The sequence below is a fragment of the Polistes dominula genome, unplaced genomic scaffold (genome assembly GCF_049000335.1).
Source record: "Polistes dominula isolate Pdom_NZ unplaced genomic scaffold, Pdom_raw_medaka contig_77, whole genome shotgun sequence".
NCBI classification, from domain to species: domain Eukaryota; kingdom Metazoa; phylum Arthropoda; class Insecta; order Hymenoptera; family Vespidae; genus Polistes; species Polistes dominula.
The window spans coordinates 10174219-10460211 of record NW_028301152.1 but is presented as its reverse complement, the minus strand read 5'-3'; the positions used below and the strand labels follow the sequence as shown (position 1 = coordinate 10460211).

Sequence of the window (285993 nt, the reverse complement as noted above, 5' to 3'; positions counted from 1 at the left end):
AATCAATTTATTTAAATTTTGTTACTAAGTTCTCTCTCTCTTGTTTAATAGAACTTAGTCATTGACTTTGAACATTTTATTCTTAGTTATTATTGCTATTATAAATCTTGGCAAGCCTAAGTCCTTTATTTATTACCAAATTAATATTCCGTCAACATTGTTCATTAATAATTGTGTGTGTGTGCAACAAGGTGTTTATTGTGTAACAATTTAAATCTAAATTTAAATTTTAAAATATACTATATTGTTATTCTACATTGTGATTGTGATTTAACAACTGCACCCTTCCTTCAAACGCCAATTTCAGTCGGTATATTTGGATTGCATATCCCATTGGCCAGCACCGGAAACCAGGTAACAATTAAAGATTTGGTTAAAATCCAGGCTTGAGTTTTCTTTAGCTTATCCGCGAGTGTAGCCTATCCCGACTAAAGTACTGGATAAGAAGGCTGCCCCAAAAATAGGCATTTACTTTCTTTCTCTTATCCGAGTAAACGACTGCAAAGTCGTGACTGGTTGAGAAATCTCTAAATTCGTTCTTACTCTTCAAGTAAGAACTGGTGACAGCGGCCACTCGTGAAATCTCTTATCGAGACGTAACAAAATAAAAAAAATCGATAAGTCATATTATCCCACCGGAAACTTGTAATAAACGATAGAGGGGCATAAAATAAAAATTTTGAGCTTTAAGCCGTGACTTGTAAGCTGTCCAACTGTGTGCATGTGTGAACTAAAAGCACAAAATTACTGTGTACTTTTTATCAAGTAATTTTGTACGGCATCCTTACAAACCTATAGATCCATCCAAAATAATAAGAAAACACGTAGTGCCGTTACAAAAACATAAGCAACAAAGTCGAAAAAAAGTTTTGATTTGCTGACAAAACTGCAGGTCTATTACATCATTTAATTATTAACAGCGTTTGTTTCATACAATTTATATACCTATTCTAATTGATTATTCCGCTGAAAAAAAATCATGCAACAAGGTAGAAATATCCTCCTTTTTCCATTTGACAAGGGATGATGTAAAGCAACTTGAAATTAATTTACTTTGAAAGAATTGTAGGCATAGATAACATTTTTCGACATGCCGTAAATTTTTTTCGGTCCAAGTGTCTGTAGGCGGAAAAAAACATCGAAAAAATCTAAGTGAAAAAATGTAGTTTTGGGTGATATTTAGAACGACATTTTTTTGTACGGCATTTTAACAGTTTATTTTTATTTAGGGCAGTTGTCTACAAAAAATCAATGCCGTACAAATCGATTAGTTCATATTTATAGGAAACTAATAAAATATTAAAAATAAAAAAAATCGATAAGTCATATGATCCCACCGAAAACTTGCAATAGACGATAGAGGGGCATAAAATAATATTTTTTAGCTTTAAGCCGTGAATTGTAAGCTGGACACTTGTGTGCATGTGTGAATTAAAAGCACAAAATCACAGTGTGCTTTTTATCCAATAATTTTGTACGGCATTCTTACTAACTTATAGATCCATCCAAAATAATAAGAAAAACACGTAGTGCCGGTAAAAAATAGTAAGCAAAAAGGTCGGAAATAAGTTTTGTTTTTTTGACAAAACTCCCGGTCTATTACATCATTTGATTATTAACAGCGATTGTTTCATACAATTTTAATATCTATTCTAATTGATTATTCCGCAACGCTGAGAAAAAATCATGCAACAATGTAGAAATATCCTCCTTTTTTCCACTTAACTAGAGGATGATGTAAAATTACATAAAATTAATTTACTTTGAAAGTATTGTATGCATAGATAACATTTTTCGACATGCCGTAATTTTTTTTCTGTCCAAGGGTCTGTAGGAGGAAAAAAACATCAAAAAAATCTAAGTGAAGAAATGTAGTTTTGGGTGATATTTAGAAAGACATTTTTTTGTACGGCATTGGAACAGTTTATTTGTAATTAACGCAGTTGTCTACAAAAAATCAATGCCGTACAAATCGATTAGTTCATATTTATAGGAAACTAATAAAATATTAAAAATAAAAAAAATCGATAAGTCATATGATCCCACCGGAAACTTGTAATGGACGATAGAGGGGCATAAAATAATAATTTTGAGCTTTAAACCGTTACTTGTAAGCTGTCCAACTGTGTGCATGTGTGAATTAAAAGCACAAAATTACTGTGTGCTTTTTATCAAATAATTTTGTACGGCATTCTTACAAACCTATAGATCTATCCAAAATAATTGTCATTCAACTCGCGAACACACGATATTTAACAAACATAAGATTTAGATATACGCAGTAGTAGTTTATTATATATGGAGTTAGAGAACTTAGAAGAATTTTAGAGACGTACTCAATAATAATATAAGGTAAACTTTATAAGTACAGAAACGTTCTAACTTAATCGTATTTAAAAACACTAGACAAATTTAAGACACGTACTCGATAATCATATAAGATGGACTTTATAAGTACACTTGGAGTACCAGAAAAAAGTAGACAATTCGTAGACAAATTTTAGACACGTACTTAATAATCATATAAGGTGGACTGACTTCATGGATGAACGCAGCAATCAAAGAAGCGTCCGTTCCGGAAGAGTGGGAGTACCTCCCAATTACGCAAAAATGCTTCCCCGACTACTGACTTCCACACCGTGAGACCCAAGTCAAGAAGAAGAACTCGCTGACAAAAATAATAATTACTATCAAGCGCGAATTCTTCGAAGAGAAATAAGTATTACTTACATTGGAACTTTATCAAGCGCGAACTCTCCGAAGAAAGATAAGTGTCAGTTACATTGGAATGTTATCAAGCGCGAGCTCCTGGAACTGTGCCGTCAGCAAAAATGCACGTGCAGAGAGAATATGAGTAAGGCTTATAATAAAGTATAAATATTTTATGCACATTAAAATAATAATATAGAAACAATAATTCCACTGTCCCGTCGACCGATAAGTCAGTACTGGAAGAACGCAATGTCGGTATTACCGACATTTACTTATCGACTAAACTAGCTACCGACGGATACTGTTGGTAATGCAGATTCCTCTATGAACGGCAATAGATTCTCAAGGCTCTATTTCATCCATTCTACAAAATACAATTTATCGATAGTCGTTCATAGGAAATACATTATTATCTTTACAAAGGATAATAACAATAAGAAAAAGAAAAGTATAATTACCAAATATGTAAGTATATAGCGGGAAAACAAGATACAATATTAAAATACAATATCATTGTACAGAATCTTTTTTGTAGGAAATAAAATTTTCTAAAAGAGACAATATATGTAAATTCGCTCTATCTTGCTTTCTTTTTGAGATATTTAAAAAAATTTAAAAAAAGGTGGGAATTTGTTTTTTTTTTTTTTTAATATATCTCGAAAAGTAAGGGAGGTACAATATCTTTGTATAGAATTATTTTTGTAGGAAATAATATTGTCTACAAAAGGCAATATATGAATATTCGCTCTTTCTTGCTATCTTTTTGAGATATTTAATAAAATTTCAAAAAAAGTGGAAATTTTTTTTTTTTTTTAATATATCTCGAAAAGTAAGGAAGATACAATATTTTTGTATAGAATCTTTTTTGTAGTATAAAAAATTGTCAACAAAACATAATATTTTTTAAATCGCTCTATTATGCTTAGTTTTTAAGATATTTTTAAAAATGTAAAAAAAAGTGGAAATTGTTTTTTTATTCTTTTAATTATATCTCGAAAAGTAAGAGTGCTACAATATCTTTGTACAGAATCTCTTTAGTAGGAAATTAAATTGTCTACAAAAGACAACATATGTAAATTCGCTCTATCTCGCTTTCTTTTTGAGATATTTAAAAAATGTAAAAAATAGTAGGAATTTGTTTTTTATTTTTTTAATATATCTCGAAAAGTAAGGGAAATACAATATCTTTGTATGTAACCTTCTTTGTATGAAATAAAATTGTCTACAAAACATAATGTTTGTAAAATCACTCTATCTTGCTTAGTTTTTGAGATATTTTAAAAATGTTAAAAGGGGTATTATTTATTTTTTATTTTTTTATTATATCTCAAAAAGTAAGGGAAATTCAATATCTTTGTATAAAACCTTTTTTTTAGGAAATAAAATTATCTACAAAAGACAAAATATGTAAGTTCGCTCTGTCTTGCTTACTTTTTGAGATATTTTTAATAATGAAAAAAAGGTAGGAATTTGTTTTTTATTTTTTTAATATATCTCGAAAAGTAAGCGAGATACAATATTTATGTATAGAATCTTTTTTGTAGTATAAAAAATTGTCTACAAAACATAAAATTTTTTAAATCGCTCTATTATGCTTAGTTTTTAAGATATTGTAAAAAAAGTAAAAAAAAGTGGGAATTTGTATTTTTTTTTTTTAAATATCTCGAAAAGTAAAGGAGATAAAATATCTTTGTACACAATCTTTTTTGTAGGAAATAAAATTGTCTAGAAAACATAGTATTTGTAAAATCGCTCTATCATGCTTAGTTTTTGAGATATTTTAAAAAATGGAAAAAAAGAGGGAATTTGCTTTTCATTTTTTTAATATATCTCGAAAAGTAAGGGAGGTACAATATCTTTGTATAGAATTATTTTTGTAGGAAATAATATTGTCTACAAAAGGCAATATATGAATATTCGCTCTTTCTTGCTATCTTTTTGAGATATTTAATAAAATTTCAAAAATAGTGGAAATTTTTTTTTTTTTTAATATATCTCGAAAAGTAAGGAAGATACAATATTTTTGTATAGAATCTTTTTTGTAGTATAAAAAATTGTCAACAAAACATAATATTTTTTAAATCGCTCTATTATGCTTAGTTTTTAAGATATTTTTAAAAATGTAAAAAAAAGTGGAAATTTTTTTTTTATTCTTTTAATTATATCTCGAAAAGTAAAAGTGCTACAATATCTTTGTACAGAATCTCTTTAGTAGGAAATTAAATTGTCTACAAAAGACAACATATGTAAATTCGCTCTATCTCGCTTTCTTTTTGAGATATTTAAAAAATGTAAAAAATAGTAGGAATTTGTTTTTTATTTTTTTAATATATCTCAAAAAGTAAGGGAAATACAATATCTTTGTATAGAATTTTTTTGTAGTATAAAAAATTGTCAACAAAACATAATATTTTTTAAATCGCTCTATTATGTTTAGTTTTTAAGATATTTTAAAGAATGTAAAAAAAGGTAGGAACTTTTTTTTTATTTTTTAAAAATATCTCGAAAAGTAAGGGAGATACAATATCTTTGTATATAACCTTTTTTGTAGTAAATAAAATTGTCTACAAAACATAATATTTGTAAAATCGCTCTATATTGTTTAGTTTTTGAGATATTTTAAAGAATGTAAAAAAAGGTAGGAACTTTTTTTTTATTTTTTAAAAATATCTCGAAAAGTAAGGGAGATACAATATCTTTGTATATAACCTTTTTTGTAGTAAATAAAATTGTCTACAAAACATAATATTAGTAAAATCGCTCTACATTGTTTAGTTTTTGAGATATTTTAAAGAATGTAAAAAAAGGTAGGATTTTGTTTTATTTTTTTTTAAATATCTCGAAAAGTAAGCAAGATACAATATCTTTGTATAAAATCTTTTTTGTAGGAAATAAAATTGTCTAAAAAAAACAATATATGTAAATTCGCTCTATTTTGCTTTCCTTTTGAGATATTTAAAAAAATTTAAAAAAAGGTGGGAATTTGTTTTTTATTTTTTTTAATATATCTCGAAAAGTAAGGGAGGTACAATATCTTTGTATAGAATTTTTTTGTATTATAAAAAATTGTCAACAAAACATAGTATTTTTTAAATCGCTCTATTATGTTTAGTTTTTAAGATATTTTTAAAAATGAAAAAAAAAATGGTAATTTGTTTCTTATTTTTTAAAAAATATCTCAAAAAGTAATGGAGATACAATATCTTTGTAAAGAAACTTTTTTGTAGGAAATAAAATTGTCTACAAAACATAATATTTGTAAAATCGCTCTATATTGTTTAGTTTTTGAGATATTTTAAAGAATGTAAAAAAAGGTAGGAACTTTTTTTTTATTTTTTAAAAATATCTCGAAAAGTAAGGGAGATACAATATCTTTGTATACAATCTATTTTGTAGGAAATAAAATTGTCTACAAAAGACAATATATGTAAATTCGCTCTATCTTGCTTTCTTTTTGAGATATTTAAAAAAATGTATAAAATAGCTGGAATTTTTTTTTTATTTTTTTAATATATCTCGAAAAGTACGGAAATACAATATATTTGTATAAAATCTTTTTTGTAGAAAAAAATATATACAAAACATAATATTTGTAAAATCGTTCTATCTTGCTTAGTTTTTGAGATATTTTAAAGAATGTAAAAAAAGGTAGGAACTTGTTTTTTAATTTTTAAAAATATCTCGAAAAGTAAGGGAGATACAATATCTTTGTATACAATCTATTTTGTAGGAAATAAAATTGTCTACAAAAGACAATATATGTAAATTCGCTCTATCTTGCTTTCTTTTTGAGATATTTAAAAAAATGTAAAAAATAGTTAGAATTTTTTTTTATTTTTTTAATATATCTCGAAAAGTAATGGAGATACAATACCTTTGTATAAAAAACTTTTTTGTAGGAAATAAAATTGATTACAAAACATAATAATTGTAAAATCGCTCTGTATTGCTTAGTTTTCAGGATATTTGAATAAATGTAAAAAATGCTGGGAATTTGTTTTTTAATTTTTTTAAAATATCTCAAAAAGTAAAAAAGATACAATATCTTTGTAAAAAATCTTTTTTGTAGGAAATTAAATTGTCTACAAAAGACAGTATTTGTAAAATCGTTCTATTTTGCTTACTATTTGAGATATTTAAAAAAATGTAAAAAAGGTGAAAAAATGTTTTTGATTTTTTAAATATTTCTCGAAAAATAATGAAAATACAATATTTTTGTAAATAAACTATTTTTGGAAATAAAATTGTCTACAAAAAATAGTATCAGTAAAATCGCTCTATCTTCCAACTTTTTGAGATATTTTAGAAAATGTAAAAAAGGTGACAATTTGATTTTAATTTTTTAATATATCTCGAAAAGTAAGGGAAATACAATATCTTTGTATATAACTTTTTTTTGTTGGAAATAAAATTTTCTACAAAACATAGTATTTGTAAAATCACTCGATCTTTGTTTCTTTTTAAGATATTTAAAAAAATGTAAAAAAAGGTGGAAAGTTGTTTTTTTATTTTTTTAATATATCTCGAAAAGTAAGGGAAATACAATATCTTTTTAAATGCCCTTTTTTTAGGAAATAAAATTGTCTACAAAAGATAGTATTTAAAAAATTGCTCTATATTACTTACATTTTGAGATATTTTAAAAATTGTAGGAAATGTGAGAATATATTTTTTTCTTTTTTTATATATTTCGTAATGTAAGGGAAATATAATATCTTTGTAAATAAATTTTTTGGAGGAAATAAATTTGTCTACAAAACATAATATATGTAAAATCCCTTTACCCTTCTTACTTTTTGAGATATTTAAAAAAATGTAAAAAAAGGTGATAATTTGATTTTTACTTTTTTAATATATCTCGAAAAGTAAGGGAAATACAAAATCTTTGTAAACAATTTATTTGTACGAAATAAAAATGTCTACAAAACATTATATAAAAAAAAAAGCTCTATCTTCCTGACTTTTTGAGATATTTAGAAAAATGTAAAAAAAGGAGGGAATTTATGTGTAATTTCTTAAATATATCTCGAAAAATAAGGTTAATGCAATATTTTTGTATATAACCTTTTTTGTAGTAAATAAAATTTTCTACAAAAAATAATATTTGTAAAATCGCTTTATCATGCTTAGTTTTTGAGATATTTTAAAAATGTATAAAAAGGTGGGTATTTATATTTTATATTTTAAAAATATCTCGAAAAGTAAGGGAGATACAATATCTTTGTATAGTATCTTTTTTGTACGAAATAGAATCGTCTAAAAAATTATTATTCATAAAATCGCTCTATCTTGCTTAGTTTTTCAGATATTTTAAAAAATGGAAAAAAATGTGAGAATTTGTTTTTTATTTTTTTAATATATTTATCGAAAAAAAGGGAGATTCTATATCTTTGTATATAATCTTTTTTGTAGGAACTCATATTGTCTACAAAAGTCAATATATGTAAATACGTTCTATCTTGCTTACTTTTTGAGATATTTAAAAAAATGTAAAAAAAATAGGGAATTTATTTTAATTTTTTTAAAATATCTTGGAAAGTAATGAAAATTCAATATCATTATAAATAATCTTTTTTGTAGGAAATAAGATTGTCTACAAAAAATAATATAAAAAATTGCTCTGTGTATCTTCATTTTTGAGATATTTAAAAAAATGTAAAAATGAGAGAGATTGTTTATATTTTTTTAATATATCTCGAAAAGTAAGGGAAATACAATATCCTTGTATATAACTTTTTTTGTAGAAAAAAAATTGTCTACAAAACATAATATATAAAAAATTACTCTATCTATCTTCCTTTTTGAGATATTTTAAGAAATGTAAAAAAATGAGGGAATTTGATTTTTACTTTTTTAATATATCTCGAAAAGTAAGGGAAATACAATATCTTTGTATATAACCTTTTTTTTGGAAATAAAATTATCTACAAAACATAGTATCAGTAAAATCGCTCTATCTTGCCAACTTTTTGAGAAATTTTAGAACATGTAAAAAAAGGTGAGTATTTGATATAATTTTTTAATATATTTTGAAAAGTAAGGGAAATACAATATCTAAGTATATAACTTTTTTTGTTGGAAATAAAATTGTCTACAAAACATAGTATTTTTAAAAACGCTCAATCTTGCTTTCTTTTTGAGATATTTAAAAAAATGTAAAAAAAGGTGGGTATTTGATTTTAATTTTTTAATATATCTCAGAAAGTAAGGGTATTACAATATCTTTGTTTATAACTTTTTTTGTAGGAAATAAAGTTGTCTACAAAACATAATATTTGTAAAATCGCTCTATCTTGCTTAGTTTTTGAGATATTTTTAAAATTGTAAGAAAGGTGGGAATTTGTTTTTTTTTTTTTTTTTTAATATATCTCGAAAAGTAAGGGAAATACAATATCTTTGTGAATAACCTTTTTTGTAGCAAACAAAATTGTCTACAAAACATAATATAAAAAAATCGCTTTTAATCTTTTAGTGTATGAAAAGAAAATTATAAGAGTGAAACTGATCAAAGAGAAGAAAAGGAGAGTATTATGCAAAATAAGAAAAAGTTAGTAGATGAACTGTTATATATTGAGCATGACAGATCAAGGGAGGAGAGAATTGTTCAAAGAGATATAGTGAACCAGGCGAGGGAATTAAGATAGCAAGGAAGGAAGGTGATAATACGTTATAGAAAATTGGAAATAGACGGAGTGTTGTATAGATGGAGTGATAGAGAAAAGAAGCTAGTGAAGGAGAAACAGAGATTTTATATGACAGAGGAGAACAGGAACAAGGTGGAAGGGAGAGAAAAAAGAGAAACAAGAAGAGGCAAGAAGGAGGAGGGAAAAAACAGAAGGGAAAAAGTATAGAGACAAAGGAAGGGAGAAGGGTGAGAATAATGGCATGGAATGTAGCAGGGATAAGGAACAAGGAGAAGGACTTTTGGTAATATTTGGAGAAATTTGATATATTGGGACTGCAGGAGACGTGGTTAGACAAGAAGGGGTGGGAGAAGACGGAGGATTCATTTCCAAGGAATTACAGCTGTATAGTGCAAGAGGCGAGGAAGGATAAAATGAAGGGTAGATACAGGGGTAGAATGATTGCTGGAGTAAGAAAGGATTTAGAGATTGTGAAGGCAGAGGCAGGTAAGGAGGGAATGATACAGCTTGAGATAAGGATGGTGGAAGAAGAAATTTGGCACATAATAATTGTATACAACAGAGGGGGAGAGAGGGAAAAGCTGAGAGAAGTGGAGGAATGCATAGAAAGGAAGGAAGGAAAGAGGTTGCTAATAGTGGGTGATTTCAGCGCAAGGATTTCGGATAAAGGAGGAGCATGCTGGATGGGGGAAGAGGAGAAAACAAAATCAAAGGACTGGGTGATAAACGCACAGGGGTATGAATTGCTGAAGATGGTAGCGGAGAACAGTCTGGGGATACTGAACGGAAGTAAGAAAAATGATGAAAAGGGGGAATGGACTTTTGTAAGCAAAATAGGAAGCAGCGTTAAAGATTATGCGATAACGGATGAAGAAACATGGGATGAGATAGAAGAAATGCAAATAGGAGAGGGAACAGAATCGGATCACATGCCGATAGAAATAAGGATAAGGGAAAAAATAGCGGATAGTCTAGAGGAAGGGAAGAAAAAGGATAGGATCGAAATAGAAGACTGGTCAGAGGAGGGAATAAGGAAGTTTAGAGAAAAGCTAGAAGGTGTAAAGTTTGGTAAAGAAGGAGTGCAGGAAGAGTTAGTAGAATTGATAGAGAAAGTAAAGAGTGCAGTAACAAAAAAGAGAATAGAATCAGGTAGATGGGGAGAGGAAAGGAAAAAATGGTGGGATAGAGAATGTAGAGAAAGTAAAACGAGCCTGAATAGAAAACTGAGAGGATTTAAGGAGGGAAAAGCTGAAAGGATAGAATATGTTGAGGAAAGGAAAAGACACAAGAGAAAATGCAAAGAGAAGGAGGAGGCATATAGGCAAACAGAAATTAGGAAGGTTATGGAAATAAAGGATGAGAGGGAGATTTGGGGATACATCAGAAGGGAAAGAGGTAAAAGAAAAAGGATAGAAGAGAATATAACAATGGAGGAATGGAAACAACACTTTATGAAGCAATATGAGGGGGCGGGTGAGAGGAAACGACAGGAGAGAGGGATAGAGATAGAAGGAGAGGATACGAAGGAAATAGAGATAGGAGAAGGGGAACAAGAAATAAGGAAACTGAAGAAAAAGAAAAGTCCGGGTGTAGATGGGATAAGAAACGAGGTGTGGATATATGCGAGTAGGGAGGTTAGGGAGAAATTAAGAAAAATCATAAATGATATATGGAAAGGTAAAGGGTGGCCAGAAGAATGGAAAGAAGGAATAGTATGTCCAATTTTCAAGAAGGGAGATAGAAAAGAAGTAGGTAACTATAGAGGAGTGACATTGATGTGTACAGCATACAAGATATATGCAGCGATAGTGGAAAAGAGATTAAGGGAGGATGCAGAAGGGTTAAAATTAATTCCAGAAACACGATCAGGATTTAGAAAAGGTAGAGGGGGAATAGATAATATATATATTTTGAAGACGGCAGTAGAAAAGGCAATAAACAAAGAGAAAGGAAAGCTTTTCGTAATGTTTGTAGATTTGAAGGCAGCCTTTGACAGGGTAAATTGGGAGAAATTGATGGACTATTTGGAGAAAAAGATGGTGGGTAAAGATATAATTTACAACGTAGGGAAGATATATGAAGAAACGAAGAGCAGGGTAAGAGTAGGGAAGAAGATAACAGAGGAGTTTTGGACTGAGAAAGGTGTGAGGCAGGGGTGTCCCATGAGCCCACTCTTCTTTATTATATTTATTGCGGACATAGAGGAATATTTGCGGAGAAGACCGGAGGGAGGAATAACGATAGGAGGGAAGAGAATATCCACCTTGGCGTACGCAGATGATCTAGCGATAATAGCGGACACGGAGGGGGAACTAGAAAAAATGATGGAAAGCGTGGGGAGATATTGCAAGAGGAAGGATCTGGAAATAAATACGGAAAAAACGAAGGTGATGATGTTCAGTAAGGGAAGGAGCAGAAAGAAAAGAGAGTGGTTCTACAATGGGAAAGAGATAGAGGAGGTAAGGGAGTTCAAGTATCTAGGATACACGTTTAGGTACAATAACAAGGAAGAGTCGCATATTCAGGATGTAAGAAGGAGAGCAGCAGCAGCTATGGTACAAGTATGGAGCATTGGAGAGAGGAAATTTGGTGGAGACTTTAGGAGGAGAATGGTAATGTTCAATGCGATGGTAAAGAGTATATTCATGTATGCAGTGGAAATTTGGGGGTTAGAGGGGAGGAAGGAGTTGGAAAGAATACAGGAGAGGTACTTAGGTAATATACTAGGACTGGATTTAAGTGTACCGGGATATTTGATAAGGGAGGAAACGAAGGTGGAAAGAATAGCAGTGGAAGCAGGAGTAAGGGTGATTAAGTATGAAGAAAAGATTAAGAGGGCGGAAAATGAACTTCTGAGACATTGCAGGAGAGAGATGGATAGGGAGAAATGGGAGGAAACGAGAATGGGTAGATTGAGGAAAAAAATGTATGAAAGAGCAGGACTAAACAGATGGGAAGCAGAGGCAAGAGATAATAATGGACAGAATGTGGCAGAGATATGGAGAAATAAAGTGGTAGAAGAGGAAAGAAAGGAAAGGGATAAAAGGATAGAAGAATCAAAGTACAACAGAGAATATGGAAGATGAAGAACAGAAGGGATACCAAAATATCTGCAAGAAAAAAGTAAAGGGAAAAAATTGAAAATGATGGCAAGATTCAGATTAGGGAATGAATGGAGGGCAAGCAGATACTGGATAAAAGAGGATGAGAAGATTATATGCAGATTGTGTGGGATAGAGAAAGAGACAGGAATGCATGTGATGAGGGAAGGTAACTATTCGGAAACGGAAGAGAGGATAGAAGTGTTGATGGGAGAGGAGGGAAAGGGGATGGAATGGATGAAGGAATTATGTAGGAGGAGAAAACGGTGTTAAGAGGATGTGGTAGTAAGAAGAAGTTAATAAAGGTGTACTTGTGTATAGGTGTAAATGTAAAAATGTATATTTGTAAAGAGGTATTATATTAAAACGGGTCGACGCACCCCATGTATCCTGAAAGGGAATCATTATTTTAAATAAAATAAAATAAAAAAATCGCATTATCTTACTTACTTTTTGAGATATTTTAAAAAATGTAAAAAAGGTAGGAATTTGTTTTTTATTTTTTTAATATATCACGAAAACTAGATGAAATACAATATCTATTTACAAAGATACGAAATATTTTGAAGATTATTACATCGGATTTTTGTTAACTAAAAATTTTTCTATAATGCAGTAAATCTCCAAACATTTTTAGATTGCTAAATAATATACAATGTAATTCTCACATTTTCCTTGTAATTCAATCAATTTTAAATGGCAAATTTTATTTTCATTAAAGATATAAGAATTTTCTAATGTATTAGCATATCATTTTTGTAATCCTATAGTTTTTCTCTAATGCACTAAAGAAACATACAAACTATTACTATATGCGAAAATAACATTCATTTTTTAACATAAATACTCTAATATAATCGATTTTGTGTTATTGGAAATATATGTATATTTAAAAAACGAAATATTTCGAAGATTATTACATCGGATTTTTGTTAACTAAAAATTTTTCTATAATGCTGTAAATCTCCAAACATCTTTAGATTGCTAAATAATATACAATGTAATTCCCAAATTTTTCTTGTAATTCCATCGATTTTAAATGGCAAGTTTTCTTTTCATTAAAGATATAAGAATCTTCTAATGTATTAGCATATCATTTTTGTAATCCTGTAGTTTTTCTCTAAAGCAGTAAAGAAACATACAAACTTTTATTATATGCAAAAATTACATACATTTTGCAACATAATTACGGTAATATATTCGATTTTGTATCATAGGAAATATATGTATTTTTAAAAAAAACGAAATATTTTGAAGATTATTACATCGGATTTTTGTAGGCTAAAAAATTTTTCTATGATTCAGTAAAACTACAAACATCTTTAGATTGCTAAATAATATAAAATGTAATTCCCACAGTTTCCTTGTAATTCAATCGAGATTAAATGGCAAATTTTCTTTTCATTAAAGAAATAAAGAGTAGGATACATTTTTCAACATAAATACTCTAATATAATCGATTTTGTGTCATTGAATATATATGTATATTTAAAAAAACGAAATGTTTCTAACATTATTACATCGGATTTTTGTAAACTAAAAATTTTACTATAACACTGTAAATTTCCAATCATCTTTAAATTGCTAAAAAATGTACAATGTAATTCCAACATTTTTCTTGTAATTCAATTGATTTCAAACAGCAAAATTACTTTTCATTAAAGATATATGAATCTTCTAATGTATTAGCATATCATTTTTTTAATCCTATAGTTTTTCTCTAAGGCAGTAATCAAACATACAAACTTTTATTAGTTGTGAAAATTACATACATTTTGCAACATAAATACTCTAATATAATCGATTTTGTGCCATTGGAAATATATATATATACATATATATATATATTTAAAAAAACGAAATTTCTCGAAGATTATTAAATCTGATTTTTGTAGACTAAAAATTTTTTCAATTACGCAGTAAATCTACAAACATCTTTAGATTGCTAAAAAATATGCAATGTAATTCCAACATTTTCCTTGTAACTCAATCGATTTTAAATGGCAAATTTTCGTTTCATTAAAGATATAAGAATCTTCTTATGTATTAGCACATCATTTTTGTAATCTTATAGTTTTTCTCTAAAGCCTTAAAGAAACATACAAACTTTTATTATATGCGAAAATAACATACATTTTGCAACATAATGTCGGAGACCAACGGTGAACGCTGCTTTAGTTGCGGAGGGTTGAACCATCAGAGACGGAGTTGTCCACTTAAAGATAAAGGAACAAAGTGTTTTAAGTGCAACGATTTCGGCCATATTTCGATAGCTTGTCAGAAGAACGAGAAGCAACGGGACGCGTCGGAGAAAGTGTGTGGTGTGAGTGTGGAAACCAAAGGGAAGTGTGTAAAAGAGGTGCAAATGGGAAATAATATAATTACAGCGTTGATAGACACGGGTAGTGACATAAGCTTAATAACAACAGAACAATATTTTAAGGTAGGCACACCGGAATTAAGTAAAGAGATTTTGCGTTTTCAAGGTGTGGGCTCTGATCTAATTAAAACATATGGCGTGGTAGAAACGAGTATTATTATCGATAAGAAAATGTATCCGATCAAAGCTCACGTAGTTTCCGATGCTCTTTTAGATCATAGTTTACTAATAGGCAATGATTTTTTGCGGAAGATGAGTGTAACGATAGACGCCGGTAAAGTTTCCATTAGTGACGCGAACGAGGTTGCGAAGACAGACAACGAGGTACGACCGTAGCGAAATAGATCTGTCTCATATTGCAAGTGTGGAAAAAGCGAAACCGTTGGTAAAAAATCATAAACACGCGGAACAGAAAACACAATGTTCGGAAGAGAGTGTTGAAAGTGTATTACCTAGTGCTGAAGTTGAAAAGTGTAAAGGGTTCGGTAAAAAAGAAGAAATTGTGTCCCCAGTCAAGGATGAGATCATGGAACAGGTAGTCAAAGAGGGACCAAAAGAAGATGTACATGAAGGGATAGTGATTAGAGAAGGAATGATATCGGAACCTGTTAGAAAGATTCAAGAGAAAATGGAAATCAAACCAGAAACGGAAATTGTCGATTTGGTAAAGATAACAAGGGAAGAAATCAAGGAGGAGATGCCAATGATGGATGTAGGTGAAGGTAAACTTGAAGAACATGTAGTGATTGCAATAGTATTTCCAGATGAAGTCGAAAAAACAGTAAAGATTGAATCCACGAAAGAAGAACATGAAAGGTATTGGAGACGTACGAAAGAAGCTGTCCTAAAAGCGCAGATGGTAAATTATAGATTGATCAATAAAAAGAGAACTGCCGCTATGCGATATAAAGAAGGAGATCTGGTTGCGATACGACGAACGCAATTTGGACCGGGATTGAAATTACACCCAAAATATTTAGGACTATATGAGGTAATTACGGTGTTAAGGAGCGATCGCTATATGGTGCGGAAAGTGGGGGAACATGAAGGTCTATATATAGCATCGACTGTAGCCGATTCGATGAAACCATGGACTCAAGAGGCAGAAGAGATGTGTAAGGAAAACGGTTAAAGCTGATCGTATACAGCAATCCCATTCGTACGATAATTATCGTACGCGTACGATAATTTGAGGTCCTGTACCATCCATTTGGAATTTCGAAAACTTAATGACCTTTTTTCTTTTTTTTTTTTAGTCAACAAATTTTGGAAAGGTGCACCCCCACCCCAACCGACACTCCTACCACCACCCTTACCGCCACCCTTACCACCACCCATAATATCGGTGGTTAAGTGACGTGTTTCACGTTCCGGATCTTCGCACTAATCTATTATCGGTCGCAAAGATAACGGACAAAGGTTTTGAGATTAGGTTCGATAAAGATGTCGTTTCGGTAATCGACCGTGACGGTACTGTGAGGTTGCAGGTGAATCGAATCGGCGATTTATACTACGTACGCGAACAGGAACAGGCTGAATGCAACGAAATAGCAGAACGAAGCGACTGCACAGGACAAATAAACACACTGGAGACATAGCACCGCCGCTCAGGTCACCTCAACGTACAAGATCTTAAGAGGGCCGAAAGATACAAAGCGATACGGGGGTTGAATCTCGGGAATTGCAGGGATTCGTTGGATTGCGAGGTATGTATTCGAGGCAAAATGACTAGAACAGTCTTTTCAGCAAAACCGAAGGGTGATCGCGAGCTGTTGGAGGTTATTCACTCGGACATATGTGGACCAATGCAAGTGGAATCTAACAGTCGAGCCAGGTATTACATCACGTTCATCGACGAATATTCCAGGTGGTGCGAGGTACGTTTTCTGAAAAACAAAAGCGATGCCTTTGAAGCATTTAGGGAATATAAGGCCTCGGTGGAGAACATGATGGATAGAAAAATAAAGTTCCTGCAATCAGACAACGGGAGAGAATTCGTGAATTCAAAGTTCAATCAGTACTTGAAGAGGAATGGAATTCAGCGGCGTCTCTCCGTGGCGTACAACCCAGAGCAGAACGGTATCGCCGAACGGAAAAATAGGACTCATGTCGAGATGGCGAGGTGCCTCCTCATACAATCCGGACTGCCGGCGTCTTTTTGGGCCAAAGCGGTCTCGACCGCTAACTATATTCGAAGTAGGTGCCCGACAAAAAGTTTTGACGGTCGGACACCGCACGAGTTGTGGATTGGAACAACGCCTGACGTAAGTTATTTCCACGAATTCGGAGCTAACGTGCTTTATCTCGATAGATCGCCCGGAAAGGGGAAGCTGGAACCTCGAGCCAAAAAGGGAATTTTCCTGGGATACGCAGTAGATGCCAAAGGGTACAGAGTATAGCGTCCCGAAGAAAGAAGCGTCATAATAACAAGAGATATCGGGACTCAGGGTACTCGCGAGGCGACGTCAGAGTCCGCTAGCATGGATTTCGCCCCGGAAGAGGAATCGGACTTGCATCTGGAGCGTGCTGGAGTCCCGGATTCCAGCTAAATCGAAATCCAGCTGGGTCCTGCGTCGGTGGAGACCGAGGGGGGCGGCGTCGACGAGGAATGCGCGGTTGAGGACGACGTCGGTGAGGAAGGCGCAGTTGAGGACGATGCTGACGAGGACAGCGTGGTCGAGGTGGCGGCAACACCGAGACGAGATCCCAGAAGGCCGATCATATTAAGGACCGGCAGAAGGGGAAGACCTCGGAAAATGTTCCATGTGCGACCAGAGGAAGCCGTACAAAGCGGATGCTGAGCATGCATCGTTGGCCGAAGTACCCATGAGGGCGGCTATTTCAGGTCCAGATGCCGAGGAGTGGTTTCGCGCTATGGCGAGCGAGATCAGGTCTATTCTGAGAAATGACACATGGGAACTGGTTGAACGTCCTGCGGGTCGACAGGTCATCGGATCTCGCATGGTACTACGGAACAAGTACGATCCTGATGGTACGCTGATTAGGAGAAAAGCAAGGGTCGTGGCCAGAGAATTCGCTCAGAAGCCAGGCATTCATTTCAACCAGACTTTCGCACCAGTCGCACGTTTGAGCTCTATACGCTTGTTGGTGGCTCTGGCGGCGAACGAGGGGATGGAAATGCGGTCTGCGTACTTGAACGGGGCACTAGAAGAGGAAATCTACATGGAGGTGCCGAGTTCGTTGTCCAAGGCGCTCGAGCTAATCGGCGAAACAGAGACCGAGAGGAGCGACATTGGAATAAAGGCAAGAAGCATGCTGAAGCCTTTGCACACCGGGGACAAGGTTTGTAGATTGAAAAAGGCGTTATATGGATTACGCCAGGCCGGGAGAAGTTGGCATAAAAGACTGGATGACGTCCTGAGAAGATTTAGAGCGAGACCCACCGAGTCGGACTCGTGCATATACAGACTCGAGCAAGGGGAAGAGTCATTGTCAAAGATCTTGGGGAACCGGAGTACTGTTTGGGCATAGAGTTCTAGCAAACGGTCAGAGGAATAAGCATGCGTCAGGAGGGGTACGTGCTTGAGATCCTAGATCGTTTCGGAATGGGCGAGTCGAAGCCCGTTGGCACTCCACTGGACATAAACACCAAGTTTACGGAGCTTGAACGACCCCAGAACGGGGAGGAGAAGAGCCTCCCATATCGGGAGTTGATAGGGTCCCTGATGTATCTGGCTGTAGCAACAAGACCGGACATCGCACATGCTGTCAGCGTTTTGAGCCAGTTCAACGACAAGTTCGGACAACGCCACTGGGTGGCGGCAAAGCGCGTTCTTAGGTACGTGAAGGGAACGGCTGACTTGGGTCTACATTTCAGTCCATCGAGAAGGCCATTGACAGGTTACGTGGATGCAGATTGGGCTGGATGTACAATAGACCGGCGATCCTATACGGGACAAGCGTTCATCCTTAGCAGAGGGGCCATTACTTGGGACTCGAAGAAGCAGAGGACCGTTGCCTTATCATCAACTAAGGCTGAGTACGTGGGACTGGCCGAGGCTGTTAAGCAAGCATTGTATCTAAAGACGATACTGACCGAGCTTGGTTTCGCGACACTGGCCAGGGCTAGGATATTGAACGACAACATGGGCGCACTGAAGTTGGCGCAAAACCCGGTATTCCACTCTAGGACCAAACACATAGACGTCAGGCACCACTTCATACGAGAAGCGCTCGAAAACAAGCAGCTGGAGGCTGCATACGTTCCTACTGAAGACATGGTAGCGGACGTGCTTACGAAGGCATTGCCCGGTAACAAGTTCCGGCGATGCGCGGAGATGTTGGACGTTGGAAGTCATTCGTCGTAGTTTGCGGGGTGGACCCGCATCTCGAGGGGAAGTGTTGGTAATTGGTGTGCCGGTGCACACGGCGATATGTGGTCCATTTATAACTTTTCGAAAGGGTAATGATGTGTGCGCGCCCTTCTGGCTCGAATAGGCATTCTTTTGTATTAGGGCCTAGGTCCCTTTTGTCTTCCCTTCGTTCTTCTCTTTTCTCATCGGTACTTCGTTCGAGTAACACATAGAAGTGCGAACTCTCTCTCAACTATTGCGTTAACTTACTAACATTTATTGTGGGCTAAAATATAATTTTTGTTTTGAAATAAGTTTGTTCACTATGAAAAATTTTCGTATGATTTAAACTCGATAAATGTTAAGAATAGCGTATATAAGAGACGTTATGTCTTCTCACTCCGTCACCCCTACTCTTTACCCCTACTCCTCCTATGGGCCGCACAGTCCCTTAGTACAGGGTGCTGTTGCGTCCTGTCGGTATTCTGTATTCTGTATTCGGCCTAGCTCGAGGCTTATTCAACAGTTCTTCTTTTCACTGTTTTTATAATAAATCTTACTTTTAATATTAACTCTGCGTTGTCTTATTTATCAGCCATACCTTAACAGGGTATAAGCCCCAGACACGCTTACACTACGCAAGTGAACGAAAGTTAATTAGTTTATTAGTGAATTTTGAAAGACAGAAATCTAACCTAGTTATCGCCGGTTCGCACGTGTGTGTACTTGCACCAGTGTTCCATTGAGTAAGGAAAAGAAGTAAACACCTGCTAAAATCTCAGCTTCAACTACTTCAGAAGCAGCCAAAAAAAAGAGAAAATATACAGACAGAAATCCACGTATCGGTACAGCGTTGGCACGAGGAGATAAGAATACGCAAAGAACAATGGAAGGTGGCAAGAACAATGAAAACGCGAACATGGGTGAGACAAAAGAGCAGGGTAGTCAAGGGCTGCTAGCTAGTCTAGGTGAAAGTAAGTACATATTTGATAACTGTTTTCATCGAAAGTGTGTTTGAAGAAATATAATAGTAAAATATATATATTAAAAAAAATAAGTAAGTACATCTTCGATAACTGTTTCTTATCGAAAGTGTGCTTGGAAAATTAATAATAAAGTATATATAAAAGAAAAAAACGTAGAAAAGGTGTGCATGGCTCTGATCTCTTGTAAATCTTCATTCTTTCTTCTCTCTCTCAAAATCGTGTTACAATTTAAAACAATTTAAAAAAAAAAAAAAAAATACATAACAGGGTTTCCGTTCAAAAAGTTGAAATTAAAAAAAAGGGGAAGAAAAGGAAGGAAAAATATTGAAAGTTGCGTCACATAAAAATTTCTAGAACAATAGATACGAATGCTTAAACGTATTCGAACTAGAAGACGCTGTTTACCTACACACGAGGGAGAGGAAGAGAGGAAGAAAGAAAGGAAAGATAAAGGACAAAGTAGGGCACATATACGTTTGAAACACACATCAAAATTATATCACACGACACAAGAGAGAGAACATAGTGCGTTTATTTATTAATATAAAAAAAAAAAAAAGAAAAAAAATATATATATATATATATAAAAAAAAAATAAAAAAAATAATAATAATAATAATAAATAATAAAAATAAAATTAAAAAAAATTTTAAAAGAAAAAAAATTTTTAAATAAAACAAAAATCAAGGAAAAAACAACGCCCTTGCAACGCACTATGCAAGAAAGAAAAAGAGAAAGAGGGGGTGAAGCTGCCTCTCCTCTTCTTTCCGTCTTGGGTCGTGGTGGTGGAGGGAGAGAGACGCAAGTGTGCTTCTCTTCTCCGCTCTGAAGGTAGTATAGGATGTGTTGAAGAGCGAGAGAAAGGGAGAAAGATAGTCGCATAGCATGGTTGCGATGTTGCCACTTCCTCTCCGAGCAACACATGGTATATTCAGTTATACAGAGACTAGCATAGCATGGTTGCGCTGTTGCCACTTCCTCTCCGAGTAAAATATGGTATATTCAGTTATACAAAGACTAGCATAGCATCGTTGCGATGTTGCCGCTTCCTCTCCGAGCAACATATAGTATACTCAGGTATACAAAGCTAGCATAGCATCGATGCGATGTTGCCGCTTCTTCTCCGAGCAACATATGGTATACTCAGGTATACAAAGACTAGCAGAGCGGGAGAATTTGAAAAGGCCGCGCAAGGCTATTCCCATTTGCTCAACCATTAAAAAAAAAATAAAAAAAAAAAATAAATAAAAAAAAAATAAATAAAAAAAAAATAAAAAAAAAATAAAATAAAAAAAAAGGGAGAATAGTAAAAGCAGGCACATTTCAGAAGTGCAGCTAAATAGACACATAGTAGATGTGTGTCACTATAGTTGAAATAGAGGAAGCAGGCACATTTTAGATATGTAGCTAAATTGATGTATAGCTGTTTAAATACAGAAGAATGATAATAATAAAAGGTGGAATCGATTCATAAACATGCTTGAAACTTGGTTTGAACAAAACTAAAAGGTGCACCAAATTAATTGAATACGTATTTTTTAGCGAAATTGGAACAATTAGTTGATTTGTCAGGAGCCTTGCTCCAGAAAGTTGGTAGTCGAAGCCAAGTTGCACGGCTCACTGCAAAAAAACATGGGTTCTTGCTTGAAGATGATAGCGAAAACTGCTGGATAGTAGGTATGGACCAGATAAACATTGAGGATCAAAGTTTGATTCTGTCAGTACTATCAGACGCACAAGGTAATACGGTCAGAGTGGATGTTGGTCGAAACCAGCATGACTCAAGTAGATCGTTACAAAATGATTCGTCATTAGAGGTGTCTGACAAAGAATTAAGAGGCCCGCGAGCTACAAATGTAATAATGGAGGTCTCAAAGATAAATAGTCCAGTTGCATCAAGTAAGTCCTTAGTTTTAGATGTGTTGTACTAAAATTAAAATTAAAAAAAAAAATAAAAAAAAAACAAAAATAAAAAAAATAAAAAAAGAATATAAAAAAAAAATAAAAAAAAAAAGGAAAAAAAAAGGAAAAAAAGGAAAAAAAATTAAAAAAAAGGAAAAAAAGAAAAAATTAAATCTTGTCCTTTTGGAATGGGATTTTACTGATGGGTGAGAAAAGTAATTAGGTGTACCGCTTCCTCATGCGCCTTAAGGCATGATGTATACTTAGTCTCACGGGTCAGGTAAAATCGTTATTCGAAAGCCATGGTATAGTATAATAGAGTGTAAATCAAACAGAATGTTTGATTGAGATATCTAATTTTGAGCAATATTTAGTTTCTCAACAGAAGTACAGAGAAGATAGTACAACGAAGGCATTGGTAAACGCGGCTGCTCCTGCACAAAACCCCGAGAGTACCTCAGATGCGGTTGACAATATAGAGGTCAATGTTATGAGGAACCTAATTAATATCTAAAGGGAAACCATTGCAACTCTTCGAGAGAAAATTGAGAGGCAAGACAAGGTATTCAAAAGGCTTACTGACAAACACAAGCAAGAATACGATGCTCTCAATAGACAAGCTGAAGGCTTAAAAAACTCAGTGGCCGAAAGTCAGAAAAGAGCTGAAGAGTTTAAACAAAAGTATCAATGGTTACAGGAGCAAGTAGCTGAAATAAAGCAAACTCAAAACTAAACGCACTGTCGTTACAATTGAAGAGCCTGCTTCGGAGTTATACGAAGCAGTCTCGACAGCTCAACAGCTTTCTGTTGGAAGTAGCAGTACAGCTACTCGAGATAATGGTCGTGATAGGGTTTCTGGTGTTCCGGTGAGTGTTGTTCGTACTCAAGGAAAACCAGCAAAAATAAACGAAGTTAACCTTGGTACAGCGATTAGAAATGAGATTTTGAAAGTACTTAATAGTGAAGTAATAGATAGTTTAACTGTGCAAAGGTCCGGTCCGAACTCAGGTTCAGAATCGAGTAATTTTTTGAGTAATGAATCCCACTCTGGTGAAACAGTGAATTCTAGTAGTCAAAACACTGCTCAGACTGGATGTCATGACAATAATGGTCGGAATTCAGCCCCGGTGATTAGTTTTCAAATGTACAATCCTGATCATAATGTGTCCCATGCATACAAACTCTGCCAGAATACCAAATTTGATGACTTTCTTGATGATCTTAGATCGGAATTAAGAGCAAATGATACATTATACGTTATTGACAGCAGCATTAAGCCTGTCATGGATAAAAATGACAATGCTAGACAGTTAGACGTTTTTAGAGTAAAAGATATAATAAGAAACAGAGTCGATAAATTTTATTATAGTCAAGTGAGAAACATTGAAAGTCCGCAGGAGATCCTTGCTAAATTAAATAAATTAAAGGCACTTGAAAGCACCGTAACGACATGTTCTGTTCGCAAAAGGCTGTACACAATACAATATAATCCAAGCAAAGAAAGATTTAAAGATTTTTGTAATAGATTTGAAGAGATTATACGAACATGTGAAGACCTTCCTGGAGCTGAAAAAATATCAGAACTAGAGAAAAGAGATACATTTTACGAAGCGGTTTATAAGTCGGTACCAAGTGTGCAAGGTGTTGACTTCCTCAAAAAGAGCCAACAGGGAAGTGGTTTAACATATGCTCAATTGAAGGACTTTCTCACTAAAGAGGAGACAGAAAGGCTGTCATCCAAAGAACATTTAACAACCACTGCGTTGTGGACTGAGTCACGACAAAGGGAATTTATGAGCTACTGCAAAAACTGCAAAAGACCAGGACACTTGGCATCGAAATGTAGAGAAGTAAAGAGAACCAACTGCTTTGTATGTGATAAACCTGGTCACATAGCTAAACATTGTTCGTTAGCTAGATTACCAGCTCATCGACAGTAAGGTGGTTCGTCACCGAACCGTAAGGGCCGCGGATATACTAGCACCCACTACCGAGGCAGATCAGGCAGATTTAGAGATCAATTAAGTCAAAAGCGTGAACACGAGGGTAGGTCTAAACCCGAAGGTGAGCGCAAGCTTGATCTAGGTCGTCGTGGAGCAAAGAGAGGCAGGTTTAGTATTCGTGGTGGCCGAAGAAATGGCCAAGGAGGTAGTCAAGGTGCCAGCACCTCTTCAGGTGAGAGTATGGAGTGCGAGTCAAATGAAAAAGGTAATGTTCTATTTGTAGAAAAATGTCAGCAATATCCGGATAACTTCAATTTTAATTACAGAAATAATACACTAGAACGGTTTATCGCGGACTCGGGTGCTACAGAGCATCTGTCGAATTCCAAGTTGATTTTCAAAAATTTAAATGAATCGGACGTTAAATCGATTAAATGTGCTAATAGAAATCCTCAGGCGGACTTGCAAGCTAACGGTGTAGGTACAGTAAAATTGAACTTGCAGAATGGAGAGACGCGCGAATTGCACAATGTCATATATGCTAAAGATCTATCGGTAAATTTGCTCTCGTTAAGAAAACTAGTAGAAAAGGGTTTAGAAGTTTATTTAAATGATAAAATGATTGATATTTACGACCCAAAGACTTGTGAGTCGTTTATGACAGGGATATATAACAAACATTTCTGGGAAATTGAATTCAAGTCTGATAATCGTAGTAGTGACGGAATAGGCTATAATGAGAATAGATACTGTCAAAAGGTTTTTTTAAAAGATGGTGAAAATGGAAACTCTCATGAACATAAGTATTTTACGAGAAGTTCTACTCGACTTCAGAATGCTGAACAGATTGAAAAGGAATCAGAATTGAAAATGGAAATTGGAAAGGCGAACCCTCCTGAAACTAGTGAGGCTCCTTTAATTAATGATGAAAATACAGAAAAACGTTTAATCTCGGATGTTGCAAGCTCTTCTGTAGAAAAGGTACAGGAAAGCTCAGCAGCTGAAAATATAGCTGAGTTAAATAGACCAAACATCTTCAATTCAGTTAGGGATAGAATTATTCATAATATTGACGAGATTCCTGAAATAGAATTATCGCAAGATGAAATTATGTCCTTGGAAGATTCTAACGTAAAAATGAATAAAGCTTTGTTGTGGCATGTACGACTTGGACATCTGTCGAGTAACTATCTTAGAAATTTGCAGAAACAATATCCTCAATTGAAAGATATCAAATCTGCCGAATTTAACGAGATCGTGGATAATTGTGAAGTATGTAAAATAGCCAAAATTAAACGATTGCCATTTAAAACTGTTAGACAGAGAGCTTCCAGACTGTTGGAAACAATATATAGCGATATTATGGGACCGATAAGCCCAGCTTCTTATCCCAAAGGTTACAGATTTATAGTTGTAGTAATTGATGATTATTCTCGTTTAGCAATGTCTTATCCAATCAAAAATAAAAGTGAAGCGGGATCTTGCATTGAGTCTTTTGTAAAATCTGCCAGAAATATACTTGGTCGAGATGAAAAGGTCTGTCGTTTACGATGTGACCAGGGACTAGAATATATAGGAGGTTATACAAAAGAAGTTTTAGAAAAATTAGGAGCAGAACTCGAACCCGCTAGTCCTGACACGCCCGCACATAACGGAGTAGCAGAACGTTACAATCAAACCATAACAAATAAGATCAGATCGTACATGTATGACTCGAAATTACCGGAAAACATGTGGGATTTGGGAGTAAGCGCAGCAGCGTACGCGTATAATCGAACACCACATGCTAGCAATAATATGGAATCTCCGTTACATAAATTTGCACCTAATTATAGATATGATATCAATCAAATAAAACGGTTTGGATGTTTTGCCTATATTAAAGTCCAACGAAAAACGGGACCGAAGTTTAGGTACATTGGTAGAAGAGTAATTTTGATAGGTTATACTCGAACAAGTTATTTATTTATAAAGCCAGAAGATGGTAAATTTTATGAGAGTAGGGATGCTAGGTTTAATGAAAGAATTGTTTACGGCGATAGATATAATGTAAAAGGTATTAAAAATTGGCAGGATGAAAACGTTGGGATAAACAAAGAAACCTGGTTAATCGAATTTGATAAAGAAAACTTAGAAGGAAACACCGAGACCTTAGATTCGGAGGGAGCGCCCCCGCGGATTAAAAGAAAAAGAGGTCGCCCTAAAAAGCAAGCTGATAATGCGCCTGAACATGCTGAGACGACTGTTGGTCCTCTCCCCATGGATGACGTATCAGCGAATTTTGCTTATGCCTTTGATAATTCTTTAGAATATAAAGTAGATGAAAGAACAAGATTAAAAATTGATGAAAAATGTCACGCACTACTGGCTGAAATCAACAAAGATCCAAAGACCTATAAAGAGGCTGTTAATGGTCCAGAGAGAGAACACTGGATAAAAGCAGTTGCAGCTGAATTAAAGGCTATGGGTTTACGTAAAGTCTGGACAATAGTAGAGAGACCAGGATGTAGTAAGAATGGAACACCGCCTAATATTATAGATTCAAGGTGGGTATTCAAAACCAAGGTTGATGAAAAAGGTGAGAAGCTTTACAAGGCGAGACTCGTTATACGAGGTTTTAAAGATCGAAACGAGTACGATTTAAAAGAAACCTATGCACCTGTTTCTCGATTGTCACTGGTCAGAGCGTTATTTGCAATAGCAAATGCTTACGACCTTGATATGTGTCAATTGGACGTTAACACAGCCTTCTTGTACGGTGAGTTGGATCAATTAATTTATATGGAAATTCCGGAAGGACTTCTTCCTGAAGATCAAAGACCAAAGGATCAAGTTTGCAAGCTTGAAAGATCGTTGTATGGCTTGAAAGTAAGTCCGAAGAAATGGAATGAAAAATTCACTGAAGTTGCACTTAAAATAGGACTTGAGAAAAACTTAGTTGATCCATGCTTGTTCACCTGGAGAGAGGGTAGTGATTTTGTACATTTACTTGTTTACGTTGATGACATAATAGAGATAGGTAAGCATTCGGATAAAATGTTAGAAATTAAAAATAAGCTCAAAGCTGAATTTGAAATGAAAGACTTAGGTGAACCAAAAGAATACTTAGGAATTAGAATTAGAAGAGATAGGAGAAATAAAATTTTGAGACTAGATCAGGAAAAACTTATTGACAAAATGCTTGAAAAATTCTTAGAAGGAAATCCCTATCCTAAGAGAACACCTATGGTTTCGAATCAAGTCTGTAATCGAGAAAGAATAGATCGGGAAGAAACTATTGCTGTACCACTGACAAAAGATTTTCCTTACAGAGAGGTCGTGGGAAAATTGTTACACATAGTTAACGGTACAAGGCCTGACATGGCATACATTACTAATGTGTTGAGTAGGCATCAATTGAATCCAACTAAGAACGAATGGAATATGCTGCAGAGAGCACTGCGCTACTTGTTGGGTACGAAAGGTATGACTTTGACGTTTAGAGGCAAAACACAAGAGGCAGGCTTGTGCTGATGCAAGTTTCTCTGATTGCAAAGGCTCACTGACTACATGTGGGTATGTAATACAGCTGTTTGGTGATACTATTGCTTGGCGAACACATAAACAGCCAAGGGTTGCTCTCTCCACTTATCAGGCTGAATATGTCGCATTAAGTGAAACATGCCAAGCTTTGCTGTCAATCAGTCAGTCAATTGAATTGATAATAAAAGGAAAATGGTATCCAATAAATGTGTTCAGTGACAGTAAGTCAGCAATAGCGTGTGCGAAATCTGATGGCAATAATAAATTAAGGCGCATGATCGAAAGGAAAGAACACTACGTTAGGGAATGGGTTAATTTAAATCTGGTTAAGCTAAACTGGGTTCTTCCGAATAAACAGATTGCTGACATTTTCACAAAGACATTAACCTTTGAAATACATAAATATCTTACAGATTTGATTATGAATAATTAAATTGTTATCTTCTTCCCATCCAGGGAATAAATCTTCTTCTTCGCAGGGCCAAGCTGTCTAACTGAGAGTTAACTGACATTCCGTGCCAAAGATTTGTCAAGTTAGATTAATTTTATTTTGAATAAGTTCAGTATAAATAAGTATGAAAAGTTATTCGTTCATAGATTTTGTTTAATCTATTTACGATTTTAATCACTTAAAGATGTTGTTGAATATATTGTATGGTTTAAACCATTTAAAGAGTTTATTAACAAAAGTTTGTGGAGTATCGAGACATACCGGGAGGGAGTGTTAAGAATAGCGTATATAAGAGACGTTATGTCTTCTCACTCCGTCACCCCTACTCTTTACCCCTACTCCTCCTATGGGCCGCACAGTCCCTTAGTACAGGGTGCTGTTGCGTCCTGTCGGTATTCTGTATTCTGTATTCGGCCTAGCTCGAGGCTTATTCAACAGTTCTTTCTTTTCACTGTTTTTATAATAAATCTTACTTTTAATATTAACTCTGCGTTGTCTTATTTATCAGCCATACCCTAACAATAAACTTATACGTTAAATTTTAGAGGAAGTGTGTACTTTTTAAAGAAGTAAAATTTCGGTCGTTGCTTTACTGAATCATAAAAAAATTTTTAGGTCTACCAAAATTTTATGTTAAAATCTTAAAAAAGTATAGTTTTTTTACTGAAAAAAATCCCATAATTCAAAATGGATGAACTTATACTTAAAATATTAAAATAGTGCGTTCTTTTGGAAAAATCGATATTTTGTAGCTTGACCGTGTCAGATAAAATTTTTGACGGTTATAAAAATTTTATGCTAAACTCTTAGAAAAATTTTGATGTTTTACTATAATAAAATATAATAAGATTGAAAATCGCTTACTAAACTACAGGCCCAAATTAAAAAAACGATGGGTGATTTGATCCCCCAGGAAACTTATATGAGACGATATAGGGGCATAAAATAATAATTTTTAGCACTATATTATTGGACGTATATAAACGTTCTATATTATTGCTGGTAAAGAAAAGCTGTTCTAAAAAAAAATATAGAGAAAACAAAAAATAAAATTTTTTCTGTTTTTGCAAAAGTTTAATTTGTCGTACATTAATAACATAAAGCAATTTTTTAAATGTTTTGTTTTAAATAGTATAAGTGTCAATGAATTAAGAAAAAATCGTGTTGTACATATTAATGCAGACCATATTTTTTAGCAGATAAAAATAACACTACTGTTTTAAAAGGGTACTTTATGGTCATCTAATACTGTACGGCATTAACATATTTTTGAAGAAAACAGTTGATAATATGTAAAAATCATTTTGCTGTCTATTTAAGGGTTCATTCTGGTTTATCATTTTGGGAAAATTAATTTATTTTTTTTGCATTTTTCCAAAGTTCGAAACACGAGTGTCCGAACACATGGACACGAGTCGCTTTCATAGTGTGCCACTCCGGCGTGCCCGCCAACTTCGGTTACACTCGACTTCTTTCGACATCCCAAACACACGGACATGGATAACTTTCATTGTGTGCAATCCCAGTGGCACAGGGAGAGGGTAAGATTTACCCACGATCTGGCAGCACAGGCACAGCCTGCTGGGCCAGTACAAAGGGACCAGCGATCCCATTCGTACGATAATCATTGTACGCGTACGATAATTTGAGGTCCCACGATCCAAAATTCGTGGTGTACGATCCATTTGGAATTTCGAAAACTTGATGACCTTTTTTTTTTTTTTAGTCAACAAATTTTGATGACTATGAAATGACTAAAAAAAAAAGGTCATCAACTTTGAAAAAGTTGGAACTTGGACACTTTTTCCACATTTTGAAAATTTTGTCCGAGAAATTGTTGGATTTTTCTCGGATTTCAAATTTTCCCGGGGCGTACGATAATTTTCTGCCGAGTACGATAATTTTACGCCCCTGTGTCGATCAGACGAACTAAAGTCTCTGGGATCACTGTCCATGAAGTTAGTCTACCATATATTGTCATTAAGTACGCGTTTAAAACAGTCTACCATATATTATCATTAAGTACGCGTTTAAAACAGTCTACCATATATTGTCATTAAGTACGCGTTTAAAAACAGTCTACCATATGTGAGCATTGAGTACGTGTCAGAACTTGTATAAGTTCCTCTGAAATAGTCTACCTTATAAGTCCACATTGTATATTCGTCTAAAATTGTTCTAAGTTCTCTAAGTTTATTTATAATAGTCTACTTAACGTGGATATCTAAATCTTGTGTTTGTTAAATATCGTGTGTTCATTTGTTCGAATGGCATTTGCCCAGCCTGATCTAATTCAATTATAAACGGTTTATAAATATTAACTTGGTATTTTGACTTAGGCTGATTTACAATCAGATTATTCGAATTTTGCTACTAAGTTCTTTTTCTTGTTTAATAAAGCTTAGTCATTGACTTTGAAACATTTTATTTTAGTGATCATTGTCATCCGGAATCTTTACAAGTTTAAGTCCATTATCTATTACCAAATTAATATTTCGTTAACATTTGTAATAATTATGTGTTTGTGAAACAAAGTGTTTATTGTGTAACCTTTTGAATCTAAATTTAATTTTAAAATATACTTTATTGTTACTCTACTTTGTGATTGAGATTTAACAACCGTTCCCTTCCTTCCAACGCCAACTCCAGTCGATATATTTGGATTACATCTTTCGTTGGCCAGCTCCGGAAACCAGGTAAGGATTTTTAAGATTTGGTTAACATCTAGGGTTGAGTTTTCCTTTAGTATATTGACGTCCGACGCCCCGGTATCTGCTATTTAAAAGCCTATCCCGGTTAAAGTACTGGATAAGCAGGCTGACCCAAAAACAGGCAATTACTTTCTTTTCTCTTTCCCGAGTAAACGACTGTAAGGTCGTGACCGGTCGACAATTTCTAAATTTGTTCTTACTCTTCAAGTAAGGACTGGTGACAGCGGCCTCCTATGAAATCTCTTAGCGAGATGTAACACACAAGGGAAATTGCGTTTTCGAACCCCGTAGAAGTTCGCAATTTCTTATATATCTATGCATTACGCTCATTTTCTCTGTAAAATTCACATCTCAATATCGAAAAGACTTATAGAACTTAATTTCTAAATTTGAATGGATACATTATATATAATCGAACGTTATTCTCTATCTCGGAAAACGCTTTATTCTCGTACAAAGAACGATAACATTTTCGGCGGCTTCACCGCCACGCCACCTTCCTTTAGTTGAACGTTCGACTAGACGAAGACTCCGTGACGTCATCGCCGGACATCCCATCTATCGACATATAGCTAGCGACAATCGTATACCCCCTCCATCAGCCTCTTATACTATATATACGTATACCTCCTCCATCGGCCTCTTATACTATACATACGTATACCCCCTCCAACTATCTGATCTAGCCTCAGGGCCGTACCACATGATCGAGAACCCAACGTGCGGTCATTCATTCATATAAAGGGAATTTTTATATATTACCATAAATTAATTTGAGTGGATTTCGAAGAGTAGAATAAATAATAACGGTCCGTAATGGCATTGCAAAAACAGCTGGAACAGCTCGAACAAAAACGGCTAGTTTTAGAATCGGGTTTAACAAACGTCGAAAATCTAATCCAAGAAGGAAATCTAAGTAAACAGGAAATAAGAAAGCGTTACGAACGACTTACTCAGCTAGTAGAGAAATAGGAAACATTGTATGAAAAATGCGCCACTGCTATCAGCGAAGTAGGAGGAGTCGATAGTTTGAATCCAATCATAGAGAGATATTTCGCGATCGGAGACAAATTTTATTCGGGCGATACGGCCGCGGTTAGTAATACGAATGGTTCTCATGGAGACGACGGTACTACAAATACCCGCGATCAGCAAATACGATTACGCCGAATCGAGATCCCGAAATTCGACGGAGACATCGGAAAGTGGATCCAATTCAAGGGGAGTTTCATGACGCTGGTGGACGCGCGCACCGACATGTCGGATTTAGAAAAACATATATACTTCCGCGAAGCTCTTACCGGTAGAGCGCTTCAGACGATCGCGACATATGCACCGACCGGGCAGAATTATAAGAACGCGTGGGAAATTTTATTGAAAACCTTCGACCGGCAACGCATGCTCTTGGCACGGGCCATTGACGCCTTCATAGACACTCTACGGCCGAAAAACATGTCAATAGAAGAGATGACACGGCTTGCGGGTGACTTGCGGGCCAATGCAGATACTATCACTTCTTTCAATATACCACACGCACTGATGGTTCGCCTCGGCGAACGCATTCTACCCCGCGACCTTCGACAAGAATGGGACAAACAGTTAGATGCGGATAATTATCCGACTATGAATCAGCTTTGCGACTTTGTAAACGAGTACACACTCCGTAGCGTCGCGTCGTCGAATATTCCATCGACATCGGGAAACGAGCCTCACGCAAAACGTAGACATACTGATACGATGACTTTACGGCCAACAAAGCGACAGGAGACACATATAACGCGTACATTTCTTACTCGGACCTTAACTAATTGCCTTCTTTGCAAACGAGATAAACATCTTTTTACCAATGCCCCCGGTACCATGACCTGACGAAACGAGACAGACTGGCGATGGTCGAACGTTACGGATTATGTAAAAATTGCTTACGGAAGCATCGAGACCCATGTAAGAGTTCACATTGTCAAATCTGCAGCCGATCCCATCATACGTCGATACATATAGACAATGACGAGCATGAGATCACGAAACAGGAGAGCTACACCCCCGCGAGAACGGAGACCGCGTCGACATCTCAAACGAACTCATTACTACGCGACTAACACCGATCCTTCATGTCAATTCGCACGGTGTACCGAATTAATTCCTTATGAGCGCTAAGTACCGTGTTAGAAAAGGCGAAACGGGACCTGTAAACAATTTCGGGCATTCTGAGATACGTGCGTCACGATAGAGTTACGCTAACAGATTATACCATATTAGGTTTCCACTCACGCTATCAACGATACCAGAACTTAATCGATGATCGTCATCGAGTTAATCATTTAATCGCTAAACAATAAATATAGGCAGAACCTTTCGCTACTCATCCTCCCCAAGATAACGCGATCGAAGGCAGTAAACAAATAAAAGGCGAAATTCATTACGTCTAAAATGCGAGACGATACGAATCAGGAAAATACATGGTGCGTATATCCTTTTGCGAGGAAGGACATGATCACAGTCACCTACGTAGTATAGCCTCACGCCGATTCCACAATCTCTCGAAGAAGTTACACGCGAATACCGAACTCCGGAAGGAATATGAACGGATCATACGGGAATATATCGATTTAAGACATATGTCGAATGATAAAGACGAACTTACGGGAGGCTGTTATCTTCCCCATCACGCGGTCATTAAATCAGCCAGAATGACAACAAAGATATGGGTCGTATTCGACACTTCCGCGAAAAAAAAATGATCAGATGTATTTCTCGACAACATGTTGTTAGTAAAACCTACAATTCGAGATACTGTAGTAAAACTCTTGTTACAATTCCGAACGTATCAGAACGTACTGAACGCGGATATCGAGAAAATTTATCGACATACATGAATTCATCCAGACGATCGCCAATATCAACAGAGATTTAGTGACATAACGAACGGATTCGCGAGTTCGAACTTAACACGGTGACACTCGGAATAACCTCAGCACCTTTTCTTGCCATACGAACCATAAAACTACTCGCGAAAGATGAAAGCGCGAATAATCCGCTCGGAGCCGAAATACTAAACCGTGATCTATACGTTGATGACCCAATCGACGGGCAATTACACGGTTTCTGCGACGAGAGTCAATATGGTTACGGAGGCTGCTTATATGTAAGATCGCGAGATAAATTCGGTAACACACGCGTACGTCTACTTTGCGCTAAAAGTCGCGTGGCTCCTCTTAAGGACACCACCATACCACGTTTAGAATTATGCAGAGCATTGACACTCGCGCGATTATACAGAGAAGTCTGGACCGCCGACGGATTGAAACCCGACAAGATAACTTTCTGGTCCGATTCGATGATTGTACTAGGTTAGCTGAAAAGAGACTCCGGTACGTTAAAAATATACACGGCAAATCGCGTGCGCGAAACACAAGAAATCTGTGAAGGTATCACATGGCGACATGTGCGATCCGAAGACAACCCAGCGGACGCTTTATCTAGGGGACAACTTCCGCACGATTTCCTAAAGAACGATGCATGGTTCCACGGACCGCTCTGGCTCGAGCGACCGGAGGCCGAGTGGCTCATCCCGACCGAAAAGGAATTTCTCTAATTGCCGGACGTAAAGAGATCATCGGTATTAACGACACGAATTGAATCAGTAGGCATATTTCAGCTATTCTCTAGTTACACGCAATTATTAAAAATTGTAGCTCGATGCCGACGATGGCTTAAAACTAACTCATATAAGGAAGAATTGTCTACCGCAGAAATAATAGAAACGGAACGACGCGTTTTAAAAATCGTGCAAGACGAACAATTTCACGCCGAAAGAGAAAGGCTGAAGACAGCGGGTGGAGTCAAGAGCACAAGGCTCGCCGCGTTAAATCCGATCCTTGACGAAGAAGGTTTAATTCGAGTGAGGGGTCGATTTCGAAACGCAAATTTAAGTTTCCACGAGAAATGTCCGATATTATTGCCCTCACACCACCACGTCACCGATCTCATTATCCGAAAACTTCACGAACAAAACTTTCACGCCGTTATACAGACTACCCTCTATGCCCTTCGACAACGTTTTTGGCTCCTCGACGGCAAGAATCAGGTGCGAAAATCGTACGTCATTGCGTACGTTGCATCCGATTCCGTGCATCCGGCATCCAGTATAAAATGGGGAATTCACCAAGCTCGCGAGTGCAGGAAGCCACTGCATTCTCCCACGTCGGAGTAGATTTCTTCAGTCCAATCTACGCGAAAAAAAAGAAGTACCGTAATAAAAGTCGCGTTGAAATATACGGGTGCATCTTCCTCTGCATGACTATCAAGGCTGTACACATCGAATTAGTCAGCGATCTAACTACAGATGCCTTTTTGGCCGCTTTCCGGCGGTTTGTAAGTCGAAAAACTATTCCAACTCACGTTTATTCTGATAATGGAACCAACTTCGTCGGGGCTAATAACCAGTTAAAAAAACTGTATGCCTTGCTCGAGTCGGACAAGTATAAGGCGAAGATCCATGATTTCGCTGTAGATTGTAAAATCTCATGACATTTCAATCATCCCCTGTTCCCTTATTTCAGAAGTTTGTGGGAAACTGCAGTCAAATCTTTTAAACATCATTTTAGGCGAAACGTGGGCGAACTGCTTTTCGCATACAAAGAAGTAGACCACATTCGCTATCGAAATCGAAGCTATTTTAAATTTACGCCCGTTAAGCCTTATCTCGTCAGATTTAAATGACGCAACCATACTAACGCCTGCACATTTCTTTTAGATTAAAGGAACGTTTACGACATTGTCGAAGGAAAATTATATTAAGACTCCAGCTAATCGATTGTCTTCATGGAAACACATTACAAAAAAACGCTAGAAATGGACCCAACCTTAGCATAAAATCAAAGGAACACCACCGTCATTCTCATTGACGAATCAACTATACATGAGATAGCCGTGAAAACTGTTCACGGAGTCGTCAAGAAAAGTGTGACAACTATTTGTCCACTATCAATACGAATATTCACCGTGAAGACGGTTCACGGAGTTGTCAAGCGAAATGCGATAACTATTTGTCCATTGTTAAACCACCATTAACTTTCTTGCGTTGTATCTTTTATAATTAATTTTCTTGTACGTACAAAACAGATAGATCGCCTGGCCAGCGATTCACTGAATAAAGTAAGCAGCTCGTGCTGTGAGCGATATATCGAAAAGGTTAAGCAGCTCGTGCTGCGAAGGATATATCGAAAAGGTTAAACAGCTCGTGCTGCAAGCGATATATAAATTGTGACTCGTGTCACAAATATTATAAAACTGATTGTAATAAGCGCACAACACAAAACATGTATTATGAATGTCATTGATCGTTACACTCTCAACGGGGGAGTATGTACGATCCAAAAGGATCATACGGTAATTAGCGGTATTCGAAACTCGCGCGCGTCCGCTTCCATCGATTAGGATTCTAGATCGATACTTATTGTGAGTATCGATCAACCACCAGTAACTATCGAAGCGCTTCTCTAGCTACCCCCACCTCTCGCATTCCCACTTCTCAATCCCCTAGTACATACGCCCTGCTGGGCCAGTACAAAAGGACATTCATCCTATTTCTTCACCGGACGCCTACGACTACACATCTTGAAGGATTATAGAGGCTTTAAGAATTCACAAAAGACAACGAAGAGAATATCCTAATCTTCAAGACTCGTGAAAGTGAGCTCATTCAACATCACAACCCTTAAGGTTGTGATCGCTATACTTGAGAAGTGCGGGAGGTGAGATCTTTCCAATATATATATATATATATTTCACATCGACGGTATTTTCCCACGTGGTGCACTCTTATTGTATAATCAAATATCATCCAGGGTTTTTATGCCGCAAGGCTTTTCCCTGACGAGCCAATAAAAAAAGGCATTGTTTCTTTGATTGGCTCAATCACGTGTTTTATTTTACACCTTAACCTAACCCTTTATTCTCCACTTCATAGCATATACAAATTGCCAGAGGACTCTTAGTTGAAGAATTTCGGCCATAACACATAGAGATATTACAGATAGAGGAGACAAACCATCTGCGGTTGTGTAAGTGGAAATGTCTCTGCATGAATATAGCAGCAAAAAACAAAAGGTTGATGTTGACCTGACAAAAACAGAATTAATTGAAAGGTGTTTAGGTGGCCACACTCAAAATAATAATGAGTGCTTCTACAAATGCGTTTGGGCTATAGTGCCTAAACACCTATTTAATGGTAAAAAAAATTGTTGAAATAGCTTGTAAATTGGCAGCTTGTATATTCAACGAAAGTTTTGATCCAATACTGAAAATAATGCACGTTTTGGGGATAAAACTTGGCCCTATCGCAGTCAATTACGCTAGTAACCGCGGCAACACGCGCGTGCGCTCAGCCAATCGTTTGAGCGGAAAGCTTTGATAGAGGCTAGGACACAACGAAAAAAGGCTAGAGTGAAAGATAATGAGTATTTTGAAGAAGCAGAAGGCATACTATATGGGGCAGGCATCGCAGAATAAGGTAAAGTCAGACTTTTTTTTCTCGAAACAACGTTTTTTCAGCTAGCGGGCATGATATCTCCGAAACTACTTAACCGATCTACTGAAATTGTAACCACATACTCTAAACATGAATGGCTATCTCGCATGCTATAACCAAGTCAAAATTTTAATTTTTACTATTTTTTTTTACAAAAAAGTGCGAAAAAAATAAACGTTTTTTTTTTTTTTGAAAAATAGCTGTCATTTTGTTTTGTTTTCATAAAAATTAATAGTTTTAGCATACCCGATAGCCATTGTCATACTGAATTTAAAACCGTTTAATTTTTTTGTTTTAGATCACCCGTTCTCAAATTTCGATGCCCGCCAACAGCATACTTACTTTTGAAGGGTTCACGTTTTTCAACTATTTTGAATGTCAAAAAATGTTAAAAACAGTAAAAAAAATTATTTTCTTCTACTTCTAGAGTGTATTTATCATACCCTACAACTTTCATATGTATATGTATCCAACAAAGCCTAAAAAAAAATCGTGAAAATAGCCTTTTTTTTGGCGTATAAACCAGAATGAACCCTTAAAGTGAAACAGTGTGAATATTAAATCCATAAATTAAAAACTATTGAACTCAGCATTAACATTTTTCTATAATTTTTGATGAAATATACTTCAAACATTGTTATTATTTGTTTATATAGGAAATAATCATAAGAAATAAAAAGTACTACAATTTTATTGAATAATTTCACATATGTTTTATGAGTAAACAATAAAATAGCTAAGAGCTGATTTAAACTACACAATATTTAGGTGGAAATATTTATATTTTTAATTTTAAGACCTGCTTATTTATTATTGAAAGTAAAATTGTAAATAACTAGTATTGTTATACTAAAAAGTTGTTATAAAGAATATTTTTCTTGTTACGTAATTCCCAGCAAAAGTCCCCATACAAAGATCCGAACTGGAGAGTATTTTACACTATTTATTAATATATATATTATTATTATTTCTTAGTAGACCAACATTGGATAACTATCTTTTTTCTATATTTTTTAATGTTTTCAAAACCATATTTTTTATGACGAAATTAATATTTAATGTAAATATTGTACATATGTACATAAAATGTACAGTAAGGGTTTGGAAAAAAATAATGTATTATTCAGACTATGTTTAATTATTTAAAAATTACAAATAGGCAACTTTTATTCATAAACGCAATTTTTTGAAGATTTTGTTTTCTAATTTTATCAAAGCTCAAAATTTTTATATGATGTTGTCAAGTTACGAGGGCGGATTGATATTGAAGCTACCTAAGTAGGAAAAAAACATTTTTTTTTTCAAAAACCATTTATTTCTTAACATAGTCTCCTTTTAGCTCAATACATTTAGTAAGACGATATTCCAACTTTTTTATACCATCTGAATAATACGATTTTGGGAACCCTTCAAAATACGCGTTAGTTTCGGTAATCACTTCTTGGTTTGAGATGAATCTTTTTCCTGCGACCCATTTTTTCAAGTTTGGAAACAGGAAAAAGTCACTAGGAGCTAAATCTGGACTATAAGGTGGATGATCAACCAATTTGAAGTGTATTTCACGTAATTTTAGCATCGTATCTAATGCTGTGTGAACCGGTGCGTTGTCTTGAAGAAAGAGCACTTTTTTCTTCTTTAAATGTGATCGTTTTTTCTTGATTGCATCAATCAATTGATCCAATAATGCACGATAATGCTTTCCTGTGATTGTGGATCCTTTTTCAAGATAATCGATGAGCAATATTCCGTGTGCATCCCAAAATACAGTGGCCATAACCTTGCCAGCTGATTTCACTGTCTTCGCCTTCTTCGGAGCACTTCCACCAGGTTCCACCCATTGTTTCGATTTATTTTTGGTTTCAGGTGTGTAGTGGTGGACCCACGTTTCATCAACAGTTATTAATCGACGCCAAAAATTAACAGGATTACGCTTTATCATGTCCAAACACCGCTGTGAAGTGGTCTGTCGAACTCGTTTTTGTTCGACACTGAGCAAACGCGGCACCCATCTTGCCGATAGCTTTTTCATATGCAAATGTTCATGCAAAATGTTGAACACACGTTCATATGATATGTTTACCATTTCAACTATCTCACGTAACTTGACTCGGCGATTATTCATAACGATATCGAGGATTTTCTTGATATTTTCTTCAGTAACCACCACTTTTGGCCTTCCTGTTGATGGTATTGTTGCAGTGCTTGTTCGGCCGCGTTTAAATTCGGCAATCCAATATTTTACCATGTAATCTGACGGAGCAGACTCACCGTAATGTTTATTGAGCTTTTCTTTTGTCTCTTTCGCTGTTTTCCCTTTCAAATAATAGTGTTTAATCACTGCACGAAATTCACTTTTTTCCATTTTTCAAGAAACACAAAAGTTGCTTACTTCAAACGACTACAACAAATAAACTAATCGATGAATTTGGATGAAATTTTAACAGCTGACGTTTAACAGATCGCAATTTCTAAATAAATAAAAGTTTTTGTATTTGTGCTGCTATCTAGCGCTAGGTAGCTTCAATATCAATCCGCCCTCGTACCAAAAACATTTATTGTTTCTGAAAAATACACAACTTTTTGAAGATATGAGTGTAAGTTAGTCGATTTTAAATATTTAATATTTTTTCTTAATGTCTGAAAACCAAATTTTTCTACGCGTTTATTGACAAATTTTGTTAGCACTAGATTGCCTAAGCGAGTCAATTCAACTGCTTTTCATTTTTACCCAGAAAAAACTATGTATGTGTGACGAATGCCTCCATGCTAAACTTGTTAAGCATTCGTGGAAGAGAACTGGTCGGTGAGCCCTGGATAGCTCAATTGGTTAAAGAGAAGTCGCCTAGAAAGCGAAAGATCCGTGGTTCGAATCCCGGTCCCGTCAGTCCAGCGGTCCAGTTTTTGAAGTTAAAACTTCTTTAGAATAGAAGTGATCTGAAAAGTAAATAAACGGTAACGCAGCTATGTAACGAAGCTATAAAACGGCTGCTATACTAAATAATGAGAGAAAAAAAGACAAACATATAGGATTTAACATGCGAGAGAATGAGACGGAATGTAGCTATACAGTTTTTCCTATTCTCGGTCTCCTCTTTATGCTATGCTTCGTAGTTATCGCTCCTGGTTGTATATGTGTGTGTTTGTGTGCGACTGCATACTAAAAGGCGTGGACACGTATTCTTTCGATACTCGAAATGTTTGTAGGTAGGAGCGACAGAAGGGTACAAGTATAAACAGAGATAAGCACGTAGGTATGCAACAGAAGTATAAGGTCCAAACCAACCGACGGCCGAAATAAAGAATGACGGTGCGTTGTCTCTTTTTATTTTACCAAATGTGGTATTTCTTTTCTATTTAAAAAGGTTTCAATTTTATTAAAAATTTATTATTAAATTATTTATTTCGCAAATATTGTAATTAACGATTACGAAATTTATAGAATATAATAATTTTATTGTCTGCAATATTTTACAAAAAAATGAAATGATTATCAGATACATTAGAAAAAAAAAATTAAACAACATTGTAGAATATTTTTCTTATAAATATCCAAAGACATGTTTTTTAATTTTAATGTTTACGTATTTAGGAAATTTATACTAATTTTTCAATAAAATAAAAAAGTGTTTAAATAGAAGTAACTAGACACGTTACAAATACAAATAAACCTTATTTACTTTATATTTCTAATAAGAATAAATTAATAATACTTATTTTACAAATATAGAAAAAAATCATGTGTGCAGATCACACGTGTTAGAAGTGAAACCTTCAAAAAACTATGTTTCGAGAGAATGAGACGTATCAGAGTATCAGGTGTTGAATAATTGTAGAATTTATTTGTTATAAAAATTATTATTATAATATTATTATTATAATATTGTTACTACATTCAAAAATTATTTTACGTTTTATTGACATATAATACATAACATATTACACAGTAAGCAAGTTTTCAATTTGAAGAAATGAGACGAGTTAGTTGTGGTAACTAAAATATGAAATAAATAGTTTGGTTTGGATGTGATCAATATATATTTGATGTATCGATGTATACAGCATCAAATAGTGTTTGTACTGCACAGTCAGCATAGAGGCGACATACATTGCCATGACCTCCTCCACACCACACATTGACCTGGTATTCACCCGGAGTTTAAGTTCATTCCGCCTGAAGGGAAAACCATGGCGTAAAAACCTCCAGGAGGTCGTCAGAACCAGAAATTAAGATGCTTTTTCTTTTAACTTTCTCCACCTGAAAGGAGAGCTCCTAGAATATTACGAATTTTAATGATGAACTCGATTTAGATACTCAGCTCCTTTACCGTATTTTTCTTCTTTGTATCCGTGTAAATGCCCTTCTCAGAGATGACTTAGATTTCAATTCTTCATGCTCAGCCTATCAACTTAATACTTTTTATAAGGTAAAAGACATAAAATAGAAAGTTAACCTAATTTAACTTATCTTCTTCAAAATAATTACGATAATCTTACTATTGTTCTGTTACGAAAAAGCTGCTACTTTTTGACCTTCCAAATCTTCTTTGTATCCGCGTAAATGTCCTTCTCAAGGATAACCTTGATTTACAATCTCCCTGCCTATCATGTTAACCTTATACTTTTCATAAACTAAAAGGTGTAAAAACAAAAGTTAAACTGCTTTACCATTTCATCTTTAAAAATAATGACGAAAATCTTACTTTTATTTTGTTACGGGATATCTGCTACTTCTTGATTGTCCATATCTTCTTCGTATTCACGTAAATGTCCTTAAAGATAACCTAGATTTTCAATCTCCCTGCCAATCATTTGAACCTTATACTTTTCATAAATTAAAAGGTTTTTTTTCTTCTTCTTTCTTCCTAATAGGCACAATGCCTGTTGTTCATCGCAACTCGCCAGGCGAGTCATCAGGTCTGTGAGCCTATTATAAGTTTTAACGTCGGGTTGCGTCTTAAGTTAGCAGTTAGCTAACTTAACCTTTTAACCCTTATCCTTTATCCGGGCTTGGGACCGGCGACATAACCACTGAGCTACTCGATCCACCCAATAATCATAAAGGCGGATTAAAGAAACTAAAAGGTGTAAAAACAAAAATTAAACCGCTTTACCTTCTCACCTTTCAAAATAATTACAAAATCTTACTTTTGTTTTGTTACGGGATAGCTGCTACTTATTGACCGTCCATATCTTCTTTGTGTCCGTAAAAAGGAAATTTATTCTTTGAAGGCAACCCAGGCCATGACATAAAAATACATTACATTATATTCTATCCAGACTACAAGTTCTCAGTTTCAAGAAATGACACGAGTGGCTTATGGTAACTAAAGTATGAAACAAATGTTTTTGTTTCCATTGTATCAATATATCTTTGAAATACAGCGTCAATGACTGTTTTTGATCTTGTTGTAGATTCAGTGCGACTGCTGCACATTTTTAAATATAATTTTGTGTTCAAGAATTCAACTAAAGGGAGAGCCATATCTAATGAAAAATTAACATTAAATTCCCCACTTAAAATCATTTGCAATTTTATTATAATCTTTTTGAGTGTACTTTATTAAATTCCCGTGGATGAATTCAATAATTGTATTTATTGATTGATTAGGAGAAATGTAAATTGCCACAATTATAACAGAAGTACCATGGTCCAAATTGGTAAGGCAAGCACATAGATTTCCTACTTTAGAAAACTGACCAGACAGTAATAGCAGTTGTTGTTCATTGATATCTACATGTGGAGTAACAACACAGGCTTCGTCATTTATATTATGATAGATTTCAACTCCGCCTGATCTCATATGTGGTCTCTTATATTGAACAACAATTTTAAAATTTTGAATGTCTCTAATGTCTTCATTATTCATCCATGTCTCAGAAAGAATTAGAAAATTCGAGGACGATGCTATTCTGTCTAATTGAAGATCCTGTGCATGAGCTCGTAAACTTTGGCAGTTAAGGGCGGGGTAAGGGTTTTCACTTTCGAAAAATCGATTTTTTTTTTGGTCTTATCTTATTGTTTAACATTTCAAGAATATGTCCTTAAAATTTTAATCCGATCTAAGCAATATTCTTGAAGTTATTGTCAAATTAGTCTCGGGGCCTTTCACGCTCTAACTCTAACAGCTACGGGCGTTCGGAATAGCAGTGCAGCTGTCGAATACTTTATTCATTGCTGTTGTCCTAACCCAATATCTAGTTTTAGAAATATTTTATTTAGTAAAGGCAGGTAACTAAATCCATAAAGATATATTTTATATTTGTATGTATGCTATACACTACAATATTTTAAAGCAAGAAACGAGCGTCAGTTTGTCGTTGTACGTTCGACCGTGCGCTTGTCATTTTAGAATTTTCTCAAAAAATTTTCTGTACAAAAATACCGAAAGTAAGCAAAGTTTCGAGAGAAGACCGACGAAGTGGAAGGATTTATTTGTGTAGATCAAGAAAAAGGTTTAATCCGAATAAAATAATTAAAGATGAGGTTACCACAAAAAGTGCTTCATCGAAGAAAATCAAGCTAAATACCAGTGCAAGTGTACCAGAAGACGTTGAAAAAAGGCTGAAGACATCAACAATGCTGCAGGAAGTGTGTTGTATGGAGCTGAAATCGATGATTCTTTGTAAGTTGGAAAAAAAATTTTTTTCTTCACTTTTTTGCTTCATAAACTTTAAACGCGTTTTTTCTCAAAACTACTTTTTCAAAGTCCGTGTTCACTGCCATTTAAAAACTACTCGACCGATTCATTTAAAACTTTGTACACATTTTTTACATATAAAATACCTCCCCCCTACGTTTAGTAAAATTTTTTTTTTTACATTAAGGCTGTTTCCCACCTACAAAATAGCGGAAATTTTCGTGGAAAATAACGGTTCACATTTTAGATGGCCGCCAAAAATTTTTAAATTAAAAAAAAAAATCAGAAAACGTAGGGGGGAAGATTTGATTACAATTTGGCTAAATTTTAATGGTTTTTCATTTTCAGATAATTTCCGGCCGAGTTACAGTGAACACCGCAAATAGTTTTTTTTTTCTAGACGCTCTGGGGAAGCTCTATTACGGGCTAATGCTTCAATATTTCTGCATGAAAAATTTACAGAACATTGTCAAAACTATGCTCAATAATATATAGAAGGTTTGAATAAAATTGCTCAATCCATATTTGAGAAAAAAAATCGCAAAAAAAGTGTTTTTTTTACGCTGAAACCCTTACCCCTCCCTTAAAGGTAAACAGTGACAATCCTTTAGTTTTATTTAAAAAATTATATAATAATTTATTAATAGTTTTTAATCGATTCATGTTCAGCCTTTAAAACTCAGAACGCAATTCAGCTGTGGATACTGTTACACTTTGACCATGATAAAATTTTTTGTCATTCTTTTTGGAAACGAGATGTAAGCCCTGCATCGATGTTACTCGTGATAGTGCAACGTACAGTAGCTGTTGAGCGTGTGTCTTGTCATATTCATATACAATTTCATTAAATGTACCTCCCTGAGACTTATGAATTGTTATAGCACACGCAGAAACCAATGGGAAATGGTTACGTTTACCAATAACTGTTTTATTATGTACCAATGGTATAGAGCATGTTCTGCTATTAATTGGTACTGCATGTGGACAAAGATTGTTCCTGTGTATTAATGACGCTGCCTTTCTTCTGATTTTTTCTCCTATTTTGGGACATGCAGGGAATTCTGGCCATAATCGACAAATCTCTCCTTTTTCATTGTATTCGATAAAAATCAGTTTTTCTGTCGCACCATTCGCTAATCCATCCGATACGTCGATATTTGTTGTTATTATGTATGGTTTATTAACAACAAATGTAATTTCATAAGGCAAACCTCCTGTATTAACAGTTGTCATTTTATGTAATTTTAAACGCATAGAGGTTTGCTGTTCAACATTGCGACAACCAATATATACATCAGCTGCTTCTGAAATAACTTTTCGGGCTGAAGAATTTAAAGCTTTGTTATTGTATTCAGCAACTAAATGATTATACAAGAACAATCGTATCCCGTCTGGACAAATAATATTTGCTTCTTCTTCAGAATAAAATCTTGATTCAATTAATTGCAACTCGTTATCGTCCAAGAGCTTACCATCGCCAATTTTGGTTAATATTGTAGAAAATGTTCGATTGGCTTGCTCATTACTTCGGTCAGTTCAAAGAATTTTAACCCTCACCATAATGTTGGACCAGCTATTTGTTGCTTTATTTGTTTGTAAATTGGAGTAGCGCGAACTGGCGGTAGTTGACGGAGATCACCAATCAAAATGAAATCTAATCCACCAAAATTTACTTGAGATTTGAGATAACAACTCAGCTCCAATCATACTGACTTCATCGATAATTAATACGCGAACATATTTGAATAATGATTTATATTGTTGTGCTACTTCGATGGATAAAGGAAGCAACTTAGAAAGACTAATCTTTAGTGCAGTATGTATCGTTGATCCATCAATAGCCACAGCTGCTTTACCAGTTGAAGCGCACGTGATATAAGAGTTGCAGGATCCATCGTTTTCAACATATCTATTATAAATTTCCATTATTAATTTGATTACAAACGTTTTCCCCCATTCAGCAGGGCCCGTTAAAAATATTTGTAATGGAGATGGATTTTCTGACTGAAGATGGGGAATGACATGCATTAAAAGTTCCTTTTGTTTTTCGTTAGCTATTTTCATCAGCTCATAATATTGCTCATTGGGCATAAGATTTTCTTTCCGTTTAGCAATAGCATCAAGTTTATTTAGCGTTGCTAAACGTAAATCATTGTTGACCTCAGAATGTGGATTATCATACAGTGCTTGGAATGGATTAGTTTCTGGAAATCTCATAGCGACATCTTGGATCTCATCGTCATCTTGTCCATCTTCACGACATAGTTTTCGACAAATCTCAATCGTTTTGTTAATGTCTAAGTTCAAATCGAACTCTTTACGACGTTCTAAAATAAGATTCTCATTTTCGTCGTAAATCCTAATAAATTTCATCTCTTCAAGAATATCAAGTTCTTCATTACGAAATGGAATGTGTAAAGTTACCATTTCTCTTTTGTATTCATTGAAATCAAAAGCAATGTCATAATTTCTATATCGAATAATGCATTGTTTGTTTCGGCGAATATAAATTCCTTTTGAATTTTTAGTATAATTGGCAACGAATTGTGCAAGTGATAATTCTTCCATTTCTTCTGGCCGCTGTTCGTACTTGTCAAACCAGTTTTCCTTCCAAACATTTGTCTAATTTTCATCATACATCAATTCATCCAATTCTTTTTGTGTTCGTCTAATACGCACTCGTTCAGTAGGCCATACGGTTGAGATATAAACTACGGAGACAGAACTTTTTGACATAGGTTCACGAAGTAGATACCACGATGCTTCTTGACTCGACAATTCAACAGTATTAAGCATATTAACACTCATTTTTCGTTTTATTTCGACTAAGTTGAATTCTGGATGATCATTCATTGTTTCAAGAATTTGCCGCTGTAAGTTGCTAATACCTCTATTAGTTTTATTAACATAATTAACAACGTATGCGGCACAAGAGTATTCCTCGATAATAAACTGCATATCTGTATTTGATTGTAATATATTAAGAATGAAAGAATTAAAAGGATTGTGCCATTTTTCTCTTAGTTGTCGTTTTAAAAATACTTTAGGTCTAATAATTCCTGCTTGAAGAATATTAAAGTAATCTTCCTCATTAGAAATATTATTTTGTGCATAAAAGGCTTCAATGTTTTTGTAATCATTGTTCTCGAGGTTTATTTGTAATTGTTTATAACGCTGAGCATAACTGGCATATCCAGGATGATTTTTCTCCATCGGTTTTAATATCGTGGTGAATTTACATGGCATAAATGGAGCATCAAATCGACATTTCTGAGGTTTATTGGCGTTTATTTTTTTGTAGCAAGTAAATGTATGTTTATGAGTTTGCAAACGAATATATCCAGAAGCCTCTGTTGAAGAAACAGATATCAATTGATCGATCATCATTATAGCATTTTGTTTGTCTGCACCAAGAGCATCTACTGGAGCATCATTCAGCCATAATAAAATGTGTGCATGAGGACTACCACGATGTTGGAATTCAATTCGTTTAAAATAATTGACAACATGATAATTTTCAAATGGACTTTTCTTTTTTGATTGGAGAATAATCAATAATACATTGACTATTTTATTAAAATATAAAGCACAAGTCATAGCATCTTCATAGACAAAGGTAGTCTTAAATATATAATCTAGTGACGCAGCTGCTTCTGTGGAAATTTCAGCTCCCTTATTTTTTAATTTGTACAGTAATTGTAGTAAATTATTCCATTCGATATCATTTGCACTTAAAGTAAGAAACATAGTAGGTTTTCCCAATTGTCGAATCATCGCAAAAAGATCTCTTTTTCGTTCGTTCCAATACCAAACTGAATTAGGTATTGATCGTAGGAAAGCTAAATTATTTTCGATGCAATTATTAATATACTCGTCTGATTCAATCTGCTGCCGTGTAATATTAGTATTTTTTCCCACATGCTTGAATGCAATAGTAAGTGAGTCACGAATTCTTATTCTCATTATTTTCATAGCAACGTATAATAAATGATACGGAGTAACTCCACGCCGGTCTGATCTCCGTAATTCACTAGTCGCTATTGTGAATGGTGTTGCATTTATTCCGTCTCTGAAAGTTCGGAAATAGCCTAAATAAATCGATGGGAAAGAAAGTTCTTCAGCATGTTCATCAAAAATAATACTTTGTGGAAGATTATACTGTCCAGGTGCAATCCGTAAATATTCGTCATCATTCCACATTAGAGTCTGTTGTTGTGCCTTTAGACTTTCTTCGATCGGTATATCTTCACTTACGTCTTCTCGATGAATTTCATTAATATTATGATCATAGTTGAAAAAGCTGTCATCTACTTTAATATCGTAGAATTCATAAAGTGGAGTTCGAATCAAGTACTGAAGCCATGCACGAATCGTTTTTTTATTAACCATTCTCACTTAGTAGCTTGATTTATGAATTTTTTTTCTTGATATGAACGTTAATGCAATGGTCATCATCAATATTGCGAGGTAAATGTTTCACCATATTGTCCACTTCGACTGGTACATTAATAATTTGACCATAAATTCCGTATCAGCCGTGGAAGTGTCTCAACCGTCTAATTTGCATAAATGGAATTCGCGGAGAGACAAGTCTTTCGGAAATTGCCAAACAAGTGGTGGCAAAGACGCAGGTATACATTGGTATTTGAAACCGTTGTATGTGGACAATGTTGGAATAACTTTCTTCTCGATTGATTGGTGACACGTGGTGCAAAGTAATATCTCATTAATTGAATTGAAATTATCAATTATTATACGTAAGAGTTCTTCATGTTCTGCCTGTGGCGGTTTTAAATCATTGTAAAACCATAATCGATCGCAAACAAAACGTGCATAACCGAACATATTGTTAAAAAATTTTTTGCGAAAATCATCATGGGCAACTTTATTTCTTAGAAATTGTGAGTACGGAATATCAGGACTTCTATCAACTTGAGAAACACCTACAAAATAAAATCATTATATTAACTAAAGAATCACCTATCTAGAAAATAAAAATTAGTGCTTTAAATATGACGTATGGCGATTAAGTATATGATCTGTGAGCAATAAAAATTAAAGAAGATATATACTGATGAAAAAATATTTAAGTACTTACCATGATCGTTATCACTATTTAGAACACTGCACGCATTATTACGCGCATTAGAAATATTAGTCTGCAAATTCAATAACACCTTTCGGCGTGCACGAAATGCTCGAACGCGTTCCATTGAACTCTTTGGAACTTTCTAATTTGTTTTTCTGCTTATTTTCACAAAATTGTCCAGCGCTAGTTCTCGGTTGGGAAACACTGGAATCGCAACTCACAATATCCAATTGCGAATGATCTTAATAGAAAAAAAAATTTGAAAAAATGTATTAAATGTGATCTATTTAGATTATGCATGTCCTGTATGAGTAGAAAAGAATAAAAAAGAAATATACTTCTTTGTAGCTTTGTAATGACTTACGATGATCGTTTTCAATATTTTGAACAGTGCTCGCAACATTATCCGCATTAGAAATATTATTTTGCACATTTAATAACGCCTTTCGGCGTGCACGAAATGCTCGAACGCGTTCTGTTAAACTCTTTAGAACTTTCCTAATTTGATTTTTCTGCATATTTTCACACTTTTTGGTTCTAGTTTGCGGCATACTTTGTATTATTAAACAAATATATAAAAAAAAAAATAAAGTCTTTTGGCTTTAGAGATAAGCTATGGTGGAGAAAATGTGATGAAACAAAAGAAGAAGTAAAATATATGATTGAGCCAAATTGATAGTAGAATAAAATTTTATATGTTCGCCAAAGAGAAGCTACGTTTCCTAAAAAACTTTTAGTTTATATATTAGAAAATGTTATGTCGACCAAGCAAAAATTGGACACGTGACTTACCTTACTTTGACTTCGCCTGTATGCAAATGCAACGACGAAGTCTTATTTATGATAACTGGAAATGATAGTGGTACTTAGCCTTCATTGTCTGATATCTTCAACTCTTTGTCGCTTTTTCTGTTTTTTGACAGTGTTCTGACAACACGTCCATATTCTTTACAAAACTATAGACATGAATATTATCGCATCGATAATAACGATTATAAATATAGATCAAATTTCAACGGACCTTCTCTGTTTTTTGTAATTCTGTTCTCATGAAAAGGAACCGATCTTGGGGTGTAGGTAACTAACAAAAAGTAACATTTTCCAAATTCTATCCATAAAGATTGAATATCGAGTGCGCTAGCTATAAATCGAAACAAAAAAAAATTGTAGAATGTTTGTCAATGGAAAATACATCGACCAAACCTAAATAAATATAGTATATCCTTTTTTGAAACTTAGGTAGACGATATTCTTTCTTTGAATTGGAGATATCTTTATCATGAGTTATCACATATAAGTATTTTTAGTTGTTGTAAATAATAGCTTTAGATGCTTGAAAAAGAAGGAAACAAGTGTTGTCGTTTTATTTTATAAATTATTTTATTAATTTTTTTAATTTTTTTAATATAAACAAAATTTTTTTTCCATATTTTCGAAATAAGTTGTATTAATGTGTTGAGGAAATGAGCAGGCTTAAAGACAAGAACTCCTAGCATTTGCTTTGAGCGGTCAGATTTATTTAAAAGTAAGCGTACACCGCGTGTCGGTTAAGAGATTCAAATGAGAGCCGTTGAGCAAATCACGTGTCGTATCTGTTATGACCAAAAGATTCTTCAATGAAAATTCCTCTGATCATTAATTGTATGCTATGAAGTGGAGAATAAAGGATTAGGTTAAGGTGTAAAATGAAACACGTGATTGAGCCAAACAAAGAAACAATGCCTTTTTTTATTGGCTCGTCAGGGAAAAGCCTTGCGGCATAAAAACCCTGGATGATGTTTAATTATAAAAATGAGAGTCCACCACGTGGTATTACCACGCGGGAAAATACCGTCAATATAAAATGTATATAATGGAAAGATCTCACCTCTCGCTCGCTTCGCTTACGTTCCTTAACTAATTTAGCTTAACTCCTTTGATTTCGATATGTATTCACAGGCTTCCTATAATGGACTGTTAGAATTTCCTTTTGTACTGTCCCAGCAGGGCGTACGGACTGGGGGTGAGAAGTGGGAAGGCGAGAGGTGGGGGTGACTAGAGGGGCGCTTCGGTAGTTACTAGTAGTTGATCGATGCTCACAATGAGTATCGATCTAGACCTTTAATCGATGGAGGTGGATGCGCGCGAATTTTGAATACTGCTAATTACCGTACGATCCTTTCGGATCATACATACTCCCCCCGTTGAGCGTGTAACGATCAATGATATTCTTAATACATGTGTTGTGTTGTGCGCTTATTATCATCGATTTACAGTACTTTCGACCTAGGTCATTGAATCAGTTAAATATATCGCTAGTTGTATAAGTTATTGAACATGTTCATTCGATTGCTTATGATATAACGCTGGACGTATTCGCTGAATCACTCTGCGTATCTCTGCTGACTTGGTCAGCATTCTCGAATAATCGCTGGCCAGGCGACTTTCTTGTACGTACAAGGGAATCGTTGGGTCTTAAAGACAATAGAAGAAGTTAACAATGATTTAACAATGGACAAAAAGTTGTTACATTGCGCTTGACAATTCCATGGACCGTCTTCACGGTCATCTCGTGTGTAGTTGAATTTTGTCAATGAGCATGACGGAGGTATTCCTTTGATTTTGTGCTGGAGTGGGATCCATTCTTGATGTTTCCTTGAAGACAATCGATTAGCGGGAGTCTTAATGTAATAATTTTCCTCCGTCAATGACGTAAACGTTCCTTTAATCAAAAAGAAATGTGCAAGCGTTAGTGCTGTTGAGTCATTTCGGTCTCACGAAATGGGACATAGCGGGTGTAAATTGAAAATAGTCTTGTTTTTATCGTGAATATGGTTTATTCTTCGTATGCAAAGAGAAATTCGCCCACGTTTCGCCTAAAATGATGTTTAAAAGATTTGACTGCAGTTTCCCACAAACTTCTGAAATAAGGGAACAGGGGATGATTGAAAGGTCATAAGATTTTACAATCTACCGCGGAATCATGGATCTTCGCCTTATACTCGTCCGACTCGAGCAAGGCATACAGTTTCTTTGCCTGGTTATTAGCCCCGACGAAGTTGGTTCCATTATCAGAATAAACGTGAGTTGGAATAGTTTTCGACTTACAAACCGCCGGAAAGCGGCCAAAAAGGCATCTGTAGTCAAATTGCTGACTAATTCGATGTGTACCGTCTGGATGGTCATGCAGAGGAAGATGCACCCGTATATTTTAACGCGACCTTTATTACGGTACTTCTTTTCTTTTGCGTAGATTGGACCGAAGAAATCTACTCCGACGTGGGAGAACGCAGTTGCTTTCTGCACTCGCGGGCTTGGTGAATTCCCCATTTTATACTGGATGCCGGATGCACGGAATCGAATGCAATGTACGCAATGACGTACGAGTCTTGATTCTTCGCACTTGATTCTTACCGTCGAGGAGTCAAAAACGTTGTCGAAGGGCATAGGGGGAAGTCTGTATACCGGCGTGAAAGTTTTGTTCATGTAGCTTTCGGATGAGATCGGTGACGTGGTGATGTGAGGGCAATAATACCGGACATTTCTCGTGGAAACTTAAATTTGCGTTCCGCACTCGACCCCCCACTAAAATTAAACCTTCTTCGTCAAGAATCGGATTTAACGCGGCGAGCCTTGCGCTCTTGACTCCCCCCGCTGTTTTCACCTTTCTCTTTCGGCGTGACATTGTAAGTCTTGCACGATTTTAAAGCGCGCCGTTCCGTTTCTGTTGTTTCTGCGGTACAATTCTCCCTTATATGAATTAGTTTTAAGCCATTGTTAACATCGAGTTACAATTTTTAATAATCGCGTGTAACTAGAGAGTCGCTGAAATATGCTTCTTGATTCAATTCACGTCGTTAATACTGATAATCTCTTTACGTCCGGCAATTAGAAAAATTCCCTTTCCATACATCGTTCTTTTAGGAAATCGCGCGGAAGCATTCTCCTCGATAAAGCGTCCGCTGGGTTGTCTCCGGATCGCACATGTTGTCATGTGATACCTACACAGATTTCTTGTATTTCGCGCACGCGATTTGCCGAGTATATTTTTAACGTACTGGAGTATCCTTTCAGCTAACCTAGTACAATCATCGAATCGGACCAAAAGGTTATCTTGTCGGGGTTCAATCCGCTGGCAGTTCGGACTTCTCTATATAATCGCGCGAGTGTTAATGCTCCGCATAACTCTAAATGTGGTTAAGTGGTATCCTTAAGGGGAGCCACACGACCTTTCGCGCAAAGTAGACGTACATATGTATTACTGAATTTATCTCGCGATCTTACATATAAGTAGCGAAAAGTTCTTCCTATATTTATCGTCTAATGATCGAATGGTTATCTCGATAACGTCTGTCGATCGAGTTCTGGTATAGTTGATAGCGTGCATGGAACTCGAATATGATTTGATCAGTAAGTGTGACTCTTTCGCGAAATTCTCAATAATGAAGTGTGCGGCGGCACGCGTATCTAATACCGCCCGACATTGTCTGAGAGTTCCGTCTCCCTTTCTTACACGATACATGATGCTCAGGAGAAATTGATTCGGTGCACCGTGCGAATTGACATGAGACTCGGTGTTAGCCGCGTGAGGGTGGGTTCATTGCGATGTCGACGCGGTCTCTTTCTTCGCGAGGGTGTAGCTCTCCTGTTTCGTGATCTCATGCTCGTCATTATCTATATGTAATGACGTGTGATGGGCCTGGTGACATATCCGACAACGCGAGGCTCTACATGGTTCCCGGTGCTTCCGTAAGCAATTCTGACATAATTCGTACTGTTGAATCGTTGTCAGTCTGTCTTGTATCGTCATGTCGTAATATCGGGGGCACCGGTATACAAAATGCTCGTCTCTTTTGCAAAGAACACAATTAGCCAGAGTCTGAGTGTGAAACGTATGCATTGTATAGGTATCCTGTCGCTTTCGCGGTTGTAAAGTCATCGTCTCGGGATATCCACGTTTTGCGCGGGGCTCGAGGTTCGCGGACGTTGATGGCGTTTTTAGCGGAGCACACGCACGCCCATATCGGGTTAAAAAATTAAAGAATTGCTCGATAGTCGGATATTCGTCGGAATCTATCTGTTTATTCCATTCTTGTAGCATTTCGGGGGGTAACGCGCGTTCAGCGAGGCGTACTGGCCAGGCCACCGAACTTACATTAAATGTCTCGAGTGTGGAGATGTGAGAACGCAGTTCGTTCAAGAATGCAGTTACGTCCTTCGCTGATCCGGCCTTCGGTCGGGGTATGTCGATTAACGCGTCGATTACCCGAGCTAATAGTATCCGTGGTACATCGAACGCCTTCAGTAAGGCTCCCCACGCTTCCTTATATTTTTCCCCAGTTAATTGATAATGTTCGATCGTTTGAAGGGCTTCGCCGCGAAGGGAGTCGCGAAGGTATACGTGTTTTTCTAAATCCGATATATCACTACGCGTGTCTACGAGGGTTAAAAAGCTAGATTTAAATGGGATCCATTTCCCTATATTCCCGTCGAATTGCGGGATCTCAATACGCCGTAATGGTATTTGTTGATCGCGGGTTTTCGTGATATCGTTGCTTTCGTCAGCGTTATTCGGGTTGTTAACTGTGGCGGTATCGTTTGAATGAAGTTTGTCTCCGATCGCGAAATATCTCTCCATGATTGGGGTTAAATTATCGACTCCTCCTGCTTCGTTGATAGCAGTAACGCACTTTTTATACAAGGTTTCGTATTTCTCTACTGGCTGAGCAAGTCGTTCGTAACGCCTTCTTATTTCCTGCTTCTTAGATTTCCTTCATTGATTAGATTTTCGACGTGTGTTAAACCCAATTCTAAAACTAGCCGTTTTTGTTCGAGCTGTCCGAGCTGTTTTTGCAATGCCATCACGAACCGTTATTAATTATTCTACTCTTCGAAATCTACTCAAATGAATTTATGATATTATAAAAATTTCCTTTGCACGAGTGTATGGCCGTGCGTTGGGTTCTTGATCACGCGAGTACGGTCCTGCTGCCGTAAATCGTTGGAGGGGGTGTCCGTTTATTGTCAGTGGTAGCTCGACTGAGTACCGAGTTACCGAATGAGTAAAGGTGTGTACGCATAAGCGCACACACAGATAATTGAAACTACATATCTCGTTTCTAGATCCTTCGCGATGATGTTTGAGCTGGGCGATGAAGATGTTCGCAAGATGGCGGACTTTCTCGACTTCGTTGTTCTCTAATCGGTTTGCTCGGCGTGGTGATAGTCTATTCACTGCTTCGTAAATCAGAAGTCGGGAACTCGCACCTTACAGGATTGCACCAGAATGTTATGACCAAAAGATTCTTCAATGAAAATTCCTCTGATCATTAATTGTATGCTATGAAGTGGAGAATAAAGGATTAGGTTAAGGTGTAAAATGAAACACGTGATTGAGCCAAACAAAGAAACAATGCCTTTTTTTATTGGCTCGTCAGGGAAAAGCCTTGCGGCATAAAAACCCTGGATGATGTTTAATTATAAAAATGAGAGTCCACCACGTGGTATTACCACGCGGGAAAATACCGTCAATATAAAATGTATATAATGGAAAGATCTCACCTCTCGCTCGCTTCGCTTACGTTCCTTAACTAATTTAGCTTAACTCCTTTGATTTCGATATGTATTCACAGGCTTCCTATAATGGACTGTTAGAATGTCCTTTTGTACTGTCCCAGCAGGGCGTACGGACTGGGGGTGAGAAGTGGGAAGGCGAGAGGTGGGGGTGACTAGAGGGGCGCTTCGGTAGTTACTAGTAGTTGATCGATGCTCACAATGAGTATCGATCTAGACCTTTAATCGATGGAGGTGGATGCGCGCGAATTTTGAATACTGCTAATTACCGTACGATCCTTTCGGATCTTACAGTATCTTTAAACTGAAGTTCTTACAATGAGAAGACTAGAGCCGGCCTGATTATATTAATCAGTCAAGAGCCGAACGATGATGATTGTATTAATCACACCGAACTTGTAATTAATGAGAAGACTTTTCTTGAAATGAGAAGACACGTGTGGTTTGAATGAGATCGAGAGTACTAATAGATGACATTTAAGAATATAATGAGAAGACACGTGTTGTATATGTGATAGCAAAGAGATGACTGACTGACAAGCCGGCGTCAAGATGATTCTTCAACCGCCGTGATGAGTTATGGCGAGTCCGCACAGAGCGACAACTGTCGCGAGGTTTCATTGGGCAGGTTAAATCCCAAACATTTCCGCCCGCCATCAGCAACAAAGTTAATGATGAGTTATGCTGTCTTCTGAGGGGCTACTGGGAGGACTGCGAGCTTGGTGATCGGCCTGGTGAGTGTTGTGGTAGCCGTCTTCAGTGATACCATCCTGGTGAGTCCATCCTCCCCTGGCAGACTTGAGCACCCTAGCCATGGGCCATTTTCCTGGAGGCAAACGCTCATCAGTAAGGAGAACGAGTGAACCTACCTGAATCTGGTTGTGAGCGTGATACCACTTTGAGATGGCTTGTAACTGTTGTAAGTACTGAGTTGACCACATGCGCCAGAACTGTTGAACTTTTTGCTGGATGAACTGCCATCTGGAGAGCCGACTTGCTGAGATGTCTAATAGTGAGCCTTCAGGAACAGCGTTGAGTGCCGTTCCAATGAGAAAGTGCCCTGGTGTGAGCACTGAGGTGTCTTCTGGATCATCGCTGAGCGGTTCGAGTGGTCTGGAATTGAGAATGGCTTCAATTTGAGCGCGGAGTGTGGAAGTCTCCTCATACGTGAGCAGTGTGTCTCCGACAGATCTTCTAAGATGATACTTCAGAGACTTGACTACTGCTTCCCATTTCCCACCCATATGGGAGGCTGCAGGCGGGTTAAAATGCCACTGTGTTTTGTCCTGAACTAGCACAGAAGAGATCTCCCGACGTCCTGAAGAGCTTTCTGAGAAACATTGCATGAGCTTAACTTCAGCGCCCAAGAAGTTGGTGCCACAATCAGCGTAGAGGTCTGACGGGACACCCCGCCTTGAGGTGAAGCGTCTGTAAGTTGCAATGAAGCCCTCGGCTGAGTAGTCTGAAATGACATCGGGATGAGCGGCCGAAGTTGATAGACAGACAAATACACAGATCCAACCCTTGTGAGTCTTGAACCCACGTCCTTTTCACGTCTTGAGCGTGAGCGGTCCAGCGTAATCAATGCCTGTGTGAGAAAACGGGCGTGAGGGAGTGACTCGCGCCAGAGGTAGTTGGCCCATCAGTTGCTGAGCACGGATCCCCCTCTAACGAGCACACACCACACACCTGAGAACATATGACTTCACTGGAGCTCTTCCTCCGATGATCCAGTAGAGTTGTCTGATGAGTGCCAGAGTCGACTGAGTGCCTCCATGCATCGTTTTCTTGTGAGCATGGGCGATGATGAGTTCTGAGAGCCTGGAGCTACGAGGGAGAATAGCTGGATGTTTGGCCTCGTACATGAGTTCGGACCTTGAAAGGCGACCGCCCACCCTGAGCACACCGCCGGCATCAATGAATGCGGTGAGCCTAGAGAGTAGGTGCGAGCTTGGCAGTTGAGATTGTCATGAGAGCACTGAGATTTCTTCTGAATAGTACGCCGATTGAGTAGCCTTGACCCAAAAGAGTCGTGAGTCTTCCATTCCTTGGACTGAGATACAGGCTGCTGGTGTCAAGTCAAGCTCTCCTGAGAGCCTCTTGATAAATCTACTGCAGAGAGGTGTAACTCGGAGCAACCTATTGAGCGTTGAGAATCGATGAATGAGATCCCAATGATAACTCGGAGAAGATCGTACCGCGTGATGTGCGACACGAGCACGAGCTTCTTGTGCACATGAGTCATCAGGAGCTGTATCGACCTGAGCCGGCCATGATGCCATTGATTGAGTGATCCATGGTGGTCCCGTCCACCATAGAGTGTGCTTTTCCAGCTGATCTGTGGATATCCCACGCGATGCACAGTCAGCTGGGTTTGATGTGCCTGGCACATACCTCCAATGAGCGTTCTTTGAGAGTTCTTGAATTTTGATTACGCGGTTGCGTACGTAATCCTTCCATCTTGATGGATGAGCCTTGATCCATATGAGTGTTACTTGAGAGTCCGTCCACAAATTTGTCTTAGTTATGTTCATGTTTAGAGTAGCGCAAACATGATTCATGAGCGTGGAGAGTAGCAGCGCTGCTGAGAGTTCTAACCTCGGGATGGTTAGCCGCTTGAGCGGGGAGACCTTCGTCCTTGAACAAATAAGAGAGACCTTGGCGCCAGTGGACGACGAGTTGACAACGAGATACACAACAGCTGCGATTGCGAATTGCGATGCATCAGAGAAGCCATGTAGTTCAACAGCTGAGTCAGAGAGCGTGTTGAACCAACGTGGGATGGAGAGTCTGGACAGACTAATGAGATCTTGTCTGATGCTGAGCAATTGGGAAATGAGCTGTCTCGAGAGTGGTTCGTCCCAGTCGAGATTATGCAACCAGAGAGCCTGAAGAAAGATCTTAGCCCTAATTATGACTGGAGATGCGAAGCCTAATGGATCAAAAATTTGTGCTACTTCTGAGAGGACAAGACGTTTCGAGTATCGTTTGGAGGGAGAAGCCGAGATTGTTGAGAAGTCGAACCTGTCCTGTTGAGGTGACCATCGAATACCGAGGATTTTGGTATCACAGTCATCGAATGAGATGCCTGAGGTCTCGCCAAGCTCAGACGAGACCTCTCTCAACAGTTGCTGAGAAGTAGAGTGCCACTTAGCCAGCGGGAATCCGCCCGCATGGCAGAGCCGTATGAGTTGTTGAGCAGTCTCCACGAGCTGTTCCACTGTGTCGGATCCTCCGAAGATGTCGTCAACATAACGCCCATGAGTGATCGGTTTGACAGCAAGAGGATACTGAGAGCCTTCATCTTCAGCAAGCTGAAGGAGCGTTCGTACAGCCAGGAACAGTACTGATTTGGTTCCATACATGAATGTAGTGAGCTGAAAATGAGATTCCACCTGCTGTTCATTCACCCACACGATGCGTTGCAGATCCTGGTCATCTGGATGTATCTTGATTTGCCGGTACATCTTGGTGATGTCAGTCGCAAAGAGATACTTGAGTTGACGTATCCAAATGAGCAAGTCGAAGATGTTGAGCATCAGATTAGGACCAGCGTGCATGATGTCGTTGAGCGAGTGACCAGTGGAGCTGGCACTTGAACCGTTGAAAACAACCCTGAGCTTCGTGGTGGAGCTGTCTGGCTTAAGTACCCCATGATGAGGCAGATAATAATGTGGCCTTCTACCAACTGAGCTGTCATCGAGCTTGAGCATGTGTTGAGCCTGTTCATACTCACGCATGAACTGAGTATACAGTCGGTCGTACTGAGTGTCTCTGCCAAGTCGTCTGAGAATTCGTTGGAGCGATCGATGAGCTGTCTGATAAGAATCTCCCAGGACTGTTGGGGGCGACTTGAGCGGTATCCTGATGACTGACTGACAAGCCGGCGTCAAGATGATTCTTCAACCGTCGTGATGAGTTATGGTGAGCCCGCACAGAGCGACAACTGTCGCGAGTTCTCATTGGGCAGGTTAAATCCCAAACATAATGTATTTTTTATGAAAATATAATAGCAAAAGTTTATTTGTTTATGTCACGTTTCCAGTTCCTTCTATTTAAAAATGTATCTATGTTATTGAAAATATGTAAAAATTTTTTAAATACGGAAATATTATAATTAAAATAATAACAATGACAAACGGCACCGGTATAGTCTCCGGGTGGAATAGCTGATAAACACGATTACAATTCAAGCAATAAAAATGGAATACTAAGTGCGATAGCCATAGATAAAAACAAAAATGGTAGAATGTTTGTCAATGAAAAGATATCCTATCTTAACATAAGTAAATATAATATATATTTTTTTTGAAACTCTGGTAGATGAATTTTTTTTCTTTTAAACTTTTTACACATTCTGTGAATGTGAGATATCTTTATTATGGGTTAACACACACAAGTATTTCTTTTTGTGTTGCAACTAATACCTGAAGATGCTGTATAAGAAGGAAGCAATTCTGGTCGTATTTTTTTCGTTTCATCGGGTTTTGAATTACAACGATTTTAAAATCTATTTCTAATTTCTTTGTTTTATTTTATAGTATTAAAAATTTTTTTAAAACATGTCTTTGGATATTTATAAGAAAAATATTCTACAACGTTGTTTAATTTTTTTTTCTCTGATGTATCTGATAATCATTTCATTTTTTTGTAAAATATTGCAGACAATAAAATTATTATATTCTATATATTTCGTAATTGTTAATTACAATATTTTCGGAATAAATAATTTAATATTAATTTTTCAATAAAATAGAAACATTTTTAAATAGAATTAAATAGAAAAGAAATACCACGTTTGGTAAAATAAAACAGACCACGCACCTTCTTTCTTTATTTCGACCGTCGGTTGGTTTAGACCTTATACTTTTGTCGCATATCTACGTGCTTATCTCTGTTTATTTTTTTACCTTTCTATCGCTCGTACCTACAAACATTTCGAGTATCGAAAGAATACGTGTCCACGCTTTGTAGTATGCAGTCGCGCACAAACACACACACATATAAAACCAGGAGCGATAACTACGAAGCATAGCATAAAAAGGAGACCGAGAATAGGAAAAACTGTTTAGCTATATTCCGTCTTATTCTCTCGCAGGCTAAATCCTATATGTTTGTCTTTTTTTCTCTCATTATTTAGTATAGCAGCCGTTTCATAGCTTCTATACATAGCTTAGTTACACAGCTTCGTTACATAGCTTCGTTTCATAGCTGCGTTACCGTTTATTTACTTTTCAGATCACTTCTATTCTAAAGAAGTTTTAACTTCAAAAAATTTTTAAAAAGATTTTTAATATTATAAAATAACACAACGAAAATAGAAATAGATTTTAAAATCGTTGTAATTCAAAACCCTATGAAACGAAATAAATACGACTACAATTGTTCCCTTCTTTAACAGCATCTACAGTTATTAATTGCAACACAAAAAGAATTACTTGTGTATGCTAACCCATGATAAAGATATCTCAAATTCAAAGTGTGAAAGAAAAAATTCATCTACCTGAGTTTCAAAAAAAAGAATATTATATTTACTTCGGTTAGTGGACGACGTATCTTTCTGTCGATAAATATTCTAGAATTTTTGTTTCTATCTATTGCTATCGCATTCAGCATTCCATCTTAATAGATAGAATTTTGAAAATATTAGTTTTTGTCAGCTACCTACACCCAAAGGTCGGTTCCTTATCATGAGGAAAGAATTATAAAAAACAGGAAAGGTCTGTTGAAATTCGATCTACATTTATTATCTTTATTATTGATGCTATAATATTCATGCCTATATTTTTTTTACAACGTGTCATATCTTTTCTATTTAAAAATGTTTCTATTTTATTGAAAAATTAATATTAAATTCTTTATTTCGCAAATATTATAATAAATAATTTTGAAGTACATAGAATAAATAATAATTGTATTGTCTGAAATATTTAAAAAAAAAAAAAAGGATTACCAGATACACCAGAGAAAAGAATTAGAGAATACTGTGGAATAAATGAGGAGGAACTGACAAATTCTATTCAACAGCAAGTAAATTACTGTCACATTTTTATATTTTGCTTCTTTATAAAATATATTTGATACTTAAAGATAAAATATGTCTATAAAATTTGATTTTTATATGAAAAATATCCAAAGAGATGTACTGACCCATGCATATATGAAAATTATATTATAAATTGTGATATTTGCGTATTTAAGAAACTTATACTAATTTTTCAATAAAATAAAAACATTTTTAAGATGTTGAACGCCCAGCGTGAATCGGTGGAGCTTACCACGGGGCCTAAATTTGAGACTCGTAGTGTATACAGTTCGATAAGCTGAGAGAGCGATACGATTCAATGCATTTTTTAGATTTTTCGTTGTTCAGATCTTTATTTAGACAAGAGTAATTAGTAAGATAAGATTGTGGTCCAAAAAATAAGGACGAGATATGTTATAAATAATAAGGGTCTCGAAGTGTGGTAGGCTACAGAGTTGAAAAAACATTTCTAGAAAATATCTTTATTAGATCTTTCATTGCATTGTACCAGAACCTTCGTTCAGTCCAGTAGTATTTTCTATATAATTTTCGAAACGCCTTTATTTCATCTATCCTAAAATGTTTGTTAAATAGCGCGAGAATGTAGATGAAAAAGGGGAAATTGAAAAGCATACTAACAAAAACAATTTTATACCTGAGTTTAAAAAAAGGATTATTTATATTTACCTCATTTCTAACGAATTATATTTCCTTTGATAAACATCCTACCATTTTGGTGATTATTTATAACTATCGCATTCAGCATTCCGTTTTTATTGCTTGAATTGTGAAAAGTGCACTTTTTTTCAGTTATGCCATCCAGAGACCATACCGGTGACCCTTATTATATTATAGTTATAATATTATAATAAATAAATCCTACAATTATCTTACTCTTGAAACTGTGCATTCGTCTCATTCTCTCAAAACTTTAATTTTTGAAGGTTTCACTTCTAACACGTGTGATCTGCTCACATGATTTTTTTTTATAAAATAAGTTTGTTTACTATGAAAAATTATCCTATGATTTAAACTCGATAAACCAATAAATAAAATTTTAGAGGAAGTGTGTACATTTTAAAGATGTAAATGTTCGTTCGTTGCTTTACTGCATCATAAAAAAATTTTTAGCTTCCCAAAATTTAACGTCAAAATCTAAGAAAAGTATAGTTTTTTTACTGTAAAATAAAATTCTATGATACAAAATAGATAAACTTATACTTAAAATGTTAAAAAAGTATGTTATTTCTGAAGAATCGATAATCTTTAGCTTAACCGTATCACATAAAATTTTTGAATGTGCAAAATTTTTATGCTAAACTCTTAGAAAAATTCAGATGTTTTACTATAATAAAATATCCTACGATTTCAAATCGATTACCTTATACTTAATTTTTTAGAGAAAATGTGTTCTTTTTAAAAAAGTCAAAAGCTCGATCGTTGCCTTACTGCATCATAAAAAAATTTTTAGTTTTACCCAAATTTTACATCGAAATCTTAAAAAGGTACTGTATTTTTACTGTAAAATAAAATACTATAATTCCCAATGGATGAACTTATACTTAAAATTATTCTGCAATCTAAAGATGTTTGTAGATTTACTGCATTATAGAAAAATTTGTAGGTCTACAAAAATCCGATGTCATACTCGTCAAAATATTTCGTTTTTTTAATATACATATATTTCCTATGATACAAAAACGATTATATTAATGTAATTATGGTAAATAATGTATCTACCTTTCGCTGATAATAAAAGTTTGTATGTCTCTTGACTACATTAGAAAAAAATTATAGGATTACGAAAATGAGATGCCAATAAATTAGGAGATTATAATATCTTTAATGAAAAGAATTCTTGTCATTTAAAATCGATTGAATTGAAAGAAAAATTTTAGATTACTATTGTACATTATATAGCAATCTAAAGATGTTTGTAGATTTACTGAATCATAGAAAAATTTGTTAGTCTATAAAAATCCGATGTCATAATCTTCGAAATATTTTGTTATTTTAAAATACAAATATTTCCTATTATACAAAATCGATTATATTACAGTAATTGTGGGAGTAGCAGCGTCTGTTGTATGTGTGTGTGCGTGTGCGGCGTGAAGAAGCTTCAAGGGTACGTTGCCTGGTAGCATAAACAGGGGCAAGTTCGTGGCGTTTTGAGTCGTAGCCATGGGTGAGCGTTCCCTGGCAGCGCAAACTGAGACAAACTGGTTGCCTGGCGAGATGTTGCCACGGGAGTATCGCCTAGCAGCCAAAACAAGGGGGCTTTAATATATAAATGGGGAACAAGAGAACAAGAGGGGGATTTAGAGAGAACTATACGTGCGTACGAAGGTGTGATCGAGTGCGATTAAAAGGCGATTAATAAATTAGCGATTTGCGAGATAATTTGAGCGAGAGTGTTTCCGGAAAAGTAGTTTAGTGCGTTCCTTTACTTTTGGAGTGTTTATTCTTGTTAACGTTTTGTTTTGTGTTCATTAAAGTGTTTTTCCTTAATCTTCTGTGTGGTACCGGTTTTCTCGGGGAAATCGGATATCCTTAGCTGGATACATAATAAGTGTTTTCCCTACATAATTATGTTGAAAAATGTATCTAATTTTTGCAGATAATAAAATTTTGTATATGTATTTACTGTATTAGAGAAAAACTATAGGATTACAAAAATTAGATGCTAATATATTAGGAGATTCTTATATATTTAATGAAAAGAACTTTTGTCATTTAATATCGATTTAATTACAAGAAAAATGACAACTTTGCAATTTGACAACTTTGCAACTTAACAACTTTGCAACTAAACAACTTAACAACTTTCGTTATGGGAAACTAACGGTAACTTTTTCTTTATACCTTTTCCATCCCGGACGAGCCCCCAAATGTAGGGATAATTTTATTTAGGGTGAGAGGTGCGTGGTAAACATACACCTAGTTTAATCCTGCTAATAAGATTTATTTAAAACAGGTATTAGAACAAGTAGAATATTAGTTTCACAATCTTACGGTTACAACTTAGATGAGCGACTGAATTCTTACGACTATTACAACTGATACAACTGCGACTGTTACAACTGATGACTAACTACGGCTATGACTGCTACTGTGACTACTGCTCTACTTCTACGACTGAGACTGCTTTACTTCTACAACTGAGACTGCTCCTTTCTTATTTCTTTCCATGTCTTTTATATCAGAAATCTCCTACACCCTTTTTTGAGAAGGAAGAAGCTTACAAATCTTACTGACCAATAGCATAAGGATCCACCCCATAGTCCACCGACAGGTACAGCCTATGGTTTTAGGTAGTGGGAACTATGCATACAGAAACTTAATCTAGCACATCGGAATGTTACCCTTTTTATGGCATCGCATATGTTTACACAGGTATCTGAAATACTTCTAAGGGCCCCGACACTCCACACATGGTTTTTTATTACACCAATATCCTAATAACCCTCAAGGTTCGTTTATGGTTTTATGGCCCACCTAATCGTTTCTTTTAATCTGGATAGATTTCTCTTTTTCAAATAAAATGAGATCTACAGAAAGAACTGAATACTAGCTTTTGTCTACCTCTGCTACACTTAAAACTCTTCTACATACATGTATTTCCTATGACACAAATTCGATTATATTAGAGTATTTATGTTGAAAAATGAATGTTATTTTCGCATATAGTAAAAGTTTGTTTGTTTCTTTACTGCGTTTGAAAAAAACTATAGGATTAGAAAAATGATAAGCTAATACAATATAAGATTCTTATATCTTTAATGAAAAGAAATTTTGTCATTTAAAATCGATTGAACAGCAAGGAAAATGTGGGAATTACATTGTATATTATTTACCAATCTAAAGATGTTTGGAGATTTACTGCGTTATAGAAAAATTTTTAGTTTAAAAAAATCCGATGTAATAATCTTCGAAATATTTCGTTTTTTTTAATATACATATATGTAAGATTCGTGAAAATAAACTGTACCGCTGGACCGACTGGACCGGGACTCGAACCATGGATCTTTCGCTTTCCGGGCGACTGCTCTTTAACCAATTGAGCTATCCAGGGCCCACCGGCCAGTTTCCTTCCATGAATGCTTAACAAGTTTGGCATGGAGGCGTTCGTTCCACATTCCACCCCCTACAACAACAACATTCGACCCTGAATGTTTGAATGTTCCATCATCACCACCCCTCCTTTGGTGGCACCTTCGTTACTCGTTACTCGTTACGTCTTTACTCGTTCCGAACACTTTGCCAAGGCTCTGTAATACCGTCCTGCCTAGTTCCTCGGCCAACCGTTCGCGTCGCCGCTATCGGCCAAACTCTTTATTACTCTTTTGAAATTATTTATAAATAATTTCTTCTCGTGGCGTTGTAGGACTGTGGAACATGCTACAAAACAGACCTCCATCCCGGACGAGCCCCCAAATGTAAGATTTATTGAATTGAAAATGAAGTATTTATTATAGTAGAACAAATATTTAATTATTAAAGTTTAATACAATAATAAAAGGATAGAAAAGTAAGTAACAATAGTTAACACACTCGAATTACACTCTTTTACTCATAGGTAGTCGCAACGAATCAAGAAGGCAAAGACCGCTTTCTTCGCCGCGCTTATATACTCATTCACCCCACCAATGGTCCCAATCACTTCCGTCAATCATTCTCGAAATCTCTCGACTATTCCCGACTGTTTAAACAAATGACCTCTTCCCGATTTCCGGTTCGGGAATATTCGAAGGACTTCGGGGTGCACACACTCATACTCATACCGCTGCATGCACTCACACTTATACCCATATCGCTGCATACTCTTACGCATCTTGCACATTCGTCAATTGTTTTCACACACACTCTACACTCTCACTCTTCGTCTTTCTCTCCCTCTTACACTCGGCCGTTCTGACAAACATATCTGTCCTCAGATATACGAATTTTGTCAGAACGGCCGAGTGTAAGGGTGAGAGAAAGACGAAGAGTGCGAGTGTATGGTGTGCGTGAAAACAATTGATGAATGTGAAAGATGTGTAAGAGTATGCAGCGATATTGGTATAAGTGTTAGTGCACCCAGCGATATGGATATGAGTTTGAGTGCACGCAGCGATATGAATATGAGTGTGAGTGCACGAAGCGATATGGGTATAAGTGTGAGTGCATGCAACAGTATGAATATGAGTGTGTCTAGCAAGAAAGAAAAGCGAACGTGCACCCCGAAGTCTCTCGAATATTCCCGAACCGGAAATCGGGAAGAGGTCTTTTGTTTAATCGGTCGGGAATAGTCTAGAGATTTCGAGAATGATTGACGGAAGTGATTGGGACCACAGGTAGGGTGAATGAGTATATAAGCGCGGCGAAGGCGATCCTCGCCTTCTTGATTCGGTGCGACTATTTGTGAATGAACGAGTGTAATACGAGTGTACATAAGATTCCTAACTATTGTTACTTACTTTTCTTTTCGATTTTTATCTCTATATTATTATATTAAACCTTAATATTTAAGTATTTGTTCTATTATAATAAATATTTCTATTTAAACTCAATAAATCTTACATGTATATTAATAAAACGAAATATTTCGAAGATTATGACATCGGATTTTTGTAGACTAATATATTTTTCTATGATGCATTAAATCTCCAAACATCTTTAGATTGCTGAATAATGTACAATGTTAATCTAACATTATCCTTGTAATTCAAACGATTTTAAATGACAAAAATTCTTTTCATTAAAGATATAAGAATCTCCTAAACTATTAAAATTTTATTTTTGTAATCCTATAAGTTTTCTCTAATGTAGTCAAAAAACATAAAAACTTTTATTATCTGCGAAAAATAGGTACATTTTTATCCATAATTACTGTAATATAATCGACTTTGTATCATAGGAAATATATGTATATTAAAAAAACGAAATATTTTGAATATTATGACACCGGATTTTTGTAGACTAACAAATTTTTCTATGATGCAGTAAATCTACAAACATCTTTAGATTGCTGAATAATGTACAATGTTATACTAACATTATCCTTGTAATTCAAGCGATTTTAAAGGATAAGAATTCTTTTCATTAAAGATATAAGAACCTCCTAATATATTAGCATCTTATTTTTGTAATCCCATAAGTTTTCTCTAATGTATTCAAGAAACATACAAGCTTTTATTTTTTGCGAAAAGTAGATACATTTTTCAACATAATTACTGTGTCCAGTCCGGTGACGTCTAATTTCGAATTTCGTGTACTGCACCCAAAATCTGATATTTGGTAAATTATTGTATGAATTAAATATAAATAATGTGTCTAATTTTGTGTTAAAGCAGTTCCTATTATGATTACGTTAAATGATGTTAGATAAAATTTTGCTATTTTTCAATTTTTGTGAGTAAACAAACTCATTTTACTTATATATATATATATTAGATATTAGATCAATTTGTAATCGTTTACTTAGTTTGCGCTAATTTACTTTGGTCTTTTGCGATTATGTACTTTAATATTTTATTCAAGTTACTTTCTATTCTTATTTTCTCATTGTCGCATAAATAATTTTGTATTTTCTATGAACGACTATCGATATTTGCATTTTTGTAGGATGGGTAAGATAGAATATTAATGATCTATTGTCGTTCATAAAAGGAACTGCATTATCGACAATATCGGTCGGTTACCAGATCAGTCAGTAAGCGGGGGCGGTTATACCGACATTGGGTTCTTCCAGTACTGACTTTATCGGTCGACGTTATAATGGAATGGTTTATTCGAATTTATTATTCTAACGAGCATAAAATATTCACACGATCTTCAACTTCGTAATATATTTCTTATTCATAGTATGCATGAAATATTCACACGTGCATATTTGCTGACAGCGCGATTCCCAGGATTCGCGCTTGATAACATTCCAATGTAACCGAACCCTATTTCTCTTCGGAGAATTCGCGCTTAATAACATTCCAATGTAATTGACACTTTTTTTTCGTTGGAGAATTCGCGCTTGATAGTGACTAATATTTATTCAGTTCCGAGAATTGTGATTGTCAGCGAATTCTTCTTCTTGACTTGAGTCTCACGGTTTGGAAGTCAGTAGTGGGGGAAGCGTTTTGCGTAAGTGGGAGGTACTCCCACTCTTTCGGGGTAGGCGCTTCTTGGGATGCTGCTTTCATCCATGAAGTCAGTCTACAAAGTATAATTATTAAGTACGCGTCTAAAATTTTCTAAATTGCTTAAGTATGTCTATGTTTATCTAAGTTTGTCTAAGTTTGTCTAAGTTGGTTTAAGTTTTTCAAGTATAATCTAAATTCAGTTATAATAATCTACCACATATTCTCTTAATAAATTTCCTTAAATATCTCCTAATATTATTTTTCGTATCAATTGTGTTTTTGTGAAACGATTTGTTTATAGTTTTAATTTTTATCAATTGTGTTTTTGTGAAACGATTTGTTTATTTTGTAATTTATTATAAGTCTAAATTAATTTTTAAAATATAATTATTTGTGTTCAACATAGTGATTGTGATTTAACATGTTTACTCCCTTCCAACATCAAGAGTGGTGAACACAAAAAGGATTACAGTTTCTGATCTGTCGGCTCCTGAAACAAGGTAGGCGATTAAATTTGGTAACATCTAACGTCCGACCCCCGGTATTTGGTATCCGCGAGCCTATTCCAGGAAAAGTTCTGATTCACTAGGCTGACACAAAACAGGCATTATTTTATTTTTCATCTTTAATCTTTGCCGTGTAAACGACTGTAACTGTAACTGACCGATTGGAGACTTTTAAAAATTGTTTTTACTCCTCGAGTTTTCCCTTTTAAGGAACGAGTAAAGACTAGTTACAGCGGCCTCCTGTAACGGACCATAAGTGTACGTAACAAGTGTAATTTAATCTATTTTGTATCATAGGAAATTTTTGTATATTAAAAAAACGAAATATCTCGAAGATTATGAAAGCGGATCTTTGTAGACTAACAAATTTTTCAATGAGGCTGTTAAGAAAAAAGGTGGAAAAATGGTTTTAAGAAGCTTTATTCTTTATGATGGTTATACATAATTACGGTTACATTCTTATCTCGCGCCGATTACACTCCAAGCAATCTACTTCTGTTACATTATACCATACGACTGACGACTGACTGCTGCCAACACCCTGCAGCCTATATATCTCATACATACAACAACAAATGCTGACACATTTCCATCAGCATTTTTAGTAATCCTTATCACATCAGCATTCCCAGTGCCCCGAGTAAGGCACACCGGAATACCAACAGACGCAATAGACACCCGATACAATAAGCATAAATTTATCTTTTGACTAATATTCCAACACACCTCCTTAAATTTATGCTTTACACTCACTTAAATAATTCCAAGTTCTTTTTTGAATTTTTCAAACTTATTTCGTGCTAACGCTTTAGTTAAAATATCGGCAATATTTTCTTCTGATTCTACCTTTACAATTTCTATTATTCCCTGTTCATAACATTCATTTACAAAGTAATAGTGAACTTCTATATATTTCGAATTTTTTGTAAGATTTCCAAATTTTGCTATCGCGATCGCTCCAGAGTTATCTTCATAAACTTTTATCGGGTTTTTAATATCTACCCTGAAATCTTTTAATAAATTTTTAATAACTTTAATCTCGCTTACAGATTCTGATAATGCTACATATTCAGCAGCTGTTGATGATTTAGTTACACTACCCTGCTTCTTAGATTTCCCGTATACTACATTTCCATATATTCTTATTACATATCCCGTAGTAGATTTTCTATTACTCTTATCTCCTGCCCAGTCAGCATCCACAAAACAATCCATTACATCAGCATCTAGGTTTCTCTTATATGTTAACTTGAGATCCCTTGTTAAATATAAGTATTTTAATACCTTTTTTATGATCATATTTAATTTTAATACCTAAGTAATTGTCTATCTCTCACACAAATCTTTCATAGCACATCTGTTAGACAATTCAACTTTTATTTCATTAAGTCCCTTTTTTCCGGTTTTTCCATGTTTCATTCTTAGTTAAGCTACCTATTTCTTTATTCATGGCCTCTTGCCATTCACTATTCTCTACACTATTTACCGCTTTTTCATAGCTTACTGGACTATCCACGCTAACAATATTTACATAAATATAATTCGAACCTACTGGACTTCCATATTTATCCACCGGGTTTCTTTTCCTATCTGATCTTCTTATTTCTCCTATATTTTCGTTGCCTGTATTAGATAAAACATCTTCTTCATTTTCATTATTTTGAGTTTCACCTTGGTACCCGATTAATTTAGTGTCCTGCTCAATTATATCCACATGTCTGGCTCTTATTATTTTTCCACTCATCAAAACCCTATATCCAACATGATCATATCCTAATAAGATTCCCATATCTGCCTTTTTATCCCATTTTTTATCTCTCTTAGATTCTGGTATCCTCACAAAAACTTTACTACCGTATAATCTTAAATTGCTTAAATCTGGTTTCTTTTTAAAAAACAATTCATAGGATGTCTTATTCTCAATAGTATTGGCGACTGTTCTATTTTTTAAGTATGCTGCGGCTTTAACTACCTCCGGCCAATATTTAAGATCTACCTTAGCCTCACTAAGTAAACACCTAGCCGAATTCATAATCGTTCCATTATATCTTTCAGCCGTTCCGTTCAACTCATGCACATACGGAGGACACAATTCCAATACAATACCCTTTTCTCTTATTAATTGATAGATTTCCTTATTTAGATATTCCTTCCCGTTATCGCACCTTACTTTTTTTATTCTTTTATTGGTCGAATTTTCAACTTTATTAACATAATCAACAAAACAATCATAAACTTCAGATTTTGCTCTAATTGTATAAATTGATGAACATTTGCTATAATCGTCAATAAAAGTTAAAAAATATCTTGAACCATCAAAACCAGTGGTTTTATGTGGTCGATTTAAATCAGTATGTATCAGTTCCAAAATTTCTGTTGCCCTAGACCTCCTATTCTCAAATGGCAAGTTGTGCATTTTACCCTGAATACACGTACCGCACTTCAAATACGTTGACTCCAGTTTATCTGGTAAACTTATAGCCAATTTGTTTTTTCACATATTTTCTAGATAACTAAAACTTACATGACCTAATACTCTATGAAATCTCTCCTTTTGTATCATATTCACTTCACACCCTTTTTTCTCCATAAAACTATACATTTTATATAGTCCGCAATCTTTATATGCTATTGCCACTACTCTTTCTTGTTTGTTATAAATCTTCGCCAAATAACCTATAGAAACAATTTTATACTTGTCTGTTATCTTCCTAAAACTTAAGAGATTTTGGTCCATATCTTTCACATAATAAACATTTGAGATGACAAGAACACGTTAACTCCATCAACTTCAAAATAAGTTTAAATATTACCTACTTTGGTACCCTTTAACATTCTTCCATCTCCTACCTTAACTGTTACTGGGTCTTTTAACGTAATCGATTCAAAAATATAAGAGTCATTATTCACAATATGATCCGTGCAACCACTATCCTTCCTGCGTCACAGGCATACGCATTTATATCTTCCATGCTATCTATTTGTGTCAAAAGCGATTCTGATGATACCTGATCTGCACTCATATTTCCACTACTGCTTCCTGCCGCATCTTGCTGTCCTGCTATGTTGCCACGGTGTTCATATCCTCATCCTCCATAGAAGCCTCGTTGTCTTCCTCGACTGCCTCCTCGTCCTCTGAACTGCTGTGTTAACCGTTGCTGATGCCAATTTCGAGCATCTCCTCGCACATATGTTCCACCTCTTCTTGCAGACCTTTTATTTCATACACTTTGGCAGTCTTTCTTAAAATGTCCTGGTTTACCACATCCAAAACAACTATAATCTTTATTTTTTTCTGCTTTAAATACCCTGCTTTTTTTACTACCACTATCGATTATGTTCGAACTTTCCCACATGCTTATTTTATTTTTCAAAAATTCACAATTTCTGTCTTTTTGTAGCAATGCGTCTATCAAATCACCTATGTAACTTAATGAGTCCGGTAATGTTCTTAACATGTAATTTAACTTTTCACTTTCGTCCACTTTACCACCCGAATTTTTCAACTCATTTATTAACTTTTCAAACTCTGAAAAAAACGCACTAGAACTTTCAAAATCTTTTAGTCTTAGTTTAACTAATTTATTTCTCACGCATATTTGCAAATCGGATGACTCCTTTAAGTACAGCATATCCATTTTCTTCATTGTCTCAAAAGCTGTATTTTTTTCACTCACAAACTCTAACTGATCGTCTGTGATACTACTGTAAATATAGTTCATTGCTTTCAGATCCCTTTCTTCCCATTGATCCTTATCGTCAGTTGGCCATTTTTCTCTAATTGCCGGATCAATTCATTTTTTCAATTTCAACAGTAGTAATACCCTTTTTTTCCATATACTATAGTTTCTTCCGTCAAATACCGGAACTTTAATATCCTCGTTGCTTGCCATTGCTCCTGTTTCTTCTTGATTGGTTCCACTATTTTCTTTTAATCTACCGTCGTCTTTATTATCAACCTGAGTGTATTTGCTTAACTGTCTTCTTGGAGTTTCTTCTTCTTTATTTGTTTCTTTTTCTTTACATTTGTTTTCCAGATGATCTTCTATTATCCTTCTACTTATCTTTCTTAGATCATCCAATGTCAACAAATCTCCAAGGTCACTTCTCTCGAAATTGAGTGGGCACGTGTACGTGGTCGTTGAACATATAAAGGTGACCCGGGTAGAACAGTTGATCGAGCGATTAAAAGATGCATTTTTACCATTCTACGGTGCGAACTACTATCGCGGGCAACTAGCAACGGAATTCAAAAGGTCAGGGGAACACATCCTCAACTATTTTAGTTGTATCCGCGACATCGCACAATCAATTATCGACGAGGAGTCGAAACAGGTAGGGAAATTAGAGCGTTCCGTGGAACGAAAGATAGAGGAGGAAGGCTTGGACGCCTTTATTAGGGGCCTTTCTCCTGAATACCGCACATCCTTACGTTTTAAAAAGTATCATGATTTCAGTTCGGCATTGGTTTGTCTGGTAAAAGTGGATAGGCAGGTACGGGCTGATGCAACCAGGGTAAGCTCGTCGATCGCAAGGGATAGTACTCCGAAGGTAAGATTGATTAAGCAGATCATTACTTGCAATTTTTGTGGTAAAAAGGGCCATACCGAGGCTTATTGTGGGAAAAAGAATAATAGGGGGAAGGATTATGTAAAACCGGTTAAAAATAGTAGGGGTTCCCCGCAGAATAGTTGAAATTCAAGCTCAAAACGATGTAATTACTGTAAGAATTTCGGTCATTGGAAAAATGATTGTAGAAGATTGAAATATTTTGAAAGCAAACGAAAATATTTTACTGATAGAGTAATCTTTTGCAAGTCTCTTAACGCGAACATTTTCACCTTTTAGAAAGATTTATTAGAAACCTTTTTAAAAGATTTAAAGCTTTTCAAGAAATATTTTAGAAAGTTTTTAGAAAGTTTTTATGTTATTTGGGCTATAATAGCGCGCTTTATCAAGCCGTCTGCCAGGTCTTTAGCCCCAAAATTTTTGTCTGCCAATATTTTTTCGCGATTCCTTAATATAAATACAAGCTTTTTCCATAATTAAAATCCGTCTACCTTATGATCTTTTTCACACCTAAATTTCACGTTTTCAATCGTACCCCCACCCCCCGCTTTAGAACCCAGTTTTGCGATAGCAGACTTTCAGATTTATGTTCAGCTATACCAAAGGTACCTTTTTCAATAGAAATGAATCGTGTACCAAATAGGTCAATTTTTATGTAGCTAGCTCTTAGCCTATAGCAGCTTCTAATTTCTTTGGGTCCGGCTTCACACCGTCTTCCCCAATGATGTGTTTCAAATAAATTACTTCCCGCTACAAAAATTCGCACTTGTCGGGTTGTAATTTTAAATTAGCTTGACGAAGTCTGCGCGTGAGCTTACTAAATTTTATTTCATGCTCGTTAAGGGGGTATTCTGGTCTAGAAGCATGGATTTTACGAACTTTTTCAAGTGCAATAACAAAAAGACGAATAATATTTTCACTATCTATAATGTTACAAGATATTTATTAATATTTCAAGAATACATGAAAAAAAAATAGTGAAAATATTCAAAATTGAAAAAGATATAGGCTGATGAAGTGGGGGGTCTCAAAAAATTGGTGCTCGACGGTTGTCACGATTGCAGCTCTTCTAATAATCCGAAATAAAAAAATAAAAAAGATTATTAATTAAGAATAATGCCGCTATCGTTCGAACTAAAAGAATGAAAAAAATTTTTTTTTCACTAAATTACGGCTGTCTGAAAAAAGATACATTATTTTTACCACTTTTTTTACTGTTCCGAATTTTTTCAAAATAGTAGAAATTGAAAATTGTTGTAAGAGGTTTGATTAGTACGATAGAGAAATGCATAGAGAAGACTCTTACCAAATTTCAAATAAATCGGTTTAGTAGAACTTGAGATATCATTGCAACCATGACAAAAAAAAACAGTTTCGAGAAAAACGCGTTCAAAGTTTCGCATAATAAGAGTAGGATATAGGAAGCCGCGTCACTAAAACAGCTATATCTCCGAAAATAATTTGAATTTTGAAAAATCTTCTTAAGGACATATTCTTAAAAGGTTAAGCTTTAAAAATATGAAAAAAAAAAATCGATTTTTTCCAATTTCTAGACCAGAATACCCCCTTAAGTGAACTTAAAAGAACGACATCGGCTAAGTATACAAACATTTTGTCGCCTTGCAAACCGGTCAAGACATGATCCATTAACTTCTGAAAGGTTGTCGGAGCGTTTTTTAAGCCAAAAGGCATTCTACAAAATTTAAAATGACCATACGGGGTCGAGAACGATGTCTTTTCACAGTCATCCGGATGCATTTTAATTTGGTGAAATCCAGATTTCAAATCAAACGTCGAAAAATATTTAGCCGCACCGAGTTGATCCAAAATTTCGGTGATGTTAGGCAATGGATACGCATCACCCACTGTTTTTTCATTAAGATTTCGGTAATCGATCACCATCCGCCACTGTTTGTACCTCTGGAATCCGCTTTTTTGGGAACAATCCATATAGGAGAATTATATGGAGAAATTGATGGTTTAATTATCTCGTCCTTTAACATTTCAGATGTCTGTTTCCTAATCTCTTTATTGAGTTATAGGGGAAATTAAAAATACTCTTTCTTATAACACAATTTTCTCTTTATTTTATATGATAAGGTGGAAGCACGTCTTTACTCAATCAGCAGTAGAAAAGGAATAAACGAATAACGAATAAACCAAAAGAAAAATATTTCGTCGCCAATCACTTAAGATGCAGCTTCTCCTTGGTAGGGATAAAGAAAACAAAATTAAGAAGGACCGCCCATCGATAAAACAAAACACTCTGTGTCCCACACTAGATATCGGATATTATTTACATACATAAAAGTATCGATTGCATTTTGTAGATATGGTAATATAAACGCCGAATAAAGAATACTGCGTAGAATTCAACACTCTTCCTTGTGAACCGGGGGAAATCTATACTGATTTGTGTGCACCGGAACATTATCACTTGTAGTTATTCTATGTTCCAAAATATTGGTGCTTCCCAACGGTTCACCCGGCAAATGAACTCAACCCTCTATGAACGACAATAGATTCTCAATGCTCTATTTTACCCATTCTCTAAAATGCAATTATCAATGGTCGTTCATAGGAACACAGTATTATTTTCACAACAATAATAATAAAAATGAAAAGAAAGAAAAATTACATCGTACAAAATATTAGAGTATATAATCACAAAAACCAAAGTACAATAACGTGAACGAACTAACCGATTAATAATTGATCTAAAAGCTAATGTTCATACAAACGTATTATATACTCGATACAAAATAGAAAATAGTAGAAAATTTTCAGAGATTAACATTATATCTATAGAAACTACTTTTACACAAAATTATACAAACTAAAGCTTAACAAAATATTATTAGAAATTACCTTTACACAAAATTAAACAAACTAATAATATTCATTTACGATTAAGTTTACAAAATTTCAAATTTTTGGGTGTAGTGCACGAAATTCGAAATTAGACGTCACTGGACGTGACACCTCCCCCCTTAAAAGAAGAACCAGGGGTTTATTCCCGTGGTCTTCGCAACAAACGAAATTTTTGAACGATTTCGTCATTCACATGGAATTGAACTCGCTTACCAGGTATATTGTCTGTCTGGCAGCCTCTCGAATCCAAAGTTGGTCTGGTGGCCCCAGAGGCATCGTTTAAAGGTTCTGATGGTTCCGTGCGCATCGCTTGAAGTTCAGTTCCATCATCCAAATTTTGAGTGGGCCGAGTGTCTTTCCCGCGTCCCAAATGGAGGAGTAGGCTCGTAAGTGAACCCCAAACTGCACCCAAAATATGTAAACTCCACCCATAAACAGTGTGTAGGGCGTACACTCGAAGAATAGAATCTATTATTAACTTGACTATTTTGAATATAAGCACAACTCCAAGAATAGCCGAACTGACTGTTCCAAATTTTAATAGACCGTTCCAAAGTTTGGATGATACACTTTCCGCTAATTCACTAATACCCTTTTCACTCATAAAATCCACAAGATTTATTGTGTCTATTTTCACTCTATGTCCAGCTGCCTCCCTCGCGATAGTGTTTAAAATAGACGGTTGCTCAACAAGGAACATTACATGGTCCCTCAGGTCATCCAAATTCGCCTGTGTATAGATTCCACTAGTCGCGAGCGATCCCGTATCGGTGTATTTCCAAACCACATCCGTTTCTGGCAGCAGGACCTAAGGATCTTTCACGTACGTTGGTTTCGGCAGCAACTGATACCAGGTTCCCTCAACTAAATACTCCTGTGGCAGTAGTGCGCTGCACGGTACTTCAGTACCCTTTCCTACCAAAATCCTCGACTTTGGTTTCAGATAAACACTTGAATTTTGGTAAGTCACGGAAAGCCCTTTATAACATTCTTCCGAATATCTTACCTTCACTGGAATAGGAGTGCACTTGACGATATGCGCGACTTCACCGGCTACCACCGCCATGTACCCCGGCCTCTTCATGACCGTGTACGCAAAAACGTCAGGGAGAATGTTTGCGAATGCCAACGCGTTCCGAATAACCTGTTGTTCAAGGTTGCATTTCTGTTGCAAGATGTTGATATAAAGAGACTCCAGCTGGTCACGGTAGTGCTTCTCAACGTATACAAATTTTGAATTTATGTAGGCGAACAGATCCATGTTTTCTGGTGTTATTTTCGCCTTTGATGTAAACGTATGACCACTTTTTGTTTCCAAGATAAAAAGTTTAGGATGTTCAGTAATGACCAGAGTATAACCGCAAATATGGAGCTCGTTCTTGCCCATCAATGCGAAGGCAGTGCTCCCTCCGTCACCGAGTACATTGTTGAAACATGTGAGATCGCAATTGGTGACGTAACTTTCGTGGCGGTCCCCTCGTACAGTGCCGCATACCACTCGAGGTTGCACGATGATCCGGGAACGACTGTCCAGAAAGCACAACCATTTTCGTCCGTAAAACACGTTCCCTCCAAAAAAGTGCACGAAATATGTCCCCTAAGGGAAATCAAGTTCTCACCAATTTTCACTATTCCCGTGTATATTTTAATGTCTGTGCGCACTACACTTTGAACAACCACACTGTCCCGTGTCCTGTCGGTATCCGAATATTGGGTGCCTTGACACATACCGTCGGTGGTAATGGAACCCGCTAATGTAACACTACGAAAGTCCGTTGAATTAACACGTAGTCCACTAATTTGAGTGAAAGAGTTCAATGAAAGTGTACCAGTATTTATCATATTTTTACAAACGTCCGAAGACACTTCAAGCAAATAAATGCGGCGACCATTATGAACCGCCGAAATATGTGAACTCATTCCACAATAATAAATTGTTCGGTCTATTTCAACTCTACACTGGTAAACACGCACATTATCGTAATCCGTCAGCTGTAACAGTTGCACGTACGTCATCGACTTGTTGGGCGATGACACGGGTAGATTACACTCCCCGGTCTCCAGCAATGATACTGTGCTGATGTTAGCAGAATCTCCGCCACAGTCGTAGCCCAAGAGAGCGAAGGTCATCGTGACGCAACAGAGGATGACACAGCAAACCTTGGAGTTCATCCCCCCTAACGATAATGTACAGACAGTTGCAAAACAAACAAAATATTTTAATACACAAATATTTACGAAACCATATTACTTTTTGGATTTTGACAATTTCAACCTATCCTTATGAACAATTTTGCTTCCATTTTTATAACTGATTTTTATGTTGTTTTTAGGAAGCACCTCTAGAATCTGGTAGGGGCCCGTGTATTGATTTCCCAATTTAGACGTTGGCTGTTTTAAAAAATAAACGTCTTGTCCAACTTTTAATTTTTGACTTCGAGCATTTCTATCATAATAATATTTAGATTTAACCTTCGCTTCTACCAAATTCCGTCTTGCTATCTTTTGTGCAGTTCTGATCTTATGAATTAAATCCAAATAATATCTTAAGTAAGTGTCTTCCAAATTGATACCAGTTAACACGTCTACCGAAGGCATGTTCGCTTGCTTTCCAAAGACTAACTCATGAGGCGTAAACCTCGTTCCTTCATGTGTGCTCGTATTGTAAGAAAACATAGCGTGGGTAAGCCATTCATCCCACTCGCTCTTCTTATTAATAAAGTGTTTTAAATATTCCGTAAGGACAATATGCGAACGTTCTAAAGATCCGTTTGACTGCGGATGGAATGCAGTAGTTCTAATTTGTTTACAATTGTATTGCTTCGATATTGCCCTTAAAAGCGAACTCGTGAAGTTAGTGCCCTGATCAGTCAAAATCGATCGTGCAGCCCCGAAAATATTACAAAAATTATGTACCATAGCCCCCGCAATATCAGTGGCCGTAGCAGATGTAAGGGCCACTGCAACGAAAAATTTAGTTAGGGCGTCCTGAATGGTAAGTATGTATTTGTTACCCATCTTCGTCTCTGGTAACTGGCCCACAATGTCCATGGCGATCTTGTCGAATGTCGCTCCTGGCGTATCGGTTAATATCATTGGCTCTTTGGTTTTAATTCTGACTAATTTCTTAATTTGGCAACTTTCACAAATCTTTATAAATTCTTGGATATCCTTTTTCATATTTAACCAATGATATTTTTGTCGAATTCTATTATATGTTTTTGTCACACCCTTGTGACCACCGATAGGCAAGGGGTGGCATTCCGTCATAATGTCTGCCCTCTTTTCTGTATCTGGAATAGACACCTCGTTATGACAAATAATTATTTTGCAATTTTCGTTTTCGAATGTATTTATAATTTTTCTCAAGATTCGTAACCATGAAATTTCGTCCAAACCTTGGGTCCTCGAGATGCTGACTGATGTTAACCCAAGCTCGCGTGTGACGGATAGCAAAGACCCAATAGCCTCAACTAGCGTTTCAAATTTAGTGGCATTTATTGTCCGTTCTTTAATGGGGATCGCGATTAGCTTATATTTGCCGAATTTCACCACTTTAGCGCGTCCCAGCACCAGTTCTTCGAATTTCGGAAGCTTATGTATTTTACTTAAAGTCTTTGCCCCTTCGTCACACGGAGTTCCGACCAGATCTGTAAAAATAACTAAATTATCGTGTCTTAAATTTAGCGAATCTCCTGTGACTCCTACATTGTCTGTCAGCATTCTTAAATGTGTGTCATGTTCGGTCTCAGTCTGCGGGGAGTAAAGTCTGTCATACGCGGATGATTCATCCGTATCGTCGACGTCAGAGCCTTCATCGTCCGTTACCGTCCCTGTAACTGGATCGACTGTATCAGATGACGATGAAGTAAGACCAGTCACTTTGTCAGCTGTCTCGTTGACGTCACAGTCCCCGTCGTCGTTCGTAGTTTGTCTAATGTCAAATTTAGTAAGACTGTCGTCTGAATCAGACATATTTATGGGGAGAATGTTTTTACTCTCCACCGGATTTCGCGACAACGCATCTGCGTTCGAATTTGCAGTTCCAGATTTGTATACGATTTTGAATGAATATTCCGCCAATTTAAGACCCCACTTAACAAGTCTAGATGTAGGATCTTTTACTGATTTCAACCAAACTAACGGCCTGTGATCGGTTACCAGAACAAACTCTCTGCCGTACAAATATGGCCTAAAATAACTTGTCGCGTAAACTATTGCCAAAAGCTCTCTTTCAATTGTCGAGTAATTTCTTTCAGCTTGATTCAAAATTCGCGAACAGTAGGAAATAGGCAGATCCTTTCCAACAGGACCTTGGCTCAGCACGGCACCGATTGCATAGCCGGATGCGTCTGTCGTTACGTTAAAAGGCAACTCAAAATTTGGATACTGCAAGATTGGTTCTTTACACAAAGAATCACGTAACGAGCAAAAAGCGTTTTCCTGGGCATTCTCCCAGCAAAACAAAACATCCTTTTTCAACAAATCCGTTAGTGGTTTGGCGACTTTAGAGAAGGCAGGAATAAACCTTCTATAATAACCGGCGAGTCCTAAAAACTGACGAACTGATTTTGCATTCTCCGGACGCGGAAATTCACGGACTGCCTCTAATTTCTTTGGGTCCGGTTTTACACCGTCTTCCCCAATAATGTGTCCTAAATAAATTACCTCCCGCCTCAGAAATTCGCATTTGTCGGGCTGTAATTTTAAATTTGCTTGACGAAGTCTGCGAGCGAGTTTACCAAATTTTATCTCATGCTCGTTAAGTGAACTTGCATAAAGAACGACATCGTCCAAGTAAACAAACATTTCTTCGCCTTGTAAACCGGTCAAGACATGATCCAACAACCGTTGAAAGGATGCTGGTGCGTTTTTCAAGCCAAAAGGCATTCTACAAAATTCGAAATGATCATACGGTGTCGAGAACGCTGTCTTTTCGCGGTCATCCGGATGCATTTTAATCTGGAGAAATCCGGATTTCAAATCGAAAGTAGAAAAATATTTAGCCGCGCAGAGTTGATCCAAAATTTCTGTGATGTTGGGCAAAGGATATGCATCACCTACTGTTTTTTCATTAAGATTCCGGTAATCGATCACCATCCGCCATTGTTTATTACCCTTTGAATCCGCCTTTTTAGGAACAATCCATATAGGAGAATTATATGGAGAGATGGACGGCTTAATTATCCCGTCAACTAACATTTCTGAAGACTGTTTTCTAATTTCTTCCTTGTGAACCGGGGGAAATCTATATTGTTTAGTATGCACCGGAACGTTATCAGTTGTGGTTATTTTATGTTCCGAAACATTGGTGCTCCCCAACGGTTCGCCCGACAAATGGAAGATATCGGCGTTTAATACAATTAATTTTTAAACAGATTTTGCCTCTTCCGTATTCAGATGATCGAGGCGTAGGAGGGATTCCACGGATTCAACCCTGAAGGGTGCCGAAGGTAACTCGAAATTCGAAATATCGGATTTCGGAATTGAATCAGCGGAGGTGGAGGCAAATATTGTATGGATATTATGCAGGAAACCAGATGGATCAGTGGTATTGGATGCTGAATTCGGAAGAGTACCAATACTATAATCCAATAATTCTACTTTAGGAATTGTCAAATCAACGGATTCAAAAGTCGTATTTGTTATTTTAATGTACGCTCTTCCGTCTATGTTCCTAACTAAGGCTTCTCCTGCAAAAACTCCGGGTTGGAAATTCAAACGAGGGATATATCCCTCCGTAGAATCAATATTACTAACGTAACAGCAATAAATCTTTGATGTGCGAGACGAGATGCCAACTCTTTCTTCTTCTACAAATGGGATCATATTTGATCCCGAAATCTGAGGCATTTATACTCATAGTCAACCAATGCTGACCTTGACCTCAAGAACTCGTTTCCTAAAATACCCCCCGTCTCGACAGGAAAATCTTTTTCGATCAAATGAAATTTTACGTTTTCACCGAATATACGAATATTAGTAGCACCAAAGGTCAGATGACCTCCCGGGGAAATTCCTATCAAATGTAAAACCTCTGATTTATCTATTTTAGTATCTGTTCGTAAAGTATCCACCTTTATCAAATTTACTTGAGCGCCAGTGTCGATCAATAACGTCACGGTACCCGACAGCTGTCTTGAGGTACACGCGACAAAGGGAGCCGAAGTAATTGGTTCATATATTATTTTTCAGATTGTTACGGTCCTGGTTTTGCCGTCGGTGACTAAGGACGCGGACCCGGAGAGGTAACCCGACGCGCGTCTGATATCGGCCCCCCCACCCCGTTTCCCAACTTTCGTTTATTCTCAATGTATTTTAATTTTTTACAATCCGTTTTCCAATGACCAAAGTTTTTGCAATAGTTACACCGCTTTGGAACCGAGCCCTTAAAGCCCTGGGGTGAACCACCCCCACTCCCGTTCGGTTCACCGAAATTTCTCCCCCTGCCGTTCTTTTGCCAGCAATAGTTTTCACTATGCGCCTGTTTTCTACAAAAGTTGCATGTTACAATCTGTCTGATAAATCTTACTTTTGGATTACTGTCTTTTACAATCGACAATTTGTTTCTGGCTGTATCAGCCTGTATTTGTATCAGCCTGTATCAACCTCTATTTAAACGTCGTTTCACAAAAACACAATTGATACAATATTTAAAAAAAATTTACTAAGAGACTATTATAAGCGAACATAGATTGTACTTGACAAATTAAGACAAATTTAGACGGATTTAGACAAACTGCAAATTTTTTAAATAAACATTTTTATAAAATTGTCTGAGCAATCCAATGACTTTTATAGATTTACTGGCTCATTAAAAAATTTGTTAGTCTACAAAAATCCGGTGTCATAATCTTCGAAATATTTCGTTTTTTTAATATACATATATTTCCTATGATATAAAATCGATTACATTTCAGTAATTATGTTGAAAAATGTATCTTTTTTTCGCAGATAATAAAAGTTTGTTTTTTTCTTGACTGCATTAGAGAAAAATTATAGGATTTCAAAAATAGGATCCTAATATATTGGTAGATTATTGTATCTTTATTGAAAAAAATTCTTGTCATTTAAAATCAATAAAATAACAAGCAAAATTTTAGACTAACATTGTACATTATTCAGCAATCCAAAGATGTTTGTAGATTTACTGCATCATAGAAAAATTTGTTAGTCTACAATAATCCGATGTCATAATCTTCAAAATATTTCGTTTTTTTAATATACATAAATTTCTTCTTAGACAAAATCGATTAACTTACAGTAACTATGTTGAAAAATGTATCTACTTTTCGCAGATAATAAAAGTTTGTATGTTTTTTGACTGCATTAGAGAAAAATTACAAGATTACACAATTTTGATGCTAATGTTTTAGTAGATTCTTGCATCTTTACTGAAACAAATCTTTGTCATTTAAAATCGATAAAATTACAAGCTAAATGTTAGATTAACATTGTACATTATTTAGCAATCTAAAGATGTTTTTAGATTTTTTGCATCATAGAAAAATTTGTTAGTCTACAAAAATCCGATGTCTTATTGTTCGAAATATTTCGTTTTTTTAATATACATAAATCTCCTATGATACAAAATCGATTAACTTACAGTAACTGTTAAAGATTTAGAAAAGCTGTGCAGATATACTGAAGAAAAAGAAAGGGCAAGCACAGAAAGTAAGGAAGGTTTGATACAGTTTTTGTCCAAATATTATAAGGAGGAGATTTATGATTCGTTGACATTGGATGATCTAAGAAAGATAAGTAGAAGGATAATAGAAGATCATCTGGAAAACAAATGTAAAGAAAAAGAAACAAATAAAGAAGAAGAAACTCCAAGAAGACAGTTAAGCAAATACACTCAGGTTGATAATAAAGACGACGGTAGATTAAAAGAAAATAGTGGAACCAATCAAGAAGAAACAGGAGCAATGGCAAGCAACGAGGATATTAAAGTTCCGGTATTTGACGGAAGAAACTATAGTATATGGAAAAAAAGGGTATTACTACTGTTGAAATTGAAAAAATGAATTGATCCGGCAATTAGAGAAAAATGGCCAACTGACGATAAGGATCAATGGGAAGAAAGGGATCTGAAAGCAATGAACTATATTTACAGTAGTATCACAGACGATCAGTTAGAGTTTGTGAGTGAAAAAAATACAGCTTTTGAGACAATGAAGAAAATGGATATGCTGTACTTAAAGGAGTCATCCGATTTGCAAATATGCGTGAGAAATAAATTAGTTAAACTAAGACTAAAAGATTTTGAAAGTTCTAGTGCGTTTTTTTCAGAGTTTGAAAAGTTAATAAATGAGTTGAAAAATTCGGGTGGTAAAGTGGACGAAAGTGAAAAGTTAAATTACATGTTAAGAACATTACCGGACTCATTAAGTTACATAGGTGATTTGATAGACGCATTGCTACAAAAAGACAGAAATTGTGAATTTTTGAAAAATAAAATAAGCATGTGGGAAAGTTCGAACATAATCGATAGTGGTAGTAAAAAAAGCAGGGTATTTAAAGCAGAAAAAAATAAAGATTATAGTTGTTTTGGATGTGGTAAACCAGGACATTTTAAGAAAGACTGCCAAAGTGTATGAAATAAAAGGTCTGCAAGAAGAGGTGGAACATATGTGCGAGGAGATGCTCGAAATTGGCATCAGCAACGGTTAACACAGCAGTTCAGAGGACGAGGAGGCAGTCGAGGAAGACAACGAGGCTTCTATGGAGGATGAGGATATGAACACCGTGGCAACATAGCAGGACAGCAAGATGCGGCAGGAAGCAGTAGTGGAAATATGAGTGCAGATCAGGTATCATCAGAATCGCTTTTGACACAAATAGATAGCATGGAAGATATAAATGCGTATGCCTGTGACGCAGGAAGGATAGTGGTTGCACGGATCATATTGTGAATAATGACTCTTATATTTTTGAATCGATTACGTTAAAAGACCCAGTAACAGTTAAGGTAGGAGATGGAAGAATGTTAAAGGGTACCAAAGTAGGTAATATTTAAACTTATTTTGAAGTTGATGGAGTTAACGTGTTCTTGTCATCTCAAATGTTTATTATGTGAAAGATATGGACCAAAATCTCTTAAGTTTTAGGAAGATAACAGACAAGTATAAAATTGTTTCTATAGGTTATTTGGCGAAGATTTATAACAAACAAGAAAGAGTAGTGGCAATAGCATATAAAGATTGCGGACTATATAAAATGTATAGTTTTATGGAGAAAAAAGGGTGTGAAGTGAATATGATACAAAAGGAGAGATTTCATAGAGTATTAGGTCATGTAAGTTTTAGTTATCTAGAAAATATGTGAAAAAACAAATTGGCTATAAGTTTACCAGATAAACTGGAGTCAACGTATTTGAAGTGCGGTACGTGTATTCAGGGTAAAATGCACAACTTGCCATTTGAGAATAGGAGGTCTAGGGCAACAGAAATTTTGGAACTGATACATACTGATTTAAATCGACCACATAAAACCACTGGTTTTGATGGTTCAAGATATTTTTTAACTTTTATTGACGATTATAGCAAATGTTCATCAATTTATACAATTAGAGCAAAATCTGAAGTTTATGATTGTTTTGTTGATTATGTTAATAAAGTTGAAAATTCAACCGAAAATTCGAATTATAGGATTTCAGAAATAGGATCCTAATATATTGGTAGATTATTGTATCTTTATTGAAAAAAATTCTTGTCATTTAAAATCGATAAAATACCAAGCAAAATTTTCGATTACAATTGTACATTTTTCCGCAATCCAAAGATGTTTGTAGATTTATTGCACCAGTAAGAAATTTGTTAGTCTACAAAAACCCGATGTCATAATCTTCAAAATATTTCGTTTTTTTAATACACATAAATTTCTTCTTAGACAAAATCGATTAACCTACAATAACTATGTTTAAAAATGTATCTTCTTTTCGCAGATAATAAAAGTTTGTATGTTTTTTGACTGTATTAGAGAAAAATTATAGGATTACAAAAATGAGATGCTTATATATTAGGAGATTCTTATATTTTTAATGAAAAAAATTTTTGTTATAAAATATCGATGGAATTACAAGGATTATTTTAGAATAACATTCTATATTATTCAGCAATCGAAAGATGTTTGTAGATTTACTGCATTATAAAAAAATTTTTTAGTCTACTAAAATCTCATGTAATAATCTTCGAAATATTTGGTTTCTTTAATATACACATTTTTCCTATGATACATAATCGGTTATATTAATGTAGTCATGTAGAAAAATGTATCTACTTTTCGCAGATACTAAAAGTTTGTTTGTATCTTGACTGCATTAGAGACCAATTTTTAGAATTACCAAAATTTGATGTTAATATAGTCTAAGAGCTGGCTACGTAAAAATTGATCTATTTGGTACACGATTCATTTCTATTGAAAAAGGTAACTTTTGTATAGCTGAACATAAATCTGCAAGTCTGCTATTGCAAAACTGGGTTCTAAAGCGGGTGGGGGGTGGGGGGGTACGATTGAAAACGTGAATTTTAGGTTTGAAAAAGATCATAAGGTAGACGGATTCTAATTATGGAAAAAGCTTGCATTTATATTAAAGAATCGCGAAAAAATATTGGCAGACAAAAATTTTGGGGCTAAAGCTATATATAAAAATCTTTCTATAAAGTGAAAATGTTCGCGTTAAGAGACTTGTAAAAGATTACTCTATCAGTAAAATATTTTCTTTACGCAGACATTTTCACCTTGTAGAAAGATTTTTTAGAAATCTTTTTAGAAGATTTAAAGCTTTTCAAGAAATGTTTTAGAAAGTTTTTAGAAAGTTTTTATGTTATTTGGGCTATTATAGCGCGCTCTATCAAGCTGTCTGCCAAGGCTTTAGCCCCAAAATTTTTGTCTGCTAATATTTTTTCGCGATTCCTTAATATAAATACAAGCTTTTTCCATAATTAGAATCCGTCTACCTTATGATCTTTTTCACACCTAAATTTCACGTTTTTAATCGTACCCCCACCCCCCGCTTTAGAACCCAGTTTTGCGATAGCAGACTTGCAGATTTATGCTTAACTATACCAAAGGTACCTTTTTCAATAGAAATGAATCGTGAAATTAACCAAATAGGTTAATTTTTATTTAGACAGCTCTCCGTTAATTGAGGAATTTCCGCGTCCGAATAATGTAAAATCAATTCACCAATTTTTGGGGCTCGCCGGGTATTATAGAAAGTTTATTCCTGCCTTCTCCAAAGTAGCTAAACCACTTACAAATTTGTTGAAAAAGGATGCTTTTTTTTGCTGGGAAAATGCCCAGGAAAATGCGTTTTGCTCGTTACGTGACGCTTTGTGCAAAGAACCTATTTTGCAGTATCCAAATTTTGAATTGCCTTTTAACGTAACGACTGACGCATCCGGCTATGCAATCGGTGCCGTGTTGAGCCAAGATCATGTTGGAAAGGATCTGCCTATTTTTTACTGTTCGCGAATTTTGAATTAGTCTGAAAGAAATTATTGGACAATTGAAAGGGAACTTTTGGCAATAGTTTACGCGACAAGTTATTTTGGGCCATATTTTTACCGCAAGGAATTTGTTTTGGTAACTGATCACAAGCTGTTGGTTTGCTTAAAATCACTTAAAGATCCTACTTCTATACTTGTTAAGTGGAGTCTTAAGTTAGCGGAATATTCATTCAAAATCGTATACAAATCTGGAACTGCAAATTCGAACGCAGATGCGTTGTCGCGAAATCCGGTGGAGAGTAAAAACATTCTCCCCATAAATATGTCTGATTCAGACGACAGTCTTACTAAATTTGACATTAGACAAAATATGAATGACGACGGGGACTGTGACGTCAGCGAGACAGCTGACGAGATGAATGATCTTGCTTCATCGTCACCTGATGCGGCTGATCCAATTACAGGGACGGTTACGGACGATGAATGCTCTAACGTCGAGAGCACGAATGACTCATCCGAATATGACAGACTGTACTTTCCTCAGTCTCAGACTAGTCAAATCACACATTTGAGAATGGTAACAAACAATGTAGGAGTTACGAGAGACTCATTGAATCTAAGACGTGACAATTTAGTAATATTTACGGATCTTATCGGTACACCGTGTGACGAAGGTGCAAAGGCTTTAAATAAAGTACATAAACTTTCAAAATTTGAAGGACTGGTGCTGGGACGCGCTAAGGTACTAAAATTCGGTAAATTCAAGTTGATAGCGATTCCTATTAAAGAACGGGCCGTGAACGCCACTAAATTTGAAACGCTGGTTGAAGCTGTTGGATCTTTGCTATCCGTCACACGCGAGCTTGGGTTAACATCGGTCAGCATCTCAAGGACCCAAGGTTTGGACGGAATTTCATGGTCACGTATTTTGAAAAAAATTATTAATACCTTTGAAAATAAAAATTGTACAATAGTTATTTGTCATAATGAAGTGTTGATTCCAGAGGCAAAAAGAAGAGAGGACATAATAGCGGAATGTCACTCCTCGCTTGTCGGTGGTCACAAAGGTGTGACAAAAACTTATAATAGAATCCGTCAAAAGTATCATTGGCAAAATATGAAAAAGGACATTCAAGAATTTATAGGTAATTGTGAAAGCTGTCAAATGAAGAAATTAGTTAGGATTAAATCTAAGGAACCAATGATACTCACCGACACGCCTGGAGCGGCATTTGAAAAGATTGCCATTGACATTGTGGGCCCATTACCGAAAACAAAAAAGGGTAACAAATACATACTCACCATTCAAGATGCCCTAACCAAATTTTTCGTTGCAGTAACTCTCAAATCTGCTACGTCCACTGACATTGCAGAGGGCATGGTACATAATTTTTGCAATATTTTTGGGGCCCCACAATCAATTTTAACAGACCAAGGCACAAATTTTACGAGTTCGCTACTAAGAGCAATATGTAAACAATATAATTGTAAACAAATTAAAACTACTGAATTTCATCCGCAGTCGAACGGATCTTTGGAACGAACACATATTTTCCTTACCGAATATTTGAAACATTATATTAATAAAAGAAGCGAGTGGGATGAATGGCTCACTCACGCAATGTTTGCCTATAACACTAGCACACATGTGGGAACAAAATTCACCCCTCATGAATTAGTCTTTGTGATACAGGCGAATGTGCCTTCGGTAGACGTATTAACCGGTGTCGGATTAGAGGACACTTATTTAGAATATTATTCGGATTTAGTTCATAAAATTAGAACTGCACAAAAGACAGCAAGACGGAACTTGGTGGGAACAAAGTTTGAATCTAAATATTATTACGATCGAAATACTCGCGGTCAGAAACTAAAAATTGGACAAAACGTCTATCTTTTGAAACAGCCGACGTCTAAATTAGGAAACCAATACACTGGTCCCCACCAAATTCTAGAGGTGCTTCCTAAAAACAATATTAAAATCCGTTATAAAAATGGAAGCAGGATTGTGCATAGAGATAAATTGAAGTTGTCAAAGTCCAAAAATTAGTATGCTTTCATACATATATGTGTATTTATATTCTATTATTATATTTGTTTTTGTTTTGTAACTGTCTTTACATCTGCAACAGAGACGATGTATTCCGAAATTTGCTGCCTTATCATTTGTTGCGTCACCTCGATCTTTGCTCTCTTGGGCTACGACTGTGGCGGTACATCTGCTAACATCACTGCAGTATCACTGCTGGAAACCGGAGAATGTAATCTATCCGCTGTATCACCCAACAAGTCGACGACGCACGTACAGCTGTTACAGCTGACTGACTACGATACTGCGCGCGTGTATCAGTGCAAGATCGAAATACACCAAACGATTATTATTGCGGTATGAGTTCGCACATATCGGCGGTTCACAACGGGCGCCGCATTTATTTATTAGAAGTTTCTTTGGACATTTGCAAAACTATTATTAATACTGGTTCACATTTCCTAAATTCGTTCACTCAAATAAATGGACTACATGTAAATTCGATGGACTTTCGTAGTGTAACATTGGAGGGTTCCATTACCACCGACGGTAGGTGCCAGAACACCCAGTATTCGGATACCGACGGTACGTGGAACGATGTGATTGTGCAAAGTGTAGTGAGCGCAGACATTAAAACATATACGGAAAAAGTGAAAATTGGTGAAAATTTGATCTCTTTTAGGGGTCATATATCGTGCACTTTTTTGGAGGGAACGTGTTTTACGGACGAAAATGGTTGTGCTTTCTGGACAGTCGTTCCCGGATCATCGTGCAACCTCGAGTAGTATGCGGCACTGTACGAGGGGACCGCCACGAAAGTTATGTCACCAATTGCAATATCATATGTTTCAACAATGTACTCGGTGACGGAGAGAGACACTGCTTTCGCATTGATGGGCAAGAACGAGCTCCATATTTGCGGTTACACCCTGGTCACTACAAAACATCCAAAGTTATTCATCTTAGAAACCCAACGTGGGCGTACGTTTACAACAAAGGCGAAAATAACACCCGACAACATGGATCTGTTCGCCTATGTAAACTCAAAGTTTGTATACGTCGAGAAGAATCACCGTGACCAGCTGGAGGCTCTTTACATCAACATCTTGCGACAAAAGTGCAACCTGGAGCAACAGGTTATTCGAAGCGCGTTGGCATTGGCGAACGTTCTCCCTGTCGTGTTTGCGTACACGGTTATGAAAAAGCCGGGGTACGTGGCGGTGGTGGCCGGTGAGGTTGCACATATTATTAAGTGCACCCCGATTTCGGTGAAGGTGAGACATTCGGAAAAGTGTTATAAAGAACTTCCCGTAACATATTAAAATTTAAGTATGTATTTAAAACCAAAATCGAGAATTTTGGTCGGTAAGGATACCGAGGGACCGTGCAGCACACTACTCCTACAGGAATATTTTGTTGAGGGAACCTGGTATCAGCTGCTTCCAAAACCAACGTATGTGAAAGATCCCCATATTTTGCAACCAGACACAGGTATTAAATGGTAATACACCGACGCGGGATCGCTGGCAACTAGTGGAATTTATACGCAGGCGGATTTGAATAAACTAAGGGACCTTGTAATGTTTACTATTGAGCAACCGTCTGTTTTGAACACTATCGCGAGGGAGGCAGCTGGACATAAAGTTCAAATGGATAAATTAAACCTTGTTGATTTTGTGAGTGAAAAAGGTATTAGTGATCTAGCGGAAAGTGTGACATCAAAAATTTGGTACGGTCAATTAAAATTTGGGACGGTCAGTTCAGCGATTCTTGGAATTGTGTTTATTTTCAAGATAATTAAGTAATTAATAGATTCTATTCTTCGAGGGTACGTCCTACACACTGTGTATGGGTGGAGTTTACATATTTTGAGGGCAATTTGGGGCTCACTTACGAGCCTACTCCTCCATTTGGGGCACGGGAAAGACGCTCGGCCAACTCAAAATTTAGATGATGGAATTGAACTCCAGGCGGTGCGCACGAACAATCAGGACCTTCGAACGACGTTTCCGGTGCCACCCAATCAATTTTGGATTCGAGAGGCTGCCAGACAGACGATACATCTGGTAAGCGAGTTTAATTCCATGCAGACGACGAGACCCTTCTAAAATTTTGTTCGTTGCGAAGACCACGGGAATAAATCCCCGGGTTCTTCTTTTTAAGGGGGGAGATGTCACGTCCAATGACGTCTAATTTCGAATTTCGTGTACTGCACCCAAAATCTGATATTTGGTAAATTATTGTATGAATTAAATATAAATAATGTGTCTAATTTTGTGTTAAAGCAGTTCCTATTATGATTACGTTAAATGATGTTAGATAAAATTTTGCTATTTTTCAATTTTTGTGAGTAAACAAACTCATTTTACTTATATATATATATATTAGATATTAGATCAATTTGTAATCGTTTACTTAGTTTGCGCTAATTTACTTTGGTCTTTTGCGATTATGTACTTTAATATTTTATTCAAGTTACTTTCTATTCTTATTTTCTCATTGTCGCATAAATAATTTTGTATTTTCTATGAACGACTATCGATATTTGCATTTTTGTAGGATGGGTAAGATAGAATATTAATGATCTATTGTCGTTCATAAAAGGAACTGCATTATCGACAATATCGGTCGGTTACCAGATCAGTCAGTAAGCGGGGGCGGTTATACCGACATTTGGTTCTTCCAGTACTGACTTTATCGGTCGACGTTATAATGGAATGGTTTATTCGAATTTATTATTCTAACGTGCATAAAATATTCACACGATCTTCAACTTCGTAATATATTTCTTATTCATAGTATGCATGAAATATTCACACGTGCATATTTGCTGACAGCGCGATTCCCAGGATTCGCGCTTGATAACATTCCAATGTAACTGAACCCTATCTCTCTTCGGAGAATTCGCGCTTAATAACATTCCAATGTAATTGACACTTTTTTTTCTTTAGAGAATTCGCACTTGATAGTGACTAATATTTATTCAGTTCCGAGAATTGTGATTGTCAGCGAATTCTTCTCCTTGACTTGAGTCTCACGGTTTGGAAGTCAGTAGTGGGGAAAGCGTTTTGCGTGAGAGGTACTCCCACTTTTCCGGGGTGGACGCTTCTTGGGATGCTGCGTTCGTCCATGAAATCAGTCTACTAAGTATAATTATTAAGTACGCGTCTAAAATTGTCAAAATTGCATAAGTTTGTCTAAATCCATCTAAATTTGTCTAAGTTAGTCAAGTAAAATCTAAGTGAGTTTATAATAGTCTCTAAGTAAATTTCTTTAAATATTGTATCAATTGTGTTTTTGTGAAACGACTTGTTTATATTTTAAATTTGTATCAATTGTGTTTTTGTCAAACGATGTGTTTATTGTGTAACCTGTTATAAGTCTAAATTTATTTTTAAAATATACTTTATTGTGTTCTACCTGGTGATTGTGATTAAATCCTGTTTACTCCCTTCCAACATCAAGATTGGTGAACACAAAAGGGATTACAGTTCTGATCTGTCGGCTCCTGAAACAAGGTAAACGATTAAAATTGGTGGACATCTAGTTTGGGGATTAATAACATCTAACGTCCGACACCCGGTATCTGGTATCCAACAGCCTATCCCGGGTAAAGTTCTGATTGACTGGGCTGACCCGAAACAGGCATAACTTTTTTCTTCTTTCCTCTTTGCTGTGTAAACGACTGAAAGGTCGTGACCGGTTGGGGACTTTTTTTAAATTTGTTTTTACTCCTCGAGTTTTCCCTTTTAAGGAACGAGTAAAGACTGATGACAGCGGCCTCCTGTGACGGACCATTAGTGGACGTAACAATATTAAAAAAAATCATGAGAGCAGATCACACATGTTAGAAGTGAAACCTTCAAAAATCTACGTTTCGAGAGAATGAGACGAATGGACAGTTTTAAGAGTAAGATAATTGTAGGATTTATTTATTATAATATTATAACTATAATATAATAAGGGTCACCGGTATGGTCTCTGGATGGCATAACTGAAAAAAAGTGCACTTTTCACAATTCAAGCAATAAAAACGGAATGCTGAATGCGATAGTTATAAATAGTCACCAAAAGGGTAAGATATTTATCAAAGGAAATATAATTCGTCAGAAATTAGGTAAAAATAAATAATCCTTTTGTTGAAACTCAGGTATAAAATTTTTTTTGTTAGTATGGTTTTCTATTTCCCGTTTTCATCTACTTTCTTGCGCTATATAACAAACATTTTAGGATAGATGAAATAAAGACGTTACGAAAAACATGGAAAATACTGCTGGACTGAACGAAGGTTCTGGTGAAATGCAATGAAAGATCTAATAAAGATATATTTTATTAACCCAAGCGTAGGAAAGTCTTAATTACTGATTAAGATTAATAATTAACAAAAATAAGAAAAGTCTTGATATATTTTCGTGATTTCTTGAGAAATTTTAGCAGTCTAGTCAAGATATTTATTTTGAAAATAGTGAGAATTGAGAACATATACAAATGCTAATGAAAAATAAAACTCTTATAAGGTTTCTAGTCATTTAAGACATTTCATTTTCAACTTATTTAAACTCTATTATGTATCTTTACATATAAAAATAGAAAAAAAAAAATTTACCTCCCAAGATTCGAACCCTAAAAAACTCGGATTGGAACAAATCGCCGAATCGTTGTCACTATACTAAACCTATTACATACCATTGCTTACTTCAGAAGTAAATTTGAACACTAAATAGCATCATAAGCATTTTTAATTGCAAATATCTCAAAAATTATTGAGTAGTGGCACCTATAACCATATATATTCGTAAAAAGGTAAGCAAAATCTATCATCCTGCAAAATTTGAACAAAATTAGAGAAGGCAAGACCTTGCGCTGTCCTTGTCAGTGGTGAAACTTAATAAAAAGTATCAGGTAAGAGAGTAATCATATTTTTTTTAATATATCTCGAAAAGTAAGGGAGATAAAATATCTTAGTACTGGACCTTTTTTGTAGCAAATAAAATTGTCTACAAAACATAATTAATACAAAATCGCTTTATCTCGCTTACTTTTTGAGATATTTTCAAAAATCTATCATGCTGTCACAGATGCGCGCGAGACTCTCGAGCTATAGAGAATATATAAGAAAAAGAGAATATATTTAAGAAAAAATGTTTTATCGCGTTATACTGTTTACATTGAGACGAAGCCAACAATAGATTATCTATCTCTCTTGCACGCATGTAAGCGTGCAAGTTTGCGCATGCGTGCCATGGCGACCTATGTCACAATGAGTAAGAGCAAGATAGCTTCATTTTCTGTTTCTTTCTACAAAGGCGTAGGACTAAGGGACTAATTACCTGTCTTTAAATTGGGATATTTCCTACAGGTAACTATCTATAAATATAAATCCAACACCAAAATTTAAAAAATAAATTAAAAATTCATATGAAAAAGAAAATTTTTTTAAATAACCCGTTTTAAGCGAAATATCGAGCAAAAACCGTTTTCATCCCTTGATTTTTAATAGAAGGGATGAATAAAAAAAATTTTTTTTCCCTACGATTGTTCTTTGTAGTTTTTTAAAGATAATTAAAAAAAAAATTTAAAAAGTCCAATTTTTATATTTTTTATTGAATTTTCATTTTTTTAGTACTTTGAACCGTCATAGGGGTGAAAGGGTGCGTTTTAGGAGAAAAAAGGTCTGAGAGAGATAGGCCTAAAATTTTATGCTCTACAACTTTTATTTAAAACTTTTTTTGATATTTTCAACATATAATCCAAAAATCGTATTTTGGGGTAGTTTTTAATTTTTTTCACCCCTTTCCCGGTGGTTGAGAACTTGTTTACTTTGCCCACAGTTTTTTACGCATTTTTCTGATAATTTTCATATTTTTTCAGCCGTATAGCTCAAAAACCCGATTTCAGGGCTATTTTGACTGGACTATTATTATTTATAACATATCTCGTCCTTATTTTTTGGATCACAAACTTATCTTTCTAAATACTCTTGTCTAAATAAAGATCTGAACAACGAAAAATAAAAAAAATGCATTGAATCGTATCGCTCTCTCAGCTTATCGAACTGTGTACACTACGAGTCTCAAATTTCAGCTCCGTGGTAAGCTCCACCGATTCACGCTGGGCGTTCAACATCTTAAAAATGTTTTTATTTTATTGAAAAATTAGTATAAGTTTCTTAAATACGCAAATATCACAATTTATAATATAATTTTCATATATGCATGGGTCAGTACATCTCTTTGGATATTTTTCATAAAAACATATAAAAATCAAATTTAATAGACATATTTTGTCTTTATGCATCAAATATATTTCATAAAGAAACAAAATAAAAATATAACAGTAATTTACTTGCTTTTGAATGGAATTTGTCAGCTGCTCCTCATTTATTCCACAGTATTCTCTAATTCTTTTTCTCTGATGAATCTGGTAATCCTTTTTTTTTTTTAAATATTTCAGACAATACAATTATTATATATTCTATGTACTTCATAATTATTTATTATAATATTTGCGAAATAAAGAATTTAATACTAATTTTTCAATAAAATAGAAACATTTTTAAATAGAAAAGATATGACACGTTGTAAAAAAAACTATAAGCATGAATATTATCGCATCGTTAATAAAGATAATAAATGTAGATCGAATTTCAACAGACTTCCCTGTTTTTATAATTCTTTTCTCATGATAAGGAACCGACCTTGGGGTGTAGGTATTTCGTAATTGTTAATTACAATATTTGCGAAATAAATAATTTATTAATTGTTTTTCAATAAAATAGAAACATTTTTAAATAGAAAAAAAATACCACGTTTGGTGAAATAAAAACAGTCCACGCACCTTCTTTCTTTTTTTCGACCGTCGGTTCGTTTGGACCTTATACTTTTGTCGCATACCTACGTGCTTATTTCTGTTTATTCTTCTTCCCTTCTATCGCTCCTTCCTACAAAACATTTCGGGTATCGACATAATATGTGTCCATGCAGTTGCACACAAACACATACATATACAACCAGGAGCGATAACTACGAAGCATAGCATAAAGAGGAGACCGAGAATAGGAAAAACTGTACAGCTATATTCTGTCTCATTCTCTCGCAGGCTCAATCTTATATGTTTGTCTCTTTTCCTCTCGTTATTTAGTATAGCAGCCGTTTCATAGCTCCGTTTCCGTTTATTTACTTTTCAGATCACTCCCATTCTAAAGAAGTTTTCACTTCAAAAATTTTTTTTGTCAATTAAAATCGATAAAATTACAAGCAATATTTATGTTTCGGTACTTTTTTCAATAGAAATGAATCTTGAAGCAGATAAATGCATTTTTATGTAGCCAGCTCTTAGACCATAAGGTTATCTTAGCTAAACTCGTCTTATAGCTTTTAAGACTACAGTATTCATAGAAATACATTAAGATGATCTTAGGTAAGACTTTTGTATCATGCGTGACTTAAGCTTAGCTTTGATAAGATGACGCTTAAGATAATTTTAATTTATATTCGTCGATTTCCATAATAATTCTCATGTATCCGATAATTTGATTCGCTTAAAATGTATCATACACACACATGAAAAAAGAAAATAAGAAAATTACTACCAATATTTTATTAAAGCAATGAGTACATTATAATACCAGAATCGCAGATAGTAAAATACAAAAATATTTTTCCAATTTTTTACAATTTTTTTTTTCATAATTGTATTCCAAATATTATACATTATTTTATAAATTTATCATTTAAATATACAATTGCAGATCATTAAAAGTTACGTTCAATAAAAAAAAAATTAAATTTCAATTCAAATAAAAAAATATATAAAAAATAATAATATAATAATAATATAATTAATAATTAATATATATATATAATTAATATATAATATTTATATATAAAAAAAAGGTTTTAAAAGGTTTTTAAAAAGCTTCTGATTTTCTAATATAGCTTCTATAAATTCGGTTCTATTAGTGGTAATATTCCAAACATAATACTGTTTTTGTCAAATCTGTATCGCTTTTTAAATTCAACATCTGAATAAAAATCAAAAGGATCTTGCACATCTCGAAAATAGCGTTTTGGAGCACGTATAATTATGTCTTCATTATCGGAGTCAATATCAATATTATCATCAACATTGATATTATGTAATTTCAAAAGATCCATTCTTTACTTGTTTTCACAATTTTTTCAAATTACTTAATTTTTAATTGAAATTGATCTGAATATTTCTTAATTTATATTTCAAGCATTATTAATGTAATTCTATTATATAAAAACAATCTGTATAAATGTTATTAAGTTTTATATTATACAATAAATTAAAAATATTCATTTTCAAAAGATTCATATTTCATGAATTTACATTGTTATATTCAATTTTATATTTCTTATAATTTTTCATAAAAATTATTTATTGTATAGAGATAAAAATATTTAAAAATGATCAACAACAACAAAAAAATGAAAAACAAAATGGCGTATGAAAAGAATTAAATATTTAAATTTGTTTAAAATTCAATAAAGTTATACATTGAAAATAATTTTAAAAATTAAATTTAATAATTTTATACAGTATGTATAAATCAAGTATATATTTATACTTGAAATGATCAAAAAATATAGCAGTTATTATACCGAAAAAATGAATCTATTATCTTTTCTTGTAACATACAAAAAATTTGTTAAGAATTCGATATTTTCCATCAACTTCATCCATTGCTTTTACTGTAATCAAACACAACTGTTGATAAACTTCATCCATTGCTTTTACTGTAATCAAACACAACTGTTGATAAACTTCATCCATTGCTTTTACTGTAATCAAACACAACTGTTGATTTTATAATGCTTCTTTTAGTTTTGTAATTTTGTTTTCTTTGTATCAGTAAACTTCAAATTATACATTATTAATAACATGATGCAAATGGTTTAAGAAATAATATTTTGTATATAATCAAATACAATATATTTAAATAATAAAACGTTTGCGAACAATAATAGTTACAAATATGTTTTAATACATTTTGTAATATGAATAATAAATTGCAAATAATCTTATACGTACATTTCTTAATAAATGCATTCAATTCGGTGCTGTATAAATTACAACGATAATCAAAATTTTCAATCACTTTTGCAATCCCTTTTGTCTGTTTTTTATACACGCGTTTGACGATAGATATTTTCAATAAGGTATTCTTTTATTGCTGTAGTTTAACCATAACATGTATGTGGGATTCCCCTTCTCCTGTTAGTCTTCCTAAAGGATATCTAACGAGTAAAAAGGAAAGAATTCCGCGGTGTTATTAATAGGTTGATGTAGAAAGAAAAACCTCTCTTCACGGATATGCAATATATTTAATATAAAGAAGTAAAAATACAGTGATGGTAAAACGCCTTCTTTGCTCGGCTACTAAACGATGACTGCCTCTTGGTTTCCCTTCTTTAATCTACTTCTTTGTGCGACGCTCTCACTATCGCTATTCAACTATTTATTTTACATTGTTTATTTTCGGCTTGATTATACCCGATACTCTCTGGCCCACTCATGCTTCAGTCTTCTCACTCACATTCTCGCACCCCACATGTATATTATTATACAGTTTTCATTGCATATTTTGATTTTGATTCATATCCCGTATTTAAACTTTTGTGTTTTTTTTTGCTATTTTTTCAAAACAGGTATAAAAAAAAAAATTAATAATTTATAACGTATTTTTCTCACCCAATAATTTTTTTATTTACACACATTTTCGTTCGGCATAACGCTGTAAAAAAATATCACGTTTAACTTGTATAATTTCGTTGTGTCAAAGTACATTTATTAAACTGCGCAAGTCTACCAAATCCACATATATCATCATTGTCCGAATAAATAATAAACACTTTTGTTCTTTAACGTAACACTACCGAATACTTAATTATTTATAACGAGAAGAAGTTTTAATAAACGTAGAAGACACGTTACAATTACAATTCTCTTTTAACCCTAACTGCAACGAACCCTTTTTTACTCACTTAAAGAAGACTATTTTATTATAGTTGAAAGATAGAAGTAGATCAAAGTAAAAGATATTTAATATTGTAATACTCGCAGAAGGAAGAAGAACATAATGTCACAGGAATTCTATCACGAAGACAATTATAAAGAATATTATAAAGTTTTAAGATTCTTTATGCGCATATGTGGACTATGGCCATATCAAACGTTACTCGTTAAATGTTTCTGTTATGTGATGACATTATTCTTAAGTGAAGGTGTTCTCTTTGGACAGGTATTATACTTATTTGTATACACATTCTTATATTATAATATAGTAATCATTTTATATTTAAGCTTCCATGTCAATAATTTCAACTTTGTTTAGAATATTCTAACAAGGATTAAAATTATTTTTTAATTACTGGCATTCATATTGGTACAATCTTATTTATTGTATATAACAGTGGTGGTTATATTGTAATGAAACTCTTAAAAAATTGATATTATTAATAAATTGCAAAATTAGATGGAATTATAAAATAGTTGCTTGCATATATAGTTAGTGTAAACACTATTGTAATATGATAGATAAAAAAACTTTTATTTATTTTCTAATATTAAAAAGAATTAAAAATTGTTTGATTTAGTTAATATTTTAAATATTAATTTATTTTATTATTTTAAGAAGACACTATTCTAAGGAAGCCTAAATAATTTTGTATAATTTGCAATCTTTATTTAATTTTTCAGTATTTATGTGTTATTAATAATTTAGTATCTTTGGTATAAAAAAAAACAAATTAATACTAAAAAAAAAAAACAAAAAAAAATAGATTTAACTTTTTTGAAAAATAATTGAATAATATTATTTCTTAATTCAGTTATCAGAATTGATTCAAGTTAGAGATGACATGGACGAAGTGATCGATTGTATACCAAATATTATGATTTCATTATTTTGTGGGGCAGAATTCTTAGGACTTATGTATAATTCGAAAAAGGTACATCATATTTACATTTTAATATTAAATATTATATATAGTTGTAATGAATGAAAATCTTCGAGAGATCGTCACACGAAATGGATTTACACAGTTGAAGAAATGTATCGATACAATTTTTGAGGATTGGCAATGTTTGTCTTCAAGAATGGAAATTGAATTATTAAAGTCGTATACTTTACAAGGAAGAAAATTGGCTATTCTTTACTTAAGTATGACATAATCTAAATTTGATAACAATTATTATTATCTGAGACAGCACGTGCAGAAATACTGTAAAACTATTTTACAGTAGATCACATTTTTTGTTTATATACAAATAAGTATTTTATTTATTTTATTGTTATATTTTTATTTTTTTTTTTACGAGTTGGAATTATTTTTCTACTAACATTATTTTACACTTATTCAATACTATCAAAAAATTTCGCATCTTAGTACCATTTTCTTTGAAATCAACAGCACACACAAACAATATTTTTTGTTCAATCAAGATCACTTTAATATTTTTCAATTTAATTTGAATATTTTCAGGAAAAAATAGGATGAAAATTTGTTAACTTATCCTCGAACAACTTACATAAATATATATTTACAAATTTACAACATCTCGGTATTTTTAACCCATAAAGTTCACACTTGGTAAAAGTTAGTTATAGTGCACTGTGGGTGTTTAACACCCCAACGTGTTTGAACGCGTCTCCTGAAGCCGCTATTTAATATTTAAACTTCGCAATTTTTTTAAAAGTAGTTTCATACATCTTTTTTAAAATAGAATAGATTTTATACCTATCTGAATTAATACTAGATGGCGACAAATAACCCATTTTTTCGAATTCAATACCGTTTTCGAGAGATCAAAAATTTGTTGGGGTGTCAAACGCCCCATGTGCACTTCAAGGGTTCAACTATGATCTGCCATTGATAATAATAATAATTATAATAATAATAATAATAAAAGATTGAATTTAACCTATTTTTCATCGTGTTACAGTTTACATGTTTTTCACTGGTTTCATGTTCATTCTGCAACCTATAGTTAGAATATTGAGTACAAGTTTTGATAACTCAACAAATATATTGGAGACGATTCCGTATCGTTTGCGTTATGGTAATCTCGATATCGAAAAACATTACTACGAAATACTTATACATTCATATATTACTGTTATGTATCATATGCTTATTTTATCTTCTATTAATTTAATATACATATCGTTCATTCAACACGCCTGCGGAATATTTGCCGTGATCGGGTAAGAATCAGATCTCGTTTTTTTCTTATATCAAATGATCAAACGTAAATATTATCATAGAATTTGTGAAAAAATTGAGCTTGTGTATTAATTAAATTGAAACTTTAGAAAATAAATATGTGTACGTATTTAATTATAATTTAATTTTTTATCATAATTTTGATATATTTTATATTTAACGAGTATTTATGTTTCAAAAGTTGCACAAACATTTGATTAAATTGTCTTTTTATGTATATTAAAAATATTTATTTTATAAAATAAATCATTGCAATAAATCTATTCAATTTTTTTACCAATTGTAAATCGATTATTAGAATTATAGTCAGAAATATCAAGTATTTGTAAATGTCTGATAGAGTTGCAAATATGAATCGCTTTTTTGTTAATAATTAACAGTTAATAATAGGATAAAACAAGTTTTTTCAGGTACAAATTGGAACATATTGGAGAAGATGAAAATTTAAAAATCAGTTTAAACATTAATAAGATCGATGACAAAAATTATTGGACGGCTTTAGATTGTCTACGAAAACACATTAAAGTTATAGAGTTAGTGTCAATATAACATCATTTGTCTCGTTCAAATACAATTGCAAATTTTTATTTATAGATTTTCCGAGCTCATAGAAGGTTCATTTTCGGCAATGTTTTTATTCACCTTAGGACTTCACGTGTTAATTTTAGCCGTTTCTGGTACACAGGTAATAGACAATAATATCAACTAAATAAATGAAACAAAAATTATTATTTTAAAATATACGTTTTGTACTTTAATTTCAATAAATTACAAGTCAAATTGAAAAGCAAAAGGATGAAAAAGATTTGCAAACGGGGCGAATTTAATTTGCAAAAATATGAATTTAAAGTGCAAAACCTATATATATATATTAGGGTGGGTCAAAAATATCAATTATTTTTTTTTTTTTACAAGTGCCACGGAAAAATGGATTGCTAGACACCTTAAGGGTTCATTCTAGTTTATCATTTTGAAAAAATTAATTTTTTTTTTTTTTGCATTTTTCAAAAGTAGACATATGTAGAATTATCATATAAAAATTTTAGAACGATCCGAGCAGTCTAAGTATATTATTTTGCGATCCAAATACATAGAGATATTACAGATAGAGGAGACAAACCATCTGCGATGATGTAAGTGGAAATGTCTCTGCATGAATATAGCAGCAAAAAACAAATGGTTGATATTGACCTGACAAAAACAGAATTACTTGAAAGATGTTTAGGTGGCCACACATTTAAAATAATAATGAGTGCTTCTACAAATGCGTTTGGGCTATAGCGCCTAAACACCTATTTAATGGTAAAAAAATTGTTGAAATAGCTTTTAAATTGGCAGCTTGTATATTCAACGAAGGTTTTGATCCAATACTGAAAATAATGCACGTTTTGGAGATAAAACTTGGCCCTATCGCAGTCAATTACGCTAGTAACCGCTGCAACACGCGCGTGCGCTTAGCCAATTGTTTGAGCGGAGAAACTTTGATAGAGGCCAGGACACAACAAAAAAAAGCTAGAGTGGAAGAAAATGAGTATTTTGAAGAAGCAGAAGGCATACTGTAAGGTGCAGGCATCGCAGAATAAGATAAAGTCAGACTTTTTAAAAATTTGTTAAAAGAAACTTTAAACGCGTTTTTCTCGAAACAACGTTTTTTCGGTTAGCGGGCATGATATCTCTGAAACTACTCAACCGATCCTTCTGAAATTTTAACCACATACTCTAAACATGAATAGCTATCTCGCATGCTATAACCAAGTCAGAATATTAATTTTTACTATATTTTTCTTTTACAAAAAACTGCGAAAAAAATCAACGATTTTTTTCTTTTTTCGAAAAATGGCCGTCATTTTGTTCTGTTTTCATACAAATTGATAGTTTTAGCATACCCGATTGCCATTGTCATACTGAATTTAAAACTGTTTAATTTTTTTGTTTTAGATCACCCGTTCTCAAATTTCGATGCTCGCCAACAGCATACCTACTTTTGACGGGTTCACGTTTGTCAACCATTTTGGATGTCAAAAAACGTTAAAAACAATAAAAAAAAATTTTTTTCTTGTACTTTTATAGTGTATTTATCATACCCAACAACTTTCATATGTATATGTATTCTACAAAGCCTAAAAAAAAATCGTGAAAATAGCCTTTTTTTCGGCGTATAAACCAGAATGAACCCTTAAAAGAATTCTCACCAAATATGAGCTCTTAATTTTAATAGGAAGATCCTTCGCATCGCAGTTTTTTATTTTTTTCTCAGTGCAATAAAATAAAATTCATACCTCATCATTAATCGATTGTACAGAAAAATGATCTAAAAGAACTTTGTAGGATATTTAATGCACTACAAAAAAGGTATCTTATATTTTTTCCGTAAACCTCACCATTTGAATGATATTGAAGATTTAAGTTTGATTATTTTCAGACAAATTTCTTTTTTTTGTGTGAATTTTATAACTCGATAATAAATGACTATTATAAAATGCGCAATACAAATTTTTGTTGGAAATTAACTGCTCTATAAAAATGGTTTTTTATATTTTGGCGATTAAATTAAGCGTTCAAAAGATATCCATCATCAAACTTTCATGCGTACTGATTTTTGTCTCTGAACATCTTTTGAACGCTTAATTTAATCGCCAAATTATAAAACACCATTTTTATAGAGCAGTTAATTTCCAACAAAAATTTGTATTGCGCATTTTATAATAGTCATTTATTATCGAGTTATAAAATTCACACAAAAAAAAAGAGATTTGTCTGAAAATAATCAAACTTAAATCTTCAATATCATTCAAATTGTGAGGTTTACGGAAAAAATATAAGATACCTTTTTTTGTAGAGCATTAAATTTCCTACAAAATTCTTCTAGAATATTTTTTTGTACAATCAATTAATGAAGAGGTATGAATTTTATTCTATTGGACTGAAAAAAAAAATAAAAAACTGCGATACGGAGGATCTTCCTATTAAAATTAAGAGCTCATATTTGGTGAGAATTTTTTTATGGTGTCTTGCAACCCATTTTTCCGTGGCACTTGTAAATAAAAATAATTGATTTTTTTGACCCACCCTAATATATATATTGTTTATTTATAACTAATTTTTGTAGATATTATTACATTCTAATGACTTTGCCGAAGCTGTGAGATTTAGTGCGCTTTTTATATCTATAACTGTCCAACTCTTATGGCAATGCTGGCAAGCACAGTTTTTATTGGATTATAGTAATGTACCTTACAACAGCGTGTAAGTTGAAATCAGTTTGTTAAATTATAAACAAAAAATTATAGACAAGTATTATAAAAACACGTTTGTGATGATGATTTTATAAAAGTATTTAATAAACATGTATTACATGTCGTTTACTATTAATTCATCTGAAAGATATATAAATATTCATATCATATTTTATAAGACACTTAAAAAATGATTAAAAAAATATGTCTTACAAAAGTGTTCTAAATATTGGCAAAATAAATATGAAATAAAAAAAACTTTCAGTTGATTACAATTTATTCTTACAATTAATCTTGGGAGAACAATTTTGTGATTAACTTATGTAACATTTTTATTGAATGTATAAAAATTTAAAAATTAATTAATACTAAAATATTGGGTTATTAGGTTTAAATCATCAGATTACAATTTGATATCGGATATTACATTGTTCTCATATATTACTTTTTGTAAAAATTTGAAAACATTACCATTAGTAGGAAAAATAATTTGTTTAAAAATGATTAAAATAATTGCTTATTTCTTTAACTAATTATAAATATTAAATACTGTTTAAAAAAAATAAGTATACGTATATATTTATTCTTATTAAATAATTATAGGGTTCAAGCATGTTGGTACAATACTTCAACTCGTTGCAAAAAAGTACTCGTCTTAATAATGATGCGATCCTCAAAACCGTGCGAAATAACAGCAGGAAGTATGATTACTATCTCCATAGAAACGTTCAGTTCGGTAAGACTACGAAGATTATCTCATACGAGACATCAACAACAAATATCAACTTTTCAATATTTTTTTGTTTCTATTCAAAGGTAATACGAACGTCAATGTCTTATTTCACCGTATTACAATCAATGAAATGAACGAAAATATAACATATTTAAAATAATAAATAGTACGTATAATAGTATTAACTACCTCGGGTTATGATATATATATACAAAAATTATATAATTTATCAATGAATAATATAACTGTGATAAAACATATCTTATCTTAATATATATACCCAGTGGACACAAGTCTTTAAAATGATGTCATACGTATGTCATACAGTGATCTGCAAATTTTTTCGTAGACATGACTTAATGGTGACTTATTTATGATCTCAATATAAAGTCATTTGTTCTGACTTAAAATGACGTCATAATTCCATCATATTCTTACAGCAAAAAACGAAAGGTTGAAATGTTTTTTTTTTTAACTTTGTATTTTGAGACTATAAATTAAGTATATAATATTGTAAAACTGTTTAAATGCATTAATTTAATTTACAAAAAAAATAAATTAATAAATTTTTTAATTAAATAAAAAAATAGGAAACAAACTCAGCTTACTCTGGGACTAGCGGAGATAATCGCAGATTTAGACAAAGTTTTTTTCTAGAAAAAAAAAATGAAAAATGGCGAACTTCGAGAGAATAACGGTTTTTCTTTAAAAAATGCGAAAATTTCATGAATTTTATAATTTTGAAATTTTTTTGTATTTTTTTCTGAAAAGTACATTTAAAAACAAATATTTAAAAAAAAACGTTCCAATAGGTTCAATTTTAAAGAAGTTATAGCCATTTAAAAAAAAGAGCTATTTTTTTCAAAAATTAAAAATCTTTTTTGGGTTTGGTAAAAAAGTTTGAAAAAATTCTGAAAATTGTTTTTCATAGGTTAGCATAGGATAAAAAACTTTCAGCCAAATCGAAAGAAGTCGGGGTCAAAAATGACCGATTTAACGTGGAATGCCCCATATTATATATATATATTAGGGTGGGTCAAAAAAATCAATTATTTTTTTTTTACAAGTGCCACGGAAAAATGGGTTGCAAGACACCATAAAAAAATTCTCACCAAATATGAGCTCTTAATTTTAATAGGAAGATCCTCCGTATCGCAGTTTTTTATTTTTTTTCTCAGTCCAATAGAATAAAATTCATACCTCATCATTAATTGATTGTACAGAAAAATGTTCTAGAAGAATTTTGTAGGAAATTTAATGCTCTACAAAAAAGGTATCTTATATTTTTTCCATAAACCTCACCATTTGAATGATATTGAAGATTTAAGTTTGATTATTTTAAGACAAATTTAATTTTGTTTTTTTTGTGAATTTTATAACTCGACAATAAATGACTATTATATAATGCGCAATACAAATTTTTGTTGGAAATTAACTGCTCTATAAAGATGGTTTTTTATATTTTGGCGATTAATTTAAGCGTTCAAAAGATATTCACAGACAGAAATCAGTACACAAGAAAGTTGGATATATTAAAAAAAACCGTATTAAAAAAAACGGTGACGGTAAGTCATCTTATAAGTATATATTTTCAGTGCATTAAATAAATATGTCTAATGGTTATTGTACCACCGGTGGTACACGTGGCATGGAACGTGTTAATTATAATTTATACTATTAATTTATGTTATATTTTATTATTTAATATCATTTATTAATTATAATTATTAATATTTATTAATTATATATGTATTAGTAATATAATAGAAATTAATACAAGTTCGTATGGCTTAGTGAGACAGATCACTATCCAGTAGTAATGTCCATCCAGTAATCGTATGTTCCCGAGTTCAAATCCCGGGGTGAAAAAAAAATTATACGTCATATACTAGTAAGAAATTCGGCAACAACTAGACATATGTATGACATTATTGCTTTTTTGTTCTTTTGTTTCGTCAGGTCAGCTTAATATCATATTTGTTACGCAAAAGTCTTACGTCAATAAGTGTGAAATAATGATTTACATGTGACTCATATCTGACTTATATCTTACGTAAATCCTGACATAGCGCAATATCATTTTGATATCATTTTGACGTAAATGTGTTTACTGGGTATAAATTATGTGTCACGTTATTTATCCGCAATGGACTCCTAAACTACCAAACCGATTTTCATAAAAGTTGGCACACTGTGTGCAGTTTCATCCAACTTGAAAGATAGGATAGTTCATATCTCAATTTATAATTGCAATATTATTTTATTGCGAATTATTTTTTTATTAACAAAGAGTCGTGATTATCTCTGTTAGTTCGATAAGATTCTAACAAATGGCGGTGTAAGGTAATTCGTTGACTTAAAGACGTGTGTATCGGACTGATTGTGAGCCACAGCAACGCGTGGCGGGGCATCTCTAGTTCAAATATAAATCGATGACAAATTTCGCAATATTCCTATTATAAACCACATTATTATTTCTAAAAAAAAAACAAAATTACAATTATAAATTAAAAATTCATAAATCATTACATAGATTCTATTCTCTAATGTAACAATATCTATAATTAATTATTTATAGTGAAATTAGGTTAAATAGACTGATACGTTACAATTATAAGTCTATTATAAGTATCTCTTAACCCTTAGGGCAACCCTTTAGCCACTTAAAGATGAATTATTTATTATTGATCAATTCTAAATAAAATTTTTATCATAACTGTTCTATATAAACTAATTTTTTATAAACATATTATTTTAAATCCCAAAAGCATATAGGATGCAACAAATAATAATTTACGAAATAATGTAAAGAAAAAAAATAAAACTAAAAATAAATTTAAATATATAAGTAAGTAACATTTAGTAATTTTCACAAATATCATTAAAAAAAATAATTAAAAAGATATTTAACCTTTGCTTACCACACTGGGTCCAAAGCACCTAGACCTTTTTTGCAACTGAATTTTAAGTACTTAAAGCAAATGATAGCCGGTCTACTAAACCATTTCTCAATAGTTGAAGAGTTTAACCACTCTTCAGACCGTTTTGCGTAACGTTAGAGCCCTTAGTATACTTTTGGCAGTTGTTGAAAAAGTGGTCTGTTTCCAAAGGATCCAAATATGGTAAGCGTGTGTGTACACAGGGAGGTGTGGTAAGCAAAGGTTAACACAGTTAATCATTAACAAATAAATATAAACAATTAATTAATATATTATGTTATGTTTTCTTCGGAATAATATATTAATTAAAATTATTCCTATTCTTAATTATTAAAAAATAAAAAATCGAACACATCATCACTTGCGTATATTTTAATAAAAAATATTACTGACACTTGTATCAAATGAGAAATTTTATCACATCAAATTTATCGAAGTAAAACGCGCAAGTCCAATAAAATCTATAGTAGGTAAATCATTACGTAAGTTCTGTTCTGTAACGTAACACTACCGAATACTTAATTATTTATAACGAGAGGAAGTTTTAATAGACGTAGAAGACACGTTACAATTACAATTCTCTTTTAACCCTAACTGCAACGAACCCTTTTTTACTCACTTAAAGAAGACTATTTTATTATAGTTGAAAGATAGAAGTAGATCAAAGTAAAAGACATTTAATATTGTAATACTCGTAGAAGGAAGAAGAACATAATGTCACAGGAATTCTATCACGAAGACAATTATAAAGAATATTATAAAGTTTTAAGATTCTTTATGCGTATATGTGGACTATGGCCATATCAAACGTTACTCGTTAAATGTTTCTGTTACGTGATGACATTATTCTTAACTGAAGGTGTTCTCTTTGGACAGGTATTATACTTATTTGTATACACATTCTTATATTATAATATAGTAATCATTTTATATTTAAGCTTCCATGTCAATAATTTCAACTTTGTTTAGAATATTCTAACAAGGATTAAAATTATTTTTTAATTACTGGCATTCATATTGGTACAATCTTATTTATTGTATATAACAGTGGTGGTTATATTGTAATGAAACTCTTAAAAAATTGATATTATTAATAAATTGCAAAATTAGATGGAATTATAAAATAGTTGCTTGCATATATAGTTAGTGTAAACACTATTGTAATATGATAGATAAAAAAACTTTTATTTATTTTCTAATATTAAAAAGAATTAAAAATTGTTTGATTTAGTTAATATTTTTAATATTAATTCATTTTATTATTTTAAGAAGACACCATTCTAAGGGAGCATAAATAGACAGATAGATAAATAGATACATTTAACTGATTCCCCGAAGGGTTACACTCCTTTTACAATTCTATCTTTAACCTATCTTAACACTACTCTCTCCTTCACTTCTCCTTTCCTCCTTTCCCCCTCCCCTCGTCTTACAACCCCGCTTCTATCTCTTTCACTCCCAACCTTGTCTCTCCTTCCCCTCTCTTATACTCTTTTTACTTTTATTCTTGTTTTTTATTCTACTATGATAGATTTTTCATAATCTATAATTTAAAATAAAATTTATCATTTTTTTTCTAAATAATATTACCAATCTTGTTTTTAATCTAGTTATCAAAATTGATAGAAGTTCGAGATGACATGGAAGAAGCTATCGATTGTATTCCAAATATTATGATATCATTTTTTTGTGGAGCAGAATTTTTAGGACTTTTATTTAATTCTGAAAAGGTATATCATTTTATATCTTTATCTCTATAAAATTCCCCTGTCACAGTGTTTGTTATTCTTATTCTCCAAAACGACTTGACCGATTTATATGAAATTTTTTGTGTATATTCGGTAGGTATGAGACTAGTTTTTCTTATATTTCTTATACCCCTGAGTGATAAGGGTGACCCACCATAATTATTTTTCCTTTAAAAGGATATTAAGAAAAAAGAGAAAAAGAAGACAAATGTTATGTGCGTAGATTCAGATCTATCTGTATATTTATTAGCCACAGCAACGCGTGGCCGGGGCACCCCTAGTTTATTAATAAATATTATTAAGTCGTCCCATAAGTTTCTTTATCGTTGAGCTATTATGAACTTATTTTACTCTGCTTGTACAAATATGCAGGCTTATCGATTAAGTTTTTATGTTCTCGGTTGAAGTCATGCCAGAGCTCTGTTACAGTACGTTTCTTTAGGCCATAGTCTTTTTTAAACCATTGCACTCGAGCGGCGCCCGGCCGTTTTCAAATGTAAACTCGAACAGCGCCCGAGTGATTTAAGGGTTCATTCTGGTTTATCATTTTGAAAAAATCAATTTTTTTTGCATTTTTCGAAAGTAGACATATGTAGAATTATCATACAAAAATTTTAGAACGATCCGAGCAGTCTAAGTATATTATTTTGCGACCCAAACACATAGAGATATTACAGATAGAGGAGACAAACCATCTGCGATGGTGTAAGTGGAAATGTCTCTGCATGAATATAGCAGCAAAAAACAAATGGTTGATATTGACCTGACAAAAACAGAATTATTTGAAAGATGTTTAGGTGGCCACACATTTAAAATAATAATGAGTGCTTCTACAAATGCGTTTGGGCTATAGCGCCTAAACACCTATTTAATGGTAAAAAAAATTGTTGAAATAGCTTGTAAATTGGCAGCTTGTATATTCAACGAAAGTTTTGATCCAATACTGAAAATAATGCACGTTTTGGGGATAAAACTTGGCTCTATCGCAGTCAATTACGCTAGTAACCGCGACAACACGCGCGTGCGCTCAGTTAATTGTTTGAGCGGAGAAGCTTTGATAGAGGCCAGGACACAACAAAAAAAAGCTAGAGTGAAAGAAAATGAGTATTTTGAAGAAGCAGAAGGCATACTGTATGGTGCAGGCTTTGCAGAATAAGGTAAAGTCAGACTTTTTAAAAATTTGTTAAAAGAAACTTTAAACGTGTTTTTCTCGAAACAACGTTTTTTCGATTGGCGGGCATGATATCTCCGAAACTACTCAACCGATCCTTCTGAAATTTTAACCACATACTCTACACATGAATGGCTATCTCGCATGCTACAACTAAGTCAAAATATTAATTTGTACTATTTTTTTTATACAAAAAACTGCGAAAAAAAATCAACGATTTTTTTCTTTTTCGAAAAATGGCCGTCATTTTGTTTTGTTTTCATAAAAATTAATAGTTTTAGCATATCCGATAGCCATTGTCATAATGAATTTAAAACCATTTAATTTTTTTGTTTTAGATCACTCGTTCTCAAATTTCGATGCCCGCCAACAGCATAACTACTTTTGAAGGGTTCACGTTTGTCAGCCATTTTGAATGTCAAAATATGTTAAAAACAATTAAAAAAAAAAAATTTTCTCGTACGTCTAGAGTGTATTTATCATACCCAACAACTTTCATATGTATATGTATCCTAAAAAGCCTAAAAAAAAATCGTAAAAATAGCCTTTTTTTCGGCGTAAGAACCAGAATAAACCCTTAAAGTAGTTCCCTGGTCAATTCATACCTTTTGTATAAACTAGAAAAGACCAAAAGATGGGAAAAGCCACTGAGCCATTTGCCATTTCTTGTCGAACAATTGAAAGGGTCATATCGCCAGCAACGAGAGCAAGCGTCTAATAAAAAATATTGTGTATTTATTTCAAGTTAGAAAAAACAAAGTTATTTATGGGACGACCAAGTATATAGGGAGAAGTCGCCTAATGACGGACACGTAAAGTTTTTTGGAAATAAAATAAAAACTATTGGGAAAAATGTAACTTTATTTATTAATTAGTGAAGTCAACAAAATATAAAATCAACATAAATTAACAAAAATACCAACAGTATAATACCGACATTACGTGATATATACCAAATCTGTTTTGAAAATCAACAAAAAAATTCATATACAACGAATAATGACGGGACCCTTTATAAATTAACAAATATCATAGAGACTTAAACACAGAAATGTTTTATACATTGTACATTTACAGCATGTAACATTTACCTGAATCTTACGCGACCAGTGTTTTTCTGCCAAAAACAGAAATCGACCGCACCTGACATTGTCTTGAACGTCATTGATAAACCGGATCGTATGACACTGTACCATTACGCCCCGCTTCCACTATTTTTGAATAGTTCACATTATTATTTTTTGAGATATATGAGTGTCCGCGATGCTGAGAGTTGTCCAGCATTAGGGATCCTATAGGAGGGATGCGCCATGTACATTGTTGGGGGACCGGAACTCGATTTTGCGCGCGAATGATTCAAACATTGAAATAATTATGAAATAATGAATTGCATCAAATACAGAAAAAAATGAACTATATTTAATGATAATTAAAAATTTATATTAAAATAGAATAGGTTACACGAAAAAATTATTATAAATTCAAGCGGTCCCCCAAAATTTTCAGCCAATGGCACATGAACTGAATATGAAAGGCGCATCCCTCCTACAGGATCCCTATCTAGCATTACGTAAACTCCCCCTATATATATTTAATAAATTCAATTCTTCGAATGATCGTCACGTTAAATATATTTCTACAGTTGAAGAAATGTATCGAGACAATTTTTGAAGATTGGCAATATTTATCTTCAAAAGTGGAAATTGAATTATTAAAATCGTATACTTTACAAGGAAGAAAATTGGCCATTCTTTACTTAAGTATGACATAATCTAAATTTGATAACAATTATTATTATCTGAGACAGCACGTGCAGAAATACTGTAAAACTATTTTAAAGTAGATCACATTTTTTGGTTATATACAAATAAGTATTTTATTTATTTTATTGTTATATTTTTATTTTTTTTTTTACGAGTAAGAAATACTTTTCTACTAACAATATTTTACACTTATTCAATAATATCAAAAAATTTGCATCTTTTTACCATTTTTGTTTTTTTAATTAACAGCACACACAAACAATTTTTTTGTTCAATCAAGATCACTTTAATATTTTTCAATTTAATTTGAAAATTTTCATTTTCAAATTATCATTTTAAATTATTATTTTAAATTTTCATTTATAATAATAATAATAATAATAATAATAATAATAATAATAATAATAATAATAATAATAATAATAAAAGATTGAATTTAACCTATTTTTCATTGTTTTACAGTTTACATGTTTTTCACTGGTTTCATGTTTATTTTGCAACCAATAATTACAATGCTGAGCTCAAGTTTGAATAATACAACAAATATATTGGAAACTCTTCCGTATCATTTGCGTTATGGCAATCTAGATTTTGAAAAACATTATTACGAGATACTTATTCACTCTTACATATCTATAATGTCTCATATGCTCATTTCATCTTCTATAAATTTAATATACATATCGTTCATTCAACACGCCTGTGGAATATTTGCCGTAATAGGGTAAGAATTTTAGATCTTGTTTTTATGATATAAAATGATTAAACGTGAATATTATCATACAAATTCTTAAAAAAAAAAACTGTATAAAGAACTCTATAAAAATAACATATATTCGTTTTTAAATATTATTTAATTTTTAATCATAATTTTGATATATTTTATATTTAACGAGTATTTATATTTCAAAAGTTGCACAACCATCTTGATTAAATTACCTGTTTATGTATATTAAAAATATTTACGTAGTTGGAACTTAAATAGTGGCAACTATTTATTCGCAACCGATACAGAAGAGTTGCATGTTTGTACCTGTTACTGTTGTTGCGTATTACGCAACGTGTGGCATGGATCGTATAGAATATTTTCTAACACGTTCTAGAGCGTTTGGAACTCATAACGGAACACTGGGATCAAAGGTACACAACAACGTCGGGCCCCTTTTTGAATGGGGCCTAAAACGCCAATCTAATGAATGGCGTCATCATGGGTCGCCGCGAAAGTTGAAAGTGCGTCAGAGTCCCAGTATGGTGAAAGTTATGGTGATTCCACTATTTCCATTTTGTGGCATTCGCTTCAGAACTGTTCCAGAGATTTGACAGGCAGTAGACCGCTCCATTAGCACCATAAACAGAATAGGCTCTGCTAACGGGTTCTACACAACGCTGGTGACTACTTTGAAAGATAGTAACAGGTGCAAACATGTATATCTTTTGTATCGGTTGTGAATAAATAGTTGCCACTATTTAAATTCCAACCTACGTATATTATAAAATAAATCATTACAATAAATATATTCAATTTTTTGACCAATTGTAAATCGATTATTATAATTATAGTCAGAAATATCAAGTACTTGCAAATGTCTGATAGAGTAGAAAATATGAATCTTTTTTTTTGTTAATAATTAACAGTTAGTAATACAATAAAACAAATTCTTTCAGGTACAAATTGGAACATATTGGAGAAGATGAAAATTTAGAAATCAGTTTAAACGTTGACAAGGTTGATGACAAAAATTATTGGACGGCTTTAGATTGTCTACGAAAACACATTAAAGTTATAGAGTTAGTATTAATATTACATCATTTGTCTCGTTCAAATACAATTGGTAATTTATATTTATAGATTTTCCGAGCTCATAGATGAATCATTTTCGTCAATGTTTTTATTCACCTTAGGACTTCACGTGTTAATTTTAGCCGTTTCTGGTACACAGGTAATAGACAATAATATCAACTAAATAAATGAAACAAAAATTATTATTTTAAAACATACGTTTTGTACTTTAATTTCATTAAATTACAAGTCAAATAGGAAAGAAAAAGGATGAAAAAGATTTTCAAACAGAGCGAATTTAATTTGCAATAATATGAATTTAAAGTGCAAAACCTATATACATATTATTTATTTATAACTAATTTTTGTAGGTATTAATACATTCTAATGAACTAATCAAAGCTGTGAGATTTGGTGCTCTCTTTGTATCTATAATTGTTCAACTATTATGGCAATGCTGGCAAGCACAACTTTTAATGGATTATAGTGATTTACCTTACAACAGTGTGTGAGTTAAAATCAGTTTGTTGAATTATAAACAAAAATTATAGACAAATATTATAAAAACACGTTTGTGATGATGATTTTATAAAAGTATTTAATAAACATGTATTACATGTCGTTTACTATTAATTCATCTGAAAGATATATAAATATTCATATCATATTTTATAAGACACTTAAAAATTGATTAAAAAAATATGTCTTACAAAAGTGTTCTAAATATTTGCAAAATAAATATGAAATAAAAAAAACTTTCAGTTGATTACAATTTATTCTTACAATTAATCTTGGGAGAACAATTTTGTGATTAACTTATGTAACATTTTTATTGAATGTATAAAAATTTAAAAATTAATTAATACAAAATATTGGGTTATTAGGTTTAAATCATCAGATTACAATTTGATATCGGATATTACATTGATCTCATATATTACTTTTTATAAAAATTTGGAAACATTACCATTAGTATGAAAAATAACTTGTTTAAAAATGATTAAAATAATTGCTTATTTCTTTAACTAATTATAAATATTAAATACTGTTTAAAAAAAAAATAAGTATACGTATATATTTATTCTTATTAAATAATTATAGGGTTCAAGCATGTTGGTACAATACTTCAACTCGTTGCAAAAAAGTACTCGTCTTAATAATGATGCGATCCTCAAAACCGTGCGAAATAACAGCAGGAAGTATGATTACTATCTCAATAGAAACGTTCAGTTCGGTAAGACTACGAGATACTTATACAAGATATCAACAACAAATTTCAACTTTCCAGTATTTTTTTGTTTCTATTCAAAGGTAGTACGAACGTCAATGTCTTATTTCACTGTATTGCAATCAATGAAATGAACGAAGATAACTTTGAAAATAACAAATAGTACATATAATAGTATTTACTATCTCTAGCTATGAGGTATACAAAAATTATATAATTTATTAATGAATAATATAACTGTGATAAAGCATATTTTAATTTTAACTTTTGTATATTTTTTTTGTTTGTTTTTTATTCAAACGTAATACGAGTGTAATTTTTTTATTTTTTTTTTTAATATATTATATACATTAATAATATAATAAATAATTATTAGAATTAATATAATAAATAATTATATCAATATAATATTATTATATTATTTTTTAAATATAATGAATTTGAATTTTTCATTCAAATTGAAATAATGAACAATTTCATTTTATTATAATACTATTATATAATTAGAAATGTAATTAAAATAACAAATTATATAATTGATCAATTTATAAACATAACTTTCAGATATTAAATTTAAATATATATTTAAAATATTATAATATATTACATTTTTGTAGGAACTACATTTACTTTTTCTTTCTATCTTCTGAATTCTTTTATTTTCTAATATACTTCGTGTGTCATATGAACAAAAATTACTTGCATACCTCTGTACACACGTGAGTTCTACGAATAAAAGAGAATACATCAACTAGATCCCAGTGAACACAATTACGTCAAAATGATTTTGCGCGATGTCATGATTTACGTAAGATATAAGTCAGATATGAGTCCCATGTGACTCATTATTTCACACTTATTGACGTAAGACTTTTACGTAATAAATATGACGTTAAGTTGACCTGACGAAACAAAAGAACAAAAAAGCAATAATGTCATACATATATGTCTAGTTGTTGCCGAATTTCTTACTAGTATATGACGTATAATTTTTTTTTTCACCCCCGGGATTTGAACTCGGGAACATACGATTACTGGATGGACATTACTACTGGATGGTGATTTGCCTCACTGAGCCATGCGAACTTGTGATAATTTTTATTATATTACTAATCCATATATAATTAACAATAATATAAATTATAATTAACACGTTCCGTGTCACGTGTACCACCGGTGGTACAATAGCCATTAGACATATTTATTTAATGCACTGAAAATATATACTTATAAGGTGACTTACCGTCACCGTTTTTTTTAATACCCATTAGGGCGGGTCAAAAAAATTGGGTTCCTAGACACCTTAAAAGAATTCTCACCCAATATGCGCTCTTAATTTTAATAGGAAGATCCTCCGCATCGCAGTTTTTTTTTCTGTTCAATAGATTAAAATTCATATCTCATTATTTATTGATTGTACAGAAAAATGTTCATTACAAATTTTGTAAAAAATTTAATGCTCTACAAAAAAGGTATCTTATACTTTTTTTGTAAACCTCACCATTTGAATGATATTGAAGATTGAAATTTGATGATTTCTAGACAAATCTCATTTTTGCTTATGAGTTTTATAACTCGACAATAAATGACTATTTAAAAGTGAACAATACAAATTTTTGTAGGAAATTTGTAGAAAAAAACCGTTATTCTCTAGAAGTTCGCCATTTTTCATTTTTTTTTTCTAGAAAAAAACTTTGTCTAAATCTGCGATTATCTCCGCTAGTCCCAGAGTAAGCTGAGTTTGTTTCCTATTTTTTTTATTTAATTAAAAAATTTTTTAATTTATTTTTGTTTGTAAATTAAATTAATGCATTTAAACAGTTTTACAATATTATATACTTAATTTATAGTCTCAAAATACAAAGTTAAAAAAAAAAACATTTCAGCCTTTCGTTTTTTGCTGTAAGAATATGATGGAATTATTTCGTCATTTTTATGTCAGAACATATGACTTAATATTGAGGTCATAAATAAAGTCACTTCTCACTTCAAAAATTTGAAGATGACTTTATGACATACGTATGACATCATATGAAGGTCTTGTGTTCACTGGGATGTCTTTTACGAAGGGATATACATTTTACTTTAATAAATGTTACATCATATTAATTTCATTCGCACATATAAAAACGTATCGGCACTATTCTGACGCTGACCCTTACCCCAACCCCTCCCCCATAATCTACCGACTTTCTTTTAATTAAATATGCACAAACTTGCGGTTATACCTGTTATTGCTGTTATACCTGTAATTCTTCTCTTCTTTGAAATAATCAACGACAACTAAGAGATATTTTTTAAAGAGAATTTTATAATAGTTTATCACACATTAATTAGTTTCTCTTAGTGACTTGGATAAAAGGAATAAAAAGGAAAGGAATAAAAATTAATATCTACTACGAAAGCTCCGCTCATCTTCTAACTTTCCTTTTTGAAGTAAAAGGTGTGAAAGTCCATCAATTTACTAATAATATTCTAAATACGTAGGTTGGAACTTAAATAGTGGCAACTATTTATTCACAACCGATACAAAAGAGTTACATGTTTGCATCTGTTACTGTCCTTCAAAGTAGTCACCAGTGTTGTGTAGAACCCGTTAGCAGAGCCTATTCTGTTTATGGTGCTAATGGAGCGGTCTACTGCCTGTCAAATCTCTGGAACAGTTCTGAAGCGAATGCCACAAAATGGAAATGGTGGAATCACCATAACTTTCACCATACTGGGGCTCTGACGCACTTTCAACTTTCGCGGCGACCCATAATGACGCCATTCATTAGATTGGCGTTTCAGTTTTGGTTCCAGAGATTTGACAGGCAGTAGACCGCTCCATTCGCACCATCAACAGAACAGGCTCTGCTAACGGTATACTACGCCTTCCACATCGCTGGCAACGGGTTCTACACAACGCTGGTGATTACTTTGAAGGACAGTAACAGGTGCAAACATGTAACTCTTTTGTATCGGTTGTGAATAAATAGTTGCCACTGTAGTGAAGGAAGAAAAGGACGATTTAGTAGGGAAAAAGAGAAAGAGAACAAACATATAGGATTGAACCTGCGAGAGAATGAGACAGAATATACCTATACAGTTCTTCCTATTAGTATAGGAGCTAGCAACGTTTTCGAGAGAGAATTTCAGTTCAGCTAATTTTTTGATATGTCGTTTGTTCTTGCTCCTTCGGTTACAGCTTGGTACCTGGTTACCCTTAAACGAGAAAGAAAAAGCTTGGCAGTTAATTCTTGATGAATATAATTCGTCAAGTATTATTTCAGAGAAGGTAAAGTTCTATGTTATAATTATGTTGCATATCAAATTAATTATCATTTTGAAAATATTTCAGAGGTCTATTACACAACTTAAAAAACTTTGGTCCAATTTAAAATTGATGCAAAGGAATGCTTTAACTAGAGAAAAACAACAGTGACTTTCAACCGGAGGAGGTCCAGCCGTTATGGATGCCGAAATTGATCCTGATGCTGCTATCATTGCTCCGAATGTGATGAAAACAGCACCAACTTTGTTTTCGTCTAACATGTTGGAAGAAGAAGTTGAAGGTAAGCACTATCTGTAATATTAAAAGTATTATCTGTGAGAAAATAGTTGAATTTTTTTTCATATATTGAGAACGATACCAAGTAAATTAGAATAAATACATCTATGTATTTAAAAATGATATGTTTATATGATTTATTATAATACTGAGATGTATTTCAAACTTTCTATAAGTTGATTCTAAAAAGCATTGAATTTGAAGTTACACGTGATTCCATAAATAAAACGGAACGTTTAGAAGAATTGTTGAATAATAATAATGATAGCTTAGAAGATGTACAAACAGAAGAGAATTCTTCTGAGCCATCAACGTCCCGTGGAATTAAGAGACCATTAAGAGAAAGTCAGTAATTTCATTTATTATTAAATGATAACTTTAAAGAAACAGTGATTGAAAACTATTTTTAAATTGTTGCAGCTTCAAAATCAAGCAAAAAATTTCGTAATGAAAATATAAATTCAGAAGAAAACAACTTACGATTGTACCGACTGCATCGAATTATTCATCATAAAAAACAATTATTTTCTTTAAAATTTAAAAATGAACAAGAAATGCATGATTTAACCATCAGTCGTATGAGACGCAAATTTAAGTTAGAAATTCGAGCAGCCAAAGCAGCGGCTGAATTGGCTGAGTTAAAGTTACGAAAAGAGCATAATAAGGATTCAAATAACGATTTGTAGATGGTAGAGGACATTAATTAATTCATTAATTGTAAGGATATTTTAATTAATTAATAGGATATTAATAGGATATTTTAATTACAGTTCAACTTCAACTTCTTCTTCCAACACATTAGATGAAAAAAAAAGTTGGTGCGGTTTTCATCAAATTCGGAGCAATGATAGCAACATCAGGATCAATTTCGGCATCCTTAACCCTTTCGCTACGGAAGTGTTCTCCGTCGGAGTGACGCCGTTGAACGGGCCACTGTGCCGCCGGAGTAGCTGCACTGAACGGAGCACTACGCCGAAAAATGTGCACATCGCGCTTACCAGAGAATGAGACAAGTGCAATCGATGTGCAGTATGCGTAAAAAAAACTGCCGATCTGAAGTCAGGTGGCTGACGTCGTCTATAGGCGACGCTCGTACACACAGGACATCGCACGGATATCGTCTATAGGCAACGCTCGTAGCGAAAGAGTTAATTGCTTAAAGTAGCTGTTGCTTTTCTTCAAAATGATAATTAACTTGATATGAAACATAATTATAACATAGAATTAAATGCCAAGCTTCTTCTTTCTCGCTGAACGTAGCTGAATCAATTTTTTTTATTTTCAACTACATTTGAAAATTTTTTTAATATCTCAAGGAAATACTTTTTTTCGATGTTTGTATAATTTTTTGTATAAGCACAAAAAAGTGCAATTGTTAGTTTAGTTTATATGCAAATGGCAATAAATGTTATTATTGAATAAGAAAATAAGATATAATTAATATATTATAATACCAAAATCACAGATAATAAAATACAAAAATATTTTTCCAATGTTTTATTTTTTTTTCATAATTGTATTCCGACATTATTTTATAAATTTATCATTTAAATACACAATTGCAAATCATTAAAAGTTACGTTCAATAAAAAAAAATTATATTTCAATTCAAATAAAAAAAAAATATATAAAAAATAATAATATAATAATAATATAATTAATAATTAATATATATATATATAAAAGCTTCTGATTTTCTAATATAGCTTCTATAAATTCGGTTCTATTAGTGGTAATATTCCAAACATAATACTGTTTTTGTCAAATCTGTATCGCTTTTTAAATTCAACATCTGAATAAAAATCAAAAGGATCTTGAACATCTCGAAAATAGCGTTTTGGAGCACGTATAATTATGTCTTCATTATCGGAGTCAATATCAATATTATCATCAACGTTGATATTATGTAATTTCAAAAGATCCATTCTTTACTTGTTTTCACAATTTTTTCAAATTACTTAATTTTTAATTGAAATTGATCTGAATAAATTTAAATTATGATTAATTGATTAACTTTAAACTATCACTTAAATGATTATTAAATATCATTTTATGATATTTATTAATCATTTAATCAATTAATTATCCTAACCTCAATGTTAACTGAGATGGTCTTAAGGGATCATTCTGGTTTATACGTCGAAAAAAAAGGCTATTTTCACGATTTTTTTAGGCTTTGTAGGATACATATACATATGAAAGTTGTTGGGTATGATAAATACACTATAGAAGTACAAGAAAAAAATTTTTTTTTATTGTTTTTAACGTTTTTTGACATCCAAAATGGCTGACAAACGTGAACCCGTCAAAAGTAGGTATGCTGTTGGCGAGCATCGAAATTTGAGAACGGGTGATCTAAAACAAAAAAATTAAACGGTTTTAAATTCAGTATGACAATGGCAATCGGGTATGCTAAAACTATCAATTTGTATGAAAACAGAACAAAATGACGGCCATTTTTCGAAAAAGAAAAAAATCGTTGATTTTTTTCGCAGTTTTTTGTAATAAAAAAAATATAGTAAAAATTAATATTCTGACTTGGTTATAGCATGCGAGATAGCTATTCATGTTTAGAGTATGTGGTTAAAATTTCAGAAGGATCGGTTGAGTAGTTTCAGAGATATCATGCCCGCTAACCGAAAAAACGTTGTTTCGAGAAAAACGCGTTTAAAGTTTCTTTTAACAAATTTTTAAAAAGTCTGACTTTATCTTATTCTGCGATGCCTGCACCATACAGTATGCCTTCTGCTTCTTCAAAATACTCATTTTCTTCCACTCTAGCCTTTTTTTGTTGTGTCCTGGTCTCTATCAAAGTTTCTCCGCTCAAACAATGGCTAAGTGCACGCGCGTGTTGCAGCGGTTACTAGCGTAATTGACTGCGATAGGGCCAAGTTTTATCTCCAAAACGTGCATTATTTTCAGTATTGGATCAAAACCTTCGTTGAATATACAAGCTGCCAATTTAAAAGTTATTTCAACAATTTTTTTACCATTAAATAGGTGTTTAGGCACCATAGCCCAAACGCATTTGTTGAAGCACTCATTATTATTTTAAATGTGTGGCCACCTAAACATCTTTCAAATAATTCTGTTTTTGTCAGGTCAATATCAACCATTTGTTTTTTGCTGCTATATTCATGCAAAGACATTTCCACTTACATCATCGCAGATGGTTTGTCTCCTCTATCTGTAATATCTTTATGTGTTTGGGTCGCAAAATAATGTACTTAGACTGCTCGGATCGTTCTAAAATTTTTGTATGATAATTCTACATATGTCTACTTTCGAAAAATGCAAAAAAAAAATAATTTTTTCAAAATGATAAACCAGAATGAACCCTTTTAAGTCTACTAAAATGTTGACTTGAAAAAAACTCTCGTTTTGAGTAAAAAGTAAGGTTATTAAGATGATCTTATTTGACTATGAATACATCAACTGTTTGTAATTCTTAAGATCGTCTTAAGCAGTGATCCCAGAGACTTTAGTTCGTTTGATGGACACAGGGGCGCAAAATTATCGTACGCCCCGGGAAAATTTGAAATCCGACAATTTCTCGGACAGAATTTTGAAAAAGTCCAAAGAAGTGTCCAAGTCCTAACTTTTTCAAGTTGATGACCTTTCTTTTTTTTTTACTCATCAAGTTCCCAAACCCTAACCAAACGGTCGCCGAACGTGAGATGGTGGTGGGAGTGGGTGCACCTTTCGAAAATTTGTTGACTAAAAAAAAAAAAAAAAAAGATTATCGTACGCGTACGATAATTATCGTACGAATGGGATCACTGGTCTTAAGCGATGACTATGAATATCTATCCAATTGCACATTTTGGCTAAGATCAAACTTTTCAGCATATTTTAAGATTGCGTCTATGAATGTAAACGCTAGCTTAAGACCATGCTTATGGCGGACTTAAGTATAAGAGCTGACTATGAATACCGCGGCAGGAGTCCGAACGATATAGGATTTTCCCCTTTTTTGTGGTAGTCATTTCTTGACCTTCTCTTTTTTGCCACTGGCTGCGCAAGTATTCAGAACGTACCGATACTATTATTATTATTATTACATTTAAATTAAATATAAAATATTAATTTATTTTTTTAGAATAATTTTTATTAAAAAATGGGAAAGTGTTGTGCCGTTTATGGTTGCCTTACTGGCCGAAAGGCAGGGGAGAATTTAGGAAAAGTGGCTTTATTCAAAGCACCAAAAAGTGATTAATCTCAAGATAATATTAAAAATATTATAACAAATTTATTAACAAATAATTCATTATTATATTTGTGTAGTTTTTAAATAATATTTGAAAAATGTTATATTTTTATTTTTTGTGTGTAATATAGAAGTAATTAGTTTTATTTTTTTTTTTCTAAAGAATGTTGAAATGCTCAGTAAATCAATAAAAAAATTAATCACTCTAATTCAAAAAATAATTTAAAATTCTCGATAGTAATATTCCGGATACTCTTAAAACTATAATAATTTGGTTTGTAAATATTAAATATGTTTTATTTGTACTATTAATAAATAATATGTTTGACAATAACTTTTTTTTTTTTCAAGTATATTTATCGCGATACTTAAATAAATAGGCATTTGACAATTTTTAAAAATATTTTTTCTAGTAAATTTTCATAGAGACAATTTTTAATAGTTTTACATGGAAAGGTTAAAAATGAACTATAAACTCAATTTCTTAAAATTTTTCTTCACATAAATCTATTGTTTTTAAACAAAATGGTTTGGTGCCTACTGATTTTTGTATTATGATTTATTAATATCAGATGTTTTTAACTTTGCAGATTATCTCTTAAACTTCTCGATATTGCTGAGTTGAAAACATTTGAGGTTTCTAAAAATTTCCTTAAACTTTTATTGAATTCTACGTTTCTCAAAATATTTTTTTTCAGAACTGTCAATAACAACAAGACTTCCTGCGTAAATATTTAAACGAGTACTTGTGGGGAACAAGGTTAACGGAAAAGGTTGATCTGGAGATTTACGCGATAGTCGTCAATTAAAGTAACAAAAATATATAAATTTATTAACAAGATACAACTAAACTCTTGGACGCCATATATATGACTAACTTACATTTCGACCGTTACGTTCAACTTGGGTTTAGTTAGTCTAGTACCCGCATAGGGAGGAAGGGCGCCAGTGTGCCGCGTCGATACACTAGGCACGTATCGCCACAACCACTCCCTCCCTAACATTTAACCTATCTTATTCTTAACAATATGTACAGTCTTTGAGGTTAATAATCTTTGGTACCTAATAAGTTTTAAATTGCACAGTTTTCTTTTCTTGTAGGTTTTCAAAAAACGCTGGTTTTAAACGTTCTGTAGACATATTTGTTGCTATTCCTTTGTAATCTATTTTAAAAACATGATCTGTCAGTCTTTCTATTATTGGAAATGGTCCTTCGTATGGTGCGTCTAATGACTTTTTCATTGCGTCTACTCTTACAAAAACATGGGTGCAGCTGTACAAGGTTTTGTGTACGAAAGGTTTGCTTTTTATATGATGTGCTGTTGGTACAGGACGTATTCTTCTCATATGTTCTCTGAATTTTTCTATATACATCTGTGGATTATCTGGTAGCTCTTCATTTAGAAAAAATTCTCCGGGAAGTCTTAGCGTTACTCCATATAGCATTTCTGCTGCGCTTGCTTTTAAATCTTCCTTATAGCTAGTACGTAAACCTAATAAAACTGTTGGTAAAATATCAACCCATTCTGTTGAACCGCTACAAATTATAGCTGTTTTGAGAGATCGATGCCATCGCTCTATTATTCCATTTGAAGCTGGATGATAAGCTGTTGTGCGAGTTCTTGTGCAACCTAAAAGTTTAGTCAGTGCATTAAATAATTGAGATTCGAATTGTGTACCTTGGTCTGTAGTAATCGTAACCGGAGCTCCAAATCTAGCGATCCATGTGCTATATAATGCGGTTGCTACTGTGTCAGCTGTTATATCTTTTATTGGAGTGGCTTCAGGCCATCTTGTAAAACGATCTATCATTGTAAGACAATATGTATATCCTTTTGATGGTGGTAATGGTCCTACGATATCTATATGGATGTGTTCGAATCGTCCCTTGGGTACCTCTATTTTTTTCGGAGTGATTTTATTATGGCGTTGTATTTTGCTTTTCTGGCACTTAATGCATGTTCTACTCCATTCTCTGATGTCTGCGTTCATTTTTGGCCATACGAAACTTTTCGCGATGATTCTCTTGGTGTTTCTACCACTGGGATGCGATAAGTTATGGGTGGCATTGAAAATTCTTTTACGTAGACTGTTCGGTACGTATGGACGTATATCATCTTTCTCTATGTCACAATACAGGTAGGAGTTTGAATCGTTTATTCTAATTTTGTACAGCTTCCACATAGGCATGCTTCCCTTTAAAATCTGTTGAAGTTCTTCATCTGTAGTTTGTTCTCTGATGAGTTCTTCAGTGGAGATTATGGTTGGCATGTCAATTTGCTCGATTCTCGATAGCGTGTCTGCTATTTGGTTATTTTGGCCTGTTATATGTACTATTTTTGTTGTAAATTGGCCGATATAATCTAGGTGTCTTAATTGTCTTGGAGTGGCTTTGTCGGATTTCTGGTGAAAAGCTTGAGTCAATGGTTTATGGTCGGTTTGTATAGTTATGTCTTGGCCTTCTAGAAGATGTTTGAAAAATTTTATACTTTTGTAGATGGCCAAAAGTTCTCGATCATAAGTGCTATATTTGAGTTGAGCTTTTTCGAGTTTTCTAGAGAAAAATCCGAGAGGTTTCCATTCGTCATTTTCCAATTGTTCCAAGACAGCTCCAATCGCCTTGTCTGAAGCATCAGTTGATAATCGTAGTTTTGCGTTTTCCTTAGGATAGTGTAGCAGTGATGTATCTGATATTTGTTTTTTACATAACTCAAATGCTTCTTCTGTGAGTGGAGTCCATTTTATCGGACGTTTGTCTCTTTTTTTTGTTCCAGTTAGTAAGGAGTTTAGCAATATATGAGTTTCTGCTGCTTTTGGTATAAACCTCCTATAGAAATTTAGTATACCTAGAAAACGTCTTAGGTCTGTTATCGTTTTAGGTTTGGGGTAATTCTGAATTGCCTGAACTCGTTCTGTCAACGGTGCAATACCAGCAGAGCTTATTTCAAAACCCAAATACCTGACTTTTTCCTTTGCCAATATGCATTTGTCTATATTTATAGATAAACCGTACTCCTCTAATCTTTTAAATACTGTTTGTAGATGTTGGTAATGTTCTTCTACTGATTTAGAAGCTATTAATATGTCATCTATATAGCAATAACAGTAGTGAAGGTTACGTAATACCGTGTCCATAAATCTCTGGAAAGATTGTGCTGCATTGCATAAACCAAAAGGCATTACCAGATATTCGAATAAACCGAATGGTGTAATTAATGCTGTTTTTTCTCTGTCTTCAGGAGCTATGGGAATTTGATGATAAGCACGAGCGAGATCTAAAACTGAGTATATTTTTGAGCCTTCTAACTGATGTGTAAAGTCGTGTATATGAGGAAGAGGATACCTATCTGGTTGAGTTATACTATTGAGCCTACGGTAGTCACCGCATGGTCTCCATTCTCCAGTTTTCTTCCTTACCATATGTAAAGGACTAGCCCATTGACTTTTTGACGGTTGACAAATACCTTGTTTTAGCATTAATTCGAATTCTTTTTTTGCAGCTTTAAGTTTTTCGGGTGGAAGACGTCTCGCTTTTTCTGTAATTGGAGGGCCTTTAGTTACTATGTAATGTTGAACTCGATGCTTTGTACTATTGGTGAAGTTTGGCTTGGTGATCGCCACGAATTTCCTTAGCAGCTCGTGACATCCACTACTGCTATTGATCGTAGTAATTGTGGGGTGACTGGAATTGCTAATTTCACCTCTGCTAGAAAGTTGCGTTTTGCCATCAATCAATTTTTTATTTTTTATGTCCACCAGTAAATTATAATATCCTAGGAAATCTACTCCCAAAATTGCTCTTGTTGTTTTTGCAACTGTGAACTTCCATATAAATTGTCTACGTAAGCCTAGGTTTATGGAAAGTACTTTTTTACCATACGTATGAATGGTTGAACCGTTTGCAGCATATAGGTTATATTCGCTGTCTAATGTTCTCCTGTCACCAGATGTTTTTGGGATAACAGATATATCAGCGCCTGTGTCTATCAAAAATCTTATTCCGGATATTCTGTCTGGAATTATGAGGCGGCTTTGTCTCTGTGCACCATCTCTAATCGCCTCAATATTAGATGGTGTATCTAGTTTCCCTGTTTTCGCTGATCTGGGCCGGTCCAGTTACAAGGTTTACGACATCTCCATGACTTTTCGCCAAATTTTGCATGGAAATAGCATGGTCTATTCCTATTACGACTCCTAGATCTTGATCTATTCCTGGAATGATAAACTGGTCGATCATATTGTCTGCCATGATATTTACCTCTTACTAAGGTTTCCAGGTGGGCCATTTTTTCTGTGAGCTGTGCCATTTCGTCATGTAGTTTTCTATCTTGTGTTTCGTCTCCCGAGCTTTTGTCAACTATGGTTGCTACCTCATAATGCCCTGTTCTTTCTATTGTTTTATCGGCTAGGGTTGCTAGACGTTCGAGACCAACGTCTTCTACGACTGCTAGTACTTCCTGTATTCTCGTTGGCAATCTCTGTAACCATAGGGTTTGTAGGACTTGGGTACTTACATTGTCTCCTGCTAATAATTTCATTTCTCTTAGCAGAACTGAAGGTTTTTTGTTCTGTAGCTCCAAGCCTGTAAGGAGTTGTCGAAATTTTGATTCTTCCGACGCTGTTAAGCGTGTGATCAATGCCTCCTTTATTTCAGTATATGAATCGTTAGACGTGGTGGCAATTATGTCCGCCACAATTTTCAAGGTCGCAACATCCAAATGTCGGACAACTGCTGCGCTTTTTACGGCATCAGAGCGTACATTATAAGCTGCGAATTCACGCTCTAGCATCATGAACCATAGCGTTGGTTCGTCTCTCATGAAAGGAGCTAATTTAACGCTACGAAATTCGCTTGCCTGTATCTCGGGTCCTTTGTTCTCTGTTCGACTATCTGCGCCATTTTTTGCTGTACCGGTCTTTGTTCCCTGAATTTCCATTTTTTTTCCTTTTTTTTATATTCCCGGGTTTCGGCACCAATTATTTATGTGGGGAACAAGGTTAACGGAAAAGGTTGATCTGGAGATTTACGCGATAGTCGTCAATTAAAGTAACAAAAATATATAAATTTATTAACAAGATACAACTAAACTCTTGGACGCCATATATATGACTAACTTACATTTCGACCGTTACGTTCAACTTGGGTTTAGTTAGTCTAGTACCCGCATAGGGAGGAAGGGCGCCAGTGTGCCGCGTCGATACACTAGGCACGTATCGCCACATACTCTGTGAAAATCAGCGCGCCCTACCGGCAAAATATCTTGTGCCATAGATTGATACCATTCTTTTAACATTACGTTCGGACTCCTGGTTTCTATGCGATCCCATTCGTACGATGATTATCGTACGCGTACGATAATTTGAGGTCCTGTACGATCCTAAATTCGTGGTGTACGATCCATTTGGAATTTCGAAAACTTGATGACCTTTTTTTTTTTTTAGTCAACAAATTTTGATGACTATGAAATGACTAAAAAAAAAAACGTCATCAACTTTGAAAAAGTTGGAACTTGGACACTTTTTCCACATATTGAAAATTTTGTCCGAGAAATTGTTGGATTTTTCTCGGATTTCAAATTTTCCCGGGGCGTACGATAATTTTCTGCCGCGTACGATAATTTTACGCCCCTGTGTCGATCAGACGAACTAAAGTCTCTGAGATCACTGTATCTATCCTCCGTGGTTTTCATTGAAATTCTGTGTAAACTACATAAGTCAAAGAGGTTATGTTTATTCTTATTTACTATTATTTATTGTAAAATTACTTGAATAATGGCAATGGCAGGGGCAGGGGCAGGGGCAAGTAAACAAGCATTACGATACTTTCTTGGTACGTGTATACCATCTGTTAAACAAAATGCTGTGAAAATACGTGTGCAACGTCTCGATCTAGATAAAAATCTTTGGATGGTAAGGTTCTACTTTAAACTTTAAAATATAAATACATTAAAAGTACGATTTTTTTCTTTTTCATCGTCTCAAATAAAACTTATTTCTTACTTTTAACATCTAGTATTTCAAAGAGTATAATTTCGTCTATGCCCATGATCCAGATAAGAAATGTAACATAGGAGATATTGTTTTGATACAAACGTTACCTGAGAAGTTGACACGCCTTATTACCCATAAAGTATACATATATCTCTATTCATAACAATAATATTGTTATTATTATTATAACTAATTGATTATTATATTCCTAAATACTTTAATTCTCTAATCATAAAATTTCAATATAGGTTGTAGACGTTATTTATCCATTAGGTGATATTACAGATCCTCTAACTGGTAAAAAAGTTGTTGTTAGCAAGTATAGGTAAGTATTATATTAATACTAAACCTACTGACATTTCGTGTATATCAATTTCTATCGTGTGCGATCAAATTAACGCTTAAAAAAAACATTTATCTTAATATAAAATAAAATGTTAGCTAATTGGATAGAAAACAATATATTTTCTTTTATTTAAAGTGAATAATATATAAATTTGTTGCGTATTTACTGCAATTTTTACAAATTGCCGGACTCGGTCATTTGATCGTGCTCGATAGATTTAATATTAACATATTCGAGATCGCTTATGTACTCCTATGTCATTTCAAATTTTTTAACTAGATATCAGTGATGTAGTCCTATGCTATTAAATATTACATTTCAATAATTAATTATTATTATTTTAAGCTATTATATTCAATATCCAGTTAAACATCTCACTTGAACAATGTCAATCTTAAATATGTTAAATATGAATATTGTATGCATATGTATATGCATATATAGACTATATAAATATCTATGTACAATATATTTTTATTTAAATGAATTTAAATTTTCAATCAGGGATGATATAAAGGAGATTAATCAATTGTATGGTGAATCCAAAAATGCTTTTAATTACGATAAAGCACCTCCAAGAGGAATCACGAAAGATAAAAGAGATTTTACGTATCAAGAAACATATGTTAAATACCAAGAAGATCCAAATGATCCTCAACCATACGCAGTATAATGTATTTATGTATTTAAACATATAAATAGATTTTAATGGCAATTTGTGTAATAGATAAATCACTTAATGTTTCATGCATTTAGTTTTAAAAATACTTTTTGTTATTTAATATTATCCTCATTACGTCCTCTTCACAAAATTATGTATTTTATTAAGAAACTAAGTATAGTTGTTTTCTTCTCAAATTAATAATTAGTGATATTAATTTAAAATTTTAAATAAATTTTTTTTTTTTAATATAAATTTTATGATCACATATCATATAAATACATAACCCGTTCATTGTTTTCAATAATTCCAGTTAATACAATCGTTTAAATATAAAAGTGCTTTTACATTTACTAAATATATAATATAACAAATTAAATTAAATAGTGTCATTAATTACTTTTGTATTATGTTATTCTGAAAGAAATTCTCTTTCAAGTGCGGCTCCCATAGCATTCCATTCTCTATCATCTTCGTTTTCAATTGATTCAACATCTACAGAATCTTGGGAATTATCACCAAAATCTAAATCGTTTGGTAAATCTTCCCCCCTTCTAAAACGTATTGTAAGATCATTTTCGTCATCGTCGTCATCGTCGTCGACGTCATCGTCATCATCGTCGTCATTGTCATCACCGTCGTTGTCGTCGACTTCTTCGTCACTATTATTACCATTATCATCATTGTTATCATTGTCATCATCGTTGTCTCCGTCATTATCGAAACTTCGACTGCATAATCTCTTTTTTTTATACGATTTGCACTCGAAATCTGCAATTAAAATATAATTCGAAATGTTAATATTTAATTAATTAGTTTCTTTTTAATTATTTTAATTTAATTTAAATTAATTTATATAATTCCTTTACACGAACGAACAATGCATACAATTCAACGATGCGAACAACATATATCTCTTCAACGTAAATCATAAGTGTAGAACTCATATATGCATCCGGTATATTATTATATTTTGAAGATAAATTAATAATAATAATAGTAAGTCATAAATATATTTTACGATCATAAAATTCTTATATTATTTAGCAAATATTAGCAATAGTATCTTTTAAATCAGTATATCAATATAATTAATCAATATATTAATACGATATGCAATACACAACAAAAGTAAGCTGAATATTTTACTATATATATATATATATACTTTATCTGTAATGGGTTAATAAGAACATGTAAAAAAAATATTACCACGTGATAATCCGTCTGAATTGGAGATACTTTCGTGTGTTCTTTTATTATATTCATTAATATTATCATCTATATCAAAAACAGAAGCTTCTATATCTTGATCTTCCATATCTTCTTCTACTTCCTTATCCATTATTTCTATTTCTTCTTGTGTAAATGACATTAAGGGATTTATACTATCAGCAAATTTATCTTTTAATTCGTCCTTTTGTTCTTCTATATGTTCTGGACTGCTACAATGAGCAGGCGGTATTCTAGATGCACGCGCCTAAAAAGCTTGTCTTATATTATATTTGGCATTATATCTAATGTATAATTTGTACGATTTAAAATAAAATATTTGTTTTATATATTTAGAAGTTCTTTTTTTAATCCTTACACCGATTACATGTTTTCTTTCTTTCTTTTCTTTCTGTTAAATAAAGTTAGACTAGATAAGAAAAATCTAGTACTTTTCTATATTTTAAAAAAAGATTATTATTAGATAAATATTCATAGAACAAGTGTACGTACAGACAAAATTTTTCAAACTATATAGTGTTACTATAACTTATTTATCTTTATTAATCCTTTCGCTACGGCAGGCCTCGCCGCAGAGTGCCTCGTGCTGAACAGAATGCCGCGCCGAAAGTGGGAACATTAAGCGCGAACAGTCTTCAGCATTCGGGGCCAAATCTTTTGTCTCAAAAACGACGTTGTGACACTGCATTTAGAAGCAAAATGATTTGTGTTCATAACTATGTGTTCATACTTTTCATGAATGTATTTTTATATTTTAATAATACAATTAACTTTTTTCCATCTTTTGGAACAGGTGACTAGAGTCACCCGTAGTAGCGAAAGGATTAGCATGATCAAAAACGAATAAAGTTTAGCAGTACTGGTAGTTGGTGTATAAAATATTAATAATAAAATCATATCCACCTTTGTAGTAAGAGGAAAAAGGCGTTCATCAACATATTCCCAACGTTCTGCACATGCCCAGAGCCAATCTGGATTTACGATTTTTACATCACCTCGTTTTTTGGCAGCATTTACTTTTGCAGTTCCCGGTCTAATAGCAACTAAATGTGTAGTATTTTCCATCAAATCCTAATACATTTTAGTCAACCATGATGTATGTGCATACAAATTTATAGAATAAAAGTAATACATATATAAATAAGTAAAAACTTACTTGTGTAACTTCTGCTCCAAATGCTCTTGCAACTTTATAAGCACGACTTTGATTAAGTTTTTGATGAGTAGGTATCAATCCACTAAAAGTCAAACAAATACCTTTTAATACTTGTGCTCTTACACGAGGTATAATAACTCTTAACGATTTTTGTCTAATTTCCTTTTCTATATTGTTGTAAAACTCAGCATGTATTTTTCGAAGAATATCTTCTAAGTACAATAAATAATCATCTTCATCCTCATCTATAAATTTATTTTCATTGCATTTCTCTTTCTTTTCTGTTTCTAGATTTTTATCTCCCTTTGAATTATCTCTATCTACTTTTTGAACTTGTTCAGTATCATTTTCTGATTGCTTTTCTACATCATTTGATTGTATCTCAACAGTTTTTTCTTTAACTCCTTTATCATCTTTATCTCTTTTATCTCCTTGATCATTTTTATCATCTTTATCATCTTCATCATCTTTATTTCTCTTATCTTCTTTAGTTCCTTTTTCTCCTTTTTTTCCTATATCTTCTATATTTCTTTTATCATCATCAGTACATTTTACTTCTTCTGATACAATAACACTTTCAAATTCTCTTATGCTTTCTTTAGCATCACTATTTAATACATCTTTATTGGTTGAGTGCAATGTACCGTTATTAGTATTTTTACTTTGTATGTCTTTTACAGCAGTCGATATGGGTGTAGTGGGATCATTTTTTTCTAAACCAGGTGGAGCATGTATATCACCGGTATGAGGAAAGAAGTGATAAGGTTTAACTTGTACTAAGTTGCCGCATCCTTGCCATACATCTTCTCTGTCATCTATGATACATACCATATCATCTCCACAAGGAAATAAAGCCCTATTATAAACAATATTTAATTATATGAAAAATCCATATAAAAATAAACATCTATGATACTAGTAAAGAAATATTAATATATAATCATACTTTAAATTGGCTGTTTTGGACGCCGGATCAAAACATTCATCTCTTGAAAGTATTCTGTGAGAAAACAAAGTACCATCTTTATCTAATAAGGATGCTACAGTATGTGCATAATTTCTTGCACCGAACGTACAGATATGTAATTCGTATAGACGACTCATTTCTAAGAGAAAATGTCGAGTGTTTGGTCTTAAGCGTGTATGATACCATGGAGAATTAGGTCCATAAAGCTGATAATGATACACATCCTAAAATATTAAAACAATATTTCATAATGCTACGAGATAGAAATATTATTTAGAAAAAATGTTAACCTTCATATTAGGCGGAATATTATCGTTGGTTGTGTGAACGATAGTTTGATCAAGATCCACAAGTAACGCCAATTTACGATCACGTAAAAGTCTTTGTACATCTTCTTTTCCAATTTTTTCAGCTAATTCGGGACATACTTTAAGTTCAGGTACACTGTGTATCATTGGTACAACAGCTTGAGAAATTACGTTTTCTCCATCTTTTCCATTTCCTTCTATTCTTAAATCTACACCACATTCTGCACACAAATCCTTCATGACAGTAGGATGTTTGCATCCTTCAAGCATCAATATCACTTCCCTAAAACACTAACAAATTATCCGGGTACTGAACAATTATAAGCATATTAAATTTATGCGTAACTATTGATTAAGAATCAAAATATATACAAAAAAAAAAAAGATTTTAAATACTTAAATCAAATTATCATAATATTGTAGAGGTTAAGGAATATATACCCAGGTTTTATGATGTCACCTTCTTTGAATAATAATTTTGTAATACGGCCATATCGCATAGCTCGAAACTTCTTTTCAGAGTTATTACTTTCGTCATTGTGTGATGTTATGTTTCGGTAAAAAAACAATACTCTACCGGCTGATACCGTTGTATTCGTACGAACTCTCCATTTCAATAGTTTAGCTGTTTGCTCTTCCTTAGGAAATATTATTTCTATAGTTGCCATAATTATTTAATCACTTAGATCATTATATTTTCGACATTATTCGTAATAATTTCACAAAAAATTTTTCAACAAAATTTTCTTAAACAAAAATAATTGAATTTCACAAAGTACTCATTTAATGGTTATATGTCAGCCATAATATTATTCTTGCTACTCAAACGGAATTCTGTCAATGATATACTGGTTTATAGCCAGAAGCCTGCCTATTCTCTTTGAGGTTTGTTTACCCGGGCACTCAGTCTCTGGACCATTGTGCCCGGAGCCTGCCTATAAAAAGGAGTTTTCTATACATTTGTCCAAACGGCAACCAATAAGAGATTAATCGATAGCAGCGCCACGAACATTATATAATCCTGAACACAGTGTAAGAATTTCTATATATAACTACTATACATACTAAAAGCGCGCTAAAATGTGTTTGAAAATTTAGTGATAGAGCTTGTATTATGATGTATTATAATGTAAAAGATTATTAAGCTGTGTTTATTAAATAATTTTTGTTAGATTTATTTACGAATAAAGGATTTTTTTCATTTAATGTTTTGACAATGTTATTTATACGATATAAATTAATAGTTCCTAGTTTAGTATTGTATGCATATATTTTTAAACAGTAGGCAGTCTCTACAAGTGTTGACAGGGTGTCGTGTAGGTTTGTGATGTTTCAATCAAATGATAAGTTATACTTACGGTGATGTGTTATATTACCATGCTTATTTTATAAGCATGATCTATTGTAGAAGAAAAAAAGTGTTGGGAAAATATGTAAATATTAATTACTTACAATCTATACACAGTATGTTAAATAAATATATAAATCCAAATCTTTAAATACATGATATATGTACAAAATAAGGTTACTTTAATAAATAAACTAATATTTTCTTTCATAGGTATTTATAAATAATATAATATTTTAATAAAAATGGGCCCACCACCGGTAGTCACAGGAATATCTCCGAAAGAAGGTCCACCCGGGACTCGTGTAATAGTACGTGGAGAATTCTTAGGTACTAAGGCTCCAGATTTAATAGGTTTGTTTCTTTCATTTAGCTAACAGACAATGAGATTACATTTTTTTATTACTTTAAGATTTTTAATATTATCAACGACTGCAGTCATCTATAAATATTTAGCATTCTTTTTACTGAAGCACGTTAATGACAAAGAAGTTAATTATATTATGTTATTTTTGATTCATATATATGTATAGGGTTGACAATTTGTGGCTGTGATTGTTTATTATCTGCTGAATGGAAATCATCAAACAAAATTATTGCTAGATCAGGTCTATGTAAAGGCCTTGGTGATATTATAGTAACGACTCGTAGTGGTGGCCAAGGAACATCAACTGTACAATTTCGTGGTTATCATGAAACCATAGGACCTATGAAAGAATCTGCCGTATGGGTAGACGAAGCACCAATGCAGAGCTTTGCTTGGGGTAGAAGAGCATTATCGCCAATTAATCAACAAGAGGATCCTCTAGGTTTAAGCGTGGAAGAAAAGTATGAATTTTAGTCGTTTTCCTATGGCAATGTACTTTATGTTGTAATTAAATTTTAAAATATAATCAATTATATTTATTTATAGTAAGAAGTTTCCCGATGATGAATTGATAGAATTATTTGGAGATGCCACCGACGACCTCACTAGTGAAAAATTTCATCCAGGTTGGTTTTTATTGAAACATCATCATGCTATGACATTGGAAGACTTAAAACTGGGCTTAACTTTTCTTAAGAGAAAAGTAAATTCACAAAAAGAAGGACAATTGTCTTTTTTGAAGGTACACAGTTACGAAATTTTATATGAATGATATACTTTTAAGCTATTTGTGATTATTGTTGTTAAATTTTTAATTGCAGGCCAATGTAGGATCGGTAATGGAACAACTTGATACAGTGATGCTACTTAAAGAACAGTTTGAATCAGATATGAAAAACTATGGAACTGATCCTATTGAACAACTTGAAAAAGCTATTAAACAATCCATGTCGGAAGCCAATAAATTATTTGACGAAGTTTTAGCGAGAAGAGATAGAGCAGATGCTACCAGAAATGTTTTGACCGTTATGCAGCGCTATAAATTTCTTTTTTGTATGCCAATTAATATGGAAAGAAATATAGAGCGTGGAAATTATGATCTGGTAATTAACGATTACGCAAGAGTTAAAAATTTATTTAAGAACACTGAAGTGGAAGTATTTAAAATAGTATTAGCAGAAATAGAAAACAGGATAACAACTCTTAAAGCATTATTAAGAAAGAAGCTTGAAGAAATGCCATTTAGTTTAGAAGAACATAAAAAAATAATTAGAAATCTTGTTAATCTCGAAACGGAGACTGACGTAGGCTGGTATGCCATAGGTAGGTATATAGAAAATAATTCTATTATTATAAGAGGTTACAAATTTTTTTGGCACAGCTATGCGGAGAGCATATTTTATAGAAATGACAGCTCTTTGAAAAAAAAGACTGTAATTTTTTAAACTCAAAATTTAGTTAAAAATTAGAGTTTATTATTTTATATACTTGATAGCTGCATCAAAAAAAATGTTTATTTTTATACCCATTTTTCCTAGTACCCCAAGGTGATGTAACCCCTTAACTCGTTAATCGTTAATATATGTCTAAGAAAGATTTATTATTTTATATTTTAGTTTCTCATGCTAATTGTTTGAATAGAAGTATAAATGCTTGCGTACAAGAGCATTTAGAAATGAAAAATACAATTTTAGAGGATTCTGGTAAAACTTGTAAACACGTACCGATTACAGGAAAACAACAATTTTTAAATAATAGAAATGATAAAAATAATACGTCGGTACAAGTATCATGCATTCAAGCTATTTATGATATATTAATTCAACAGTTGCCTAATCTGTGGAGATTAGGACAAAGTTATTTTAGCGGACAGTTGCACGTTGTGGTAGATGTTGAGAAACAAATTCCTTTTAAGGTAAAAATGAAATGAATAAAATATTAAGTTTTTCTTTGAAATGTTCTTTTTTCAATTTGTAAATTATTTGTAATAGAACTTGGTTTTATCAAGCATGCAACATACCGTAGAAGTTATTAAAAATATATGTCACAAAGACACAGAAGCGTCATCGCTTTTACATATTTTACACTGCATCAGACAGATGTATGCATCTTTAATTCATTTAGATTTACCGAGTGACGCCCTTGATATTTTTGGAAAATTTATCTTCGATTTAAGGTAAAAATTTATTACTTATATTTCTATCATTTAAAAATTGTCATATTTAATTAGTAATTCAAATATTACCGTTTATTTTAGATTACAATGTTTCATAGCTCTATTCAAAAAAACGGCGGAAAATATAGCAGCTTTACATAAAAAAGAAACTTGGCAAATAGAATATTTGAATGAAAATTGTGGAGTTACAAAATTGGTACTTTTTTTATGCTATAGTTTTAATACAATCAATTTATTATTTATATCAAAGATTTAATTATATTTCTTTTATTTTTTTCTTTTGTCTAAATAGCCATATTTATTTGAAGAAATGGTATTTGAGTTAACAAAATGTGCACGAGCTACAGTAGTCGCTTGCGGTCCTAGAGAAAATGCATTATTTGCTAATTCATCGTGTCAAATGCTCTTTTATAATTCCGTTCAAGCTTTATTTACTTCATTTGCACGATGTTTAAAACAATTAGTTTCTGATGATTGTCAAGATGCTTATGATGATGAAGAGCCATCAGTTTCTCAACTAGTCGGGTCGCCTTCTGGTTATAAAAATAAAAACAATAAACATCAAGAGCCTGTAAGTGTATTATTATATGTATCAATATAAATGTATAGTTAATTTATTTATGCATTATTTAAATTTTTGATATATTTCGCATTATTCAATAGATTTTGGAACAGTGCCTTTTAATAACATTGAGTAATATACGTTACACTTTGAACATTGTTCTACCGAAAATAAAAGATACTTTAAAAACTCAAGGTTATCCAGATTTATCTAATGCCATCGGTTGGAATTCTAATTGGGCACAATTGGACATTCTTGATAATTTTGTTTTGGAGGCCTATTTAGACAGACGGTGCGATCCACTTGTTGGAACAATTGAGCCTAGTATGTATTTGGGCGGATTAGAATGGGATTTTGATATACAGCCAACTCATGTTAAGCCATACGTCCAGGAGATATTAGCTAATTTAATAGCAGTTCACGCAGAGGTAAATACGGGAAAAAGATGAAATAAATTATATCATTTACTTAATGTGTTTAAAAATATCTTTTAATATTAAATAAATATGACATTATATTTTTAAAGGTTCATCGAGTTGCCCCAGTTCTTTTAAAAGAATTCTCTCTCATATTGTTGAAACAATAGCGGAAGAACTTGCACGGCTTATGTCATATGTAACACAGTTTAGTTCTGCTGGTATTATACAAGCTAGAACTGATATTACGCTTTTAAAAAATGCTTTATTACATTACAGTACTGATAGAGCAAGGTAAGAGATTAATAATTACATAAATTATAAAAGTATTAAGTATAAATATAAGTTAAAATATATATATATATTTTTTTTTTTCATAAAATAGAAGTTTTTTTGAAGAAGCTCTTGATGGTATACCACAACCAAGAAGTAACGCAGATGCTATTCGCATTGATGCTTTATTGTTAAAAGTTACAACATCTATGCGATTGCAATTATCCTGTCTTGTAAATGATACAACTGATGATACTCTAAGCACAATTGATAACAATCGTGTAACTACTGTATAACTAGAATTATACAAATGATGATCAATATATAATTATTAATTTATTAAATTTATTAAGTTTATCAAGATAAGTATTTTACTAAATCATGAGTGTTTGTTTCTAATACAGTTTTTATTATGACATATATACAAACATTTAATAATTTCTATATATATATATATATATATATATCAATAAATGGTGGCGTTGGTCATTTCGATCGGAACGCGCCTGGCGGCGGAAATCGGTACTCAGGTAGACAGCCACATAAATGGCATTGTAAGTTTTATCAGTTATTAAAATTTGAAAGATATTTGTAAGATATCATTAAATGCATGAAGTATAGGTTATATTAGATCATGTAAATTGAATGAATTAATTATTATTATAAATTATCATGTTAATATAATTTTTTATAAAATGACAATAATAATATTATGATCTAACGATAATATAATTATATGTTGTAGATTTGATAAAACATATAAATATAAAAATGTACCATAATAAACGTAAATTTCATCTTATATTTGGAATTTCGGCAAGTGTAGCAGTATATTGTGTTAATCTTATGCCACATACAATATTTCTTAATAAATTAGAAGAAACTGTTGCCTTTTATCGGTACGTATATAAGATGTTTATTTTGAGGTTATAATTATAAAAATAGCGATTTAATTAATTGGCCTATCAAAATAAATGTAACATTAATTTATAGTCATGGCATAAAAGTACGTGTAAATAATCAAATGAAAGAATTATGTAAAGAGGTAATGAATGACTTACAATTACCGGAAAGTACGCAATCGCTTATAAAACCATTTCACGTATTTGGTTTTCAACCCTTTCATGCTGGAACATCAAATAAAACTTTTGGAGGAATTATTGGTATTCCTATTAATTTTCTATATAAAGAGCCCTCTGATGTAGCAGCTGAAAAATTAATTATAAATAATAAAGAACTAAATAAAATAAGAAAGGAAGCTGACAGCTTATATGAGAGTCTTATAATTTCAAAAGATGCGAAAAAGTATGTGATAGCGCGCGAAATATCAAAGATATTAGGTAATGAGGTATATTTATCGGGAGGTGGTTTATCTTGTATCGTCTTTATAATGACATCAATTTATAGTAATTTAGCTCATCAATTTAATTTATACGAGAAGAAAGCATTGTACCGTCGTACGTTGTGTATATTTTTTATATTAGTTAGCTTCATTTTATGGCTAGTGTTTAAAGATGCTGCTCGTAATCGTGTTGAAAATAGCATAGATGAGAACATAGCTAAATTAGGTTTAAATTATATTAACGGAGGAAAGGAATATTACGAAAAAGAACTTCAGAAAAATATTGCATTGAGATCACTTATGGAAGAGGATGGTAAAAAGCAATATAATGCCGATGGAAATGAAAAACATCTTTGGATGCGTTTATTAATTCCTCTTTCCGAAAAGAAAAGCTTTTTTGAGTCTAAACTTTAAAATAGTCGATGTGTTTTATATAATATTAAATGAATCATACATCTAGTAATAAATATTTCATTTGTTAAAATTGTTAATTTTTTCATAATTATATTAAATAAAATAATACAATGTTTATATACAATTATTTATCATTATTTTTTCATTTCTTAACTTACAATTACATTACTACGTATTTTATTTAATTCTACATATTTATTATATAATAATAATCCTGTTCTCTTTTTTGTTTTCCAAGATGAAAAATTTTTTTATAAAACCTACTCAAAATTTACATTTAAATTTAACTTAACAAAAGGAATAATAGATAAATTACTTTCTCGTGAGATATATCTTGTATATATCATGTACTTATAACTGTGTGCTATTATTAATATTATTATTATTAAACGTTTAATGCTATAAAATATGTCAACTGTAGTTATAAAACAAAAATAATTTATACAAACAGAGTAATAATATATATATATAAATATAATAACAAAAGCATTCTTAAATGGTTCATTAACCAAATAAATATAATTCTTGACTTCATGGTATTGCCTAATTATTATATGTACTTACTTTTAGACATCTTACATTATTGTATCCTATGTAAGGCCAAGTGATCCAAGCTGAAAAATAATAGTGTATAATTATAATATTATGAACAAATTTGTAATCGTTTTAGTATATATAAATATAATATATAGTGTCCTATATTTAGTGGTGCAAACGAACAGGACGTGATTCTACATGAAAAATTAACTTCAAAATAAATTTTACAAAAAAAAGAAAGGAACAAATAAAATTCGTTCATATAATACTTTTTGTTTTTGAGAAAAATACAATTGAAAATTTGTCGAATACTTGTGCACTTGACTGTGCTTTTCTCTATTTACTTTTTGATATAGATTCCGTATATGACATTAATTTGTTATTTATATAAGAAATTAATAATGTAATTTATTATGCATACCAGTGTTAATTTGTCTTCCTCCTTTTTAAGTATTTTTGCCGTTTGTTCTTGATCAAATTTGACGACTGCAGCTATAACTTTAGCAAGCACCATAGTTTCTTTTCCCATCATATATTCATATAAAATATTCTTAAGATATTCTATTTCCGTTGAGTCTTCTAAAGTTTCATGCCTTAATTTAACTAATTTCCTGAGTTCGGTCAATTCACGATTTTGCGATGCCAATGTTTGTTGAAACGTATGAAATGAACCAGTATTTGATTGTATTGCAGCCATTGCTATACAAGAAGTATTTTCCAGTTCCTATATTCAAATAAAGTGTTTAATTGAATTAAGTGCTATTTTAAAGTACAACTTGCTAACATATTAATATTTAAAATAATATGTTACCTCTGTTGCTGTGTCAGTATTTGTGTCAAGCTAAAATAAGAATGAAAGAAAAATTAGAAAATAAAAGCAAAACTCAAAAAATACATAAAAGAAAAATGATTTATAAAAAAAAGGACAAAGAAAAAAAATAGGCAATTTGCAAATGAAAATACAGTGAAGTATAATAAAAATAAACTATATAAATGATTTAAATAACTTTTAGCAACAGATCGGTAAAAATATCCAATCGGATGAAACTGCAACATTAAGTATATTCATACCTTTCTTTCGTTCCTCCATTCTCTTGTTAATTCTTTGATTTCTTCTTCGTGTTTAGTCTCTAATCTATCGCTTCTTTGTTGTAAAATAGTTTTCCATTTTTGTTCAGTTTCTCTGAGCTCATTTACATGTTCTTTTCTAATAGATGCGATACTTTCTGTTAAAGCTTTTACTTCATTTTCTTTCTCTGCTGTTAACTTTTTATTTTCCAAAATAAGATTTTCAAGTTGTTCCGATTTAGCTGTTAATTCAATTTGAAAATCTTTTAATTGTTCCTTGTATTGTTGCAAAAGATTGGATTCATAATTCTGTTGGTAATCTATTTAAATTTAATAAATAAATGCATATATATATTAGTTATTATTTATTTTGTAAAAATATAAATATAACATTAGCTTACCAAAACGTTTTTCCAATGCCGATTGCAATTCCTCTTCTTTATCTTGCAGTTGAGCTTGAAATTCTTTAACCAATTGTTTCAATCTAATATTTTGTTCTTCCTCGTGCATTTTTAATTCTTCCTTTAACTGATCCGTTTTATCTTTTAATTCATTATTGATCATATACATTTGCGATTCCTTGGCATGAAATTTAATTATTGCTTCATCCAAATCGGCTTCTAATTTTTTATTTTTCTCTTCCAATTGATTACTTCTTTCGACAAGATTTTGTTCTACTGTATTACAATCATTATTCGTCGTTTGTGACACGGTATTTTTCAAATCGGTTAATGATTCTATTTGCGATTGTAATTTGTTAATTTGGTTCTCTTGTTCTTTGATTTTAGTTTTTAACGTATCTATTTCTATTATTTTTTGATCGAGTTCTTTCGTATTTAAAAGTTTTAATTTTTCATTTTCTTTTAACAGATCTTCTTCCTTTGTTTTTAATAATTTAAATTTTGAAGTTTCCTGTTCCATAATACTTTCTATACTTTTGATTTTATCCATTAAACGCTTGTTTTCTTCGTCCAGATTTAAAACCGTAGAAGCCGACAAGTTTGCAAGATGTTCGTCTAAAACAAGCTCTCCATTTTTAAGTTTATTTATCTGAAGATTTGTTAGAGTTTCATTCATATGTTTAAATGGAATGTTGTTTAAATTCGTAGCTTTTACATTTGTTAATTGTTCATTTAACTTTGTTATATGCTCTGTAAGTTCGATTTTGCTTATTTCCAAAGATTGTATATGTTTTAAATGTTCAGTTAATTCGGTAGTTTTATCATTTAATATTACAGTTTGTTCTTCTAATTCTTTTTTTGTCTTCTGTAATTCTTCATCGTATTCTTGTAACGCTTTAGTTTGAGAATTCACTTTAACATTTGTTTCTTGCAATTGATTTTTAATGCATTTTAATTCTTCGTTCTGTTTATTCAATTTTTCTTTATAAATGGCGACATCTTCCTGTAATTCGTTCACATCGCATAAAAGATCTTCTTTATCCTTGTCATATTCTAATACTTTTACCTCTAAGTTTTCTTTAATTTTACAAAGTTCTTCATGAGATTGTATAAGCTGAGATTGCTTTATGTTTAAACTTGCATTTTCTTCTCTAAATTGATTTACAATTGATTTTAATTCTATCAATTCAACATTCATTAATTCATTTTCAGTTTTAAGTTTTTCTAATAGATGATTTTCATCTTTTAGTGTTTTAACTTCATTTGAAAATCTTTCTATTGTTTGCGACATATTTAAATTTTCAGCTCTAAATTCGTCGAGTGCTACAGTTAAATCTTCTATTCTTTTATCGTTAAATAGTAATTTTTTATCTTGTTGCTCTTTAATATTTTTTAGTTTCTCCAATTCGATTTCTTTTATATCAATTACATTTCGTAAACTTTTTTCTAAGTTATTACTAAAAGTATTTAATTTCATAACTTCTTCCTCGTGATATTTATTAGCGTCTTGATACATTCTTTCTATTTCTTCATTTTTTTTTACATATTCTTTAATCAATTTCACTTGGTCTTGAAATCTTATTTCCAAATCAGCTGATTCTGATTCTTTTTTCAATATTTTCTCATGAAGTTCATTGATTTCGGTATTATTTTTAGTATTATTGTCGTGCAAATGTACAATTTCTGATTTTAACCGTTCCAATTCTTCTTGCAATACATTACATTCGGATTTTTTACTTTCCAACGTTTTTATTATATTTGTAGCATCTTCGTACTTCTTTTTAAATTCTATTATTTCTTTTTTCAAATGTTTCACTTCATCTTCTTTCTTCTTCTCCGTTAAAGCTTGCATTTCTTGTAGATCGTGTATTTTAGAATTCAAATGATCTATTTCGGTTATTAATTTGGTCATTTCAATATTATGTTTATCATGCCTTTCCAATTCGATTTGTTCTACTTTTGTTTTGTATTCATTTAGTTCACGCATTAAATCCGCTTTCTCCTGTTTAATCTTCACTAATTCTGTTTCTACTTCGATTAATTTATTAACTTGTTCTTCCGACATTTTTAATTTTTTATGAAGAATTTTAACTTCTTCTTTGAGGCCTTCTTTTTCCATCAAAGTATTTTTTAAACAGAAATTTATAATTTTATCCAAATTACTTATCTTTTCGTTGTGATCCTGAAATATTTCTTTAACGTTATTCCTCAGATACGTACAATCTTCTTTCAATTTTTCCGTATTTGTTTTAAAACATAGGAGTTCATTTTTAAAGGATATTTTTTCTTTATTAAGTAAATCTATTTTGGAATTTTTTTCATCTACTTGTTCGGTTAATTCATTGATTTTATCTTTATAATTTTTTAATTCGTTATTGAGTTCAGTTAATTCCATATCTTTGTTTTCTATCGTATTATTTAATTTAGTTATTTCATTTTCATTAGACAATTGATCGTTAAGTTTCTTTATTTCTAGATCCTTTATCGATAATTTGTTATTAGCCTTTTCTAACATTGATGCATATTCTTGCATTTTCAAATTGAAAGTTTCACATACTTGATCTCTGTCTGATAAAGCGTATCTCATATTTTCTAATTCTTTATCGAGACTTTGTACGGTCATTTGCAATTTTTCAATAGTCGTTTCAGCTTCTTTCTTTTTTTCATTGGTAATAATTGTTTGCGCGTCTTGCTCTTTCTTTAATTCAGCATATTTGATTTTTAAGTTAGAAAGTTCATTCTGGAGTTTCTCCATGTTGCATTGATATTCTTTAGAAAGTGTTTGGGTTTCTTGTAAAATTTCTTTTATTTTTTGTAATTCTTCTTCCCTTTCTGTTAGATCATGTTTCAGTTTATCCAATGTTTCATTTTCATTTAAAGTATCGCTTTTACTTTTTGAGCTACTATTACTTTCTACATTTTCTGTATAACCTGTGTATAATTTATTTAAAAATAAATTATTATATTCAGTAAAAGATAATATTAATTCTATATATATATATATATATTAGAAAAATTTACCTTTCGATGTATCTTGAATATTATCTGTTTTATCAGCATCCAAATTCGGTATATTATATTGCGTTTTCAATTGTTCTAATTCCGTTTTATATTTATCAACAATTTCAGTTAGATTTTCTTTACTTTCCATAGTATGTTTCAAATCAAATTGAAGTCGTTTTATTTGTTCCTCTTTACCCTCAAGTTCTCTATGAATTGAAAGTTTATTTTCAGCCAGAGATATTACGGATTCTTCCTCACGCCTTTTTAAAGTGTTTACTTGTTCCGTTAAATTTGAAACTTCGTCCTGTGATATACTTAATTCTTTCTGCAGAACCTCTGCATTTTCTAAACTAGAAGACTTTAAAGCTTCGTAATCACGTTTTAATATATTGTTTTCCTCTAATAATTCCTTATATCTTTTCATTAAATTTTCACATCGTTTTAAAGTATTCTTATTTTTTGTTACTATCGCCTCTAATTTATTTACTTCATTTTGAAGTTTTGCATTTTCAGCTACCAATTCAGAATTATCAGTTGCATTTTCAGTTAATTCTTTATTTGGTTCCATAACTTCGACAGTACTATTATGTCCTTCGTCGTTGTCTAAAAGCATTAAATTTTCTGAAGGTGGTGTATTTCCTTGAAGAAGTTTAATCTGCAATAAGTATTTCATAATACAAGTTGTACAAAATGCTATTACGTTTTGTAAAAATATAATACAGTCTTACAAAGGGAGAGTCAAGATGACAGGAAACCAATTTTTAAAAAATTCTATACAATTGTAGGGGTCCATATTACCTATTTATATATTTTTTTAATTAAACTCTAAAAAATTTATTTCATACTGTTCACCTTGCTTTCCCCTTTGTTAATCATATTACATAAATATACTCATTTATAAATAAAAAGCAAAATTTTCTAAATATATCACCTTTGTATTTAAGGTATCTATAATATGATTTTTTTCTTCAATATCATTTCTTAATACTTCTTCTAAATGCGCTTTAGCTTGTTGTTCTAATTGACATTGTTCTTTCAAATCTCCAATTCTTCTTAACACATTATCTTGCGTTTCAACCAAAACAGATTCTAATTTTGTTTTAACTCGTTCGAGTTCTCGATAATGTTTTATCAAATCTGTGTATCGTCCACGATATTTATTATATTTTGCTTGAATTTTTTTATATGCCACATACAATTGATCTTTGGTAACTCTATCAAGTTGCGTATTAATGTCATCATCTATTTCAGTCGCAGACTGATCTACATCTGACTGCAAATAAAATAATAATATTTCCTTGAATACATTATTTGTCATTTGGTACTCTACTTTTAATAATAAATACACATGTAATATTATAAAATATTTTATAATTCTACCTGTATATGATATAGATTTTTAGGACTTTCGTACAGCGGAAATAAAGAACTGACATCACTGGTTACACTGCTTACAGATGATCTTCTAGATGCGTCTACTGAATTGGGTAGTGGTGATACAAGTTCAACATTTTGAAATGTGTTTTTTACAGAATTACTTTTGATAGTATCTATAAACATTATACGTAAACTAATTGTATTGTATAGTTATTAAAATAAATTGGTTAGCGATCATAAATCACATATACAAGTTGCCCTAGTATTTTACTTATAAAATATTGTGAAAAGATACTAGGGGACACCCTTTATATAAACAAACATGTAAAAAATACTTTTGGATTACCATTAATTTATCACATGCAATATAAAAATTCTTATAAATAATTAAAAGTGACAACATATACCATCAGTTTTTTTGGTTAAGTCATTACTTTCCACTGTTGTTGGTAATTCTTGTATTGAACTATTAGACTGAGCTGGAGATATAACTGCCTAAAAGAATAATATTATTTAATATGAATAATAATTGACATCATAAATTTAAATAGAAATATAATAAAAATGTTAACACCTGCGCCATTTGCTGCATACTCGCTTGCAACCTGGCAGGTGATTGTTTCATCTCCTCGGCAAGTTTATCTTTAAATTTTTTAAACATTTTGTATTTATTAGTATATTATACTTTTAATCAATATAATTTAATTTTCATAAATCCATCGAGGTGTTTATATCGGATTACGTGGTTGACACTATCACCACTTCATGAGTTTAACCTAATCTGACCTGAGCTAGTGACGTTCCGAGTTTTCATTTAAACGCCATCTATTTAAAGCTATATTCACAACTCTCTTATGCAAGTAACAATATTTGTGAGCATAGAGTAACTACATATCGAGTTTAGTATTGCCAACCTTGCGGATCAAAAACTAATTGGAATCCGTTGTTTCGAGACCAATTGTCAAAGATTTTGATAGATGCGTTTTGTCAATAAACTATTTAATAACCTGTTTTATCGCATTTTAAACAATTACGAAGAATTTTTAAGTCTCTTCGAATGGTATTATAACAATATGTGTATCGGTCCATTAAAAAAAATATGCCATTGGGGACCGCTTACTGCTTTAGGTACGTCAGTTAACATTAATAACTTATTAAGATAACATTTTTTTATTGTCATATAATAATTTATAAAGTAAACAAATAAGAAGTTATACAGAATTATATTGTTTCTAAATTATTTTATACATTAGAAATAAATGTGTCGTGGTATTTGTTAAAATGACGAAGGACTCCGCCCGTTTTATTTCAAACATACTTTTTCGCGGGGAATTCAAAAAATTATTCTATGAAAAGTAATTTAATATTGTAATATTAAAAGTAGTATATATATATATAATATTATATAAATTAATTGAAATATATATTTCTTTTTAGGAATTATAAAAATTATCACATTAATAACAATACATTGTAGTAGACAATGGTGGCCACCTCAAGAAAGCTTTTGGGCAACAGCAAATTTTTGTTTCTTTTTTTCTTTAGCGGATCAACTCTTTTTCACTTCATCAGTGCAATTTTTGAGGGGCCTGGATTTTTACCACTAAAATGGATGCCGGTAATATTAATTTAAATTAATTGCAAAATTCAATGAAACATTTTAATAAATTATGCATTTTCATTTCTTTTTCTTTTTCTTTTTCTTTTTAGGAAAAACCCACAGATGCTCAATTTTTACAGTATTGTACCGTTTGTCAAGGATACAAAGCACCAAGGTCTCATCATTGCAGAAAATGTAAATTCTTCGTTTATCAATAACAGAGACAATAACTTGTCACATAATAATAATCTTCTATCATTTACAGGTGATCGTTGTGTTCTGAAAATGGATCATCATTGTCCATGGATAAACAATTGTGTTGGTCATCACAATCATGGACATTTTACAGCATTTTTGGCTAGTGCAGTTGGTGGTTGTTTCATTTCCACCATCATACTAATTTCTTGGGTTGTTACTGTATTATCATTAAAACCTATACCATTTCCACCACCTTCTGTTTTTACTTTGATTTTAGTTATTTTCACCATCGGTTTATCAATCGGTGTGGTTCTTACTGTAGGAATGTTACTTTACCTTCAGGTATGTAATCAAAGTTGAAATAAGTAATTTGTAGTTCAGTATAATTATATTATTTATGTTTTTACCAGATGATGTCTATTATAAAGAACAAAACTGAAATAGAGGATTGGATATCAGAAAAAGCATATCATCGTAGATTTGGTACAGATAAAAAATTCATTCATCCATATTCCAAGGGGTGGCTATTTAATGTGAGACAAGTTCTTACATGGGATTGTTCGCCTGTAGGTGATGGTATTAATTGGCCAGTGATCGACGGCTGTGATCAATACACATTAACGGTAAAATATATAATCTTTCTTTTAATTTGTTTCGGTTTCGTATTCATATTTAAGGAAATAATGTTACCATAGAAAGAGCAATTGGCACAAAAAATGGATAAACGAAGAAGGGCACGTAGATATAGGATAATAAAACCTTCTTCTGGCTCGTGGTTACCAATTCAACATGGTTGGGGGGTATTATGTCATCCTCCTTGTACAGACGAAACACGAATTAAACTAAATGTAGCGGATATTGTGATTGTCACACGTTGGCGAAGGTATTGTTTTAGTTAAATCAAAATATAATTTTATATTTAATTTTTTGTTAATAAAATTATATTTTAAGTTGGAAGAATATCTCAAAGTTATTATTGTAGATATTGGTTATTCGGAGAAAAAGAACAAGGGGCTATAAATGATGTTCCCATAAAACGAGTACGAGGATGGTTCCCGCGACCGTGTGCAATTGAACTCATAGAAAGTAATTAATATACATGGATATCATTTAAGTCTGATTAAAAGTTTATTTTAAAATTATAGTGCATTTAGATATAAAGTGAAAAATAGAAAATAAGTAATATTATTTCTACCGTAGAATTAAAAAAAGGCAATGCTTCATGATTTTTTGATATTTGAAGAATTAGTTCATATTATTCGATTCATCTTAACAAACTCTATCATATGTTACAAAGAAAAGCAATAAAAAATAATTTTATATTAATAAATGAAACAAAAGCAGTACTATGAAAATAACTGCTTTTTTCCTAGCATTGCATGCTACTGAGAGAAAAAACTTAGAAGGTACTTTTTTCAAACTAATTCCTTTGAAAGTATTACCTTTTTTAATTGCACGGTCAAAGTACAGTAATATATGTTCAGTGGTGTATCGTTTTGTAACGTGAATATGCATCAGCCATTAATGTCATTTTAACAAACAGTATACAAGAATGTTCTGTATGTATTTATATTAAGATTTCATAACTCATATAATGAGTAATTGCGTAAAATCTAAAATAATCTAACTCAGGTTTGAAGCACTTTATATATTATAATTAAATAACAAACAAATTCTGAGGTTCAATATTTTAAAATAGTCAAAAATGAATTTATAATAGTAAATTATTATTTATATTTTTAAAAAGATTACAAACAATGAGAATTTGTAATGTAAAAAAAGTCATGGTAAAATTGTCTTTCTGTATATAAGAAAGTATATCTAATTAATATGTCTCATCATACTTTTAGTTTAGCCATAACATGAGCTGGTATTATTACGTATGATCACTAATTCCTATGACAATAAAATATAAGATATATTCTTAGAATGTGAACTGTAAACACTGTTCTCAGGGATGTGTTTTCCATGTAGAAATTAAATAGTTTTGATCACTAATCTGAACAAATGAACAAATGTTAATGTAATAATAATTCTAAACTATTACATCAGACACGTTAAATTCCATTTATTTGTATTTTTATACATTAGTACAACATAACGATTTTCAGTCTGTGATATTTTTGCTATTACTTTTTATATTTGTATTGAATTAAATGACAAATATGTAGATTTGAAAAATATTCTTATGTTGCTGGTGTGTAAAATTAACATTTTTATGTTAAACTTAGTACATACCAACACCTACATATATTTAATTTACATAGATAGATAAAAACAGTACGATAATCTAATTTCACACAGAATGATTTAAAGAAGTTCATTTTATGTGACATTATTACAAATCATATCAATTATAATTGTAATCTGTCAATATGTACAATAAGATTTATTATATACGTCTGATATTCTTTATGTAATTATTTTCTATTAAATTATGAAATACACATACACTCACTTTAAAAGTAGTATAATATAAAAGAGGACCATATGATATGTGAATAATTTGTACAATTGTATTAACATGAAGTTCATGTTATGATAAAAATAGAGTATTCAAAAACCTGTATGAAGTTAATTGTTGTAATTTCATTATATGATTTTTTTATTATAAATAATTAGAGTATTATATTTTTTTCTATAAGTACTCTTATATAATGTATTATGTTAAATTTTTTTCGGAAGGATATTATTTACGTAATACAACAACAAATAGACACATTGAAAAGGCATCTATATATGTAAGTATGTCAATAACATAGCACGACAATCAAACCATCGGACGAATCGTGTAACGATTGGTATGTAAATATAAAACCCACGTCACACCGAGTGTGGCATTCAACAGTGAAAGGGCCGGATTAGCTTTTGCGATTAGAGAACTCTGCTTGAATGCGTTATTCAAATATTCGAATTACTGCTAAAATATATTTAATGGAAAATGTATATTTATTTAGCCTCGCACATAGTTGCTTTAGAAGAAGTAGAGAAACAACAAATCAATATTGATTTATTAATAAAATTATAATATTTTTGGTTTTCATTTCAAGATATGAATTTCAAATTACAGTATTATTAAAATTGTATAGGCCCACCATGCAGTTATTCCATATACGTGCTAAAAATAAATTATTAATTTTTCAATTCGGTAAAAAAACTTTTAGGACACTCTGTATATAAGATCAAGAATATTATGCAAATCATGTGACATAACACATAGGACCCTATTTTTTAAACTACTCATTTAATTAATTTTTTTTCATTCAATTTCGACAAATTTATTCTGGATGCATATCATCAATGAAACAGATAGTTCGGTTATCGGAAAAATCATTTATTTATATTTTGGAAGATGAGATAGGAAAAAAATGATAAAAACAATAGTATAAATAAATGATAAACATATTACAAAGGAACTTTTTGGTATAATTTAATGAACAAGAAAATGAAACGATGAAATCAAATTAAAAGAGTAAAGAAGGGTCGAGTGAAAGTAATAATTCGCAAAAGCAAATTAAAAGCAACTTTGCCTTTGACTGGTGGGATTTCATTGACATTTGACTTACTCGCCAGAGATCGGTCATTGCAGTTTCTTTCGTGCACCTATCTAAGGAGGACCAACGAAATCAAGTGAAAGCGAGCGTTCAAATTTTTCTTTTCGATTTAAAAGTAATTAAAAAGTAAACGTCTTTAATCATTTTAAATCGATAAACGTGTTATAGTTTTTGAAATCTTCTATTTCTATTAATAATATAAAAAGATTATCTCTACTTTTCATGTCTAATTAATTTTAATCGTTTGCAAAGGATACAAGGATCTTCCAAAAATGAGTTTCATTAGGAATTGTCTATTCACGACATCAGCGATCGTTCTTTCTTCGATTTTCGTTTCCGGTTTTCCTGATGGTGCACCAGTAGATGCGTGTGTCAAACCACGACCTAATCAACCCTATCACGGGGATGCAAGAAGTCAACCTTCGAATAAAAGCCCCTATACATTAATAGCTTCATCGTCAGAATACGTTCCAGGAGCACAAATTACCGGTACGTAATAAACGTGATTCGATTGTCCAGTGTACAAAATTCGGAGCATAATACTTTCATATTTTGTTATATTCATTATTAAAATTATAATTATTTGATCAATGTTTACGATGAATCAAAAATTTACTCTTTACGCAAACAAATCTTTAAATCCATTTAATAAGAAATTTGACAAAATAATTGACGAAGTTGTCTTTAGAAATATGAGAAGCTCGTTTTATCTTACAACAGATAAGAGTTTCCAACTTTCTACATAAAAGGAATATTTTAGAAAAGGAAGATAAAGCGAACGTTATTTTTGGTCCATTGTGCTCTTAACTACTTGCATTAGCGAGTTTGCTAATCGATTTTAAGGAACATGATAGCAAGTAGCATTTATTTATTAATTATTTTATATGTGGGAAAACATACAACGTTGACATTTCTCTCTTCATCTTACGCGACAGTTGACTTTGCATTTTTCAATTACAATTTCAATTATATTTCACTTGGAATAATTATTTTCATGATATAATATTTTGTTTAAAAATGTACTATAGTAGATCATTATTGTAATAATTTCGTCATACTTTCATCAAATTTTTCTTTTGATTGTAGTAACCATTAGTGGTTCAGCTTTCAAAGGATTCTTCTTACAAGCACGCGATAGTAATACCCACGCATGGATTGGTTCTTGGGCACAAACACCGAATACAAACACCCATCCTGAATGTAGTGCTGTTACGCACGCAGATCCACGTGAGAAACAACAAGCCACTCTTATTTGGAATGCACCACCGAATACTCGAGGTCAAGTTTATTTCACGTGAGTATTTCGTATAAATAAAAAAACAATTCTCTTACCTCAATGGGAAAAACAAAATGTTAAGAATTTAAACTATACCGAAAAAAAAGAATTACAAGTTGACTGGTTAATTAATGAAGATTTATATAAAATCTCTAAAGCTCGTGAGATTACGTTCTCTCATTCGATTATTTTTCCACAAAGTATTTTGTTCATTGTTAAAAGTAACTCAAAAAATTGAATAAGATTATGTCCGAACACTATAAGCCAGATTAACTCTTAACAAAAGATCATTTTCTATGACTGAATTTTCTATTAGCTTCTTATTATAATACACAAGATAATATTCAATAAAAAAGTTAGAATATTAATTTGAATTTAAGAAAAATGGAAATGTTATAGAAACCAAAATTTGTTTTTAACCGAAAGAATAATAAATTGTTTTTTTCTTAAAGATGATATATTTTTGGAACTTAAAACGTGGATAATTTTGAAATTCGATGATAGAAATAAATTTGAATACAAAGTAAAGGAAAATGTATTATTTACGCGTATAGAGTAACAATTCATTAGAATTCCTGAGTGAAAAGTTTGCCGGCACAGCAAGTAGCAATGTCTATGTATATAGAAGCAGTTGCCAGTAGCTAGATTTAACTTTGGAAGATACAGGCTTGTAAATAGTAGTAACAACGAATATAATCAGACGCAATAGATAAGTACGATTGATGATGTTTCCATTCTTTGTGATGAAACATTTTACCCATCTGTTTAAAAATTGATATATAAAGACTCGTGATTTTAGAGACAAGTTAAATTGTTTCATATTTCTTCGGATGATTAATATATTACTTATCAAAGAAACATAAGTAAAGATGAACGTTAGTTCCACTTCATCTCCTGCTCGTGTTTAAAGATCTTACGGTAACATTGTACATGTGTGTATATAAAAGCGTTTAGAAAGTCTATACTATACACGTACGTATGATTAACATACCAACAACACTACGACATATACAGATTGAGTTAACGCAATAATGTGATTACGAGAGATTGTGAAATTCCTTTCTCTTTTTCTCTTTCTTTTTATTTTTTGGTTGCTTCAAATTAATTTTCTTATTTTGGTAATTATATCATATCATTTTTCATTAGAGTCATTCATATTGTTAATTTGGGTAATAAAAAATCGTAAAATTGATAATATTATAAACCAACGTGATGTCAACGTGAACATTGTAATTATAATTATCGACGTAATACATATATCTATGTTACATATATGTTACTCGTATTGTATGGTACTCGTCACTGAAAATAATTAATCTTACTACACGAATGATCATAAATAGAGGTAATAACGCACGTTTACTGCTTCGATTACGCTTCGCTAAACTTACGAACGGTCCTGCGAATTTGCATTCTATACTACAAATTTTACTCGGTGGACTGAAAAATATCAGTTGAGTTATTTCGTCCGTAAAAAGAAGATCACATGAGGTACAATATTTTCAATTCGATAAAAGTATTATTATTTATCTATTGAGTCAATGAAAATACTTAATGAATAATCTAAATCATAAATAATATAAAATATATATATACATAACTGCTAGTAATTATGAAAATAGAATAAGTAAAAAGAAAATTAATCCATTATCATAATTACTGGCACATATAAAAAACTACACTCTTCTATGTTTTATCTAACTCAATTTTTTGTTTTCAGTGGTACCGTTTTAAAAGAATATGCATTATTTTGGTCGGATTTAGTTGCACGAGTGGCTTAATGAAATAAAAGAAGAAATACGAAACTAAAAATTCAATGCAAGTATAATGTATTATACATATTCGTAAAAATAAATCATAATTTATAATTTGTTTAGTAAAGCTTCCACATTAATAATTCTTCTTTTTTTCAGGAGTTACCAAACAGAGATGCTCGTATTTTAATATTCTCTTATGTCCAAATAAAATAGATATAATCTTCATGTCGAATGAAACATTCACTTGAAAACAATCGACATTAAAATCAATCGATATTTATCGATGTACTCTACCACGCACTGTTTTATTCAATTCTTTAATTCACTAATGGTTTTAATAAAAGAACAAAAAAATATTAAAATGTTCATCAACAGTAAGTAGTATTTACCTATATCATTATTATCATCATTATCATCGTCATAATCTCGTTACAATGTTATATAAAATCCATTAAATTTTTCCTAAAACACGCAGCATCGATAAACAATGTATAAGACATACATAAGTAATTATTTGTCGATAAACAAAGTTGTGTAAGAATTGATCGATTAAATGGTGCAATTTATTATCGACGAAATGTTTGCTTCTGGCAATTCAACTACAACAAGATGTAACGTGATTTTTGTTGGAAAAAAATGTTGTAATGTTTATCACTTCGAACTCAATAGGAAAAAGTAAAACCAAAAAAAAAAAATATAGCCTGAGGGATACGACTACGATATATGGGAAAGATATTTTCGACTCGTTCGTTACTGTTAGCAATTGCACAACGATCTAACGAGGAAGGTAATTCTAGTTTGACTTCTTTCGCATTAACGCACAAAACTCGTTGGACTCGTGCTGCGAATTGGATCGGCTAAAATGAATTTATTGTTATTAACTTGTCGAAAAAAGAATTTTGCTGTTCAGTTCCCCTACTAATAAAGAAATCGAGGAGGAGGAGGGTGCTTATTGCGTAAGATCTCAGCGGCAAGTAAAAGTGTGTCCTACTTCAAATAAAGAGAAAGAAAAAAGAAAAGAAAGAGAGAGAGAGAGAGAGAGAAAGAGAGAGTGAGCAAAAAAAAACAAGAACCATGACGTTAAAAACTAGTCCTTCCCTTTTAGGTAGCAACGAATTCCCGAAAGTGTTTTCTCATTTTTCTAATACGAACACGACATTACTTTTCTGTTCGATTTACAATAGTTAGATGGCTATAACGTGTCATGACATTTTATCACGGACGGTATTCATTGCAAGGGAGATCATTGATAGGTAAGATTACAATCGATCGTTGAAGAAATCGATGTTAAACGAAACCCTTGATTTTAGATAATTCATTCTTCCTTTTCCACGGGAGAGTGAAGGAAAGGTTATACTTTACATTGATAATGTATACATACTAAAAATAACGAACGATTAAAAATACATTGTTTTTTCTTACATCTGTTATATATAGGAGAAAGAATAAGATATAGAAATCATTTTCAACGGGTGCCAAAAGAGGAGAATAATGAACGAACGGCCAAGGTTTCGGATAAATTGTAAGAGCGCGAGCGCGCGCGTATACACGAAAGAGAGAGAAAGAGAGGGAGAGATGGAAAAAGTAGATCGATTTGAAAGAAATTTGGAAGAAACGCTTGGTGCGAACTGGTGTCATCTTGTTCATGAACGATGAAATAAGTCAAAGGGTTTATAGAAAAGTTAAAGGCCAGATGGTGGGTGGTTTAGGAAGGGTCGAAGAAGTGGAAAGGAAGGTCGGCGATGGTAGGTTGGTAGAAGAGGGGTAGAAAAAAACAGCAGCACCGCCATATCTATAAACGTGTTCGTCGCAGAGAAGTACGAAAAGGGATTGGAGTCAGGGTTGTATTGCGCAGGACGCCGGCGCCCCGGCATCATCGCGACGTCGCCCACCCCTTTTAGGTTTAGTAGTAGTAGTGGTGGCGATGATGGTGGTCGTTGGCTAGAGTTGCATGCGCTTTACACGTTCACACACATCGACACATGAGTCGGTGTCGTTTAGTCGCGCTACTCGAGCATACAACAGCATTGGCGCATACACGTGAGACTTCTTGGCGGGTAGTCGTTGAATCTTCGGCTAGATAAAGGAAGAATGTGGAATAACAAGAGGAACAATAGAAACAGATAATTACTTTATCGCGTTCTCCACCAAAATTTCACTCTTCTTCTCGTTTTTTTCTTTTTTCCCCCATTTAGCATAGGGGAGTAACGTATTCAAGGAGAACTAGAAGAAAGGCAAAAGAAGGAATAAAGCAACGAAGAAGAAGACTCGAAGGAACAACAAAAGGAAGAAGAAAGGATTGATTAGTGGTGGGGGGGGGAGAAGGGTGGTAGGGAAGAAAATATAACGACAAGTACGCGGTGGTAGGATTTTCGTTCGGAGTCGTACTTGTCAGTCGGCTCTCGCGGCGTTAGCTAGGAAGAATGCGCATGATCGATCGCACGCGTTCTGATCGGTCGGAGATGTGATACCGGAAGTAGATACGGCGGTCTTAACCTGCATCGCGTGCAGGTGCGGCCGCGAGTGCGTGCTACGAGAAACGTGTAGGGTGCGAGGGCGTGTGAGTACCAAAGCCTTTCGAAACAAGTAAGAAAAGTACGTTGAGAGGGAGAGAGAGGGAGTGAAAGAGAGAGAGAGAGAGAGAGAGAGAGAAAGGACGAGTGTATGAGAGAGCGTGTGTGGATGTGAGTGAGTGAGTGTGTATGCGTGTGCGTGTGAGTGCTCGTGTACATGAGAGGGAGAGAGTTCTGCGTAAAGTGTCACTGTTGAAGGGTAGAAAGAAAAAAGGGGGTGACAAAGGAAAGAGAAAGAGATGACAATACGTTCGAGCATTGGTAAAACGTCGTCGCCGGCTCGCTTGGCGACGACGCCGATCTTTTTTTTTCCGTCCTACGTCAAGATGTGGAATTTAAGTATGCACCTGATCTGCGCCATCGCCTTCTGTTTCTTAATCGCTCTCGACCGGCCTGCCTTTGGCCAGCCAGATCCACCTGAATCGATCACCATCGAAAGTGAGTTCATATTTTTTCATCCTCCACCCCGACAACCTTCTCTTATATCTCATACTTAATCTTTACGGTCTCTTTAATACTATGAAGTTCATGAGAACATTTTTTATTCTGATATTTTATTTATAAAAATTGTCTAAAGTTTATTTCACCTATGTATATATGACGTAACGTTTCTTCATAATTTTGAATTAACGTTTACCACACAAAAATTGCGAAGAAATAAAAAATTCATTTAATATCGTACAGATTTTGTTCGTAACACTTATTTTCTTTTCTTCTTTACCTTTTTATTTGTTCTTTTATGTACCGCACGATTTGAAAGATTCACTAGGGTCAACACGAAGTAGCTTTTAGCCCCGTTGACACGAAACCCATCAGAATCTTTCGAAGATAGTATAAATATATGATAGATCGCGATATTATACCCCAATTTTTGATTTACGATCGCTTTGTTTTATTGTGCTGATAGAGACACGATTTTGTTGGCTCGTAGAATGAAATAAATCAAATCGTGAAACACATTTGTAAGTATGGGTAAAACAACACGCAGCAAGGGTTACACTCGGCAGGTTTTTCTTTTTTTTTTTTTTTTTGATTGATTTACGTGCGAAAACAACGTATGTATATCCCCGCGAAAACGGGGTCGTGCTTTTATTCTTACCTGTAACAGTTTTATATTTTCGTGCATATAAACAATAATAGAAAAAGAATGTTACTTACTATCCTTTGACATACTTTATTTTGTTCTTTTTGATTCTTTATAATTATTCAAATTATATTCTACCCTACTTTTCTGTTTGTTCTTTTCGATGAATAGAAAAATTAAATTTATATTAAATTCAAACATTTATATATTTATTAAAACGAATGATTCTTTAGGTTTGACATTTATTCGTTGACGTTTCTCTCTTTAGATGTTAAAAATCTTGACATCCATTTTACAATTAAATGTATTTTGAGTGGACTTCAACAGGAATTACTTTAAATAACGGAAAGCCATTCGTTTAAATTTACTTTGATATTGTATTACTCGTGAAAGTTTGTCTTCGTTAGTGGCGACTTAACTCTGAACGTCAATTTATACAGATAGAGATATATCCATTGAATGCTTTGAACGATAGATAGATAGATAGATAGATAGATAGATAGATAGATAGATAGATAGATAGATATCTATTTCGTTTGTACATGTAATTCTTGAAATACGATATTTTGTCTCCTTGCATTGTACTATTTTCATATCGACAATGGCTTTATGCCAAATACATGATAAACATAAACCCTTTGTACAGCATAACTCGAGTAGGTGTACATAAGTTGAAACAAGGGTAGCTAGCAGGTAGGAAAACCCTATATAATGGTATAACTTTTGTAAAGTGCATAAATGAATTAGTAGTCGATAGTAGCGAGCAATGTATGTCGCGAATTTCTCTAAGGAATTGCAATCTGCATCATAAGTTATTTTTTTTTCTTTTTTTTTTAAAAAGAGCACTCGTTGTAACTTTATTACATACTTCATATTACTTGGAAAACCCTTTTTGCAGCGTGTCAAAGTGTAATTTTCTTCAATTTAAAAATAAAAATATGTTTAACAGAGTTTACATCATAACTTTATTAAACGAAATATTTCTTTTGATCTCATTGGAGAAAAATACTTAGGAAAAAAAAATTACCCTACTTTTGAGAAGTTTATTTTTAAAATGAAATTCTAGGCTTTTTCTTTTTCTTATTTCTCGCAAAGTTCTAAATAAAAATAGTATTGGAATGCAATGGTTGGAAAATGATCAGTTCGCTAGATACTGTTACGAGGTATTTTTTCATAAAATAAAAAATACCTAGTGATATACCTAGTATAGATATTCATCAAAACTTTGTTAACTTAAAATAACATCGTCTTTTACAAATCTCAAGTATAATTTAACAACATTCAATCTTGAAACTTTTCTAATAAATCGTAATTACTGTCAAAACGTTTTATTCCTCTTATTGAGATTCCTTTGAAATGAATAAACCGAACAATGTGCAATCAAAGCAAAACAATAGTTTATTAATCGACAAAAAAAATGATAGGATATAACAAAGCTTTCGAATATGTTAATTAAATTATTTGACGTAATAATTATAAGAACAAATGTTAATTTGTCAAAAAGATAAAAAGTACACTTTCAATTATAATAATTTATAAGCTAATATGTTCTTGTTCTCTAACATTTTAATACTTTTAATAAGAAGTGGTATATTTTCGATGACTCACTCGAAATGTCGCGATACGTGGCCACGAATTTCCCTTCTATCAAATTAGATCCGTGTAATTTTCGTAATGCTTGTGCGTGTTAGAATTGCCTTGGCGAGGACCTCTACTTGCCGACTTTGTTTCGTGTCTCTACAGTCGCTGAATGATCGATAAAAGAAATATTGTATTATATGAACTCGTGTGCTATGCTTTGTTCGTGCCTGTAAATTTTTCTTCTACAACGTAAATATGAAATAACCCTTTTGCGCTGCTACTGATCAGATAGTTTTATCGATTGTTTATACATACATTTTTTTTTTTTTTTTTTTTTACAGTAAAGATCTTTCTTTCTTTTCCATACTATCCGATCGATTTCGCATCGAACTATGTTTTCCCTTTTTTTATTTCCTGTTTCCTTTCCCTTCCTACTTTTCACGAGACTATTAATTTCATTTAATTGATATGTAGACGTGTGTCAAAAGAAAATATGAAACAACAAACTCCTTGGAATACATTTTTTTTAATTAACGGTGTACATATATATGTATAGGTTTGAAAAAAAAATTACACGTAAGTTTGTCTAGTTCTTTTATCAAACGATACATGATAATAATTAGAACACGCCCTAAGGCAAAATAAATATCACGTGTATTTGCGCATTCATCCCTTTGTCGAGTAACTGGCAGGTTTTTTCCATTGTACGTAGACATAAGTATTACTAGTTACTACGTTTATGTTAAATAATTATTCGAGGATTAATTATTCTATACGTTTCTGTGTTTTTTTATAATTAAAATTAATTAATTAAAAAATCATAATTAAAATAGAACATATTATATTTACATATATATTACGGTAGAAAATATATTTATCATTTTTTAATGGACAATGGAGTCTTGTTAAAAAAAAAAAGTTAAAATAATATATCGATCAATATTTAAACAAAATATTTCTATATACGTATTCTTGTACAGACTAGAACGTAAATAATTTTGCTATAAAAGTAAACGATGTTTTTCAAGCTGACAGTATTAATCGTCGATTGCACTCAACTTCATATAATAAATTTCCAATAATAATATATTATAAGCGATAGGAAAAAGAAAATTAAACAAATGTGTTTTATAATAACAAAAATGATTAGAATTTTAAAAAGGGTTATCATAATCCTTCTTATGTCTTCTTTTGTTTAAACCTTTTATCTTAATAAAGTATCCAATAGTATTAACAAGCAAAGAACTTTGTTCTACTTTTTTAAAAAGTCTTCGATAAGAATATTAATGAGTTGTTTCTTATGACTGATTTAGAAAAAAATTCTTTATTTTTATTTAACTTACTTTTCATTATTCTCTTTTTTATTTTTTCTTGTTTTTTTTTTTGTTGAAATTTACTTTTCGTAACAAATTTTATCCATCCGTTGTTGCATATTTTTTCGTTTGGGTGAACATATAAAAAAATTAATTTTACTTTACGCCAAGTAGATTGCATTACTTTGGTCTTTTATTTTTTATCAAGTGTTTTCTTTTGTTCTCATTATTAGAAAGTAGGGAGTGAATGAACGGTCGATGTGCACAATGCACATTCAACATAATGTTACTGCAGTCCTGCACTGCGGATTCACGTGTGCCTAACTTTTTCTAAACCCTTCAAATGGTTCAAACTCAAAGAAACGTTTCTCCTACTTCTCCTTTCCAAATTTTCCTACGTGTATTCATTTCCAAGTAATGTCTACTACAATTGTTATTTTGAATATTTCACTTTAACGAAACAAATTATTATACAATTTAATGACATGGTTAAACGTGAATATTAATTAAGGTATACTCTTTAATATAATTAAATTAACGTTTCCGAAGTAATCGATAATACAACATATAGGAAATTCATTAACCGTATACATTTCAAATTATTATTCCTCGTCTAACGAGAATTGACGTTTTTTGAAAATAGAAATTTCAAATTTAATTACGTTGATTGGTTTATACATATTCCATGATACAAACAAAACAAAAATGTGCAGATCGATATTTCGATATCCATTTTTTTTCTTTATTTTCATCATTTTAATATTATCAAAGATAGAAATAAAAATTTTTTAGTTAAAGTTAAAATATTGATATTAAAAGAAACAAAAAAAAATTCAAACGAGAGAAAAGATTTTATCTCATCGAAAAGTTGCACGACTATCTGTTGCTTGAAAATTCTCAATAGGCCAATCGTTTTAAAGTAGAAATATTCGGTATTAAAGTAGAAATATCCGGTATTAAAGTCTTCCCTATTCCTAATGATTACAAATATTATTCTCTCTGTTATTACACATGCAAACAATATGACGATTGCATTCGGATTAATTTTATTTATATAGTATTCTCTATTTGAATCGTTCGAAAAAATATCGTCACGGTTCATCTTGAAATAGAAAAAAAAACAGACACAAACACACATACAACCTAGGTCATTTGCAGTGTACGTATCTACATCGTTGGCAGTATTTTATAACGTGACGTGCGATAGTACTTTGCGAAAAAAAGAGCTCTTTCGAGAAGGAAAATATTTGCTCTGTAATCGTCCGTTGGTGATGCTCAATGCATATATAGGCCTCGTACAGAACACTGAGAACTTCATTCAAAAAAAAAAAAAAAAACAAAAGTACTTTTGTCAGAGTAATACATATATGTAATACAGTCCTCGTAAAAACGTACGAATTTCAGCACACGCTTGAAATTTCATTTAGATAATAGAAATTTCGAATTAATTGTATCCTATCGATTCCATCAAAATTTAATTGTAGGATCCGTTAAACGACGCATCGGAGTTGAATTCCGCAAACACACACACACGCATGTCTATGTATTAACTCGTATCATCGTCGTCGTCGTCGTTCACCTTTAATTAGAATCCATTCGTGTGCAATACCGTTAATCCGTAGAAACTCAAACGAACCAAATGATTCTCATATTACAGTTCTGAATCTAAACACTTTTATATTGATAGAAAAAACTACTTTCCATTGTTTACATTCGAGAGTAGGGCTATTAAATGTCGACAATAGCCATTTCCCATTTTTTGTTTGTTTGTCCTCTTACTAAAATCCGAGAAATGACTTTTCCATGTTGCATTATTTATCGTATATAACTAATCTGGTACTTCGAATCAAGTATTATATATATACATCTATATACATTTAAACAAAGAGATAGATATATCTATATACTTTTATATCTACCATTAAAAAATATCTGTGTCAACGAGGACACAGTTCTGTTTCTGGCCATTTTGAGAAAAAGATTTGACGATATGATACAAAAAAAAATCAAATGGAGAAAAAGGTTGAAAGAGAGAGAGAGAGAGAGAGAGAGAGAGAGTGAGAGAAAAGGTGAAAAAAAAACAAAGGGTGGTAGTGTTGTAATCGGGGATCGGGTTGCGTGCCGTGAAAACGACGATTTCTTGCGATAGCTCGTAGTAGTAGTTGCATGCAATATTTTCTACCAACCAAGCGTACTTTTTATCATTACCGTTATTACGCGTCCTTCTCATATGCATCAGCTAGGTGACTGAGTGCACCAGTTTTGCGTTCATTCGGATAAATTGTTCAGAAAAATCGATCGATTAATTATTTCAACTTATCGTTGTTTCTATTTAGTTCGAAGTAACTACCCTTTCGTATAAAATAAAAACTTTTTTTCTTTTTTTATTAGTTTATGAACAATATTTTCTAGAGATGGGGGAAGATGAAAAGAACAAATTAAGTTGTACTCGTCAACGAACTTCTCGAAAGTTTAATTGCGTTGAAACTGGGATTGTAAATTCATTGAGCCGTTAAATGGCATTCCCACAAAGGCATCCAATACATAGCACCCTATTGGTACGTGCCAACTCTGAGAAAATGGGCATTCGATGCTCCTTTTCATTTGAATACCTTTGCTCTCCTAGGAGTCATAACTTGCACACCAAACGTCTCTAACAGAAACGTTATGGCCGCAAAGGACTCTAATTTCACGATTCCACTTATTTTCGATAAATATCTTCTTCCCTTTAGTCAGAGGAAAAAGAATTTTTCTTACGTTTATATCATTTCACGATGTATGATTCTCCTCACAAGTGTTTTTTATCTCAAAAAAATATGAATCAATGAACAATTTTATCTAAAAAGATTATCATTTAATAAAAATAATAATTCACAACAACATTGTTAGCGGGAAGAATAATGTAAAAGATATTGTCAAAAAAAAAATAAAATTAAAAAAAAATGTCAAGCGTTCAATGAAGAATTAGCAGGACTAACATCGAGCTTGTTTTTCGCGTGTTAGTCAACTATAAAGATATCAAACTTCGAATAGATATCTACCTTCGTTATCACGTGATCTACGAATATTTATGTAGGACCGTTTAATATTTCCTTCTCATGCGGTATACTATCTCCTTTCTCTCTTCCTCTTTTTCTCTTGATTGATTTTGACTATGTAAAGAAAACAAAACATAATTTTATATTATTCATAATCTCTTTCGTTTTCATAAAAATAAATCTAAATTTGTATATATAAAAGTAGATTTATTAATCATTTCAACGTAATAAATTTCTGTAGAACATTTGTCAAAAAAAGAAAAGAAATAATTTATAAAATAAAAATTGATCGAACGAAGAATTCCACGTGCGTGGGTTTAACGCACGAAGCTTGCAGACAAATAGACAGACAGGCAGACAGACAGGCAGACAGACAGACTCATTCGCGTTCATTGAAGGTAGTTTCGAAGGTGAGCTTTTCACATACTGCGGCAGGAACAGAAACGACTCGTGCTAGAGAGAGCATTGGCAACATGCCATACCCCCCACGAAATGACCCACTTTTAACGCCTAGTAGATTGACCCGCGCACGTCGCTATTTTTTACTTCTACTTACGGGATCCTACCTTCGCGATAACTATCTCTATAATGTTCTCTCTTCTTCCCTCTCTTTCTTCCTTTCTTTCTTTCTCTTTCTTCCTTTCTTTCTTTGAATAGTACAAACAAAAGACTCAAGACTAATCAACGGAACAGTTTAAAACACAATTCTTTCTAATCGTTCCTTTTAAACGTTTCTTACGTGAGTAACATTGTATCAACTATTTCGAATTTCCTGAACTAGTATTTATAGAATTTATTTTATTATTTATAATTCGAGTAATTGCACCTAATTTTTAAAAACCAACGATTAAATATTTTATGAATTTTTTTATTTTAATTATAATAGCAATTCGTATCATGTTACATTAATATAAATTATTATATTGTAAAAAAGTATTTACCAAATGTGAAATGAACAATCTATTAATATTTGATGCAATACCTTTTTATAAAACCAATGTGCTAATATCGATTATAAGTTGAAATTAATGACGTAAGCGTATTTTATTTTAAAATAATGTTTTTTTCACAGATTACTAATTAATTTCGCAATAATGCGCGAACTGCGACTATCGATTTTCTCCGAGACCTTAGTTCCGTGTGTACACGAAAGTCGGCCTTACCTGAGTCATGTATGAGAAGACGAGATTCATGTTTGACTACCATTCGAGTACAACTTTTATACAATTCAAGTTAAAAGCGTTACAATTAGTTGATACTCTCTTGTAACAATTACTATTAGATTTAATCGATCAACACGCAACGACAGTTTTATTGACAAATTTCTAAAGTAACAAATTGTATCGTAAAACATTTTCTATTTCAATCTCGTTTTCTGCAAGATTGTGACTTTTGTTTTTACTTTGAGACCCAAAAAATAATTGTTAAATCGCGTGACATCTTTAAATTAGCTAAAATCAATTTTAAACTTAACCAATGTAAAATAATTAAAGAAATATATCAAAATTATTCGTTGATCGATTTGAGTTGATAGTTTTGAGGCCAAGCTTTTCTTTATTTCCAAAGAGTAAGAGAAGATTCCAGGTTGGTGGTTAAAAATGAGAGTCAAGTGAGGTTTGAGCTTGAGTCTTCTTCGGTAAAAAAAGATTCTAGGAAGTAGGACATCGTGAAACTGAAAGCCGAGCAGATTGTAAATAAAGTCGTAGTAGGGTCGATAGTTTCGTTGACTAAGGTTGGCCCTTTATTCGAAAGGAAATTTTACAGATTTGTGCTTAGTGGACCTTTCGCTTATATTTATCTATTAATCTAAACGATAGACGGATAATTTAAACGTTCAACGAAATACCGATCATCACTGAACATAGTTGCAACACAAGGATATTTATAATAAAGTTATTTTTAAATCAGCCAGCGTTGAAAGACGGCTGATTATCGAGCACCAATCTATGAAAAATGCAATATACCCATATGGATTAAAATAGTCCTTTTAAGATAGAAATAAAGTATGGAAATATTTCCATTTAAAAATTGTCTCTCTTTTAATGAAATCAAAAAGTTTGAATCAGTCGTATTAAATTACATGAAAACAATTCTACAATTTTCTATAGCTAAAGCAACATTATTATTTCTCATAATAAAATTCTTTTGCACGCCATTTAATAGTTTACCGATTGTGAAATGGGAAAGTAAGCAAATGTCTCTCGAAATGACGAGAAAGAAAGACCTTTTACATTTGGAATCGAGCAAATGTCTATTATGCAGCGACAATACGACAATCAAGGAGGCAGGGATCATTTTGCCTTGCAAAGGGATTGCTTTCTTCTTAGCTCTGTTAATCTTGACGTTACTGCTTTTATTATCATTAGAATATATCAGCTGACTCTGTAATCCTTCTTAACGAGAATCTCATCTATTTAAATTGTATTTTAAATTGAAGCCCTACAGTATATATTATACTAACTTTTTTCTATTTCCATTTAGATAACTTCGATCGAGGAAACAAGAAATATAGCGACAGTTGCGTATCCGATCGCGAGTGTGGCTTCAACGGATCTTACTGTGAACCGAAGAAGAACATATGCACTTGCAGAGAAGAATTTAAAATCACTAATCATATTGACAAATGTGGAAACCGTAAGTTAGTATATATTTAAACGTGTTACACAGTAGAGACAAATTATTTTCATAGTTGTTTTCATCTTTTTTGATTATACTTCATATAAATTTGCAAATAATTGACAACAATTGATTTCGATTCTTCGATCTATCTATATCTTTTAATTACAACACGTGTACATCCAATATCTCGATAATAACTAAACAAATATATTTCCTCATCACAGTGTCACAACACATTAAGATTGTCCAATCTGACAATGAGTGATAGTAGGGCACCGAAATATTGGATGATAATTGACTGTTGTATCATGAGGATCTAGAAACAATGGTACTCTTTTGTTTGTTCATCATACACGAGTACCTTGTAAAGTAGAAGTGAGAGTACCTTGCATATAGAGACGTCAGCGACCTCGATAATGCACGTCGTTTCCTTTGCTTGTCGATTTCACTTCCGAATGAAGGGATTTTTTTTTATTTCAAACGAAGAAATCATTTCTATTAGCCTTTTATCAAGTAATAAATTTATAATATAATATATATATGTACATGTACAACAGGTTTAATTTAATTATATATTCATGTATGTATATGAGGAATATGGATATTCAGATATTGACCATTTATAACCATCTTAGTTAACAAGTTATAACAATGTAAGTTTATGTAGAATCAAATGTTTTCAAATTAAAACTTTATTAATGAGAAAAAAAGTTAATAGAAGAATGAATTATATTATGGTAATTTCTTGACACTCGTTTACCGAGAAAACAGAGGTGACGTAGATAAAGAAAAAGAAAATCTGACAAAATTATTTTCAGCGGTGAACGTTAACGAGAGTTGCTTCTTTCACGAACAATGCGAGGCACGTGTGAGCCAAACAGAATGCAGGGACAATCGATGCATTTGTATCTTCGAGAAGATTCCTGTGACGCAGCCCGACGGTGCCATAGTTTGCATTGGTAAGGGTGAAAACGATGAAAGATTTTAAAAATGAAGAAGAAAAATTCTTTCTTAAAATCGTTCAGACACGTGCCAGTTTTGTTCGATACCGAATGCTATTGGTGGAATGTCTTTAATGAAGTACGATAAGTGAATTTTTGATGACGTTTTTAGCCGAGAACAAAGAACCACCAAGTTTGCAATACGTGGACCCAGCGATGATCGGAGTTCTCGTTGGCATGGCACTGATGTTCGTCATTATATGCGTCGTCCTTAGACTTTTCAGCAAGTAAGTTTAAGGTGACGAAACTTTAACAAAAGTTTGACTATGATATTGTCCTACTTGGATCGTTTCAGAGCACGTTGGCGAGAAAATCGAACGATTTTCAACACTCCCAACGCACGATTGATGAACGTCTCCTTGTTAAGGGATAACAAACTTCTACATACACAGGAACGTCGTGGTTCTAGGGCAAGTGTACGCGTACCATCGAGGCAACCATCGATGGTTTCTTTGCGTGCACACTCGCCAAATGCCTCGCAAGGTGCGAAACACACTCAGCACTCTCAACACAGAGTGAGCCGTACGGGTTTTTATTCATTCACTTACTAAGCAAGCAACTTGTTATTAAAGCCCCGTTTCTAATAGAACAGACGACTCTTCTATCTTCCTAATATACGTATACGTGGTGACCTTTCGAAACGAGCACGATCGGAATAGATTTTCATTTTTTCAAGTAGAACAAAAAATCCTGCTGGATTTATCTTACTAAGATAATAGCCTATTATTTTCAAATCTAGCCCTATATTTGAAGATATATTTTTCTCGAGTAAAACGGAGAATCGGGGATAGGATCAATACATTTTTTTCCTCTTATCTGGTCTATCTACGTTCTCTCTTTGTGCCAACCTCCTTTTGTATATCTCTTTCAAAATATCAAAATATGTTATCTCCTTGCTGAAAATATTTTGCTAAACATTCGCAACTAACAGATGCATTTTAGAATCACTATGGGGTAAAAGGGTAATTTTCTTAATTAGTTATAACATATGCGCGTTGGTTGATACTATTTTTGATTAACGTTTCTGAAAGATAAATGAAAAAATATTGTATTGAAATTTCTTTTTTTCCATGGAAACATCGGAGGTATCGATTTTGATTGGTCACCTCGTATGTATAGATAAATATCAAAAACTACACACATACTTGTACACACAATATATATATTTATATATATGAACATATATAGTACATGACATACGTAGGGAAAATATCTGATTATCTATCTATCTATATACCTGTTTTGCCTGTCTCGATGTAGAAGAGTTCTTCTTGCCACGAATCTTTCAAAGAGTGTCTTCTTCTTCTCGCGTTACAATCGCATGATACAGTCGCCTGCAAAGATGAAAAGCTGTTTGCTAAGTAAAGAACTGTCTCTTCGAGTTTTTTCTTTTTTTTTCTTTGAAATAATTTTCAAAATGTATCTTAATTTGTTGTCAACCAGCAGATGACTCCTCTATGCTAAAACAGCTGTTATTATTTTTCTTTCTCTTTTTTCTCATCTAAAAAAAGTATTTCTATCATTTTCGCGATCTTTTTTTTAATTATTTTTATCTTTAGAAAAAGAATTAAAAAAAATAAGAAACCATATACATATATATATTTAATCGAAAACTTTGGCAAGATTTTATCAAGAAAAAACTATTTGAGGATCCCATCTACTTTCGTATCGGCCATCTTGGATTGTAAACACCGGATGCAAGATTACGATACGTGAAATTAACGTAAAATATTGTTGTGATAATATTTGATATGCATTATTAAAAAATTGTAGACATATATTATACATATGTATACATGAACGTATGTATATATCTTTAGTGTTGTTCTAGAAAAAAAAAGCTATTTCGTTTGATCTAGCGATTCCAATTTGTCGATTAGAGTTGCTTGCTACAGTAAAACCAACGAATATGTTTGCATCTATTCTTCAAATCATCCAAAAGAAAAATATCACTTTTTTATTTTTCTTTTCCTATCATCTCTTATATATGATCATCATTTTTTAAAGCTAAATTTTGTACAAATCACTTAGAGGAAATAAGAAGAAGCGTAATTTAAAAAGCTTCTTCTTTTTCTCTCGGCTTTTAGAAATAGAAATAGTAAATTAGTATAAGATGTTAGACATTTTTATAATCGATGAAATTGCAATAGTTAAATGAAATGCATGAGAGTTCGGTTCGGGTGATTAAAAACAAATCATTGTTTAATAGTTTACAGTTAACAAAGTAGACGCTATTAGTAAACTTTTTTAATTGACATATTATTTTCATTATTATTACTATTATTATTAAATTGTTCTACTGTAGTAAATAGTTATCGTATATTTCATATTCCGAATATCATAGAATTGTCGCGATTGATCATAGCAGAGTAATGATTCGTTTCTAATTTTATTATCAACATTAGTTTAGAGTGTTAACGCGTTAAACGTAAATCAAATGTTCTCTCTTTCACGATTACACACTGTCCACTAAAACGCAGTGGTAAAATTTATTCGAACGATCTTACTCTTACGTTTTCCCACGAGATGATGATATTTCATATTTATGAGAAGTAATAAATGAAAGAAGGTCGTCAAGTTGTTTTTTTAAATAAAAGGAAACCGTAGTTGACTCGTTCGAATACATTTGACGATTATTCAAATCTCACGGGGATGTTTCGAAGATATGATATGATGTTAAATGTTGCTAAACAACAAAAATTCAAATGATTTATTAAATAATACTTTCATATTTTGTCTGTTAGAATAGAAAATCGATTCTCTTCGAAACAATCTGTGGTTTAGGGGACAACCAACATGTGCATGTGTTATATATATATATATATTAGAAAAAAAAAACTAAACGAAAATTGTTATTAAGAACAAAAGAGCAAGTAAGTAAGATAAGTGCATTGACTAATACATCTCTCCCGCGCAGGTATTCGTGCTTAAAAGCTATTCTCTGGCATTTCGTGCTGTCGCAAGAAAGCACGTGATACTTTAGCAAGAAAAAAATCTCTGTCGCCAGGGTCACGTACAGGATCGCGACGTGGCAGCCGTGGTAGCAGTGGCAACGCATCGGCCGTATCAACCAAATCAAACAACAAATCACCACCAAGTAATCCTCAAAACAACGTGACAGATCCGGTCTTGGAAAACGTCACCGTTGAGATTCTCGAACCCAAAGCGTAGATTATTGGATCGATTAATCATCCTAACCCCCTCCCGCGTTTCTATTGTTTCATCGATCGGATTTTACATACATTTTCATAAGCGACAAATAATTTTGCTTTTCTTTTTTTTTCTCACTCACTCACTCACTCACTCACTCACTCACTCTCTCTCTCTCTCTCTCTCTCTCTCTCTCTCTTTCATCGGGACTATAAGTAAAATCGATTTTCTTACCACTTCTCTTCTGTCGCGAAGAAAATAATCTAAATCTGATCGTTAAAACGATTTGTCTCTGAGAGGAAGGGGTTGGAACTGGGAACGGGAGGGAGGGAGGGTTTTACGGGGTAAGGCCACGTCGTTAAAATTATAATCATGGCAATCATTTCTTCTTCTTCTACTTCGATCATGGAAAAAAAACAAAAGAAAATCAAGCTAAAAATAACGTGAAAGTTTGAATTAACTAAATTTGTATCTCGTTCGCGAGTATTTTCAAAGTACCAACGAAAAATGACGATACATTTTTGCACATATATATATATATATATACTATATCTGCTCGATGGAAGATTAATATAGAGATTATCCGAAGAATTTGAACGAGTGAACCTTTATCTTTTGCATTTTATACTTTTTAATAAAAAAAAAATAATCATTATATAAATGTCAAGTTAAATTTACGTAGAAGAGGGGTTGTTATTTGTACGCGTATGAAAGAATTGAAATATCGCGATGTGAAGGGAAAAAGAAGTGGATTCTATGTTTGAACTTTGTTTAAAATAAAAAAAAAATAAAAAAAAAAAGTGAAACCAAAAACAAAATAAGAAAGAAAAGACTGTTGAACGATTCGTCGGACGATCTCTGTGTTCTATCGTACTTCATTCGATATTCGTACACCATAATTTTCGCGTCTACTATAATATACTAACTAAAAGCAAGATACAAATTGTACTCGTCAAATCTCCATCCAATGTGTGTATGCGTATTATTAACCGATTTAAAAAATAAAAAAAAGAGGGATAAAATTATGACAACTAGGGGTGATTATGTCGGAGATAAATTTTTTTTTTCTCGAACAAATATGATAGGGGAACGATTTTAAATATCGTTCGTGAGAATAGACGAAGGACAACAAGTGAATAATAAAAAAAGAAAGGCAAGGAAGATAATATAATAAAATATAATTTTACATCTCCGAATTCCAATGTCACAACTCGACTGGTGTCGCGAAGCCAATATGAAAGGGACCAGACGAAAGTGTTTGATTCAAGATTTTGGAAGAACTAATATCGAAATAATTCAATGCATCATCGCATCGTAAGCACTGCAATTTAGCACACAACGTATGATCCCGATACTGTTAATCTTGTCCACGATTTAATCGTATTGAAATGTGCGAATATTCGAATGATGTTTAAGAAAGAAAGAAAAAAAAGAAAAGAACAAAAAAATAAACAATTAACAAAAAGAGGACTTTAACTATATAGAAGAACTAACAAAACTATTCTTGTAGTGCTATGCCCGAACTATAAGTATATATATACTATACTTACGAATAAAAGATTCGATCACATACTTTGGATTTTTGAATGATCTAATGATCTCGAATATTCGTTTCATTCTGATACCAAATGCCCTAATTAAATCGTACGATATAGTAAGTGTAGAACGTAAATTAATCTATATATATAAATTTGAATTTAGATTTAAAACATAAATACGTAACGCATAGGCTTCTATATTTCGAGGCGACGAAATTTTCTATTTTCCAAATGAAAATCATCTTGATAGTATTACTTTTTAAAAATGATAAACGCAGCCGACCATACAGCCGCCAATAATTTCATAAGTTTCATGTAAAAAAAAGCAAATATAAGAAGATGAAAAATACACATATATATATATAAGTAGATGTGTACGAATAATTAAGAATGTAATAAAAAGTGTCATCGAATGAAATTTTAAGAAGAAAATAATACGCGGGTAAATTCGAACGATCGCCTCGAAACACTTTGCTATAAGTAGAACGACCAATGGTATATCACAACCTTATATATATATATATATATATCTTTATCTCTTTAATTCGCACAAGAAAGTCTTTACGAAGAAAAGATGCTTGATTAAGACAAAAATTATAATATTTCAAATTTCTTAATGACTTATAAGAATATCATTAAATAAAAATAAAAGAAGAAAGATAAAAAAAAAGAACTCCAGTACGATTGTATCTGAGCAATTTAGTGCCTACGAACTGCGCGTATATTAAAAATGCATTATTCTATAAATTAAACGAAAAGATAAATTCACATATATACATATAAAATATCTATTCATAACACTCATTACATACATACACAGACATACACGCACACACATACATAGACGTGTTATAAAAGAAAGATAAAAAAATGCAGCAAACGATTAACATGAAATCACGTCGTACAAATTTTATTTCTGTGTAGGTACAATTTTAAACAAAGCTTAAATTATAACAAAAAAACTATTTGCAATATTCGTAGGTTGTTATCTATTTCTTTTGTCTTCTTGTTCTTTTTGAAAATCGCTCATTGACTGTGTCTGCTCTGTGATCCATGTGCAACGTATATTAATCTTATTGTTCTTCATTCTACCTTGTTATTATATTAATCACCTATTAACTATTTATTAAATATTATTAACATTATTATTATTGTTATTTAGGAGTAAAAAAAATTCGCGCTTAAATTTTCTAGTCCGCACCTGTGAAAACTTTAATAATAATATTGTAAAACATCTGCATTCGCATAACTTTGACTAGACGTTAAGCCCTCTCTGCGCAAAGCGCACGTAAATTATTTACATGTAGAATGAAAGGATTATAAAATAGAAAAAAAATAGAAAGAAAATAATACATAGAGGAAAGGGGAATTGTGAAAGAAAGATAAGAAGATGGTGTGTGTGTGTGCGTGTGCGCGTGCGTGCGAGTGTGACTAGACGAATGGAAAAAAGAATGAATGGAAAAAAAAAAGTGCGCGTGTCGCATTAATGCGCAAATCTATTGCTTCATCTGACATTTTTAAGATTAGACTAATTTAAATCGCTAAGAGAAACAATATCGATTAAATTCCGAAACGAAATTGGGGGAAGGTTTCGATTTCAGAATTTGATCGAATTAATTTACGATATTATTAGATCAAAGCGCAAAAAACACACACACACATATATATATATATGATTATCTATAAATAAACGCATAAAACATTGAATATACTTTTGCTATGTGACGTGTCTCGAAGGATTCATCGATTCGAACGAGGTCAATGATATCCTTTGGTTCTTCTCAAGTCGTAGAAAGATTTAACGAATTAAAAGTACGAAGCTTAGCGAGCGTTAGAAATAGTTCATTAATTAGAGCGTAATGCTGATCGATTTGCAAAAAAAAAAATAAAATGAACCAAAGAAAAAAAAGAAAGATGAGAAAATGATATGAAAGAAGAATAAAATATCTCGAAGAAGTGTACTTAAATGTCCGCATATCGGCGTACACTATCTTTGAATAATTCGTTATTATACTATCGTGTAAAGTTAATAAGTGCATCGCCGCATTTATGCACCAAAAAAAAAATAAAAGGAAAAAGAAAAAAAAAGAAAAAAGTAAAACGATTTATGCATAGAGTTTCTTTCCGCCCTAAATGAGAAGAAAATGGTATTATAAAGGAAAGTATAGGGGACTTGCGCGCAAAAAGAGTGCCTCCTTTAATTCTTACTCAAAGACACTCGCTCACTTTTGTAAAAATTCTATTTTAAGCGATCTTTCAAGAAAAAATACTTCGCGTATTCTACAATCGCTTCTCTGCAAGTGCCATTTCGTTAGAACTATGATAATGAACACCGGATTGATGATAATTATTCGCCGGGTATAATAAAATATTCGATAATCGTATATACATTTCGCTCGGCTCGTTTCTACGCTTTAATGTGAAATCTTACGTCTTAGGATCTTCGACCGCCAATCATCGCCAATGCGTGTAGCAATACCTTAGATATCTATTTATGTATAACTTAATCAATTTACCTTAGTATATCAATGATTATATCTCAATATCAAATCCAAAATATCCAATCTCTCGTCTCCTATCATGTTGAATATTTATCAGAAATCCTCTTCTTTTAAAATGTTGAATTTGTTAAAACAAAAATCGACATTGGATCGATTCAATTGATCGTGAAATATACAAATTGTACCGGCACAAAAGATAAATCTTATAAACAATCCAACAATTATTTCCGTCGGTTCTTATAAAATTCCATAACGAGAGATTCAGTGCGATTTATAAAAACTAAATTGCAATTACACGTATTCACGATAATGTCTGCTAAACAATCTACGAAATTTCGATCTTTTCCGATCGAAGAGGTGCAAGTGGTGCAAATATGGGGAAGTGTTTGGACCACTTTGACGCCGTCTTTGATAAAATCGATCGAATTATCCTCCTGAATAATTCAAATATATCGAAATCATTTCGAATACCGTTTACAATCTATTGTACCTGTGACAAATCATTTCTTTTTATATATTACGAGAGATAATAAAATATATCGAACTTTACTTTATCATAATAAGAAAGATTTGAGACAAAAGTTTAAGGGTAAAATATCCTACTCGATGACAACGATTATTGCGATGTGTCACCGTGAAATCAAAATTAGGATGATGCGCTGAAAAACGCAACAGCAGCAACAACAACAACTACAATAATAACAGATGATAGATTAATACGATAGTTTAGTAATCAATAATTTATATGTAATTATACAGTATTTGAGAAGCGTTTCCGTTTCTTCACTAGATAGAATCTGACAGTCGTATATTAAGATAGGATGAGAATCGAATGGAGACGATATACATGTTGTCCTTCATCGAAGACATTTTTTCACGATCTTAATCTACGATTTTTCTTCTTAACTCGTCACATAAGGCACTTATCACCAAAGATTTATTCCTAATATCTTAATGATCGATTTATCACTTTATTGTATTATGTATAATATAAGTGAAAGATATATACTCGTTTTGTCTTATATTCGATACTAAGAAAATATTATAGGAAATGATCGCTTACTTTCAGGAATAGTTATACAAAAATGTATAACATTTTTGTGACCGATAATATTATATTACTCTCTCTCTCTCTCTCTCTCTCTCTCTCTCTCCATAATTAATTTTACTTACTTTCTTCTTCATCATTTTGAAGATTGATAAGTCACATTCATATATTTTATCACCGATATATTCGTACTTATATATATATACGCCGACGCAACCCATGATGTATAATTGTGATCTGACGTAAGGTTATATACATATGGCAAGGTTGATAAAAAAAATACTATAATGCATTTTAATAATGTTCACACATATGTAGTCTACATTGATCGTACATACGTAGGCCGCTTTTACTCGTATGATAATTTATAATTAAGTAAATTACTACTAAGCTCTATGACGCGTTACATCTAAGCCTCTAAGAAAGTAAGGGATGGTTTTTTGAATGATCAGGGGAAGTAAAAAAGAAAAATAAAAACAAAATTGAAATCATATTATAAAAGCATAAGCAGATTTTAAGTAAAGGAACACTTAATTTAGAGTAATAGAATTTAGGAACTCAGTGTGGATAGGTGCGGATGAAATATTATACAAGTCCCTTTTTTTTTTCCAAAACTTTAAATATTTTATAAAATATCACATGTAACGAAAATAAATATCGTTACAATATGATCTGTAAACGTACTATATATATATAAAAATATATATATAAAAAAAAATATATATATATATATATACATATACTATATACTTTAATAGCGGCTTAGCGTACCTCTTGTAACCTTTATATTATATATTTCATATAATATAGCTTATAACAAATAATGTATAACATATACCAAATGTATTTGAAACTTAATTATATATTCTGACTCTGAATTCATTTTAATAAAATCTTAATACACTGTATACATTTTGTTGACTTAAAATTTCCAATTTTGTGATAGTGGTTCATATTTTTTTGTCAAGTTCTTACGTTTAAATAATACTAATTAAAGAAATATAAAAAAATAACTTTTATAATAACTAATAAACGTAAATACACGAAAATATATTTTATTTATAAGAATTCTTGGCTCTCCAATCTAAAAACTCATCGAATTCTGTTTCATCATCGGTTGACATATCATCTTCTACATTTTCCAATTTTCTGTCTGTAGCTTGAACTTGTTCTTTCCGTTTTATAAAGTCCATTACCCTTTTAAAAATAATTTACATATAAGAAATAATAAAAAGGTACAAAAAATAATTTTAAATATATTTATTATTCTTACCTTGACCAATATCGTATTTGTTCTTCTATTTCATCTCTTTGCCTCTCTGTCGTTGCTTCTTCTTGATCATCAGCTATGATTTGTGCAGATTGAGCTGTTTCTTCTTTAATTTCTTTTTGAAATTTTTCCCATTCCTCTTCAATGGGATCTTTGTATTCAACATTACGAACCTAAAAAGATAGGAAAAATATATAAATTATATTTAAAATTCATATTTTTTGAGACTTTACTTTAGCATCCATAATTGGATCGTCGAAGAATCCTTCTGGCAAGGCTGCCTGGTTTGTTTCTTTTACTTTCTCCTTTTCTTTATCAATATTATTTTCTATATCTGTATGTGTCCTGTTCTCTGTGTCACTATTTGTTTCCTCTGAAGAATTTTTTGTTTCTTGCGTTGTTATAGGAATGACCGGTGTAGAAGTGACGCTTGACTGTTTAGAAGAATCATCAAAAAAATCTGCTGGTAAATTTGATTGTGCGAGTGGCTTAGAAGGATTCTTGAGTATACCCTTTATTTTTTTGTTCGTAGTATTTTCTTCTAATGGGGAAGAAGGCCTCTTAAATGTAGATGATACAGTTGTTGAAGGTCGTTCAAATTCTAACTTTGTTTTCTTTGCTAATAATACATTTTCTTTATGAGTTTTACTATTTATATGAACGGCCCAGACTGTTTCACTGCGTACAATACTCTTGCAGAGAATGCACATTAATTGACCTGCATCTGTATATGTGTTTACTGTGTTAAGGAAATTAATAGAAAATGTTGTCTATATATATGTATATACGAATAGAGTAAAATCTATTAAAATATAAATAATAAAACTAAAATAATAAATTTAACCTAAACATTAGTAATGGAAAGGATATTTTGCTAAAGGTGATTCTATCTTCTTTACTATTTCGAATTTTTTCTTATGTTCACTCATAGCCTTCCTTAAATCTTCTTGAGTTAATTTTCTTTTAAGCGTCATTTTGATAATTTTTCAATGCACTTTATTATAAATACATACAATATTTACACAATGCAAGCATAATATAAAAAACTATCAGCTGACAGTTGCACTAGTATTTACTAGTAGGTGGCGCGGCGATCGTCAAATGCAACCTATCGATATTACTACGTAATATAATCGGTTCATAACTATCGACGACGTGTCATACAGATTGTGCAATTAGTTTTAAAATTAGGTAAATACAAAGGTAATTAAGTAAGATTTATATAGAAGAAAATATGTCGGAATGAAAGTTTTAATAAATTGCGATTCTATCAGAAAATCTCATAGCGCATCTTTTTTTATCGAAGCATCCTTTGTATAGTTAACCCCAAAAATTTATATACATTATATTACAGAATATGATTTTTTAAATTATTCAATGAATCATCACATATTTAATCGTTGCATTTCATTTAATTTCATTTGTTAAATTAACGTCAATTATTAAAAACAATTGAAAACATTCATGTTGTTCATTTAAAATAAATAACTCTTAAAGTAAGAGAAATTTTTTGGAAACAGTAATAATACAAAATATTATTCAAAAAAATGAATAATCTCTATCTTTTGCAACTTAAAACGTTAAATGAAAATGTAGAACATATGCAATCGCATATAATGACTTACAAATATAAAGACCCTCGTTTTGACATAACAAAAAGCGTTTTTTTAGCAACGATGGCAGATCCAGTGATTGGTATAAAAGAAAGTACTACTGACAAAATAATATGTGCTGATCCATTTAAGGAAGGTGGTCCCTGTGATTCTTGCGTTCCAAGACTTTCAAATAATAAATTATTATCATTGATTATTAAATGTACTAACTTTGCTGCAGAAAAACATAAAAATCAAAAAAGGAAAGATCCAGCACAAACACCTTATATAAACCATCCCATAGGTTTGACATAATAAACAAAATTAGAAAATAAATGCAAAATATTTTACGTATTTAAAAAAATGTGGAACAAATTATCATTTTAGGAGTTGCAAACATTTTACTTCATGAAGGTGATGTATACGATCCTGTTGTAATCTTAGCTGCACTTTTACATGATACTGTAGAAGATACAGATACTAGTTTTGATGAAATCGAACAAGAATTTGGATATACAGTGAGTCAAGTTGTTCAAGAAGTGACTGATGATAAGACTCTACCTAAAGCAGAACGTAAACGTTTGCAAATAGAAAATGCACCTAAAAGAAGTCATAGAGCTAAATTAGTATTACTAGCAGATAAATTATACAATTTACGAGACCTTCAAAAGAGTACTCCAATTGGTTGGACACCTGAAAGAGTAAAGGAATACTTTAAGGTAAATTTCGTATCCAATAAAGCCTTTATCTCGTAAATAAAAATTTATAAAATGAATAACTTTTAAGTACATTTATATTACAGTGGGCTAAAGCTGTTGTAGATAGAATACGTAGGACTAACTCTAACTTGGAAACTGCACTAGATAAAATATTTGAAGAACAAAAAATTGAAACTGAGATTAAATGCAAATGTGTACTAGATAATTTACAAAATTGTCATAATAGCGAAAATATAACTTAGTTCTAATTTTCAATGAAAATTGACTTAATATAGAAAATATTATTTTTACAACTTTGAGATTTTATGAAAGATATTGATTTCAAAACTGGTACACCTTGTATTTACAAATAATACAGATCAATAAATTCAATATTGGCAAGCTATTTCATAATAGCACAGATGGTTGATGTTTTTACTTCTTATTATGTTGTTCATAAAACCATTCCATATATTTTGCTAATACTTCTACTTCGTCTTCTCGAATTGCATTATATAACGAAACACGTATACCACCAACAGATCTGCAACATATTTATTGTACACTTGAGTAAATTTTTATATTACTTATATATCATTTCTCAGATCTCTGATATCATTTTTCATTAGTTCTCTAAGAGACCAGTTTTTTAAACGTTTCGTACTAACCTGTGACCCTTTAACTGAAGCATTCCACGAGCGACTGCACCAGAAAGGAATTCCTTTTCTAATTCTTCATCATTGTCTTTTATTCTAAATGGAATATTCATTTTACTACGTGCATCTACATCGATCGGACATCTATAAAATCCATTAGATTTGTCGATAATATTATATATCTTTTGACTCTTTTTAATTGCATTTTGTTCCATACTTTTAACTCCTCCATTCTCTTTTATCCAATTAAATACTCGATCCACAAAATATATTCTAAAATAAACATAATGAAACGATGAATAAATTGAATTGTTCAACTTATTTTACAAACAAAAATGTCATTATATTTACTGGAAAAGTGGCGGAGTATTGTGCAAAGAATTATCATTTGCCATGACTGTAAAATTTAAAACAGTTGGGCAAACTGGCATAGCATGACCAAGAAGATCATCTCGTACAATTACCAAAGTAACGCCAGCTGGTCCGATATTCTTTTGTGCTCCAGCAAAAATTAATGCAAACTACAACAGATGTTACAATGTAATGATATTACAATTATTAAAAAAAAAAAACAAGATAAAAATATATTGCGTTATATACTTTCGAAATATCAAAGGATTTCGTTAATATGTTCGATGACATATCGGCAACGAGTGGTACGTTTGTTTCCGGAATGTAATCCCATTCGATACCTAAAATTGTATTATCATTTATGTAAATAAAAGATAACATTGTTAGCTTTTTTTAGTTTTACAAGAGTTACCGTGAATAGTCTCATTAGCGCAATAATAAAGATAAGATGCATTCGAATCTAATTGCCATGTACTCGGTTTCGGAATTCCTGTATATTTTGTTACTTTTGGTAAAACCAAATTAACTTTTCCATATTTAGTTGCTTCTTTCGCTGCCTTGGCTGACCATGATCCTAAAAAATATTAAATTTCATATATTATATTTCTTTCATAAGAAAAATTGAATGACATAATAAATTTCTATATAATATTTTTACATATTATTTACCTGTAACAATGTAATCTGCTGTACCGGTGGTCATTAAATTTAAAGGAATAGCTGCAAATGATCCTGTGCCTCCTCCTTGCATAAACAAAATTTTATAATTGTCCGGGATTTTTCTGTAAAATCACAAATACCATTCATATAAGTGATTTAATATTCATTTTTCGATAAATGAAAATTTTGTTTCGTACTTACAATAATTCTCGCAAAACTTTTTGCGCGCCGTTGACAACATTTTCAAAATCTTTCGAACGATGACTTAACTCAAGTATACTTATCCCAGTACCATTGAACGAAAGTAACTCTGCTTGTACTTCTCTCAATACCTACAAAGTTTACCACATATATGAAACAATTTACAGTACAATGAACTCTTATGACCTGCACATAGGGTGTCTAAGAAATCATTGAATCCATTATGGATTATATATCCCATAGTAAAATATATTATTCAATTATTATTATTATTAAAAAAAAAAATACAAATTTCTCTTTTTGAAGTCTTTATACATGGTTAATTCAAATTTTTATAATATTTTTTCATATATCGTATATGTCGAGTTTACATAAAAACCACGTGATATCTTTACACCATAAAAAATCCATAGTATATAGATCAATTATTTAGATTTAAAAACATAATTAAAGTCAAGAAAAAAAAACAAATTAAATTTTTATTTGGGAATACCTCTTCTGGTAATTTTGCTGGGCCAGCACCGAAATTGATAACGCGTTCTTTTTTATCAGCCATTCTGAAGAGACGTAAGGAAACACTTGAAACGATCGGTGATCGTGTAAATCAACTGACTTTTAAAGTAGAAACGAGAAGTACTAGTCAGTCGGCTCTGTGAATTTATCACTTGAAAATAATAAAGAATGGTGGGGAGTTATCAAGTATAGTTAATTTTGTACTCTTCCTTTTGCACGACCTTTCACTCCAGTACTTGTTCACCAAACCGGTTCTTATTTCTAGATTTTCTTTTGTAGAAATCAATCAGTAATATTTAAGAGCAAGTATTTATATGATAACCGAGCAACTAGCTTGACTACCTGTTGACTATCGTCATCTTCATTAAATTCATATCACTGAATGTAAAAGCCGCGAAAAACAAAATCGATGATGAATATAATTATTCTTATCAAATATTTTTAACGAAAATTTTCTTATATATGAAAGAAATTTATACCATGCCAAGAATTTAGGACAAAGAATTAGCAATAATAATAATAATAATAATAATATATAATAATGATAATTAGATTTGAATATCTAGCTCATTGTAATGATCGCATTTGTTTTACGATCAATGGAAAATAAATCCTTGATAATCCTTAACCTTTGTGTAGAAATATTAAAGTACTTATTTCTGGTTTAATCCAGTATTCAAAGTTTTATATTCCAGTTTTTATTGAAGTACTTTTTTCAACAACTGATAAAACTTTGTTGGTGGTACTTACGATCTATTGATTGTATAATTAGATGAAAATATGTTGCCGTTGAATAGTTCATATTATTCTTATTAATTTATTGCATTGATGATAAGCTGAACTAATATCATAACGATTAAAAATAACGTTTTTTAATTCACGTTATTATTAGAAATGTTTATTTAATTCTATTATAATAGAAAAATGATCTCACAATTAAAATTCATTTATTTAAATTAAATGTAAAATTTATATGCTTGATTATTTCATGTGTTGATTAATGTTACTTTATTTCTTACAATAATTGTCTCTATTATGAAATATTGGGCTTATGTAATATTTCCGTTTATATGATTTAACGGAAGGATACGAAAGATATATGAAAAGGGAAATTCAATAAACTGAAGAGGTAACTCCCCACTTTGGATTATTATATAACATATTTACCGATCTACATAATAATATTTAACTGATAGTGAGTAATTTTCGAAAGTGCTTACATCAATCTTGCATCTTTTTTTATTTTCATTTTTAGTAAACTATTCGATATTTGAATAGCTACAAAATAATAAATTAATTATTGATCTTTACAGATTTTGTTGATATGTAAAATTTCGACAAATTAGTTAATACTCATTCAAAATATTGGGTTCGTAAAAGCATCTATGTGTTGGAATATATGCTCCTATTATTAAGAACAAGTACTAATACATTGTCAGCTGATTACTAAAGCTGATTACTAAGAAACCTAACCTTTTTAAAGGATTTGTATAAATTTAGTGAGAAAAAATGTTTTCTAACAAAGTTCTGCCTAGTATTGCGCAAAATGCACGAATAATAATTGAACAGAAAGAATTGAATACAATAAATAGGTTGTTAATAAATAAGGATAGAATGATACTTATTGATGTAACCTAATTTTTTTACAGAAATTTGTATTTCTTCTTATACATAGTCTTTTCACAGGTTGCAGGCGTTTGTTTTCTGAGAAAAAGACAGATGGAAAAGTGGAAAGTGAAAGAATTAAAGAATTTAGGAAGAAATTGCGTGAACGTACATCGATAGGTTTGTAATATTTAATTAAATACATAGTACACATACAATATAACATATTAATCAAATGTTTATTTATTACATTTAATAGAAAAGTTACCAGAATTTGAAGAAGGAAAGCATCCTTATCAAGAAAAAGAACCTTTGAAGCCATTTCCAGATAATACAAATCCAAAAACAGGTGAAATTGGTGGACCACGTGGACCAGAACCAACTCGTTATGGGGATTGGGAAAGAAAAGGACGTGTAACAGATTTTTAGATATTAATTTAGTATCAATATTATTATAATTATTTTAGGAGAAATATATTAATTATGTATCATTAGCGATAATCTGTATTATAATGTTATCCTGTAAATTATAAACATAAATTATGCATAGAAAAATATTAATACATTTTATTAAAATCTCTTTAAAGTAATAAAAGTTATACATAATATATAGAGAAAGAGAGATAACTTCTGTAAATTTATATCGAATATAATTAACAAATTTATACAGTGAAAACATCGGTAAAGTTCTATTGAGAAAACTATTAAATTTTTCAAAGGACGATATATTCGTTATTCAGTAACTGCACAATTCATTGTGTAGTTGTATCTCATTTAGTTTTTTTTCTCATATCTTTATTAAAAATAAAAATATCGTAGAATAACAAATTATAATGAGTTTAAAATAAAATTATTATAAAGAGTATTGTAATTATCATTTAGTTTAAAATAATATATTATACGTATATGATTTGCACTTTAAATAAAACAAATAAAATTTAGAATCGTGGAAAAATCAGTGTTCCTATTGGTTGACAGTTTATTTCGAACAACCAAGCATTTTGATTCGTCCGTATTTCTGTCTAATTTCGAAACGCGCCTAGCAACTAACTTCACATCGTCTACGTATAACGAAAGTTCCGATAAAACCATCGATACAACGGCCGGTTCGTTGTTCCTGGTTTTGTTCCTTCTTTTCTGAACGACATCATTTTTAAGAGGTACGCAATTACAATTAAAAAAATTCTTTTTTTCTTGTTAAAGCATGTAATTATTGCTAAATTACTTGTATTCTTTATATACAATTTACTTTAGTATTTTTAGATAGATATAACGCCAAAAATTTAAGATCGGAGTTCATCCCATGTGCAACGTCTCTTATGCCTTTGCATTATAATTGTTAATCTTTTTTCAAGTTTTTATGATATCTTTCGTAAATTTTCTTTATGACAAATTAATCAATTACAATATTTCATATCTACCTGTTACTTTAATCGTATTTTAAAATGAAGAATTTTTATATTTCATGATGCATGCATATATCCCAAGAAATAACCTTTTATTAGCATTATGAACATTTGAGTTAAGTATTAATGTTCTTTCGCATGTACATTAATTTGCTACGTAATAACTTTTAAGCAATATTATTTTTGAAATCGTTTAGCATTTATAATATTTGAGAAATAGTCAATTGATATAATAAAGCACGGTACTGATATGTATAAAAAATGACTTGCTAATTGAATGTTTTATTGCACTGTAAAATTGAACTTTTTGTCAAAACTATGCACATCACATCAAATATTGCTTAACGATAGTTTGCTGAAAAAAATTTCAGTTTAGTTTTTTATATTGATATCAATATATTCATTTTATTAGAATCTCAGCTTTTTTTATTTAGTAAGATACCGTATCAGTTTTATATATTCTCATTCTTCGATTTTAAAAATTGGCATATAGAAATGAACTAAAATTAACGAAATTAGGAATTTCTAGTTTTCTTGTATTTCTACCAAAAATATAATTTCAATTACAAGATAAGATTTAACAAAAAGACATTGTATAGATTTTAAAATATGAATGTAGCTTTAATTGTATTATTTGTAATAACTTTCATGGAAAATAAATCTGGATTATAGTACTATGACCACTGATCCAGAACGTGCCGGAGATACTACTGATACGGAATCTGTTGAAGAAGATGAACGCAATACTTCAAAGATAGATGCGAAAAGAATTAAAACCACTGAAAAAGTAAATTCTCCGCAAGATCTCGTTTGTGCACCTGGGATAGAGGTATTCCAACAAAAATTATATTATAAGTTTAAACAATTTTTTATTGCTTCATATATTTAAAGAAATGTAAATTAGTAGATGCATATGTTACTTTGCTGTGTTAAAAATCAAGTTTTCTTTTTTTTTAAGGTATGATTTGTTGCTTATTGACATATTTTTCATGTTTATAAAACAATTGTCATTTAAGCATGTAATTAATGTATATATTTTTACTTATTAAATAAATAATATAACTCAATCATAGGATTCAAAGAAATTTAAGAATAATTTTGTATAAAATTATATATGTATATAAAATACTCGTCTGCTTATCGATGAAATTATTTAATATCTTTAATTATGATTGAAAATATTCTCTTAAGCGAATCATTTAATCATATCAAAAAATATTTTAACTTTTAGCAAATGCAGTCGCTACCAGCACCTATTAAACGTAGAATTAAGGCTCTCAAACAACTGCAATTGGTTACTACTAACATTGAAGCCAAATTTTATGAAGAAGTACATGCCTTAGAATGTGCTTATTACAATATGTGTGCACCTCTATACGAGAAAAGAAGTCTAATAGTTTCTGGTTCATACGAACCGACAGATGAACAATGTGTCTGGGAAAGTGATGAAGATGAAGAGGCCTTGGCAAATGAATTAAAAACTAAAACAGATCTTGATGATTCTCAGGAGAAGAAAGAGAAGTAAGTTTTTATTTATATAAATAAATTTAATTATAGCAATGAAATTTATATCTGAATTCATTTAAATTATTTTTTATTAGAGTTGAAAATGAGGATATTAAAGGGATACCTGCATTTTGGGTAACGATATTTAAAAATGTTTCAATGTTGGCTGATATGGTACAAGAACATGATGAACCAATTTTATTACATTTAAATGACATCAAAGTACAATTTTTAAAATCTAATCCGATGGTAAGTAATATATATATAATAATGTTTACATTATTCTAATTTGCTATATTTTATTAATAATACTTTAAATTTATTGTAATATTTTAGGGTTTTGTTCTTGAATTCTATTTTGAACCGAATGAATATTTTACCAATTCTGTTCTTACTAAAGAATATATTATAAGATGTGCACCAGAAAAACATGATCCATTCAGTTTTGAAGGGCCTGAAATATATAAAAGCAAGGTAACTCATTATATAATTATTATATTTTAATTTATTAAATATATGAAAAATATTATTTTTATATATTAAAACAAATGTATGTTTATCAATTTTAGGGTTGCGTAATTGATTGGAAAAAGGGAAAAAATGTAACGGTTAAAACAATAAAAAAGAATCAAAAGCATAAATCTAGAGGTTCTATGCGTACAGTAACGAAAACTGTTCAAAATGATTCATTCTTTAATTTCTTTAGTCCACCAGTTGGTAAGTGGACATATTTTTTATTAATATGTTCGTAATATGATATAATTTTGTAAATTATTGGATAATTTATAGTGCCAGATGATGCAGAAGCGGAGTTAGATGATGAAACTCAAGCTTTGCTTACAAGTGATTTTGAAATTGGACATTATATCAGAGAACGTATAGTTCCTAGAGCTGTACTGTACTATACAGGTAATTGGATACAGTAGAAAGGGTGTCTCATATAACTTTATTCACGATTTTTCAAGTATTTGCGATAATCTAATAAAAAACAAAAGTTGATCTGTTTTTGATTAACTATAAATTGCAATAAAAAAAAGTTCAAAAACATTTTTTTTCTATTTTTTTTTTCTTTTTAAGACTACCTTTGTATTTTTTAAATGATACTCTATATTTCTAACCTTACAGTATTATAGCTCGTATTCATACGAATTCACAACAAGTATACTAGCATGACCTTCGGATGACCTTGAAAGCAAAACAAATGAACTGTTTATGTTCTGTTGGTGCTTTGTTGTTAACACGTTGAATGTCACGCGAATTTTTCTTTCTTCATTCTTAACAGTTAAACGTGTTCAACTGTTTTTTTCAATATTTTTTTTTTATTTTTAGGTGAAGGATTGGAAGACGATGAAGATTATGAAGACGAAGAAGATGAAGAAGAGGGAGATGATGATGATGATGAAGATGATGATGATGATATTGCAACTTCAGATGAAGAAGATGAAGAATCTTCTCCATTCAATGCGTCTTCTGGTGGGAAAAAACAAGGCGAGGATCCTAATGAATGTAAACAACAGTAGAATTTCGTATGAATTACGATAAAAAAAGAAAAAAAATCATTCGAGCGTTACAGTAAGCAAGAACATACTAACGAAACCTGACCGATAACTGCCTAGATATCCTGCACCTTCGGCTCCAACATAATCCACTTTGTATGAACCATCTAATCATATCATATCTCCTATTCCAGATCAAGCCTAGACACTCTTCAACATACCAGCGAAAAAAATTATGCGTATCCTCCCTCTAAATCAACGTTAATAATGAATAGTATATAGCTACTTACTGCTAAGATCTAATAATGTCATAAGTGTAATAGTTATGCTCTCAATATGATTATCGTCATTTTTAATTACTGCGTTTTATACTGTTGTTACGTTTATATATATGCAGGCAAAAGGCTGGTTAAATTCTTTTTCAGACGCGTTGATCTATGAACAAATTTTGGGTACTGTTGAAGCATTTTTAATACAAAAGTAAAAAAAAAACTACATGTAGATCTCATTTATTTTAATCTACCAACATTTCTTCTAAACTCTTTAAATAATGTTTCGACGAAAAACATATTAATTAGATATGAATTGCATGATATTTGAAATAAAATATAATTAATACTTTAATGAAATATATAATAATATCAATTATGGTAGTGATTTTATGTTAACGTTTTGCCTTTAATTCTTTAATTATGTCTATGTGTTTTTTAAAACGCGTATATATCAACACGTGTGGTAAGTAATATTCTCTGTGTATTCCTCTCTCTATTGGTATTATATATTCAATATGTTAAACTTTAAACATTATTAAATATACTCTTACATGTATTACAAGTTGACCTGTATGTTTCTAAATATTACTGTGTAAAGACTGTACATAAACAAACAAAAAAAACAATAATTCTTTTGTAATACAGATCTGCATTGGATAAAATAGAAATATTTTTTACGTACATAGCATCATATATTAATTATTTTCATGACCTTGCCGAATATCTATTCTGTTTTAGCGACATCTTCTGAATACGTTGACAATTCAAAGGTCACTGGCACTCACGAACAAATTAGTTTGATAAGAGAAATTCGATGAGAGTGGATGGATTTTTAGTTAGAATATTTTTTTATTATATTATCTTTCAGTTTTATACATTTCTTTTTTGTTAATTACCAAAAATGGATACTAGTAAATCGATATTGAAACAATTTTACAATTGTACAATGTTACGAGAGGGTAAAATTATAATTGAAGACTTATGGGTTCGTGATGGAAAAATAATAAATCCAGAAAAGATTTTTTACGATGAAAAAGTATTACCCGATTTTAGAATAGACTGTCAAGGTGCACTAATTGCACCAGGTTACATAGATTTACAAATTAACGGTATTTTAAGATAATATATTTACATATTTATAATATATGATATCTATTATTTTTATTTTCTTATCACTTCTAGCGTTGTCAATTCTCTCTAAAAAAAAAATTTTAACCTTACAATAATAATTTTTATATAAAATATTACACATATTAATTTTATTCATTCTTAACATGTATTATTAAATAAACGTGGTTAACGTGGTGGTTATAAAATAGAATTGTGTGTACATAAAAATAGCAATGTAAATAGCAAAATAAAAGAATTTTATCAAAACGTCAACAAGAGAAATTTAACAAATTCTACAGATATGTAACATCACACAATATTATTCTGTAAATTATATTCTATAAGATATTTTTATTAATAATTATAAATCTAATTAGTATTTTTTTTGTTTTTAATTAAATAGGTGGTTTTGGTATAGATTTTTCACATAATGTTGAAAACGTTGAAGAAGGTATAAACAAAGTAGCCAAAAATTTATTAGCACATGGTGTTACATCATTTTGTCCTACATTAGTTACATCTCCTAGTGATACGTATTATAAAGTACTACCTAAGATTAAAAAACAAAACGGTGGTAGTCACGGAGCAACCGTTTTAGGTGTTCATTTAGAAGGTCCTTTTATAAGCATTCATAAAAAAGGTGCTCACCCTGAACAATGTATTAAAGAGTTCGATTCTGTGAGTTATTTAATTAATCTGATAATCTTTAGAAACATTAGATTTATTTATTAAATAATTATTATATTACAGGATTTTAAATCATTGACTGATATGTATGGTACTTTGGAAAACGTTTGTCTTATTACGTTGGCACCTGAAATTCATTCTGCGCCGTCTGTTATTAAAGAATTATGCAAAAGAAATATTAAAGTTTCTGTAGGTAAGTTTATCGAAATATATTTGACGCTATTTACATTTCCTTACGTTGCTTATACTTCCGATTTTTTTTATTTATTTTAGTGCTATTGATATTATTATTGTAGGACATTCTATTGCCAGTTTAGAAGTGGGGGAAATAGCAGTAAATAGTGGGGCCACGTTCATTACACATCTTTTCAACGCTATGTTGCCGGTAAATATAATATATAATAACTGTATAATGTAATATTATTAATAAACTATTTCACTTGATATCTTATAGTTCCATCATCGTGATCCAGGACTAGTTGGTTTATTGACATCTGATAAAATACCACCAGGAAAGATTGTTCATTTTGGTATCATAGCTGATGGGGTGCATACTCATCCTGCAGCATTAAGAATTGCACATAGAACGCATCCTAAAGGTTGATAAATATTTATATGTATATATTATTTTAATTTTTATTTTACTATTATAATATATTAAATTAATCACACACACACACATATTACAATTAAAGGACTCGTTCTTGTAACGGATGCAATATCAGCATTGGGTTTGGAAGAAGGTGTACATCGACTAGGTCAGTTTGATATAGAAGTACGTAAAGGACAGGCCTATATCACTGGCACCAATACTCTTTGTGGTAGTATAACTGAAATGTCTGAATGTATACGTATTTTTAAGGAAGCAACAGGTAAATATAATATTTCTTAACAAACAAATAGCATCATTAAATTCGTAGATATATTAATTTTTACAATGATTTAAATGTAGGCTGCTCTATAGTTGAAGCCTTAGAAGCTGCAACCTTGCATCCAGCAAGAACATTGAACATTGAATCTAAAAAAGGTGTATTAAATTTTGATGCTGATGCTGATTTTGTTTTATTAGATGATAATCTTCAAATCTTATCTACATGGATATCGGGAGATTGTGTTTATACTAAATGCAAGTGTACTTAGCAATCTTCATGAACTATATTTTAACGTTTTGACAAAGTAAGAATATTGAAACAAACAATATTTTAAATTTTACATAATATCTTATTATATTATTTAATGGCTTTAGATTTTATGCCAATCATTTTAAACAAGATGTACTTATTCATTATTTAATTGTATTTTATATATTTTATATATATATAACTTTTATATATTTTAATATCAAATCTTGTTAAATCTAATGTTTTAGTATTATATTGCTGTGCAGTTTATATTTAAAAAAAATAACGCAAGTGATGTAGTTATTTGCAATTTATTGTATAATATTTGATTTTTAAAACAGTATTTATATATTGCATTCATGATGTTGATAATTGGTTAATTTTAAATTGATATATATATATATTGTTTGTATAAAGCATATGTGAGCATGTTAATGTATAAAAACACATATAATATATTTTTATAATTTGGTAAAGTTAGACTGAAGTACTTTTTATACGAAAATTATTCTGTAATTCATGAAACATGTGAAGATAATATATATGTGTAATAAAATTATTTTTATAGTTTAAGAACAAGATAATATATGCATCGTTTGAATTATAATTAATAAACCATATCTTTCAAGTTGCAAATATAAGGTGAATGTCTAATACCGAATGTATGAGCCGGAGGAACATCTAGAAGAACCTAAAATAATATTATATATATTATTACTATCTTTAAATTACCCTTTTTAATATAGGTTTTTGTATAAACGATATTATCATTCTTTATATAAAATATTTATTTACCTTTTCTGGACAATGTGCGCCAGGACCGGGAATTTTGGAATGATCACTTGGTACCTCAAATCGTGCGCTTATACTATAAGCTGGACTTTTGACTCTAACTGCATCTGGCTTTATAGTTTCATATGTACCAGGACCGGGGACTAAAATTCTTTCATCGGCGAAAGTCTTTTGTCTACCAGAAATTGAATATGCTGGTGATGTTTTTTTATTTCCTTCTTTCGTTGCACCGAGGGCAGAAGGTATGTTATATACGTTAGGTGCTATGAGTAAAAGAATACAAATGATATGTAACATTAGTTAATAATAATAACAAATTAACGTACAAGAAATTCCAAGAAAATAAATAAAGATAACTTGTATATCAGAATCGACTTATGCTTATCGTTATCGTATATTATTTATTATATTTCATTTATTTAATATGTTTTACGTGAGATTAATATCATATTTTTATTTTACGATTCATTACTCTACTCTATTATTTTTTAAAGCAATGACAACCAAGTGCAAATACATAATGCATGCTATAACTAAATGTGATATACAACACTTACACGCCTTTGTTAATCTAAACAAATTAGATAATACAGAGATATTTCTAATTACCTGGAGTATCATTTAATCTGCTCATTGGAGGTCTAAGACCAAAAGTGAATTGTAGAGCTTTTTCAAGCAAAAACATGGCTTTTTCTGGACTGTATTCACCAGGTCCTTCAAATAAATATATTAGGCCAAAAGTCTATATTTCTACTGACTACTTTTTAAATATATTTTTACTTACCTGGAATTGTATATGTTTGACGTATATCAGGTTTTAATCCAAAACTATATTGTGGAGATTTATTTAAATTTACCTTTTCAGGATTATATGTGCCAGGTGCTAAATAAAAAGTGTGAATAATATAATCAATTTGTAGATAAATGAAATTCTAATTTTCAAATCCTTTAATGGAATTCATTATTAATTAGATTTTTAATAACATTGATTACAATGAAAATTATAAATTATTATTACTGAATAGATTTGTTCTCACCTGGTATATCATTAGGCTTTTCAAGAGGTGGTCTTATACCAAAACTAAATTGAGGAGCTTTGTCTAATTGCGATTTTTCTGGGCAATAAGTTCCAGGTGCTGTAAAATATGAAAGAAATCAAATTATTTCAGTGTATTTTAGAAAATTATTTTAAAACATTTTACATAGAAACATAAAAATCTAACATTACATTAGTAACAAATAAATAGAATTAAATTCAATTAACAATTCTTAATTTTTGATATTCAACAAGTCAATATACAATAACACATTTTTTAAACATAACTTTATAGCAAATTTGTTGAACAGAAATTTTCTATTACTATCAGCATTAAATATTTCCTAGTCAAACACTTACGTTTTAGTGTCAAATACAGTGAATAAAGCATTTTGCATTACATTTAAAATTATATATGATCGACGATGAGATGAAACAAAGTAACTTTTTGAATATGTGCCCCTGAAGATAGACTATATTTTCTACAACTCTGTATAAGACATAGCATACCTACATATATGCGTAATGACTTTCACTTTCCATTTGAATTAATATCAAATCATAGTTTCATCTTAATTTCCATAAAGAATGTTAAGAAAAAAAGGATATGATATTTTTGTAGAATGAAGGTTGAAAAATTATAAGCCCACATATAATTTAATAATTAGTAGATAATTATTTGTTACATAGTTAAAAAATTATTTCATATAAATTTTGAATACAGAATCAGAGGGTGGTCTTTTTTTTTGTTTAAATAATTTGGAAGCATTAAAGCAATTGGTTAATCCACACCGTTACCTGGTGTATCTTTAGGTTTATCCAAAGGTGTTCTACTACCAAAACAGAAATAAGGTTTATGTTGAAGGTTTACTTTCTCTGGACGGTAATCTGCAGGGCCTATTAAGTCAATGAAGATATTCAATATTTTCTTTTAATTAAGGTGTTAATTCCGTCATAGTTAATCGAGGAAAAAAAGAGATAAAAAGGATAAATATCATTAAGAAATATAATTACCAGGATTATCATTCAATTTTGGAGTCATTCCTTTTCCGGAGATACTAAATTGTGGTCCTTTGTCTAAATTTACTTTTTCTGGGCTATATGTTCCTGGTGCTATATGTGTGCATATGGTAAAGAAAAATTATTAATACATAAAATATACAGAGCCCACTTCTGCATATAAAAATATAAAATATACTAACCAGGGAAATCATTTGGTTTTTCTGATAAACCTTTTCCACTTAAACTGTATTCAGGACCTTTATTCAAGTTGAATTTCTCAGGAGCATAAGTTCCAGGAGCTATAAATAATGTGAATAAAATATAACATTAATAAAATTCATTTGTATAATTTTATAATATTTTTATGATATACCAGGTGTGTCATTCGGTTTTTCCAATGAAGTTCTTAGACCAAAACTATATTGTGGTGCTTTGTTTAATTTAACTTTTTCCGGAGAATAAGTGCCGGGAGCTGCGTAACAATAAATATATGTTTTGTATAAAAAATTATTTATAATTAAATATACATCTTTTGTATAATTTGTTTGAAATACCTGGAGTATTATCAATTTTGTCAGACGGACCTTTGCCACTCAAACTATATTGTGGCCCTTTATCCAAGTTTATCTTTTCAGGACTATAAGTGCCAGGTGCTACAAGATTAAATAAAAAACTTTCAAGTTAAAATAAATCTAGAAAAAAATCACAGCATAGTTACCTGGTGTATCGCTAATTTTATCGAGAGATGTACGTAATCCGAAACTAAATTGAGGAGAATGATCTAATTTAGCTTTTTCAGGACAGTATGTACCTGGTGCTATAAAAAATATTGTTCTCATTTTATTACAATCATTATAATCATCATGAATTGTAACTTTCTTTCAAATATTTAAATGTTAACATACCTGGAACATCATTAGGTTTATCACTAGGACCTTTGCCGGTTAAACTATACTGAGGACCTTTATCCAAATTAAATTTTTCTGGACTGTATGTACCTGGCGCTAAACACATTGAATTAATATATTACGGTATTTACATTAAATATACGTGTATATATTGTGTTTTATAATTTGATTATAAAATTCTACCTGGTGTGTCACTAATCTTATCTAATGGTGTTCTAATACCGAAACTAAATTGTGGAGTAGAATCCAGCTTAACATTTTCAGGGCGATAAGTACCAGGTGCTATAAATATTTATATTAAAAGTTAATAAAAATTTGATCAGACTATAATAATAAGGAATTATAATCTACCTGGAGTATCGACCGGTTTTTCTTCGTGACCCTTTCCAGTTAAACTGTATCGAGGACTTTTAGATAAATTCACTTTTTCTGGACTGTACGTTCCTGGAGCTATCAACAAACAAAAATTAATATTATTAAGATATTGTTTAATTAATTTAGTTGTATATTTTACCTGGTGTATCGTTCAATTTATCGAGCGAAGTTCTCAATCCAAAACTGTATTGAGGTGAGTGACTCAATTTGACTCTTTCGGGATAATAGGCACCAGGTGCTGAGAATATTCAAATTCAATTTTATTTTAATACCAATATTTATTTCATTCGATATTTTTTTCCCAGCTAAATATTAATTTTTTTATATTATTATTACTTTTTTTATTGTCATTAATCAAATGATACTTTTATAATGACTTTCTATACAACATATTATGATAACTTTTCGAATAATTATATCATCTAAATAAAAAGCAATTTGTCTAATTTTACAGTCAATCGAATGCATCTACGTGTGACAAACGTGCACCAAAAATCAGTTAATTAGTATAATATAAAAGCAAAAAAGTGCGAAGCTACATTTTTACTATTAATGCGAAATAGTCATAATACACGTTAATTAATCTGATCTGTTTATAAATAGATTAAAATCCAATACCTATCCGTTAAATGTTTTTGCCCGTCTTTTCAAATTTTGATATCGATGATCATGGATGCTGTGTAACGTCGTAAAGATATTTTTTTGTTTTGTTATTTTTATTTAAATGTAGAATCATCCTAAGTAAAAGCATAAATTAAATTTGTTAATTGTACCCTGAAATGTACTTAGAGTTTATATAGTAATTAAGAAAATTTTTATATGTATGTGTAAAATTTCAAATCGACCTAATTAAACAAATTTGGTAATAAACAAGATTGGTATTAGTACGAAATTGTTTGTTAAATTGATTGCATGTAATTTTATCAAAGCAAATTTATAGAACTATTAGATTGTATCTTGCAATTGTAAATAATTATATTAGTTGTTGATTAATAATTGTTCTTTGCAATTTGTTTCATGCGTAGATGTATATAATTTACCAGGAACGTCACTCGGTTTATCCAGAACAGGTCTTATGCCAAAACTGTACTCTGGAGCTTTGTCGAGATTCACGTTTTCGGTACAATAATCACTTGGTGCTAAGATGACTCAGAGAGATATACGTAATTACGATATGTACGTCGATCAAATTTGTTTATATACATATATTACATATTTATATATTAAATTCTATTCGCATAAGTCGATTCTCGTTTCAATTAAAAATATAATAAATGAATTTATTAAAAAAAAACAACAAATAATTCTTACAAGTTGTCAATAATTTTGTCGATTCGAACGTAAAAAAAAAACCAAGAAATATACCTATTTTAATTGCTTACCGGGTGTACAACTGATCTTCTCAGTTTGGGTTCTAATTCCAAACGAATATTTCGGTGAATTATCCAAAATAACTTTTCCAGCTTTTTCCGGATTGTAATCACCTGGTGCTGGAGTTATTTCAAATTTCGATGATTTGGTACGACCATGCAATGATGAAGCAGGTGCACCATCTTTACCTATAAATCCGGATATCTATATATATGTATAATTGAGGAATTTTCGCGAAAGTTCGTTTTCAAGATGAAGGGAGTACCATTGTTACGGAATGTTACTAACTCCGTAGTTTGATCGATAAACTAACCGAGACATTCCGTGTGTCTTTTTGCTCGTATAAAACATTGATTTCGTGAACTACTTATTTAGATATATAATTATTTTACGTTCTATTTTGCATATGAAATTTTGTATCATATTATTTATTAACGATATACATCATACCTTTTGCACTAAGACCGGATACGTTGTATTGGCCAGGTCCTGGACCAGGACTATCATTTCTAGCTACGTGTCTGAATAATTTATAGAAAATTCAAACAGCTTATTATATTCTTTTTATATATTTTATAGAAATTATAAATATAGAAAACAAATTAATACCTGCTTCCAAAAGAAAATGCAGGTGCTCTTCCTCGTTTCGAATCCGGTACAGTTTTTCCTAAATATACATTAAATAAATAAAAAAATAAAACTACCATTAATAATAAGTTCTAGTTTGAAGAATAATCGGTCTATTATTATGTGAATCATTTCCCATATCGTGTTATCAACAATACAATCATTAAAAAACCTTTCTTTCCGTTATACTAAAATACACAACGTTCTACTTTCTATACCGTTATATAGAAGATCGGCATAGATTTTCTATGCCACACATAAGGAGAAACGAATAAGAACAAATGATTCATATTATGTTAACGAAGCTGTTCTCCGTATTTATATACTTGTTTTTCTTTTTCTTTTAATCAAACATACCGATAAGTGGTGGTAAAGTAACACAAGCAGGTCCAGGACTATTGTATTCAGCAGCAATGGGGCCTCTTCTTTTTGTAGGTGTCCATGGCCTTTGCGTTAATCCTCCCATTTTGTCACAAATTTCCTTCAAAATTTTAGTTCCAAAATATATATATGTAAAATTATGATTTTTCTCTTGACGAGCAAATATAAAATGATAATACTTTGATGACAAAAATAATATGTATAATAATAATAATAATAATTAATAAAATTATTAATTATATTAATTATTCTAATTATATAATATAATATATTATTATATTAATAATTAATATAATATGAATATGCAATAATTAATAAAATTAAAGTAATACCACTCTATTTTATGTATCTCTCTATGTTAATTATAGTAATTATAGTAAATCCATGATAAATCAATATAACTAAAGTGTCCTTAAAATAAATATTTTTTCCAATTGTAATATAGAAAAAAACAACGAGATGTTCATTAAATGTGATCGGGAATTGCGTAATGATGACGACCTCGAAACTCTGGTCACAGAAACAAGACTCATGACAAACCATATAAGAACATGCCCATGGAGGGTATTCACAATCGCCCACCTCATATGTTCTTGCTAAAGACCCATATCACGAATTGCAAGGTATCGGTGGTGATTGTCCAAATAAATGCAGGTCAAAAATGACTCATACTTAACTTATAAGGATATATTGTCATCAATGAAAAGGATAACAACATCTTATATTTAAATAGGTAATGTAAATAGCGTTAGCAATATCTTATTTTACAATCGAATTGTTTTATTCATTATTATTATTATTTATTCATTCACGGTAACTTTATTTTATCCGGAATTACCGTGGTTGAACATATTCAAATACAAACACAATAATAGCTTTTGTATTTTTATGGTAATTTATTTGAAGGATATGGTACGATGGATCTTTACGTTGTTAGTAGTGCATGTTAATATGAATAATGAAAGTGACAAAGTAGTGTTCGAATACATTATTGATAAATCATCTTTATGCATCTAGCGTGTGTGTGTTAATATTTCTTTAATTAAACATTTATATGTATATAGTAAATACACGTAAGTAAATAGAATTATCATTTGCATAGAAGTTTATTAATTAATTATATCAATATTATCTTGTTGTAATATTAAAAATTACATAGAAATCTTAGATTAGTCATTAATCCTTGCATTGCCATATGTCGAATATATAAAAATATAAATATGTATGTATGTATATGTGTGTGTGTGTGTGTGTGTGTGTATAAATGTTGAATCTCATTATCCAAATATAGAAATGAAAGCACAGATGTAAAATATCGACGTTTCTATGGACCCAACATGACCAAATTGAGTATGAAATATTTAACAGGAAGTATTATAAATATTCTTTCACAAAAAAATCAATGATATCTACTTTACATACAATATATTTTCTTGTATTTCATTTTAATATCGAAGTATATTATATATATATTAGGGTGGGTCAAAAAAATGACTTGTTTTTTTTTTTTCAAGTGCCACGGAAAAATGGGTTGCTAGACACCTTAAAACAATTCTCACCAAATATGAGCTCTTAATTTTAATAGGAAGATCCTCCGTATCGCAGTTTTTTATTTTTTTTTCAGTCCAATAGATTAAAATTCATTCCTCATTATTTATTGATTGTACAGAAAAATGTTCTAGACGAATTTTGTAGGAAATTTAATGCTCTACAAAAAAGGTATCTTATATTTTTTCCGTAAACTTCATTGAAGATTTAAATTTGATGATTTTAAGACAAATTTCATTTTTTTGTTGTGACTTTTATAACTCGACAATAAATGACTATTATAAAATGCGCAATACAAATTTTTGTAGGAAATTAACTGCTCTATAAAAATGGTATCTTATGTTTTGGCGATTAAATTAAGCGTTCAAAAGATATTCATCATCAAACTTTCATGTGTACTGATTTTTGTCTCTGAATATCTTTTGAACGCTTAATTTAATCGCCAAAACATAAGACACCATTTTTATAGAGCAGTTAATTTCCTACAAACATTTGTATTGTGCGCTTCTTAATAGTCATTTATATATATATATATATATATTTTTTTTTAATATTCGTTGTGATTAGATTTCCAATTGTAATCATTAATTCGTTAAATATCAAAACGACATCGATAAATTATCTTAGTTAGTGACATAATCTTTAATCATGCTTATACGTACGAGAATACACACACACTGTTAAATGCGCATCATCCTTTACCACCTATGGCATAATTATATATAAAGTCAGCATTTCAAAATATCTCTGACGATAACCGAACACCTTTATGCTATTATTATTTCGATCTTTTTTTACGATTACAAAAATTATGGTAAAACAACGATCTTTCATTGATTTATTTGACAATTAAAACTACTAAATGATTTTATAATTTGAATTGTAAATTTAGATCTGTAGAAGTTTATATAAATCATAATTATAATACTATAGATCACAAAAAGCAATGAAAATCTTTCTGATAAGTTAAAACAACTAAAAGATTTTACAATTTGAATTGTAAATTTAAATTATGTTTAGAAGTTTATATAAATCATAATTATAATATTATAGATCACTAAAAGAAATAAAAATCTTTCTGATAATTATTCGTAACATGGTAATAATAATAATAAAAAAACTATCAGCAACAAAAAACTATTTAAATCACGTAGAAGTTTTGCAATTCGAATTACGATAATTATAAATTAGTATAATATAAGAAAAAAGAATCTTTTAGATAAATAAAAGTAACTTTAATTTCCCTAAAACTTATCAAATACTTTAGACAATATTTAATATACTTAGAAAAATATATTTATATGATGTAAATATAAAAAAAGTAAAATTACTTACCAAGGATTTAAAAAACAGTACGAAGAAATGTAGTGGAAGAAAATGATGTTATTTAATCGGATTGTATACTTTGAATGACAATTATTCGTTGACAGAAAAAAAAAATGATGAAAATGTGCACCGGTCTCTTAACGAGGATAATCACCACCACTCCTGAGATGCGTCAAGCTACGACTGAAGCGCAAAAGTCTTCCTTAACACGTGTAAACGTATCTCGACATTGCTTCTTCTTTCGTTTCCCTGAATGTTGTTTCCCCTACTCTAATATAAGATGATTACAAATTCTTAACGCAGGCGCCCTTCCCGATCTCACATTCTCTTTATATCTTTATTTTAACCTTCTATATTTTTTATTTAACATTTCTAATTTTTTTATATCTCTAATCTCTATTGCTAAATAAATATAAATATTACCTGCGAAGAGAGTAACATTAAGTTATTCTTAACTTATAACTTATAACACATAATACAGTTATGGTACATGATTTATCATTTACAATAATATATATTATTATTAATAAATATATAATTATTAATAATTATATTATTATTTATTTGTTAAATAATTTCAAATAATTCTTTAACAATTTTGTAATTATTTATTCAAATTCGATCTTCGTACTACTGATTAAAATATGAACAAATTTGAAAAGTTATCAATTACGTTAGATCTAAATACTTTGAGAATAATTATTTTCGAATATAATCAATTTTCAATTCAATTTTCATCAATTTAATATTATATTAAAATTATAATTTTATATCCTAAGAAATGTTGAATTACCTGTCTGATACTTCGTCATCGAATGGCGTGAGTCCCTAATTTTAGCTTTATGTCCTTAGCAAAGGATAAAGCAAGGCCAAAAATGTCGAGGATAAAAATCAGAATTATTGGGGTACGTAGGTTGCGAAACAAAGTAACATACATCCAATAAAGGAGCCAACAAGATATTTGAATATGTTTTACGGTATAGTAATCTGTTAAACATGACATATGTATATAAAATACGATTACTGATTATTTATTTCTTTTTTTTTTTAATCAATACCATAAAAGATTTATTTATAATTACGACGATTCTCGTAGAAGAGAAACAAATGTCCTTGTAGAAAAATCAAGTTTAAAAAATGCGATCAATATTTATATAACTTGATCGTGATTCATTGATTTAAATGATTTTCAATTATAAAAATCTTAGCCACGTAGGTGTACATTATTCATCATAATCGAATTTAAACTTCTTTTTAATTATACTATTTTTCTTTAATATTCATAATCAATTGTGAAATTAAATTTTCTTATTTAGTGATGTTAATACAAGATAAATCACAAATGATCATTGAAATAATAGTTCAACAATTACACTAATTTCTACTATACGTGTACTGAATACATTGAAACAATAACTTCGTAAAAATCTAACGATTTATTAGATGTACAGTTGAAATGTAAACATTTGAAAGTTAATTACTTTATAATATCGTATTCAATTACTGTAATCAAATACCTGTTGCATGGTAATGTTAAAAGAACTGCTGTTCGACCAATATATGACACTTAAGTATGGTGTGTGTGTGTATTTCCCCTCTCTTTTTACGCTGACATCATGATAGAAGAGAACCGGTCAGTAATATTTGTATCGTGATGCCAGTATACTCGAGGAAGTACTAACCACACGAACAATTTATACATCTTCATTTACGGTATGAATTTTATAAACATATAGATATAATATTTACTGTAAATGAACGAATTTATAAATAATTTGCAGCTGCACGTACATACACCAGTTCGTATTGTGTTATTATTACAAGACCTATATTCTTTTAATGTTACAAGTGTTTTCTTTCTTAAATATTATATTTATTTTTATTACAAAATCGAAAACAAACCAGAGTGTGTCAGTGCGAACGGTAATTAAATTATTCTACCGATAATTTTTTTGATATAAAACGATTTGTGTGTTTTATTGTAATATGAAATAATAACCACAGTATAATATAATATGAAATAATACTTAAATTATAATTTATTAAAAATATACATTATGAGTACTAGTATATTGATAATTACATTTGAAATCTAAATGAACGCCAACGACAGGAAATACTCATCCGGATAGTATGATCATCATTTTTGTAAAATTATAATGAACTTTATTATTAAAAATTATATTTTTCAAGATTAATTTTGTAAAAAAAAAATGGTTTTTTAAAAATGTCTACGAAAGAAATATGAGAGTTTGTTATTGTAATGATAAACTTACTCTCTTATACATTCGTCTGAAAATAAATTTGCTTTAATGCTTCAATTGTGTTGAGATGACATCATTGTCAGGGCCGTACTACGATAACACCCACGCTTAATATAAACACTAAAATGTGTGAAGATAATAATTATTTACATAATTATTTTGCATTTATAATTACAGAAAGTGTTTCCGAGTTTATTATCTTAAAATTAAAATGGATCCGGAAGAAGAGGCATTACAAATGCATTTATTACGCGAACACGATCAACCTGTTGCTGGAATCCAAATTTTGTACAAAGTTTTAATGGAGAGTTTACGAGTAAATGATTTAAGAGCCTTTAAAAATCTTCTTGGACAAAATTCAAAGGGACAGCAATCAATCGTTAACGTCAATTATGTTTATCCAAATCGTTCGGAAGAAACTTTATTAGACGTTGCATGTAAAAATGGGCGTACCGAGTTCGTTAAATTGTTATTAGAAAACGGTGCAAATCCAAATAGAGTCAACGAGGCTCACAATCGTGCACCTATTCATTTTGCTGTTGAAGGCGGACACGTAACAACGTTAAAAGTATTACTAAACAACCGTATGATCAATCCAAACATAGAAGCTGCTCAACAAACGGCACTTCATATAGCTATTAAAAAAAATCATTTAGAATGCATCGAATTGCTTCTCGAGAATGGTGCTAGTCCAAACATACCGAACAATAAAGGTATTACAGCACTTCATTTTGCTGCTATGAAAGGTCAAAGAGATATAGTCACTGCGATACAACAAAAGAGCAAACAATCCCTTGACTTGGATACTTATAAGGATTACAATGGTCAAACGACTCGTCAGGTTTTGGAAAAAAAATTTCCTGACATAGTATTGCCGCCACCAAGAATTGGAGACCTTTCTGTTCACAATCTTCGATATTTTCTCAATGCAAACGACGAAATCAATTTCTTAAGATGTTTAGAAAAATTTGATTACAATGTTTTAATTAATGATATCGATGAGTTATTAGAAATGGCGGTCGAACGTAATTTTGATAAAATTGTTAAGGAATTACTTGACAGAATGCAAGGACATACGTGTGATCTAACGAAAGCAGCTATTATAGCCATACAGCAAGCCAATTGCGATATTTTACGTGAATTATTAAAACAAGATAGCGAACTTGCTAATGAACTTATTATTGATGCTTGCTTAGAACTTGGAATGCCTGAAAAACAACGATCGGTCGGGACTGATCGGCTGAAATGTTTGAAATTGATTCTTGATCAAGATAATGTTGATGTCCGTTGTACAGACAGTAAGTATATCATTGAAATGGCATAAATGTTTTTGAAGATCGTTGATAGTGATATTGGTATAATATAATAAATATTTGTATTATTTAGATAAAGGGAATACACCGTTGCATTATGCAGCAAGAGCAGGTTCTCGCGAAGCAGTGAGTTGGTTATTAGAAAAGGGAAGTTACATAGGACATATGAATAAATTCAACGTACCACCGATTGCTGACATTCCGTTAAACACCTTGGCTGAATATTTCGACGATTGCCTTCAAACAAGAAAAGAACGTACGAACGAATATACGATTGAATTTAATTATCGATGTTTAATGCCACACGATACGCGATACTCTTATACACAAGATTGCAATAAGAAACATTCTTATAATTCAACAAAATATTGTGAGATGGATACTCTTCTATATATGTCTGAAAATAGTGCGTTAAAACATCTTCTAAAACATCCTCTTTTATCTTCATTTTTACATCTTAAATGGTATAGAATACGTCACCTTTTCTATCTTAATTTTGCTTTTTATGTGATATTTTATATATTACTCAATACATATATTTTAGGCATGACTTATGATATTAAATTTAATGTGACAGATGCAATACTAAGCGAAACCAATGATAAACAGTTGAAAAATATTGAGCATACCGGATTTCAAAAAAATAATCTGCTATGGGTCATGACAGCCGTAGCACTATTTTTTCTTGCCATTCGAGAAATCATACAATTAGTTTCTTCACCTTGTCACTATATATCTAGTTTAGAAAATTGGTTAGAAATGACTCTGATCATTTTAGGCTCATGTTTGTTAAACGGCGCTGGTCCGGAAGTCGGTGCAGTGGCTATATTAGTATCAGCGTGGGAAGTTGTTATTTTAATTGGACAATATCCAAGAATGTCCACAGGTATCGAGATGTTTAAGACAGTATCATGGAACTTTATGCGTTTCTTATTTCTATATGCTTTTCTTATCTTAGCCTTTGCACTTGCGTTCTTTACTCTCTTCAAGGACGGTGGCGATAAGAACTTTCCCGATCCAGGCCATTCCCTCTTCAAAACTATAATTATGCTTACCGGAGAGTTCGATGCCAATGATATACCGTTCATATCGCATCCAATACTCAGTCGCTTCGTTTTTGTATTATTTGTATTTTTAATCGCAATTGTATTGTTTAATTTGTTAAATGGTTTAGCTGTCAGCGATACTGCTGAAATTCTTGGAAAGGCTGAACTTATTGGTTTGATTTCTAGAATACGTCTTATATCTTACATTGAAAATGTTGCTACAGGCCCATCTTTTCTACATAAATTAGGATGTTTATCTGGCAGAAATTCGTATACGTGTAATCCATTAGGTTTTCTAGTCAAAAGAATTCTTTTGTTTCCTAATTATTTAAAGGATGGAAAACTTGTTGTTAAGCCTCATGATAATTTTGACGTATGTTGTCCCGTTAGTTGTTATGGAAAATGTTTATCATCTAATATTTCTAATACGGATTCACCAACGTTAAGGATAGATTCGTACATTGTTAAAAAAGCTAAAGAAATATTGTTGCGTAAAAGACAGACATCGGAAAATGAAAAAATATTTACTATGTTACAACAAATGGCAGAAAAATTGGCTACGATTAATACAACGTTAAATACGGTTAAACGTGCAATGGAAAATAATAATCTTAATATAGAAATAAAAGATCCAGTTCAAGAGTAAATATAACATGAAAACTTAAATATTGTTAAAACGATCGAAAACTATTACAGAGTCAAATTCTAATTGCTGATGGCACTACCGTTGTATATAATATATATATTTCACTGTTAAGAAATTCTATTCTATAAATTAAAAATAGAAAAAATGTTTTTTTATTAGACATATATACAGTACGATTTGTTCATCGTACAAATATTGTATTAAAAAAGTATTTTTTTTTTGTAGTATTTTCATTTTTTTATAAAATATTAATTATTTTTATAAAATAATATCGAATACCTTTTCAAACAATTTTCGTGAAAATAATGATCTACTTATCCAGAAACATCTTGTATGATTGTTTTATCTTTTCCTCGTTGGACCAAAATTTTCGTATAAAACAAATTGAAATCCAGCCTAAATAGAAAATTATTATGATACAATAATATATCAAAATTATACACATTTTTATAATGAATTTAAACAAAAGAAAAAGAAACTCACCGACAAAGAACATTAAGCAATTTTTCATTATTATTATCACAACCTAAATCACAAATTCTATCTAATAAACGCATTAACGCTTCTGTAAATTTGTTGTCCAATGAAAGAATAGTTTCTTCAAAACTTGGCGTACAATTTTTTGACGTTGAACCATCTTCCATCTAAGTGATAAATCATAGATATTATTTTAATATTATTCTTATTATTATATTCAATATAGTATCTCATACTTTAAATTATAGAAAAAAAAGTATTAGGAAATTATAGAACATCTGTTTTGTTTATAAGTTACGTATGTTAAGAATTATGAAATAAAATAAGCAAATATATTTCAAATCAACAAAATCTTTCGCTAATATTATTTAGAATAAAATATTTCATACCATATGTAAATTAAAGAATAAAATAATCATAATACCACATATCAAATAATAATGTAATCAAGCAAAACTAGTATAGAATAAAATGATATAGAATATCAATTCAGATTTTAAGTTTCAATTGGTGTTGCTTTTTAAAAATCTGAATTCAGTAAATAAATCAAATAATTCAAATATTATTTCCATAATACAATGCATGCTAGTTTTCACACAAACTTCATTTACAACTCAAATATTACAGCAAAGATATTTACCTTTTAAATTAATATTACAAAATATAAAAAACGAAATAAATTATTAAAAATTATTAAATAAATAAATATACTTATGTGAGTGTAGACCAGATTCTTGCAAGTCCACTGTAATTTTACTCTACATTTAAATAAAATATATTCAAGTTTAAAATATTCACAAGCATCAGATAGGAAATTATATTTTTATTTTTAACACATTCAATACCACTTTTTGTGTATTAATATTCTTTTCTAATATAATTAGAAAATTACATTTAATTTACTAAATATGCAATACTAAATGTGTTAAAAAACAGAAATTGAGTTTACATAAGGTATATAAATTATTATTGTATATACAATTAATGGTCAGTTACCATGACCATCAATTTTTAATTATTTAAATGTGTGCATATTATGTAATGCAGTGGTGTTAAGCATTTACTGATTTTGTAAATACGAAGAAATTGTGAAAAGTTACATGACATAATTTAGAACAAAATTTCTAAGAAGTGTTCATTTAAACGAATTCACGTGAATAATCAAATTTATACACTTAATGCTCTTGTATTAAGTATAATTTATAAAGCCAAAGTAATGTTCTAAGTATATTAATATAATGATGTTTTCAATTTCAATTTCAAATTATATCTTTGATATTATAATAATTAGGACTTTATACACTAATTGAATAAAGGCATAAACGTTAAAAATGTAAAAATAATTTAATAAATTCATGTTTGATTTTAATTTAACAAAACAATGATAAAAATATAGTACTAGTATGAATAGTAGAAAAGATTTAAAAGAATTAAAGATAAATGAAATCTATATAAAAAAAAATAAAAAAAAAATCTTTTTTAATTGTAATCAATATTTGAACTACCTACATCCATGAAACATAATATCATGCAGGTTTAAAAATGAATAAATGTGCTAAATTTATTTATCCTTTGTGGATGAATGAAATGATGAACGAAAAATATACTAAAATAATATTATTATTTGCTGGAAACAAGCTTCATGATTCTACACTAAAATATGCATATTGATGAAGCAAACTTATAATTTGAACAATATACCTCAGATTCATAGACATCGTCTTGATTGGTACCAATCATGGAAGTCAATTCAGCGTCTATGTAGTAACGGCTCATACGCTTAACATTAGCAAAATATGAAAATTTAACTTATTACAATTATTATCTTTAATCAAACCTCTTGATATCATTAAATGATATTTTTTGCAATAAACGCCGCCTTATTTAACTATGCTATGCCATGTAAAATTACTGTGGCTTTACAAACAATACCAAGTTATCAAAACTATTTTATTTCATTTCAAATCGAAATACTATTTATTAAAGCATTTTAATAAGTGAGCTATAAATATCTTTTATTATACTCTGTGTATTTTTGCATATTACACAAAGATAGCTGTTTCATAAGCGTGATCAATCAAATAATAAAACAACTTAGACTGTGTGAGTTTGTATAACACATCATTAAAAGCGTATATATGTTATAAGTGGATAAAGCTGGAGAAACTACATGCTATGAACTTACCTGCATAAAGTTGCAAAATTCAATGCAAGTTGCACAAATTCCAGTAATACATCCAAGAAGATCAGGATCTGTTAGCATACACTCTTTTAGATAACTATCTTGTAAATCTTGATGGACACTGAGAACTTCATCAACGTTACATACCTAACAAAAAATCAGAAGAGTTTCAAATATAATTAAAATATAATTAGATTTAAAAACTTACTTTGCTCATTTTATTAATGAATGTTAACCAATTTGGTTCAATAACTTCAATCATCATATAATACTCCAAATGTTGAATACAATCTAACATTCTTTGCCTTAGTGAAAATGACTGCCTATATGCCATAGCTACTTCATGTGTGAAAGTTTTTGCTATTTTATTACTGATCCATACTCTACAATTTTTTGTAATTAAATTAATATAATAATTATAATCTTGCATCAATATTTATAAAAATTACAAGTTTATAACACACCGTCAATTTATATTTAATAAATGAAATTTTCTTACCTACACAGAATTCTTTCAATATATTTGCAATGTAACAAATGTCTAAATAACATTTGATAACAAGCAATTGCTTTTCTGTTTATAATTAATGAAACAGGCCACTTAACTTCATAATTGAATACAAATGCTTCTAACCCAGTTAATGTCTTTCCTGCTTGAAGACAATATTCTAAAAGACAAATAATCTTTATCGCTACTATTTATTATGATTATTAATTAATAAATATAAAAATATGTATTACCTTTTTCTTCTCGCGTTTGTATAGAAAGTATTCTAAACATTTGAAACTGAAGATCGTAAGGAAGAAGCTCTGGCTTTAAATCATCTTTGTACGGATCTAAATCAGCAGTAGACATACGTAAAGCAACTTCTAAAAGAGATGCTATACGATGAAGAACAATATCATACATATTCTTGTTCAATTCAGCCTCACACAAATTCATAAATTGGACCTTCAAATTTAATCACACATATTTATAAAATGTAAGATTATATAAACAATATACAAAACAATTTGTTCTATTAATTAATAAAATAAAAGTACCACAAAATCTCCTTGAGCTAAAAGGAAATAACTTTTCACGCTACGTAGTCTACCCATTAGATCATTTTCTTCCATTAAGACTTCTAATAAAGTTTTTGCTGCTTCTGAATATGCTCTATCTATTGCAGTAATATACTGTTGTCCTTTATGCTCATAAGTAAAAGGTTCTTGCTTACCCCACTTTATTGATTTTCCTATGAAAATATATATATATATATATATATATATATATATATATAATAAATTGAATAAAAAATCTATGCGAATATACAATTGTAAATCATTCAAAACACCTACCACATTGTCTGATTACATTAAAATATTTTCCAGTTCTAAGAATTGTTTGAGCATGATCGCTTAAAAATATAGGAATTCTTTCTGGTCTCATCGTATACCTTTTTTCCCAATAATCAGCAGAGTAATCTATAGGAAGTTCTTCTCGTTGAATAAGCTCATTATCTTCTACAAGAAACTGTTATACATATACATTATAAATAAGCAATAAATACTATAAAAATAATTTAAGAAAAAATCATACAATACATACTTCTTCATATGGATCACGAATTACACCTTTGTAAACCCATTTTTCTAATATTTGCATATAAGGAACACTAGCTGCATGGATTAAAAATAAACATAATTCTTTGGATTTGGGTTCACCACTGATGTTATTTGCTTGTTCATGAAGAAGACTTAATACTTTTCCACCTCGAGCATTTGCCTAGAAAGAAGACAAAATTATATCAATTAGAATATAAATAATATTTATTAAACTAAAGTTTTTCATATTTATATTAACCTTGCATATTGTGGATGTAATTTGTGATAGTATGGACATAGTAGACATAGTAGGTTGAATATAGAACCATAATTTCTGTAAATTGAGTTTGTTGCGAACGTGTTCCATTTCCAATTGTACAATAAATAACTGAAATTACGATATAAGATTACAATGAAATATTTATCATTAATATGTGATTATTTTATAATATTTCTATTACTTACCAAATAGTCTTTTAATAAACATCTTATAGCTCCCCTTAAGGCATGATTCACTTGTCCATCTTCCGATGAAACTTTTTCTTCAACGAATCTGATTGTCATTGAGTAATAAGATGCCAAAGGAAGTATTTGTTGAACCAATTGTTTGAATGATATTCCTAAATCAAAATAAGATTAATATTTTTCTGAAAATAATTACAATAACTAATATATAGAATCTTACCAACATCAGATGATATACTGAATGTTCTGACACCATAAGGATTTGTCAAAGGTTCAGAAATAATGTAAGTTCCATCTATACCTTTCAAACAATATAAAACATCCCATAGGAGTACGGACTCTTGAGATACAATTGGTACGACTTCTACAAAATATAATTAATTATATGAAAAAAAATATTTTCCAACCTATATAATAAAATTATAAGCAATACAAGATTACAAACTTTGACATGGTCCTGTGTTTCCTTCGATATGAAAGTCCCAAGACATACGAGGCCTCTCTGTTATCCAATTATGTTTTAAGGCGGCATCACTTTTTTTAGTAACCAAAACAACTTGTTTATTCAATTTTCTTTCCCCTTCAACAGCAGCTTTTATTACATTTTTACAAATCTATAATATAGGAAATATTATTTATATTAAAATTGTGTATTTCAGGGAATAAAAAATGGATATATTAGGATTACAAAAAACCTGTGGTAAGTCTTCTTTCGTAATAGGAGAAATTTTGGGTGTAGTCATTGATGATGCAGTTCCATGTTTTGCCAAACAACTTCTTAATTCTTTATCCTCAGATATGTATTCCAAAAGTTGCATAAATGAGCCTAATAAATCCGTCCTGTAAAATATTATTCTTTACATATACTTTTCTAAATTATTGACTAATAAAAGATATTTTATTACAAATATAGGATTACTAACTTTTTAGATCTAAGTTCTTCATATTTTTGTACAAACAATTCTGGAAATGGTGAGGCCTTAGTTAAACGACGAACACAACTCTGTGAGGCAATAACATTTAAGGCACCTGTGGTACTGGTACTTTCTTTTTGCAATTTTTCTACAAACTTTTCTGGTGCAGCTGTGGACCTAATAAATATAATCAAACATAAAGATGTTATACAATATCTTGAAATAATTTTATTATAGCTTTATAATGAATATAAATATAATCTTTACAAACTGTATAGAAAGAAAAAGTTTATTCTCACCCTAATAAACCGATTAATTCCACTATTAAGTGATGCACTTTAAACTCACTCATTGCTACACATTAACAAATTTATTTCAAACTATTATCATATGTATCTTATAAAATTCAAAGAATTACTTTTACGTTCATGTAAAGAATTTAAAATCAATCTTCACAAAAGACGTCATTTTAAATATCAGTTATTTGTTTGTATTCACTTAGAAATATATACACCTACAATGCATCATTGTGCACAGATACAAATGCTATCTTGATTGAACAACGCCATCTACCAAATATAATAGTAAATGCGATGAAAGCATTTAAAATTTTCCCGCCATTTTCGTACGTGAATTTTTTCAAAATAATTCTAAGTTTTATAATACAATTATTTTAAAATTGTTAATTGTTATTCCATACATTTATGGGGTCATTAAAATGTTAATTAAATCGTTCTATATTTTGTTGAATTTTTAGTTGTTAGATTTATTTATTTGTAATATAAATAAAATTTAATTATTCAATGTCTGTTATTAGTGTGGCATTTAAATTCTAAAATTAAAAGATTTTAACTTGATTTTTTAATTTGTATAGAGCTTAACTTGAATGAGGAGGGCCTTAAATGTTTTAAGCCTAACCCGAGGAGGGTATTAAATGACGCATATTATGTACTTAAAGTATCAGAAAATCGATAATATATTTTAGCGATATAATAACGAAATGACAAAAGTCAATACGGTTCAAGATCGATATCTATTTTCAATCTTATATTATTCTTTTTATACAAATTTTAATTAATTATTTATTTTCCGTATATTTCAATAATATCCTTATTAGGATTTACAAAGGTTTCATTCAATAGTTTTAAATAAAATATCTTATATTTATATATATATATATCTCAATGTAATGTTAAATTTAGTAGACGCTCAGATTTCGTGATATTTCGAGTTATTAAAGTTCATTATACTATTTAAAATGTGTTTAAGTGTCAGAATTGAAAAGTTTTCCAAGTTTTGTTGCACGATACTATTGTTAAAAATGATAAATAATTATAGCACATAAATGAAATATCACAGTAACAATCAAGAGTTTTTTTTACCATTGATCATTATTATATATAGATGATTCTTTTTGATATTTCGATGTAGCTGTTGTTTGCTCACACACAATTATAACATTCAAGCAAAAGGATCTTCCCCATTCATACTCTAAGCGTGGAATGACGTAAATAGTCCTATTCCAGCTGAATCGATCGAATGAACGAGTCTGCGTGTTAGCAGAGGCGCCATACGACATCCTCGTACGCTTCTTCTTCTTCTTCTTGACGAATTTACTTAATCGTAGCATTGCCGGTCGTGACGTTCATCCAAATCTTTCCTCAAGATAAGAGTCATTTCTTCGAGTAAGATCTAGTAAGTAGAAACTTTTTGTTTTCTTTTATAATAACACTTTTTTTTATATTATTATCTCTTACTAATCTTCTATCTTTCAATTATTGAAATCATCACTTATTTATCTTATAATATTTATGTATTTTATCGACCGATTGATACCCATACATTTTTCGATAACACCCTTTAGAAATGCATTTCTTCGAATTGTCAGTGTATATAAAATTTGCATCACGAAGTTTCTCTAATGATAAAAATAATTAAAAAGGATATATTAAAAAGAATAGAAAAGAAAAAATGAATATTCCATTAATTTTAGGATTCTCATAGATTTGTAAGATATCTAATATGCCGTCAGTACGACGGATGATTTTGGGGCACGTCATGTCTGGACTATATACAAAACTTAATCGTACGAAAAAATTGCAAGGTGATTTATTAGAAACACCGATGAAAAGATGTCTCTCTACTTTCGACATTACTTTGCTTGGTGAGTGTAAAGAATATTTTTTCCGAATAATTAATTATATTATTTGCAAAGAAATCATTTGCGCAATATACACAAATTTATTCTATGAAAAAGAACAAATAATGCGATTATGAATTTGTTACTTAAAAAAAACATTCGTTTTTTTAAATTAATATATAATAATAATATGTTCTATACACAAATTACATTAGAATTTTTTACATGTTATCAGGTGTCGGGCATATGATCGGTGCCGGAATTTATGTTCTGACAGGAACGGTAGCTCATGATTTAGCTGGACCAGCTGTAATTCTTAGCTTTCTTCTAGCCGGTACAGCTTCTTTATTAGCTGCTTTATGTTATGCCGAATTTGGTGCTAAAGTACCTAAAGCTGGAAGTGCTTACGTTTATACTTACGTTTCTATCGGTGAATTTTGGGCCTTTGTTATCGGTTGGAATATAATATTGGAGCATATGATCGGTACGTCGGCTAATTTTCTTTTTACACATATTTTCAGTTCTCATGTTACAAATCAATCGAAATTAGGTGCTGCATCCGTGGCAAGAGCTTGGAGTGGTTACGTCGATTCCTTGGCAGGAGGAACATTCAGTAATTACACTCGTCGTTTAATGGGTGGATATACAATGGGAGAACCACTTGGGACAATGCCGGATATCTTGGCAAGCGGTTTATGTCTTGCTTATGCGATGCTCTTAACATTAGGAGTTAAATGTTCGGCAGCCGTAAATTCTCTTTTAACTTTGGTCAATCTAGCTGTTATGTTATTAACGATCGTTTTGGGAATTTATTACGCGGATATCACGAATTGGAGCAGTGAAAACGGTGGATTTTTTCCATATGGTTTCAGTGGTGTACTCGCTGGTGAGTCGTTGCTATTTTAAGAAAATCAAATGCGCTAATGAAATCATAACTGAAAATAGTTTCTTACCGAATTATATCAAATTGCAAATTTCCTTACTGTCTTTTATCATTTTATCATTTTCTTTTTGATTTCTTTCAGGCGCGGCAACGTGTTTTTATGCTTTCGTCGGTTTCGACTCAATCGCAACGTCCGGAGAAGAGGCAATCAATCCTGCAAAAAGTATTCCAATAGCAACCATGTTTTCGATGGCCATTGTCACCATTGGATATGTTATGGTCGGTGGTGTTCTTACTTTGATTGTACCTTACTGGAATATCAACCCTACTGCAGCACTTCCCGAAGCTTTTGCATCGAGGGGTATACCATGGGCTAAATATGTGATTAGGTGAGTCATAATTAAACATCTGGCTAATAAATAACATTTAAATTAATAGTATACTTTGTTCCAAAATATAAACAATATCAGAATCATAATAAAAATGGTATTCCTCGTAGCATTGGTGCACTTTGCGGAATGACAACGACTCTTTTCGGTTCACTCTTCTCTTTACCAAGAACGATGTATGCCATGGCAAACGATGGTCTTCTATTTGGTTTCCTCGGTCATATAAGCGATCGTACTCAAGTACCAGTTTTAAATCTGATGATCAGCGGACTTTTCAGTGCATTGATCGCTCTTCTTTTTGATTTACAACACTTGGTAGAGTTCATGTCTATTGGTACTTTCCTTGCGTATACAATCGTGTCAGCTAGTGTCATAGTACTCAGATATCGTCCAGAAAAAACTACACCTGCTGGTTCTACTGCTGGTACACCTAGCAGTCTAGCTTCACCACCTACAGAGGGTGCAGATTTTAATAGCGATTGCAACAGTATTGCATCAGCCGATGCTGAGGTATTTAATAATACAAAGTTCAATACAAAATTTGTTCTTTTTCATTTGATGTCAAAATATATTTAATATTTTCCTAGCTTTTGGATTCCAACGAGGGCGTTGGAAAATTGAAACCACGATACAGTTGGTTAGCCAATTTCTTAGGCAATTGCGAACCTGGAACAGCCGTGGCTATTGCTGTAACAATTTATACAGCAGCTAGTGCTACACTTTGCCCACTTTTAATACTTTTATTCCAATCATCTTTCAAATCGGCATGGAACAATTACTTTGCTTTGGTTAATGTGATCATTCTAATAATCGGTAGTAAGTTATAATCCTTTGAAATGACGCACTTGTCGTAGAAACATATTATGTCTAATTTAATATATTAATAATTTATTTACAGGTTTATTAGTGATCGGTGCACATCGACAAAATCCATCGAATGGTAAATTTCGTGTACCGATGGTACCATTGATTCCAGGTTTAAGCATCCTTTTCAATGTTGGTTTGATGTTTCATTTGTCATTATTAACTTGGTTACGATTTTTCGTCTGGATGATAGTTGGTAAGTTGATTAAGTTCTTTTCAATATTATTTATATTTTTTGTTAATGTTATTCTATATATTATCATTTTTATGTTTCTAGGAATGCTCATTTACTTCTTATATGGCATTCACTATAGTAAGGAAGCAGTTAGTCCAAATTCATATTCAGTTTTAATGGCTACATCGGAAGCAGTAAGAGGTGCTAAATGGGGTGCAATGTTACGCGTTAATCAAAAAGTTGACAAAGTACCTATTCTTGACGAAAACGAACATTAAGATTGTAGTATTACAGGTAAAAGGTTTCAAAAGTCATTTACAGTAAGTATAAATTTAGTAATTATGTGAATAAAAAGAAAGAAAGAGAGAGAGAGTAAAAGAAAAAAATTATGAATTACTTTGACGAATTTTCCAAGTCGTTTATAAAGAAAAAGTTATTTGATCGTAGATGAAATAAATTATCATTAATCGTATAAATGATTATTTTTTCATAGAAAGTTGAAAACTAACGATCAAAAAACTTGCGTTTTTAAAACATAAAGAAAATGATATCGTGCTTTTGTGGCACGATAAACTAGAATAAAAATTTTCGATGCATATATGAATATGACGAATTTGATTTTCTTTCGATAAAATTCTGAGCTCTTGTAGAATCGATTAGTATTCGTATACGGTTGTAAATAACGGTGCTTTAAGCGATGTATCGAAAGAATCTGTGTTTTAAGATCTCCTCGTACCAATTCGTGTAGATCAGCTTTGATGAGACTTTCAAATCTGTAAGACTGGTAATTTTTGCTAATACTTATCCTGACGAGCTTGCAGCGAATCTTTCAATATATATATATATATATATATATAAAATGTTATCAAACATTTAAACGTATTGTACAATAATTATACAAAAGATGGGATTATGAGAAAGCATATATATGTATATATATATGTTACAGTGATTAGTCTTCTTTATATTTTAGTTACGCACAAGTTTGTTGAACGGTACAAAACGTGCTTGTATTATCGATGATTTACTGTAATTATATTATAAATATTATTTATATTTATATCTATATACGTATATATGTATATATATAACTGTAAATCTATATACAGAAAATCCCAGACTAAGTGATAAATATTTTTATTAGTTATTAATTTATTCATTGTAATTATATTATAAATTATTTTACGAACTAATGGGAGCACATCAAAATAATAAAAAAAAGTTTATTTAAACATTTTTTTATTTTATTTTATTTTTACGTTGTAGCAATTGTGGATAAAAATATGGATGGAAAAAATAAAATAGTAATTGGTAAGATGTCTGCAGGCTTGTAATCAAACGCAAGATCAATTCGAACATCTCTTATAAAAGTAAGTAGAAAGAATTAGTTAGAAATGAAATCTGTTATAAGTCAAAAACTAAATCAAATAAGATTTATATTTGTATGAATTTATTTTATTTTTATTTTTTTTTTAAATTCATTCTAATCATCTCTAAAATATTTCCCGTTTATTCTGGGACACCCTATTTACAAGTTATTGTAAAAATGTCATATTATCGGATTTAACTTTTATGTTAGATGTAACAAACATTCTGATAAGAATTTTCATTTGAATATTATTACATATACGTAAACGTACAGATGTATGTAAGCCAAAACTTGAATGAAACATTTACGACAATGATTTAACAGCGAAATAAATAATAAATTATTTTTCATCGTATATAAGTACTCTTACGTTTGCATCTAAGGGCTGAGAAATGGTGCCTTGGGAACGAGTAGACTATTTATAAAAGTAAGATTTACGTATTTTAAAAAATGACAATAGATTTCGTCCGTAATACGACGATTATTAAGATTAAGATTACAATTGGATGTAATCGTGCTGTAATTCGCTATTTCCTTGGGCGTTTGGGGAAGGGAGAGGGCTAAACAAAATGAACGAATACTCTCCGTCTTGTGGGATAATGAAAGTAATATTTTTTGTATATAATAATATGTCTTTTTGTAAAAAAAAAAAAAAGAACAAATCTGTAGATATAACGTTACAGTACAAACTTCAATCAAAACTTAAGTTCGCTTTTTTCTTCCGATTAAAGAAAAATAATAATAATTAAAAAAAAAAATAACGAAAGTAAAGCATCTCCCCTTCCTACGTCAATCAATAAAAAAAATGACTTACTTTTTTGTTACACTCAAAATTTGTTCCTTGAGATAATCAAAAACAAATTATATTCCGTTGCAAGTTTATTGTTCGTTCACAGATATTATTTATTTAATTATGATTGAGCCTACTATGAAATTTATTTTATAATAAATTCATTGATCGTATTATATAAATAATATATTATATTATCTACATGATTTCTTGCTTTGTAGATGTAAAACAGTTCATCTGTTATAACGAATATATTGAATCAACGTTGTACGTGGAAAAATGGTTATAATTAAATATGTATTTACTACCATCAAAGTGCCATAGCATTATACTTGTACTTTTCGCTTAGATGGTAGTGTAGCATAAAGATATAAACTTATCGAAATAGTTAATCGATATTAAAAGTTTAAGAGTTAATAAGATGAGGTATGAGTATGTATTTATAACGACATGTTATTATAGATTATTGTAGAAAGTTTACAAAAATAATGTAATCTGATTACTGTACAAATCGATATATGTAATATGATGTTACATGTAAGATAACTCAAACACGATAACATCCCCCATCTGCTGTTCTATGATATTAAAAGTCGTCGTACAATATTTCTATTACGTTTAAACACTACAAATTTTTGTTATTTCTATTTTTTGTTGACTTTTTTCTCGTCAAATTTACTTAATGTTATGCAGTTTGATAATACAAATTATGATTACACTAAGCTATATTACGTAAGAAAAAGAAGTGATTTAAATTATTCAGATCAAAATCAAATGATTGCTACATTATTCACGATGATAATTTCTTATCATTGTTAAAAATTCTTCAAATTTTAAACAAATATACTAATCTATTTGGATATCTTTGTTAACTGCATGTGTGTATAACTATAAATATGTATCGACATCACTGTCACTAAAAAGATCTATTATAAATATAATTGTAGCAAAGTACTAGTTATTTATAAATTATATTACTCGCGTATATTGATGACAAATTTGAATATTTAATTAAAAGAAGTAGAACAATTAAACAGGCTATTATTTGCATTTAATATTATTGTTATTTATTTACAATTTAAATATACTATTAAAAATGTTTAGAATTGCTGTTGCTATTAATCAAACATTTAGAATATTGTTTGCATTCAAATGAGTTGTGTTGAATAATAAAATCACGATAAAAGTCATATCACCTGAATAATATTAAACTTTGCTTTTCTAAACATAAAAGAAATACGATAATATAAAATGTCGAAGAAAATGATTAATTAACATTATGGTAGTTAAAGATTCGTTTAAATACGAATGATCGTATTTGATCAAGATTATTTATTCGTGTATTCGGTCGATCAAACAGTTTCCACGAGAGACGAAAATCATTTTTTATATTTATTTGAATCTTTTTAAATTTGTCAAAATGTTTTTGCGATTGATTTCCTTCATGATGATCCTTAGTGTCATCTTCGCTCGAAATATCCAACATGATGACGATCATGTACCCTCATCCGAAGTTCCGGATTGTTTCATGGAAAATCCATTGCATTACGTAATTATGTTTTTATATATATATATTACACATATAAATGTTTAATTTTTAAAATCTACATTTTTTGCTCTAAATTATCAATATTTTAATAATAAATTATTTATTCATTTCTTTTTAATTTTAGCACCGACGTGAAGCTATGTCAAATGAAATTGACAAATCATCATTAATGCCAATAACTGCAATCAAACATGATGATCATCATCCTTCGAAGATGTTATTGAAGAAAAGAGATATGATCGATCAAGATTTATATACAGCACCAAAACCTGGATGCTGTGGTTAAAAGTTGAATATTCAAAGAAACTAATTGGTAGGCTGTTTATAAAATATAGCACAAATAATACTTTTATGGCACTCGTGTCTTATTATATCAGAATTTCATTTGATGTTTTTTGAAATGATATAAATAATAATAATAATAATAATAAATAGGATATTATCAAACAATAGTAGTGATTGAAGTATGTTCCTTTCTCTAATTTTATTTTATCCCATATTCTTATGACATATGTAAATTATAATACGGTTTAAAACAATCGCTTTAATTATTAATAAATTACAGAGAAATACTTGTAAAATAGATAGATAATGTTGATTAATTTCATTAAAACATATAGTGATTCACTGGAAGAACATCAATGTTTTGTAGACTTATATATATATATATATATATATATATTATACTTCAAAAAAGAAATATATACATATATATATTTCTTTTTTATAAGTTAACAAAATTTATAAATAAACTTACAACTAGAACTTCCATAATTTTTTTACAGACAAAATTTTGATTATTTTAAAATGCATCTTATATTTATAACATTTATTTTAAATTACAAAATTAATAAAATCAACTTGTTGAATTTGCTAAAAATGGGTACATTATTTTAGAAAACTTGTGCATATATAGATTATAGATTTGTAATTATTGATACAAGGTAATTATTACATAAAGCAAACAAACAAACAAGGTGCATAGATTAATAAATACTGTTTCAGAATTTGTATTGTTTTTCATACTATTTTAAAATAAAAATGATAAAATTTTGTATTTTTATAATATATAAGACAAATTTTAATAAAATGGCAATGTAAATGATTTCCGTACAAAAAAGTTAAGTATGAAATTTTTTAATGATCATTATTTATTTCCATTACATAATTGCCATAACAAAATTAAAGTCTTTTATATTATTGTAAATCTTACGGAACATTGATCTATCAAAGGAATGTTGATAATTCAACACAAGCAACTTATTGTGCTTTAAATTATGTGTGAGGGCAATGTTTTATGTGTTTTCTATAATACTAAATCACCTCATTCATATTGTGCTATATGGTTTCATTTCATTGATGTAAAAATATATAATAAATTTATACAAGTATACATAATCATGTATTTAACTGTTAAACAAATTAATGAAAAGCTTTTTACATTCAGTTACCAGTTAATAAAATTGGAACACTTCATGAATGTGCAAAATGTAACGAATGCACATATACCACGTGTGGTAGATATATACGCATCAAGTCATCAAGTTATTTTCTAATAATTACAGGTACGGGATTAATGAATTATAGCACTGATACATTATGTTATCTATTTTGCCGAGTTAGACTAATTTTCCAAGCTGATATTGGTCTACTTTGTAAAAAGTCTATTTTTCGTTTACCCCACCTGAGCCAAGAGAATCCTATTATTAAGCAAAGTAAACTTTCTATGTAATAACCATCAAGTTGCATAATGCAAGTACCACCATCAGTATTTGTACATAACTGTAAAAAATTCAACTTTTCATTTATACATATCTGATAATAGTAACGTTGTCAAACATTTAAAAAAATAGAAATATGAAACATACCTCTTTTTCCGCAAGTGTGCTACAATCATTGGAAGCATCTGTACTACATTGTCTAAGTGTTAAAGGATCAACAAACCAAAGAGCTGCTGTTGCAGGCCAGTTTGCACCAAGATTACATAAAGTATTTAATAATGTCATGTAAGTACCTCCTACAGCGGGATCACTGACTTTTGCAAAGAATGCCATAGATGCTACAAACATGCAACTTGCAGATACCTGAAATAGAAGAAACAATATTATTAAATTTCATAATTAAGATTTAATATGTTTCAAAAAATAATTATTACCTGATGTATAAGATAAAGAACAATTAATATAATAAAATAATACATTGGAACTTGTCCATTATTTATAACATATGGTGTAACCCATACTAAACATGCTGCAATTAATCCAAAAGCAAGTCTGCAAGAAAAAAGATACTTGTAATAAATACTATATTTTTTGAGTAGTTTTAATATTTTACTATTAATTTAATTATAACCTATAGGGCATAGCTTTTATATATATGTCCATAGGTCTTGGACCAACAGTATATTTAGAAATAGCTAATGGTAAAAATATTTGTAGCGGAGTCATAGGTACTGCCATTAATGCAAACTTTTCTTTAGGTATACCAGCTTCTACTAATTTTAAACCTGTTACAGCATCGCAGGCAGAAAAACCAATCTGAAAAAGATAATGTATATATGTAACACACCCTATTTTTATGTATTACTTATATTTAATATTTAACAATTCAAACCTTTGCTGTCAACAAGAATATAATCGTTGTTTTTATTGACGGTAATTTAACAATATCCCAAAGTAATTTGTATGCATGTTTAATATTTGTATTTAACTCTTCATCTTTATCTACTTTCTCTTTATTTTCACCTTTTAAGAGAGCAATCAATGTTGTAGTAATGATAAATATCCAGCCCCAAAAGTATAAAAATCCTAAATAACAAACAGTATGTACATATAGAATAATGAAATAGGTTTAATCTTTGTAAAAATGCATTGCACCTTACCAGGTAAAGTTAACATTCCTTCATTTGATGGAACTGATCTTAAATAACCGTTGCAAAATTCAGCTGATTCCAATGCCATAAAAAGAACATAGCCTATGAAGTAACCAGCAGTTTGACCAACACTGTTACACGTTGACGCATATGCTACATTACATCTGAAAAATAAATAATTTCAAAAATAAAAATGACAATAAAAGAGAGAGAAGGATAGAAAGAAATGAACAAATGATATATTACCTTTTAAGCATTGTAAGAGCCCAACCGTCTACTACAATATCCTGTGTAGCAGCAAGTACGTTCAAAGCAAAAAATAATGCAGTCAGCATTTCAATATTTGGTTTTTCATGTTCTTTACCCAACCAATGATCAACATGACCGGATAGTACTAGCATAAACATACCCATCATATATTGGGTAGGAATTAACCATGTTTTCCTGCGTCCAAATTTTTCATAAAACACAGAATCTACTATTGGTGCCCAAAATAGTTTTAACGAAAAGGGCCAATGTACAAAACTGTATTCCGCCTAAAACAATAAAAAACAAACTGAATTTAGAAATGGTAAATCAAGAAATACTATATTATTGAGTAACATATGTTGATAATTTGAAATTTACCTGCTGCCTATAAGATACACCTCGGTTTTGCAATAACATAGGAATGGAGCCGCATAAACCGAGAGGTATACCTTGTAATAGATATAGAAAGAAAAGTATTGCTATATTTTTTTCATCACCACGTATATCAGCTTTGTCATGAATATGATTGTGTTCCGTGACACCTTCTTCGATAACATCATTCTTTTCAATTTTTCTTCTTAAATTTGTTCCCATTGTAGCAATTTAATGTATTAAAATTTTACATAGAAAAAAGGAACAACTTTTTAACGTGTTATTTTCAACGTTAAAAACACGATTATATCCTTTTGACTTACGTGCAACCTAAAAGTTAGACAAGTTTTTTAAATTGATTTACTATCGATAGGTTATACCAAATTTCATGTTTCGTGGTGGTATATATTTTGATTCTTTATATGCATATGAAAGCTATAACTTCATCAATATTATGCTTATAATAGGAATTAATTTATTTTGTTATGAAAATAAATAAATAATATATGACATACCTAATGCAAACATTTCTTATGCACGCCGCATATATAACCTTAAATAATACGCTGTTCAAGGCACTGACAGATCAACAATTTTTCTTTAAGGATCGAATTTAATTATAATTGTTTTATATTTTATTACTATAAATAAAATAAAATATTCTATTACGATAAATTCATGTATACGATGTCACGAACGAAACTTTCGTTACTGGTGACACGGTTACCGATTGTCATGTTACTTGCATAGAAGGACACGTCAGTTATATTTTGTTTTTTTTTCTTTTATCACGTGCGTATGTGTCCGACAAGGTTTATTCGCATCAAGCATGACAAGCGAATCATAAGACTTTTAACCAATCAAATGTTTTCATTAGCGATTACAATCGTCCTATCAACCAATAAAAATCTTTAAAAATTTAATTAATCCATGCAATTTTAGCTTATTCTTAGATTGCGATTTATCCAGTTAAACTGTATATAGTATACGTAAGTTAATAATTTATTAACAATAGGTGTGTATTCAGTAGCAAAAACTTGACATTTGACATTGTACGATCTTCTTAATAGATTTTATTTTATTAATGAGGTAAATAAAAAACGATGATTAATAAGAAGATAAGAAGAAGAAAAGAAAAGGAATCATATGATTACAGGTGTGTATTACATATTTACTAATCAATTTAATACTCTCATAATAAATCGAACAAGAAACAAATTTTATTGAAGAAACATTTTTCATATTATAAAAACTTACGAGATGTGATTGATTTAAGACAAAACTTTTGTTTATATTACTTAAATTAATTATTATGTCTGAAATCACAAGCGAATACTCCACAGTCTCCACTATTTGAACTTACGGCTAGAGCCATTTTAATTAATTCTTTAACACTATTATCTACAGTTTCTGCATTTAAAACATTATTCTGAATTCTGAAAAAAATAATGAATATGCAAAAATGATTAAAATTATACAAATACATTTAAATTTGTTTTATAATTTCTTACAATTTGTTTAATTGTATTTTTGTAATTTTTTCACCATGTTGACTTTTACTGACATCATTGTAATCAGTCATGTAATCTTTACGTATTTCACAAGTCAATCTCGCTACGCATTTCGGAGAAACATATTTTTTATTAGGAAACTTTTCGTTATTGTATGTCTAAAAAAAAAGAAGATAAATATATGTAAAACTTAAAAAATTTTCTCGATGTATTAATCGTAATTAAGAAAAAGAAAAAGAAATTCGAATACTTGAGAGAAATTCGTCGTTATCATTTGTAAAACATAGTCCATAATGTCGTTATCCTCGGAAGTAATTTCAGAACGTTTTTTCCTACCGGAAATAATTCCAATCGGTAGAAGAACTGGATTTGTAGCTAAAGCTGCTGCAGCACCGATTAGAGCGACTCCTGCTAAAGCTTTTAAAGCAACGGCCTTCGAAATGAACACATGTAACACGTTATTACGAGCAATTATCTATTTTAATAGCTTTCTTATCATTATTAACATCAAATTATTCTAAATAATTACCTTTTTGTGTTTGAATATTAGTTCCTGGATGTTGGGGGACATTGTTGTCAGGAATATCGGCTTCGTCAGGATTAAAATCATTGTCATTTTCGAAAGTAGCTGTAATTCCATGCCCAGGTCGTGTACCACCATAACTACCATATCCACCATAACCATATCCGCCAGTACTTGCTGAACCATAACTTGGTCCTCCTGGTCTGTTTGAACTTTCACTTCCGTAATTAGGCCTTGGTCCATATCTGACATACAATGTGGTAATATGATAATCAATATTCGTTAAACTACGCGATTGGTTTAAGTGTTATTCATAATAATCCGAGATTTATTTAGTCCATAATTTATATAATAAATATTGACCTATCTCCTGTATGAGTACCACCATAAATTCCACTTCCACTATGGCTACCACCGTAATTTCCAACGTTTGGTCTTTCACCACCTATACTTGAACTCGTAGGTCGACTCGGAATTTGCCAACTATGTCTGAAATGTGATAAATTTGGTTAAATCCTAGAGTACAAATGAATCATTTTGTTCTAATTACCTATCGACATTTCGGTCTCCGTACGAAGGAGAGTAATGACTATTTTCCGATGGAATCCTGTTGTAATCCGGTCGGGACGATGAACTCGAACCGTGTCTAGTACCGCAACAATTGGAACTTAGAGATTCAAAATATCTTATTACTTTTTACATATTATTTATAACTATAATTAAAATGAAATTTTATCTTTCGAATAGAAATAAAATGATTGTAGTAAGTTTTGAACGGAAATCAACATATTACATTCCAATAAATACGTCATGAAACAGGATATAAGTCTACTTAACTAAATTTTAAATGACACACTCGGTATATACATTTATATAAGTCTAAACATAAGAATATATATATAGATATGGATATGATCATCATTAAACTTATCTCTCGATTCCAAAGACGGTGATCCTCGAATAACATTTCTTACTTTTTTATCAGCATTTCTATCATCGGAAATATTTTCTTCATTATTCTTTGTCTGTAAAGCTTTTGAAGAATTTCTAGCTCGTACGATATTTGCATGAAGTCTATCTTCTATAAATTGCTTCTTTGAAAATTCGTCCTTTAAAGAATATTCGTTTTCTGCCGATAATCCTTGATAAACGATGACAAAGATAAAGAAAATCGGAAAATATCGTATAGCCATTATATTGGAAAACCGGTTTTTGATCAATCGAAACAAATAGTAATAATGGAGATTTTGATTCACTTCATTCACTTCTTAATGTCATCTTTAAAATTCTTTCAAAGGTATTCTTTCATTCGATAGGTCTTTACACTAACAAGCGTAACGTCGTCACAGAACTGGCTCTCTAATTTGCTGAGTTTCACCCTTTTATAAAGTGGTCACGCATGGCATATTGTCACATATTCTTACAGGGAAGAGTCTATGTGAAATTACAACTTTCTGTTTTGCTTTTTATTTTATTTCTTTTTTTTTATTTTCTTTTTTCTTGGTTCATAGAAAAATATTCCTCATTGTGTTGTAGAGTTTTATGAAATATAGGTATACATAAATTTGATAAATCAATAAAAAGAAATGTAACTTCTACGAACTTCTTCATTAATAACATGAAAAATGATTTTATCACGAGATGGTCCAGGTACATTACTTTCACTTCAGATTAATATCAAATAAATATTTGTTCTTTCCCGGAAGTTCCAGATGCGTATCGTCTTCACTTTTTCTTTTTATTTTCTCAACTTTCCCATTAGAAGTGCGACGATGAACTTAACCGTATCGTGTTTATTTATTTCGAGTAGGTGAAGTCAAGAATCGTATCAAACTCTTATTGTTAGCTCGACTACTAAAGTTTCATTAAATTATTGAAGTTTTTTTTTTTATTCGTTGTTCTTCTATGAACTGAACTTTCTCCAGGATAATTTTTTTAAGAATGTCGCAAGATTATCTTGAATTTCAATAAGATTCATAAATCAATATCCTAACTTCGATCAATCAAAATACTATTGATAATATAAATAACAAAAGCTTCATTTATATTTCGAATATAAGCTCGGTAAATTGTAGATTTTCCACAATTTCGTTTCCCTAATAGACGCAGTAGCAGCCATTACGAAACGCGGACAGTGAACAATTTGTTCCGCTTGGGTATTCGAAGTGTGCGGCTGACGGTCGAAATTGCAAAGGAACAATGTCGATGATGCTATAGCACGTTGTTACACCACACCTCCATATACTACGAAATTTTCTCTCATTGTTTGTTTAGTCAGAACTGCGAGGTCAAAAATAAGATGTTCAGATTTGAACGTTGTAAAAGTACGCTTGACGATTTCAGGATAATTGATGATTAAGTCATTTGACTGGTATTTTCCCTTTGTAATTTTATGACCTTTGACTAAGTAGAGTTACCTAATTGTAAAAATGTCGAATAGGCTCGAAAGTGAGTATAAAATGAATACTTTCAAATATAAATGAAAGAAATAGCTACGAATAATAAAAAGAACATAATTTACAATGTTGCAATGATGTAATCGTATTAAAACAAAATAATTTCATTATTATTAATTTGGAGCATTTATTTACTTCCAATTTCCGAACGATAAATCTATGCTGTATCGGAAAGATAAATCAATAGTCTACGAAACTGGTTCAACGAGTATAAAAAAACTTGTTCCACGATCTTCTCGATGCTTGTGCAAAACGATGGAAATGCATAAAGCATTCTTTTACGTAGAATTTCATTCGGATACGGCAATAGCACAATTTCCGCAGGGCCAGAAACGAGATATATTATAGCCGGCGCTAGTAAATATGAACTTTTAGCGAGCTTTGAAAGAAAGAAAAGTTAGGGGACGGGAGGGAGTAGTAGGAGAAAGTAGTAGAAAGGAAAAAGTGAGTTGGTCCTACGGAAACGCAAATTTATTCTCCCTCAACTGGAAATTCGAAGACTCGGACGAATGAGATCTTTGAAAGAAGGCCTCTAAAAACAGAAAAAAAAAATAAAAGAGAGAGAAAGAGAAAGAAAGAGAAAGAAAGAGAAAGAGAAAGGGCACGAGAACATTAGGGGGCTAATTTGAAGAAAGAAAAAAAAAGGGAGGGTAGGTTATCAATGGAATGGGAAGATTCGAAGGAAGAGAGACAAAGACGGATAAGGGTGGTTTGGGGGTGCAAACGTAGGGGTGAGAAGGTGGTAGCAACGAGAGAGGAGATAGAAGAACCGAGAGATCGCGGAATGGAGCGAAAGCAAAGTAATCAATACGCATTCACACGCGGTACCTCGTATCCCGTTTCTATGGGGACTGACGCCGACGCATGCGTTCCATCCACAATGTCATCCACGATGTCATCCACGATGTCATCGTGTTGGCATAGAACGTTCATAAACGGTGCCGAAGCAGTACCGTGCGGACCATTTTCTTTTCGAGCTCCGTTCTACACAAATATAACACGTGCATTTTCATTTAATTGTTCATTGTAAATTTATTTTCATTTGTTATTACATTAAATTATTGCTACAATTATAATGAATTGTATATTTTTTCTAATTTAATTTAATTTAATAACCCCTTTTTATTATAAATGTTCATGTGAATTATATGAGAAAGAGTAATACGAATTATTTTTGTTCTTTTTTTATTTACTTCTTTTTTTTCAATATTTTATTATTTCCAATTAAGAAACTTTTTCTCTTTTCTTCTTTCCCTTTAACGAGTTTTCCAACATACCTTTATTGTAAATCGAAATTTACACACGTAATTGATATTTATGCAAATTACATTTTCATACGCTGACACATGTTGCTTGCGTACATCGACTTCTGCCGGAATAAGGAACATTGTAAGTCGATCCTTAGTTGATAACCTGATCTGATTACCAAATCTTGTCGGAAACTTTAAGTAGAGATTATTAAGACATAAGATATATCTCGTTTATGTTAGATTATTTTATTAAAAACTTTTAGCTATCGTAAACGTTTGTTATTTTTGTTTTTTATTTTTTTAATAGGATTTTATCAGTAAAGTAATATACCTTTCCCAGTACTTTACTAAAATAAAAGTAACGAACGATAACCACAGAGTAATTATGGTCTCGACCGTGACTAAGAAATCCCGATAAGGTATATCATACTAATTGACTGTCAAGAAGTTGACATTGTAAAGCTATACTTTTTTAAGGTTTTCTTTAAATTAACTTTGAAAGAAAATTATATAGAATCTTTTGAAAATTTCTTGATCTTGTTGTTGTTGATAAGATATAGAGAAAGAATACGTTTCATTTGGATCATCGTGAACCGATTTGAACAAGGTTTATTCGACTAGCGTATTTAACGATTCCCTCGACGATGGTCATCCTTGTCTCTCTGTATTTAACGAGAGGGTACAGTATGCGACGTTCGTCTCTCGGATGTTCACTCCCCCTAGTGATACGGGAGTATATAGGGGTGTAGGGGTATAGGGGGTGTTGGGAGAAGTAGAAGAGAACGCGAGGAGAAACGGAAAAGCAAGAGGAGGAGGAGGAGGAAGAGGAGAAAGGGAAAAAGAGACGTTTAGGGTCGCGGGGTGTTAGGGGGTTGGTTTTCCTTCGAAGCGCCTGCGTCAAGCCCCCGATGACGACTCGGCTAGGTAGGTGCTCGACCCGGACGCAGTACGGAGAAACTCTGCGAACACGTAGTGTCCGTTTCTCTTTGACACGAAAACTTTTCAGAGATATTCTCCCTTTCGATCGTGACTTAACGATCTCTGTTTTCCTTCATTTTCTTGACGATCATCAATAATAATAGTTGGTTCCAGTAACAACAATCTAACACTCGACTTAGGGAACTTTTTACATTACGCATGATCAATGCACCATCGAAAGATTTCCCAAGAGAGAAAGAGAAAGAGGGAGGGAGAAAGAGATCGGTTGAACCTTTGAAAGTGTCTGTCTCGAAAGGGTGCATTGCAGCTAATCAACTACTACTAATCTTCTAGATTTATTGGGATACATTGTTATCTTCTTTATTCGTGAATGGAACGCTCGAGTGACGCCACCATAAAGTTTAACAACCGGTGGTATGCTGTGTTGATTTTATTCGGACCCTTTGGACATTTGTTTACATCTTTAACAAAAATGATTATATTTGAACTTTCGAAGGAAACATAAGCTCGGACTTCATTAGATTATCTTCTTTTTTAAATTTCATTTTGATGTGCCTCGTATCGATGTGGAATTACAAAAGAGGAACTTTCATTCTTGGAAAATCTGGAAAAATTCTGATGAATGAATTACATTTAGATCGAGATGATACGCGTAAATATTGTCATGGTGTATGTTTTTAATATCTTCGAGGTTTAGTTAGTCGTGTCTTCTTTTCGGCATCGTTGCTTGCATGTGGGTCACAAGTTGCACACGACAAAGCTAACGGGATAGAGGGTTCACCGAGCTGAGGTAAGCCTGTTAAGTCCTACGTACATTCATTTTGACCAACACTCTTGTTAACCGTTATACCATCGAACCAGTTTAGCTGGGTTACGAAGATTTTCAGCATTGTCGATTCTTCGAAATATTAACTTGGACCGAAGGAGACGCATTATACGACAATCATTAAATCCTTTTTATTGATTTTATGTTTACAATTTTCCCGCCTTTGTTCTTCTTCGACTGATTTATTATATAAATAGGATATCTGAGGGTGTTATAGTTTAAAGGTGAGTTTTGTCACAAATTACAAAAAAAAAGACCATTTGGTTTTTTCATAAACAGATAACTGGACAAAAAAGTTTTGCATTAATATTTTGAATTTAATCTAAAACTCTGATGCAAACCTTACGTGAACCATAAGAACTTCCGACATCTTATGTATATATTTTTTTGTTTAAATTAATTTCTATTAAGATATTTATGTTTAAACTTTTTCAATTCATTTATGTTTACGTCACATACATGCTAAGTATTTGTAGTTTGAATTCTTAATGTCCTAAACCTCTCTTGCAAAATCAATATTCTTCAAGTTGATATCGATCAGATGTTAGATTTCAATCTATCGTAAAATTGATAGCCATTCGGTTGCAATAAAATTGATAGTTTAAATTTGGTTATATCTTCTCGAGGTCGATGAACTCCTTCAGTTGGTGTCGTAACATTATAAGATATAGAAATATTGGTATTATTTTTCTTTTATTACTAGTTTCTTAAAATAGGTTTTTTTCATCCTAATGGTCTTTTGTATCTAGGGCGATCTTCTTTTAACTTATGCAGAGTATAGGGTCTGGCTTTAAAGCACAAAGGGTCCACTAACGAGAAATACAACCCTGTTTGCATAAGAACCGGCTATTCTTTATAGGCTTAGGGTTCTCGATGGGTTCTTTGTGATAGAACGTTGCACTCTATCAAATTATTTATGATTTATTTTGAATAATTCTATCTATGAATGTATAACTAACAAAATTTTTCAAAAAGATAAATTATAAATCATAAGAGTAAGCAAGAAATAGTTTGATGATTTTTATTAGAAATATTTCTACGTGTAACAAAAGTATAAACTAGTTTAACTTTCAATAGATGTAGTCTAATTTCATTTATAGAAACCCAACTGATTTTAATACTCTTTTCAGTTGCATCAAAAGAATTAGCATGCTTGGATTACCGTTGTTAATCACATTGAGTTTACCCTTTTATATAAGGCTTCAACTATATTAGAAAATGTACGATCTATTAATACTCATAAGGTTAGAAATTTTCTATGATACCAAGGACACTTTTTCTTGTTTCTTTTTTTTATGATAGAAATGAAATAGAGAAGAAATAATTGTACAATGTAATATAACAATGTACACAATTACGGGGGTTTGTAGATTCCTTAGTTCAGAGTTGTTGGACCAGGAAATGAAACCGGAGACTGCTTTTATTTCAACATATCTACGAAACAATGGTCTGTGAAAATGAAAGTAATTAGTCGTACCTTCCACTTGTTCTCTTATGACACCTCTCATCAATATATGACCTAATTCTCATATTTCTAATACTGTAAAAATAAAATACAGTAAAGATAAAAGATATTTCTTTGTTTTGAAAGTTTGTATTACTGTTGTATAAACACGTAAATCGATCAATCGTCAACAAAATTAGTTGTCGTTAGTTGTCCATCCCTTTTGGTCTTATTCACCCTCCCGATAAACATTTGGTAATATTGGTTCAGGGTTGTTACATCAACCTTATGTTGAAGTTAGCTATATCCATGGATTGATACACACGGATTGAGAGAGAGAAGAGGGTGTCCGGATGAAAAGTACGACTTCAACCGCAAGTCACGTTTGTGACATGTTGTTCTTGTAAAGTTAAGTGCTATTCAATCAAAATATAAATCGAGAAACGATGTTATGCTAAATGTTCAAACTTAACGAATGTTTTTCTATTTTTTTTTTTTTATATGTTATAGATAATTAAAATTATTCATAAAAAATATATTTTTATTTTATATTTTTTTATTACATATTATATTATATATTATATATTATATAATTTTACTATTGATATTAAATATATTTTTGAATTCTTTATAAATACAACCTCGAGCATCGTAATTGTTAAAATTAGATTTAATATTATTTTTTTGTTACATGCAAGTAGTGCATATAAGTTTGAGATAAGAACGTAGTATAAGAAATTCTTATAATAAATTCTGAAATTTCCACGATGAATCGTTGTTTCAATGTTGGTTAATTTATACATGCATAATTAAATTATTTACGTATCCATGATGATGACTCGTTGTTATTGCATCGACGAAACTATAAATCAAGCTTATCCGATTTAAATCAAATGTTTGCATATCGTCATAAAGTGGACTTTAAACTATATACTCGATAAAAAATACAACGCGAATATCGTCACGCACATGCGAAATCATCGGTGTATTTTTCTTAAAGTAAGACGAGTCTACTTATGGAATCGTAACACGCATCGCATTCTAACCCATATAGGATTTTATTATCTTGAATATTATTTTATAAATAACCTTCTCTTTCTTATTTACTGGAAAAAGAAAACTTGGCCATCTTGATAAGCTGTTTTTTCATTCTAGCAACCATGACGCGTATAAACAAACAAAAAATTAAATTTTTTAGTAACCAACCAACCGGTAACAAGAATCTCTTTGGATACTTGATATTACGTTGAAAAAAAAAACGCTTTAATAATCTACATATTTGAAACACGAGTATAACGAATCAAATTTCACAACGATTAAAAAATAAAAAAATAAAAAAGATAAAAGATTTTTGTATATTTCGAAAATCTCTTGAACGTGAAAACGAATGACGACGGTTTACAGTAAATATATCGAATATATGTGTGTGCACGTAAAAACCCCAACTTGTAGTCCGTGAAATCACTGAAAAATTGCCGTAGCAAGCGTTTAATCCGAGCTTTCGCGGGAATCTGTGGACGAGAAGAAGGGAAAAGGGCGATAAAGGGCTATGGATCGACGTTCTAAAACTCACGAATGGAACGTTATCATCCATCTCGTTCCCTTTTCCTCCTTTGTGGATCGATAGAAGTCGTTCGATATAATTAGAAATAGTCGTGTGCAATAGCCATAAAAAATCCTTAAACTATGATAGTACCCTATGCATTGAATTCGTCAATCTATATAGGGAACCCTCGAATAAACCGATAAATGTGTGGCTCGAATAAATGTGTGTGTTTGTATGTGTATTCGATGTATTCGAGAAAAATCTGCGAGATAAAAAAGTTGCTGATTCAAGAAATTTCTTCTTCCATTTCTTTTATCGTAGATCTTTGTAAAACGAATGAATTTTTTTATTCAAATGTTTCTGTTCGTTGTAATAAATACAAATTTAAAGAGACGTAGAGATGTTATCGAAAAAAGAGAAAGAAATAACTGAGAGAGTCTCTTTCCATTCAATGGAGAGACAACAAATATTTTCTTGAATCGATAGAATTCAATGAACTTGAAATCTTACTTGAATTCACTAACTTTCGGTACTTTGAATGTATAAAGTATTTGTCTTTTGTGTGTCTTTGATTCAAGATTCGATAGATTTGACTTATACAGAGGGGTGATACTATTTGCAAGTGTATTCGAAATAGAATTCTATGGGATCAATAACTTCGTAGTATAATCAAATGATTATTTATGAATATTAATCCATTTGCATCATAAACGTATATATACGTGGCTGCGTTCGGCATTGAATCCAAATATTTAATTAATAAAATAACACACACACACTTCCTAACAATATAAAATCATAGAGACAAGCACCAATACTGATAATTGTTACACTGCTTAGAAGCAATGATGATTTGTTATTTTGCTTCTTTTTCTTATCTCCTTTTTTTTTTACTTTTATACAATTTTACACCTAAATATATAATACAAATTTTTCGGTGATATGGGTCTTTTTTTCATATTTTCATATAATGCAAATGGGTTAATTATATTTCAATAAATATTTGAAACAAAATGAATTTAAATTGTTACTCAAATAAATAGAAAATAAAATGCATAATATATACTTCCAATTAGTTCATTTTGGATGATTTATTATTTAGGAAAAACAAGTGCTTTTTAAAAAATTGGCTTGAAAAAAAAGATATCCTTAAACCGCGAAATGGAACGTTTTAAAGTAAAACTTGTTCATAAGGTAATACTCAAGTCCCCTTGCATTACCAACAGTGTATCCCATCAAAGGAAATTGCGCTTATATGGTCGAGTAGCGGTGGCTCTTCTCTCTCTCTCTCTCTGTCAAGAACAATGGTGTATCGTTGTCACGCACTTGGCAAGATCCTTCCCCTTCGTAGACGTAGGAAAATACAACCCACGAAAGGAACATCGTGGGTGGTTGCAATCAGAAATTACGAGGACGAGTAAGAACGGTATAAGAAAGAAAAAGAGTCACAGTAAATGGGGTGGGGGGTGGAGCAGGGTGGGTTGGTTGTAAGAAAGAAAAAGAAAAAGAAAAAGGAAGGGAGGAAAAAGAATGAGAAAATTGTCTCTGACACTGTGTCACCCTTTTCAGAATTCGATGGAAGTTGTGTTCCCTCCTTGATACGACTCGAGTTAAGAAGAATCTTTCCCCTCTTTTGATAATACAACTTCGAATTGACGAAATCCCTTTGACGTCTACGTTCTTTTTCTACAAAACTATCTTAGTTTTTTTTACAATGTAAGATAGACAACATATAGATCGATAAAACCCAACTTACGTACACTACTTCTCGATGTACTTAAAAGCTAAAAGGCTGAAAGGGATATTGTTTTGGTAAAACGATCCTTGAAAAAGAAAACAAAAAGTACCAAACTAATGGAATCGGATTTGGAAAGTTCGTAGTATATTTACTTACTCGATGTATGTTTGATTTCACATGGGAAGAAAAGTAATTAAAGATAAAATAGATAATAGATATGTTTAATCATTTTTTATCAAAAGATTTTGTTTGGAAGAAAAGTCGTTCGATATTTTCTCGTTACAAAACTTCCCTTCTACTTATCTTTTTTTTTTTTTAATACGTGAAAAAAGACTATAATATCTGCACGATTTAGTATAGTAGTAGCTAGCGAAAAGAGCAGAGAAGAAGATGAGAAGTAGTAAAAAGCGTTCACATTTCGTGTTTAAAAAGCTAGGAAAATTTGTGTTATATACAAGTCCTATCGCACCCCCTTTTTAGTGTTGTTTCTTGTTTCCTCTTTTTTTCTACCTAGTGTAAAGAAAAAAGAAAGAAAAAAAGAGAGAAGAAAATGGAACGCGTGAAGGAAATAAAAAAATAAAAAAAAAAAATGCAGGCTCGAAAAACATAGCACGAGAGTAGAGAAGGCCGTTTGGATGGAAGTTGGTTCGGTCATTGTCGTCGTGTGCACGACTCGTAAGAGAGATTAAAAACTCCGTGCACTTTTGATGCATTTTTTTTCTTTTTTTTTTTTTCCCCTCGACGAAGAGAACGACGCAAACGTAAAGGAAGAAACGATGACAACAACCGTATCAGTACATTGACAGCCATCTTTCTCTTTGTAAAATGTTTTATCGTTGGAAAATGTTTTAATGCAAACGTGATCGTTGCAACATGTTTGTCAAAGATTTTCCTTTTTTCGTCTATGTGTTTGAACTTTGTGAAATTTTTCAAAAAATAGACGAGTATAACAAATCGCATTTTCCCTTTTAAATTTTTGTAGAACGTTTTCGAATATTTTTCAACGGAGAGAACAAATTTCATTCAGCGTTTGAGACTTACTTTCCGTCTATAAAAATTTTGTTATATTATCATTGTTAATATTATTATTATTATTTTATATATTTTCTAGGGTTGTTATTACATACATTCTTATTTAAATAGATAGAATATAAGCGTTTGTTTTTCTAGTCATATTGATTTTATTCACAATTAATGTGCAAATCAATGGCACTGTATTACGAATTTATAAATTGAAGATGAATTAAGTCGGCGGCAGTGGCAGCAACAGCAATAGCACCAGCATCTTTAGAAAGGTAGTCTACGTTTTTTACGGGTAACGCTCATTTACCCGTATATACACTAGGGTCTCCTCATTGTTTAAACTCTCTCAGAGGGATTCGTGAAACACCGGTACGACGTTTATTTCGAATTTCTGTAGATCGTAGCACGTAAACCGCAGGAAACGTGCGATCGTATATTTCCTTCTGTCATTTTCCCTTCTCCTCATCCTCATCCTCATCCTCCTCCTCCTTTTCCTTCCTATCTTTCTCTCTCTTACTTCGTACCTAACACATTGGCATGGGCGTTCGCAAACTCAGTTTATCGTACCCTTCTTTGGTTCTTCCCCTTTCGTCACGAACAGAATTCCATACGTTGAAAATCGTATTTTGTGTATATCCGAACACCACCAGTAGGGTTCTATATTTTCAAAACATATTGTGATTCTAATCGCATATATTCGGGTACATATATACATATGCGTGTATCCGCATACACGTTAAAAAACAAGAAGAAATCTTTCGACAGAATTCGTTGCAAGTTCATTTATACGAAACTCGATTTCAATGTGCCTGAATTATAATTGAATTTCGTGAACGCGCGGATGCGTGAACACGTAGAAATGAATTCCAACAGAAGGTCCATCGAATATCACGTATTTTTCTCTTTTTTTGTTTTACACACATATACACATACTTTTGTAGATGTTTTTTCTCTCTAACATAAGTTAATCGAATAATTGAATTTAAACTACGTTAATCTTTGATTTTTAAATTTGTTGAACTTTTTGCCACGTTATCATTACATAATATTACATATTATTTTAACTTATAATAAAAATGATAAAGAAATAAAATTGAGTATTCCATCGGTGTAACGGTGGTTATAAATAATAGTCGTAATTTCTATGAAAAAGGAAGATCGTTTGTTTGACAGAAATAAAAATCGTCTACCTAACACACACACAACGAGGTAGCTTTGATAAATTCCATGGGGTACTCGAGACGAGAAAGTCGATTATCTCAAGAGACAGATGCGTTACCCCATGGAAGTGCGTAGAGGTAGAGAGGATAAAAGGGAAAATTAATGACGATCGTCACCTTTCTTCTTTACTGCATCCTTCAGTAATCAGTTACCACCTGATGTCGATGTATTAAATATTTAAGTTATATTATATTACATTATATACATATATAAAATATTAAAATTATATTATATTAAATTATTTATATAAGATATTAAAAATATATTAAATTAAAAAAATGATATATTAAGAGATTATATTAAAATATAAAATAATTGAAAATATATCATATTTTATTTAATCTTCCTCCTTATTTCTCTTGAGTGCATTCACTTGAAATTAATTAGAGTCGCGGTCTCGTTTAATCAATTAAGTGTACGACAATTGATGTCGATATCGAAGAGAAATATTACTCGGTGGTAATTTCCAATGATTCAAACCATTAGCAAATACGAATACTTTCCGATGATATTTAAGTAGACTGGAAATAAAGTTCGAACGCTTAAAGCATTCGAGAAACACGAGAGTAAATTATTTCGACAATTTTTTTATTTGTTGGTTAAAGTCAAACTACGAACGCATACTTCACAAAGTTTATCCCTCGATAGTGGAAAGTCGTGACGATGGGTATCCACCCTTTAGGGTGGATCAATCTTCTCTTTCATCCAACCGAATGAAATGGTCGAAGAAGAAAAAGAGAAAGAAAAAAAAAAGAAGAAAAAAAGTAGAGGGTGAATTAAGTAGGATCGAAATCGAGAAAGGAAAGGCAAATGGTCGGAAGCTGGCCAAGATCTTATCTAAAAATCTACCATCACTTGGTAGATATTATTATCTACATCTATTATCTGAATAATGCATCTGTTAAAGTGGAAAAAAGGAAAGAAAAAAAAACACAAAAAGAAAAATATCTACCATTAGTTTCTTAACACATCTTGCGTGAGTACTTTGCTACTTGCAAAGTTAAAAATTAAAAATATTTTTTTTTTTTATAAAATTTAAACTATTTTTTAGTTTTTATATTATAAATATATAAATAAAATATATAATAATTTTATAAATTATAATATAACTATAATATAATATAATTATAATATTATATAATTAAAATATATAATTATATTAATTTGTATTTACACAAAATTTATAATATTTTATTATAAAATAAAAATTATAATATAAATATAAAAATAATATTTAATAAATAAAACAACGACTTTAGCCGTTTCCTTGCAAGGTGTGTTAACTGTTGAAGATGTTTCGTAGTAGTGAAGTACGAGACAATATAACGTGTAGTAACTTTTCCACGTTTTAATGAGTACTTTAGTTAAAACTTTTCAATGTTGAAAGTCAATTGGGATATGTTCGTTAAGTTCATGTCTCAAGAGTCTCCGAGGTATTTCATTTTACGCTTAATCGCTTTGGTAATTTCATCATTTTTTTCTTTCCTTTTCCCTTATGTTAGTTTCCCCCATGGTGGTAGTGCATCGAGAAAGAAGAAGATCGTCGGAAGATATTTGTTCAGGATACGGATAAACACATTGCTAAGGCCGATCAATAATCGGTGGCGACTGTGTAAATATTTAGTTTCACATTATTCACCCTCAAGCACGACGAAAGACGCGACTCTACTACGTTACTTAGTATACGCATACCATACAAATAGAAACATAGAAGAAAATGGGGGAAAAAGGAAAGAAAAAAAATGAGAGAGTAATTAAATGCAATCTGTTTGATAAGAAACGGTATATCAAACGATTGCATAATCCTAGACGTAGTTTATCCATTTTTTTATCCATCATGTTTGACTAAAATGTTAAACTATTGTATTTTCTGTCAATTTGACGAGAGAATAGAAACACTAAATATAACACACTTGGTCAAATAACCGCGTCTTGTAATTTGTGAAAACATACGATGATAACGCATAAAATGCACATATTATTCATTATTAAATAAAAGAAAATATTGTTAGCTATCCAATTGGTTAACATATTATTTTAAATGAAGATATTATATATGCCGTTTTTTTTTTAACTGGTCATTTGACCACTTACGATTGAATGAAGTGTCGGTAGATTTAGTGTTCCACATATATGAAATAAATATAATATCTAACGTTATATAATAACTTTGATGGTTTTTAAACACATTTTCTTTCAAGTAGTACTATCGATAACTGCATTATCGTTGCACTGTCACGTTGATAAGAGATAATTTATGAACTTGAATCTACTTATCAACGTAGAATCATTTACAGCTACTGATTTATAATATCAATTTGGAAAATATTTGTAACCGAAGAAAATTAGATAAAATTGATTAAAAAAATAGAGAAGGTGAACATTTATTTCCATTAGTTTACCACTTAATCCATTACCATTTTTCTTTTTTTTTCTTTTTATAGAAAAAAATGTGGAGCTCGGTTACTGCAGCTGGTACAGAAAATGGACCTGCACCACCTTCTAGAAGTAAACACAGTGCAACGTTACTCGCTGGACATGTATATCTTCTTGGAGGGCGAAATGGAAATTTACCGCTCAAGGATCTTTGGCGATACAGTCTCGGTAAGTGAATCAATCTAATTTCCTTATTCTATTATCCTAATTAGAAGTTCAAGTTTAAATGTTGCATTAAATGTTATAATATGCTTACAATTCAAAATGCAAATAAAATACAGAAAATAATTATAACATTTAAAACATACATCTTTTACAAATGCAATACAATTTGTTGAATAGTAAAATAAAATACCAAATGCATTTATTTTACATTAAATAAAACATAAATGTTATTAAAAATCAGTATAACCATATAAAAATATTAGCAACATAATTCTGACAAGCTGAGTATATTTATAAGAGTTCGGAAAAATCGTATAATTATGAAGGGTGCCGATGAATCGATGTTTCGAAGTACTCTCTCCGTTACGATACGCGAACACCGTATCTGACCAGCAGCAAACCCCATCGTTTTACCCCATGACGACGAGGGGTGCGCGATGGAATTTGAACGGGGTTCAGTCTGATCAATAATGCGCCATTATTAAAGCCCACGTATATCAAGTAAATCCGACGACGATACTCCACAATTACGGCTGTTTCCACGGAGATCAGACATAGGTGAATTAATTGCACTCTGACGCAATAATTAGCGGTCGGTGTTTGTGACGTTGCAAATTTCACGCTTACAGATGTATCATATGGTTATTGTTATTTATTCCAATTCGAGATTTTCCTTCAATCGTTACGATTAAAAATTATTCCAATTAATTATCAAAGCTTAAACACGCACACACTTCGTATATATAAATTTGTTTATTTATACATATTTTATTTTTTAACTTATCGTTAGACACTTTTATGGCACCTTTCTTTCCTAAACACAAAAATGTTCAATCTTTTATAAAAGTTATTATCTTTTAAAAGCTCAAAGTTCTGCTAGAATTGGATAAAACACAGTTTATCGGACCACCAGAGCTTTAAACGTATTCTCGATGGGTCCATTCGGTCAATATTGGTAGCTAGGTAGAATTATGAGATAGTATAGAGACTAATACATATACATGGCACGTATACACTTATACTATATTTCAAACTTATTGTCAGTGGAACGTCGACAAGCTTAATGCTGAGGCTGGTAATACTAAATAATGAGGTTTTACTTACGTTAGACGAACGTTTCTCGTATCTTGTGAGAATCTTCTATCTACGTAAATATTTGTAGGATACGAGAACTCAGTAAATATTCGACTGAGCGAGATATAAATGATAACAAATGAAAGACAAAGATAACGGGAAGAGAAAGAGAAGACTCCAGATCAAATATATTTTATATCTAGCATAAAATACATAAACGTAATTCATTGCAATTGTTATGTAAAGTTCAACGTAAATTGTAGCTACAATTTCAACGTTTTCAATAAATACGAGAAGATGTACAAGTACGTTCATTAATCGTGTAATTATATTAATTCATTAATTATCTAGCAAATGAATTTATTAAAAAATAAAAAAATTAGTTACGAATAAGAGAGAGAGAGAGAGAGAGAGAGAGAGAGATGTAATGCGAGTAAACGTTTACATAATTGTATCCATAATTATGAAAGTGGTGAAAGAATTACATTTGAACACTATATGAATTCTATATAATATTGAAATAACCAAACACCTAACAATATCGTAAAAATTATTACATTGAATTTATTTAATTTAAAATAATATGGTGTTGAAATAACTGATAAGTTTTGACTTTTGGTTAGACCACTTTCATAATTATGGGCACAATTATCGAAAAGTTCATGCATTGTAAATTTTTGAAAAAGAAAAAACATAGAATTTAGTTTGAAACGAGAGAATACAACGAACTTAGCAGTGACTCCTCTGTTAATCAGAAGGGGATTGTTCGACTGTAGAGGGTGTTTGAGGGAATATTAAAGCAGCATCAAAAGAATTGGACCGTAGCAGTTCGTCTCTCGAGCCGAAGTAATATCATGGGGATTGGTTGAATCATGCGACGAACGTTTTAAAAGCATAGGCGTTGTAGATACACTCGATCGTGCACAAATATTGTGATAACTTCGAGAGAACCACGAGAAGAGTACTTCATCCATATATATAGGTATATATAATGTTTTTGTTGCACCCTCACCTTCATAAAGGTAAAAAAAAGTTGAAAGAGGGGTTGGTTGGTTGGTTGATGGCGTCCAACCTATCAGGGACAAACGTCCCTTGTAACATGGATTTCAATCGAACTGTCTCTTCGTTTTCATAGCTGTCGATGGGTCTACACATGTATATACATAGTAAATATGTATAGATATATCTAGCTAAGGTATATACCATATATATATATATATATATATACGAGCTGAAAATTGAAAAGCACGATGAATCTGCAATCTTAGCACGTTTTCATTGATTCATTGCGATCAACTCTTTCTTCGAGAAGAATATCAATTGACCGTAATGACTTTTTTTTCCTTTTTCATCTCGAGTACGTATTCTCGTTTAATTTTAAGCATCATATACTTGTCTGTTAAATTCAAGAACGTCTCATCTCATCTCATCTTCAAATTAGATATGAAACGGCAAGTTGGTCAATTAAAAAATGTTCAGCATTTAATAAAACAATATTTTTTAAATACTACTTGGTTATCTTAGAAAAAAAGAAATTAAGCATTCCATGCATAACACACATTACACAAAAATAATCAAATTTATTGTATGTTTTAGCATAAAAAGATCATTTTCAAAATAAACCATGATATTGTTCTATGACGGAATAGATACGACACGTGTACGTAATCAATGTCGGGCATCTCTAGTGGCATTTTACAAGAGTTGCTGCATACACTTAAAAAAGCACGTTATGGCTCTTACGTAAATTTTCTAGGCTTTGTTCTCGGGCACGTTTCGTTAGGACAGCTGAGTTTTTTTTCTACTCCCCAATGAAAATGTTAAAAAAAAAAAGAAAAAAAAGGTCATCGCGATGCTGCCAAACTAAGCAATACGCGGTGCCAGATATGTCAGTATTGACAAAGACACGAATTCTTTTACTTTCTGATGGCCTATTCAATGCACCCATCAATCCTAATGACCTTTTTTTCCTTTGCTGACGTAATAAAGAATAGAAAGTTCAAGCATAAGTTAGTTTTTTTGTTTTGTTTTTAAAATAAGATTTACCTCATCAAATAAAACACCTTACTTTTGAAGCATCCGTAAACATTAAGTTTAATGTTCTTTCAAATATCACTCGTACTTCTCTCCTAGGTATTTCATCATTTTTTTTCTTTTTTTTTCATGCTTGCTCATCCCCCTACTTATATATAAAGCCTCAGGACACGAACAACCCTCTCCTTGCAATCTTTTTCTCTCTCTCTTTCTTTTTCCAGTAATATGGGAGTACTCACCATGGTGAAAATTTATTTCACCGTACCCAGATTGCAAGGGCGGGAAAAAATCATTACATTTTTATTCTCTTGGAAATACCCAAAATTTGATTTACAAATAAATCATGTTTATGTCACTTATTTTTATTACAAATGATTTAGCAATGACAATGAAATATTATACGTAAATTGGTATTTTCAAGTTCCAAGATAAAAATACAAATTGTAAAATGGTTCACATCACAAAACTGATATATGTATATTTGTAAATTAATTATATGAACTTATTGTTATTATATTTTGTACCCCCTTTATATTTTACATATAATTATAAGACATTTATACTTCTTAGATTTGACAATATGTGAATGAAATAAGTCGCGGAAAGTAAGATTAAACACACATTAAAACCGTGCCTTTTTATTTATTTTATTTCTCAGCCGAAAGCAAGTGGGAAGAGTTACATCCTGGGGGAGAAAGGCCGCCGGCCCTTCAAGAACACAGTGCGGTAGCGTACAAGGACTGCCTTTACGTATTCGGTGGAGAACTAGGCTTTTCCGCGGGCACGGAAACACCACTTTGGGTCTACAATGTCAAGGTAAAACCTAAACCACAAATTATCTTCTTTTTCTTTCTACTATGATTTTATGACGATTACGAATTACACATTTTGAAATCGTATTAATTGTCAAGTAAATTTTGAATTACAAATTTTTGTTTTACAAAATAAATTGAATAAAATTTTTGTTTAAAAAATTTGTAATTGAAAATTTACTTGACAATCAATACGATTTCAAAATTTTTGTTTAAGAAATTTGTAATTTAAAATTTGAAAAACAAAATTTGATTGTTCATAATTTTTAAAACTCTTTCAAACTTTAAAAAGTTTCGTTATACGTTTCATCCAAATAAGGAAGGATTTAATAAAGATTTTAAGATGATAATTAAGTTAACTTGAATGATTGACGATAGAAATGACAAATCTCGTTCAATTAGATACAAAATTGCATTTGATAGTTAAGTATGGTTGTATCGAAATCGTTACTAAAAGATTGAATCGTGGTGAAGGTCTCATACGATACGATTTAACGAATCTACACAGTAGCCTCGAGGAAGTTCTCTCGACAATCTCAACTATCCAAGGGAGAGATTCAGCACCCCTCTCGATTCGATAAACGAGACGAAGGGCAATATTGGGTAACCACGATAGAAATTGATTGATAATATCACGCTTCGATACATTTTTGCACCGAAATTTCTGCAATATAACGTCCTTCAAAAATTGTTGATGGTCTTTTTTTTTTTTATTAACCCTTTGGCTACATTTGACGCACCATAACGTTCTGATACGTCATTCAAACTGAAGACGAGATTTAACTAAGTTCATTCTGGTTTATTTTAAAGTAATAAGTAATTGTTATATTAATATAATTAAATATTAATTTAATTATATTATTTTATTATAAATATAATATTAAATATTATTATTATATTATTATAGTATTATAGAGTATAATACTATATATAATATTATATATAGTATTATAGAGTATAATACTATATATAATATTATATATACAATATTTATAATATTATATAATATTGTATAATACTAACAATTATTTAGTTTATATTAATTAATATTCAATTATAATAATATAAAATTTTATAATATATAAATATATAAAATTATAAATTAAATATTATAATAATTAATTTTATATATATAATATTATATAAATAATTATTATATTATTTAATAATATATATTTATTATTATTTAAATTTATTAATTTATATTATATTTAATAATAAAATTATTAAAATTATAATATTTCAAAGTAATTTTCAAATAAATGTGTACCCAAAGGGTTAATCAAATTAAATGTAATCTTATATAAAAAAAATAATATAACAATAACTGATTACAATATATATAGAACACAAAAATGTTATAAATTATAAAGAAATAATTTAAAAAATAAGATGAAGAATTATTTAGAAATACATAAAAATTAGATACACGCGTGCATGACAGATTGACGATAATCGGATAAACCTAATCGCTAAGAGAGACAGGGATAGGAATAACTCTTGTTGCCCGTTTCACGTTCTTATTGTTCTCCCTACGGAGTCCTTGACACTTGCACGAAGGGATGTGTGAAGAAAACGATCTATCTGTCAGAGATTGTATATATATATACACCAAGATATTCGAACGAACGAAGGAAACCCAACAACCATCGTTGGCCCAATACGAAAGTCCCCCGATGATGGTTCTTTCTCTGTTGTTTCCATCGTAGTCTTTGGACTCCCGTGTCGTCTCTTGAAAAGCGAAATATGCTTTTGGGGTGGCTCGTGTAAAACTCCTTGTACCCGATGACGTTGCTATTGATTTAGCGGTTTCTCAAGGGTACACGAAACTTCTCCCTTTTCTCCTTCTCCTCCTCCTCCTTCTCCACTGCTTTATTTTCTCGTACATCATCATCATCCCTCTTTCCGTTCGTTCATTCGTTCATTCGTTCATCGAACAACCCTCTCTCGGTTCTCTCTTTTCTCTTTTTCCCTTTCGCTTACTTACGAGTAAGGATCGTTAAGGAAGAATTTTTTTTTTTTACTGGTATATATATACACGAGACTCACCCGTGCGAATCGTTGTTATCAAGAGAAATGGGAATAATGAGAAAGAAAGAGAAAGAGAGAGTGTGTGTAACCAAAGTATTTTTTGTTTCTTCTCATGAGATTAAAAAAAAATAACAACGCAAGTACAGTCAACTTCTTAATCATCATTATACCTTTTACCTATCGAGAAGAAAAGTCATTTGTCACTGTCACCTGTACACTGTCAGCACTAGCAATGTCTGGCCTAACATAGTCCCCTAAACACCTTTCCTAATGTTGCAGAATTTCTAACGAATGGAAAACACACATCGATATGTTTACAGTAATCGATCATCCTAAAGAGACCACTGTTGTCGAAATTCAAATGAGAAGTTCTGACGAGCGTTGGCGTAGCCTACAAACTAGAAGAGATGTCAGATGGTGGTTGGTTGTGGTGGTTGTGTGATGGTGGTTGTAGTGACATTTTCAGCCTTTACAAAACTCGACACGTCGTTCGATTCGTCGTACATGTTTGAGATTAAAACGGATAACTAGGATAACTATGCGAGAGCATTGTTTTTTACAAATGAAAAACAACCCTTTAGGAGAGAGGCGCTTCAAATTTCAATTTCACATTTTTATATTATATTTATTTATATTATATTATATAATTAATATTATATTTAATATAATAATAAAAATAAATATTAAAATAATATAATATAGTTTTAAATATTATATTATATAATTATATTGATTTATATTATTTTATTTATAATTAAAATTTTATTATTTTATATTATTTATTTATATTTTATATAAAAAGTAATAAAAGAGATTAGACATTTTGGATGAAACCATATTTTGTAGCAAATGTAAATAATCCATGGTTCTATTTCGTGAATGCATTATGAGACCAACCGGCCATTCGCGTATGGTGTGAAAGAAATTGGAGACGCCATAATCTAGGGGTGAGTTTTACGAGGGTACACGAGATAGGACGGGGATAAATGAGCTAGTGGCACTTCTCCCTCATCAACGAGCGACCACACACAGTTATCTCTTTTCACTCGATACGTTCGCAGCTCCATTCTTTTGTCTCACTATACTCTATTTTTTTTTATTTTTTTTTTTATCCGACCAGTCATTTGTATATATATTTATATGTGTATGGTGCTATTGATTAAGAAGACTCATTGGAAAGATAACAGATATTTGCATCGTCATTAATGATTTAGAAAACAGAGAAAATTGCATCATTATGTAAAATATTTGGTTGGCAACTAAGTGATTGCAGATTTTGTCAATAGATGGCTTTTTAAAATCAGCAATGACTTAGTTGCCAACCTAATAGAATTTTATATGTATTTTAATAATTAATAACATATTAATATGTATTACATTAACATATATAATATAATTAATTAATTAATTATATATAATATAATTATAATTAATTAATATAATATTAGTTTATGTCAATTGTGTTACGCGATACCTATTTATCTTACTTACCTTATTTATTATTCAATTAATTGTTTTTCACGTCCACAAAATAAAATTTATACAAATTTTATATCATAGGGAAGTTGGACAAGTAAAAAAACATATTGTTTGATCAACAAGATGAATTTTTTTTTTATTTTTTTCACCTGTCCAACTTTTCTATAATATAAAGTTAGTATTATTTATTAGCCTTTAATGTTTACGGGAAAACTTACAGTGTCATATTAAAGTTTCGCTAGAGTGAATACTGTGTTGCAAGAGGAGCACATTAAACCGAATGGATAAGCATCGAGCTAACTCGTGTGCATGCAGTCGTATGATACACACACGTTTTATAAGAAATGTATGGCTTACCTTCCACTAAGTTTAACGTGATATCATATTACGTATTAACTGCCTCAGGCCCAGATAGTTTCAAATTTGAAGTGAACATCTTCACTCATTTAAAAACCTTCGTCTTATAATAATAAACTTAAAGATTTTTTAATCGGTTACTTTGGTAATTAATTTGAGTTTTTAATTAGTGAAAAATGAAAATATTAGCTGCTTCTTTTCATTGTATTATTAAAATTCGTATTACGAACATACCGAACAAACCCGATTGGGGTTTGAAGGGTGAAGGGTGCTCTTTTTGTACCCGCGAGCCATTTCTTTTTTTCACTTTCTTTTTGCCCTTCGTTAAAATATACTGTCGTGTGCAGGATCACAGAAACACACATACACATATACATATATAATAGGTACATATTCTTCATAGTAGAACCCATATACAATTTTGTCACTTTGAATAATAGCATTCACTAAATTTGATATGTTATGCACTCCTATTGTTTAACAAACAAAAAATCTAAGATATTACTATTATTATTATTATTATTATTAATTGGCATTAGAGGAACTAGAAAATTCATTGCCACAAATATCAAATTATAATATAATATATATTATATAATAATAATTTATATAATAATTATTATATAATATTAATAATGCAAAAATACTACGTCCAAGATAGGTATTTCAAAATTAGCAAGGAACAAATAAAAAAAATAAATAAATAAATGATTTAACGTGAAATTAATTGGCGGTTAAATTTAGAATTGGTTTTGGTTATCGACTCAGGATGCTAGGAGGCTCGAGAAAATGTGAAAAGTAGCTATACCGAGCTATCAACTTTAGGCACGTACTTTGAGTTACGTAATTACTTTCAGCACCCCCTAGTATACACTGCACAGCCTATGTACCCTCCTCCCTTATCGTTCCTTCTCTTCTCCTCTCCTCTCTTCTCTTCTCCTCTCTTCTCCTCTCCTCATCTTTCCCTCTTCTTTACCCTTCAACACACGCATAACCGTTTCGACGTACTTCCTCCTTCTTGATACGCTGGTCCATACCAACTGACTAGGGTTAAAAGACCCGTGATTGCCACTAGACATCAAAAGAACTACCTACGTCCGTTTTCCTCAAAAAGAGCGGAAACAAGAGAGGGGATGAACGTAAAGAAAGAGAAATAAAGTAAAATCCTGTAAAAGTAATCGTCGTTTTAACAGCTATTCCTAGAAATTGTGAAAAACATCCTCCAGTTAAGTAGATTAAAAGACAAGAAGTAAAGTATTCTTATATAGTTATTGAAATATTAGAAAAATAATAAATAAACTCGTAATATTTTTTCTTGACTTTACTCAAATTTTTTTCCCTTCTTCTTTCTTTCTCTTTCTCTCTCTCTCTCTCTCTCTCTCAATCATATCATTTTACCCTCTTTCGTATAATAAAGAATCGCTTTCTCAGTAAGTAATACTCTCCCCTCGCTATGAAATCTTGTTAAGATCAACACAATCTTGAAATTTGATTGAAATATTTTTTGTCCTTGAAAAAAGAAAGAAATCAGAAAATAAATTAATGATTTTTATTATATACGAAAAAGTTTAACACTAAAACTACCGACAGTTGAGACGTACTTATCCCTACCAAAACCAGTCAAAATGAGTGGTCTTTAAAAAAGATGTAAAAATATAATATTTTTTTATTAATTAACTTATTATTATTTTACAAAAAGAACTCCATGTTCTCAGATCTTAAAAACTATATAATACTTATAATAATAACAATAAGTACAAGAATATTAAAATATTCTTGATACCAAATCAAGTCAAAGACCAACCAATCAAAATGACTGGTATGGTAGTTCTAGTGTTTTAAAACTATTCTTCAATACGTTTACTATTACGGAAATAGCTGTTAGAAAATAGTATTGTAGGTACATTAACGATTTCTATGCTCTATTTAGTATGGCTCTCTATGGTCGTTTATTCCAAAGTCCTCCGTTTTCTTCGTTCGCCAAGAGAGAAAGAGAGAGAGAGAAAGAGAGTTAAGATAGAATTGTTGATGTGCCTTGAATAACACGCGTTTACCACGCATGCCCGAATTTTCTACGAGAATGAACGACGGAAGATTCTCACAGCTTTTCCCATCGTTTATTGGTTTTAATATACTGCATAAAAACATATGAATATCTATCTAAATTTAGATCAAGCAAAAGGTACTCTTCTACTCTTTTTTCTCTGTAGAAAAAATGGAGCATAATGCATGTGTCCTACTTTCTCAGGGAATAAAAAAAAACATGTGAAACCTTCAAAAAAGCAAGTGCATAGTATTAAGAGTAGGAGAATTTATCATATAATATTATTATAATAATTATTTATTTAATAATTATAAAAATTCGCGCCTGTAAAAATGCAACCCTTCAGACACATTTTGAAAATGCTGCTTGCGAGCGCCATCTACTGGTACGGAAATTTTTTTCAGCCCAAACTGTTTATACACGTATGTATTACGAGTTACCTATCTTTCGGGCAGAAAAAATTCCGTCCCGATAGATGGCGCTCGCAAGCAACATTTTCAAGTGTGTCTGGAGGGTTTCATTCATACAGGCGCGCATTTTTATAATAAATTATTATTGTTTAATATAATTATTTGTTTGTTTTGTTTATTGCTACCTGTCGCTATTTCGTCGCTTCAGTTTTCAAATTACCCCCATTCTAAAGAAGTTTTAATTAAAAAAAAAAAAAAAAGAAAATTAATAATAACATTTTAAAACAAAAGTTCGTTTCTTTCTCTTTTATTTTTTTATTTTTTATATATGTATGTATGTATATACAACATACGTAGATTTCAAATGGCAAAGACCTTGTAAAATTGACGCGAATTCTTTCGTTCGTATTCTTCTCGTGAAATAAAATGCTAAAAGGCCGACCAGCTTTTGCTTTGGAACCACGAACGAGTTTATATATTCATGGAAGCTTCGTGTCGTTTCTATGGAAACTATTCTCGACATTTCTCGGTGACTATGATCTTTAACGAATGTTTCTTAAATTCGAGAATATATATATACATATACATACATGCATATACGCGTAAATGTTCAGGTAGAGATTTAATGGTGACTCTGAAAAGGTCATCTACCCTTCCATTTCACGATTAACGTTTCACGTGCATAGTGTAAAGCATTTCGTAACTACGAGCTGTAACGATGTCTTACGCATGTTTCTTTAAAAAAACAAGTAGATGCGTAAAATGAAAGAAAGGAAGGGTTGGCGAGCAATCCTAACACGAATGTTCTTTTGTTTTTCATAATTGAGATAATAATAATTCTTTTTGTCAAATGATATTCGCAAACATTTTGTTCAATTTATTAAAGTGACAAAAATAATTGGTTAAAAAAAAAAGAAAAAGATAATTACTACTATATTATGAAAAAATATTGTTTTATAAAATTGCAAGGGGTTTTTTGTTCGTATACGAATGAGGACAGAAGTAACTTCAATAATTACGTATAGTATCGTAAAACTCTCTTCTAAAGTAGCTTCCACAGTATTACAAAAATAAGCCCAGACGCAATTCAGACAGTGGAGCTTCCATTCATTCCACCTTCATAATCCGAGGGCATTTCAAGAGTTTCTCGCTGGCTTAGATAAAGAAAATAGGGGGAAAAAATGACGCATCCTCGGCTTTTAATAAACGAATTTTTACAAAATTCCAATGATGAAAAGGATTGAAGTTTCGTTCTGTTAATTGCGCTAATTTTGGTCTCTTTAAATTCAAAAAGTACATAAGTCAAGGACATACCACGAAAATGCTTTTTTCCTTGCGCTAACAGATCGTCAGGATAACTTTTTTATATTTTTATTAAATTTATAATTCTGTTTTATTTTTTATATCACTCTTTTGATAATTTTGAAATATTATTTTTGTGTCAAATTAATCTCGATGGTAAAGATTAAATCGACTGATTTAAATAATAATTTGTTTGTTTATTTTCAGACGAATACGTGGAGAAAGGTTCGAGCTCAACGAGGTTGCGTGGTTCCTAGAGGTCGAAGAGGTCATACGGCCTTGGTCCATCGAGGTCAAATGCTAATCTATGGTGGTTATCAAGACTTACGTGGTAGCTCTCCCGAATTATGGGCTTTCCATTTCGGTGAATGCAAACTATATTTTAAACAAGATATGAAAATATATACATTAAAAAACGACAAGTTATACTAATTTTCTTTGAAATTTATAGAAACAGAATCTTGGCATCTATTATCATCCAGCGAAAGTGGTCCAGCTGCGAGACACAAACACTCAGCCGTTTTACACGGAGATGCTATGTATATTTATGGTGGTATGACGGATTTACAAGAGAGGAGCGATTGTTGGCGATGGGACGTTAATACTGCATCTTGGTTAATGCTGAAGAACAAACCTGGACCAGGTCCACTTCATGGTCATGCTGCTTGCAGACTCCCAAGTTGCATGTTAATTTTTGGCGGAGAAAGTGGTGGTCTCGCAACTAACGAACTTTGGAGGTTTCATTTTGGTAAGAAACATGAAATAAATTAAATGCATATACTTTGAGTTTTGTGTAAATTTTTTGAGCGTTATTACAGGTACGGAAACTTGGGAGAAATTATCTGTACCAGGGCCAAAACCCCAACCTAGAGCAGAGAGCGTTGCCTTGGCGGTATCCGAGTTATTGATTCGTGGTACCACTAGCGATAATCCTAAGCCAAAATTAAAAAATCAAAGAACTAGATTATGTGCTAATAGAATATCACCGAACGAAGCATCTACGAGGCCTAGTTTTCTCAAAGAAATCTCCAAATTGTCGCAGATCAATCTGTCGAGATTGAGTCATCCAACCAAGTGTAGTTATTCTGTACTTAGTGGACAAGACGATAATGAGGAAAGTCCTCAAGAGGTAATATTAATTTCATTTTTTGTTATTTAAATTATTTATTACAAATTGATGTTGTATGTCTCTAACTGTTTATTTTGTACCGAGCAAGTAGATTGAGCTGTAAATGTAAATGAATATTTGTTGCAATAAAAAAACGTAGGCTGAATGAGTGAACTGAGCCTGTACGCAGGCGAATACGTATTATCCATTTCAGCAAGTGGACGTAGAAGCCGTAGAACCTTCAATGGGAATGGTAAAGTCTCGAAGTGCCAATACCTTAGCTCGTAGAAGACAGAAACCGCCAGAAACAACGTCTAAAGCAACCGAATCTAGCAATAGTAACAATAATACTGGCAGTGGTATGACCAGGGATCCTATTTCGGTGCCAAATTTTCGAGCTTTGACGTTACCAACACCGGTACTAACACCTGTGGAGGCAGCAAGACTAGTTTTTGTTGATCCAGACGAGTTGAGCGATAGCGATGAGAAAAAAGAACCACCTACTTCAAGACTGATCGAAGTTCAAGAGGAAAGGAGGTTGGTACAGTCTTCTTTAATAATGTTTTATGTATAATTAATGATAAATTCATAATCGATACAATCCGCAGAGATTTTTCTTCCATACATCACACTTGTCAACCAACGCGAGGAGAAAGTTATAGCTCTCATCTATATGAGGCAGCTATTCAAACTCCAAAGACACCAACCACAGCAAAAATACCAACTTCAGCATCAGTGAGATTCGCTGACCTGGAAGAAGGCGAGGAATCAACGTCGGATTATGCAAGCATCGAAGCGAGGAGTCCGGGTGATCCCTTAGCTGACGACGACTGGCCTTCGAATAGAAAATCCAAGCAATTACGTGCTATTGTCAGTTCGACAACGATACGTGAGGGTCAATTTGGTTTTTGTAATCCAAATTATTTGGGTTTGGACGAGAGTAGAAATCATCATCATCAGCATTATCATCATCATCACCACCATCATCACCATCATCAACAACAACAACAACAACAACAACAACAAACACAACAACAACAAAACGGAAAATATGCGAAGATGTTGAACAGTCCACCCGATAGTGTTTTGGAAGATGAACCTGGCAGATCAGCCTCGCAAACATTTGCTGAACTTCTTGAACTTCAAGAGATTAGAAGGATTCCTAGAGCACCGCCTAAGAGTTTACCTTTAGGCTCACCCTCGAGACGAGCCGTTAGTGCCTCCAGAGCCGAAAGACAAAGGGCTAAGGTTGCTGCTAATGATGGAAACGACTCAGGAACACCTTCGTACGGACCTGCACCTTTATACGTCTTTTTAGTTGGTGGTAAAGAAAAGGGTCAGGTCACCGTTTTTGCTAGACCTGTCTCCCTCTGGAAGTTGCAACTAGCACCACATATCTTTTAGAAATACCTAGGGGATCCGATGATCAATTCGATTATCGATCCAACGATAATTATATCTTCTTTATTTAATAACTTGATTTCATCCTTCGATACTTTATTTCATTTCATTTCTATTTCGTTCAATGAAAAATCTTGGTCCTCCTGTTTTTTTCCTTTGTACATTTGTGAAGATAGCTCATTCGTGTATATAATGTTTTTTAACGTTCGTCAATTAGTTCTCTTTAGCACACTTATTGCATATGTTTATTATTAATAATATAGTATTCGAAAGATATATTAAATATGAAAGATTTCACGTTGTCTTTGAGATCTTTACATTTCTCGAACATTTTTCAAGTTAAAAGGAAAGAAAATATCGAATTCGAAGACTTTAACAATCAAACGTAATGTAGTATTTATTTAAAAAAAAGAAAAAAGAAAAAAAATTACTAACGTCATGCCTGTAGTTGGTAACGTCTTTTATAACGCATTATTATATCAATACTGTGAAAAAAAAACTATTCGAGCTTATCTACGTCGAATTTTTTTAGACTTTTTCTCTCGACATTATTTTAATGATGTTCGAGACGATTTCCTTTAGCAAAGAAACGTAAATTTTGTAGAATTATTTTTGGACGTACGTGTAATGAATATTATAACTTATTGTTAATGCAAAATGAACGATTTAAAAACGTGATTGAAGCGTTTAAAAAACGCACTATGATCGATATCGATTACAAAGATCTATCGCTGTTTTTGATGACAGTATTTTTTTGTGTCATACTCGAAGTCATCCGAAAGAAATTGATTACTAAAAATCTTAAACGTCTGGTTTTTGATTCTTTCGAAATAAGAATACTAGATACAGAAAGAGAGAGAGAAAAAAACAAAAATGCATAGCGTAGTAATTAAATTAAATTTTGTATTTGTCTTATCGCGATAGATAGATAGATAGATAGATAGATAGATAGATAGATAGATAGATAGATAGATAGATAGACAGATAGATAGAGAAATAAATAGGTAGATAGATAGATGAACCACATGTACCATGTATGCATTTAACGTTAGTGTAGATAATTCAAATTATCCTAAGTTTCTTTTTGTTATCCTTGATTATTATCCTCGCTAAAAATGATTTCGTTTCTAAAATATAATTCATCGGTTTATCTAACGACTCAGTAACATATCCACAGTATGTATATTGATTTGCTTGACGAAATAAAAGTGCAATATTTATAGGGACTATGTTTAAAAGATATTCCCATATTTTGTTCTATTTTCAAATCGTCAAGTTTTTTATTTTTTACCTTGTTAGAACAATATGTAATAAAATTAATACTCGTAAATATTATACTTATTAATTCAGAGTTCATATTGAACCGTTCGATACAGTAAAAGGATGTTTCAAACGTAAATTTGTATTAAACGATCAAGACCGATCTCCCAAATCAAAACGCAGATCAAGCCGAAGCAACAAAATTTTCCTTACGATTCGCATTAAATTTATTATAATAATTACACATGATGCAATTTTCTCATGAGTTAGTCTTTTACATCATCCTTAACATCGAGTATACCGAAATAAAGTGATACGTAATAGAAAATTGTTTGAAATTGACTCGCTTTATCTGCGTTTTAGTATCATGGAATGTGAACTAAATGTACGTAGACTATAATGTTAGTTTTAATATTAGATAATAAGCTTAAGATAGGCTCAAAGATCTTGGGTTTAATTGCAATCTATTCTCGGTTGTATTCACAGTGGATAATTCATTTAAAAAATAATTCAATTTCTAATCATTTTCTTCGTAATTATCAAGAAGTTTGTCCTTACTGATTTTGATAACCTTGCTGTAAAAATCATTATTCTAAATAACTATTTCCTTCCTTTCCGAATGCTAGTTTAGGGGAAAATCTTACATTTCCTTTTTCTTATTTCTTAGCGATCATGCATTCCCAATATAGATCGCAGACATAACTGTAGTGAACAGCTGTTGACATTACTTTACCCTCGAGATCATTTTTTGATATTAATTTTGACAATTGTGTACTTTTTGATCCTTTACCTTGTATCATTAAGTGGTACCCAATTAATTATATTCTATGAAGGAAGGGGAAATTTGTTCTTATTTCATGTAGTTATATAGTTTTATATGATGTCTTATAGTATTGTCGCGGAGTATATTTACAATTGTAGAGTATTAAGAAGCGGTGAAATACAACAGAAAATTTCGTTCTTGTATAGAATTTGTATGCCTAAGAAGGCCCAACACATGTAATCCATCCATAAGTAGTTGAAGGTCGATGTGACCCGTTATTGGCTGGATATTATCGAACTCTTTAATTATTAATAGTAGAATCATATTAATTAATCTTTTATATCATATATCATTACTACGATAACTCATGCAATATTACATTCATAAATTATTCACAATTCTTAGTAATTATACGCTTAATTACCAGTATTTCATTATTTAGTTTTCTAATTAAATAGATTATAAGATAATTATTGGAGAGAAGGAAGGGTTCTCCGGTATCCAGCCACAGGCCACAAGACCCCCGAAAATCAATGTTTTCCATTCGTAGAGCTAGTCAATTTAAAGTCTCAGTGTACAAAACTAAAGATAAATGTTTCGTACTCTGTCTGTCCCATGATCCTTTCCCTTTCTTCAATTTTTCCAATCATTGTCTGTAGTTAATAATCCTAATGGCTGGATTAACATATTATTGCATTCACTATGCATTCATGTTCATTTTTTAAAATAATAATAATTTAACTGTCGAAATATTATTGTGCGAGAAGAATTATCGATAATACATACTAAAACTGCTTCATAGAATTATGTTCAATATAATTATATATATAAAAAGAAAAAAATTTCAACAATCTCTATAACAAATCTATTGTTTAAAATACATGCTAGTATGTAGAAATATGTTTTCATTGCAGAAAAATTCATTTATCATGTCAAAGGAGTTTATTGTGAAATTAATTTTTCATACAAATTGATATTGAAGAAATAATCTTTAACGAAATTCACGTTTTTTTATTTAATTTATAATCTAATCATACATTTTAATAATTATGACCTACTAAAATTTGTACTTAATTCATTAAATAGATTCTCTCTTCTCGTAACATAATGTGCATCAAAAATACGAATAATCCAGTAGTCGTCAATTATTACCGATGATAGTTATTTAAAAAAAATATATATATATATTAATATTTATCATTTAAGTAATATTTACAGCATGAAAAATTAAAAAAAAAAGTCAATTGGTTTCCAAAACTGTAGCTGATTTGAGTGCCTATATACTTCATGTAAATATATGCATTCAATATTTTTCTGATCATAAAAAAATCCTTAGCTTATCATTCATAAAAGATGAAGAAAGATTGACGAGACAAAATGTATTTCGCTCTCACGAAATTTCATATCATAAAATGATATTTTTTCATAAATAAAATTTTCATAATAGAGAGAATCTCAATTACTATTGTATTCAATACCGATGCATATGATTTCATGCATATTTACACATTCCCTATTTTGTTATCACTTTACACTTTTGTTTTTATTCACTATATTAAACAGAATTGTATATATGTAATGTACGAAAGCATATTCAAAGTTGTAACATTGTGTTCACTAGCCTTTCTGATATAAACTCTGTGCGAGGATAAATGCGCTAATTTATCAAAATACTTCGATTCAACATTTAGCCTTTAGAAAATAACTTCTAACGATACGTTTCATTTACTTATATTGTAATTAATGTAATGGTGATTAATGATATATAATATTATTACGCTTAGAAATACAGTATATATATATATATATATATATATATATACGCATACATATATATATATATAATTCGATAATATACCAAATATTTTAAATGTGCTTGGTAAATCCACTGTGATCATTATTCCTTATTTTCATTTTACTGTTTTCAAGGGACATTTCTTATTATTTAAAAAACTTATTTTACATTAGATATTAAAATAATGAAATACAGTCTCTTATATTTTTACTCACTAATATCCTCTTCATCGCTGAAATATGAATTCTCTTTATACCGTTTCCGTCTTACAACCGATTCAGTAAGTTCCTCGTCATATTGACCTGTTGCTACCTTATGCTTATATTTTTCTAGTTCTCTAAGATGTTGCTGTATCATAAAAAAAAGTATATTTGGTAATATTAAAATGTTGATATATTAAAAAAAACTAAACAGAACATTTGAGAAACTCTTATACCTCCTGTTTGATAGCCGCACTTAATGTTTCCATTTCAATTTCCGAACAGTTATCATCGGTATCATCATTATCAACATTCTTTGGTCTTTTGGACTTTCTTAAACCTTCATCGCTATCACTATCATAATAGCTAGTATCATGAGTAACTGTAGTTTTATTTTTCTTTCTGATTCTAACTTTCTTTGGCGGTGGATCCCTTGGCCCTAACATATTATGACTACATGCATAAGATAAATGTCCTTCCTCTCCGCATTCATAGCACTGTGACTTATCTGGATAATCTCTACGCCGTATAAATTCTGTACTGCGTCCATTATCAACTGCTATAGAACTTCTTACGGTACGACCACCTACCTAATAATAAAATCGTTACTTAATATTTTGACAAGTTATAAGTATATATTACCCAATTACAAATATTATACAATTGATGAAAATTTACCTGTGTATTATTAAGACCTTTTGCACATGAAGAAGCATCTTCTGGTTTTAAAAATAATACAAATGCAACCCCACGACTACGTCTTGTTATTTTATCTTTCATTACAGTTACTCTGTTAAGAATGTTAAAAGGTTAGGTTTTATTAAATTGTTACATATTGATATATCGTTAAGCATTAAATATAAGATTTAATTATATTGAAAACTTACTTCACTATCTTTCCATAACTCTGTAAAAGTTGATGTATATCATTATTTGTTAATGAAAATGGTAAATTTGATATATACACTGTAGATTTACTAGGCACTATTCCTCCGCTCATAATTTCAGTTTCTCATTTTTATCTTCAACAAAATTTATCTTAAAATCTTCTTTATATTTCTTGCTGTTTTTAATTTCAAAGTATAAATAAATATATTATTATTAACCATATTTTGAATCAATATAATGTGTTGATATAATTGAAAAAAAAATAGTAGTAAAGATGACACTTTATATCATAAATAAAGCGCCAAAATCTATAATTATAAAATTTCAATCTAGATGTCTCTGAATTCAGTTGGCGCCATTTTTGAATTTATGGTTTATATTGCATCTATTTCTTGTTTTCTTTTTTCATATTTATATAAATTTGTTCACTAACAATTCTACTTTAAATCTTTAATATTTTTACATCTTATATAAATTAAATAAATTTTTATTTAGGTTAAGGCTTTTTAAAGGCTTTCAAAAAATTACATATTCAATGAATCTAATGTATCTAATGAAGCAAGCTTAAATGAAAAAATCAATTATATACTAAGAATTTATTATACATTGAATACAGAATGCAATTGTGATGTAAGTTATGTACTTTATACTTGCCTCAATGCATTTGTTGCATGTGATGCTGTTGACGTATTAGATGACGTTTAGATTTGACAACACTGGATACGATACAAGTGTTATCAGAATTTGTGGAATAGTGTAAGTGTGTTGAGTGTGAGTCAGTACACAAAGCCAGTTTTTCAGTATGCTTCATTGAGTGCTACGCATCGAACGCACTAATAACGCATCAATAACGCACTTTTACTTAATAAAATTTTGACAGTTTCTACTTCTTTAGGAATTTTCTATCAGTTTTTATTCTTGATTTACAAGTATTAATCGAGTAAGTAAATAGATATTTATTAAGTTAATTATTTCCACGAATATATTGAAAATTGTCGATAAAATCTAATCAATTCAGAACTAGAATTTTTATCGTTGCATCTTTTTGTGAAATTTCGTAACGGATATACTCATTATTAACTTAAGTATAAAGAATATTTTTCTCCTTTGCATTGCGTAAAAAAAAATTGATAATTAATACCAGGAAAAAATATGACTAGAAATTATATTATTAACGATTGCAACTCTAAATCTTATGTTATTCAATTCTATCAAATAATGTCTGATGTAGATGTAACAAACATATTGTTTTATAATATTGATGTAGTAATTTTTATGTAGTCAGTAATTTCTAATTCTTTTATGAAATTATTAAATTGCAGAACTATACAAAATGTCTCTCTATCCAACTCTCGAAGATATGAAGGTGGACCATATGATGAAAGTAAGAGAAAGATCTTTAACCTTTAGGAACTTGAACCTACTAATAATTAATATACTACGTATATTTTTATAGGCTCAAATGCAGGCGGAATCCCCATATTTTACTCCACAACCATTTGTATTACCTGAACCTATGGCACCTTCTGCTCCTGCTTTTGATCCTTCTCCATCTGGTCCTATATATCCTTCTTTAGGAGATTATATGGGCTTGGATCTAAGCAACAAGATGATTGAAAACAATGTCCCTGAATATACTGTTTCTACCAAAGCAAATGTAAGTTTTATTTATTTAAATATTTATAATGTGTTCCTATTTTCTATAATGTTTGCTTATAATTTTAGATGACAGTGAGTACACCTGCAGAAACACCTAGAGCAGTACCCAATATGGTTGCACCACTTTCTGGACAATCTTTGGGTCTCCAACGAGCACATGTTACAAATGGAATTAGAGAGGTAATATATATACATATCAATATTTATTGATGGTTTCAATAATTATGATTTTGTTTCAGCTAACATTATGTAAAGATAAAAATGGAAGAGTGGGCCTAAGAGTACATTCTGTAAATAATGGTATCTTTGTGTGTCTTGTGAGTCAAGAATCTCCAGCTGCACTTGCTGGGTTACGTTTTGGTGATCAAATTTTAAGTGTTAATGAAGAATGCGTAGCTGGGTATACAATGGATCAAGTGCATAAACTGTTTCGTAATGCTGATGTTAATGGCATTAAAGTTGTTGTTCGTGATAGGTTTGTTATAATACGCTATTATATGTTTTTTTTCGAATTGTGAAATGTATTATATTAATAATTTTATTACTAATGTATTTATTTTTAGACCATTTGAACGTACTGTTACTATGCACAAGGACAGTTCTGGTTGCATTGGATTTCAATTTAAAAATGGAAAGATAATTGCATTGGTAAAAGATACTTCAGCTGCACGAAATGGATTATTAATTGATCATCAAATACTAGAAATTAATGGCAAGGTATAATAACTTCCTATTTAAATTTCTCTCTCTCTCTATTTCTTATATTATAATTAGTAAAAATTATTTAACATATAATATCATTATATTATTTTTTAGAATGTGGTTGGATTAAAGGATAAACAAATAACAACAGAAATAGAAAATGGCGGAGATATTATAACAGTTACTGTAATTCCGTCATATATTTATGATCATATGGTTAAAAAGTAAGTAATTTATTTTGTTCTTAGATTGGAGATATTAAAGTATAATTGTTTCTTTTTTCAATCTTTTTTACAGGATGTCAAGTAGTTTATTAAAAACATTAATGGATCATTCTGTGCCAGATGTATGAAGAATTACAAGTTAAGATATCTACTTTTTGGTTACATACTATATTTTATAATGAGGAGCTACATATGCCAAGATAATCTTAATATGTTACTATTATAACATGTATGATAAGTATTTTATGCATATTTCATTATTGCACAAAATTTGATTGTTATAAAGTACTCATGCAGCACACATAATATATCAGTTCTTATCAAGATATGCATGATATATTGATCGAAATACAAAAAAATTAACAGTGCACATAAAAATTTCTATGTTTTTACATCGTGTGATCATAGTATTTTAATTTAGCATATATGCACAATGTAAAAAAAATATCTTTTTTATTTGTATTTCGTTTCGTAACTGTTGATTAATTGGATTATTTTATTACGTATTTATTGTGTTTATATAATGTTTATGATGTGAAAAATATAATAGCAATAAAAATTGCTCTATATACATTTATATAATATTTGAAAATGTAAATGGTATATACATATATATAATGTATTCGTTTATGTCAATCAATAGTATTTTTCGATAGAAGGCTGTGTTATTCTACAGAAACAATATTCGTAGAAAAGATTTAAAAAACTAATAGTTTAAATTGGATTAGTGCTTAATATAATTACATATGTATATGCATATACAAAGATGCTCATGTTATTCTATTACTGTTGCATGAGAGACCCTAAATAATTAATAACTAATAATATCTACAGGAGAATATACATATTTTTTTTACAATACCTTTCTTTATTGCCAATGTTAGTATGGTGTTATTTCTATTATACATATATTTGTTAAATACACCAGATAGAAACATGCCATATATACAATGTATTAGGATATTGTTAATTCCCTCTGTGCCACATTTTATAATAGTTCTTTAAGAATTTCACAATTTAATTGCATATATACAAATAAAAATATATATAAACATTGTAAATGTTATCGTAAAAGGAAATAATAAATTGAATGATCAATTACTTAATTATTTAATTCTAACCTATAATTAATAATAGAGATTATTAACATAAATTATTAATAGAACCAAGAGAAGATTACGAGGATTTAAAATGAGAATAAATCGGATGTTATTTTCTTTTTTATTTCATTATTTCTGTCAGCTGATTCTACAATATTTGCGCGTGCGCATTTCTTGTTTTCAAAATGGCAGTAACAAGATGCATTGATACCTGTCATTTTGATTTCACAATCGCATACGTTACATATGACAAACTATATTGAATATATAATATTATATTATGATTTTGATGAATATTAGTTTTGAAGTACAGTTTTTCATAAAAACTCATTTTAATTAAATAAAAAGAACAATGTCAATGTTCGTTTAAGGTACTTAATATAAGTACCCTTATATACTGAGTGACACATAAATGCGCTCGGCTATTAGTGCTATTTTGTCGAGTCCAGTGCCCGACAATAAGATGTCTCACCCTGATTACGAGCAAACCGCTCATGATCACGCGGCACTGCTTTTACTTTTGAAACCGATTGGTACACAGATTAAACAAAAAACAGTTTCTAGATTATTTGAACGTATCATCAAGGCAGGGAGTAGATTTACTGTAAGAGACTCTTCTGGTAATACACGAGAAATACTTGCTCGATTTGTCAAAGATCATCCTGTAGAAAATAATGATTGGGGAGAATTCCAAACGCATAGAAGGCTTTTGGGCCTAATAACATTTGGCAAGTACGATAATCAAACAGAATTGAATGAACTGTGCAGACTTCATGAAACTTTAAAAGTAAAATACACTGCCACGTTGTATGATTCTCGGGCTATTTTATTTGGACCTGTTGAAACAAATAATCCTCGTGATCCACCAGAATCATTCAGCACTCCATCCAATTTTAAAACACAAGCTGTTTTTTATACAGATGAATCTTCTCCTGATCTTGAAACATATATCGTGGAATGTCTTCATTCATTATTCTGGATTTTAGAATCTAAAAGATTAGAACGATCTAGAGAGAAAATAGATCGTGTATCTCTTCTTTTAGCACCTTTTGAAAAAAAAGATTTCATAGGTTTAGATCTTGAATCTAGGAATAATAGAAAAAGATGCGTGGGACGTATGACAAAACATTTAGGAGATTTGTGCCTTCAAGCTGGGCTCCCAACAGATGCATTGAATCATTATAACTCAGCAGCTAATGTTTTACAAGCTGTTAATGACTGGCTGTGGCTAGGTGCAGCTTATGAAGGATTATGTGCTGCTTCTGTTTTAGTTTTGTATCCTAATATGTGCAGAAATCTTCCATTACAAAGAAATTCTTCTCTTCAAGAAGGAAGTCCAGGTAAGCAGAGGTATGTATAATTTACAATATTTCTATTTTTTATAATATTTAATTAAATTATAAAAGTATTATATTTATATATTATATATTTTTAGACGAGGCTCTCAAGCTGTCGCTGTATTACCATCACCGCCTACTATTGATGTTGTAAAAACAAATATGCCACATATTTTATTACCTGAAGAAATATCTAAAAAATATCGTGAAGCAATTGTTCATTATAGTAAATATCAGTATGCAGGTATAATTGAAACAGAAGCTAGCTTTAAAGCAACAAGGATATCAATAGAACAGAATTGTACCTTGCAGGCAGCATCTTACTTAAACAATGTCATACTTATCAATTTAACTTTGAGTGAACAAGAAAAGGTATTAATAAATATTTTAATTACAAACTTGAAATTTATAATATAGACATTTTTAATCAAATAAATATATTATATTTATTTTAGATTGACCGTTTTACTACGTTATCAGATTTATATACAAGTTTTGGTTTTATAAGAAAAGCAGCATTTTGTTTACGATTAGCTGCTACCCGTCATGTTTCTCAAAATAATCCTAGTCCAGATTGGCAACAATGTTATAATTTAATGTTACAAGCTACTTCTGGTTTCAAATTGTCATTAGATCCTATTGATATGCCTGCAGGTAATAAATACATTAGACCAATGTATTTCTCCTTTTTTTAAAAAACTATTTTTTAATTATAAATGTATTTTCTACGTAGATGGACATAGAGGTTGGCCTGTTATTCAAATACATGTTATAAACGAACTTGTTGCTGCTGCAAATCGTATGGGTAATCCGGCATTAGCTACAAGACATTTAACATTTTTACTTCAGACTATGTATAATCATTTATCGCCTACTGAACGTAAAGAAACTTCATTACAACTTCAAACTGTATCTCAGCAATGCGAAGGTGCTCCTGTTCCTCTCGTAAGTTTAACAAATATATTATGTATATAAATAAATTCTATAATAAAACTATATCTTTCATTTCTACTAGGTTTTAGACTCTGGAACAGTTATTCCACCGGCTAATTTAATAAATATCCCAAAGACGAAGTATTTTTCTCTGAAAAATTTGCAACCACATTTGCAGCCACAAAAAATTGAACGGGTCAAAGAAGATCATGGTCCATTTTTATTTACTCCTATTAACTTTGGTTCATTAGAACGTAAAACTATGTCCAAAAGTAAAATGGGTACAGTAATCCACAGCTTGTATTAAATGAATATTTTTAGAGGTCATTCATTAACTATACGGAGCTTATTATATTATAGATTACTTATGGGTCGAAGGAGATATCTGTGAAGTATCGATGCAATTTATAAATCCATTACCATTTGAATTACATGTGTCTAATATGAGACTTCTTACTAACGGTGTTGTATTTGAATCAATACCAGAAAGTATTACGCTTCCTGCTGAATCTGGACCTATAGCTGTTACCTTAGCTGGTAGACCAAAAGAAATTGGAGATTTAGAAATTCTTGGTTTCAGTACACATACATTAGGAGTTAAGTCTAATTGCAGATTAAGGCATATGGAAGGAATGATGCATCCTCAGTATACTGTTGAGGTCATTCCGGCTTTACCAAGACTAGATGTTGCTACAAGTTTACCTCAAACTGCAAGTTTCAGTTCCGGTGAAAATATTGTTACAAGTGCTAGTATATCATTATATGGAGGAGAAAGGTTAATTTTTTAAAAATATCTACAATGTTTTTTAATTAAAAGTATAATTTTATTTCATCTTTTTTAGTGCTGAATGTACTATAACAATAACAAATGTAGGCCAAGTTCCTATTGAAATGATAGAATTGTCAGTACAATCTACTTTAGATATTGTTACGGAAGGAAAAATATTTAAATGGAGTGATGAAAATTTAATGACCCAATTGCCCTTGCAACCTAATACTAGTGCAAGTCTTACATTATACTTATATGCTGCTACAGACTTTATTGCACCTGTATCTAGAAATGGTAATATTTATTCTACACATGTTATAAGAGGAAGAAATAAATTAGTTGTTAATTCATTTATGTATGTACTTTTCAGATATCAATAGCAATAGTTACCTCAGTCAACCAAGTAGTTTATTATCACATTCAGGACATAGTTCACTACCATCTAGATTAAGTTCTCCATCTCATCATACTAAAAGACAATCTGAACTGACTTCTTCCTTTAGATCGGGTTTGAGTTCTCACTCTGGTCATTCTTCTTTAGCAAGTTCACGATTGTCTAAACTTGCAGTGCCATTGCATAATTCAAATATTATTGAAGGGCAATTAAAAATAAAATATTCTGGTGGTGCTGGTTTAGCAGCAGGCTATTGTAGAATTTCGTCTGTTTTTATAACAGTTGAAATGTTACCAAGTATACATATTACAAATTGGGATGTATTACCGGCAGAAACGTAAGTAAAATAAATGATCATAAATATTGTACTTCTTTTTAATCAGTCAAATACTTCATTATAAAAAATAATGTATAGGTCATCACAATTTTATCTTGTGTTGGACGTTACAAATATGACAAATCATGAAATGGAGCTACATTATACTCAAAACAAGTGTATATATATGGAAGGCAAAGAACCGTGTAGAATACCTGTTCCAGTAGATAGATGCCCACTTAATAAATTATCTATGGTATATTATTTTTATATTAACTTATTTATTATTTGTTATTTATTTGATTAATCTTTTCTTTGTAGTTAAATGGGGGAGGAGATGTTGGAGAGCTTCAAAAAGTTTGTGCTGAGCATATTGCTTCTTTAGTAGATTTACATTGGCAATTATTAGGCACTGAATCTACTGGAAAAGCTACTCTCTCTGGTATTACTCTTACTCAAGATATGTTGGATCTTGTTAGAATGAGTCCTTTACAGTGGGGTATGTTTGAATGTTATCTCGTATAATTTACTTAAATCTAAAGAATACATTTGCATTGAACTGCTTTACAGAAGTAACGATAAATGATACAATGGTAAAAGCTCAAGATGAACTAACATGTAATTTGGGTGAATGTGTTAGCGTTGGAGTAGGTGTATGTAATGCATTAGAACACCCTCTTAGTGATCTTATATTATCAATTAATTTCTATCAAGATCATCATAATGGAGTTAATAATTATCAATTAGATACGAGATTATCCATCGCTGGTGCAAATAAAGTAATGCTTCCAGCTGTAAGTAAAGATTTGAAATACATATGTCATTAATTAATCTAATTTGTATGATATTTTTTATAAGAAAATTAATGAAAAAATATTTCTATATTAGTTGCAGGAATATGGAAGGGCATACCACGAGTGTCGAGTAGTATTTTTTACCGCTGGTCAGTATAAAATAGATATTCAATGCAGTAGCAAAGAAACCACACCAAATACTCCAACATTATGTTCAGAACTTATAAATGCTGGACATACGTGGCGTTACATACCGCCGATAGAAATAACTGTAGATGATTATTGAAATTCATTGTGCTATTGCTTGTATTGTAATATTTGTAAAAAATATCTTGAAGAAGACTTCTGCCTTGTTGTCAAGATCGAATACTTATGATTGAAAAAACTTTTACTTTCTTTAATAAAAAGACAAATTATGAAATCTGTCAAAATACTGTTATAAAAAATATTTTTTTAATAAAAATATATATTACTTCTTATATTTAATTCAATTTTAATCTTATATTTAATTCATTGTCTACAAAAGATTGATCAAATTGATTTTATTCTTCTAACATTATTTACTAATTTTAGCTTTTTTCCCTATAGGAATAATATCCATTTCATATAAATTTCTTCTAAATCTTTTATAAAATTGAAGTACAGTAGTATTAGCCCATACTTGTTGACTATTGAAATCTAAAATTCGTAATGATTGTAAACTTTGTGCCCGTGAAAGTGCAACATAAGATTGACCAGCATCAAAAACTCTAGAGAGGCACATTTCTACACAATCTAAAGTTAAACCTTGACTTTTATGTATAGAAAAAGCCCATGCCAATTTTAATGGGATTTGTTTTCTATATACTATACTACCCGATACAGTTTTTATAGACCATTTTTCGAGTTTAGTATGATAAATATTCCCTGACCTAAGCTGAATTACAGGTAAATCATCTACAAACTTAATAACTATTCCTCTAGCGCCATTCACTAAGCCAGTTGAAAGATTAATGTTTTTTAATAACATAACTTGAGCACCAACTTTTAAAATTAATTTGCCAGGCACTGGCAATTGTTGATCCAATGTTTTGGTCATCATTTGATCGGAATCTTGTGCTATGTAAGTTTTACTTTCTCCTTTTAATTCATTCAATTGAAAATCATTAATTTCATCAGCTTCATTTATATGAGTACATAGTCTTGTTGCCAAAACTCCATTACTTTCAATTTTTTGTTTAGCCGTTGCCTTAAGAGTATCGGAAATACTGTCTGTAACTCTTCCTATTCTAATATTATTTAAAATTTCTATAAACTCTGGATCTTTTTGTCTATGTACTATTCTTAATTCAAAATTAAAATGAACGCATTTTTCCCATGCCTCACTTTGAAAGCAGAATTTCACTTCTCCATCTCTTTTGGAGATAGGTGGTAATTGGAAAAAATCTCCGCACAGAATTAATTGTATACCACCGAAAGGTCTTTCAGTTTTACGTACATGTCTTGCGACTGCTTCTAATTTATCAAAAAAGTCTGCCTCTACCATAGAAATCTCATCGATAATTAAATGCTTTGTTTTTCTCCATACCGAGGCTGAATAAGGGCGGGAGGCTAATTGAAAAACTCTCTCTAAAGTTCCATTACCAAGTCCAATTCCTGCAAATTGATGTAAAGTAACTCCACCGATGTGACAAGCAGCAACACCTGTGCTGGCTGTAGCTATTGTTGCATCCGGTGGTAGGGCTGCTATTATTTTTTTCAATAAAAATGATTTACCAGTACCAGCACTACCAGTAAAGAATACATTTTTCCCACTAAGTACAGCATTTAAAACCCTACTTTGTTCTTCTGTCAGATCACCTATAGTTGGATTTTCATATAATTTCTTAGCAGCAGGTACCTTAGGTGAATTATCGCTCAAACGTTTTCTTTTTTTACAGCACTAGGTGATGGAGTAGTCACCGTTGCACGAGACAAAGCAATTGCTCTTTCTTTAGCACTATTAACTTCTTTACTTGTTGCTGGACTTATTTCTTGAGCACCACTCAATGGTGTATTTGATAATAATCTTTCTTTCAATGGTCTATCTGAAGTTTTCTCAACTTGTCCCGTCATTTTAATAAATATCGTTTTCAAGAAATTTATCAATGAAGCTGATGGTGCATTGGATAAGAAGAGAGTACAATTTTCTTCTAGAAATTTAATAGATGCTTTACCCTCGTTCATAAATTTATTAAATACAGAAACTTTTTTTAACTTTAACTTGGTTTTAACATTTGCTTTATCAGCATGTATTTCTACTATCATATCTCGTAAATGATCACGAATCAAATGCAAAGAAGCAGATCTATGATTTATTCTTCGAATAATTGATCCATGTTTGTTAATCCACTCCACTATAACTGTACAAGATAATGCATTAGAATCTGAATCCATCACTTTTATTGTTTTTTAAACCTTTAGCTAAATTTAATAGAATTATTATGTTGCATTAAGCTTTAAGGTTAATTATGATCTATATAACTATTTGTATATTAAAAAAAAATTCAATCATTAATAGCTACTTTTAATATATTAAACTTGAGGAAACCCGCGCTTTTAAATATACAACATAGGAGAGAAAATATATACACGTAATAGATGGGTTTTAAAGTATATTTTACGTAATGTAATAACGGAAGTACTGCAACGACGTCTACCTAGTGTATTCAAAAGTCAGGAATTCAGATTGACCGCCAAATATTCAAATTATAATCCATGCAAGTGTATTGGAATTAAATTTATCCTAAAAAATAAATTAAAATGGAAATTCATTTTAACAAGTTTGGACTAACTTCTAGTACCTGTAAAAATATATAAATTATTTAAATAAATGTCTTAGATGTGCATTTTAATTATTTATTTCCTGAAATGATATAAAATGCATTAAACGATTACGAAAATAGCATTAAAACGATTCTTGACTGTTCAATGTTGTACCTGTAAAAATATAAAAATTTATTAAAAAACATTATAAAGTAATTAGTTTCTATAAAGGAAATGTATAGAAGGAATCAAGGAAAGGAATAAAAATATAATAATTGGAAAGTTTAAAGAAACTAATTACAATTATAATGTTTATGGGGTAAGCGGTCTTTGGCTAGATTTTACTTGCAATGGAATGTATATTATATAAAAATATGATAAACATTATATTGAAAGGAAAATACCATTTCTCGGGTCTAACCACGAGGAGGTAATCGCTTCTGAAGACCCAAGAGGGATGTGCATCCTAAAGATGCCCACATCCGAATATAATTGAGAGGAAAGAACCTAACTCTTAGGTTCCACCATAAGAGTACCACCATAAAAAATCCTTAGAATTATTATCGAGAATACCAGAGAAAAGTTTGAATACCCAAAAAAAACAAAATGCAAACGAGGAGTGCAACTCGAATAGAATATCAATAGAAACATGGATGTTAGTTGAAACTAACACACCCTAGAATAATTTCAATATATGCACATAAGGAAATTACAAGTTGGGAATATTTTATATTTAATAATTTTTAATCTACCTAGAAAATATTATAATAAAAATAAATATATGTGGGGTGTGAGAATGTGAATGAGAACACTTAAGCATGAGTGGGCCAGAGGGTACTTATCGGATATAGTTAGGCAAAGGATAAACTATGTAATATAAACAGCCAAATAACGATAGAAAGAGCGTCACCTGAGAAAGTAAATTAAAGAAAAGAAACCAAAAGTCAGTCATCGTTTAGTAGCCGAGCAAAGAAGGCGTTTTATCATCACTTTGTATTTTTACTTCTTTATATTAAATATATTGCATATCCGTGAAGAGAGGTTTTTCTTTCTACATCAACCTATTAATAACACCGCGGAATTCTTTCCTTTTTACTTGTTAGATATCCTTTAGGAAGACTAACAGGAGAAGGGAAATCCCACATATATATATAATGTTAGATGATATCTGTAGAAAAAAAGAAGATATTAGATGCTACCTGAAAAAAGAATTAAAATACTTCAGTTATTTTTAAAAATAATTATTTTATATTACCCTTTACCATAATTCAGTCCTCTTTTGGTCTATTTCCCCCTCCTTTTGAATAGAATTTTGCATCATAGTTCACCCTGCTAACAAAATATTAAAAAGAATAGGAAAGTTATGGTTCGTGAGTGAAATTCTAGGTAAGGGACATGTGATTTCTCCCAATTATTGGAGGTAGGAGAGAGAAATCATAGCTCGCGTAGGGCAGGGTCGCATCCCTGAAGTAGACATTTCTTTGTGAAGAAACCAAAGAAAGAATTTACCCGCTACTCATTGAAAAAAGAAACTGAAACGAACCTAAAAAAGAAAAAGGAAAGATTATTTTGGAGGTCTGAAAAGATGCAATGAATGCATCGAAGGGCAAGTTCCTGATGAACAATTCGATGCACTTACAAGTGCATTAGAATTAATTATATCCTGAAACAAAATAAAATAAAAATTAAGTTTGTAATACCTAGAAAAAAAGATATATTAAAAAATATTATAAAATAATTTGTTTCTACGAATGAAATGAAGAATGAAAAGTGGGTGAATGTGTGTGGTAATAGGAAATGAAAAAATGATATGATATTAAAGTGAGGGGGAATTCTGAATGGGATTGTACTCTATAAAATCAAATTTTTTAAATTCTCGATTTATTTTTGACAATAAAAATCTCTGGTGGGGGGAGTGGTAATTCCAACGATGTTCACCTATGACAGAAAGAAAATTATATTAATTACTTCCATTCCTAAAAAACCACTATAAATTATTGACAAGTAAAATAATAAAACAATCAAAATATGAAATGACCAACGAGCTATTCGCAAAAATTCAACTATGCTGTTGAATTTGCAAATAACTCATTGAGTCTGTAGTTGCCCTCTTGAGCCACAATTAAGTGGGGGCCTCTTCGACATTTGCCTCTTCTTTCTTGATGCCTACTGTCGGACATTCCCTACGTGCGAGCATGAAAAGAATCATTGACCAAAAACATCAATCGTTCTCAAAAAGTATTCTCATAATTTAGCATGTTACAACGATCAATGATATAGAATCAGAATCGTCCCTGATTCTAAATTATAAAAAAGAAAAAACCCGACCTAATCAACCCTAACACAACCCTGAAAATAAAAATGTGATTAGTAAAACATCCTGAGCTATTTACATAGAAAATAATTATTACCTTTTGATCGAGAGATAATCTCATCGTCGAAAAGAATATTATTTAACCATGTAAATTATTGATTCCATTCTAATACCATATCGTTGTAACATGCCAGATTATGGTCCTACAATTTCGAAACGACTTTAAGACATTTTCAACCAATTACTCTCAACTGCTTATAATACTAATATAAATGAAATACATTTCATATTACAATACTTATGAAATAATTTCATTTATTTTTCTATCATACATACCATTTTGCAATATAATTCCGATGTTCTTTATAACTTTGTTAAATAATTATTACAAAATAAATTCGCGTTTACCGTTAGCTATCCACATATTACACGAGCACATTTAATTGAATGTCCCAGCAGTTAATTAAGCTAATCGATGAACCTAGTAACACTTCGCACTTTTTACTATCAAGTAATAAAAACGAATTGAAATAAAAATAATACTAAAAATGCAATGCATTTATATGCAATATTTTTATTTAATTTATATTGAATTATATCAAACATTTAAAAGACAAAATCGCGATAGTGCGAAGTGTTAAACCTGTTATACTTAAAACTAAGTATCAAATTCATCAAAGGTTTTGCGAATTTGATTTCGATTTTATCTCGTTCGAGATAGAATCGATAAATAAATCTTTCAAATAGTTGCAAATACCTTTGAATCATGATACATATTAAAAATGATAGAATTGTCACAAAATAAATTTACTAAGTAAGCATGATAGAATAAAAAGATAAAATTTTGTGACAATTCTATATAAAAAAACCCGGAGATGGGACTTGCATTTTCAAAGTGCAAGTTTACCATGTGCCTTACGGGGTCCTACCTACTTAAAATTAAAGTTTCACATTCACTCAGAAAAAAAAACACATGCATACCCACCCATCCACTCACTCCACGGTTTTCACACACTCCACCAGGGTGCAAAAACTTACACTAGAGAATATACCCCGGGGCACCTCCGACACCCTAGTTCAAACGCGTATTTCTAAACTTACATGCTAATAGGCTACGTACCAGTTGCTGTAATCGTCTGCCAAGGCTAGTGATTATTGCAAATAAAACTACTGCAATAATACAAGTATACACTAGTTTATATGCATACTAGTTATATATGTGTATGTTTCCACAAATAAATGTGGGTGACTCTATTATGCAAAACGGTTATTAAAAAAAAAAATTCGTATCGTACGCGTGACTCTGCAAGTTATTTTTATTTTAATAATTTTTTCAAAATAACGCAGTATTACGTATCGCGAACGATGTACAATGCACCACCTACTACGCACACACAGGTGCAATGTACACCGTGCAATCACTAGCCAATGACAGCCGCCAAAGGAAAACTTAAAAACTATAACCCATGCAAACTTTTTCTCACCCATACGTGTAACACCTGGGTAACACGCATAGATGAGAACGAAGAATGCATAGAAGGGAGAAAAGGAGGTATTAGTATATTAGTTACTGAAAATCCTAATCTAAAAAATTGATTAATACATTTAAATATTCTCAAATAAATCTAAGCGGGCTATGACTTTAAAAGTCTTTAAGACTTTCGAAAAGATATTAAGAATTTAAATAAATTAAGAAACCTCTGACGACTCCTTTGATTAAGTTGGCTGTTCTAATTAAAGAACTGGGATTTTTTAGCTGTCACTTAATTGCCGGAGTCTATCCGTCACGAAAGGGTTTTGTCTTCTTGCTCATTTATTATATCGAAATATCGATATATCGTAATAAGTCGCCATTAAATAAACTAAATACGAAGCAATGCATGTAAGACATTTATTACATGCTTTATTGGCACGAAATTGAGTAAATTAATACTCGATTTCACCACTACTAAAACGTGAATCAAACACGTAATAAAAAATCAAAGTGCATTCATTAATTTGCACTGTTAATTAAAGTGAATTTAACCGTTTAAGACAAAAAGACCTATCCTGAACTAATAAAACATAAGGTGCGATTTCATGCTGACGCTTGACATATATAATTTCGATTGAAGTGCCATCTAGATAAGAAGCAGCTTCAAATCTGAGCGTCAAACTGTAGCGTCAAGCGACATTGACGAATTAAAATAGCGTTTTACAAGTACAAAAATCGAAAGTTGACTTATCGATTTATGTTATTCCCTAACTTATTCGGATCAACAACAACACAGTACAATTAACAGTGCAAAAATAATAATTTATAAAATACTTGTAAGAAGATGAACATTATCAATACAATTTATTAATGACCATTTGTTTTTTGTATAACATGTAAGGCATATGAAAATATTTATTTATATTTTTATGAGTATCAATAGGTTAGAATGTAGTATTTAATTTTTTACAAAGCAAAAAATGATATGTTTAATTTATATGAAACAGAGAGGACTTCCGGTTGGGATTTGTAGAGGGAAAGAGCGTGAAAGTGAGCGGAGGAGAAATAGGGTGGAAGTGAGTGAATAGAGGAGTGGAGGAGATAGGGAAGGTCAGAGCAGGTAGAAGGAAAGTCAAAGGGAGTAGGAGGCAGAGAGAGATAGGGGGAATTTGTGAGAGAGAGGAAGAAAAAGGTGAGAAAGGGAAGCAGGTGAAAGCGAGGTTAGGAGGTTGTGGCGACGACAGCGACACCGGTGGAAGAGAGTGAAATCAGGTTGGAGAAAAGATACGGTGAGGCAGGAAACAAGCAAGCGGATGAGAAGGGGATAGGAGGTGAGAAAAAGAGAGGGAGGAAGACAAACGCGGAAAGGATGGTTAGAATGAGAAGTGAGAGCCGGGGGAGAACTGCGGGAGTGAAGGAAATGTGGATGAGAAAGAGAGAGATGGAGGATGAAGAGGAAGAGAGAGCGTTTAGGAGAAGCCAGAAGATAACTAGGTCGCCGGGGAGGGGTGAGGAAGGAAGAGGTGGCGCGCAAGAGAAAAGGGAGGTGGAAGATGGTTAAGAGGAGCGGATAAGGGAGATGGGAAGAAGGGAAGTAAGAGTGGAGCTGGACAAAGATTGGATGGAGGAGATGAAGAATATAATAAAGAAAGAGATTAGTGGGGTGGAAAAGGAGCTAGAAAGAGTGAGAGGGGAGATGGTGGAGAAGGAAGCGAAATGGAGGGAGGAGATGGAAGAGAAAGAAGCGAAATGGAGGGAGGAGATGGAAGAAAAAGAAGCGAAATGGAGGGGGGAAAGAGAGAAACTGGAGAGAAGGATTGAAGAGTTGGAGGGGAAGCAGGGGAAGGGGGATGGGGGAGAGGGTGGTAAGGTTGGGGTAGAAGCAGAAAAGAGGGTGGCAGGGGGAGCAGTGGATATGGGGGCAAAGAAGGATGAGGGGGAAGGGATAAGTGGAAAGTGGAGGAAATGGAGAAGAGGATGGAGATGAAAGAAAGGGAGGATAGGAGAAGAAATTTAATAATTAAGAGAGTGATAAGGAGAGGTTCGGCAAAGAAACGGCGGAGAGGTTGCTGGATAGAATAGGGGCTGGAGTGAAGGTAGAGGAGGTGGAAGAGATAGGAAGGAGGAGGAGGAAAGGGGAGGAGACAGTTCTGAAGGTGAAGCTAAGGAATGAGGAGGAGAAAAGGGAAGTGATGTGGAAAAAGAGCAGGCTCCAAGGGAGGAGGGAGCTATTAGGGGATGATTGGACGTGGAAAGAGAGGAAAATGCAATGGATGCTTAGGGAGGTGGGGAGCAGGGAGGCAAGGAAAGGGAGGAGGGTAGAGTGGGGTATGGGAAGATATTCATAGATGGAAGGATATGGGTATGGGACGAAGAAAAAGAGGAGTTGAAAACTGGTAGGGAGGGGGGTATGAGGGAATGGAAGGAGAAAGGGAGAAACAGCAGGGAGAAGAGAAAGGTGGGGAACGAAAGATGGGAAAAAACTAATGGAAAGGGGGAGGGAGTGAGACAGGGGGAGGGAATTGGAAGATAGGGTTCTGGAATGTAGCAGGATTAATGAATAAGGATAAGGATTTTTTGAGGGTAATAGAAAAGTGGGAAGTAATTGTTTTAATCGAGACATGGATGGAGGAAAAAAGCTGGGAGAAGGTAAAGAGAAGATTGCCGGGGGGATATATGTGGACGGTGCAGGGGGCAAAGAGGAGATATAAGAGGGGAAGAGGGATAGGGGGAATGGTCGTAGGGGTGTGGAAGGAGATGGCGGAGGAGGGGGAGGGTGACAAGGAGGAAGAAGAGGAGGGAATCATGGTGAGGAGGGTGAAGGCAGGGGGAGAGGTTTGGACGGTGGTAGCAGTATATGTGAATGGAGATATGGAAAGGAAATTGGGGAAGATAAGGGGATGGATGGAGTTGCAGGGGCAGGAGGGGAAGGTAATTATAGGAGGTGATTTCAATGCGAGGACAGGTGAGACAGGAGGGAGAGAGGGAGGAGAGGAAGGGTTAGAGGGGAGAGGTAGAAGGTCTAAGGATAAGATGGTAAATAGGGAGGGGCGGTTGTTAACGAGTATGATGGGAGAGGTTGGTTGGGAGATTTTGAATGGAGGTATTGAGGGGGATGAGGAGGGAGAGTTTACATATACAGGGGGGGACGAGCACGGTGATTGACTACGTGTTAGGGGATGGGAGTACGAGGAGTGGGATAGAGAGGGTAGTAGTGGGTGATAGGATAGACTCGGATCATCATCCGTTGATAGTGACCATGAAGAAAGGAAGGAGGTGCAGTAGACTGAAGAAGAGTGGAGGAAAGGGAGGGAAACGAGGCAAATGGTCGGAGGAGATGAAGAAGGAGTATCAAAAGGGAATAAGTGAAGTAAGAATAGAGAAGGTCGGAGTGAAGGAGATAGTGAAGGAGATGACGGAGAAGGTGAAAAGAGAAATGGTGAGGAGTGAGGAGAAAGGAGGAAGAATGGGAGGGAGAAGGAAGGAGGAATGGTAGGACGATTAGTCCAGGGGGATGAAAAGCGAAACGAGGAAGATATTACGGGAGTGGAGGAGGGGGAGAGGAACAAGAAAAGAGTACGGGAGAAGGAAGGCAGAGTACAAGCAGCTGTGTGAAAGGAAAAAGGAGGAGGAGAGAGACAAGGTGATGAGAGAGATAGGGGAGGCGAGGACGGAACAAAAAGTTTGGGAGATAGTGAACAGAGGAAGAGTTAGGAGGAAGAGGGTGAGTGAGAACATAGGGAAAGGAGATTGGAGAGAGCACTTCATGAGACTGCTGGGAGGGACGGAGGAAAGAGTCGTAATGGATACAGGGAGGGGGAGGGGAGAAGATGGAGAAGAGGAGATAAGTATAGAAGAGATAGAAAGGGTAGTAGGGAAGCTGAAGGAAGAAAAAGCGGCGGGAATAGATTCAATTCCTAACGAGGCCTGGAAGTTTGGAGGAAGAAAGGGGCTGGAGATGATTAGGGCGGTCTGCAATGGGGTGTGGAGAGGGGAGGGCTGGCCGTAGGAGTGGAAAGAGGGGCTAATAATGCCGATAGTGAAGAGAGGAGAAGGTGACGGATCATGCCGTCTCCGTATAAAGTGTACGCAGCAGTTCTGGCGGGCAGGATGGAGGAAGAGGTGGAGAGGAAGGAGCTGGTGCCGCAGAACCAGACAGGATTTAGGAGAGGCCTCGGAACGATAGATAATATATTTGTTTTGAATTATCTGGTGGGAAGACAAGGGAGGAGAGAGAGGGGGAAGCTGGTGGCGGCGTTCCTAGACTTTAAGGCGGCTTTTGATTCGGTGGATCGGGAGGTGCTGCTGCGTGGGATGGAGAAGAGAGGGATAAGAGAAGGGCTCAGAGAAAGGGTGAAGGAGTGCTGAATGAAACGGCGAGTAGGGTGAAGGCAGGGGGGGGGAGGGTGATAGATTCTGGACGGCAAGAGAGGTCTGGCAGGGATGCCCAATGAGCCCGATGCTCTTTAACCTTCTGATTGCAGACTTAGAGGAGGAGCTGTTGAAAGGAAGATGGGGTGGGGTTAAGGTGAGAGGGAGGAGGATTTGCTCACTGGCTTATGCAGATGATGTGGTGTTGTTGGCGGAAAGGGAGGAAGAGATGGAGAGCATGCTGAGGAGAATGGAGGGATACGGTGATAAGAAGAAATTGGAGGTCAGTGTTGAGAAAACAAAGATTCTGAGATTTAGGAGAGGAGGGGGAAGAAATAGAGAGATTGACTGGAATTGGAACGGGGAAGAGAATAGAGGAGGTGAAGGAATTCAGTTATCTGGGCTATGTGTTCAGGAAGAATGGAGGTCAAGAAGGACACGTGAAGGAGAGGGTGAAGAAGGCAGGGGTTGCAATGAGGCAGATTTGGGGATTGGGAAAGAGGAGGTTCGGTAAGGATTGGGTGAGGAGGTTGTGGCTTTTTGACACGCTAGTGTGGACGGTGTTGAGTTATGGAGCGGAGATATGGGGGTGGGAGGAGAAGAAGGAGATCGAGGGAGTGCAGGAAAGATTTTTGAGGTGGACTATGGGAGTAGACTGGAGGACACCAGGGTATATGGTAAGAGAAGAAGGGAAAAGAGACAAATTGGAAATAAAGGCGGCAAAGAGAGCGTGGAAGTACGAGGAGAAATTAAGGAGAAGAGAGGGAAGTGAGCTGGCGAGAAAGTGTTGGAAAGAGGCGCAGGAGAGAGAAAGGGAGGAGGAAGTACAGAAGTCAAAGTGGGAAGTAGAGAGGATAAAGTTTAAAGAGAGGATAGCGCAGGGCGGGGTGGAGGTGGTGGAAAGGTGGGAAGAGATTGAGAAGGAGGAAAGAAGGCGACGGGAAGTTGAGAGATGGGAGAAGATACTGGAGTCCAAATACAACGTGTGGTACAAGACGGTGGTAGCGGAGGGTTTGCCAGGATATTGGATAGGAAAGTGGAGTGAAGAGAGAAAAAGAAGAGTGGTGAGATTTGGATTAAGGAATGAGATGAGGGAAGGGAGATACTGGGACAAGGAGGAGAAGAAAAATGTAGGGTGTGTGGTTGGGAGAGAGAGACATGGGAGCATGTGTTGGAGGGCTGCAGTAGAGCAGTTGAGGAGGAGGACGGGAGAGGAGTGGAAAAGGGAATCAAAGAAATTTTGGATGAGAGTGGAATGGGGGAGGAGTGGATGAATAGGATTGGGAGTATGAGAGAGAAGAAGGAGAGAAAAGGAGGGGAATAAGGGAGGAAGAAGTGGAGGTTTGGAACAGGTAAAGGGGAAGGGAGGAAGGAGAAGTGAGGGAGAGGGTAGTGTTAAGATAGGTTAAGGAGATAATTGTTGAAGTAGTGTAACCCTTCGGGGACGCAGTAAATATATTATCCATCCATCCATCCATCCATCCATCCATCCATCCATCCATCCATCCATCCATCCATCCATCCATCCATCCATCCATCCATCCATCCATCCATCCATCCATCCATCCATCCATCCATCCATCCATCCATCCATCCATCCATCCATCCATCCATCCATCCATCCATCCATCCATCCATCCATCCATCCATCCATCCATCCATCCATCCATCCATCCATCCATCCATCCATCCATCCATCCATCCATCCATCCATCCATCCATCCATCCATCCATCCATCCATCCATCCATCCATCCATCCATCCATCCATCCATCCATCCATCCATCCATCCATCCATCCATCCATCCATCCATCCATCCATCCATCCATCCATCCATCCATCCATCCATCCATCCATCCATCCATCCATCCATCCATCCATCCATCCATCCATCCATCCATCCATCCATCCATCCATCCATCCATCCATCCATCCATCCATCCATCCATCCATCCATCCATCCATCCATCCATCCATCCATCCATCCATCCATCCATCCATCCATCCATCCATCCATCCATCCATCCATCCATCCATCCATCCATCCATCCATCCATCCATCCATCCATCCATCCATCCATCCATCCATCCATCCATCCATCCATCCATCCATCCATCCATCCATCCATCCATCCATCCATCCATCCATCCATCCATCCATCCATCCATCCATCCATCCATCCATCCATCCATCCATCCATCCATCCATCCATCCATCCATCCATCCATCCATCCATCCATCCATCCATCCATCCATCCATCCATCCATCCATCCATCCATCCATCCATCCATCCATCCATCCATCCATCCATCCATCCATCCATCCATCCATCCATCCATCCATCCATCCATCCATCCATCCATCCATCCATCCATCCATCCATCCATCCATCCATCCATCCATCCATCCATCCATCCATCCATCCATCCATCCATCCATCCATCCATCCATCCATCCATCCATCCATCCATCCATCCATCCATCCATCCATCCATCCATCCATCCATCCATCCATCCATCCATCCATCCATCCATCCATCCATCCATCCATCCATCCATCCATCCATCCATCCATCCATCCATCCATCCATCCATCCATCCATCCATCCATCCATCCATCCATCCATCCATCCATCCATCCATCCATCCATCCATCCATCCATCCATCCATCCATCCATCCATCCATCCATCCATCCATCCATCCATCCATCCATCCATCCATCCATCCATCCATCCATCCATCCATCCATCCATCCATCCATCCATCCATCCATCCATCCATCCATCCATCCATCCATCCATCCATCCATCCATCCATCCATCCATCCATCCATCCATCCATCCATCCATCCATCCATCCATCCATCCATCCATCCATCCATCCATCCATCCATCCATCCATCCATCCATCCATCCATCCATCCATCCATCCATCCATCCATCCATCCATCCATCCATCCATCCATCCATCCATCCATCCATCCATCCATCCATCCATCCATCCATCCATCCATCCATCCATCCATCCATCCATCCATCCATCCATCCATCCATCCATCCATCCATCCATCCATCCATCCATCCATCCATCCATCCATCCATCCATCCATCCATCCATCCATCCATCCATCCATCCATCCATCCATCCATCCATCCATCCATCCATCCATCCATCCATCCATCCATCCATCCATCCATCCATCCATCCATCCATCCATCCATCCATCCATCCATCCATCCATCCATCCATCCATCCATCCATCCATCCATCCATCCATCCATCCATCCATCCATCCATCCATCCATCCATCCATCCATCCATCCATCCATCCATCCATCCATCCATCCATCCATCCATCCATCCATCCATCCATCCATCCATCCATCCATCCATCCATCCATCCATCCATCCATCCATCCATCCATCCATCCATCCATCCATCCATCCATCCATCCATCCATCCATCCATCCATCCATCCATCCATCCATCCATCCATCCATCCATCCATCCATCCATCCATCCATCCATCCATCCATCCATCCATCCATCCATCCATCCATCCATCCATCCATCCATCCATCCATCCATCCATCCATCCATCCATCCATCCATCCATCCATCCATCCATCCATCCATCCATCCATCCATCCATCCATCCATCCATCCATCCATCCATCCATCCATCCATCCATCCATCCATCCATCCATCCATCCATCCATCCATCCATCCATCTTTATATGAAACAGAGAATTGTTATAGGTATTACCTCTTCAAAATCCATAATATGTTATTGTTAAGGTATGGCTGATAAATAATGAGACAGAGTTAAGATAGAAAAAGTAAGACGTGATTTATTGTAAGATACAGTGAAAGAAGAATATATTGATCAACTAGCCCAGAGCTAGACCGGATACAGACAGAGCGAGGGCGTACCAGCTCCCTGTACAAAGGGACTGTACGGCCCGTAGGAAAAGTAGGGGTAAAGAGAAGGGGAAGCAGAGTGAGAAGACATAACATCTTATATGTACGCTATTCTTAACAATATTTTTTTTTAGATTATAGCAGATAACATAATTTAAACATAATTACCTTTAGGCATTGAAATAGATGGAGATTCTGGAAAATCCTCAGGTATAATATATTCTGATTGAAACTGTTCTAATTTTGGAACTTTATTAGTTTCTGTTTTGTCTGTCAGTTCAAGACGAACAAATGTTGCACGTGTTAATGAGCGTCTGGTCCGCTTACTCTGTCGTTCTTGTTTTCGTGCTCTAGTTATGTTTTGTTTTCTTGCCGCTCTTGATCTCGCGTTATTTTGTCGCAGACGTTCGTCACGTTGTTCTTGGGATCAGTGAAGTCAGATCGCGGCAGAGATCGCAGAGACTTCAGTTCGTCTGATCGACACAGGGGCGTAAAATTATCGTACACACCAGAAAATTATCGTACGCACAGGAAAAATTTTGAATTTGTTGAATTTGTCAGATTAGATTTTCAAAATCTGAAAAAATTGTCCAAGTTCCAACTTTTTCAGAGTTGATGACCTTTTTTTTTTTTACTCTACAAACGGTAACAGTTTTTTTTTTTAGTCTTCAAGTTTAAAAAAGCTGTGGTAAATACGGCGTACGTCAGGGAGAAAGACCAGATCGTACAGTGGTGGTTCTTTCTTCTTCAAGCTTCTCGAGATATCGAATCAAAATCGCAAGTTGAACTTGAACCCCTTTACCGTTCTAACTTACCCATTTGCAAAATTTGATGAGTAAAAAAAAAGGTCATCAAGTTTTCGAAATTCCAAATTGGACAGTGATAATTACCGTAAAATCGAAAATTATCGTACAGGGAATTTTGGAATTTTGAATTTTGGATCGTACAAGGCTTCAAATTATGTGACGCGTACGATAATTATCGTACGAATGGGATCACTGGCTGCAACGAGCTCTTGAAGACATGAAGACGGTAGACCGAAACAGACGAGGATGGGCAACCGAGTACCGCCGACTTGTGCGGTGGCGAGATTAGTTTTGTTTATTATTGTCCTCCCGATAACTGCAGCCGGGTTTGCAGTTAGCCGCCCGATCACGATACTGTTTGTGATGGTGGCACCACCGGTGCGATGTAGGGAGAGCTCTCACCGTCGGTAGAGGTCTCGCCGAAGGTAAGGGTCTCGACGAAGGTGGACGTGAAGATCTCGCCGAAGGTGGAGGCGGCGCGATCGAAAGGCGTCGCGGAGGCGACGATGAACAAGATATTCCGACCCGACTAAATGCAGCCAGGATCTCCTGCTGCTAATCTATTGAGC

At 32.1% G+C, this 285993-nt stretch overlaps 33 protein-coding genes and 1 long non-coding RNA gene across 62 annotated transcripts; 21 read left to right on the top strand and 13 right to left on the bottom strand.

Annotated features, from left to right (window-relative positions):
- The first annotated feature begins 11814 nt into the window (after nucleotides 1-11814).
- LOC149030757 (uncharacterized) lies at nucleotides 11815-12589 on the top strand. Its single transcript, XM_089178032.1, has one exon. It carries the CDS (start codon nucleotides 11909-11911, stop codon nucleotides 12440-12442), a length of 534 nt encoding a protein of 177 aa, XP_089034158.1. The 5' UTR covers nucleotides 11815-11908; the 3' UTR covers nucleotides 12443-12589.
- A 5814-nt stretch (nucleotides 12590-18403) lies between these two features.
- On the top strand, nucleotides 18404-19165 carry LOC149030756 (uncharacterized). Its single transcript, XM_089178306.1, has one exon. The coding sequence runs from the start codon at nucleotides 18404-18406 to the stop codon at nucleotides 19163-19165; it is 762 nt and encodes a 253-aa protein (XP_089034432.1).
- A 34335-nt stretch (nucleotides 19166-53500) lies between these two features.
- Nucleotides 53501-54541, bottom strand: LOC149030755 (uncharacterized). The gene has a single exon (XM_089178305.1). The coding sequence runs from the start codon at nucleotides 54539-54541 to the stop codon at nucleotides 53501-53503; it is 1041 nt and encodes a 346-aa protein (XP_089034431.1).
- Nucleotides 54542-56144: 1603 nt separating this feature from the next.
- LOC107072911 (uncharacterized) lies at nucleotides 56145-57341 on the bottom strand. Its single transcript, XM_089178304.1, has 2 exons — nucleotides 57166-57341; nucleotides 56145-56904 (listed from the first exon to the last, which is right to left on the bottom strand). The coding sequence occupies exons 1-2, from the start codon at nucleotides 57339-57341 to the stop codon at nucleotides 56145-56147; spliced, it is 936 nt and encodes a 311-aa protein (XP_089034430.1).
- A 102-nt stretch (nucleotides 57342-57443) lies between these two features.
- Nucleotides 57444-59439, bottom strand: LOC149030754 (uncharacterized). Its single transcript, XM_089178303.1, has 2 exons — nucleotides 59242-59439; nucleotides 57444-59180 (listed from the first exon to the last, which is right to left on the bottom strand). The coding sequence occupies exons 1-2, from the start codon at nucleotides 59437-59439 to the stop codon at nucleotides 57444-57446; spliced, it is 1935 nt and encodes a 644-aa protein (XP_089034429.1).
- A 30691-nt stretch (nucleotides 59440-90130) lies between these two features.
- LOC107072913 (uncharacterized) lies at nucleotides 90131-121767 on the top strand. 2 transcript variants are annotated; one of them, XM_089178025.1, is made up of 8 exons: nucleotides 90131-92110; nucleotides 92996-93562; nucleotides 93799-93954; nucleotides 120081-120170; nucleotides 120234-120447; nucleotides 120648-120788; nucleotides 120864-121132; nucleotides 121214-121767. In XM_089178025.1, exons 5-7 carry the CDS (start codon nucleotides 120345-120347, stop codon nucleotides 121127-121129), a joined length of 510 nt encoding a protein of 169 aa, XP_089034151.1. In that variant the 5' UTR covers nucleotides 90131-92110; nucleotides 92996-93562; nucleotides 93799-93954; nucleotides 120081-120170; nucleotides 120234-120344; the 3' UTR covers nucleotides 121130-121132; nucleotides 121214-121767. The 2 variants fall into 2 exon arrangements, with proteins under 2 accessions (XP_089034151.1, XP_089034150.1); XM_089178024.1 differs by having other exon boundaries at nucleotides 90131-93562.
- LOC149030753 (uncharacterized) lies at nucleotides 100150-106398 on the top strand. The gene is made up of 9 exons (XM_089178026.1): nucleotides 100150-100311; nucleotides 100901-101043; nucleotides 101096-101232; nucleotides 102015-102276; nucleotides 102706-102828; nucleotides 102890-102980; nucleotides 105405-105541; nucleotides 106135-106267; nucleotides 106348-106398. Exons 1-9 carry the CDS (start codon nucleotides 100150-100152, stop codon nucleotides 106396-106398), a joined length of 1239 nt encoding a protein of 412 aa, XP_089034152.1.
- On the top strand, nucleotides 109773-117027 carry LOC149030752 (4-vinylanisole receptor-like). Its single transcript, XM_089178282.1, has 9 exons — nucleotides 109773-110079; nucleotides 110814-110960; nucleotides 113687-113882; nucleotides 114348-114609; nucleotides 115551-115673; nucleotides 115735-115825; nucleotides 116037-116173; nucleotides 116767-116899; nucleotides 116977-117027. The coding sequence occupies exons 1-9, from the start codon at nucleotides 109918-109920 to the stop codon at nucleotides 117025-117027; spliced, it is 1302 nt and encodes a 433-aa protein (XP_089034408.1). The 5' UTR covers nucleotides 109773-109917.
- An 8543-nt stretch (nucleotides 121768-130310) lies between the features above and the next one.
- mRpS17 (mitochondrial ribosomal protein S17) lies at nucleotides 130311-131754 on the top strand. Its single transcript, XM_015333280.2, has 4 exons — nucleotides 130311-130560; nucleotides 130664-130780; nucleotides 130890-130966; nucleotides 131492-131754. The coding sequence occupies exons 1-4, from the start codon at nucleotides 130423-130425 to the stop codon at nucleotides 131658-131660; spliced, it is 501 nt and encodes a 166-aa protein (XP_015188766.2). The 5' UTR covers nucleotides 130311-130422; the 3' UTR covers nucleotides 131661-131754.
- Fcp1 (RNA polymerase II subunit A C-terminal domain phosphatase Fcp1) lies at nucleotides 131739-136178 on the bottom strand. 3 transcript variants are annotated; one of them, XM_015333278.2, is made up of 7 exons: nucleotides 135754-136165; nucleotides 135295-135595; nucleotides 134984-135228; nucleotides 134038-134893; nucleotides 133785-133952; nucleotides 132861-133128; nucleotides 131739-132419 (listed from the first exon to the last, which is right to left on the bottom strand). In XM_015333278.2, exons 1-7 carry the CDS (start codon nucleotides 135978-135980, stop codon nucleotides 132061-132063), a joined length of 2424 nt encoding a protein of 807 aa, XP_015188764.2. In that variant the 5' UTR covers nucleotides 135981-136165; the 3' UTR covers nucleotides 131739-132060. The 3 variants fall into 3 exon arrangements, with proteins under 3 accessions (XP_015188764.2, XP_015188765.2, XP_089034523.1); XM_015333279.2 differs by having other exon boundaries at nucleotides 135295-135603; nucleotides 135754-135894; XM_089178397.1 differs by lacking the exons at nucleotides 131739-132419; nucleotides 132861-133128 and adding an exon at nucleotides 133137-133563 and having other exon boundaries at nucleotides 135754-136178.
- Nucleotides 136179-136577: 399 nt separating this feature from the next.
- Sec5 (exocyst complex component secretory 5) lies at nucleotides 136578-141345 on the top strand. The gene is given in 14 exon segments (XM_015333281.2): nucleotides 136578-136776; nucleotides 136874-137014; nucleotides 137194-137488; nucleotides 137574-137769; nucleotides 137849-138350; nucleotides 138644-138942; nucleotides 139019-139203; nucleotides 139285-139399; nucleotides 139496-139774; nucleotides 139867-140193; nucleotides 140292-140313; nucleotides 140316-140475; nucleotides 140567-141008; nucleotides 141200-141345. Coding segments are annotated over 12 exon segments (2673 nt in total). The 5' UTR covers nucleotides 136578-136776; nucleotides 136874-136905; the 3' UTR covers nucleotides 140751-141008; nucleotides 141200-141345.
- LOC149030751 (transmembrane protein 177) lies at nucleotides 140867-142334 on the top strand. 2 transcript variants are annotated; one of them, XM_089178398.1, is made up of 3 exons: nucleotides 140867-141008; nucleotides 141200-141353; nucleotides 141448-142334. In XM_089178398.1, the coding sequence occupies exons 1-3, from the start codon at nucleotides 140867-140869 to the stop codon at nucleotides 142208-142210; spliced, it is 1059 nt and encodes a 352-aa protein (XP_089034524.1). In that variant the 3' UTR covers nucleotides 142211-142334. The 2 variants fall into 2 exon arrangements, with proteins under 2 accessions (XP_089034524.1, XP_089034525.1); XM_089178399.1 differs by lacking the exon at nucleotides 140867-141008 and having other exon boundaries at nucleotides 141218-141353.
- A 176-nt stretch (nucleotides 142335-142510) lies between these two features.
- Nucleotides 142511-149407, bottom strand: LOC107072937 (uncharacterized). 2 transcript variants are annotated; one of them, XM_015333277.2, is made up of 10 exons: nucleotides 149171-149406; nucleotides 149004-149091; nucleotides 148600-148769; nucleotides 148151-148492; nucleotides 147238-147874; nucleotides 144217-147147; nucleotides 143819-144135; nucleotides 143559-143588; nucleotides 143169-143471; nucleotides 142511-142824 (listed from the first exon to the last, which is right to left on the bottom strand). In XM_015333277.2, exons 1-10 carry the CDS (start codon nucleotides 149255-149257, stop codon nucleotides 142801-142803), a joined length of 4929 nt encoding a protein of 1642 aa, XP_015188763.2. In that variant the 5' UTR covers nucleotides 149258-149406; the 3' UTR covers nucleotides 142511-142800. The 2 variants fall into 2 exon arrangements, with proteins under 2 accessions (XP_015188763.2, XP_089034522.1); XM_089178396.1 differs by lacking the exon at nucleotides 143559-143588 and having other exon boundaries at nucleotides 149171-149407.
- A 370-nt stretch (nucleotides 149408-149777) lies between these two features.
- Nucleotides 149778-152972, top strand: LOC107072935 (palmitoyltransferase ZDHHC6). Its single transcript, XM_015333274.2, has 7 exons — nucleotides 149778-149951; nucleotides 150034-150214; nucleotides 150307-150391; nucleotides 150462-150736; nucleotides 150805-151017; nucleotides 151090-151277; nucleotides 151377-152972. The coding sequence occupies exons 2-7, from the start codon at nucleotides 150080-150082 to the stop codon at nucleotides 151486-151488; spliced, it is 1008 nt and encodes a 335-aa protein (XP_015188760.2). The 5' UTR covers nucleotides 149778-149951; nucleotides 150034-150079; the 3' UTR covers nucleotides 151489-152972.
- Nucleotides 152973-153399: 427 nt separating this feature from the next.
- LOC107072936 (putative defense protein 3) lies at nucleotides 153400-159541 on the top strand. The gene is made up of 5 exons (XM_015333275.2): nucleotides 153400-154063; nucleotides 154201-154437; nucleotides 155035-155242; nucleotides 156945-157042; nucleotides 157138-159541. The coding sequence occupies exons 2-4, from the start codon at nucleotides 154221-154223 to the stop codon at nucleotides 157003-157005; spliced, it is 486 nt and encodes a 161-aa protein (XP_015188761.1). The 5' UTR covers nucleotides 153400-154063; nucleotides 154201-154220; the 3' UTR covers nucleotides 157006-157042; nucleotides 157138-159541.
- Nucleotides 158920-179157, top strand: jus (EB domain-containing julius seizure protein). 4 transcript variants are annotated; one of them, XM_015333249.2, is made up of 6 exons: nucleotides 158920-159992; nucleotides 169052-169204; nucleotides 170008-170148; nucleotides 170303-170417; nucleotides 170486-170705; nucleotides 173198-179157. In XM_015333249.2, the coding sequence occupies exons 1-6, from the start codon at nucleotides 159794-159796 to the stop codon at nucleotides 173306-173308; spliced, it is 939 nt and encodes a 312-aa protein (XP_015188735.1). In that variant the 5' UTR covers nucleotides 158920-159793; the 3' UTR covers nucleotides 173309-179157. The 4 variants fall into 4 exon arrangements, with proteins under 4 accessions (XP_015188735.1, XP_015188732.1, XP_015188737.1 ...); XM_015333246.2 differs by having other exon boundaries at nucleotides 170486-170712; XM_015333251.2 differs by having other exon boundaries at nucleotides 158924-159992; nucleotides 170486-170673; nucleotides 173108-173287.
- On the bottom strand, nucleotides 173486-180768 carry LOC107072919 (zinc finger protein 830). The gene is made up of 4 exons (XM_015333240.2): nucleotides 180568-180768; nucleotides 179931-180429; nucleotides 179701-179870; nucleotides 173486-179624 (listed from the first exon to the last, which is right to left on the bottom strand). Exons 1-4 carry the CDS (start codon nucleotides 180669-180671, stop codon nucleotides 179483-179485), a joined length of 915 nt encoding a protein of 304 aa, XP_015188726.1. The 5' UTR covers nucleotides 180672-180768; the 3' UTR covers nucleotides 173486-179482.
- Nucleotides 180769-180785: 17 nt separating this feature from the next.
- Nucleotides 180786-182408, top strand: Mesh1 (Metazoan SpoT homolog-1). 3 transcript variants are annotated; one of them, XM_015333243.2, is made up of 4 exons: nucleotides 180786-180900; nucleotides 181369-181593; nucleotides 181677-182008; nucleotides 182092-182408. In XM_015333243.2, the coding sequence occupies exons 2-4, from the start codon at nucleotides 181374-181376 to the stop codon at nucleotides 182248-182250; spliced, it is 711 nt and encodes a 236-aa protein (XP_015188729.2). In that variant the 5' UTR covers nucleotides 180786-180900; nucleotides 181369-181373; the 3' UTR covers nucleotides 182251-182408. The 3 variants fall into 3 exon arrangements, with proteins under 3 accessions (XP_015188729.2, XP_015188730.2, XP_015188727.2); XM_015333244.2 differs by having other exon boundaries at nucleotides 180789-180888; XM_015333241.2 differs by lacking the exon at nucleotides 180786-180900 and having other exon boundaries at nucleotides 180907-181593.
- On the bottom strand, nucleotides 182290-185415 carry LOC107072918 (phosphoserine aminotransferase). The gene is made up of 8 exons (XM_015333239.2): nucleotides 184349-185415; nucleotides 183856-183986; nucleotides 183664-183776; nucleotides 183407-183568; nucleotides 183244-183335; nucleotides 182995-183164; nucleotides 182656-182916; nucleotides 182290-182531 (listed from the first exon to the last, which is right to left on the bottom strand). The coding sequence occupies exons 1-8, from the start codon at nucleotides 184409-184411 to the stop codon at nucleotides 182423-182425; spliced, it is 1101 nt and encodes a 366-aa protein (XP_015188725.1). The 5' UTR covers nucleotides 184412-185415; the 3' UTR covers nucleotides 182290-182422.
- A 328-nt stretch (nucleotides 185416-185743) lies between these two features.
- LOC107072922 (succinate dehydrogenase assembly factor 4, mitochondrial) lies at nucleotides 185744-186534 on the top strand. Its single transcript, XM_015333245.2, has 3 exons — nucleotides 185744-185960; nucleotides 186044-186153; nucleotides 186233-186534. The coding sequence occupies exons 1-3, from the start codon at nucleotides 185878-185880 to the stop codon at nucleotides 186400-186402; spliced, it is 363 nt and encodes a 120-aa protein (XP_015188731.1). The 5' UTR covers nucleotides 185744-185877; the 3' UTR covers nucleotides 186403-186534.
- Nucleotides 186535-186991: 457 nt separating this feature from the next.
- Nucleotides 186992-191334, top strand: Nap1 (Nucleosome assembly protein 1). Of its 2 annotated transcripts, XM_015333236.2 has the most exons (8): nucleotides 186992-187133; nucleotides 188052-188208; nucleotides 188611-188900; nucleotides 188981-189134; nucleotides 189222-189359; nucleotides 189455-189602; nucleotides 189675-189794; nucleotides 190215-191334. In XM_015333236.2, the coding sequence occupies exons 2-8, from the start codon at nucleotides 188056-188058 to the stop codon at nucleotides 190403-190405; spliced, it is 1194 nt and encodes a 397-aa protein (XP_015188722.1). In that variant the 5' UTR covers nucleotides 186992-187133; nucleotides 188052-188055; the 3' UTR covers nucleotides 190406-191334. The 2 variants fall into 2 exon arrangements, with proteins under 2 accessions (XP_015188722.1, XP_015188724.1); XM_015333238.2 differs by lacking the exon at nucleotides 188052-188208 and having other exon boundaries at nucleotides 187020-187133.
- Nucleotides 191335-191414: 80 nt separating this feature from the next.
- LOC107072916 (N-acetylglucosamine-6-phosphate deacetylase) lies at nucleotides 191415-193734 on the top strand. Its single transcript, XM_015333234.2, has 7 exons — nucleotides 191415-191762; nucleotides 192167-192441; nucleotides 192514-192643; nucleotides 192747-192835; nucleotides 192905-193049; nucleotides 193146-193322; nucleotides 193403-193734. The coding sequence occupies exons 1-7, from the start codon at nucleotides 191555-191557 to the stop codon at nucleotides 193588-193590; spliced, it is 1212 nt and encodes a 403-aa protein (XP_015188720.2). The 5' UTR covers nucleotides 191415-191554; the 3' UTR covers nucleotides 193591-193734.
- A 129-nt stretch (nucleotides 193735-193863) lies between these two features.
- On the bottom strand, nucleotides 193864-207283 carry LOC107072914 (uncharacterized). 5 transcript variants are annotated; one of them, XM_089178078.1, is made up of 21 exons: nucleotides 207144-207283; nucleotides 200040-200163; nucleotides 199665-199722; nucleotides 199506-199576; nucleotides 199067-199243; nucleotides 198725-198823; nucleotides 197824-197922; nucleotides 197661-197759; nucleotides 197493-197591; nucleotides 197307-197405; nucleotides 197120-197218; nucleotides 196956-197054; nucleotides 196775-196873; nucleotides 196602-196700; nucleotides 196414-196512; nucleotides 196198-196296; nucleotides 195401-195499; nucleotides 195148-195246; nucleotides 194973-195077; nucleotides 194367-194626; nucleotides 193864-194262 (listed from the first exon to the last, which is right to left on the bottom strand). In XM_089178078.1, exons 2-21 carry the CDS (start codon nucleotides 200146-200148, stop codon nucleotides 194179-194181), a joined length of 2151 nt encoding a protein of 716 aa, XP_089034204.1. In that variant the 5' UTR covers nucleotides 200149-200163; nucleotides 207144-207283; the 3' UTR covers nucleotides 193864-194178. The 5 variants fall into 5 exon arrangements, with proteins under 5 accessions (XP_089034204.1, XP_015188716.2, XP_015188718.2 ...); XM_015333230.2 differs by lacking the exon at nucleotides 207144-207283 and adding an exon at nucleotides 202947-203185; XM_015333232.2 differs by lacking the exons at nucleotides 196198-196296; nucleotides 207144-207283 and adding an exon at nucleotides 202947-203187.
- Nucleotides 204251-208217, top strand: pain (transient receptor potential cation channel family member painless). 2 transcript variants are annotated; one of them, XM_089178077.1, is made up of 4 exons: nucleotides 204251-204650; nucleotides 204719-204860; nucleotides 205379-206499; nucleotides 206588-208217. In XM_089178077.1, the coding sequence occupies exons 3-4, from the start codon at nucleotides 205413-205415 to the stop codon at nucleotides 208204-208206; spliced, it is 2706 nt and encodes a 901-aa protein (XP_089034203.1). In that variant the 5' UTR covers nucleotides 204251-204650; nucleotides 204719-204860; nucleotides 205379-205412; the 3' UTR covers nucleotides 208207-208217. The 2 variants fall into 2 exon arrangements, with proteins under 2 accessions (XP_089034203.1, XP_015188750.2); XM_015333264.2 differs by lacking the exon at nucleotides 204719-204860.
- Nucleotides 208218-208335: 118 nt separating this feature from the next.
- LOC107072929 (gamma-tubulin complex component 2) lies at nucleotides 208336-215461 on the bottom strand. Of its 6 annotated transcripts, XR_016178452.1 has the most exons (18): nucleotides 215214-215461; nucleotides 213841-214008; nucleotides 213613-213757; nucleotides 213363-213531; nucleotides 213138-213281; nucleotides 212918-213072; nucleotides 212712-212840; nucleotides 212457-212633; nucleotides 212207-212381; nucleotides 211910-212103; nucleotides 211607-211817; nucleotides 211365-211533; nucleotides 211074-211248; nucleotides 210869-211012; nucleotides 210385-210462; nucleotides 209395-209441; nucleotides 208690-208850; nucleotides 208336-208602 (listed from the first exon to the last, which is right to left on the bottom strand). XR_016178452.1 is itself a non-coding variant. In XM_015333258.2 (17 exons), the coding sequence occupies exons 1-17, from the start codon at nucleotides 215459-215461 to the stop codon at nucleotides 208521-208523; spliced, it is 2724 nt and encodes a 907-aa protein (XP_015188744.2). In that variant the 3' UTR covers nucleotides 208336-208520. The 6 variants fall into 6 exon arrangements, 4 of the variants coding, with proteins under 4 accessions (XP_015188744.2, XP_015188749.2, XP_015188745.2 ...); XR_016178453.1 differs by lacking the exon at nucleotides 210385-210462; XM_015333258.2 differs by lacking the exon at nucleotides 209395-209441.
- Nucleotides 215387-221047, top strand: LOC107072931 (cationic amino acid transporter 4). 3 transcript variants are annotated; one of them, XM_015333268.2, is made up of 9 exons: nucleotides 215387-215526; nucleotides 215825-215995; nucleotides 216207-216455; nucleotides 216522-216857; nucleotides 216997-217243; nucleotides 217354-217753; nucleotides 217831-218056; nucleotides 218142-218303; nucleotides 218385-221047. In XM_015333268.2, exons 2-9 carry the CDS (start codon nucleotides 215854-215856, stop codon nucleotides 218558-218560), a joined length of 1938 nt encoding a protein of 645 aa, XP_015188754.1. In that variant the 5' UTR covers nucleotides 215387-215526; nucleotides 215825-215853; the 3' UTR covers nucleotides 218561-221047. The 3 variants fall into 3 exon arrangements, with proteins under 3 accessions (XP_015188754.1, XP_015188752.1, XP_015188753.1); XM_015333266.2 differs by having other exon boundaries at nucleotides 217831-218059; XM_015333267.2 differs by having other exon boundaries at nucleotides 215390-215526; nucleotides 215836-215995; nucleotides 217831-218059.
- Nucleotides 220286-226214, bottom strand: LOC107072926 (acetyl-coenzyme A transporter 1). The gene is made up of 9 exons (XM_015333256.2): nucleotides 225999-226214; nucleotides 225490-225813; nucleotides 225109-225398; nucleotides 224872-225026; nucleotides 224604-224797; nucleotides 224343-224527; nucleotides 224146-224263; nucleotides 223859-224074; nucleotides 220286-223772 (listed from the first exon to the last, which is right to left on the bottom strand). The coding sequence occupies exons 2-9, from the start codon at nucleotides 225703-225705 to the stop codon at nucleotides 223593-223595; spliced, it is 1554 nt and encodes a 517-aa protein (XP_015188742.1). The 5' UTR covers nucleotides 225706-225813; nucleotides 225999-226214; the 3' UTR covers nucleotides 220286-223592.
- LOC149030750 (uncharacterized) lies at nucleotides 221855-222445 on the top strand. Its single transcript, XR_016178454.1, has 2 exons — nucleotides 221855-221990; nucleotides 222115-222445. It is a non-coding gene; the product is annotated as an uncharacterized LOC149030750 (long non-coding RNA).
- A 21-nt stretch (nucleotides 226215-226235) lies between the features above and the next one.
- Nucleotides 226236-229612, bottom strand: LOC107072928 (uncharacterized). 2 transcript variants are annotated; one of them, XM_089178080.1, is made up of 8 exons: nucleotides 228449-229612; nucleotides 228068-228185; nucleotides 227881-228006; nucleotides 227528-227762; nucleotides 227245-227430; nucleotides 226995-227152; nucleotides 226741-226919; nucleotides 226236-226374 (listed from the first exon to the last, which is right to left on the bottom strand). In XM_089178080.1, exons 1-7 carry the CDS (start codon nucleotides 228708-228710, stop codon nucleotides 226787-226789), a joined length of 1218 nt encoding a protein of 405 aa, XP_089034206.1. In that variant the 5' UTR covers nucleotides 228711-229612; the 3' UTR covers nucleotides 226236-226374; nucleotides 226741-226786. The 2 variants fall into 2 exon arrangements, with proteins under 2 accessions (XP_089034206.1, XP_089034205.1); XM_089178079.1 differs by lacking the exon at nucleotides 226236-226374 and having other exon boundaries at nucleotides 226682-226919.
- LOC107072925 (uncharacterized) lies at nucleotides 226482-260152 on the top strand. 3 transcript variants are annotated; one of them, XM_015333254.2, is made up of 8 exons: nucleotides 226482-226639; nucleotides 242405-242564; nucleotides 246328-246485; nucleotides 254312-254468; nucleotides 254556-254852; nucleotides 254923-255233; nucleotides 255403-255749; nucleotides 255821-260152. In XM_015333254.2, exons 2-8 carry the CDS (start codon nucleotides 242411-242413, stop codon nucleotides 256614-256616), a joined length of 2220 nt encoding a protein of 739 aa, XP_015188740.2. In that variant the 5' UTR covers nucleotides 226482-226639; nucleotides 242405-242410; the 3' UTR covers nucleotides 256617-260152. The 3 variants fall into 3 exon arrangements, with proteins under 3 accessions (XP_015188740.2, XP_015188741.2, XP_015188739.2); XM_015333255.2 differs by lacking the exon at nucleotides 226482-226639 and adding an exon at nucleotides 232154-232952 and having other exon boundaries at nucleotides 255427-255749; XM_015333253.2 differs by lacking the exon at nucleotides 226482-226639 and adding an exon at nucleotides 232154-232952.
- LOC107072924 (zinc finger CCHC-type and RNA-binding motif-containing protein 1) lies at nucleotides 257019-261801 on the bottom strand. Its single transcript, XM_015333252.2, has 4 exons — nucleotides 261519-261801; nucleotides 261310-261421; nucleotides 260868-261221; nucleotides 257019-260779 (listed from the first exon to the last, which is right to left on the bottom strand). Exons 1-4 carry the CDS (start codon nucleotides 261629-261631, stop codon nucleotides 260639-260641), a joined length of 720 nt encoding a protein of 239 aa, XP_015188738.1. The 5' UTR covers nucleotides 261632-261801; the 3' UTR covers nucleotides 257019-260638.
- Nucleotides 261802-262198: 397 nt separating this feature from the next.
- On the top strand, nucleotides 262199-265205 carry LOC107072934 (syntenin-1). 3 transcript variants are annotated; one of them, XM_089178083.1, is made up of 8 exons: nucleotides 262199-262269; nucleotides 262837-262903; nucleotides 262976-263176; nucleotides 263245-263358; nucleotides 263418-263653; nucleotides 263742-263895; nucleotides 263995-264104; nucleotides 264178-265205. In XM_089178083.1, exons 1-8 carry the CDS (start codon nucleotides 262214-262216, stop codon nucleotides 264230-264232), a joined length of 993 nt encoding a protein of 330 aa, XP_089034209.1. In that variant the 5' UTR covers nucleotides 262199-262213; the 3' UTR covers nucleotides 264233-265205. The 3 variants fall into 3 exon arrangements, with proteins under 3 accessions (XP_089034209.1, XP_089034208.1, XP_015188758.1); XM_089178082.1 differs by having other exon boundaries at nucleotides 262209-262275; nucleotides 262842-262903; XM_015333272.2 differs by lacking the exon at nucleotides 262199-262269 and adding an exon at nucleotides 262282-262459 and having other exon boundaries at nucleotides 262842-262903.
- Nucleotides 265206-265352: 147 nt separating this feature from the next.
- Nucleotides 265353-270226, top strand: brun (trafficking protein particle complex subunit brun). The gene is made up of 12 exons (XM_015333271.2): nucleotides 265353-266554; nucleotides 266640-266913; nucleotides 266997-267195; nucleotides 267275-267486; nucleotides 267557-267755; nucleotides 267835-268249; nucleotides 268317-268537; nucleotides 268614-268974; nucleotides 269053-269209; nucleotides 269275-269452; nucleotides 269524-269747; nucleotides 269842-270226. Exons 1-12 carry the CDS (start codon nucleotides 265617-265619, stop codon nucleotides 270031-270033), a joined length of 3570 nt encoding a protein of 1189 aa, XP_015188757.1. The 5' UTR covers nucleotides 265353-265616; the 3' UTR covers nucleotides 270034-270226.
- A 61-nt stretch (nucleotides 270227-270287) lies between these two features.
- Pif1 (Pif1 DNA helicase) lies at nucleotides 270288-272397 on the bottom strand. The gene is given in 2 exon segments (XM_015333269.2): nucleotides 270288-271655; nucleotides 271658-272397. Coding segments are annotated over 2 exon segments (1857 nt in total). The 5' UTR covers nucleotides 272163-272397; the 3' UTR covers nucleotides 270288-270303.
- Between the last annotated feature and the right edge of the window lie 13596 nt (nucleotides 272398-285993).

Bases quoted from the DNA above. Each gene is read 5' to 3' on its own strand.
- LOC107072931 (XM_015333266.2), top strand. From the start codon at position 215,854: ATGCCGTCAGTACGACGGATGATTTTGGGGCACGTCATGTCTGGACTA. The intron at 217,244-217,353 runs GTGAGTCATAAT...TATTCCTCGTAG, and splicing joins TGGGCTAAATATGTGATTAG to CATTGGTGCACTTTGCGGAA. The intron at 218,304-218,384 runs GTAAGTTGATTA...TTATGTTTCTAG, and splicing joins TTTCGTCTGGATGATAGTTG to GAATGCTCATTTACTTCTTA.
- LOC107072918 (XM_015333239.2), bottom strand. From the start codon at position 184,411: ATGGCTGATAAAAAAGAACGCGTTATCAATTTCGGTGCTGGCCCAGCA. The intron at 183,777-183,855 runs GTAAGTACGAAA...GTGATTTTACAG, and splicing joins AAAGTTTTGCGAGAATTATT to AAAAATCCCGGACAATTATA. The intron at 183,165-183,243 runs GTATATAACGCA...CATCTGTTGTAG, and splicing joins AATCCTTTGATATTTCGAAA to TTTGCATTAATTTTTGCTGG.
- LOC107072924 (XM_015333252.2), bottom strand. From the start codon at position 261,631: ATGAGCGGAGGAATAGTGCCTAGTAAATCTACAGTGTATATATCAAAT. The intron at 261,422-261,518 runs GTAAGTTTTCAA...CATTCTTAACAG, and splicing joins AGTTATGGAAAGATAGTGAA to AGTAACTGTAATGAAAGATA. The intron at 260,780-260,867 runs GTATAAGAGTTT...TTTATGATACAG, and splicing joins GTGCGGCTATCAAACAGGAG to CAACATCTTAGAGAACTAGA.
- LOC107072916 (XM_015333234.2), top strand. From the start codon at position 191,555: ATGGATACTAGTAAATCGATATTGAAACAATTTTACAATTGTACAATG. The intron at 192,836-192,904 runs GTAAATATAATA...GATATCTTATAG, and splicing joins TTTTCAACGCTATGTTGCCG to TTCCATCATCGTGATCCAGG. The intron at 193,323-193,402 runs GTAAATATAATA...ATTTAAATGTAG, and splicing joins TATTTTTAAGGAAGCAACAG to GCTGCTCTATAGTTGAAGCC.
- LOC149030751 (XM_089178398.1), top strand. From the start codon at position 140,867: ATGACATATATACAAACATTTAATAATTTCTATATATATATATATATA. The intron at 141,009-141,199 runs GTAAGTTTTATC...TATATGTTGTAG, and splicing joins ACAGCCACATAAATGGCATT to ATTTGATAAAACATATAAAT. The intron at 141,354-141,447 runs GTACGTATATAA...ATTAATTTATAG, and splicing joins GAAACTGTTGCCTTTTATCG to TCATGGCATAAAAGTACGTG.
- LOC107072922 (XM_015333245.2), top strand. From the start codon at position 185,878: ATGTTTTCTAACAAAGTTCTGCCTAGTATTGCGCAAAATGCACGAATA. The intron at 185,961-186,043 runs GTTGTTAATAAA...TCTTATACATAG, and splicing joins GAATTGAATACAATAAATAG to TCTTTTCACAGGTTGCAGGC. The intron at 186,154-186,232 runs GTTTGTAATATT...TACATTTAATAG, and splicing joins GCGTGAACGTACATCGATAG to AAAAGTTACCAGAATTTGAA.
- LOC149030752 (XM_089178282.1), top strand. From the start codon at position 109,918: ATGTCACAGGAATTCTATCACGAAGACAATTATAAAGAATATTATAAA. The intron at 115,674-115,734 runs GTTAGTATTAAT...TTATATTTATAG, and splicing joins AAACACATTAAAGTTATAGA to ATTTTCCGAGCTCATAGATG. The intron at 116,900-116,976 runs GTAAGACTACGA...TTCTATTCAAAG, and splicing joins CAATAGAAACGTTCAGTTCG to GTAGTACGAACGTCAATGTC.
- LOC107072914 (XM_089178078.1), bottom strand. From the start codon at position 200,148: ATGGGAGGATTAACGCAAAGGCCATGGACACCTACAAAAAGAAGAGGC. The intron at 198,824-199,066 runs GTAAGCAATTAA...GAGTCATCTTAG, and splicing joins GAAGATCAGTTGTACACCCG to CACCAAGTGATTATTGTACC. The intron at 195,247-195,400 runs GTGAGAACAAAT...CTTTTTATTTAG, and splicing joins AAAGCCTAATGATATACCAG to CACCTGGCACATATAATCCT.
- Mesh1 (XM_015333241.2), top strand. From the start codon at position 181,245: ATGAATAATCTCTATCTTTTGCAACTTAAAACGTTAAATGAAAATGTA. The intron at 181,594-181,676 runs GTTTGACATAAT...TTATCATTTTAG, and splicing joins TTATATAAACCATCCCATAG to GAGTTGCAAACATTTTACTT. The intron at 182,009-182,091 runs GTAAATTTCGTA...TTTATATTACAG, and splicing joins GAGTAAAGGAATACTTTAAG to TGGGCTAAAGCTGTTGTAGA.
- LOC149030755 (XM_089178305.1), bottom strand. From the start codon at position 54,541: ATGGAGAGATATTTCGCGATCGGAGACAAACTTCATTCAAACGATACC.
- LOC107072937 (XM_015333277.2), bottom strand. From the start codon at position 149,257: ATGTTTAAAAAATTTAAAGATAAACTTGCCGAGGAGATGAAACAATCA. The intron at 148,770-149,003 runs GTATATGTTGTC...TAATGTTTATAG, and splicing joins CTTAACCAAAAAAACTGATG to ATACTATCAAAAGTAATTCT. The intron at 147,148-147,237 runs GTAAATTTTTCT...AATTATACACAG, and splicing joins TATTCAAGATACATCGAAAG to GTTATACAGAAAATGTAGAA.
- LOC149030753 (XM_089178026.1), top strand. From the start codon at position 100,150: ATGTCACAGGAATTCTATCACGAAGACAATTATAAAGAATATTATAAA. The intron at 101,044-101,095 runs ATTAAATATTAT...AGAGATCGTCAC, and splicing joins CATCATATTTACATTTTAAT to ACGAAATGGATTTACACAGT. The intron at 105,542-106,134 runs GTAAGTTGAAAT...AAATAATTATAG, and splicing joins AATGTACCTTACAACAGCGT to GGTTCAAGCATGTTGGTACA.
- LOC149030754 (XM_089178303.1), bottom strand. From the start codon at position 59,439: ATGAGAACTCGCGACAGTTGTCGCTCTGTGCGGGCTCACCATAACTCA. The intron at 59,181-59,241 runs GTACGACCGACT...CACATGCTCAAG, and splicing joins CGACTTGGCAGAGACACTCA to CTCGATGACAGCTCAGTTGG.
- LOC107072934 (XM_089178083.1), top strand. From the start codon at position 262,214: ATGACGTTTAGATTTGACAACACTGGATACGATACAAGTGTTATCAGA. The intron at 262,270-262,836 runs AATAGTGTAAGT...AAATTATTAAAT, and splicing joins AGTGTTATCAGAATTTGTGG to TGCAGAACTATACAAAATGT. The intron at 263,359-263,417 runs GTAATATATATA...ATTTTGTTTCAG, and splicing joins TTACAAATGGAATTAGAGAG to CTAACATTATGTAAAGATAA.
- LOC107072913 (XM_089178025.1), top strand. From the start codon at position 120,345: ATGGATGCCGAAATTGATCCTGATGCTGCTATCATTGCTCCGAATGTG. The intron at 120,448-120,647 runs GTAAGCACTATC...TTGAATTTGAAG, and splicing joins GTTGGAAGAAGAAGTTGAAG to TTACACGTGATTCCATAAAT. The intron at 120,789-120,863 runs GTCAGTAATTTC...AAATTGTTGCAG, and splicing joins TAAGAGACCATTAAGAGAAA to CTTCAAAATCAAGCAAAAAA.
- LOC107072926 (XM_015333256.2), bottom strand. From the start codon at position 225,705: ATGGGAACAAATTTAAGAAGAAAAATTGAAAAGAATGATGTTATCGAA. The intron at 224,798-224,871 runs GTAAGGTGCAAT...TTTGTTATTTAG, and splicing joins AGGAATGTTAACTTTACCTG to GATTTTTATACTTTTGGGGC. The intron at 223,773-223,858 runs GTATGTTTCATA...AATTTTTTACAG, and splicing joins GCACACTTGCGGAAAAAGAG to TTATGTACAAATACTGATGG.
- LOC149030756 (XM_089178306.1), top strand. From the start codon at position 18,404: ATGGGCGAGTCGAAGCCCGTTGGCACTCCACTGGACATAAACACCAAG.
- LOC107072935 (XM_015333274.2), top strand. From the start codon at position 150,080: ATGGTGGCCACCTCAAGAAAGCTTTTGGGCAACAGCAAATTTTTGTTT. The intron at 150,737-150,804 runs GTATGTAATCAA...TGTTTTTACCAG, and splicing joins GAATGTTACTTTACCTTCAG to ATGATGTCTATTATAAAGAA. The intron at 151,278-151,376 runs GTATTGTTTTAG...TTATTATTGTAG, and splicing joins ATTGTCACACGTTGGCGAAG to ATATTGGTTATTCGGAGAAA.
- pain (XM_015333264.2), top strand. From the start codon at position 205,413: ATGGATCCGGAAGAAGAGGCATTACAAATGCATTTATTACGCGAACAC. The intron at 206,500-206,587 runs GTAAGTATATCA...TGTATTATTTAG, and splicing joins TGATGTCCGTTGTACAGACA to ATAAAGGGAATACACCGTTG.
- jus (XM_015333246.2), top strand. From the start codon at position 159,794: ATGACAATACGTTCGAGCATTGGTAAAACGTCGTCGCCGGCTCGCTTG. The intron at 159,993-169,051 runs GTGAGTTCATAT...ATTTCCATTTAG, and splicing joins TGAATCGATCACCATCGAAA to ATAACTTCGATCGAGGAAAC. The intron at 170,149-170,302 runs GTAAGGGTGAAA...TGACGTTTTTAG, and splicing joins CGGTGCCATAGTTTGCATTG to CCGAGAACAAAGAACCACCA.
- mRpS17 (XM_015333280.2), top strand. From the start codon at position 130,423: ATGGCAATGGCAGGGGCAGGGGCAGGGGCAAGTAAACAAGCATTACGA. The intron at 130,561-130,663 runs GTAAGGTTCTAC...TTTAACATCTAG, and splicing joins TAGATAAAAATCTTTGGATG to TATTTCAAAGAGTATAATTT. The intron at 130,781-130,889 runs GTATACATATAT...ATTTCAATATAG, and splicing joins CACGCCTTATTACCCATAAA to GTTGTAGACGTTATTTATCC.
- Nap1 (XM_015333236.2), top strand. From the start codon at position 188,056: ATGACCACTGATCCAGAACGTGCCGGAGATACTACTGATACGGAATCT. The intron at 188,209-188,610 runs GTATTCCAACAA...TTTAACTTTTAG, and splicing joins TTTGTGCACCTGGGATAGAG to CAAATGCAGTCGCTACCAGC. The intron at 189,135-189,221 runs GTAAGTAATATA...GTAATATTTTAG, and splicing joins TTTTAAAATCTAATCCGATG to GGTTTTGTTCTTGAATTCTA.
- LOC107072919 (XM_015333240.2), bottom strand. From the start codon at position 180,671: ATGACGCTTAAAAGAAAATTAACTCAAGAAGATTTAAGGAAGGCTATG. The intron at 180,430-180,567 runs ATATCCTTTCCA...CACAGTAAACAC, and splicing joins ATAGAATCACCTTTAGCAAA to ATATACAGATGCAGGTCAAT. The intron at 179,871-179,930 runs GTAAAGTCTCAA...CTATCTTTTTAG, and splicing joins ATCCAATTATGGATGCTAAA to GTTCGTAATGTTGAATACAA.
- LOC107072925 (XM_015333254.2), top strand. From the start codon at position 242,411: ATGTGGAGCTCGGTTACTGCAGCTGGTACAGAAAATGGACCTGCACCA. The intron at 242,565-246,327 runs GTAAGTGAATCA...TTTATTTCTCAG, and splicing joins TCTTTGGCGATACAGTCTCG to CCGAAAGCAAGTGGGAAGAG. The intron at 255,234-255,402 runs GTAATATTAATT...GCCTGTACGCAG, and splicing joins ATGAGGAAAGTCCTCAAGAG to GCGAATACGTATTATCCATT.
- LOC107072936 (XM_015333275.2), top strand. From the start codon at position 154,221: ATGAGTTTCATTAGGAATTGTCTATTCACGACATCAGCGATCGTTCTT. The intron at 154,438-155,034 runs GTACGTAATAAA...TTTTGATTGTAG, and splicing joins TCCAGGAGCACAAATTACCG to TAACCATTAGTGGTTCAGCT. The intron at 155,243-156,944 runs GTGAGTATTTCG...TTTTGTTTTCAG, and splicing joins CGAGGTCAAGTTTATTTCAC to TGGTACCGTTTTAAAAGAAT.
- Fcp1 (XM_015333278.2), bottom strand. From the start codon at position 135,980: ATGGCAACTATAGAAATAATATTTCCTAAGGAAGAGCAAACAGCTAAA. The intron at 134,894-134,983 runs GTATGATTATAT...TGTTTATAATAG, and splicing joins TCCAAAACAGCCAATTTAAA to GGCTTTATTTCCTTGTGGAG. The intron at 133,953-134,037 runs GTAAGTTTTTAC...AAAATGTATTAG, and splicing joins TTGGAGCAGAAGTTACACAA to GATTTGATGGAAAATACTAC.
- brun (XM_015333271.2), top strand. From the start codon at position 265,617: ATGCGCTCGGCTATTAGTGCTATTTTGTCGAGTCCAGTGCCCGACAAT. The intron at 266,555-266,639 runs GTATGTATAATT...ATATATTTTTAG, and splicing joins GGAAGTCCAGGTAAGCAGAG to ACGAGGCTCTCAAGCTGTCG. The intron at 268,975-269,052 runs GTAAGTAAAATA...AATAATGTATAG, and splicing joins GATGTATTACCGGCAGAAAC to GTCATCACAATTTTATCTTG.
- LOC107072929 (XM_015333258.2), bottom strand. From the start codon at position 215,461: ATGCTACGATTAAGTAAATTCGTCAAGAAGAAGAAGAAGAAGCGTACG. The intron at 213,073-213,137 runs GTAAGATTCTAT...ATTTTGATTTAG, and splicing joins CAGTATATCATCTGATGTTG to GAATATCATTCAAACAATTG. The intron at 212,382-212,456 runs GTATGTATTGTA...TATGTATAACAG, and splicing joins TTCGTGATCCATATGAAGAA to TTTCTTGTAGAAGATAATGA.
- LOC107072928 (XM_089178080.1), bottom strand. From the start codon at position 228,710: ATGGCTATACGATATTTTCCGATTTTCTTTATCTTTGTCATCGTTTAT. The intron at 228,186-228,448 runs ATAAGTTTAATG...TTGAATCTCTAA, and splicing joins ACCGTCTTTGGAATCGAGAG to GTTCCAATTGTTGCGGTACT. The intron at 228,007-228,067 runs GTAATTAGAACA...ATCACATTTCAG, and splicing joins GGAGACCGAAATGTCGATAG to ACATAGTTGGCAAATTCCGA.
- LOC107072911 (XM_089178304.1), bottom strand. From the start codon at position 57,341: ATGTACGAGGCCAAACATCCAGCTATTCTCCCTCGTAGCTCCAGGCTC. The intron at 56,905-57,165 runs GTGTGTGGTGTG...TGCAACTTACAG, and splicing joins GTGAAGTCATATGTTCTCAG to ACGCTTCACCTCAAGGCGGG.
- LOC149030757 (XM_089178032.1), top strand. From the start codon at position 11,909: ATGGTACAAGTATGGAGCATTGGAGAGAGGAAATTTGGTGGAGACTTT.